Source organism: Pongo abelii, chromosome 12 (genome assembly GCF_028885655.2).
Source record: "Pongo abelii isolate AG06213 chromosome 12, NHGRI_mPonAbe1-v2.0_pri, whole genome shotgun sequence".
NCBI classification, from domain to species: domain Eukaryota; kingdom Metazoa; phylum Chordata; class Mammalia; order Primates; family Hominidae; genus Pongo; species Pongo abelii.
In genome coordinates this window covers 35,807,796-36,096,153 of record NC_071997.2, presented here as the reverse complement: position 1 = coordinate 36,096,153, position 288,358 = coordinate 35,807,796, and the positions used below count along the sequence as shown (strand labels likewise).

Here is a 288,358-nt window from a genome sequence, read left to right as displayed (position 1 = left end):
AAGCACAGAAGCAGAGAGTAGAAGGGTATTACCAGGAGCCAGGGGGTGAGGGGAAATGGGGAGATATTGGTCACAGGGTGCAAACTTGCAGTTACGAATGATTTTAGAGACCTAATGTACAGCATGGTAACCATAGTTAACAATCATATATTGAATACCAGAAATATGCTAAGAGAATAGATCTCAAGTATTCTTGTTGCCAGAAAGGGACCCACATCTAGACCCCAAGAGAGGGTTCTTGGGCCTCACACTTGAAAGAATTCAGGGTGAGTCCATAAAGTGACAGCAAGTTTATTAAGAAAGTAAAGGAATAAAAGAAAAGCTACTCTGGCCAGGCACAGTGGTCCATGCCCAGCACTTTGGAAGCCGGAGGTGAGTGGATCACATAAGGCCAGGAATTTGAGACCAGTCTGGCCAATATGGCAAAACTCTATCTCTACTAAAAATACAAAAATTAGTCAGGTGTGGTGCAGGTGCCTGTAATCCCAGCTACTCAGGAGGCTGAGGCAGGAGAATCACTTCAACCTCAGAGGCAGAGGCTGCAGTGAGCCGAGATCACACCACTGCACTCCAGCCTGGATGACAGACCAATGCTCTGTCTCAGAAAAAAAAAAAAAGAAGAGGAATGGATATTCCATAGGCAGAGCAGCAGCACGGGCTGCTCACCTGAGTATACTTATAGTTATTTCTTGATTACATACCAAACAGGGGGTGGATTATTCATGAGTTTTCTGGGAAAGAGGTGGGAAATTCCCAGAACTGAGAGTTCCTCCCCTTTTTAGACCATATAGGGTAATTTCTGGACATTGCCATGACATTTGTAAACTGTCATGGCACTGGTGGGAGTGTCTTTTAATATGCTAATAAATTATAATCAGAGTATAATGAGCAGTGAGGACAGCCAGAGGTCACTTTCATCACCATCTTGGTTTTGGTGGGTTTTGGCCAGCTTATTTACTGCTTGCTGTTCTATCAGCAAGGTCTTTGTGATCTGTATCTTGTGCCAACCTCCTGTCTCATCCTGTGACTAAGAACACCTATCCTCCTGGAAATGCAGCCCAGTAGGTCTCAGCCTTATTTTATCCAGCCCCTACTCAAGGTAGAGTTGCTCTAGTTCAAACGCCACTGACATTCTCACCACACACACAAAAGTAACTATGTGAGATTATGCACATTCATTGTGGTAATCATTTCACAATGTACACATACATCCATTTTTATGGAGATTATTGACAATTTTTATTTGTCAGTTACCTCCATAAAGCTGAAAAAAATAATAAAATAATAAATTTTTAAAAAAGAAAAAGAAATGGCCTGCTTAGAGAGCTTCTTATCCTAAGACTACCATTTTCCTTTATTTAAAACATAACAGTGTAATGCAAAGGTGTTCACAACAAATGGTCAAATGAAAAAGCAGATGACAAAACAGGGTACACTTTGGGATTTAATTATTATAAGACAAACCACACACATAGACACACACCCCAACACACTGAAGAAAGAAAAGACTGGAACTAAAATACTATGGTTTTCTCTGGGTGGTAGGATTATAAACAATTTTTAATTATTTCTTTTTATATACATTCCCCAATTTTTGTGCAATGAAATCTTTCTTCTCCTAATTAATGGTACCATTCCATGATATTATTTCAGTTAGATCAACTTTTGTTCATTTTGCTTTGAAAGAGGAAAAGCATTGAGGATGAACAGATGGGTCTCCATGGAAGCCAGTATGCCACACTTTGCAGGGGATGTTGGAGGAGGGAGAAGCCACCCCAGAAATGTTCAGTAAGGATTTGGGGAACATGTACAAATATTTGATTTAGGGTCTACAATGAACACTTCTACCATTGCCTTGTGGGTTCTTTAGCTAGGCTTATAGTCATTTTCTCATATGAAATCTTTTAAAAGAAAAATTACATTAAGATAATCGTAAAGATTTCAAGTCATCATCTGTGTGGGCTGTTTATTTTCTCATCTGAAGTGATAATTGCCTCTTTGTGACATCATAATTGCTTGCTGGAGAACTGATTATCATGTCACCAACAGAAGATTAAGCCTTCAGGTAAGGGGAAGTTGCAGGAGCAGATGAGCCCCCAGGAAACCAGGATTCAATTTTCATGCAAATGTAAAAATTAATAAAGGCAAAGGGAGGAAAGGTTGGCCATTTGACTTTCATAGCAAGTCTGTTACTCTCACCAAATGGGTTCACAGTATTTTCTATGAGCTGCAAGTGTGCCTTTAATTTTCTCCAACCTAACCCCTACATACTGTCTGCTGATTAATTCCACGATAGAACACACACACGTCACACTTCTTTCTTGCTGGGTGGGCCAAGGACAGACTGGTACTAGATGCGGGTGGGGGACGGGCAAGCAGTGTGAAACAAGCTTGAGGAAGTCATGAATCTTTGACTCACATTTACTGTTTAAACATAAAATACAGCCAGCTATATTTAATTAAACTGTTGCCTTTCCTAGACAGAAAGAGAGCTTAAAGTGTTTCCCTGCTGAAAGCAATTTTACTAATTTTATTTATTTATTTTTTTGTATTATGAAGTACACCACCTATTTTCTCCCTCCTTGGTGTTTATTTATTGATAAAATCATTGCATAGAAGGTAAAACCTCAAATAATGAAAGACCCAAGGGGTAGGCTATAGGTTATAATTAACAAAATATGCTGGTTAACAGAAGATTAAAATGGAAAGACTCTTGTTTTTATCTTCATCTTGAAAATAAAACCATTTACAAATGCAAGTTCTGGATAGATGGGCTGAGTTAATTGACATTTCTTTTTGCATCTGTCCTTTAGATTAGGCCTAAGGTATTGTTTTCCACTTAAAAGGTCAGACCTTAACAACTGCAGGAAAGGCCTGTGGATTGCGACTATTACCTCACCATGGAAGGAGCGGGATCAAATGACACTGGCGTATGCAAGCTTTCATTTTTGAGATCATAGGTTTCCTGTTAATCATATTTTCTTTCCTCAATCCTTTGAGCTGCTTCAGAAGGTAATTTCACTGTTGCCCTTTCTATAACCCCTAACTCAAAATAGGCTAGATTCATGATGTGGTAACACAAAACTCCAAATCTCAATGGCTTAGCACTAAAAGCTTATTTCTTGCTCCCTCAAAGCCCTTTATCCTCCACAGGCAGCTGTTGACTATGTGAGTCTTCGGGATCCAGACTTTTGTCAAAGCCATAGCTCTGCCATCTTTATATGATGAGGCCACCACCCTTCACACCAAACAGAAGGCAAGAGATTGAAGAACTGCACATGGGCTCCCCACTGCCATGGCTGGAAAGTGATCCACTTATTCCTCCTGCTCATGTTGTAGGACTTTTCCTTAGTTCAGCTAAAGATGGGGTCCTTGTTACATGACCATGAAAAATTAGGCTCATGGACAATTTGAAGCGTGAAAAAAATGGGATTTATTGGGCAAAAAGGGAAACAGGAACTCTCAGCTGAGTGAGAGTCCTGCTAGTACATGTTTCCTGCCTGGCAGATTGAATTCCAGATTCCACCCAGGAAGAGGAGGGGCCAGGCTCCTCCCCACTGCAAATGGCAGAACTTCTGTGGCTCCACCCCAGTGCACATTACCAGTGTGCAGGCTGGTTGGAGTTATTCCAGGAACTCCTTTACACTTGGCTGTCTCATTCACATATCTTTGGCCAGATGTAGTCATGTGGTCCCAGCCAGCTACAAAGGACTGGTAAGTGTAATTTTACATGTTCCCTTCAAGGAAGAATATAAAACAGACTTGGTGAACATATAGCATTGTCTCTTCTCTATCAGTCTTTTTAAACACTAAGTGAAAAGAAGTAAATGCCTTTTTATTGAGAGATGTGGGAGCTTATGAACGGATCACTCTATGGAACAAAGGGCAAGGTGTGGTCTTCAGACAACTGTCTAAAGTCATATGTATGCACCCCAGATCTATATAACCTGTACCTCTGGAGTGTGAGCCCAGGAATCTGCATCTTACTAACCTCTCCATGTAAGTCTTCTGCATTAAACTTTGAGAAATAAATCGGATGCTCCTGGAAAAAAAAAAAGTAGGGGCAGAGTTCCACTGCCACAGAGGTTGCAAAACACTGAATTCTGTGTTGCCCACTTGGTTATTCACAACATGCTTTGATATGTAAAAGACTCTGACCAAGAGCCTTTAGAGGGTCTTCCAATCATGGCAGCATGAAGAGGTCAGCAATCCTTGTCTGTAAGAATGCATATAATACTGCACAGGATTGTCTGAAATAACACCCTTAGGGTACTAAAAGTCAAACAAAGATGGACAACGAGTAAAGACTCATTCTTTTTTCTTTTTTTTTTTTTTTTTTGAGACAGAGTCTCACTCTGTCACCCAGGCTAGAGGGCAATGGCACAGCCTCGGCTCACTGCGACCTCTGCCTCCTGGGTTCAAGCAATTCTCCTGCCTCAGCCTCCTGAGTAGTTGGGATTACAGGCACATGCCCATGCCCAGCTAATTTTCTGTATTTTAATAGAAATGGGATTTCACTCATGCTGGCCAGGCTGGTCTCAAAATCCTGACCTCAGATGATCCACCCACCTTGCCCTCCCAAAGTGCTGGGATTACAGGGATGAGCCACCCCACCAGGCTTGAAGACACATTCTTAATAAAAGTGCTAGAGCTTGTGTAAGAGTCTGTGGCCTTGTTGCCTGGGGCTGCTTCCCTACCCCCTTGTCCATAGCTTTGTTAGCAAAAGTGGTAGTTTGACCATTGTTGTGATGGTTGCAAAAATCAGCAGCTTTATTGCCAGAATAAATATTCATTTTGGGGGCTGGAGTTGGGGTGAAAACTCCTTATGACTTTGTTGGCAAAGAGTGAAGAACTTGATTGAGAAAGAAGGTGACAAAGATTCTCTCCTTCACCAAACTTTAGTCAGCTCCTTTGTGCCTCATTTAACCCTCATTGTTGGGCCTTCGCTTCATGCCTACACAGCTCAATTTTAGTGAGAAGCCTACCAAGTTATTTAAGCAAGAATTCCCCACCTCAATATCTGATCACTGTCAATATCTGATCAAATTCCTCATCCTGAGGCAGGAGAATAGGTCTGGAGGCAAGGAACCTAAGGCTGTTTCATGCTAACTTCCTAGAACTAAATTGAAAGGAAAATCCCTAGCTTTCCAAATGAAGTAACAAAAGGACCAGAGGCTACTCCCTTTGACCTTTTCTGAGAGGCAGATGGGAAATTGACTGTCCGCCACAAATCAGACTGATTGTGGGTGGAGTTTTGGTTTGCAATTTTGTAACTTCACCCTAGCCTCTGATTGGTTGCTTTTTGCAACCAATCAGATGTTTGCAGAGGATTGTGACCTTTGTAACTTCACTTCAGCCTCTGGTTGGCTGCTTTCTGCAACTGGTCAGACTGATTGCAGGCCACCACTTCACTTACATGTGGTGAGCATGAAGTGGCCAATGGGAAACTTCTAGGGGGTGTTTGGACACAAGAAGATACTGTATGCAGGCCCTTGAACCACTGCTAGGGTCTGCTCCCACACTGTGGAGTGTACTTTCATTTTCAATAAATGCCTGCTTTTGTTCTTTTGTTGCTTCATTCTTTCTTTGTTTTGCTGGGAGTTTTGTCCAATTCTTTGTTAAAAATGCCAAGAACCTGGACAAGTTTCAGTCATGACCCTCTACCAGTGACAATCCCATGTCATCTCTTAAGTGATGCCTGATCCCTCTGGCCTGCTATATTAATCTGTTCTCACACTGCCAATAAAGACGTACCTAAAACTGGGTAATTTATAAAGGAAAGCAGTTTAATTGACTCACAGTGCCACATGGCTTGGGAGGTCTCACAATTATGGTGGAAGTGAAAGAGGAGCAAAGGCACATCTTTCATGGTGGTAGGCAAAAGAGCATGTGCAGGGGAACTCCCCTTTATAAAACCATCAGACCTTGTGAGACTTATTCACTATCATGAGAACAACATGGGAAAGACCTTCCCTCATGATTCAATTACTTCCCACTGGGTCCCTCTCACTACACATGGGAATTGTGAGAGCTACAATTCAAGATGAGATTTGGGTGGGGACACAGCCAAACTATATCATTCCACCCCTGCCCACTCCCAAATTTCATGTCCTCACATTTTAAAACCAATCATGCCTTCCCAACAGTCTCCCAAAGTCTTAACTCATTTCAGCATTAACTCAAAAGTCCACAATCCAAAGTATCATCCGAGACAAGGCTAGTCCATTCCACCTATGAGCCTGTAGAATCAAAAAACAAGTTAGTTACTTCCTAGATATAATGAGGGTAAATAGACCCATTCCAAATGGGAGAAAGTGGCCAAAATGAAGGGGCTTAAGGATCTATGCAAGTCTGAAATCCAGCAAGACAGCCAGATCTTAAAGCTCTGAAATGATCTCCTTTGACTTCATGTCTCACATCCCAGTCATGCTGATGTAAGAGGTGGGCTCCCTTGGCCTCAGGCAGCTCTGCCTCTGTAGCTTTGCATGGTATAGCCTCCTTCCAGGCTGCTTTCACTGGCTGGTGTTGACTGTCTGTGGCTTTTCTAGGTGCATGGTACAAGCTGTTGGTGAATCTACCATTCTGGGGTCTGGAGGATGGTGGCACTCTTCTCACAGCTCCACTAGTTAGTTCCCCAGTAGGGACTCTGTGTGGGGACTTCAACCCCACATTTCCCTTCTGCACTGCCCTAGCAGAGGTTCTCCATGAGGGCCCCGCCCCTGCAGCAAAATTCTGCCTGGACATCCAGGCATTTCCATACATCCTCTGAAATATAGGCAGAGGTTCCAAAACCTCAATTCTTGATTTCTGTGCACCCACAGGATTAATATATGTGTAAACTGCCAAGGCTTGGGGCTTGTACCCAATGAAGCCATGGCCTGAGCTGTACCTTGGTCCCTTATAGTCATGGCTAGAGCAGCTGAGACATAGAGAACCAAGTCCCTAGGTGGCACACAGCAGGGGGGCCTGGGCCTGGCCCATGAAACCATTTTTTCCCCCTAGTCCTATAGATCTGTGATGGGAGGGCTGCCACAAAGATATCTGACATTCCCTGGAGACATTTTCCCCATTGTCTTTTGATTAATATTTGTCTCTTTGCTACTTATGGAAACTTCTGTGGCAGGCTGGAATTTCTCCACAGAAAATAAGATTTTCTTTTCTATTGAATTGTCAGGCTGCAAATTTTCCAATTATGTTCTGCTTCCTCTTGAACACTTTGTTCCTTAGAATTTTTTTTCTGCAAGATACCCTAAATCATCTCTCTCAAGTTCAAAGTTCCACAAATCTATAGGGCAGGGGTAAAATACCTCCAGTCTCTTTGTTAAAGCACAGCAATATCACTACTAGCATTTTGGGAAAAACCATTCAACAAGTCTCTAGGAAGTTCCAAATTTTCCCACATATTCCTGTCTTCTTCTGAGTGCTCCAAACTGCTTCAAGCTCTGTCTGTTATCTGGTTCCAAAATCTCTTCCACATTTTTGGGTATCTTTACAGCAGCACCCCACTCTACCACTACCAACTTACTGTATTAATCTGTTCTCACACTGCTAATAAAGACATACCCAAGACTGAGTATTTTATGAAAAAAGGTTAATTGACTCACAGTTCCACATGGCTGGGAAGGTCACACAATCATGGTGGAAGTGAAGGAGGAGCAAAGGCACATCTTACTATGGCAACAGGCAAGAGAGTGTGTGCAGGGGAACATCCCTTTATAAAACCATCAGATCTTGTGAGACTTATTCAGCATTGTGAGAACAGCACAGGAAAAATCCACCCCCATGATTTAATTTCCTCCCACCCCATCCCTCCCACAACAGGTGGGAATTATGGGAGCAGCAAATCAAGATGAGATTTGGGTTGGGACACAGCCAAACCATATCACCTACCTTTAGCAAGAATACTTTTAGGTTAGTTTAGTAAGAATTTTCACTACCCTTGATGTCTCCTATTAGTAATTTTTTCACAAACCATATCCCTACAACCTCCTCCTTGGCTATAAATTCTCAATTGTCTTTGCTGTATTTGCAATTGAGCATACCATATACTGAGGCTTCTTTTCCCCTTTTGCAATAGTTCCTGAATAGAATCTGTTTTACTGCTTTGGTTAGTGTCCAGCTCTTGTTTCTTTTACAAAGGAAAGCCTGCAGTTTCACTAGCCTGAGACTGGGGACCTGATTAAAGCAAGCAATGAGACAACTAGCAATTTAACAAGAAAGTATTAGAAATAAGACAGCTACAGAAGAACTAAGATAAGCCTTTCACATGGTCCTGGGCAACTGGAAAACTATTCAGCATGGGGGAGAGACTCAAGAGACCTTGACAAAAAGTGAAAGCCTAGGGACACTTAAAACTATGAGGCATTCTTCGTCCTACACACAGATAAATCAGCAGAGGGTGTAAGCCTTACAGACTCGAAGTGTTTGAGCACCATCTAAAACACTGGCTGACTGTAGAGTTATGCAGATATGGGGCAGCCTTTAGGTAAGGCCAAAAATTATAAAGAAGCATAAAAACATTAGTAGATTCATATCTGGCACACCATAGGGGAGACAGACTTCAGAGTTTAAATCCAGGCAATGATGAACAACAACAACCTTAAGAAAAATAAAACAAAATCTACAGTTGCTACAATATATTATACAAAATGTCCAATTTTAGTTTAAAAATTACTAGACTGAAAAAAAAGCCCAAAAATGTGTGACTCATACTCAGGAAGAAAAAGTAGTCAAAATGCACTGAATCTGGATGAGCATAGAGTTTGGATATAATAGACAAAGGTTTCAAAATATCTGTTATAAATATGTTCAAAGAATTAAAGGAAAATATCACAATGACTCAATAAAGAATCTCAATAGTGAACTAGAAACTATAAACAAATTAAAAGCTAGTTTTAAAGTTGAAAACAATAATGAAAATGAAGAAAAAACACTTAGATGGACTCAACTGCAAATTGCAGATAACAGAATAATAAATAAATAAATTTAAAGATTGATCAATATTAACTACACAGTCTGAAGAACAGAGAGCAAAAACATTGAAGAAGAAGAAACACAGCCTTAGATATCTATAGGAAGACATCAAGTATACTAGGAGAAAAGAGAGAGGAAGCAGAAAAGTATTTGGAAAAATAATTACTAAAAACTTCACAATTTGACAATAAACATTATAGGTTCAAGATGCTCAACAATCCTTAGAAAAAACATAGATAGAGATCCCCAGCTAGACAGATAGTCATATAGTTGTAAGCAAAAGAAAATGAGAAATTGTTGAAAGCAGCAAAAGAAAAGGACTCCTCACATATAGTGGACCATTAATAAGATTAAAAATGGTTTTCTCATCAGAAACAATGAAGGCCAGAAGGCCACGAAATTGCATATCCAACATGCTAAAATTCAGCTGTCAACGAAGTATTCTACATCCAGTGTGATTCTTCTTCAAACATAAACGTGAAAGTGAGGTGTTCCCAGATGAACAAAAACTGAAATAACTCTTGCTGGTAGACCTGTTCTTTAAGAAATATGAGTGGAATTCTTCATAATAAAATAAATTAGATCCATAGGAATGCATGAAGAACACAAGAAATGGTAAATATACGGCCAAATATAAGACTTTATTTTTTGATTTCTTTGATAATTGTAAGATTATTTAAAGCAACAACTCTAACATTTTATTGCTGAGTTTACAACATACGTAAATCAATCTTTATGCTGATTACAGTACAAAAAATAAACAGAGAAAATTGAGTTACACTGGAGGAAAGTTGGTATATATTATTGAAATTAAATCAGTAGTAACCTGAAGAAGATTGTAATACATTGAAGATGCAGTTGTAATTCTAAGAACAATGACTGTAAAGAAATACAGAACCAAAAACATAGCTAAAAATAAAATAATTAAAATGGAACACCTACGAATATTTGTTTAACACAAAAGAAGACAATAGAAAGAAACAGATGCTCTGTACTACCTTTACAACTTTTCTGTAAATTTCAAACTATTCTAACACACACAAAAGTTTATTTTAAAAGAGGAGCAGAGAAACAAAACTGACATGAGATATATGGAGAGTAAAACAAAATAATAGGGGTAAATCCTATCTCATCATTAAAATATTTACTGCAAATAGACTAACCACTCTTATCAAAAGACAAAGATTGTCAGAATGAATAAACAATGAAGATCCAATGATATGCTGTATTCAAGAGGCACATTTTATATTTAAATACAGAATAGAAAAAGGTATACCATGGAAACAGTCATCATCAGAGAGCTGAAATGGCTATATTAATATCAGACAAAATTGAGTTCAAGAAAAGGCATATTTTAGAGGCAAAAAGGAACATTTCATAATCATAAAAGAGTCAAGGCATCAAGAAGAAATAACAATGACCAATGTGTATGCACTTGACAACAGAGTTCAAAATTATGTGAAACAAAATCTAAATAATTGAAAAAAGAATCAATTCAACAGTTACAGATGGAGATTTTAATACTCCTTTCTCAATAATTGATATAACAGTTAAACAGAGAAATAAGTAAGTAAATAACAACACTATAAACCAAATTGACCAACTGGCACATTATACTGCTCCACTGATCAGAAGAGTATACACATTCTTCTCAAATGCACATGGGATTAACGAGGAGTTGGCAGATTTTTTTAGTAAAGGGCCAGATAGTAAATATTACAGGCTCTGCAGGCCATGTATGGTCTCTATCACATATTCTTCTTTGTGTTTTTTGTTTGTTTGTTTTTTAACAACTCTTTAAAAATGTAAAAAAAAAAAAAACAAAAACCATTTTTAACTCCCAGCCTATACTAAAATAGACTGCAAGCCAGATTTGGCTCATGGATCATAGTTAGCTAACCCCTGAGCTAAACTGAACAAGAAAAGAAAGAAGACACAAATTGACCAAATCAAGAGTGATAGAGGAAACATCACTACAGACTCTATTGTAATTAAAAGGATTAGAAGAGGTTAGTATGAACAACTTGATGTTAACATATTAGACCATTTTTATGAAATAGAAAAAATTCCTAGAAAGACACAAATCTTACAAAATCTTTTTAAATTATTAGATTTCTTCTATGATTTGAATTAGAAATTTAAAATCTTCTGCAAAAAAAGCCCAGGTCCAGATGGCTTCACTAGTGAATTCTACTAAACTTTTAAGGAAGAAATAATACCAACCTTACATAAACTCTCTCAGAAAATAGAGAAGGAGGGAATGTTTCCTGGCACATTTTAAGATGCCTGTATTATCTCATACTAAAGCCAGACAAAGATATGACAAGAAAAGACAACTACATATTCAGTTCCTCATGAATATAGATGCAAAATTATTTTTAAAATTTAGTAAACTGAATCCAGCAGCATGTTAAAAAGATTATATACAGCTGTTAAGTGGATTTTATCCCAGAAATGCAAGATTGGTTTAACATTTGAAAATCACTTAATGTAATGCATCACATTAATTAAAAAAAAAGAAAAGAAAATGTGTGATCAAAATAGATGCAGAAAAATCCTCTAACAAAATTTAGCGCTCATTCATGATAAAAACTCCCACCAAACCAGCAGTAGAAGAGACTCTTTTTAACCTAATAAAGAACATCTTCAAAAGGCCACAACTAACAACAAACAATAGTGAAAGACAGACTTAATCTCTAAGTTGGGAAAAGGCAAGAATGTCCACCACTACTTCTATTGAACATTGTACTGAAAATTTAAGCCATGGCAATTAAGCAAGAAAAAGAAATAAAAGGTATCCAGATCAGAAAGGAAGAAGTGAAACTATCACTATTTTCAGATGACTTTATCTTGCATATAGACATTTTTAAGGAAATGACTAACAAATTATTAGAGCTAATAAGCAACTTCAGCAAGACTGCCAGATATAAGATCAATCTATAAAAATTAATTGTATTTGTATGCACTAGCAATTAACAATTTCAAAATAAAATTAAGAAAGCAATTTTATTTACAACAAAAAGAATAAAATACTTAAGAATAAATTTTAAAAAAAGGGTATTCATACACTGAAAACTATGAAACAGTGTTGAAAGAAATTAAAGAAGACCTAAATAAACAGGACACCACATGTTCATGGATTGGAAGATTTACTATTGTTGAGATGGCAATACTCCCCCAAATTTATCTACAGATTATATGCAATCTCTATCAAAATCTCAGTTGTCGGCGAGGTGCGGTGGTTCACTCCTGTTATCCCAGCACTTTAGGAGGCTGAGGTGGGTGGATCACCTGAGGTTAGGAGTTTGAGACCAGCCTGGCTAATATGGTGAAATCGTCTTTACTAAATATACAAAAAATTAGCCAGACGTGGTGGTGGGTGCCTGTAATCCCAGCTACTTGGAAGGCTGAGGCAGGAGAATCACTTGAATCTGGGAGGTGGAGGTTGCAGTGAGCCAAGATTGCACCATTGCACTCCAGCCTGGGCAATGAGAGCGAAACTCCATCTCAAAAAAAAAAAAAAAAAAATCTCAGTTGTTTTATTTGCAGAAATTGGTAAGCTGGTTCTAAAATTCATGTGGAAATTCAGGGACCCTGTATAACCAACAGAATTTTGAAAAAGAAGAAAAATGTTGGAAGACTCATGACAACTCTAAAACCTATCACAAAACTATCATAATCAATACTGTATAGGTACTAACAGAAACATAGATCAATGGAATAGAATGTGGAATCTGGAAATAAACCTGCACATTTATGGTTGATTGATTTTCAACATGTATGCTAAGACAATTCAATAAAGAAAGCATAATATTTTCAACAAATGGTAGAGGGACAACTGGATATCCACATACCAACAAATGAAGTTGGTCCCCTTCTTCACTTCATACACAAAAATAGACTCAAAATGAATTATAAATCTAAATGCAAAAGTTAAAACTACAAAACTCTTAGAAGAAAATATAAGAGCAAATCTTCATGACCTTGTGCTAGGCAAAGCCTTCTTAGATGTGATACCAAAAAGATGAGTGACAAAAGAAAAACTAGATAATATGGACTTTCCCAAAATTTAAAATTTTTGTGCTCCAATGAATACCATCAAGAAAGTGAAAGGACGATACACAGAATAGGAGAAAAAATAGATGTATAACAGAAAAAATAGATAAAAGAAAAATAACTAATTTTTTTAAAGGGCAAAGAATTTGAATAGACATTTCTCCAGAAAAGATACACAAATGGCTGATAAACACAAGAAAAGATGTTGAACATCATTAGCCATCACAGACCTACAAATCTAAATACATGTAAATACTACTTCATACCTGCTACAATGGCTATGGTCAAAAAGACAGATGTAACCAGTGTTGGCAAGGATGTGGAGAAATCGTAGCACTCATACACTGTTGATGGGAATATAAAATAGTACAACCACTCCAGAAAACAGCCTAGAAGTTAAACATAAAATCACCACATGACCCCCAGCAAGTCCACTATACAAATTGTTCCCATTCCCCAAATATACCCAAAAGAAATGAAAACATATGTCCTCACAGAAACTCATACATGAATATTTCTAGAAGCATTAAGCATAGCAAAGAGTGGAAACAACCCAAATGTTCATCAACTGATGAATGGTTAAGTAAAGTGAGACACCTCTACACAATGGAATATTATTCAGTAATAAAAAGAAGCATGTGATGACACATGCTACAACATGAGTGAAATTTAAAAACATCATGCTGAGTGAAAGAAACCAGTTACAAAACACCATATAGGGTATTGTTTCATTTATATTGAATTTCAGCATAGGCAAAATCATAGAGACAGAAAGCAGATTAGTGGTTGCCTAGGGCTGGGGAAAGAAGGGGTAGAGGGTGGGATCGGAGGGAGGTAGGGGCAACTGAGGTGAAATGGGAAGTGATTACTCAACATTTATTTATTTATTTGAGATGGGGTCTCACTCTTTCACCCAGGCTGGAGTTCAGTGGTGTGATCTTGGCTCACTGCAGCCTCTGCCTCCCAAGCTCAAGCGATCCTCCCACCTCAGCCTCCTCAGTAGCTGGGACTGGCCTTGGCCTCCCAAAGTTCTGGTATTACACCGTGCCTGGTGGGGATTGATTAATAATGGTGTGCAAATTCTTTGGGAGGTGATGAAAATATTTTAAAATTGTGATTATAGTTGCACAACTCTATACATATATTAAAATTCATTTGCCCGGGCACAGTAGCTTATGCCTATAATCCCAGCATTTTCAGAGGCCGAGGTGCACAGATCACCTGAGGTCAGGAGTTTGAGACCAGCCTGGTGAACATGGTGAAACCCTGTCTCTATTAAAAATATGAAAATTAGCTAGGTATGGTGGTTGGCACCTGTAATCCCAGCTACTTGGGAGGCTGAGGCAGGAGAATTGCTTGAGCCCAGGAGATGGGGATTTCAGTGAGCTGAGATCACACCACCGCACTCCAGCCTGGGTGACAGAATGAGACTCTGTCTCAAAATCAATCAATCAATCAATCAATCAATCAATCAATCAATATTCATTGAATTATTAAAAAGAAAAGCCAAAGTGAATATATAGGTATACTATGGATTTTATACTCTAATTGGTCTTAGAGGGTCTAAATACTGATCCTCTGGTGTGTCCATGCACTGCGCTAGGCAGTGGGAATATAAAAACAAGCTTATTGCTTACAGAGTGCAGAGCAGTACATGGTACATATCATGAACTCAACTGTTAGTACAACATTGACAAGTCTAAAAATAGAGAATCTTAAAAATAACACAGAACAAATTCCACATATTTTTTCTTGTGCTCTATTCTGCCTCTTTCTGTATACTGATTTTGAAGCCACTTCAGAATCCTTCAGGCTTCTGAGGGTATCTGTATGAACTGCTAGTTAACCAGTGTTTCTGGTACTAGGATGCCACATACCAGTGGTAACCTGTAATAAGCTAGATTTCTCTGACCAGGTGTCGAGGATTAGCTTTAAGCCCACAGGAAGTATTTTGGCTTCATGATGCTGGGTTGTTTTATGTATTTTCCAGATTGCATTGGCTATAAATTTCCATTAGTGCGTAGCAGGTTCCTATTCTTCTCTGCAAGCTGCTGATATATTGCTAAAGCTGGTGCCAGCCTGCTCTGCAACTCCCCAAGCCACATTGGAGGCACAGCTGCCCACAGACACAGCATAGCACCAAGTGCCCCAGCAGGCTGGTGGCCACAACTGGGTTCAAACCATTAGATTTGTCTCCACCAGCCACTCTTCCCATGTTAACCCCTAATAACTAGAAGATGATTCCTTCTGCTACCCTTCCCACCTTATCTCCAGGAGCCTGGGATAAGGCTTCAATAAAAACTCCTGCACATGTATCTCTCATAAGCTCCTTAGAGAAAGGTGTCTCTGTGCAGCCCAGGCACAGAACTGTCTGTAAGATGTGTAACTGCCAGTGTAATGTTTGGTACAGCTAACCACTCTTAGCCAGAGACTCACAAACTGGGACTTTCAAAAACAAAATAGTTTTTTTTTTCCTGCCATCTATAGAAGAAAGCAGACTATGATAACAAAAAAATTGTGCCAGGAATTTTTTTTAAAGATTTTGTAAAAAACTGTCCAGGATAGTTATAGGCAGAAGTGATATTTACATGCATGGCTTAATTTGTAGAGGAGTGGTCAGCTTGCCACACTCTTATGAAAGTTCACCTCTAGAGATTTATTTTTCAGCTCAACACTTTCCCAATGTGAAAATGTAAATACAATAAATTACATGGCGTTTACTACTGTTGAAGCGGTGTCATTTGTCTGGGGTAATATCTGAGGTTTGTTGTCTCACACCAAGGAAAACAAGGATGCTGACAAACGAGAAGTGAGGTTAAAAGCAAAGGTTTTAATAGTTGAAAGAAAGAGAAAAGATCTCTCTCCTGAAGAGAGAGAGGGGCTCCCGCGAGGGTCTCCCAGTACTGCGGTGAAATGCACGGGGTTTCACAGACAAGCTTCAGGAGGCGGTGTCTGATTTGCATAGGGCCCAAAAGATTGGTTGGACCAGGTGTTCTATTTATATAGCGTTCAAAGAAGCTGGCTGCCCTAACCTAATCTTTCATTATGCAGATAACTTCTTTACCTGGCCAGTGCCATGTTGCCTGCTTTTTTACTGTACACGTGGTGACAAAGAAAAGGGAAGATCGAGCCTCTATGTTGAACATACCTGGCTTCCAGGTAGCCTTTTCCTATTGGCACAGCTGCCGGCATTCACTGGTGCAAGCTTCCAGCTTGCTTATCTATGTCTGCAGCTCGATTTTACAGGCTGCCCTTTGTCAGAAAAGAAATTTTTGAGGACTGCTCTTTGTTAAAAGGGAAACCTTAGTGAGGACTCTCTTACCCTCACCAACTGCCTAAATAATTTCTTTTTAGCTGCTGTATCACTGTAATATGAAGGAGTTAACTGGTCTTCTCCTGTGACAGCTCATTACTTCTGAGAACTTGTTCTGAAAGAGGATACAAGGGCACCAGCCCACAAGTTTCTGATGAGGACACTAGTGGGTGGCACCCACTGCCTTGTGATGGTATTGGTGCAGAGTAGCTGGGGTGGGACCCAAGGGGTGGGTGGCCAGTATGAGGTCACAAGGTGCCTCTCAGGAGAGAGAGCAAACATGAGACAAAAACAAGAAAGAGAGTGCTGAAAGGAAGGAGGGGATACACCTACCTCCAAATATACCCAGAGATGCCCAGGGCCCCTGAAGCATGCCTTCTCCAACAGAAGGTGCCATTTCCAAGCTGTCTAGTATGGCAGCCAAGGCTATGGATGAGGGACCTAACCCTAGCTCACCACCATCCTTGTCACTCTGAGCCGTCACCTCTTGAAACTCCTAGAGGTTCCTTGAGCTCTGCCTGAAGCTCCCTCCATATTCCCAACCCTGTCTCCCAGCTTGTTCCTACTTCCATTTCAGAAATTCATCCCTGACTCCTCCCTCAGATTGTGACATGACTCCCATGTCCACAGCACTGGCTTCTCACTCAGGACCTCAGCCACCCTGCCTGCTGTGTGCTCCCCTAGTGACCCCTTTCTGGCAACATTAGACCCCGAGGGCCTGGTATTATTGTTATTCACCTTTCCCTTCCCAGTGCCTAGCATAGAAGAGACCCTAACAAGTAATAATGAGAAAAATGGTTTGCGAACAAAGGAGTTGAATATCTTACTGTATCATACCTACAAAAATATAGTGGCAAATCAGTCTTTATTGCTCTGAGTAAATACGCCACTAAATTTGGGAAAATATGTATTATTTTCCAAGGGCTTTGCCACAGATGCACTCCTTTGGTGTGAATAGCTAGGGTGTTGCACGCTGGGTGTAAGAAGCACACTAACCTCCATGATGCTTGATTGGCCCAAGAAGAAGTATAGACATGAGTTTCAGATTCAGTGGGAATTTATGGCTGGCCAAAATCTGGGGAACATGCAAGCAGTTGGTGGAAACAAAATGATGAAATGTATTTCACATTTGTGAACTGACAGGCTGGGAAAGGTGAAAGGAGATTGCCCTGAGGAGCGAGCCAGTATCTGGGACAGGATGCATGGGCATGCCTAAGTCCTGCCACAACCTCAGCATGGCTGGTAAACTCACCTCTTCCCTTGTAACTGTCATTCTCAGTGATGGGGAGATGGCAGGCGGGGTGCAGAGGGTAAGGTCAAAGACTGGGGAAGGCTGAGCCGTGAGCTGCAGGAAGGCAGGATTGAAAATCTCCTCACCTGACAGATGAAGGGCAAGGAGCAGGGTGATTGCACTTTCTGCTCCAAAGGACCTTGGAAATGAGACAGTCCTGCTCTCCCACCATCTCCTGGAGAGTTCAAAGCCTCCACACACACGAGTTCTCAATTCTCAAGGCACTCTAGCAAGGCAAAATATCTTTCCCACCTGTAGTTCCATTGACAAATTATTTACAAAGCTAAAAAGCCTTTTTTGCTGGTCCTTTGAAGATGTTCCTTTTGTTCCTTGCCATGTTACTAAAAAGCAAAAGCAAACTCAAATTGCAGAAATAACTCTACAGTGTACCATGTGGGTCAGATAATGTTTGTTAATTCAATCATCTGGACCCTTTCCGTGTAAAATTCTTCTTGGCTAACATGTATGGATGAATTATGGGGTTGAGATTTCACCTGGCAATGCCATAAATCACACAAAAAAACTGGAGACAGTGAGGCTGAATTTCTCCTATGTCTTTCCCGTGAGAGAGGGCAGGGGATCACTCAACTTGGAAGCATGTGACATCGAGAAGGCCAGGCCACTCCATTGCCTGGGCTCCCCTTGACTATAGGAGACATCCCTGGATTTTGGACCAGTCTTTTCCATAGAAGTCCCCCTGTCCAGTCAAGTCCAGGAAGATCAAACCAAATCCTGAAGACTAGGTCACTAATAGTAACGATGAAGACTTTCCAAATCTCCAAGGATAACAGACTATCAGAGATCATGACTAATTGACAATTTTATTTTTTTGAGATGGAGTCTCGCTTTGTTGCCCAGGTTGGAGTGCAGTGGCACAATCTCAGCTCACTGCAACCTCTGCTTCCCAGGTTGAAGTGATTTTCATACCCCAGCCTCCCAAGTATCAGGGATTATAAGCATGTGCCACCATGCCCAGCTTATTTTTGTATTTTTAGTAGAGATGGCATTTCACCACATTGGCCAGGCTAGTCTTGAACCCCTCAAGTGATCCCTGCCTACCTTGGCCTCCCAAAGTGCTGGGATTAAAGGCATAAGTCACCAGCACCCGGCTAATTGATGATTTTTTTTGTGATTTTTAAACTTTATTTAACTTGATAACCTCTCTCGAATTATTTAAAATTTAAATGGCTTACATAATAAGCAAATAAGTAAGCAGCAAATAAACTAGAAAAAAAATCATTTGGCTTAGGGATTCCAATACTATAAAATTTTAATTAAGCACAAATTAATTTACTGAAACTCCAAATTAGCTAGTATTTTCTATCCACCAGTATGCCTTTTATAATCACATGTTATTAATGTCAGCTTGTCCACATCCTTATTTACAATGCTACTCTGTCTGGATTTCTGTAGCCCTGCATTGGGATACCTTTGATTGACTGGTTAAATTCACTACTAGCATGTTGTTCTTTCAAACACTGCATTTGAAAAATAACATATACATGCACTGCCCCAAGAGAGGTACAATGGAGGCAGCTGAGTTTCGAAGATGTGCAATACTGTAATGCAATTCTGACACTGACCAACCGCAGCTAGAACACACTGCACAGGTCTAAGGAAACAGTCCCCAGAAAGACTCACCTCACTTTGGACACTAGCCACAAGTTCTATGGTTCCCATACTTCTGATCAACTGGCCACAACTCCAGGAAGTTCTCCTGACCCCCTCAAGTGTGATGATTCACTAGAAAAACTCACAGAACTCAGGAAAGCATGGTACTTAGGATCAATTATAGTTTATTATAAAGGACACAAATTAGGACCACCATAAGATGAGCTCTGAGAGGATCCCAAACGTGAAGCTTCCATGTCCTTCACCCATGAATTAAAGGTGCACTACCCTCCTGGCACATCAATGTGTTCAGGAAACTCTACAGGGCTTCAGTGTCCAGAGTTTTTACTGTGGTTTTATTAAGTAGACATGACTGACTGATGTTGGGGTGGCAAGACCCAACACCAGGCCATGGGGGCAATGAAGTCCAGCAGAGTCAAAGGAATGAGAACAGACAAGTTTAGAGTGCATAAAGTGGGACCAGGGGGCCAATGCTAGCATGGAGGCTGCGAAGGCCCTGAGCTGTGGGAGCCCACGCTATTTATTGGTGATCAAAGAAGCAAGTGGTGAGGATGTAGGGGCTGAAAGGAAGCGGTGCATCAAGCACATGAGCTATAGCTGTGACAGTTTAGCATTTCCTTTGAAGTATATGGAACATATTCTGCCACTTGAGATAATGGGGAACATGTTCTTCTAGTTTAAGATACAATCGTTTTATGAGCTTGGGAGTGCTAGAAGCAAGAAGCCAGCAAGTCTAGACACGTTCCAGAGGCCACGAGGGGTTTTATACCCTGAGCCCTGGATTCCATCCAAGCCACAAAGGGTTTTATGCCCTGGGCTTAGACTGTGGCATGGCAGGATAGACTACCACCCTTTAGCACAGAGCTTGGTGTTCCAAAGGCCATGAGGGGCTTTAGACCCTGGACTGCAGACATGTTCCAAGACTCTTTACATCATGTCAGACATGCAAGCCCTGCCTCAGCTTCTCCCAACATGCCCCACCTTTTTTTTTTCATAAAACCACCACAGCTATCATTGCTTGTTCTCAACAGCAGCTTTCTCTCCAGAGGCAGCTTCTGCATCTGCAGACTAAAAGGAGACAGCACAAGAACATAATTATTAGGATAGAATTTTCAAACATAGAGCTTCCAATTGCCTTAATCCATTTCATAGGATTGATTGCAGACAGTCCATCGGCTGCCTTGTTCAAGATGTCAGTTCCAGGGTGCAGGACTAAGTGAGACTGAGAAGCTTCAAAAACTTGCTCTTTTAGCTTCACAATATTGAGGGTGAGGTTTTTCATCTCTGCTCTCCAGATGGCATTTAATCTTTTCCCATCGGTGTTCTGTTTCATTATAACTATGGAGAGTAATACAAAAGTCAGATATATTCCAATCACATTGCATGTGGATTCTACTTTCTAAATTCATAATACAATCTCCCATCCAAATCACCGTCTGATGGAGATCATTAATTTGGCTAACTATTTTTGATCTATTTGAGTCTGAGAATTCCATAGTTTTGTGGAATTCTTTTGCCACTTATTGCCAAATTCAGCAGTTTGCACAGATGAGTGTAGAGCCACACCAGCTATTGCAGCAGTAGTAGTAACAGCAATGAGGCCAATTATAGCAAATATAAGAGCAACTATAAATCTTTCGGAATGGGATAAGAGTTTTTTAAGGATCTTAGTTACAATATGAATAGACGGTGATGCCTTCCATGGTCTATTTAGGGACACAGGGATCCAAACTCCTTCCCTGGCTCTAATTAATAAAATAGTTTGATTGTTATCAAAGGTTGAGTTAATGCAGGTAAACAAGTTGCATTTGGAGCATGTAATAAGGTGTGTATTTATATCAAGAGTAACATTTCCTATTGCTAGCATAAAAGGTGGCCGAACACAACTTTGAATCCAAAAGGTCCTGTTGGAAAGAAAAGAAAGAACATATTTACTTTTACCTCCCTCCCCACTAATTATATTTGCCCTCCCAAATTTTGATTGAACTTTGAGCTATAGTTAATTTCCATAATTCTGAATGTTCTTGTCCTATGGCAGGAGATAGCATTTTTGAACTAGGGGCGACAATGCCAGCAGGACTCCATATGATAGGGGAATCAACTTCTGTCCGAACATACTGTGTATGATTCCATTGCCAACGATTCCACTGGTTTATTACATTTGTTCAACAGAGGGCCTTCTGGTGCAATTTTCTTTAAAAATCCCCTTTGGGGACCAATCAATGATGATTCCATAGGAATTAATTTGTAGCACTTCAGCCTTACTTGCTATACAATCTTCCCAAGTTCAAGTGTCCACACCTTCAAACCAAACTGTTTTGCCCATATACAAGCTTATTCAGATGGAACTGCAGAATTTTAGGATTGGAATGATTATATTTTAAACTATGCCCTGAAATCATGTGCAGAATGGCCTGTGATTTATTTTTTCCAGGAACTATTGCCAACCAGGCTTGTGTGTTAATTTGTAAGCATCCAACAGCAGGTCCCAGGCACATTGGAGGATATTTACATCCTATGGATATATTCATTTTCATCCCTTCCTCATTAGGATGCATTGGCCCTCGGTTATCTATGGGCTCAGGCATCCAGGTTGATCCAACTGTTGTTGGTGTACACCTCGATAACAGGATCCATCCAACTCACAGACCTAATTAAAGGAGGAAATGGGACATATGCCCAGTAAGTGAAATCTGAGTTGCTCCTAAAGTAGGGAAGCTTACCACCATGGTGAGTACCACCAGCATGGCCACCATCCGGTTACTAGCTGTTTATGTTCTGTGCTTTCAAGTTGTCCTCAGCCATCTGCGCCAACTTCTTGATTTGTGCTCATGTTGGAGGATTTGCCTGATGAGTATTCTCAGTCTTCTCCTTCATCTCTGAGATGTTTATTCATGCCATCACTCGTATTGGGAGTTCTGGCTCTTCCCAGAGTCCTCTCTTCCTGCTGTGGCTCATGATAGATCTTCAGATGTTTGGTGGGCACTCCATTGTTGCAATAAATCTCTACCCCATAAATTGACAGGAATAGGTGTGATAATAGGTTGAATTGTCCCTTCCTGGCCGTCTGGCCCTTGACATGGTAAAATCAAGGAACTTTGGCAGTTCCCACACCAACAATACCCATGGAAGTCTTTTGTTTAGGCAAGTGTCAGGGCCATTGATTTAAAGCAATAATTGAGACATCAGCTCCAGTATCTACTAGTCCTTCAAAGTCCTTCCCCTGAATAGTTACTGTACAAATAGGTTTTTTGTCAGACACTTGATTAACCCAATATACAGCCTTTCCTGCTGGATAAGTACTACCAAAGCCTTCTGTTCTTTTCACTGTGCTGCTTCCTAGTTTTGTGTAAGGTAACAGCAACAACTGAGCAATTCTTTCTCCTGGGGAGGCACACCATAGAGTTGAGGAACTAATAACTATTTGAATGTCTCCAATATAATCAGAATCAATTATTCCTGTATGTACAGTGACACCTTTCAAATTTAGACTAGACCTCCCAAGTGATAGACCAACTGTTCTTGAGTGTAAGGGTCCCCTAACTCCTATAGAGACCTTTTTTGGTGGCTCTCCAGGAAGCAGGGAGATGGGAATTGTGCTGCAAAGGTCTATGGCAGCACTGCCTGCTGTGGCAGGGGACAATTGTATGTTTGTAAGGGCATTGGCTGTGCCAGATATGTCTCAGTTTGTTGAGGGGCCCGAGATGGGCCCCTTTTCCTGTTTCCAGAAAAAGGTTGTCCATCCCTGTAACATTTATCCTTTCCCATGACCGTAAGCACACAGAGCACAGCTGAACAATGGCAACATCCTCTATTACTGCTTGATTTTCTAATCTGCTCCAATTAGGGTCGACTCCCATTAACTGTTCAAAGGAAACAGGCACAGGTGGCTGCACTTGTGTGTTTTCCCTTGCCTGATTTTGAGCTTTGTCAGCCCACCAGGTTTTAAACTGTAAATACTGAGATGGAGTGAAAACAGATTTTGTTAAAGTATTCCAATCATATGGTATTAACCTATTATCAAGAGCCACATTTTTTAACAAAGTTTGCACAAAAGGAGAGTTTGGCCCATATTGACTAATGGCCTGCTTGAATTCCTTTAACAACTTAAGTGAAAAGGTGGCCCAATTAGCTATATTCTGTCCTCCTTGCTGGGTTATAGTAACTGGAAATTGCCATACTTCAAGGTCTCCATCGGCTCTAGCCTTTTGAATAGAGTTTTGTGTAGCACTGCCAATTGCTCCACGTTTCAATGTTGCAACTACAGGATCGGTAAGTTTTGCAGCTAATTCATCTTCTCACCCATTAAGGGGAGAGGGAGGAAGTGGTCATTCACTTATTTCAGCGGGTGGAGTAAAACATACTTTTTACTAGCAGGCTAGTAAAACATACTTTTTCCATTTCCCTTTCTTTTCTTTAATTTCCTCCAGTTTCTGTTCTTCACATTTAGAATCTGAAGTTAGTTTTTTACACTCATCCTCCCCTTCCTCATGTGAATCTGCCTCATCATCTGTTTCAAATGGCTCAAAAGCTGCCTTTATTAATGCCCACATTGACCACATGGAAACTGGAATTTTTGCCCCCTCTTTATATGCCTTTTAAAAATCTCTTCCAATTCTATCCCATTCATCCAACTCTATGGTCCCTTGTTCCAGGAACCATGCGCAAAACTGCTTTACTGTACTAAAAAGTGATAACAAACTCTGAGTACTAACTTTCACTCCCCCTCTTCATAATAAATGTCTTAAGAAATTCAAATAAACAGTAATATTTGCTTTCATTCAGTCCCATTGTTACCCTGGTTCTTCCGAGCGCTCAGCTTTCCTGCTGAGCTTCTTTCAGTTGTCCTCAGATGTCCTTTAATGATGTGTCCTCTGCTTTCACATGCTCTAGCATTCCTTCACTGGGGTCTTCATTGCCCCACATCGGGTGCCAGGAATGTTGGGGTGGCTGGATCCAACACCAGGCCATGGGGATGATGAAGTCCAGCGGACTCAAAGGAATGAGAAAAGACAAGTTTAGAGTGCATAAAGTGGTACCAGGGGGCCAACACTAGTATGGAGGCTGCGAAGGCTCCAAGCTCTGGGAGCCCACTATATTTATTAGTGATCAAAGAAGCAAGTGGTGAGGATGTGGGGGTTGAAAGTAAGCAGTGCATCAAGCACATGAGCTGTAGCTGTGATGATTTAGCATTTCCTTTGAAGCATATGGAACATGTTCTACCACTTGAGATAATGGGGAACATGTTCTAGTTTAAGATACCATCATTTTATGAGCCTGGGAGTGCTAGAAGCAAGAAGCTAGCAAGTCTAGACACATTTCAGAGGCCACGACAGGTTTTATACCCTGAGCCCTGGATTCCATCCAAGCCACAAAGGGTTTTATGCCCTGGGCTTAGGTTGTGGTGCAGCAGGACAGATTTCCACCCTTTAGCACAGAGCCTGGTGTTCCAAAAGCCACAAGGGGTTTTAGACCCTGGACCCCAGAGATGTTCCAAGACTCTTTTACATTATGTCAGACATGGAAGCCCTGCCTCAGCTTTTCTCCCAACAGACTGATTCACTGGTTGTGTGGATGAACTCCATATCCAGCCTCTGTCCCTTCCCTGCAGGTCATGTTTATATCACATGGTACAAAACCCAACCCTGTAATCACATGGTTGGTCTTCTAGCATGACCAGCACCTACCCTGGGTCATCTCATTAGCATAAACTTAGCAGTGGCCCCAGGGGCTTACCAGGAATGATAAAGACACACCTATTACCTGGGAAATTCTAAGGGTTTAGACACTCCCTCCCAGAAACCCAGGAAAAATATCAAATTATTTATTATACAAGAAAAAGAACTACCTTAGACAGCAAGACACCCAACTTTTAGGTCTTACTTCACTACTCACCAGTTCAGTAGTGAAACCTGAATAAATGCTGAAGTTGATCTGATAAGTGATTACTTCTAGATACGGGTTAGTAAGGAACCAGTCAAAACATCTGAAGCAAACTGAGTTATTTGTTTACCTGATCCATTTATTTATTCATCTACTCATTCAGCAGATACAAAAAAAGCTAGCAAGTGCTAGGCATAATTTACATTGCCACCAAGTGTGACCTGTAATTGAGTTCATAAGGCTAGTGGGTAGGTTTTCCCAGGAATGATACCTTTAAATCCAAAAAGAAAAAAAAATAAAAGAGATCCTCCTGAAACACTGGAAATTAGTTAAGGGCAAGGTGCAGAGCAGGGTGGAGAGGGGGCTAACATGATCAGATGCCCCCAGTTTGGGCATAGTCAGGAAAACAGTGAGTGCAGCTGGGTGCCTACCATCAAGCCATTCCTTGAATCCTCATATCAACCCACAGGCTTTGCATTCTCATTATGGACGAGGTAAGCAGGGAGGCAGAGCTGCCCTTGTGACTGTCAGTGTGGCCAAACCAACAAGTGAGGGACTGAGACTGAACCCAGGCTTCCTGACCCCAAGACCACCTCTCCTTCCATCACTTCATGCCTAACTTCACTCTCACTTAACATTGTTCCCCAGGTTGGCATCTCTTCTGAAGTTTGGTTTCAGAATGTTCAAGAGCTTTGAAGGGAAGTAATTTCTGTTGAAACTTGGATAGCAGTTGGGCCACATTCAAGGAAAAGTGACAACTGTATCCTTTCTCCGTCAGATCTGGGAATATATCTTTGCCTTTTTTCTTGTTTCCACTTGGAAAGAAGATCCAAGTGAGGACTAAGTTCTGATTTCTTCTATCTTGCCCAAATTCCTATCTAAGGGGTGTGGAGAGTCTTGCCATACAAACCATCAATTCTCATCAGATGGGTTTTATTTCAACCTGTATATTGTGACTTACTTTTTGATCTGACTCTGGTGTAACATTACATGACAAATAAGAAAATCAAAATGTTTTACCCTAAACCATGTTTCTTTGCCCTATTTTAAAATGGTCCTGCAAAGCTGTACTTTATGGGGGAAAATTTGCATCTGTAAAGAATATCTATTAATATAGCTAGATATTTTCCTTCCAGGCCTTGTCAATCCTGAAGAGATTAACTGAGAGTCTAGCACCTTTTCAGGGTCTGAATAGGAAACCTATGTCATCTATTGTCTCTAAGGCAGCCACTATGAGACTTCAAAAGAACTTTGGTCTCCACAACTTTTATCTTAACCTGAACATTTCCTTTCTATTGATTCCAAGTTTTTAGACAAACTCAACCAATTGTCAACCAGAAAATGTTTAAATGTACCTATAGTCTGGAAGCCCCTGCTTTGAATTGTCCCACATTTCTGGACCAAACTAATGTATTTCTCAAATGTATTTGATTGATGTCTCATGTCTCCCTAAAATGTATAAAACCAAGCTGCACCCCAACCACCTTGGGCACAAGTTCTCAGGACCTCCTTAGGGCTGTGTCATGGGCCACAGTCACTCATATTTGGCTCAGAATAAATCTCTTCGAATATTTTACAGAGTTTTACCGTTTTTTTTGACACAAGCATCTTTTCTATATGTGTCCACTCCTCCAGACAGGGGTTGTAATACCTAGTCCCCAGTATTTGTTACTATTACTGCATATCAGATTATCCCCAAAACCAGGCAGCTGGAGTGTCAATGAGTGTCAACGAGTGACAATGAAAAGAGTCAAACTCTATAAAATATTTGAAGAGATTTATTCTGAGCAAAATATGAGCGACCATGGCCCATGACACAGCCCTCAGGGGGTCCTAAGAACATGTGCCCAAGGTTGTTGGGGCACAGCTTGGTTTTATGTATTTTAGGGAGACATGAAACATCAATCAAATACATTTAAGAAATACATTGGTTTAGTTCAGAAAGGCGGGACAACTCAAGGAGGGGGCTTCCAGGCTATAGGTAAATTTAAACATTTTCTGGCTGAAAATTGATTGAGTTTATCTGAAGACCTGGGATCAATGGAAAGGAATGTTCAGGTTAAGATAAAGGATTGTGGAGACCAAGTTTTATTGTGCAGAGGAATCTCTCAGATAGCAGACTTCAGAGAGAGAGCAGGTTGTAAAATGTTTCTTATTGTACCTAAAAGGGTGCCTGGGTCTTAGTTGATTATCTCCTGGATCTGGAAAGAAAGGAAGGAAAACAAAGGGGAAAAGGGATTATCTATAGGATGTAAATTTTTCCCACAAGAGAGTTTGCAGGGCAATTTCAAAGTATGGCAAGGAAATATATTTTGGGGTTAAATATTTTTTTCCTTGTCTCATAATGTTATGCCAGAGTCAGATCAAAAAGTAAGTCACAATACATAGGTTCAAGTAAAACCCATCTGTTAAGAATTGATGGTTTGTAAGACATGACTCCCTAGACCCCTTAGGTAGGAATTTAGGCAAGATAAAAAAATCAGAGCTTCTTCGTCACAGGGAACATTTGTTATCGCACACAGCTTGAGAAGGTCACAGTCCAGCAGTCCCTTAACTGGGAAGTTCTGTTGTAGGACCTCTCATGAAGTTGCAGTAAAGGTATTGACGTGGGCTTCCATCATCTGAAGGCTTGACTAGGGTAAAAGTTCCCCGCTTCTTACCATGTGGACATCTCTGTATGACTGTCACAGCATGGCAGCTGGCTTCCCCAAGAATGAGTGACTGTGGGAGCTGGGGCTGGCTCAATCCAGTCAGAAGCCTCACTATCTTTACAACCTAGTCTCAGAAGTAACATACCATCCACTTTGGGAGGCCAAGGTGTGCAGATCACTTGAGGTCAGAAGTTTGAGACCAGCCTGGCCAGTATAGTGAAACCTCATCTCTATGAAAAATACAAAAATTAGCCAGGCATGGTGGTGCATGCCTGTAGTCCCAGCTACTTGGGAGGCTGAGGTAAGGGAGGAGACTACCCCTCATATTGTCTTATGTCTAATTTCTGCCTCCAAAGAAAGAAGAAGTAAAAACTAAAAGACAGAAATGAAATCCACAGGCAGACAGCCTGGCACCACTCTCTGGGCCTGGTAGTTAAAGACTGACCCCGACCTAACCAGTTATGTCATCTATAGATTCCAGACATTGTATGGAAAAGCATTGTGAAAATCCCTGTCCTGTTCTGCTCCATTCTGATTACCACTGCATGCAGCCCCCAATCACTTACCCCCTGCTTGCTCAATTGATCATGACCCTCTCATGCAGACCCCCTTAGAGTTGTAATCAGTTGTAATCTCTTAAAAGAAACAGGAACTGCTCACTCGGGGAGCTCGGTTTTTGAGACATGAGTCTTTCCGACCCTCCTGGCTAAACAAAGCCCTTCCTTCTTTAACTTGGTGTCTGAAGGGTTTTGTCTGTGGCTCATCCTGCTACATTTCTTGGTTCCCTGACTGAGAAGTGAGGTGATTAATGGATGGATGGTTGAGACAGCCCCTTAGGCAGCTTAGGCCTGCCCTGCGGAGCATCCCTGCAGGACACTCTGGCCAGCTTGGGCAATGTGGATCCTGAGAGTGCTCCCGGGTATGCATTTGCCCCAGTGGAATGCCTCACCAGAGCTGTGCACGGCAGGCCCCTGCAAAAGATCAATGCAGTGGCTGAACACCGGGAAGGAACTGGCATTTGGAGTCCAGACATCTGAAACTCAGTAAGACTGGTCTTTGGAATTTGCCCACTCCATTTGAGTGGAAGTGTGGCCTGATCACCCATGACATGCCTGTACTGGCACTTTGGTTTTTGGTTTTTGTTTTTGACTTGACTTGGATTGCTTGATACTTTGGTTTTGGTTTTGATCTGGCTAGAATTTCTTGATATTCTGACTTTGGTTTTGATTCTGGTTTGGTATAAACTGTAAAAGTGTGTGTGTGCCCTTTTTACCTGTTCTTTGTTTTGTGGTGTGTGTATGGTGTGAGTGTGGTGTTTTGTCTTGAGGAAGCATGGGTCAGGCATAAAGTAAGCCCACCCCACCAGGAACTATGTTGAAAAATTTCAGGAAAGGATTTAAGGGAGATTACGGTGTTACTATGACACCAGGAAAACTTAGAACTTTGTGTGAAATAGACTGGTCAGCATTAGAGGTGGGTTGGCCATCAGCAGGAAGCCTGGACAGGTCCCTTGTTTCAAAGGTATGGTACAATGTAACCTGTAAGCCAGGGCACCCAGACCAGTTCCTGTACATAGACACTTGGTTACAGCTGGTTTTAGATCCCCCCATCCCCGCCCCACGGTGGTTGAGAGAACAGCAGCATAAGTGGCTGGCAAAGGCAAGGAAAGACCAGCAGGGAGAGAGAGAGAAAAGAGACAGAGAGGAAAAGAGACAAAGAGAGAGAGGAAGAGACAGAGAGACAAAGAGGGAGTCAAGGAGAGAGAGAAAGAGAGAGATATACAAGTAGTTATGAAAAAAACAGTGTACCCTATTCATTTAAAAGCTAGGGTAAATTTAAAACCTATAATTGATAATTGAAGGTCTTCTCTGTGACCCTACAACACTCCAACACCACCTTGTTATAAGTGTAAACAATGACATAGCCCGAAAGCACTGAGGCCACTCACAACCTGTAGCCTTCCTATCAAAAATCCTTAACCCAGTAACCCACGGATAGCCCAAATGCATTCAGTCTGTAGTGGCAACTCCTTTGCCTACAGAAGAAAGTGGAAAAATAACTTTTAGAGGAAACTTCACTGTGAGTGCACCTCATCAGTTCAGAAGTATCCTAAGGAAAAAAAAAAAAAAAAAAAAAAAGGATGTTTGCAACAAGTCAGAAAGTTGAGGCATGTCAAAAAATTATCTGTGAAAGTTGTGGGAAAAAAAGATTATAAAGAGAATTTATGCAAGAAATGTTGTATAATTTAAAAGCAACGAGGCCTCCTGAATGTAAAACTATTGAAATAACAGTTTATGTGCAAGGTGTATAAGGAAAATAAAATATACCTTTGGCAAAGGGATTATAAGGAGGCATAAGAATGTAAATTTTTACCTACATTAAAAGGTTAAAAAGTTTTGTTTTAAAGGTTTAAAGGTTTAAGGTTTAAGCAAGTTTCAAAACCTTAATTGTAAAGAAAATTCTGTGTGTAAACATATTAGCTAAAGTTAAAGGGGCATCATCCTGTTTTTCTGTGAACTGAACATTACAGTAAAAACACAATGGGTTTTGCTTAAAGCACTAACCTGCTCTTTAACAAAGATTATAAAAGGTTAAAAAGAGTTTATAAAAATCTTACCTTATGGTCCAACATTAAAAATTGAATAAATATGTGTACAAGGTTTTATTAAAACTAAGTTTAACATTAATAACACACTAATATAAAGGTGAAATTCATTTTTTCTGGTATAAAAATCATACAGGAAGCATTGTCAAATATAAAATGGTGTTTGTCTTCTTTGGTCCAAAAACTAATAAAAATAGATGCTAAAGGAAATTTCTCAGTAGAAAGGCACCAAGGGCTGTAAAGTCCACTGCTGATGTCCCCACATTTAAAACAAAATGTTAAAAATTATATACTTGGTTTATCTTCCACTTTCCTTTCCCTCAAAACTAAAAGTCTTTTAGCACATGTACCACCCCTAGAATTTCTGGTAAACCAGCACCAGCCTGAAGATCACATTCTCATCAAAGGGTGAAAAGAAAGGAAACTGGAGCCAGCCTAGGAAGGACACTACCTTGTGCTGCTAACCACCGAGACTGCTGTTCATACAGCGAAAAAAGGATAGACTCATCACAACTGAGTCAAGAAAGCACCACCCCCTCCAGATTCGTGGGCCATAGTCCCAGGAGAAAACTCTACCAAACTAAAGCTAAAAAAATTTTAACTCTTTCATCTATTCTATTACTCTTCTTCTTTCCTCACTCTATTGCTGACCATCTAGTTATTAACATAACCAAGTCAATTTCACCTCAAACTATTGCATTTAATGCTTGCCTTGTTACACCGTGTGGGAACTTGCCAAGTCAAAGTCAGCTCTCTACTTCAGAAAAGTACCTCTGTCCCTCCTGACTCTCCTCAGACTGGGCATTAGTAAATTAGGACCATTTAATCTGGGGAAATTTTGATAAAGACTCCAGTGTCAACCAGGAGACTTGCCCCTCAATGTAGAGCTTTTATGCCATAGTTGGTCCAACATTCTGTGGACCACTAAAGAGCAAGGATGGATGGCCTCAAACAGTTTTTGTAATTTCCTAAATTCATGCATTCATTTTACTAGAGGATCATAAAAGTTAAAGACTTAAAACAAACTTTGGCAATTAAGACAGGATACCAAGATGCAAATGCCTGGTTGGAATGGATCAAATACTCCATCTACATGTTAAACAAAAGCAATTGTTATGCTTGTGCACATGGCAGGCCAGAGACCCAGATTATCTCCTTTCCACTAAGGTGGTCCTCCAGTCAACCAGGCATGGGCTGCATGGTAGCTCTTTTTCAGGATTCTATAGCCTGGAGTAATAAGTCATGCCAAGTTCTCCCTGCTATATCCCAAAGTCTGGCACCCTGCAGGTCAGCCCCCAAGGGCCATCCAGCCTCTCTCACCCAACACTAAGTTCACTTCGTGTCTCTCATGACAGGGAGGAAACTTAGCGTTCCTTGGAGACCTGAAGAGATGCAGTGAGCTTAAGCATTTTTAAAAGCTTATCAATCAGTCAGCCCTTGTTCATCCCCAAGCAGATGTGTGGTGGTACTATGGTGGACCTTTACTGGGCACTCTGCCGAATAACTAGAGTGGCACTTGTGCTTTAGTCCAATTGGCTATCCCTTTCACCCTGGCATTTCATCAACCAGAGGGAGGAAAAATAAGGCATCATAAAGTGAAAGAAGCCCCTTATGGGTCTTTCGACTCTCAAGTCTATTTAGACGCAACTGGAGTCCCACAGGGAATACCAGATCAATTTAAAACTTGAAATCAAATAGCTGCAGGATTTGAGTCAATATTTTGGTGGGTGACAGTTAATAAAAATGTAGATTAGATAAACTACATCTATTACAACCAACAGCAATGAGTTTTTCATGAGTTAAAAGAAAAACTCATGTCGGCCCCAGCCCTGGAGCTATCTGACCTGACAAAACCCTTTACAGTCTGTGTCAGAAAGAGAAGAAATGGCAGTTGGAGTTTTAACTCCAGACTGTGGGGCCCTGGCCAAGGCCAGTGGTCTATCTCTCAAAACAACTAGATGGAGTTTCCAGAGGCTGGCCCCTATGTCTAAGGGCCCCAGCAGCAATGGTCCTGTTAGCACAAGAAGCAGATAAACTAACCCTTGGGCAAAACATGAATATAAAGGCCCCCCATGCTGTGGTAACTTTGATGAATACCAAAGGACATCATTGGCTAACAAATTCTAGATTAACCAAGTACCAAAGCTTGCTATGTGAAAATCCCCACATAACCATTGAAGTTTGCAACATTCTAAACCCTGCCACCTTGCTCCCGGTATCAGAGAGCCCAGTTGAACATAACTGTGTAGAGGTATTGGACTCAGTTTATTCTAGTGGGCCCAACCTCTGAGACCATCCTTGAACATCAGCAGACTGGGAGCTGTACGTGGATGGGAGCAGTTTCTCCAACCCTTGCAAAGTGACTCTGAAGAAGACAACAAGCCCTGCTCCAGTCACGCCTGGAAGCTGACTGGTCCACGCATGGCCGAAGCATGAGGAAACTCATCGTGGGACTCATTTTCCTTAAAATTAGGGCTTGTACAGTAAGGACTTCAACCGACCTTCCTCAGACTGAGGACTGTTCCCAGTGTATACAGCAAGTCACTGAGGTAGGACAAAAAGTTGCTACGGTCCTATTATTTTATGAGTATTATAAGTGCACTGGGACTCTAAAAAGAACTTGTTTGTATAATGCTATTCTATACAAGATATGTAGCCCAGGAAATGACCAACCTGATGTGTGTTATGACCCATCTGAGCCTCCCATGACCACAGTTTTTAAAATAAAATTAAAGGCTGAGGACTGGTGCGGCCTCATAAATGATACGAGTAAAGTGTTAAAACAGAAGAAAAAGGGGTGCCCAAACAAGTCACCTTGAAATTTGATGCCTGTGCTGTCATTAATAGCAATAAGTTAGGAAGGGGATGTGACTCTTTTAACTAGGAAAAACACTACATGACCGAAAATAAGTACATTTGTCATGAGTTAGGACTGTGTAAAAATGAATGTGGATACACCTCTTGTGTCATTTGGGCCACTTGGATAAAAAATGAAAAGGATCCAGTCCACCTTCAGAAAGGAAAAAATGGCCCTTCCTCTACTAAACAAAAATGTAACCCCTTAGAGCTAGTAATAACCAATCCCCTTGATCCTCGCTGGAAAAAAGGGGAGTGTGTGACCTTAGGAATCAATGGAGCCAGACTGGATCCTCAAGTAAATATCTTGGTTTGAGGAGAAGTCTATAAATGCTCTCCTGAGCTAGTATTTCAAACCTTCTATGAGAACTGAATGTGCCAGTACCAGAAATTCCAGGAAAAACAAATTTGTTTTTGCAATTAGCCGAGCATGTAGCCCAATCTGTCAATGTCACTTCATGTTATGTATGTGCAGAAACTGTAATGGGAGATCAATGGCCATGGGAAGCCCGAGAATTAGTACCTACAGACCAAGTTCCTGATGAATTCCTGGCTCAAAAGAATCACCCTAATAACTTCTGGGTCCTAAAAGCCTCAATCATTAGACAATACTGTATAGCAAGAGTGGGGAAGGACTTCACCCTTCCTGTAGGAAGACTCAGCTGCCTTGGGCAAAAACTGTACAATAGTACTACAAAAACAGCCACCTAGTGGAGTTCCAACCACACTAAGAAAAATCTATTTAGTAAATTCCCAAAGTTGAAAACTGTGTGGACCCACCCAGAGTCCCACCAGGACTGGACAGCCCCCACTGGATTATACTGGATATGTGGGCATAGAGCTTACACCAAATTACCTGACCAGTGGGCCAATTGGCACCATTAAACCATCTTTCTTCCCACTGCCCATAAAGACAGGTGAACTCCTGAGCTTCCCTGTCTATGCTTCCCGTGAAAAGAGAAGCATAGCTATAGGAAATTGGGCAGATGATAAAAGGCCCCCTGAGAGAATCATACAATGTCATAGGCCTGCTACTTGGCCACAAGATGGCTTGTGGGGATACCGGACCCCCATTTACATGCTCAACCAAATCATATGGTTACAAGCTGTCTTAGAAATAATCACTAATAAGACCAGCAGAGCCTTGCGTATTCTGGCCCAGCAAGAAACTCAGATAAGAAATGCTATCTATCAAAATAGATTGGCTTTTGACTACTTGCTAGCAGCTAAAGGAGGGGTCTGTCAGAAATTTAACCTTACTAATTGCTGTCTACACATAGATAATCAAGGGCAAAGAGTTGAAGACATAGTTAGAGATATGACAAAATTGGCACATATGCGTGTGCAAGTGTGGCATGGATTTGACCCTGGGGCCACGTTTGGAAAATGGTTCCCAGGGCTAAGAAGATTTAAACCTCTTATAATAAGAGTTATAATAGTAATAGGAAACTGCTTACTGCTCCCTTGTTTGCTACCTGTACTTTTTCAAATGATAAAAAGTTTAATCACTACCTTAGTTCACCAAAATGCTTCAGCACAAGTGTACTATATGAATCACTATCGATCTGTATTGCAAGAAGACATGGGTATTGAAAATAAAAGTGAGAACTCCCACTAATGAGTGAGGTTCTCAAAGGAGGGGAATAAGAGCAGAGACCACCCCTCATATTGTCTTATGCCCAATTTCTGCCTCCAAAGAAAGAAGAAGTAAAAACTAAAAGGCAGAAATGGTATCCACAGGCAGACAGCCTGGTGCCACACCCTGGGCCTGGTTAAAGAGCAACCCCTGACCTAACTGGTTATGTTATCTATAGATTCCAGACATTGTATGGAAAATCATTGTGAAAATCCCTGTCCTGTTCTGTTCCATTCTGATTACCAGTGCATGCAGCCCCCAGTCACGTACCCCCTGCTTGCTCGATCGATCATGACCCTCTCACATGGACTCCCTTAGAGTAGTAAGCCCTTAAGAGGGATAGGAGTTGCTCACTCAGGGAGCTCAGTTTTTGAGATTTGAGTCTTGCCGACGCTCCTGACCAAATAAAGCCCTTCCTTCTTTAACTTGGTGTCTGAGGGGTTTTGTCTGTGGCTCATCCTGCTACAGAGGCAGGAGAATCACTTGAATCCAGGAGGTGGAAGTTGCAATGAGCCAAGATTGTGCCAGTGCACTCTGGCCTGGGCAACAGAGTGAGACTCAGTCTCAAAAAAAAAAAAAAGAAGTAACATACCATCATTTCTGTTGTCTTCTGGTCACACAGACTGACCCTGACACGTGGGAGGGGTCATCGTAGATACTGGCAACCACAGACCAGGCTTTGGCCACCAGTGATTCATGTTCCTCTGCATGATAGACACACCAGCCCTACCTAGATCTTCCCCCTTGCTCGCCCAGCAAAATCTTATCCCCATCACAGAATCAGCTCAAAGTCCAAAATCTCACTCTCAAAATCAGATCCAAGTGTTGAAGAAGTTCCTCAGGTGTAGTTCCTCAGACATAATTCTCAATCTGAAAACCTGTGACATAAGGAGACAAGATATCTGTCTGTCCTGCACACACCTGACATTGGTGTAACAGGCAGGGAATAACTGTATAAACATTCTTGTTTTGAAAGAGGGAAAATGGGAGCAAAAGGGAGTCATGGTCCATAACAGTCCCTCTGGGCAATGGTGGGAGTCCCTTGCCCAGGACTCAGTCCTACATGGCCCAGAAATAACTCCATAACTCTTAATTCCATTTTCTGGGCTCTTGGACCCACCTCTGAGTCATCTGCTTTTTCATGACAGGTACTATGTATGGTTTTTTCAGCTTCTTCTGCTTAAAGAAATTAGGGGTCCAAAGTTCTTTCTTCTTTGTGAACTGTCTGTGTCAGTCCAAGCTAGAGGTGTTTCTGGTGATGTAAGTCTCTTAAAAACATTGTGGGTCTCATGTGAATCTCACTGGGGTTTACTCCATTAGACAAAAGTGACACCCACAATCCTCTTCGATGTAAGTCCTTCTCCATTTTGGATTTCTGCTGAGGAACAGCTTCCTTAAGCATCGTAGAAGCTCTCTTGTGTAATGGAGAGGATCTGTGAAGCATACATTTAAAATTTTAGAGGGCCTTTTGTCTGGCTTAATGGTATTCAGAGGCACAATCTTTGATCATTCTGAGGTCTTAACAAAGGATTTTTCAGTCACACACTTGGCTTCATCTCTGAACTATGCTTTTCTGAGAGTTTCCTGTGTTTGATCTTTGCTCAGAAGCCATTTCTTAATTTTAGCATCAATTGACATCTGAAGAGGCTGGAAATCTTCAAAAACAGCAAATTTTGGCTCCTTTCTCTTCAATGTATCTCTCTTCTCTCATATTTTACCATAAGCAATAAGAAGACACCAGGCAATACCTTCAACTCTCTGCCTTGAACAACATCCTTAGCTAGATCCCCTAGTTTATTAAATCATCTCCTAACTCCTGAATTACTGCATGCAGTGGTGTTGCTCAGCTTTCTACCACCACATAACAAGGACCCCATTTTCTCTCACATCCAATCAAATTTTCCTCACTTTCCTTTATGCCTCTACCAGTCACCTCCTCAAATTCAAATGCTACTGACAGCCTGTCCCAAGCAATTTAGGCTTTCATGAATGCTTTCCGTAAGGCCTCCCAGCTACTGCCCACTGCCTGGTTCTAAAGACACTCATGTTTTAGGTATGTGTTGCAGCAGTGCTCTACTTCCACATACCAAAATTATTATTAGTTATCTCTTGCTGAGTAACCTCAACACAGAGTATCTAGAGATAACGACTATTTTTATTACAAAGTTTCTGAGTCAGGAATCTGGGAGTGGCTTTTGTGGGTGGTGCTGGCTCAGGGTCTCTGATAAGATTGCAATCAAGCTATACCTGGAGCTGTAGCATCTGAGTGCTTGACCGGGGCTGGGGATCATGTGCTTGCTGGTAGGAGGCTTCAGTTCCTTGCCACGCAGGCCTCTCTATAGGGCTGAACATGACATGGAGGCTGATGTCCTCCAGAGAGCGTATTCCAAGGGGCAGAGGAGAGTGAGGGCAAGACAGAAACTGAGTGTGTTCTGCAACCTAAACTCAGAAGTGACATGACTTGGTACAGCATGGGAGGTGACACACAAAGACACTATGGAAAGTGGAGATCCTTAGGGGCCAGGTGGCAATCATGCTAATTGCTGACACCTGCTTTACTGCCAACCCCCCATAGCAGGCCCCCAGCAGGTCCTTGAGTCTGCTCAGAGCTTGTCTCAGATAGACCCACTACTAATATCAAGGGGCTGGACTGCTTCCTTCTGTGAATGCTGTACACATAATTTTAATGTAACAATTCACCTTTTAAATATAGCCGTAAGCTATTTTCTCCACTTTACTGCCAGAAGGCAATGCTCTCTGAGGACTTCACATGGCAAGGAGGCCTAGATGGATACCTAATTTTCTCCCATAGCAGCAGCACACTCCCAACTCTGCAGTCTGACTTGTGTGTCTGAATTTAATATGGGATCAACTTATTGTTGGAGAGAGCCATCCTGATAGTGGCACAACTGTGCGCACTTTTTTTTTTTTTTGAGATGGAATCTCACTCTGTTGCCAGGCTGGAGCATAGTGGCACGATCTTGGCTCACTGCAATCTCCACCTCCTGGGTTCAAGTGATTCTTCCACCTCAGACTCCTGAATAGCTGGGACTACAGGTGAGCACCACCACGCCCAGCTAATTTTTGTATTTTTAGTAGAGATGGGGTTTCACTATGTTGGCCAGGATGGTTTCAATCTCTTGACCCCGTGATCCGCCTGCCTCGGCCTCCCAAAGTGCTGGGGGATTACAGGTGTGAGCCACCGTGCCCAGCCACTGTGTGCACCTTTTACTTTTGAGTACAAAAGTTCTGGCTAGTCCTGCTTCAAAGTGTTGCATCGGAACATGCAACATAAGTCTCCCTGGCTGGGCGTGGTGGTTCATGTCTGTAGTCCCAGCACTTTGGGAGGCCAAGGTGGGCAGATCACCTGAGGTCAGGAGTTTGAGACCAGCCTGGACAACATGGTGAAACCCGGTCTCTACTAAAAATACAAAAAATTAGCCGGGTGTGGTGGCGCGCAATGGTAGTCTCAGTAACTGGAATGGCTGAGACAGGAACATCACTTGAATTCGGGAGAAGGAAGTTGCAGTGAGCCCAGACTGCACCAGCCTGGGTGAAAGAGTGAGACTCCATCTAAAACAAAAACAAAAACAAAAACAAAAACAAAAAACCGTCTTCCCAAGGCACAGGTGCTGAAGAAGCTCTGTTCTTCATTCAGCTCTCCAGAGGGGAACACGAGGGTTCTTTCTGGGGCTTGCCCATGCAAGGAGACCCATCCTAGATTCAATTGCCCCCTCCCTCTGCAGGTCAAACCCTTCAGGCAAGGAGCCAGGGGCTTCTCTGTGGATCTGGGCAGGCCGGAGGTCCCAGGCCTGTATGGGGAGACAGGCCTCTGTTAAGGCAGCCTGTGGGAGTGCACATTCTTTGGGGAAGCCCCACATGAATTGCAGGGAACAAGGGAGCTGGTGCAGCCCATGAAAATATTTGTTTTTAATTTTCTTGATTTTTTAGACCATAGAAGTATTACATGTTTGTTAACATTTTAAGTATTACATATATAAAGCATAAATTCTTACACAAGAGTATAATATTCTAGCATTTTGTTCATGTGTGTATGCATATATATGTTTATATAATTTTGAAATATTCATTTGGCAGATATTTATGTGCACTGCACACTGGGGATATAATAACAAAACAATCAGACATTATAGAGCTTACATACTTATCTGGAGAGAAAAGCAATGAGCCTAATAAATGAAAAACTATGTAAGATATGAGAAGGAACTAAATGTTCTGGGGAAATTAAGCAGGGAGAAGGAGAAGGAAAGGCTGAGTGAGAGAGGATTAGTTTTGAATAGAATGATTATGAAAGGCAGCACTAAGAAGGTAACATTTGAGCAAAGACCTGAAGGAGCAAACCATGTGTATACCCAGGGCAAAAATCATTCCAGGCAGCAGGAACCACAGGTGCAAATGTCCCGGGGCAGAAACACATCTGGTGAGTTCAAGGACCAGTTACAAGGCTGGCATGCCTGGAGCAGAGAAGGCAGAGGGGAAGGAACAGGAAGAGAGAGGCAGAGAGTTGTTGGGTGGCAGGAAAGGGGAGGCATTTGAAGAGTCTTGTATTTTACTCTGAGAGAGATGAAGCACCATTGAGGAATACAGAACAGACAAACAACATGATCTGACTTCAGCTTTAAAAAGATCACTGTGCCTGCAGGTGACCACAGACTGTAGGAAGGCAAGGCAGAGACCAGTGAATTTAACCTTGTGGTCTCAGGTACAGAGGAGGTGGGAGGTCAGATTTAACCAGGGTTGGGATTTAGCTGAGTGAGACAAATTGAGAAAGAGACAAAGGGACTGAGGCTAACGCAAGAATGGGAAAATGATTGGCACTACGGCCCATCAGGGCTGGGGAAGAGGGAAGTGAGGCTGGGGAGAGGGAGAAAAGATGGTGGGACCATGGGTTAGAAGGGGTGTCTAAGTGGTAGAAGGTGTGTGTGTGTTGTAAGTTTGAAAGGGATTAAAAAGTTAATGGAATTGGAGAAAGAGAGGAGTGCGTGGGAAAGACAAGCTGGGGTTACTGGAGAATGGAATACCCCAGATCAAGATTCTAAATAGCATCGCAGTTTTTGGTAACGTCATCATCAAGGGTATGACCATGAGCTGAGGTGGGGAGGAGAACTTGATTACGGGAGGAAAGGAGGTCAAAAACTGAAAGGCCAGATTGTAGAAGGATTCCACGCATGGAGAGACTTGGCCAGGAGCTCAAATGCCCAGAAAAAGGGGGCTAATGACTTTAGGGTAGGAATTTGATGGCTGCAAAGAAAACTAATCATGAATTCTAGCTGTTCCAGCTTCAAAGACGGAGGATTTTAGGGAGCACTGAGGGAGAATGGTCTGCAAGTGGCGTTGAGGAGCCTGGAGGAACCCCGCCCACTTCCAGACCTGAGGACTCATTTGATAAATACTGTTCTACAAGCCATAGGCACAATTAATGCCACAGTTCATTTTTATAGCTGCTTCATTTCCCATTTCATAGGTGTCTCATGATGCATTTCACTGTCTCCTCTTGAAGGTCACTGAGGTTGTTTCAGATTTCCTCTTGTCATTACAAGCAATCCTGAAATTACCATCTTTGTTAATAATTACAGTGCCCATTAAGACCAGGCAAATGGGAAGCAGGAACCTGGGGCCTCCAAATTGCCCACTGCCCACCAACAACTGGGCCGAGAAGGTGCAGCCTGCTCGCAGCCCCGTGTCCTGATGGGGATGTCTTGCAATCCAGTTTAATTTCCCACATCCTCCTTTATCGGGGCTCACTTTCTTTAGAACCCTGCCCAGGGGTTTCTAGAGTGACTGCATGGGTTGTTCCTCTGTGGCATGATGATTTGTGCAGCATGAAGGCCGTCTGACAACCTAGGGAACTGAAAATATAGGACATCTGCCAACCTCCTGGTGGACACCTGAGAGGGAGTGGAGAGGACTGATTTCAGTCTCACAAGCACAGCATTTTATGAAGAGAAGGACAAATTCACATGTCAGCATCTTGAGAGAAAACCCCAGACATGGAAAGGAATCCATTTGAGTGGGAGGAGCCGTGGTTGCCAGCTAGGACCTGGGTTCTAGGGCTGCTTCTGCCACAATCTCTCCAGAGAACTTGGGCACACTCCCCACCCTTCTCAGAGCCCAGGTCCCCATTTCTAAGTTGGAAACTGGGATCCAGAGGACAGAGCACCATTGAGAGGGAGCCAGCCGGAGCTGGCTTTCTAGCCAGGTGCCCTGAGTTTCCTCAGTAGAGGGCCTACTGGAAGTTGATTCCTGGGGTGTGAAATGGGAACTTTAGGTACCTCTTTCCCACCCAGGTCCACAAGCCCTTACCCAAAGCCTTAAGCATTTTTGGAATCGAGAACACTGCAGCTCGGGAAGAGTAGCACGCTGCACGTGCAATTTTACATGACACCCTGGTGGAGGGGTGGCTGGGGCAGCACCCATCACCAAACTCATGAATATGCTTCAGGGAAATATCTGCATGTTCACTCCCAGTGGGATCAGTGAAAATGAGAAATAGCCTTATATCAGGTCAGCTCGGGTTTTGCTGTCCAACGAGCCATGGAAAGATTTCTCCTTTTAGGTCCAGTTCTTCCCTCTGGCATAGAAAAGGCAATGGCAGCAGACCTGGAGAGAAGGCATCTCATGTGGAGAGAAGGCATCCACAGAATGTGGGGGCCCTGGGCTCCTGCTCCTCTCAGAGCCAGGGCATGCCATGCCCTGAGCAAGAATGCGAATGTTGTGAAAATGTCACATCTAACACTTGTGCATGTTATCTTCCTCCTGAAGAAAGTACCTGTCCTCAGAATGAGCCCAGAACACCTCAGGGCACCCTGTTCCCCTGCCTGCCCATGGGCTCCCTCCTGGACTTCAGGAGGGGATAGGGTATCCATCTGTCTGTTGCCTCTACTCTGTTCCCATGCAGCAGCCTCCTGCATATCACAGTGACATGACCCTGCTCTCCTCTGAACCCAGGTGCAGCAAAGGGAGCCAGGAAGACCTTGATTCCTCACATGTCCCTTCTGCTCTTGGTCTGAGATGCACCCAGCAAGGCAGTCAGAACTCAGGCTTCGATAACACCTCCTGGCATTTTGCTGTGAAAGGGGCTGCAGCTGAATTGCTTCTTGGTAAACCACAGTGCCTGCCTTTGGATTCCAATACCGGCTCCACCACCTGCAAGGCAGCTTCGATTCCCCTGTCTGTAGCATGGGGGTGATAATAGCCAATACTCAGCATAGTTTCATCAGCTCATGTACACAAAATGAACAGCACAGATCTTGTCATGGTGGCCCCCCTACAAATCAGTGTTAGTTTTCTTTCCCCTTTAAGTCTGAGTCTAAACAAACAGGAACCACATTCAGTTAACACACTTTCACCATTTGTGTAGAAGTCATCTACTTCCTTTCATGCTATTTTTGAATGGTTTTAGAAAACTATAACCATTAGGGCAATGTAAACTTCTAAAGAGATACTTGGAAACTGTTTTGGAACTGATGTATCCCTCAGACACCTTAGTGAGGGAGACTTCCTCCTGGTAGCCTTTTGCATTTATCTTCTCAGCATTTGCCTTAGAAAGCTTTCAGAAGCAGGTGTTATCATTTTTGTACAGGACACTAGCAAGTGAAAAAGAAAACATGGGTACATTCGTTTCCTCTGCTGTCTGTGCACATTGAGTCACCAGCTGAAGGTGGAGGTAAAATGGGCTGCAGAGGGCCTACCTCGCTCTCCCGGGAAGCTCCTGTTGCTCCAGCTCGTTCAAGTCCCCAGCTCAATGGGCTTCTGCATGGTGGGGGCTCTGGCATCCTGACACTGAATGCCGAGCAGAGGTGGCCATCTCTCCAGAAACTTATGTAGAGAAAGGCTCTTGCTGGGGACAGAGGAGAAAAGGGGCGGTTTGGCCACGCAGGGCTCAGGGGTCAGAATGGGACTTCCAACTACATTCCCACCACCCTCATATCCCATCACCCTGGATATGAGTGAACCTCACCTTTTATGTCACTACTTGTTGTTTCTGAGTCTTGGTTTTCTCATCTATAAAATAAAGACAATACTATCTACCCCAGAGGGTTCTCGCAAGTTAGAGAGCATGCTCATGTAGTACCTGGCGTGTAACTGTGTCTGCTGTTATTATGGTGGGTGTTGCTTACAACTAGAAGAGGGGAACCTCCAATTCAGAAGTCCAGAATGTTTATTTGGTAGGATCGATCCAACATAACTGCAGAGGGATTTCCATGTGACTGATATTGAGGGTCACTTTCCAGCTTTCAGCATCAGCAAGATTTCAGGGGTTCCCAAAGTGGTCCTCATGAAGTGAGCTGGAGGCAGTGAAAGAGTAGAGTCACCAACATACTTGTCACAACCTTAATGAAGTCTTCATTAGAGGTGGCATACAATTTGTTCTCAAGTCTGCATGGATTTTTGCATGTGAATGAATATATATACTTGCTAGCCAAATGAAACAATAAACATGGAAATGCTTTGAACAGAACAACACCAGCACATTCATATTCAGGGAAGATATTGTTTTTATGTGCAGACACACCAACCTATGAATAATCAGACTGGTGGTGCACTGTACTAGCAGACAGTTTGTGTCTTCCTGATTCTTTCTAGTTAGGGACACTTCCTTAGTGTCCCTAGCATCCCTATGTGCTGCAAGTGGACATAACTGATCTTCCAAAGCTTGGCCTCCAGTTCTCATCAGCTAGACTTGCTGCATGTATTTGTCAGAATAGGTGTGATCCTGCTCCAATTATCAATTAATTCCCCGTGTCTCCGTGGGTTAGTACAACAAATGTTTATTTGTCATTCACATCCAGCCTAATGCAGGGCAGGGGCCCCTTCTGTGCACTCTGGGTCCTGAGGCTCCCTCGTGGTCACCAGTGCTTCCCCCGCCTTCCATGGGGGATGCAGCGATCTGGCCCAGCTGTACTAGGCTGGGAAATGGAGGGCTGGCATGGTATTTGGTGAGCCCCCGAATCTCAGAGACCTGGCACTGGCAAAACTAGAGTGTCCTGCCTTTCTTCCAGCAATATCTTCTTGCTAAATGTGCATCCATATGTCCTACATTTCTAGCGAAGATGCAAGAGGGCCTGCTACTCCATCCTCCATGGGCTGGCTGGACTCACGCGGTATTGCCCTGTGGTTCCCACGTGAAAGGCACACCCTGGGGGAGGTGCCAGACTCTCCTCTGGGGCGTGGTGGGAAAGAAGAATTGTATTTCTTTCTATCTCACATTCTCATTTCTGTTTTTGTAGGCTTTACAGTGTACACAAGACATGTGTGCCATAGTTCATTGATAAACTTTCTAAAGAAATATATAAATATAATAGAACTATAGCCTCAGAAATTTTTAATGATAAAAATTGTGTTCAGAATGAAATGGAGATGGCTATTTTAGAGATCAAGGAGGTAACTTCTTGACTGGCTGAAATACCATATTTAGTTCTTTACAATATTCTGTGATTATTCTCCTCTCATGAGAGAGGTTTACTCAAATGTATGTAGTTTTTGTTTTTTTTTCACGAGGCCCTCAGGTCTTTGGGAATGGCATCACACTTCACACTAATCTCTTAGTGTTATGCTCACCTTTAAATAAAAAAAAAAATGTTGAAGTATTTATTTTCTCTCCACTATGTTGTAAAATTTTCCACAATGGCAAATGCAAGCCATTTAGTCTTGCAGGGAAGGAGAAGCAAGACTAATGATCTCCACACTGGAGAACTGCCTGTCTTCCTTTTTCTTCTCTTTCTTTTTCATTTGTTGGGCAGTGGGTAGGGGCAGTGGAAGTGAGGAGACAGAGGGCAGTGTCTATACTCTCTGGGCCCCTAAGCAAATCCCATCGCTGTCCAAAAGATGGAGCTGTGGTCCTGTAGCCAGGGTGGAGCCCTGTGGACCCTGCCAGAGATCCTGTTCCTAAAGGGAAGGCCAAAAATCACTTGTTGATCATGCTCGGAGTCCATGTTTAAGGTGTATGATACCTTAAACAGAGAAAAACTATCCTTAAAGGTAGGAGGAAGCCAAAGATGGCAAGAGGACGAATGGCTTCGGCAGCGGACATTTGAATATTACAGTTCTGTCACTTGAGCAGAGGATGGTTCATGGGGTTATCACACTCCCATATTTATGCTAAATAGAATAATTAGACTAAAGATGGTTCTAGAGATAATCACTAACCAAATCACCTCAGCCCTGGAAATGCTCGTGCAACAACAAAACCAAATGCACCTGACAATTTATCAAAACAGACTAGCACTAGACTACTTATTAGCAGAAGAAGGTGGGGTCTGTGGTAAGTTTAATATCTCTAATTGCTGTTTTAACATAGACGATAACGGAAAAAGCAGTTCTAGAAATTACTTCAAACATCAGAAAAGTAGCCCAAGTACCAACCCAAACCTGGAAGGGATGGGACCTGGCAAACCTTCTGGGAGGGTGGTTCTTTAATTTAGGAGGATTTAAAACATGGGTAGGGACAGTAATCTTCATCATTGGGCTCCTCCTGTTTCTCCTATGTTATCCCATTGATAATAAAAGCCATTAAAACTCTTGTTGAAACTACAGTTAACCACCAGACAATCCTGATGATGCTCCTGCTACAATGACACAGTGGATACCAACCCGTTTCTCAAGAATACCCAAAAAATTAAGGTTTTCCTTTTCCAAGGTGCCCACGCCACCCTCTATGTCACATCTGCAGTAGTTATTGAGAAAGTTGCCCCTTTTCCCTTTTTTCTATAACCAAATAGACAGGAATGAAAGATTCTCTCTGGGGCCTGAAAGCTTGAAGGGATGAGTATCTCCTCCCTTCTCAGGCCCAGTCCAAAAGCACAAGTCCATGTGAGTCAGCAGCGTGTGTCAGCAAGATAGCAGAATCAGGAAGAGAGCCAGCTGGAAGACACCTACCCTGGCCGGAAGACACGTACTCCTGAAGATTGAGAAGGAGGCCATCCAGGTACTATGTAGCAATCACGTCAGACTGGGACACTTCCTGTTTACAGAGGACTATAAAACCCCTGTCCCGTCCTCCTTGGTGCTGATGTCATTTTAGGCCTCAGTCCACCTGCACCTAGGGGCTCATTAAACAGCTTGTTGCTACACACACACACACACACACACACACACACACACACAAAATCACTTGTTGCTTCTTCTACCTGAACATTTCAGACATGGCTGCCCTGGAGTCAGCCATGACAGGCTGAAATCATGGCAATTTTCAATGCTGGTCTTCAAAAGCTGGTGAAGAGTGAGAGAATGCTTTCATTTTCTCCCCGACCACAGTCTGACAGTATCTTCTGCTTTAACTGAAATACAGGGTCTGAACTTAGCAAAGTCACCCGTGCTGCAGGACACTGCCTGGCTGGTGGGCAGTCGGCCTGTTGTGATGTGTGGCCTGAACTTGACCTTGAAAGTGGGGTAATAATGATCAACCCATCACCCTGCTTGCCTTGAGGCTGCTTCAGATCTAACAAGGAAAGCTTTGGAAATCCGTGGAGCCCATGGACATAGGAGGGCCCACTGGCTGTCCAGGTGGCCACTTGGGTCTCTCTCCATCAGCAGCCCCCCTTCTTAGCCTGAGCAGACACCCCCAGCTGCCTGGGGATGCCAACTGCCTGTACTACCACCAGTAATCTCTCCTGCCTCTATTCACACATTAAATGCACTTTTTCAAAGCCTATTCAGTCTCTGGTAACTGCAACATTTGATAAGTATTTGAATGAGGACTTTAGAAACCAGGAAACCAGGTTCCAATTTAATTTAAAACTTTTTACTTTCAATTAATTATAATTTCTCTAAAATTGAAATTTCTAGCAAGACTCAGGGAGGCCAGGTAGACCTATTTAAGCATAGGAAGTCACTTGGACACCCTTAAAACCAGTGGTTTGCAACCTTAGCTACATATTAGAACAACCTGGGAAGCTTTCAAAACTCCTGATGCCACAGTGGGGCACCCCCGGCCAGGGCTACAGTATGAGTTTCCAGGGCTCCTTCATCTGTAAAAATATATTGAGACATTTTATGACTGCTTTGGTATAAAGACAAATATGTTAATTTTGCATATTAAAACCTCTTCTTTGACATAAAAGTCTGTTTTCTTCATTTGATTTCAAGTGAAATGTAAACCTTTTGTGTGTTCTAGGCACTGTGCCTAGTGGGTAAGTCAACCTAGCAGAGGAGTTTATGGGGTGAACCCAGCCTTCAGCATTTTCTTAAGCTCCCCCAGGCCATCCTATTGCAAAGTCAAAGTAGATAACCATTTTCAACCATCTAGGACAGAAGGCCTATTTGGCTGGACTGGTCCTGGTGATCCAAAATAGCCTGGAGAGTTCTGGTTCCTTTAGTTCTAATGGACCGTGTCCAGCCAAGGTTGGCCTGATCTTGGCCCTGCCTGCCCCAGGCCCTGAAATTCTGGTGAAATCAAACATCCTTGACTCCCACCTTTGGGATTCTGACCTGTACCTGCTGCCAATGAACCCTCCATCTCAGAGCTGGAAAAACAGAAGGACCTTGTAGACCTTGTAGAAATGTAATTTCTAGTTGCAGAAGCAGCCTTGTTACTGTAGCACCTGGTTCAAGGTCATGGAAATGGCCAAAGCTAGAACTGGGCCCAAGCCCTATCTCCACATCTCATGCTAAGCAATCCCTCAGGAATGAAACTCATCGCCCAAATGGGCAAAAGCAGTATGCTCTCTTGAGGGTGTAACTTGCTTGGGCCTTCTCTCTGTCCAAGAGCAGGCCCAGTGGTGAAACCACAAGGGGCCAGTTGCTCTCTGGTTGGCATTAGCTATAGCTTGTCTGAGAATAGGGTGAATAAGAACCAAAGTGGAAGCCTCCAAGGCAACACCAGAAGGCTGCTTATTACACCATGTTGATGCCAGGCTCAGTGGGAGGAGGAGATGAATGTTAGTGATGGCCACAAGAGAGCTGCAGATGTTCTGAAAGATGGGGCACAGCTGCTTTAACTGCCTTCACACCCATGGAATCCCTTCCCTCCTCTCCACTTTCCCTCTCTCCCTGCTTCCTTCTTTCCCTCCTTCTTTCCTTTCTTCCTTCTCTGCATCAACGAACACCTGTTGAGAACCTATTTCTAAATGTGTGAGAGACTGCAGGAGGTGTCTAACAAGGAAGAAACATGTCAAGCCTTCAGGGTCTATGGGGAGAAAGCCCAGCACGTAGGTAAATTACAGAACATCAGCAGCAGGTCAGATATATGGGAGCATAGGGCACGGGGCACAGGGCAGGGGGCATGTCATGGCCCTGTGGCTTGCTGAAGCCAGGGTCTCATAGGTAGTGCCATTTGAGCTGATTTTTGAAGAAGGCTCTTTGGTTGTCATGGAGATGAGGCTGGCAGGTGAGCATGCACAAGATGTGGAATTGAAAGGGAATTTGAGTGTTCTCCAGTGCTGTTAACTCAAGTGCTTCCCATTAGGAGTCGAGGCATTAATGAAATGCAACCACCTCAGTCATTTTCTTGGTATCCTTTCTGCAAATACAGCTAAGAGCTAGAGCTGGGCATCTAGCTAAAGGACCTTTTTTTTTTTTTTGGCTTCCGTGTATGCCCCCTGAAAGCAATTACACTGTTGTCAAAAAACCCTGCATTTTCACAGGTTCCTCAGAGCAATTCAGTGAAGAAACGGGACGGGGGCACAGAGCAAGTGAAGAAATGGCTTGCAGGGAGCAGAGCTGGAAAGTTGATGGGCGCTGCATGTTTTCCTTAGGGGTTCCTCAGCCACCTCAAGCCTGTCTGCATAGCAGCCACAGTCCTTTCAGAACTCATCACTGTCTTCTAGTTATTTTAGTATCTTCTCAAAGCTATGCCTAATGAAGTACAGCACAGATCAAGGGCCTTAAAATGGTTTTTATTTTGCATTACTGTTTTTTTGTTTTGTTTTTTGTTTGTTTGTTTGTTTTTTGAGATGGAGTCTAGCTCTGTTGCCCAGGCTGGAGTGCAGTGGCGCGATCTCGGCTCACTGCAAGCTCCACCTCCTGGGTTCACGCCATTCTCCTGCCTCAGCCTCCCAAGTAGCTGGGACTACAGGGGCCTGCCACCACGCCCAGCAAATTTTTTGTATTTTTAGTCGAAACAGGGTTTCACCGTGTTAGCCAGGATGGTCTCGATCTCCTGATCTCGTGATTCATCCACCTCAGCCTCCCAAAGTACTAGGATTACAGGCATGAGCCACCGTGCGTGGCCTGCATTACAATTTTTGACCATGCATAACAGGAGGTTGAAGAGAAATATATCAAAACTTTAACAGGGTTTGTGCTTGAGTGATGGGCTTTTTTTTCCTTCTCTCTCTCATATTTTTTAACCTTTTATTTTAAAATAATCACAGACTCACTGTAATTTGGAAAAATAATACAGAAAACCCCATGTACCCTTCTCCCAGATTCTTCCAATGGTTACATCTTTATGGTGTAGACACACAATGGAATAAGATAGTCTAATGAGAAAAAAGGTTCTGCAACTACTCACAACAGTATGAATGAATACATTCAGAAGCATAATATTGTACAGCATCAAACCCAGAAGGTTGACATCAGTGCAATGCTGTTAGCTTGACTATAGACCTTATTCAGATTTCATCAGTTTTTACACACACCTATTTGTGTGTAGGTTTATGCAAATTTATCACATTCAAAAATTCATGTTCTCAGATTTTAATAACTTTTTATAATAAGAATATACTTGTTTTATAATAAAGAAGAAGGCTTTACTTTTCAACTTTTTTTCTGGGAGTCTCTCCAAGAAAAAAGAAATCCTAAATATATAAATTCCTAGACACAAAGTTTTTTATTGCTAAGTTACTTACAATATAAAAAAATTAAATCACCCAAGCATCTCACTAGAAGAAATTAAATATAATTAACCAGAGAACTTCTGCTTAATGGACGATTGGGCAACTATTTGAAATGTTTATGAAAAACGATGTGATAACACAGAAAGATGCTTATGATGAGGTTAAGTGAAAACCAAGCTGCAAAACTGTACAGCAGTGTGACGATGACTATGTAAAAAGAAATCAATGCATGGAGGAAAAACAGGAGGCAAACACTGATATGGTTTGGATTTGTGCCCCCACTCAAATCTCATGTTGAACTGTAATCCCCACATATCAGGGGAGGGTCCTGGTGGGAGGTGATTGGATCATGGGCGCAGATTTCCCCCATGCTATTCTCGTGATAGTAAGTGAGTTCTTATGAGATCTGGATCTGATGGTGTAAAAGTGTGGCACTTCCGCCTTCACTCGCTCTCTCTCTCCTGCTTCGCCATGGTAAGACGTACTTGCTTGCCCTTTGCCTTTCGCCATGATTCTAAGTTTCCTGAGGCCTCCCCAGCCATGTGGAACTGTGAGTCAATTAAACCTCTTTTCTTTATAAATTACCCAGTCTCAGGTAGTTCTTTATAGCAGTGTGAGAATGAACTAATACATACACCAAAACTGTCCTTCTCTCTACCTTTCCTATATTTTCCTAAATTTTGTTATTGAGAAGGGATTTTCAAATTTTAACATTCATCCACTGGTGATCTTAAAAATACAGATTCTGATTCAGTAGGTTTGAGGTTTGAGGCAGGGTCTAAGATTCTGTGTTTCTGAGGAGCTCCCAGATGACATAGAGGCTGCCGTTACATAAGAGACACTACACTTAAACAATGATTATTTTGAAACTGGACCTTTGAGAATAATAATAAAGGGCTTCTTAGGTTGAAAAACCAGCCTCAAATGCCAAAGCATACTCCCCCCCCGCCCAAAAAAAAACACCAAGAAAATTCAATAATATCACCTCTTTTTACAGACTTCACTTGGATTTTCCAAGTAAAGGACAATGGAAACAGTTTGTCAAGCCCTAGAGAGTGAGATTATTCTTTTGTTCTGAATTATCTACTGAGATGGGAAGAGTTTTCCACCCATTGTTAGGTGTACTCGCCTTCAATTCAAGGCATGACTCTTGTCGACTCTGCTTTTCTTGGGAGACCTTATTTTGTTCCTGTATCATCATAATGCCTAAGAACAGGTATCTACTGAGAACAACCTAGAGGATGAAAAAGCACAGCCCACAGGCACTCCTCAGACAGGTAACCAACCCTCATGTTCAACAACCGCCTCCTTGTTAAGAAAGGTAATGTGAGGAATTGTAGACCCTGTTTATCTCTTGGCAGCCTGAACTGTGAAGCACTTTATTTTTCTTTTAATCTTTCAGCAGGAGCTATTTCTGTTCTGGCTTTGCCAAATAGATTACAAAAAAGTAAAGTTCTATTTTTAAAAAACCAGCCAGTCTCCCTTATGAGCCAATCAAGCAATATATAACGGCTTTCATTTATTTTGTAATTTATAGATCTCAGTGCTTTTCTAGAGATATTATTTGACTTTGATAGCATATTTCTTATTTTTAAAGTAAAACATTTTCCATGTTGAATATACGGATTTTTAAAAATGCAAAAATAAGAAAAATTCTTTTATAACATTACTACTCATAATGGTATACTATAGCCTTTTTTTCCCCAAATAGAATACATGTATGTCTCTTTTTTATGAAGCTGTATCATATTGTCTTGTATAATATCTGCTGTATCTCATTTGATCCTCAGAGTAGCCCTGGGAGGAGGCAGGGCAGGTATTACTAATTCCATGCCATTGGAAAGGATTCATCAATGATAACATTCAGTTGCAGAAACTCCTCTTTCTAAGGCTTGGTCCAGTACCTTTTCCAGAACCATGCACGGTGAAGGCTGATCACAGCCTAAATAGTTCTACAAATATATCTATATAAAAGAGAGTGATAAAGAAGGAGAAAGAATGTTTCCTAGATATTAGTTGCATGAAATGAAATTTATCGAGTGGCCCCATCTTTAAAGAGGTGGCTGCATTAAACCATATTTGGTTCCCATCCAGCCTAGAAAGTGACACTAATCAGAAGTATATTAAAACCAGACAGCTAACAGACAAACTGTGGTGTCTGCCCACAGTGAAATGCGATAGACAACTCGCAATATGAACAAATGCTTTCAGAAACATTACACTGGATGAAAGAAGCTTGGCACAAAAGGATACACACTACATGGCTGCATTTACATAAGAGCAGAAACAGGCAAACCGACTCTCTGGGGTCAGAGGTCAGGGGAGTGGTGAACATAACAGACCAGGGGTTGTGGTGACTGAAGGGCCCAGGCAGGACTCTGGAAGCACTGGTAACAGTTTGTCACTTGATCTGGATGAACACCAGTGTGTTCCGTTTTGGAAATCCTTTCAGCTATACTTATCCTAAGTTTTCAAAAGCCTCTTGGTTTCCAGTAGGTTGTACCTGCCTTTGCAGCTCTCACAGAATCCGCCCATTTGTTGTTTCTAGGATCAGGCATCACTTGCCTTCCATTTTTATTATTTCAGGCCTCACACATGCAAATCTAACTGGCCAGGACTGACCCAGAAGGAGGGAGAGCTCTGGTCCATGGGTCTCCCCTCCCCACCTGGCAGGCTTTGGTCAACAGCGCTCAGAATGAAAGGAAGGCGGTGGTGCTGGCTTTCAATTCTCCTCCAAATGCAATGGACCCGGGTCTGCCTATCCTCTATTAGCTTTTGCTCGTTGGAGAGGGATAACACATCGCTAAGAAAAAGACTTGTTCTGAGAGTGAGGACTGCCCCCGGATTTTGTAACCTGTTGCAACCACCTGAAAGCAGCTCTGGGGAAGAAGTCATTGAAGAGTCTCTCCAAGTGAGGGCTTTGTCTTAGATCACCTGCTGTTTTTCAACAATGAGGAAGACTAAAATAGTCCCAGCGTTTCTATTAAAATGCTCTGTTCTCACTGCTGACAGTAGGTGTAGCAGAACCAAACAAACCTGGGACTCAGTTCAGTTCTGCCCCGAAACCAGGTAGGTGAGCAGAGGCAAGTCAGTGACCTCCCAGCCTCAGTTTCCACAACTCTAGAATGGAGATAAGTAACCCTACTTTGGGTGACTCAAGGAGATAGTGTATATTGAAAGGGACTGGTATAAAGGTTGGCACATAGTGAGCTATTCATAAACTCCTCTCAGAAATAATATTCCAGCCGGGTGTGTTGGCTCACCCCTGTAATCCTAGCACTTTGGGAGGCCAAGGAAGAAGGTCGCTTGAGCTCAGGAATTCGAGACCAGCCTGGGCAACATAATGAGACCTTGTCTCTACAAATAATAATAATAATAATAATAATAATAATAATAATAATAATAATAATTAGCTTGGCATGGTGGCATGCACCTGTAGTCCCAGCTACTTCAGAGGCTGAGGTGGGAGGATTGTTCGAACCCAGCAGGTCGAGGCTGCAGTGAGCCATGATTGTGCCACTGCACTCCAGCCTGGGAGACAGAGTGAGATCCTATCCCAAAAAAAAAAAAAAAAAAAAAAAGTAATATTCCCCTGGTCTTTCATTCATTCGGCAAACACGGATGTGCACCCACTAGGCACTGGGGACGCAGGAGATGCACCAGGAGGAGGTACACGAGGCCCTGCCTCCTAGAGCTTACACGCTGCAGGGCGGAAGGCAGCAAATAGGGAGGCAGACACATGAACATACTATACTCGAATGCGACGAGTGGTTGTGAAGGAAATAAATAAGGTTGTAAGATGAAGAGAATGGTGGAGTTCCATCCACTTGACACAGTGGGTTGGGGAGGTGTCTCTGAGAAGTCAGGGTGATCTGAGGCCCTGGGATTAGGGACAAACTAATCCCATGAAGAATGGGGACTGGGGTGCAGAGGAAATGCAGGGGCAACCTCCGGGAATAGGAGAGGGCTTGGCACTGTGGGGTACAGCAAGGAGGTCAGTGTGGCTGGAGGGCGGTGGAGAGGATGGGAGATGGTGGGGCTAGAGGATCAGGCAGAATCCGCACCCTGGGGCAGGGCCTCTGGAGGCCATCGTGAGGAGTTTGGGAGTTTGGCGCTGAGCAGGAAGGAAGGCTATGCTGGCTCTCAGCCGGTGTGATGTAATACGACTGGCATTTCAGGCCCCTTGATTTGGATACTGTATGGAGAAGAGACAGCAGAAGAGCAAATGGAGGGGCATGAATGAGGTGGTTGCTATTATCCTGGGAGGAGAGGCGGTGACTTAGTCTAAGGAGGATGGAGGTCAAGGAGATGGAGGGACGTGGACAGACTGGAGAGAGGTTCTGAGGTAGGAGAGACAGGAGATGAGGAAAGGAGAAAGAAAAGAGGGCTCCCAGATCATGGAGGCACCCGGGAGGATGAGAGCTGCTGCCTCAAATGGAAAAGAGCAGCAGGTTTGGGTGGTGGCAGGGGACAAAGGTGGACTCAGGCAGGAGGTAGGAATTTGAGCTGGGATCTCAGTGGAGGGAGTGGAAACAGAAACTTGGGACTTCTCCACATAGACCCCTTTAAAGCCTAGGATATTGGGTGAGCTCCCTTAGAGGAACAAGGCCTGACTCCAGCCACGAGTGTCTCCAGCATTTAAAGCCATGCCAAGGAGAGGCCAGCACAGGAAACTAAGAAATAGCAACCAATGCAGGAGAAAGATGGGATGCGTGCTGTCTTAGGAGCCCAGGGGGAGGGCTTCCAAAAGAGCAAGGGGCGGGGGCCCTGCATGAAGCCAGGAGTCTGAGGAGAATGGAGCAATGTTCTCAAGTTATAGCGTGGGGTTGAAGGTGAACTTGACATGGGTTTCAGTGGATGGAGGGTGTGGAACCCCAACTGAGGCTGTGGAGGAATGAATTGGGTGAGGCAGGGTGTTAAAGGTGGCACTCCCCGTCTTGCCTGGGGATGTGTGTGGGGTTCCTAACCCCTCCAGGAGGCTGGCAGCTTTTGCTGCCAGTCCCCTATGTTCCCACCTGTAGTCAGAGGAGCAGCTCAAGGGCACAGGACATACCCTGGACCCTAGGGGGAGAAGCTCTGAGCTGCTGAGGCCGCACAGCCACCGTTCACATTCTGAACATGCCCTCTTGCTGGGAGTGGTGGTAGCAGGAACACTGATTCCCACAAAACTCTAAATAGCGGATGTGGGATGAGTACGGAATGCTAGCCTTTCTCTGTTTTATAACCAAAGGAAAATTTTCTGGAAGCCATAACCTCTTTGGGTGGATCTGAAAGGAGGGAGGATGTGGCTTAAGTTGTTTGGTGCAAAGTTTTCCAGGTGTTGTGAAAGACGTATTTATTGGGGCTGGGAGTGAAAACAAGGAAGAAAGGGTAGAGCTGTAGTGTGACGGGAAATATTTATAAATGGAGATTTTTTTTCTCTTATTAGGTGGAAAGTGAAGTAAATGAACTCTGGGGTGGTGTCTTCCAACTGTCACTTCCAACTCTCCTGTGTTTGTAGACTCTGTGTTCCTAAACAAGGGAAAATACAGCCACAACCTCCAACGGACAAGTGCTTATTCATTCCCTTAATTTATCTTTATTGAGGATGTTCAGTGTACAGTGTAGGAAAAATTGAATGTGAATAAAGGAAGCTGAAGATGTTTAAAGATATAGTTGAGAAACCTAAAGCCTAATGAATTGTTTTAGAAGAGGAATTTAAACAAAATAGGACTACTCAGGAGGCTGAGGCAGGAGGGTCACTTGAGCCCAAGAGTTCAAGGCTGCAGTGAGCTATGATTATGCTGCTGCCCTGGGCAATGGGGCAAGACCCTGTATCCAGAAGAAGAAGAAGGAGAAGGAGAAGGAATATAAATAGATAAAAGGCAGACAAGCTCTATTTATAGGATTCCATACATAATCAAGAACCCTGAGCAACTGTGGCCTCAGCACAATAGATATTGATTTCTCTTACACATAGAAGAAATCAAGCAGGGGATGAGGTAGCCAGCTGTGTTGGTGGCTCTATGAATTTGCCAGGGACCTGCCCTGTCACACTCAACCTAGACCCCATCCTCATGGTCCAGAACAGAGCTGGAGCTTGAGCTGCTTTGGCTGAGCTCTTCAGAGAGAATGGCATGAGGGCTTTACTGTAAGGGGATCACAGGCATTGCTCATGTGTCTTCTAAGCTAGAACATTCATCCACGGCCATGAGTAGCTGCAAGGAAGGCTGGGCATGTCTGTGGGTTGGGCAGCAATATGGGTGTTATTATTTTGAGAGAAGGGGAGAAAGTCTGGCACAGAGTCTGATCTACAAAAATCAGAATATGCAAAACAGATGTAAAATTGGTGATGATTTACTTCACAAGTGATGTCTTATCTTACCTCCATTAGCACAAGCCACAGTCCTTGACTCAGCATTTTAGCCCCTCTGTCTAAGTGCCTCAATCTGTCTCTCCAAACTTATCTCCCTGTTCACATCCCAAACAGCCCTGGACTTCTGCTAAGCTGGTGATCCCTTAGTTCTGGGTCTCTGCTTGCTTTGTACTGGCTTGAGTTTCAATTCATACACAAAGGACTGGATGAAACCACTGTGTGAATCTAAGTGGGCAAAAAAAGAGCAATCTTCAGGAGGGAAGCACATATGCACGCACATGTGCTGTAAGTGACTAGTGGAGTCCACTGCACACAAGATCAGAGATGGGTTGGAAAGCTGGTGGACAAGAAACACGGAAGTGGGGACCTGGCACATAGCTGTTGCAACACTCCAGTGGAAAGATAGGTTCTCAGGGGCTTGCCCCATCCTGGAGAAGAGGTGGCTCCCAGAGATAGCCTCACATGCCAGCAGGGTAACTGATCTTGTCATTACCCCCATTTCCAAGCTCACCTCCTTATGTTCAAAGAGAGATACATTTCTTTGACCAGGGAAGGCTTGTCTGTTTGCAAACACTTGAAAGGAACATCTGTCTCTCTTGTGGGGCTCTTACAGGTTCCAAATGTCCCTCATAGGGTTTCATTACCTCAACCCTCTAGATTATATTGAAAAGGGGAGGCATATACATGTGTGCTTGCAGTTGAAGGAAGGAACCCAGGCTTAACTTTCTACAGATTCTCAAAGATGTCTGTGCCCCGAAAGATTAAGAAGAAGGAATTAATTTGTGTTCCAGGGCTGGCTGAGCCTTGCAGCATGACAGTAATCCTGGGGAACTGAAGATCCACACCTTTGAAAAGAGAGCTAGAGAAAGAGACCCCATGGCCACAGGTCCCAGCAGGCTTGCTCAGTGACCCCACCACATGGAATGCCAGAGACCAGGCTAGATTCCAGATGTAGTGCAGGGCAGCCAGGCATGTAGCCGTGCCACCCTCACTGGCACACATTGTCAACCAGGAGGCAGATGCATAGGTCTCTGAATGGATGCGTGAGGGTGACTTTTGAACACTTTCATTCTGCACTTAGCTGAACTAAGCTCTGGGCTCTTAGCACTGAACTGGAGGTGGAGGAGTAAAACAAGGACTTAGCAAAATGTTTCTTAAATGGTCATTTAAAAACTCTCCTAACTTGTTGCCGTTAAATTGGACCTTACTATTTATGTGAGACCTGGATTTTAGTACTTTGCTTTTTGTAAGCCATTAACCATGTAAAATGATCCAGAGTCAATTTAGAGTTGAATAAGAGCTAATATTACAACCCCCATTTAATATTTTGGTTACACAGAAAGTTTTATTTTTAATAAAACAGGAGATGTAGTGGGAAGGAAAGCCAGGGGCCTGCATGCAATTACATTAAATACACTCTGACTTTTAATAACACCATATTCACATGACTTGGGCAACAGCATTGAATGCTGTATTTTCATGCCACACATGTAACCCAGGACTTTATTAAAATATGTCATGTCTAATCGTACAATATGAAAAGCCATTCTCATGTCAATGGACTTCCTTCAAATTTCCACAGTTCAATAAAGGGCCCAAGAGCTACACTGAACAAATCATGGGAATTAGAAATAGAAAAGATCTGTTTACCTATAGGACATGATTTTAGATTCCTGTCTTATTCACGCAGTCATTCACTAAACATTTATTGAACACTTATATTTAGAAACATCATCCCAAACTTGGAAATAAGAAGTAACTGACAGCATGTCCTTCCATTGTCGTGCCATGACCTGCCAGGATTTTCAAATCTCTGGGAGAACAAATCTGTGTTTGACATCGTTGCTTACTGGTTAGAGCCCAGTCTCTGTGATGTTACCCGTAGATTTCTGTCCATTAGAGAAGCTGTGGTTTCATTGCTCGGTAGAACATTAACCAATGTTCTGTATAACCTAGCAATCATATTCTAACACTCTGTTCCCAAAAACTTTCCAGAAATACCCAATTCTTAAAAATGCTTTCTGAACAGGCATTACTATTATATGTGTTCCCTTGTTCGTAATGAAATCTCTCTTTGACACATGTATTCTAGATTGGTGTTTTAGTCTACTTGTGCTGCTATAACAGAATACCACAGAAAGGTAGGTACTTTATAAAGAACAAAATTTTATTTCTACTCTTTCTGGGGTCTAGGAAGTCCAAGATTAAAGCATTGGCATCTGGTGTGGGCCTTCTTGCTCTGTTCTCACATGGCAGAAGTGGACGGGCAAGAGAGAACAAATGCCATGTGCTTATGTGGCAGAAGAGCAGAAGAGCAAGCCAGCCAAACACAGCTGGAGCCCCTTTTATAAGGGCCTTAATCCCACTTATGGGGAAAAAGCTGCCATGGTCTAATCATCTCTTAAAGACCTCACCTTTTAATACGATCACATTGGCAACACCTGGATTTTAGAGGGGACATTTAAACTGCAGCAATTGAGATGACATCACATTTTTGAGTTTTCGAAAGTTATACTCTGTGCTGTGAAAAGTTTACAGATATATAAATGACAACTCCCTGCCCTCAAAGTCTGTCCACAACAGCTGAATATTAGAAAGTGATCAGTGCCACAGGGAAGGATGGAGGAAGTAGGAAGCAGAACAGAAGCTTGACTGGCAGCTGGAAGCTTAGGGAAATCTTTATGAAAGAAAGGGAATGCTTTGGCCAGCCCAGGCAGTGAGGAGAGGCACTGGGCTATGACATCCCTGTCCTTTGGGGAAGTTTAATGTCATCCCTCTTCCTGTTATGTCTTCATCTTTCTTTTTCCTTTCTTTCAATCCCAGATCTTCCTTTTCCTTGCTCATCTTTGCCCTTCCTCAGCTGCTCCATTCCTCTTTCCTCCGGATCCCATCCTTCTTGCCACTTACTTCAGAAGATAAGTATTTGGAAGAATTAGGCTGGGACCTCTCTGCAGAGAGGGAGCTGAGCAGGGAGCCCATGTCATTCTCAGGGGCCTCCTGTGCTGTGGGTGGAAGGGAGCTTGTTTTAGAAGAAAAAGCTCCAGAGGATCAGAGGATGAAAAAAGAGCCAGGGAGTCAGGCAATCTACATTTATTTAAAATGGTTTCATGGAGTTGGTCATTCTCTTTAATAGGCAATTTAAAACAATATCAATATTTATGGGCATTTATGCAGCAGGTGCTGAGGCAGCCAGCACCTTCCCGAGGCAGCCAGGATTATAAAGACTGGTCTGATCCTTTGGATGAGGAGAGCACATTGCTCCCTGGAGCTGAAATCACTCTTCCAGGGCCCTGGGGGGCCATTTGGAGTTCAGGAAGTGGAGCAAAACTCAATGGTCCCTAAGAACCCTGCCAGGTTAGTGCAGCTCCCTGAAGCAAGCTGCTCCTTTTCATCCTTCCCATCTATTAAAGCTCATTCTCTCTGATTAAGCCGGGGGGCCTCAGCACAGCACAGGGACCGCAGATCATTCTCCTAAAGATGAGCAAATGGCTCCAGGATAGGACAGGGCAGAAACAAAGTCCCCACCTCCAAGTCTAAGCTGAACCTTAGCCTTGGAGTGCAATAAACACTCAACGACAGGGAGAAACAAACTCTAGGGTTGCCCTCCGGGTGACGCTTGGGCCAAGATCACTTAGGAAGCACCGTTTCATCCCCAGGCCTCATGGGTGTTTCAGAGACTGCTTTGCTTAGGCAGTTACAGGCTATCTGGCCAGTGGCCCCAAACAAATGTTCTGCGATTTGCATCTTTAGCAGTGGACAATAAGAGATTTATGATATTCAGCAGAAGAGTGATCATCCCCTATGCAAAGCTTCTCACAAGCGTGGTCTCTGAAAACCCCTTCCTTGATGAAAGGGATCTTTTTCAATGTTCTCCTCTTCTGTCTCCTCCTCTGGGCATGTAAATAAGACATCTCAGGCAGGATTCAGAAACACAAAAGCAATCACACAGCAACTCCATGCTTGAGGAGCTTGCTGTCCAGCTGTGGAACCAGGCTCAGGAGACGGCGGTGCTTAGCTGGGCAAAGGACATTGCAGCCTCCAGGTGGTGAGGATCTATGGCCCAGGCTTTGGGAGCAGCTCATTGAAAAGGGTAAACTGTGGCAATCAGGAAGCAACTTCCAAAGAACCGATGTTCCTTGCCTAAGTGTCTCACACGCCATGAGGAGGACTGAAGATCATAGCTTTCCTTTCTTAAAATCTGTAGCAGACAATGTTGCTTCCCTCCCCTCCCCATCCCTTACCACCTCAAAGCACCCCAAGGCAGCACCTGCATTCTTTTACCTGAGAAAGTGGGTTTCTCCTTGCAGCTTACACAGAGGCATGGAGTGGGACAGCCTCCAACCCATGCCGAATGGTGGAGTCGTATAGGAAATACCCCAGCATCCTCACCCCAGGGCAAGAGGACTTAGAGGTGTGTGTTCCACTCCAGCTTCCTGAGCTCCAAGAGGGACTAAGCTCCTAGTGTCCAGGGCAGTAACCGGCTTCACTTCCTTCCTGTCAGACTTCCCTCCTCTCTCTCCCATTCCCACCCCCATCAGGGTTTTCTCCACCTTCATAGTAAACTTGCACTCCCATTCTTGTATCTGGGTCTGCTTCTGGGGCAGCACAAAACGAAGACATCCCTACTTTTCCTTATTTTCCTTATTTCTCTCTTCTTCAGATTCGCATCCCTTACTCTAGAAAGTCTCTGAGGAAATCTTCTCCCCCGGCCCCAGGGAAAGTCATACTCCCCCCACACAGGCAGGCAAGAGCAAAAGAAGGCAGGGAATATTTACCTTTCCATTCCTTTGGTCTGCTCATTTAAAATATAGCGCTAACCAAAGTCTGGGATTATGTAAAGAAACCAACAAAGGGAGGTGAATTGTGAGTGGAGTTTTGACAAATAACAATAATAATAAATATCTAGTCAGGACCTATATCTTAGTCTGTTCAGGATGCCATAACTAAATACTATACATTGGGTGGCTTATCAACAAGAGGAATGGGATTGTGGAGGCTGGAAGTTCAAGATCAAGGTGCCAGCAGATGGGGTGTCTGCTGAGGGTGCTCTTCCTGGTTCATAGATGGCATCTCCTTTAGTCCTCACTGGTGGAAGGGAAGAACTCTGGTCACTTTGGCCTCTTATAAGAGCACTGACTGTACTCATGAGGGCCAACTTTCATGACCAAGTCCCCTTCCAAAAGCCCCACTCCCTGAAAACATCACCTTGTGGGTTAGGTTTCAGCGTATGGATTTAGGGAGACATAACATTCAGACCATAGTAACCTAGTAACCTGCCTGATCAGGCCTCCCCTGGTGGCAGCAGGAGACCCAGTGGTTGAATCTGGAGTTCTGCTCCCCTCACCCAACTCCCGCACTGCCTCCGTGGAAGGGAGAGAGGAGGAAAGGAGCTCTGGGCAGGAGAAGGGGTGAGAAAGGCAGGAGGAAGGGAGCCGGCCGTGAAGCTACCAGGGCTGGTAAAGGCACGACTGATGACTGTCATGCTTGGGAAAGAGGAGGGACCCATCTTAGGCTCAAGAAGGAAAGCCCTGGGGTCGTCTAGGCTCTGTCCCTTGGGGGAAGCAATGTCCATCATGCACTTGTGCAAAACACCAGCACCAGCACCAGGATGCTCCTCGTTGTCATCAGAAAATGAAGACAGAGTCTCAGCGTCCTGGCTGCCATTCTTAATCTGCAGCACCCCGCACTTATCCCAGCAGAGTGTCATTGTGGTGATGTTCAGACAAGGGAATTCTGCCCTGGTGCCTGGCGTCCAAGCTTCTTAGCTTCTTTGTCTATTGGTCAGATCAGTTTGTCACTCTTCCCCATACTCCCTGTTTCTTTCTCTTTTCCTTCCTCCCTTCCTTTTCCTTCCCTCTTTCTGGTGCTTTTTCTTCTCTTTTTCCATTTCTTTCTTTTCTTACTTTTTGTGAATATTTTCAGCTGCCTACTCTTAGCCAGGTACGGTGCCCAGACAACAGCACAGGGGCATCCAGCAGGCGTCTGCTGGGCAATTGGGGAGGAACTTGGTGATTTCCTGTGGCAAAGGCCAGTTCCTCAGCTGGTGGCACGCAGATCTCTCCCAGGGGAGGAGGCTGGGGAGCTGCTGGCCAAGGGTAGAAGCTTGCATGAGCCTGATTGGTTAATGAGAATTCCACTTCATTTGTTTCTGTGGGTGATGGACCGGTCAGGAGCAGTGGGACCCAGGGATCCTCCCTGTGGGAGGAGATCAAGTCAAAAGGCACCCAGTTAACCAGAGAAAAGGAATTTGGATATTCTTAGCATATTAGATATACAAAAGAATTTAGATATTCCTAAAGGGACATTTCCTTCCAACCAGGATATATATCATTTTAAGGCTCATCTAGTTTAGAAAACCAGAAACAAACATTAAGAAGTCTCCCTCTCCCTACTCATTAAATTTTGCTTCTCTTTCAAGGAGATTCCAGGCAGATCTATTGAGCTCCCTGGTCCTTCCCCACAGGGCTGGTGGATGCTAAGCGAGCCCATGGCAGTCTCCTGGTCCTTAACTCCCCTACCTCATTCCCACCTTGGTCTTATCACCCCATGTAGTCCATGCATGCTAAATGCTACAATATACAACCTCCCAGGTGCAGTGGCCTAATACAATCAAATGTTATTTCTCAGACCAGTGCAGGTTGGTGGCAATGGGAATGGAGACTTGGGGATACGTGGGCAGGGGGAGGGAACTGCTCCACGCAGTCTGCTACCATCTATGGCTTCCCCTCTTCTAGAGCAATGGAATCCTTCACTGGGTCTTACCTACGTATGTCTAGAAATTCTAGATAGCAATAAGAACCAGAATTCTAATCTCATTTCCTGGGGAAAGCTCACTGCACGACACACACGTGAACTCCTGGGATGATGCCTCCTTTATCACAACCAGTGATTTGTGACATGGACTGTCAGATTCTACTAGCGAATTCATATTTTTATCTGGTCAAAAAGCTTTTACTAAACAAACTCTACTTTCCCATGGAAAAAATGATTGTACTTTCTCTCTTGAAAACACATTTTGTTAAACTTCCTTTTTATAGAAAGACTAGAAGCTCTACTGTATCCAAAAATGGCTCAGCAGAGGGGGGTGAGATTCAAAGGATGTCTTGCTCTCAAATTGACAGAGGCTCATTACTCTCAATTGCTTCAAGCGCCACCAAGATTAGAATTCTTCAGCAGCCTGTGTTGATTCAGAAAGATGTCGCCTCTGAAGTTACAAGACACCCTGCTGCCTCTGAATCTGTAGGGTCCCTAGGAGCCTCTAATCAGCTGAACATCAGCTGCCTGACCTACTTGAAATTTGGACCAATGAAAATTGTGTATAGTCTCATAGAAATCGGCGTTGGATTATAGGATTAACAGGCGCTGCTGGGGGTGGGGCGGCCTTTTACTGTAGCTGACACAGGGCCAGTGACTCAGGCTTTTGTCTAAGAACAATGCTGCCAAGGCACCACAGGGTCTAAGAGGTGTTTTGATGCTTAAAGACCCAAATGAGGCTGGTTGCAGACAAAAAGCAAGGAAAAAAAAAGAGAGGGAAAGACCAGGAGAGGAGGTCACAGAGGAAGGTTGGGTTGAAAGCAAGATCAGAGATGAGAAGAGGGGTGGACAGAGGCAAAGGCTGCGTTTATCTGCAACATCGTTCTGTGGGCCTGGAAACAAATTGCTTATCTCGCCTGAGATAATTTCTTCGTTGGTAAGACTGAGAATATCGGAATGATCAGGATCACAATAGTATGGTTCAGCCCGATGGCTCTAAATTCTCCTTCAGCCCCAAATCATCCTGGCTTTCATCTCCCTCCTAAAACAATCCCTGTGGTTTCTAATGACAGGTGCTTACTGCTTTCTATACTTTTTTTTTTTTTTTTTTTTTTTTGAGACAGAGTTTCACTCCTGTTGGCCAGGCTGGAGTGCAGTGGCATGATCTTGGCTCACTGCAACATCTGCCTCCTGGGTTCAAGCTATTCTCCTGCCTCAGCCTCCCGACTAGCTGGGATTACAGGCATCCACCATGATGCCCGGCTAATTTTTTGTATTTTTAGTAAAGACGGGGTTTCACCATGTTGGCCAGGCTGGTCTCAAACTCCTGACCTCAGGTGATCCGCCGGCCTCAGCCTCCCAAAGTGCTGGGATTACAGGCGTGAGCCACCGCGCCTGGCCTGCTTTCTATACTTTCTAAAATGTAAGCAGCAGCTAATATATTTCCTTCCTTCCTTCCTTCCTTCCTTCCTTCCTCCCTCCCTCCCTTCCTCTCTCTCTTTCTTTTCTTTTCTCTTTCTTTCTTCTTTCTCTCCCTCTTTCTTTCTTTCTTTTCCTTCCTTCCTTCCTCTCTCTCTCTTTCTTTTCTTTTTTTTTTTGACAGGGTCTTGCTCTGTCACCCCAGGTAGAGTGAAGTGGCACTATCTAGCTCACTGCAGCCTCGGCTTCCCAGGCTCAGGTGATCCGGAGCCTCAGGCTCCCAAAGCGCTGGGATTACAGGCATGAGCCAACATGCTCGGCCAATAGCTAATATATTTCTGAAAGCTCTGTTTAGCCTGCCTTTTTGTTCAACTAGAGGGAATGACATATTTGGATGTGTGGTTGTGGTCAGGGGTCTCCAGAGAAACAGAACCAACAGGATGGAGATATATATACATATAAAAACATTTTATTATATATATTATATATGTTATATATAGCATTTTATATATATATTAAATGTTGGCATATATGACATATATAACTAATAAATATACAAATACTAATATGCTAATATATTACTGATACTACTATGTATACCAATATTTATAGTATACATACACTATACTGTTATATATATTTAATAGCATATGTACTAATATATAAATATATTAATACTAGTGTAAGTATGTTATACTAATATAAATATATATATACACACATATGTGTACTAATATTTTTGTGTATATATATGCATATATATAGAGAGAGAGAGCGGGGGAGAGAGAGGGAGATTATAAAGAATTGGCTCACAAGATTCTGGAGACTGAAAACTCCCCAAATCCACAATCCACACAATGAAGACCCAGGAGAGTCAATGATATAGTTACATTCCGGGTCCGAGTCCAAAGGCAGGAGAAGAACAATGTCCCATCTGGAAGACAGTCAGGCCAGAAAGTCTGAATCGTCCCTTGCTCAGCCTTTGTGTTCTAGTCAGTCCTCCAACAGACTGGGTGATGCCCACCCACCCCCACGGTGGAGGGCCATCTGCTTGATTCAGTCTACTGAATCAAACATTCATCTCATCCAGAACCCCCTCCTATGAACAACATCTAACCACACCCAGGCAATGGTTAACCAAGTATCTCGGCCCCCTGTGGCACAGTCAAGTGGATACTTAAGAATAACCATGACAGTAGTCATGAAAAACTGCGTGGTAGTGCTCAGGTAGCCTAGAGCAGTGCTTTGCAGAGTGTGTGGTTCAGGAACCAGCAGTGCCAGCATCACCTGGAACTTGTTAGAAATACAGATTCTCGGCCAGGCGCAGTAGCTCATACCTGTAATCCCAACACTTTAGGAGGCTGAGGTGGGTGGATCATGAGGTCAGGAGATCTAGACCATCTTGGCTAACATGGTGAAACCCTGTCTCCACTAAAAATACAAAAAATTAGCTGGGTGTGGTGGCATGCGTCTATAGTCCCAGCTACTTGGGAGGCTGAGGCTGGAGAATCACTTGAACCCAGGAGGTGGAGGTTGCAGTGAGCTGAGATCTCGCCACTGCACTCCAGCCTGGGCGACAGAGCAAGACTCCGTCTCAAAAAGAAAAAAAAGAAATACAGATTCTCAGACTCCAACCCAAATCCATTGCATCAGATCCTCTGGAGACAGCCCAGAAATCTGCATTTTAATCATTCCCCAGGTGACTGTGATGCTCATTTATGTTTGACAACCATTGGCCTAGAGACTACAAGTCTGCATTGTTTTTAGTGGGGCTCCTTGACTCTTGGAGCATAATGTAATAGTACAAGCTCATATTTGCATAGTTCTGTGCGATGCGTTACGGGCTTGCATAAATTTGATCCTCATAATGGCTTTGTAAAATAGGTAAGGATGATCTTATTTGCAAATTGAGAAGTTGAAACTCAGAAAGATTAAAATGACCTAGTGATCCCTCCCATTATAACACGTCACAGTACAGCCACCTCCTTTCCTCTTCCTCCCCTCCCTCCCTCCTTCCTTCCTTCCTTGCTTCCTTCCTTCCCTCCCTCCTCTTTCCTTCCTTCCTTTCTTCCTTCTTTCCTCCTTCCTCCCTCCCTACACTCCCCTGCCTCTCGGTCCCTTCTCTCTCACCTCTCTCTCTCCCTTCCTCTGTCCCTCCCTTCCTTCCTTCCAGTCATTCATTCCCTTGGTAGACATAGTGATGTGAAGCCCAAATTCCCATTCAGTAATTGAAGGTCTATTCTCACAGTGGCCGGAAGATCACCCTCAGCTATCAGCCCTCTTTGGGGGCTGCCTTGTCTGAAGACAGTCCCCTTGCCCAATGGCAGCCCCCTTGCAGGGAGTGATGGATGTGGGGGTGTAAGAGCCTGGCCAGCACCTCCTCCCCATACAGCACATGTCTGAAGGGCCATGCTGCTCAGAACTCCCTGTGACCAGCTGAAGCCTTGGCATGGCGGCCCACCTCCTCCCTCTTTGCAATTTGGCTTCCAGCCCCTCCAGAAGCTCCACTGGTGTCAATCCTATGCCCCTAACAAGCATCCTGCATGCTGACCACCACCCTCTCAGTGTCAGCCTCCCAGGGCCCCCAACTGTGGCAGGCACCAAACTGACACTGGTTGTTATTTGCAGTGAAAGAAACCTGTGCTGTTGCTGCCAACCTGCTTATATCTGACATGACAGTTGAGTAGCTTCACTTACACACACACAGACACACGCGCGTGTGTGCACACATGCACACACACACCAATTCTCTAGAAGTTTTGATGCTGCTTGGTAGATACCAAGGCAAGATAGACTGAGCAATGCCTCTGAAAACAAAAATCAATTATGTAAAGCCCCTCTTATGAGAGAAATGTTTTGTGTATACACATCTATACATACATAGATGTATATATGTATGTATATATTTTTAACCTGTTTTCAGGTTGCCGCTTGCAAATCTAGAACTCCTCTAGCCATCCAAGGCTTTGGTTTTTCCCTTGAAAAATCTTCCTTTGACCTTTGAAATGCTTGGTTTCTGCAGTGCCTTTTGAGAGCTTGCATCATCTCAGCATTTCTCACAAAAGACCTCAGATCTGACCCAGCGCACACCTTTCAAGTTACCTATCCTTCAGCTGTCCATATGGAAACTGAGGTGGTTCCTCCACTCCATCCTATTGGCTTTCTGCAGAGCATAGATCATCCTAATAGAGCTATACAGAGGCTGCTGCCTACGGCATAGGGAAACCAATTGTGTCTTCTTGTTCAATGACAAACATTCATATCTTTTTTTTTCTTGACAGGAAAGTATCTCCAGGCATGCTTTAAGGCATGACACCCTTGGCACCAAATCTAGCAGATACTTATTTTGCCTTTGTTTCAAGAAAGAGATTCTTCAATGAGCTATTGTCTCTGTGAAACAAGTACTAATTAGCATGGCTTTAGTGTGGAACTTCCTTTTCCAAAAAATCATATTTTCCTGATAGAGGAGCAGGCACTAGAGTCAAGGCAAAACAATCAACAGCAGGTTAATTGTGAAGCCCAAAGCTATGGGATCAGAGCAACAGGAAACAAGTCTTGCTGTCCTAAGTCTGCAAAGTGATTTCACACTGCAAGAAGGGAGACCTGTTTCCTGTGGCAGCCTGGACTGGCATTGACCTTGTACATGGGTCAGCCAAAGAAGGATGACATATAACCTAACTCATTCTGCCAGAGAGAAACAGAGGCTTTATCCTTGGGGCTGATCCCTTGAATTAAGATTATGTCACCCAGGATCACAGAGGCCAAGTGTGACACTCAAGGTCACACAGAGATTTTTGGCTTACAGTGTGGTGGATTAAATGTTTAAAATTCATATTTAAATTTTTTTAAATTGTGGTTAAATATACATAACTTAGACTATACCATCTTCACCATTTTAAATATATAGTTTAGTGGCATCAGGATCATTCACATTGTACAACCACGGCCACAATCCATCTCCAGAATTTTTAATCTTTCCAAACTGAAACTCAGTCTCCATTAACTCTGGCCCCATTATCCTTGGGGCCAATCCCTTAAATTAAGATTATTTCACCCAGGATCAGAGAGGCCAAGTGCCCCAGTCGACATCACACAGAGCTTTTGTACCCAGGCTTTCGTTTTCATTGTCCGCCACCCTCCTACACCAACACACACACAACTATTTTGAACCAATTAACTTCTTATTCTCCCCTTCCCTGCAGCCACTGGCAACCTCCATTCTACTTTCCATCTCTATGAATTTGACTACTTCTGGTACCTCATATAAGTGGAATAATACAGTATTTTCCTTTTTGTGAGTGTTTTTCTTCACTTAGTATAATGACCTCAGGCTCATCCATGCTGTATGTAGCATGCGCCAAAATGACCTTTATTTTTTATGGCTAAATAATATGTCTCACATATATATATATATATATATATATATATGCTATATGTATAATATATATATAATTATATGTATACATATAGATGAAGAAGTTCTGTTTATCCATATGAATGAATAAACAAAATATGGTGTGTATATATATACACATATACACATATATACACACATATGTGTATATATACACATATATGAGTATATATATATATACCACATTTTGTTTGTTTATCCATTCATTAATCAAGGTATTCTTGAGTTGCTTCTGCCTTTTGGCTATTGTGAATAATACTGCTATGGTAACTCAACTGGGACTATGGGCCAGCATGGGTGTACAAATATCTCTGTAAATTTAAAGATAATTTTTTTTTTTTGAGACAGAGTCTTGTTGTGTTGCCCAGGCTGGAGTGCAGTGGTGCAATCTCAGCTCACTGCAACCTCCAACTCCCAGATTCAAGCCATTCTCCTGCCTCAGCCTCCAGAGTAGCTGGGATTACAGGCGTGCGTCACCATGCCTGGCTAATATTTGTATTTTTAGTAGAGATGGGGTTTTACCGTGTTGGATAGGCTGGTCTCGAACTCTTGACCTCAAGTGATCCACCCACCTCAGCCTCTCAAAGTGCCTGGATTACAGGCACGAGCCACCACACTCTGCCTTAACGATAATTTCTAAGTTTAAATTGATTTTTAGAAAATATAAAATTGCATTTTCTGCTGGTGGAGCCTAATTGATATTTGAGCTAGGCTGTCACCATTTTATGGTCTGTTTCTATTCTATTTACCCTGCTTGGGTGACTTTACAAACACAGGCTGTGGCTCTTCCTTTAGTTTAACCAAAGACATAAAGACAAAGTGGGCACAATTGGCCGAAGAGTGGCTCAGCCCTTGCAGAATGTCCCTCCCGAGGACAGGGTGTGATTTGGTTCCCTGCTGTGCCAGTGCCTAAGATAGTCCCTGGCCAAGGAGACTCTCTGTACATTCTTTTTTTGGTGGATAAATGAAAAAAAAAAAAAAAAAGGGAACTTTTTAAAATCAATTGATTGTATTGATCTATTCATTTTTAAACAAATTTATCTTTAACCAAACTTTAATGTGTATCTAGCTGTAGAACATATTTTCTATAATAACCATCGCGGCATGGGAGCCGTGAGATTGTTAATAAATAGACAACAACACGCCTGGAAAACAGAGCAAAGTCTCCTTTGTGCCTTTAGCGCTATAAGGAACCTTAAAAAAAAATCTTTGATACCTTGCTTCAAAAAAAATTATAAACGCTCATCTCTTAACTGCAACTCAGGTTGACAACTCCCCAAAAAATTGTTAAAGAAGATGCCTGTGCATCAGGTGACTAGGGTCACGATTCTACTGTGTAACACGAAACCACGAATCGCGCAGCGCACAGGAGTGGGTGGTTTCTTAGCCAGGAGCCTCGGGGATGGACACGCAGCAGTCAGCGGTTCCTTAGCCCGGGAGCCTCCAGGTTGTCTGAGGCGTGGCTGATCTGGGCTGGGTTTGGCTGAGCCATCTGCTTCTGAGCATCAGCGGGGCGTGGCTTCTCTAGGGGGTCTGGACTCAGGGTTTCTCTGAGACCCCAGTAAAGGAGCCAGCGCTATCTGGGGGAAGCTCTCGGAGTGGCCAGGCACAGGCACATAGAGTGAGAGCGCGAGTGGAAGCAGCAAAGCCTGTAAAGGTGCGCCTTCGTTTCCGCTTCCATTTATTGGCCAACGCTAGTCCTATGGCCAAAGTTAAAGGAAGGGGAATAAGTGGGAAATATGTTCTACCTTTTGTGGGAAAAACTGTAAAGTCACGGAGAAACGCTATAATACAGAGAGGGCTGAAGAATTGGACCAATAATGGCACCTTCCACCTCCAGCTATTGAAAAATAGCAAAGGACAGCTGTCTCTCCAGAAGATACAGTGGCTTACTGATATTCACTCAGTTGAGCATCACCACCATGAAGCCCAGGGAAGACTCTGAGGGGATCCTTTGACAGAATCCGGTTGTCATGGACTGAATGTTTGTGTCCCCCCACAATTTCTATGTTGAAATCCTAAAACCCAACATGATGGTATGGAGCCGTGGGGATTTTGGAAGGTGGTTAGGTCAGGAGAGTGGGTCCCTCACGAATGGGATCCGTGCCCTCATAAGAAGAGAACAGAGAGTTCCCTCGCCCCTTCTGCCATGTGAGGACACAGCCTGGAGGCGCCATCTATGAAACAGGAAGCGAATTCTCACCAGACACTGAACCAGCCCGCATCTCCATCTTGGACTTCCTGCCTCCAGAACTGTGAGAATAAATGCTTGTTGTTTAAGCCACAAATATACCCAGCCTATGATATTTTTGTTATCATAGACTGAACTAAAACACTGGTAGTGAAATATAAAGGTAAGATTTACAGTAGTACTTACAGTGCTCCTTAAGAGTTTGCCTTTGCGTTATTGCCACGCCAGGCCTCACGCAGCAGCTGACAGGTTGGGGCTCCTAACGTCACCTACACAGGGAGCAACTGCCACCTTGCCTTAGCCTTGACATAGAATCCAATCCTTAGAACCTCATTAGGTAGCACAGATGGTTTTCTGACTATTAATGACAGTAAACCTTGCTCTTCCCTGTAAGAAAAAAGAATGTCTGCCTTCACCCTGAGCATGGGATCCCCCATGCAAGGATAATCACTGTCAGAAGCTATTTTGATTTCACTGCTCATCCAGCAGCTGGAAGTGAGCACATGTGATTAGCTCAAAAGCAAACAGCAAGACCTCTCCGGCTGCTGGCCCTGGAAACCAGGTACAGGGCCAGGTAATTACAGTAACATTCCTTTAAGCTCATGCAACTGTGGCAGGACAGGTTTCATCAAAAACGAACATGCTGGCACAGTCTCTAAGGCTGCTTTCTGGGCAGATGCTCTAAGTGGCCTATAGCAGGGGTCCTCAACCCCCAGGCCACGGACCGGCAGGGCACCTGAGCTCTGCCTCCTTTCAGCTCAGCAGTGACATTAGATTCTCATAGGAGCTCAAACCCTATTATGAACTGCACATGCACAGGATCTAGGTCGCACACTCCATCCCCCTCCCCCGTCTATGTAAAATTTGCCTTCCATGAAACTGGTCCTAGGTGCTAAAAAGGTTGGGGACTACTGGTTATATCAGGCGGGCCAGCAGTGGGCCCTGGGCGACCCAGGTCTACCCACTGTCCAGTTCCTGTAACAGCAGGAAGTGTTAGGGACAGCGGAGAGAGGGAAAGCAGGGAACCCCTAGCATCACTGGTCCATTTCTGAGTGACTCAGACTTGAGTACATTTCCCTGAAGGTCCTCCTTGGAGTTCGTCCTCCTCCATAAAGGTCTCAATGACTTCGATCAATCAGAAGGTGACTTGGGAAGCTGGGCCTGGAAAGCAGAGTTTATGTTAAAAAAAAAAAAAAAAAAAAAGTGATGGAGGTTGGTAGTGATATTGTGAAAACAGACAACAGAAATAAGAACAGAGACCCACTGGTCTAGAAATGGCTAGAAAGAAAAAATCTTATTAGTGTCAACTTTGCTGATCCACTCTGGTGGACTATAAACTTTTCCATTCCATGAAATGCATTGTTGAAGACTGGCAGACGTTGACTAATCTGTCGCAAGCAATCTTAAAATACAGAAATACAAGAATGTAGACTCAGCCTTTCTGTGTTTGTGCAGTCATGGGCCACATAACAACGCTTCAGTCAACAACAGACCCCATATGCAACAGTGGTCTCATAAGATTATAATGGAGCTGAAAAATTTCTATCACCTGGTGGTGTCTAGCTGCTGGAACATGGTAGCACAAGGCACTACTCATGTAATTGTGGTGATGATGGTGTAAACGCACCTACTGCCCTGCCAGTTGTATAAAAGTCTAACACATACAATTATGTATGGTACATAATACTTGATAATGATAATAAACAACTATGTTACTGGTTTACGTATTTACCGTACTATACTTTTCTCATTATTTGAGAGTGTACTCCTTCTACTTAATCCAAAACAAGTTACGCGTAAAACAGCCTCAGGCCGGTCCTTCAGGAGGATTCTAGAAGAAGGCATTGCTATCATAGGAGATGACAGCTCCATGCGTGTTATTGCCCCTCAAGACCTTCCAGTGGGACAAGATGTGGAGGTGGAAGACAGTGATATTGATGACCCTGACCCTGTGTAGGCCTAGGCTAATGTGTATGTTTGTGTCTTAGTTTTTGACAAAAAAGTTTAAAACATTAAAAAAATTAGAAATAGAAAAAAGCTGATAGACTAAGACATAAAGAATATATTTATATAGCTGTACAGTGTGTTTGTGTTTTAAGATAAGTGTTATTACAAAGGAGTCAAGATGTTAAATTAAAAAGTTTACAAAGTAAAAATTTACAGTAAGCTAAAGTTAATTCATTATCGAAGAAAAACGTATTTTAAAATAAATTTTTAATAATTTTTATAGGCCAAGTGGACAGTGTTTATAAAGTCTATAGTAGTCTCCAGTGATGTCCTAGGCCTTCACATGCACTCACTGACTCACCCAAAGCAACTTCCAGTCCTGCAAGCTCCATTCATGGTAAGTGCCCTATACAGGTGGCAGGAGGTTATACATCTGCCTTTGTGTGAGTGCACTGTATGATGTTTGCACAATGATGAAATCACTTAAGGACACATTTTTCAGAATGTATCCCTGTCACTAAGCAACACATGACTGTATTTAAATGTTCCTGAAGATACTGGTCCTCTTCTCTTTAATTGCAATTGTCTTCTTTCCTCTCAATCAACTCTAGGTTTTCTAACTTCCCTGACAAGCTAGACTGTAAGCTCCTTGAAGGCAGGTATCTTCTTTGCCACATCTTCTCACTGGGGCACCTCAGGCTCCTGATATGAGTCTGGCACAGAAGAAGGGTTCAGTCAACATCTTGAAATAAATGAGGTATAGGAATACGCCCAGGAGTCACCACCATTGGCCCCCACTGAGAGAGACTTAAACAGGGATTGGTCCCCACCGAGAAAGAGACTTAAACGTCCTGCCAGCATCTTTCAAGTTTAGGGTGGGAAGTGGCAGCAACGACAGGTCCCCTTGATGCAGGTGTTCTTCGTTTAGTGAGGAGGCACTTGCATGACTCATGCTATGTACTGAATTGAGTACCCCCTGCTCCCAAATCCATACATTGAAGCCCTAACCCCTAATGTGACTGTGTTTGCAATGGGACCTACAGGAGATAATTAAGGTTAAATAAACTCATAAGGATGGGGCTCTAATAAGACAGGATTTGTGTCACTTTAAGAGGGGACACCGGCTGGGCATGGTGGCTCACGCCTGTAATCCCAGCACTTTGAGAGGCTGAGGCGGGTGGATCACGAGGTCAGGAGATCGAGACCATCCTGGCTAACATGGTGAAACCCCGTCTCTACTAAAATTACAAAAAAAAATTAGCCGGGCATGGTGGTGGGCACCTTTAGTCCCAGCTACTCGGGAGGCTGAGGTGGGAGAATGGTGTGAACCCGGGAGGCGGAGCTTGCAATGAGTGGAGATTGCACCACTGCACTCCAGCCTGGGCAACAGAGCAAGACTCCATCTCAAAAAAAAAAAAAAAAAAAAAAAAGAGACACCAGGTGAGGAAAAGCAAGCAAAAAGGTGGCTGTCTGCAAGCTGGGAAGAAGGCCCTCATCAGAAACCAAATCAGTTGGCACCTTGATCTTGGACTTCCCAGCCTTCAGAACTATAAGAAAGTAAATTTCTGTTGTTTCAGCCACCCAGCCTATGGTATCTGATAGTTCAAACAGACTCATGCTCATCTTGGTTATTCACAATTTCCCATATTCAGGGTCCTGCTGATTGTATCCTCCTGGTGCCTTTTACTATGTTCCTCTTTCTCCTGTATTTCCAGGAACTTGGTAGTTAGAGCTCTAGGCTTGGTTAGATTCTGGCTGATTTCTTCTGGCAAGTATTCTCACAAGTGGTGCTGGGTATTTCATACTGCATCTCATAAAGAGATGCGTGATGTCTGGTTACCCCTTGCTTGGTGATGTTAGTGTGGCCCAGTGGGCTCAGATGCTGTCAGCCTGCTCCACCTAACAAGCTTCCCATTCATCCCTTGCCTAAGTATTCTAGCACCTGTTGTTGATTATTGTCTGGATCCATGATCTCATGAAGAATAATACCTTCTTCTAAACAGGCCTCATCCTGGGCCATGATCCCAAGTTTGTGGCCACCTGTGGGTGGGTTGGAGCGGCAGGCAGCTATAGGACAAAACAAGAGAGGAGAACTCAACAGCAGGGGCCTTCATAATTGACGCTATTCCTTTCTAATTGTCAGTCACCCTATATTGCATGGAGGACCTAGAGGCTGGTGACTTTTGTAGGCACTGCCATTGTCAATGCATGGGGATACCTCAGTGTCCCACTTAAGCTCATCTTCAGAGTAATTTTACCTGATGACCAACTCCCTGCTCCACACCCCCATGCAGGCATTCTCAGTAGAAAGGCAGTTCTGGATGCAGCATCTTGTCATAAAATCCAGATTTTATTGTTGTCTTTGCCATAGCAGGTGGCCCCAAATGAAAATTGTGAACTTATCTCTTATTGCTTTTCTCATCTGTCTTATTATGGAATGTGTGTTAGTTAGGTTGGATTAGATGATGTATTCGTCCATTTGCATTGCTAACAGGACACCTGAGGCTAGGTAATTTATAATGAAAAGAGGTTTAACTGGTTCACAGTTCTGCAGGCTGTACAAACATGGCACTGGCATCTGTTTCTGGTCAGGGCCTCAGGAAGTCTTCAATCATGGCAGAAGGCAAAGGGGGTGCCAGTGTGTCACAAGGCAAAAGCAGGAGCAAGAGAGAGAAGTGGAAATGCCACACACTTTTAAACAACCAGATCTCAAGTGGACTCATAGAGCAGGAACTCACTCATTACCTCAAGGATGACACCACACCATTCATGGGGGATCAGGCCCCATGACTCAAACACCTCCCAATAGGCCCTTCCTCCAACATTAGGGATCACATTTCAACATGAGATTTGGAGGGGACAGATATCCAAACCATATTAGGTGATCATCTATCTGGTAAAAATTAAGCCCCTAAATCCAAAAGGCTTAACACAACCTAAGTTTGCTTCTATACTTGCAGTACATCTGACATGGGTTGATGGGGAGCCTTGATCCATGCAGTCACTCAGGGACCCTGTCACATCTACCTTCAGGAAACTCTTCATGGAAGAGGGAGCCTGGATTTCCCTGAACTTACACAAACAGCTCACAGGACTCCTGTATTAGGTGGTTCTTGCACTGCTATAAGTCCCTGAGACCGGGTTGTTTATAAAGGAAAGAGGTTTAATTGGCTCATGGTTCTGCAGGCTGTACAGGAAGCATGATGCTAGCATCTCTGCTTCTGGAAAGGCCTCAGGAAACATACAGCCATGGTGGAAGGTAAAGAGGGTGCAGGTATGTCACATGATGAAAGCAGGAGCAAGAGAAAGAGAGTGTAGGGGAGGTGCCACACACTTTAAAATGAGCAGATATCATGAGAATTCACTGCAACTAAGACAGCACCAAGCCATGAGGGATCCACCCCCATGATCCAAATACCTCCCACCAGGCTCCCCCTCCAGCACTGGGGATTACAATTCAGTATGAGATTTGCACAGGGACAAATATCCAAACTATTTCAACTCCTTTGGGCCTGCTTACGAATGAAAACCATCTCTGAAGTCAGCCTGATAACTGCTGTTGCTGTAACCTTGGGATGACCTGTAAGCCCCCTGCCTGTGTCCATTGAAACAATGGCAAGCATTGAAACACACTCTGAATGGGCAACTCGGCTGGGTCAGGTCTTCACAGGGGCTTGGCCCAGTGTCTGGCAGACAGGAGACACTCAATAAATAGCAGTTGCTTTTATTTTATAAATGAGACACCTGAGGCTCAGAGGGTCAGGTAACTGACCTCAAGTTACCCATCAGTGAGTGGCAAAACTGGGAAAAACCCCAGCTCGGCTTGATCTGGAAAGCTTGGCCTCATTTCACCGGGCACAGTGCCTCTGCAGAGACAGAGGGCTCCTTTGTGGAGCCCTTGAGTGCTAGACGAACCCATAAAATTACTCATCAGCTGCAGGTAAGTGGGAGCCATCAATAGCTGGGTGAGGGGTAACAGAAAAAGTGATATCTTAAGAAACCCCATCTGGCAGCACAGCACAGGGTAGATTTCAGTGAACAGAAGCTAGAGGCTGGAAGACCCACTAAGATTCCATTTAAATAGGAAGCTGGACTCAGGTTGGGGTGTTAGCCAGGGAAATGCCAGATGACTTCTGAAGAGCTTGCAAAGGAAGCAGGAGCAGAATGTGGTGACTGGCCAGGGCATAAGGAAGAGACTTTAAGATGACATAGAGCTTCTGTGGGGTTACGGGAAGATCATCCCAATATTGGCGAAGGGCACACTTGCTCCTAGGGTCTGAGAATCAGGAAACCGGGGAGTGACTTCTCAGCTAAGCTACTAGTTAGTTGGGTCACCCGAACTTGAAGAAGTCTGGGCAGATCCGATTCATAAGTGTGACTCAACAAGAAAAATGCCTAGGTTAATGGGACAACAAGGCAGGGCTGTGAGCAGAAAGGTAGGTGTGTGTGTGAGTGTGTGTGTGTATGCGTGAGAAGGGCTATGTGAGTAGAGGTGTGTGTGTCTGTGTAAGTGTGTAAAAATGTATTTATGAGTCAGTGTGTATGTGTTGAGTAGAGGTGTGTGTATATATGTATGTATATTTGTGTGTTGGGTAGGGGTGTGAGTGTATGGGGGTGTGTGTGTGTTGGGTAGGGGTGTGTGCGGTAGGTGTCTGAATGTGTGGATGTGTGTGTGTTGAGTAGGGGTGTGCATGTATTTGTGTTGGGTAGTGGTGTGAGTGTGTGTGTTGGGTAGAGGTGTGTATATGAATGTATGTTTGTGTTGGGTAGGGGTGTGGGTGTGTGCGTGTGTGGGGTAGGAGTGTGTGTGTATGGATATGTGTGTGTGTTGGGTAGGGGCGTGTGTATGGATGTTTGTGTGTTGGGTAGGGCTGGGTTTATGTAGATATGTGTGTATGTTGGGTAGGTGTGTGATTGTATGAATGTGTGCATGCTGGGTAGGGGTGTGAGTGTATGGATGTGTGTGCGTTGAATAGGGCTCTGTGTAGATGTACATGTGTTGGGTAGGTGTATGTGTGAATGTGTGTGTGTTAGGGCTCTGTGTTGATGTGAGTGTGTGTTGGGTAGGTGTGTGAGTGTGTGGATGTTTGTGTGGTAGGTAGGGCTGTGCGTATGTGGATGAGTGTTGGGTGGAGTGTGTGTATGGATGTATGTGTGTTGGGTAGGGGTGTGTGTGTGGATGTTTGTGTGTTGGGTAGGGGTGTGAGTGTTTGGATGTTTGTATGATGGGTAGGGCTGTGTTTATGTGGCTGTGTGTTGGGTAGGAGTGTGTGTGTATGGATGTGTGTGTGGTGGATAGGGCTGTGTTTATGTGGGTGTGTGTTGGGTAGGGACCTGTGTGTATGGGTGTTTGTGTGTTGGGTAGGGTTGTATGTGTGTGGATGTTTGTGTGTTGGGTAGGGTTGTGCTTATGTGGATGTGTGTTGGGTAGGGCTGTATGTGTGTGGATGTTTGTGTGTTGGGTAGGACTGTGCTTCTGTGGATGTGTGTTCGGTAGGGGTGTGTGTATGGATGTATGTGTGTTGGGTAGGGGGGTGTGTGTGTGGATGTTTGTGTGTTGGGTAGGGGTGTGAGTGTGTGGATGTTTGTGTGTTGGGTAGGGGTGTGTGTGTGGATGTTTCTGTGTTGGGTAGGGGTGTGTGTTTACAGATGTTTGTGTGTTGGGTAGGGGTGTGAGTGTGTGGATGTTTGTGTATTGGGTAGGGCTGTGCTTATGTGGATGTCTGTTGGGTAGGGGTGTGTGTGTATGGATGTATGTGTGTTGGGTAGGGGTGTGTGTTTACGGATGTTTGTGTGTTGGGTAGGGGTGTGAGTGTGTGGATGTTTGTGTGTTGGATAGGGCTGTGTTTATGTGATGTGTGTTGGGTAGGGGTGTGTGTGTGTGGATATGTGTGTGTAGTGGGTAGGGGTTTGTGTGTGTATGTGTGGTGGGTAGGAGTGTGTGTTTGTGACATATGTGTGAGTGTGTGTGCTGAGTGGAACGTCTGAACAGAACACTTACAAGGAGCATGTGCATGATTACATCTGGAAGTGAATATTCAGAATGAAACCTCCCTTTCCATTTTTTGGTAGCTGAACTTCCCAAGAAAGGTATCCTGTAATTAAGCCCCTCAACTCTGAATATCCAGCTTTCTAATCAGCAAGAAAAATAAAATCCTGTCATCTGCCTGGGGTCATAGGGATTTACTTTGCAAGTAGGCACACACTCCTTTCCCCAGTCAACTAAAGATTTGAGGTGGCAAGGATAACAGGGTTGGGTTTCTCTACCTTGACTCTCTGGGATCCCATTGGGCATGTAGTGAGGTGGGAAAAGGTATGAAACCCACTTCAGGAGACCAGAAACTGGCAGTCACACTACAGATGGAGTCCTCAGGGCAGACAGGGAAAGCTTTAGAAGTTATTTTGACAGGCTTGACAAATGCAAATTATATTAAGAGCTTAGCTATATGACAGGTTGATCAGGGAGGGTGAATTTTTTGTTTTTTCAAGTACAAGGAACTCTAAGCTCAGAGGAACAGATGTGTAACTAAGAGTTACACTTAAGCCCATTTAGCAGTCATTTCCTGAGCACTTGTAAAGTGATTTGCTTTTAGGTTAGAAAGATGCTGTGTATTGATCTCAGGAAGAAAATCGGACTCAGGCTAGGTTCTAAGTTTATTCAGATAACTAAGAGATCCAGGGGCATTTTAAAACATCCTGGTTGGCATGCCAATTACTTAAACAACTTTCTAATTGTCCTATTGTTTTTGAGCAGCCTTTCTAGTTTTTAACATTTCTTATCCAGCTGTATTATATTTAAAATGTTTTAAAGGTATTCTGTCTTTTCTCATAGTCTTAAAAGACTTCTTTGTTATTTCAAATGGAGTTTGGCAGAATAGATTTGTTTCCCTCTAGGCTGATTTTATTTATCTAAAGTTGGCCGAGAAAATCCTCCCCTTGCTGAAAGCACGCCTTCAACGGGTTAACCCTGAGGTTGACTTTTCAGTCATAAGGTTGCAGATTCGCCTTTGATCTCACTGCAAGCAGCAATTTTACCCAGCTTGGCAAGTCACAGGCCTGGGCGTCAGGAGGGCCAGAGCTCAGCTGCAATATCTCTGCTAAGGATCCCTAACAGACATGCCCTTGGGAGCCTTTCCTTAGCGCCAATGTTTCCATGCTCTGTGTGGCAGGCAACGGGCAAGGCGACAGCCCCAGGTTCATTTAGTTCAGCTGTGAAACTTCTAGAGTGCCCAAGTGATATAAGAGTTAATAAGAAAGTACTGAAGCAGATAGTGAGGGTACAGAAGTACTCAGTAAGGTTTTCCTTTTAATGAAAAGCAGCCCCCAAATCATTTTATTTTCTGACAAATAGGCTGTAAAATCGAGCTGCAGACATAGACAAGCAAGCTAGAAGCTTGCATGGGTGAATGTTGGCAGTGGGGCCAATAGAAAAAGGCTACCTGTGCCTAGGCATGATCAAAATGGTGGCTCTACCTTCTCTTCTCTTTTCCAGCCATGTGTATAGTAAGGAGCAGACAAGATGGCACTGTCTAAGTCGCAATTCCACTTACATAATAAGATTAGGGTGGGGCAACCAGCCTTCCCTTCCCAGGTAAATGTCACACCTGGTCAAACCAATCTGGGGGCCTTATGTAAATCAGACACCACCTCCTCAAGCCTGCAGTCCACTGTGGGCTGGCTTTTCTCTTTCAGACACCTCTTTCTCACAAGAGAGAGCTGCCCTCTCTCTCCCCTTTCTTCTGCCTATTAAATGTTCTGCTCCTTAACCCACCCACATGTGTTCGTATCCTTAATCTTCTTGGCGTGAGACAACAAACCCCTAGTATTTACCCCAGACAATGATGCTGCTTCACAAACAGCACCTAGTGGAGTTCTTAGGTCTTGCAATACCACTTTCTGACCCTGACACCTTTGGTTTTCTTAATGGAAAAGATCAGCTCCAGAAGTGGGGTCCCCAGGAGGTGAGACCCAGTAGCCTGATGATGATTTCTGTGCAGGGACATTAATGACTTTGTTGGATGAGCTGAAAATTTCTGAAATTGATCCAGGGGTCCCTACTTTCCCCTTAACTCCTGATTATGGATCTATCATTCCTGAGTTCATCTAGAGTTGTAAAACTGAAAGGGATCTAGGAGCACATCCAACTGGTCATATCACTTATTGAAGACACAAAAGCTGTGGCCACCCAGAGGCAAAGACACTGCCCCTTTTCTCTTTTCTGGCCCCTTACTGGTCTCAGGGTCTGCACCCAAACCTGGAGTTACCAGCACCTTTCCACAACTTGAAACTGTCATCTCTTTGTGCTTCTGCCTCTTTGACCTGTTGGAATGAGAAAGCCTTGAGTTGTTCTACCAGCTTCTTAAGAGTGTTAACTGTCTTGTCCCAAAGCTGTGTTGCTGGAGGATCAAGAGCTGCTCCCTTTAGAATTCCCAGACTGGAGGGGCAGACATGATTGCTGGCCACCTCCATTGCAGACAGTAAGCTTTACAAGGGAGGGTCGGGGGTCTGGGTGCTCCAGCTATTGTATCCTGAGTACCAAGCACATCACTTGGCACAAGGTGGTCTTTCAATAAGTGCAGTCTTCTAGAATAATGAACAAATGAAATCCAATCACTCCCATTGGCATTCCTTCTCAGGAATATTTCCTAATCTTCTCAGAATGTCTCCAAGTCCAGGGAAGAAGAATGGTAGTTTTGTTGCCACCAAGTAAACCTGTCTGTCCTTTCTGCTCATTGTACTGACCTCTGTCTCCAAAGAGAGAATAGGGCACCATTGGAAGCACAGAATTCAGTGCATTGGATCCACTCACGCTGAGTCCTGCCAAGGCTAATGCCTCAAGTCTTCCTTATTTCCCTTTGAGCAGGTCATTGTGTGTGGCCAATCCTTCCTTGTTCTTCTGCAGCTTTTGCACCCACGTGACCCTGGCCCCAGTGAAATGGGTCTTCTGGAGTTGTCTTGTACTGACTGCCCTGTGTGTGAGCAGGATCAGGCCTCCAAAACACACAATCTTGTTCTTGCAGCTTTGTTATTTTTTTTAAGGGTTGGTGAACTTGGCTTTGCTTTTCAGTGTCATTCCCACGGAACTTCAGAGAACAGAAGCTTTTTAAAGCACACACTTCCTGGCCAGGCGTGGTGGCTCACGCCTCTAATCCCAGCACTTTGGGAGGCTGAGGCGGTCGGATCACAAGGTCAGGAGATTGAGACCATCCTGGCTAACACGGTGAAACCCTGTCTCTACTAAAAATAGAAAAAAATTAGCCGGGCGTGGTGGCGGGCGCCTGTAATCCCAACTACTCAGGAGGCTGAGGCGGGAGAATGGCGTGAACCTGGGAGGCAGAGCTTGCAGTGAGCTGAGATCGTACCACTGCACTCCAGCCTGGGCGACAGAGCAAGACTCCGGCTCAAAAGAAAAAAGCACATACTTCCTTTGGTGACATCAGCAGGTTGCCTAGGTCCATGAGGACAGCAGCCACCATTGGGGGGGACATCTGCCACCACCCGGAGCCCAACTCAAGCCCAATGGGCAATGGGAAGGAGGTGGGCAGAACCAGATGCTGGCCAGCTTGGCCATGTGACCTTTTCCTTTTTCCTCTTTCAGAAGGAGAAAAACCAATGTCCACTTTTTTTGCCACATACTCATGGGACAGAGGGGGTTTTCATTTGGGATGAAGTCTAAACAATGAAGGGGGGCGTGGGGCCAGCTTTATCACCTGAGGAAGTAACCAGGTTCTTTTTTCTCCCCTCCCTGCAATTTAGCAGATAGGTGGGTCTCTTGGCCTGTGGCTCCCTCTTTACCCAGCAAGTCTCCCTCCCCAGAGATGAGGATCCCTGTAATTACCTGAGGTGAGGTCCTAGCACGGGATCTTGGAAGCCTCCCTACACACCTACAGTTCTGTCTCGAGGTCACTTTGTGGATTCAGAGCCCTGAGATATATTCTGAGTATCAAATACATATAAAATTTCAAAGACTTACTAAAAAAAACCTCAATAATAATTTTTATATTGAATATATGTTGAAATAAAAATTTGTGGTGTATCAAATTAAATGAAATATATTATTAAATTAATTTCAAATATTTCTTTTTATTTTTTTTCCCCCCAAGACTGAGTCTTGCTCTGTCACCCAGGCTGGAGTGCAGTGGGCATTCTCAGCTCACTGCAATCTCCACCTCCCGGGTTCAAGTGATTCTCATGCTTCAGGCTCCTGAGTAGCTGGGACTACAGGTGCACGCCACCACACCTGGCTAATTTTTGTATTTTTAGTAGAGATGGGTTTTCACCATGTTTGCCAGGCTGGTCTTGAACTCCTGACCTCATGATCTGCCCACCTCGACCTCCCAAAGTGCTGGAATTACAGGCGTGAGCCACCGTGCCTGGCCTCTTTTTCCTTTTATTAGTAGGAAATTTAGAATTACATCTTGACTTGCATTATTTTCTATTGAATCAGCACTGCTCTGGAAAGAAACCTAAGATCCCCTTTCACAATTTTTCTTTTCTTTTTGTTTTTGAGACAGAGTTTCCTTCTGTTGCCCAGACTGGAGTGCAGTGGCGAAATCTTGGCTCACTGCAACCTCCACCTCCCAGGTTCAAGAGATTCTCATGCCTTAGCCTCCCAAGTAGCTGGGATTACAGGTGCATGCCACCACACCTGGCTGATTTTTGTATTTTTAGTAGAGACGGAGTTTCGCTATGTTGGCCAGGCTGGTCTCAAACTCCTGACCTCAAGTGAGCCACCCCCCTCAGCCTCTCAAAGTGCTGAGATTATAGGCATAAGCCACCACACCTGGCCCACACTTTTTCTTAATCCAATACTCTCGGGAGGACCCTAAGGAGAGTCCAGTATCTTCTTTTCCGGTCTCTCCACTCCCTACCCTCAGGCCCTCTTGGGTCTTCACAGTCAGAGACCACGCAACTACTGTAGTCAAAATATGCCTCCATAGTGGCCCTTCACAAACGGACTCCTGAAACGGCCTGGAGAGGTTCTGCATCAGGGACCCCCTCCTCCCCAGACAGAGGCCCCACAGCAAGTTTTGTTTTCCAGGAGGGCATTCCTCAGTGTACTCTATGGTGTAAACTGCAAAATGGTGTTGGCCAGCTTGTAACATGCTGGGCTGACCCAAGTCAGATTTCTTTGTTGCAGGAATGCTCAGAGCATGTGTATATTAATAAATATTGTGACTCCCTGAGAGCAAAACACTTTGTATGACTTCTAAAGTTGTTGAGGACAACCTCCTTCTGCCTTTTTTGAGCACCTGCAGTGAAGATACATTGAAAGGGACTCTATTATTTTTGCACTTCTACTAAATGTCCTCTCCCTCCTCTGCCCTGACCTTGTCCCTCAAGGTCCTCTCCCTCCCTTGTCCCCACACCACCTCCCAGGTCCTCTCCCTCTCTAGAAGAAACGGTCCAAGTTACAAGGCAGACACTACTGAAACTCCAGAGAAGACTCAGTAGCTTCTAGTTTCTGGCATTTTGGTCACTGGCATTTGGCAAAATGGCCCTTGATTTAACCACAAAAGAGGAATTTGCTGATACTCAACCAGGTGAGACTATTTTTCTCTGCCTAGTTTTGACATTTGGTCCTCCAGACTGCGGAAGAACTTAATTGCCCTCTGATTTATATGATCATAGAAGATCTCAAAATACACACACACACACACACACACACACATATATATAATGTATGTACTGAGAGTAAGAGAGAGCCTTATATCAATGCCTAATTCATTTAACTCTGGGGAACAAATATAATCAATTTCCAAAAGACAGCTCTAAGATTTGTGAAGTGTTGGATGAAGGACCTTACTCAATAATCATTTATATTATTTTATATCCAAGCTTCAAACCTCCAAGAAGGTGGGGGTTCTGGAAGAAAGGCTGCCTTTGGCCAGGCTGCAGGAAGCTGCCAGGAAGCTGGGGCCGAGGCATGGCTGGAAGAGGGCCAGGAGACTCATTTGCTCTGCTCCATCTTGCTAACATTGGCTGCTGTTATGTTTCATTATAGCCCCACATCCTGCTCATCTCTGCACCTTTGAGATGCCTCCCACATCCTCGATTCAGGTTACACTGAGGCTTACTGCTTCTGCAACCAGCTTCTATCACCAGCTTCCCACACCTGGCCCACCTTTTGAAAACAAAACAGGTTGGGAGCAGTGGCTCACACCAGTAACCCCAGCACTTTGGGAGGCTAAGGCAGGAGGATCGCTCGAGCCCAGGAGTTTGAGACCAGACTGGGCAATATAGCAAGACCCTCTTTCTACATAAAATTTTAAAAATTAGCTGGGCATGGTGACATGTGCCTGTAGTCCCAGCTACTTGGGAAGCCGAGGTAGGAAGATCATTTGAGTCCAGGAGATTGAGGCTGCAGTGAGCCATGATGGCACCACTGCACTCCAGCGTGGGCAACAGAGAGAGACCCTGTTTCAAAACAAAAACAAAAACACAAAGAGATTTCACCTACAGGAAGTAGGTCTTGACATCTCAGGCATCTTCTTCCTCTATGCTCAGCCTTTTTGTTCCATCCTCACTTAACCATCATTTATTACACAGAGCAGCCTCACTGTGTGGCAATGTCTGCTCCTACTGGGTCTGCACATGTAAAGGAAATCAGTGGGCTTGGAGTTTCAAAATAAAAAGCTCTGGCCTCATTTGGTTGAATTAATTATGCCTTTTCATTTGTTTGAATCTTCATGACAACTAAAGTCCGTCCCGACTAGTTGTGGATCATGTCTGCCAGCTGCCTACAGAATCCACCCCTTTCCTTTGGAATTCTCTCCGCCTCCTGATGCTGACAATGCCCTTGCCCTTCAGAGGACCTGCCTTCCCACTCTCCATTGGACACTGTGGAACTTCTTGGCGTCCAGTCCCAAGGGCACAGCCACCGCAGGACTTCACGTCTGCCTGCCTGAGCAGGGCTGGTGTCTTATGAATGGCAGCTGAGACCCAGTTTGGGCTCATGATCTCATATCACAAGTCAGAAAACAAAAGAGCAATTAAGTTCTTATGAAAACTTGCCAGATTTCCATACAACAGTTTCCTTCTTGAAATCCCTTTTTTTTTTACTTTTCATCATAGAAATGAACTCAAAGGAAAATGACTAATCACCGACCTACGCAGAATCATTGGTCTCTAGCAAGCAAGGGTGATCCTGCATCAATCTATTAATTTTCATTTCCAGGGTTCTCAGATGTAAAACAAATGTTTGATGTAATCTGCAACACTGCTCCGTTATAATTAAACAACCTCCTACTGCCTAAATTGGCAAAGCACTCCATCGATCAGTGATAAATGTGGTCCTTGGGAGACTGCTTTTATGTTTGTTTCACTCATGGGAAAATGGCCACAATCCTTTTGTAAGATTCCTCGGCTGCTGCTCTCCCCCAGGTTACAATCATAGTAACTGCTGCTTCTGGGATGCCTCGCTGTAATCGTCATGTTCAATGATGGCGCAATGGATATGTGCTTGAAGGAGAGTGAGTGATGGGGAGTCTACAATTATGAATAAAATATATTCAAGTCAATAAACCCTTCCTGGGTTCCTTTGCCTCACCATTTTATGCACAATTTATGAAGCACCCTATATGTACCAGGAGCTATTTGCAATGTTTAAGATGTGGGAGCCCCCATAATTCTAAATATGTCATGTATCATCTACTTTCCTCTTTGCAAAGTAGGGGGGTTGGATTCCTGCCAGCCCTGATAATATAGATCTGCTGTTCACACATAGCATATAGGAGGCCCTGATGACTTCCTACTCATCGCTTCCCCCATTGTCCAATTGTTGGGGCCATTGGGCTGCTATATTCAGGCCAGCCCTTGCACTAGATCCTAGGATCCAGCCAGACTTGAGGCAAGGAGGCGCATTGCTGTCAGTGTTCCATCACCCCTATGGTTAGGCCTCACTGGCTCTGCCACAGTTCAGACACCAAGGCTCCTGCCTTAGTTTTCTAAGAGATGTTCCCTACATTGCACCTGAATTCATCCAGTTCAGTTTCACAGAATATACTTGATCTAGTTTAAGCAGAAAGGGATGTATCACAGGCTACTAAACGGCTTATGAAATCCTTGGAAAAGCTGAATAAATAGACCTTAGGGGGAGCCCCTAGAGCTACTCTCAAAGCTATCTAGCAGAACCTGGCCACATTTCCAACCAGGAAGCTGCCTGCAGAATCAGCAAACAGCCCCCACACCCGCTGGCTTCAGAACCACCCACCTCTGCTCTCCCCACACAAGTGAGCAGACATCTCAGCCCTGCCTTTCTGGCCACCTGACTGCCTCCAAATTAAATCTCTCCCATTTGCACCAGGAAGAGGACCCTAGATGATGTCTAGAACTTTAGTTTCTGATGATTCTAAGGAATGAGATTTTTCACCTGCCCAGCCTCTGCAGTCTGGGAAAATCCAGAAGTGTGTTGGAAGTGACACTGAATGATCTGGCCCTCAGATTTGTCAGTTTCCCAAGCAGCAACTCGGCCCTTGCATATATTGATTTTTAAATTTCTGTAGTTTGCTCAATCCCCCAGGGCTCTGGGAGCCCATTACTATTGGCTGGAAACCCACTGGGAACCAGCTACCTGCTGACAAATTGCAATCCTATTACTATTTTGTATTGAATATTTACTCTGCACAGTTCCTAATTTTCTGCAAAATGCCTTTTCTCTTTACCACCCCTTGACACAGCTACTGCTCTATAAACTGAAACACCACTTCTTATGGCCACAGTTGTTTGTGCCACGAATAAGTAACTCCCTAAGCTCAGCCCATCAGATTTTCTCTCGAATCTGTGGGCTGGAAATCAAGATGGTTGAGAAGAACTCTTCTTCTAGTGGCTGAAGTGGTAAAAATAATCTCAGTGTGGGTGTGGTGGCTCACACCTGTAATCTCAGCACTTTGGGAGGCTGAGGTAGGGGGACCACTTTAGGCCAGGAGTTTGAGACCAGCCTGGGTAACACAGCAAGACCCCATCTCTACAAATAAAAAATTAGTTGGGCATGGTGGCATGTGCCTGTGGTCCCAGGTACTTGAGAGGATGAGGCAGGTGGATTGCTTGAATCCAGGAGTTCAAGGCTACATTGAGCTGTGATCATGCCACCACACTCCAGTCTGGGCAACAGAGTGAGACCCTGTTTCTAAAAAAAATAGAATAAAATATATACAATTTTTTAAAAAGAATCTCAGGAGCTCTCAGGCGTCCAGCTCTCAGAAAGCCTGGTCCTGTAAGGGCCTCCAAGAGTGGCTGGAGAGCAGGGTGTGATGCCTCTTGGGCCACCTTGCAAAGGGCTCACGAGTTCTGCCAATGAGGATAGAACCATCTATCATGAGAGTAAAGAATCAGTGGATGAGAAGATGGAAGCAAAGCCATGAATTGGAGAGGGTGTCCCAAGGCCATTTCCATCTCTGGTTTCAGCTTCTCCTGCATCCTTGCCACATTCTAGTTTCAGGGCTCCATGAGGTATCTCCATGTCCTTGTTATGTTCCCATTTCTCTTATTTTGCTTTAGTTTGAGTTGGCCTCCTCTCACACGAAACAGGGAGTCCACAATACCATTGACCCTTGAACTACACGAGTTTGAATTGCATGGGTCCACTTACACATGGATTTTCTTTTACCTCTGCCACCCCTGAGATAGCAAGACCTATCCCTCCTTCTTCTTTCCCTCAGTGTACTCAACATGAAGATGACGAGGATGAAGACCTTTGTGATGATCCACTTCTATTTAAGGAATAGTAACTATATTTTCACTTTCTTATAATTTTCTTAATAACATTTTCTATTCTCCAGCTTACTTTATTGTAAGAATATAGTACATAATACATATAACATACAAAATATGGGTAATGGACTGTTTATGTTATTGGTAAGGTGTACAGAGCACCCGTGACATAAGTAACTCCATCTTAGAAAAAGACTCCATCTTACATTTCAAAAGGCATCATGCCAACAGGACCAGATGTTCCCCTAATCAATAGAGACAGCACCTGACTGTCTCTGTGGCCAGAGCATAGCCAGACACACTCTTTATTATCAATCAGTCCTCGCCAGAGGACTCAAGGGTTACAAAAGAGCAGGAGTCCACCAGCTGGACACCGCTGTTTTATGAAATACCATCCTGCTATCACTCGTGATCAGCATCTGGCATCTGTCACTGAGGGCTCTGTCCAAATCGAGGGCTCTCCCTTACAAGACGCTGCTGTGCATCTAGATCTGCCCAGGACCCTCTCCTTGTCCATGTCACTGTCCTTGGACTGATTAATTAACCCCTTTCCTATCCCCTTTTCTCTTGATGTTAAATGTTTCTCTGTTTGATGTGGAATGTTTAATCTATAACATTTATATATTGATTAAGTATCCTACTAGGTATGGTTTGCAATATCAACGGACCTGTGGAGTAGCTTGAGCCTGTGAGCCTGTAGCCCTGACTCCTGAGGGAATGAAGTGGTAAGGAGAATTGCCTCCTTGGGAACTCCATGCAGCTTGTGGCTTTTAGGACTGAAATAGCATCAATAAAAGCCTGATCTTGGGGAAAGACACAAATGTGCATGGACCTGGTTATGTCTGACCTTGTGCCTCTCCCAACAGTAAGGCTTCCAGTAAACAGTAGGCTGTTAGTAGTTACGTTTTGGGGGAGTGAAAAGTTTTACTGGGATTTTCAACTATGCAAGAGATGAGTGCTCTTAACCTGCATGTTGTTTGAGGGTCAACCATAATGCATATGTATTGAGTGATTTGAGGAGGACTCTTGGACCATTCTCATTGGCCTCCACATGGATGATTTCTCCTAATTTAAACACAGGCAAACTTCTCCCAACCTTGCTGATTCTTACAGCTCTTGCACTTTGCGGCACAACCTCAGTAGAAGCTCCTGTACTTCTGGCTCCAGTTTCTCTCCTCCCACAGTCTCCTTAGCAGATTCCAATCAGGTTTCCCCTCTGCTCACCACCAGCGTCTGTGTTGCTGAATTCAGTGGTCACTGCTCGGCCTCACTGTGGCTCGCCCTGCATTCTTGAAACGTTTCCTTCATCTGCCTTCAGCTGGCCTCCCTTCCACTCCACCACTGGCCCTTCCCGGTCTTCGCAATTGCTCCCTCACACCCCTGATGTCTTAATATCCATGCTGGTTCTTGGCCTCTTTGCTTCCCTTCTCCGTTTTGCCCTTTGTGGGCTCCCGTCCTATGGCAGGCTCTGCAGGCTGTTTCCCATGGCCCAGGCAGCGGCTCCTGGCCACTGGGAGGGTCTAGTGGGAGGCTGAGGAGAGCCTCAGGTGGCATCTCCAGCATCAGCAGCAGCTGTTCCTTTTGTTTCCACCTCCTGGAGTCCGCATGGAGTTTAGTTTCTGCTGGGTGAACCCAACTCCCAGGTTCTGGTAGCACCATCTCCTCTTTATTCCCAGACCTCATGATTCTCTATGGAGAAAATCTGATGGAATCTGCAGAAAAGCTATTAGAATTAATGAGCTTAGTAAGGAGATTGCAAATACATCTTGCTAAAATCTCTCAAATCACATTTTAAAATAAGGATCCTCATTAATGACTTTTCCTATAATACACTGAGTTAGGGAAATAGCACTGAAATCTCAAGAGTGAATGAACGAATTTTTTATTACCATGTATTATTTTTTAAGACACTATGGTCATAGATTGAGACACTGAGTGCAATAGGCCATCTAGTTGCCTCAGTCAAATCTGATTTAGCTCTACTGAAAGTTCTTTTTTTATTTTATTTTATTTTAGATGGAGTTTCACTCAGGCTGGAGTGCAATGGCATGGTCTCAGCTCACTGCAACATCTGCCTCCTGGGTTCAAGCAATTCTCCTGCCTCAGCCTCCCGAGTAGCTAGGATTACAGGTCCCCGCCACCATTCCCAGCTAATTCTTGTGTTTTTAGTAGAGACAGGGTTTCACCATATTGGCCAGGCTGGTCTCGAACTTCTGACCTCAGGTGATCCACCTGCCTGGGCCTCCCAAAGTGCTGGGATTACAGGCGTGAGTCACCGCGCCCAGCCTGAAAGTTCATTTTCATACAGACAAGAAGAGCACTATTCTGATGCCAATGAGCTTTCAGGTTAGGAGTCTTTAAAATAATTTTCTGACACAAAAATGAACATGCTGTTGTTTCTTATTTGATGTTTCCTCTTTAGGATGCCTCTCAGTTTCTGCACAGGATTGTCTACAGCAGTAGTTCACAAAGTTTGATTTCTATTAGAAATGAAATTTTTAGGTCTCCATCCAGACCTCCTGAATCAGAAACTGTGGGGGTGGCCTCCAGCATTCTTTATTTAATACTCTTTTGAGGGGATTCTGATGCCTGCTAAGCCAGAACCACCAGTCTATACAAGCTTGGGGTATGGGAAACAAATTCACTTACGAGGTCACTTTTACTGTCTGAACTAAAGTGAATTCCCTGAAATAAAATTGGCAAAATGTTCCCTACTTTTCAACGTTTTGTTCTGCCTTTAATTTTCTTTTCTTTTTTTTCTTTTTTTTTGCCAGGCAACTTTTTGGGGAAGCACACTAAGCTTTAGATACACTATTCATTTCCAGTTATCAGGAAAGAGTCATCAAAACTAGAGGGAATAAATGTATTTTTATATGTTAACACAACAGGTTTACTATTCAGCTATAAAAATGATATAGACACACACACACAGATACACGCGCACACACACACACACACACACACACACACAGCCAGGCACAAACCCAGAGGGTTTTTATTAATAGAATGTGGAGGGAAAGAAACGTATGCAAAATAACACAGTATGGTTCCATTTATATATTATTTAAAAATAGACTCAACTGAACTGCATACACAGATGACAAATCTATTAAAGAGTCAAGAGCAGTATTTTATTTTATTTTTAAAAATAATTTCAACTTTTATTTTAGATTCAGGGAATATGTGTGCAGGTTTGTTACATGGGGTTATTGTGTGACACTGTGGTTTTGGGTACAAATGGTGCTGACACCCATGTAGTGAGCATGGTAACCCATTGGTAGTTTTTCAGCCTTGCCTCCTTTTTTCTCTCTTGCCTCTAGTAATTCTCAGTATCTATTGTTCCCATCTTTATGTCCATGTGTACCCAATGTTTAGCTCCCACTTTATAACTGAGAACATGCAGTATTTGGTTTGCTGTTCCTGAATTAATTTGCTTAGAATAATGACCTCTAGCTACATCTTTGTTGCTGCAAATGACATTATTTCATTCTTTTTTATGGTTGCATAGTATTCCATTGTATTAATCCATTCTCATGCTGCTATAAAGAACAGCCCAAGACTGGGTAATTTATAAAGGAAAGATGTTTAATTGACTCACTGTTCCACACAGCTGGGGAGGCCTCAGGAAACTTACAATCATGGCGGACAGGGAAGAAAACATGTCCTTCCTCACAGAGCGGCAGGAAGCGAAGTGCAGAGCAAGCAGGGAAAAGCCCCTTATAAAACCATCATATCTTGTGAGAACTCACTCACTATCATGAGAACAGCATGCAGGAACCCCCACCGCAAGTTCTAATCACCTCCCACGAGGTCCCTCCTTCAACACACAATCCAGATTACAATTCAAGATAAGATTTGGTTGGGGACACAGACCATATCATACATGATGTATATGTGACACATTTTCTTTATCCAATCCACCATTGATGGGCACCTAGACTGATTCCATGTCTTCGTTATTGTGAATGGTGCTGCAATGAACATACGCCTGTACATGTCTTTCTGGTAGAACAATTTGTTTTCCTTTGGGTAAATATACACCAGTAATGGTGGTTTTGATTTGCATTTCTCTGATGATTAGTGATGTTGAGCCTTTTTTCATGTTTGTTGGCTGCTTGTACGTTTTCTTTTGAGAAGTGTCTGTTCATGTCTGTTGCCCATTTTTTAATTTGTTTTTTGCTTGTCAAATTGTTTAAGTTCCTTATAGATTCTGGATATTAGACCTTTCTTGGATGCATAGTTTGTGAACATTTTCTCCCATTTTGTAGGTTGTCTGTTTAGAGTATGATTATTTTAAAGTCAGAATAGTGGTTACATCTGGAGGGAAGGATGGTTCTTGGGTGGGGAAGAAATTTATGGGCAAGGGGCCCTGGAAACTTAATAATGCTCTATTTGTTGACCTGGGTGGCCATTATGTGGGTGTTTGAGTTATAATATGTCAAACTGTGCATTTAATTTTTTACTACTTTGTAGGTACATTTCACAATTCAAAACTGTCTTTAAAAGAAAGAAAGCCAGATGCTGTGGCTCAGGCACATACCAGCACTTTGGGAGGCCAAAGCAGGTGGATTGCTTGCACCCAGGAGTTTGAGACCAGCCTGGGCAATAGAATGAGACCCTGTCTCTACAAAAACTACAAAAATTAGCCATGAGTGGTGGCAAACTGCCTGTAGTCCCAGCTACTTGGGAGGCTGAGGTGGGAGGATCACTTGAGTCCAGGAGGTCTAGGCTGCAGTGAGCCATGATCGCACCACTGCACTCCAGCTTGGGTGACAGAGCAAGACCCTGTCTGAAAAAACAAAACAAAACAAGAACCAAAAACAAAGAAAAAACAGGGTTAGGGATCCCCCACTGTAGGCTAAGGAGTCTGTCTCTTTCTCGCCAATTTGTAATGCCAACACATTCTCTTTCTTTAGAGACCACCACTTTCAGCACTTGTAGTCACTTCCAGACCAAATGCCCTAAGGATACAATTAGACTGACCTTTCTCAGGTTTTAATTGACTTTCCATGATAACAGACGAGGATTTCACTTTTGGCCCTTCCCTTGTGTGCCCTTCCTCTATCTCCCAGGACTTTTGATAATTTTCTTTCCACCATTTTCTTCCCTGTTTTGGGGGATGGGAATTCCTAATGGTTTGATTTTTAGTGCATCTCCTATCATTTTGTTATCTTTTCTCTCCATTATAGAAGATTACCTTAAAATTATGCCCAATTATTCTAATAAATCTATTAATAGACCCATCTTGTCTTTAATATCCAAGAGATCTTTTTTGTTCTCTAGCTGTTCTTGTCTAACAGCATCTAGTTCTTTTTGCAGATACACTATATTCTAAGAAGAGTATTGCAAAGCATTACAAAGATATGGAGGTACCCTGCCGGGGGAACCTGGGAATTCAGGCAAGTGAACAGCCCAGAGCAGCACTATCCCATAGAATTGTAATCTGACTCAATTATGTCACTCTAAATTTTCTGATAGACACACTGGAAAAAGTGAAATGGAAGAGGTTGAAATTAATTTTAATAAAAATTTTTAATCCAATATATCCAATATAATATCATTTCAACATGTAATCAATATAAAAACTTGTTAATGAGATATTTTACATTTTTAATTTTATTAACAATTTGGTATAGGTTTTACACTTAAGCATATCTTTATTCGAACATGTCACATTTCAAATGCTCAGTAGCCATGTGTGACTCATGTTGTATAGTTTGAGTCTGCAGCGAGCTGTACCAGCCATGCCTGCAAGCTAAGTTCAAATCTGCTCTGAGATCCCCAAGAATGTACTTTCTGGCCTGGTTCCCATGTTCTTGCAGGTTGCTTCTGGAACTTGCCCCCAAAAGCCTGCCTCCTGGTGGTAGGGCCTGGTGCCTTGCTCCATCTCAGGTCCCCAGCCAGCACCCATCCTCCTCTCTGCATAATTTCCCCTCTTGGACATCATCTATGTTATTGCATTTGCTCCTGGTCTCAACCCTTTCAAAGTTCTGGTTCCTCCAGGGATCACTTCAGGGGACCTAGTTCTGTGAGCAGCATTCTTGGGCTCCACTTAATACCCCCAGGCTGCTGCCCAGCTGCTCAGCCTCTTAATCTGGCTAGAAATGCTGCAGCTGAAGGTTTCATGAATGGCTGAAAGGAGCTCATCCCTGTTACACAGTGTCTGGCCAGCAGCCAGTTTATCCCCAACCTCAGACTCCAGGTAGGGCGTGGGCTCTTGCTCCACTCACAGCTGCTTAAGAACTGGTGTGGCTTGGGGCTGCTGTGTCTAGGGCCTGGCCTCTGGGCCTTTGCATAGGTAGAGAGAAGACAAGGCCAGGAGAAATGCAGCAGGGGACAGTAGGAGGAGGCAGAAGAGATGTCCCCAACCCCTTGGGGGTGGAAGGCCTGGAATGAGGAGGCCCAGTCTCTACCCGCTGGGATCCCTGAAGGCCAGGCCAGGCAGGTGTGCCTGGTGAGTCAGCCCTGGGCCCCTGCCATCCTCCCTCTACTTACAGCTCACACAATAGCTCAATTGTGTCATTGCACTTAGCTTTGGCTTGGGTTCCAACCCAAGGACGTAGCCCAGGGACCTCTAGGGACAGAGAGAAACAGCTATGAGAGAGGTCTTTGTGCAAATCTATTCTGCAGAAAGGAGTCCCAGGGTTATGGTCAGAGTGGCTGTGGCTGACAGCACAGCATAAGAAGAGCCGGTCTCAGCCACTGGCTTGCACTGATGGCCAGTGTGTGTCGGAAAGTGACAAGAGGAAGTTTATCAAATAGGTGCACAATTGCTGTGCATTTTAAGTGGAGGTTCACACAAAGGACTCTGAGAATCTGAACTCCAGAAGTTAGCAAAGTCTCAAGATATTGCAATAATATTTAACCAGATGAATAATTTCAATGTACTGTATTTATCTTTTTGTCTGTTGTCATCACATGTAGAAACCTATTTAAGACTGTTTGAAAATAAAAAAGAAGGGTTGTTTAGGTCAGCCAAGAGTCTTCTGGGGCCAACAGCCCAGCCTTCCCTGAAGAAAAGCTTAAACGCATTTTTGCAGGAGGTGAAATTACTGAACAGCTATGACTTATGTTAATCTACTACAGGTGTGCTATCGCTACAGCATGTTTTGGCACAGGCCATAGCGAGGCACTAATGCCCAGACAGAGATGAGGGTGCTAAGAATTGCACAGCCAACTCTTTTGTCCAAAGTGTCAAACATGGATGTTGCAAGGGGTGCTTTCCAGGTCTTAGCATCTTGTATTCTAAAGGAAACAGGTAGAAGAAGGGTTTTTTAACTGGACGTTGTATTAAGATCTTAAAAGTATAGCTTCCATGGTCCCAGGTTTGACCAGCCTGTGGCCTCCATGTTGTGACATTATCAAGGATAACTCTGGTTTTTCTAGCTTTATCCCATTCATTAATGCCAGGTCTCCAGCTCCACTCAAAGTCTTGCCCAGTCATTTCCAGAGACACTGGGTGCATCTGTGTGGATCCCTTGCATTCTTCCAGGGAGGCCTTTCTTGCCTGCGCCCACTACTCCGGCCCCGTTGCGTGTATAGGGATGCCATTTTCTTCAGCATGTGCATCCCCCAGTGAGCTCAGATGGGAACCCACGGTGTGAGGGTGGGGACCGTTCTCAGGCAGATATGATGCTCTCCTTTTCCTTTTCTCCTCCCCCACCCTCACTCCTTCCTTCTCGTTCTGTCAGGAGCCCTCATGCAAACCCATTTCTGCCTCACCTCCAATTACACTTTCACAGACAAGTCTGAACCTAAGTATCTTAAATAAGGAGGCTCCACTACTAGTGGATTTATTTGAGAACTAAACTCCAGGGGAAACTCTCAGGGTGTAACAGGATGTAAACTGGGACTCTGTATCTTTCGCTTTTGGCAGGAGCCCCCAGGGCTGAGGACAACATGGTGGGTTCATCTCTCAAGGCAGAACGATGGGTGCTGTGCCCTAAAGCAGAATGCATGGAGACTATGGAGCCAGTTCTGCCAGTGTCACCCAGGAAGGCTTCAGAGCAGGTTCTGGTGGAAGAGATTGGTGGTGGGGAATATGTGTGGGTTGCCCATACCCCACAGAGAGGAAGTACTTCCCCTTCCCTCAAGACAAGTGATTTGGACTTCATGAGAGCTGGATATCCTGTTGCCTAGAGTTTGGGACGAAGAGAAACTTTTGTTTCCCACCTACTAAGCCTAAGGACTAGAGCAGCTCTTCGGTGGGAGCAGAATGAAGAAAACAGGCTAGGTTGGAAATAGTGGGTTCCCAGCTGGGTTGAGAACAGTGCATGTGCACTTGCATGGAGGGTGACGCGTTCTGGAGAGCAGTCAGGGACCCTGCAGAGAAGACCTGGCCTGGGGTCATCGTAAGGTAGATCCCACCAAGGAGGACTGTCTGGGACAGAGGAAGCCTCCAGCAGAAGCTCACAGGCCATGGGAAGAGTCAGACAGAGCCAGCCAGAGGACAGACACGATCCACATGTCCCAGCAGGGGGATTCCAAGCATTGGCCAATGTGCTTTGTGGGAGGAAGAGCCAGCAATTGCACATCTATCCACATCCTGATTACAAAAGAACCAGTCAGGAAAGGCATTTCCTCCACACACTGTGCCTTTCTGCCCCTTTCCAGACCATTGCAGTGAGAGGGAGGTGGGGAGGCAGATGAGGAGCAGGGAAGGAGCTGCCACGCTGTCGCAGGTTTCCACCCAGCACAGGCCTAAGATGGGGTCACTTTCAGCTGGACAAAATTTTGGAATCCTGTTGTATGGGAATTTTCAATTATTGAAACAAGACTGGTTTTGTGCTTGAAGGGGCCAAAAACACTGGGAGACTTGCTCAAGATTTCATGCACAGGCAGGAAAGAACGAAAGAGTTTAAAGGAGCCGTGGGAGAATCAATCATTCTCTGCTTGCCCCTAATGAAGCCAGCTGCAGAGAGCACTGGTAAACACAGTCACTCACAGTTAATCTACGTAGAGGAATTTAAAATACTACCTAGGCACAAATCTAAAGTGCTTCTGCTGTGAGAAGCCGATGTCAGATCACTGAGGTCTCCACTCACTCAACATCTGGATATTGAGGACCATGAGTGCTATTAGTGCCCTAAAGGCTGTGTTTAGGACACCATGTTTTACTAAAACTCTTATCTCTAAGCATCAAGATTGTTGCGGGAAGTCAGGGACCCCAAACGGAGGAACTGGCTGAAGCCATGACAAAAGAACGTGGATTATGAAGATTTTATGGACATTTATTAGTTCCCCAAATTAATACTTTTGTAATTTCTTATGCCTTCTTTACTGCAATCTCTAAACATAAATTGTAAAGATTTCATGGACACTTATCACTTCCCCAATCAATACCCTTGTGATTTCCTATGCCTGTCTTTGCTTTAATCTCTTAATCCTGTCAGCCGAGAAGGATGTATATCGTCTCAGGACCCTGTAATAATTGCGTTAAGTACACAAATTGTACAGCATGTGTGTTTGAGCAATATGAAATGTGGGCACCCTGAAAAAAGAACAGGATAACAGCAATTGTTCAGGGAATAAGAGAGATAACCTTAAACTCTGACCGCTGGTGAGCCGGGCAGAACACAGCCATATTTCTCTTCTTTCAAAAGCAAATGGGAGAAATATTGCTGAATTCTTTTTCTCAGCATTGAACATCCCTGAGAAAGAGAATGCGCACCTAGGGGCAGGTCTCTGAACTGGCCCCCCTGGGGCGTACCTGTCTCTTATGGTCGAGATTGCAGAGGTGAAATAAACTCCAGTCTCCCATAGTGCTTGCAGGCTTATTAGGAAGAGGAAATTCCCACCTAATAAATTTTGGTCAGACTGGTTGATCTCAAAACCCTGTCTCCTGATAAGATGTTATCAATGACAATGGTGCCCGAAACTTCATTAGCAATTTTAATTTCACCTCGGTCCTGTGGTCCTGTGATCCTGTGATCCTGTGATCTCGCCCTGCCTCCACTTGCCTTGTGATATTCTGTTACCCTGTTAAGTACTTGATGTCTGTCACCCACACCTATTCGCACACTCCCCCTTTTGAAAATCCCTAATAAAACTTGCTGGTTTTTGTGGCTTGTGGGGCATCACGGATCCTACCAAAGTGTGATGTCTCCCCCAGACACCTAGCCTTAAAATTTCTCTCTTTTGTACTCTGTCCCTTTATTTCTCAAGCCAGACGACGCTTAGGAAAATAGAAAAAACCTACATGATTATCGGGGCAGGTCCCCCGATAAAGATCCCACCAGGTGTGGCAAATATCTGAGACCTAGTAAGAGAAGAGTGGGCTTCTATTTCCTCCCTCACACTCACCAGGAGGCAAATCCCATGCCCGCCGCAGAGGAGCAGTGGGGCCACCTCCACTACAGGATTTCAATGTCATTTCTCTCATTCTCCTTCCTTCCCCAGCTCTCTCTGCCTGCATACTTGAATTTATGTGGGCAGTGTTGAAGGAAAATAAAATCTTGGGATCCCAATTCACAATGCCAAAAGGAAAAAACTAAGCTGAAAGTGGAGTAATGCAAGACCTTTCCTTTTGTTCCTAAGCAGATGGCTACAGATAAAAAGTAGCTTCCCAGGTAGCTACTCTATGTTCATCTTATCCTTATGTAAAGTGCCAATTTATTGAGCATGAGGGGAATATCTAATTGACTATTACCCTACCTGCTCCTTTTCTCTTTTTTCCTTTTCTTTTTTTGAGACGGAGTCTCGCTCTGTCACTCAGGCTGGAGTACAATGGCACGATCTCAGCTCATTGCAACCTCCACCTCCCAGGGTCAAGTGATTCTCTTGCCTCAGCCTCCAGAGTAGCTGGGATAACAGGCGCCCACCACCATGCCTGGCTAATTTTTGTATTTTCAGTAGAGACAGAGTTTCACCATGTTGGCCAGGCTGGTCTTGAACTCCTGACCTCAAGCAATCCACCCACCTAGGCTTCCTAAAGTGCTGGGATTACAGGCATGAGCCACCTTACCCGGCCCCTTTTCTCTTGCAACATGTGGATTCAATAACTTGACCATACCCTCCCTCTCTCCCCTCCAGCCCACTTTCCCCCTTTAAATATTGAAGCCCCCAAAATCATCTTTGGAAAAAGACATGGACCACAGACTGTTCCTGTGGCTTTGTGTTCCTTTTTCCTGGGCATGTCCTTATCCTCGGCAAAATAAACTTTTAAATTGTTTGAGACCTGTCTCAGGTACCTTTTGGTTTATAGTAGCAACATGTATGCATAATGCAAATGTACTTGTATTTCATTATACCTTTATTTGTTCTTATTACACAGGTAAGCCATTTTTATTGTAAGAAGAATCAGAAGATTCAAATACATTTGAAGGGGGAAAATGCCCTCATCTTCCTTATCTCCCAAACTTAGTTTATAGGTGCTTCTATGTCTTTAATTAACTGGCCTATTGCTAGATCTATCTGTTTTGGACATGAGATTTCTGCTAAGATGGGTGAGGATTTCATTTATTTACACCACATTTCACCTCCCCTTTCCCATCCTTTCAGTTTCTCACATCACTCTTTTCTTTCTCTATAGGTTACGTTGCTAACTCTAGGCAACTTACTTAGACTTTTAGCCACGGTTTATCAACTACGGAAAGGCTCTCTTGGGCTTTTCTTCAGCAATCTTCCCCTTTTCACTGACTAACTTTTCATCTGTGGTTTCTCTTCTGCACTGTTAAGGTCAACAACATTTCCAGATGCCAGCAGCCACTCCATCTTCTATGCTTCTTCCATTTTGTGAATCAGCATTCTCTCAAATCTGAAAATACTAGTGCATTCATTTTCAAGTGAGTATTTCTTGAATTAGCTCTGTTTCCTCAGTTGTCAGTTCTTCTATTTTTAGACTGTTTTCTTTAGGTTTTGATAATCATTGGTTGTTTGGTCGCCTGCTTGTTGAATGCTAGTTTTGTTTACCACAGCCTACCTCAAGTGACAGAATCCAGGTAACTTGTCAGTCTGGAGTCAGAAGCACCCATAAGCCACCACCCTGTGTTCCACACACAGTGCCTTGGGCACCTGTGGATAAACTAGACCAAGTAGTAGACACTGCTGGGGCTGAGGTTCTAAAATCAAGACTGTGCTGACAATATGGCCTGGACTCATCTTGAATGCAGGAGCTAGAAAGCAAGAAATGTAGCTCTGGTGACAGGCAGGAAAGAACTTGACTGTGTAAAAGCAGATAGTGTAAAAGCAGATATAAACCACCAAAGAAGATGGGCCCCAGAAACCTGCTTGGGACCTATCTCAGGCAGACAGTATTACATCTTCTTCCAGCTACAGTAGGGCTTCATGGCATCAGACCCTATCTCTGGAAGTAGTTATTCATTAAATATTTACTGCCCATGTACATTATGACAGGTGCTGTGCTCCTCTCTGGGGTTACATACACAAATAGGACATGTCCTTCACACAAGAAGCTCATCATCTACAGGAGGAACACATACATTACAGCATGGTGTGGTAAGTGCTACAATGAAAATGTGCACAGATCCATGGGGGATCACATATGGGAGGAATATGCAGCTCAAAATGAGGAGTGGATCCAGTCTCTCAGGTGGGAGATTCCTGAACTGAGTCTTGAAGACAACTGGGAGTTAGATAGAAAAGAGTGGTAATTGGAGACAGAAAGACCAACTTTCCAGGCAGAAGGGAGAGTGTGGCAAGATCACGTGTCTGAATATAAAACCTTATGACTGGAGAGTTGGCGAGATAAGGCTGCTGAGGTGGACAGAGCTGGGTTACCTACCTCCATGAAGGTTCTTATAACCAGGGAAATGAGCAGGGAGGCGGTGTGTACCTGGTGCTCTGTTATCCACTGCTGCATAACAGACCATACAAAACAATGGCTGAAATTAATGGCAGTCATTTCTATTGCTCATGAATCTGCAGTTTGAGCAGAGCTCATCAGGAAATGCCTGTCCTTGCTCCACGTGGTATTGCTAGTTGGCTGGGCTGAGGGTGGGGGGATCTGCTTTCAAGGTCATGGTACTGGTGGTCATCTGTGGGTCCACCCAGTGCTGAAGGCCAGGAACTTTGCTCCTTTCCTCATTGGCCTCTCCCTGGGCCTGGCCTCCCTCACCAAACAGCAGCTGTGTTCCCAGGGTGCATGTCCCAAGACAGTTGGGCAGAAGCTGCATCATCTTTTTGACCTCACCTCCAAGGTCACATAGCATCACTTCTTCCTCACTGTATTAGTAAAGACAGTCTCAAAGACTGCCCAGTTTCAAGGACAGGGGATTGAGACTCCATCTCTTGGTGGTTGAATGGCAAGGTTTTGAAAGAGCCTGTGGGGATGAGCCATTTTTAGGAAATGTAACCCCCACTTCCACCCAAGGCAGCAACTCTGTGGAAGACAGAAAGGGGAGTTTGAGACAGAGGCAAGGGGACCCATTAGGAGACTTATTCCAGTGAGAAAATGACACAGTGGAGAGATGAAAATGTGTTCCACAGTCTCTTAGTCTCTGGGAGTTAGAAAAGGTGGTTCAGAAATCATAGAGCCGCAGTCGGCCATGATCTCACCCTCTGGAAACTCCAGCTGATGGTGTTAGTGCCGGGCTTCTGGTTTCAGGGCCAGACTGTGCTGTGGAGAGCTGGCTGGCCTTGGATCTGAAAGTTGCTTTCATGTGCTCCCTCCACATCAGTCAGGGCCATGGTTTCCTTGAAGAAGCCCAGAGTGCAACTCACAAGGTCCTACTGTTCTCATGATTGGCAGCGACACAAACTGATGGACCAGCTCTTCCCAGTGACTCCAGCACTGTTCTGTCCACAGAAACAAAGCCTCCCTAGAGACTACTGCAGAGGGTGAGCTATGGCCTGAGAGGATGAGTAGGTCTGACCCACTTTCAAAACACATGAATTCCTGATGGTGGCCTTCAGGGGAGATGGAGGACCCTCTCTCCAAATGCCTGGCTGTCTATTCAGGATAACATTCAAGAACGTTCAAGAACATTGGAGATGCTTCCTGAGAACGTGCTTTTTTTCAAGTCCACAGGCCTTCAAGGGTCAGAAACTGAGGGGTATAAAATAACAGTATTCAGATTGATGGTGAAAGATGAGAACACTTATTAGGAAGTTTCCCATCTATTCCTTCCCAGTCACGCTCATGGATGTCCCTTGCAATTCAAGCAGCATGCATCCGCCTCTCCATCGGCCTAGGATACACTTGTGTTCTCCCAACTGCAGGATGACCCCTTCACCTCTCACTCCCACCAGCAATGAGTGTGCATTTCAGGCTCAGACCTGTGGCCTAGGCTTTGATTCTGCTGTAACGGTGATGAAGCAAACAAGCTGGGCGGCCAGCAGAGTTCCACCATCTTGGAGACCTTTGGACATGCACAAGGACCACTGAGGCAGACCCACAGAAGGAAATTCAACCTGGAATCGGTACTGAGGTTAGCAGTCCAGTCTGCCACAGGCCTTTTCTGGTAGCCAGCAAGATCGAGTCTTCAAAAACTCAAGAGCCCCTTGCCATGGCACACTCCCTCTGAAAGACGTCCACCCCAGGGATCTGTCTGGAGAAGGCTATAGCTGTTCTTTATACTTCTCCCCATTTGAACGTTCTTCCTATGTTGCTCCTTCCCACCATCTCTCTATGCCTAGTTTTGTTGCTTATAAAATAAGAGTGTGGGTCCAAGCAATCTCTAAGGCACCTTCTAGCTCAGAACATTCCAGGAGTGTGTTTCCGCACTGTATCAGCCACAGTTCTCCAAAGAAATGGAAATGATAGTATATAGATAATTGACTCACATGATTATGGAGGCTAGGAATCCACACAATCTACCATCTGCATACTGGAGACCCGGGAAAGTTTGTGGTGTAATTCAGCCTGAGGCCAAAGGCCTGAGAACCTGGGGGTGCTGCTGGTGTACACCCTGGAACTAGAAGCCCTGAAAACCAGAAGCTCCAAGGCCTAAGGACAGGAAAAGACGGATGGCCCAGCTCAAGAAGGAGAGAGAATTCTCTCTTCCTCTGCCATTTTTGTTCTACTCATGTCCTCAGTGGATGGAATGGTGCCCATCCACATTGGTGACAGTGGACGTTCTTTACTCTATTCACTGAGTCAAATGCTAATCTCTTCCAGAAACACCCTCATAGCCACATCCAGAAATAATGTTTAATGAGATATCTGGCACTCCTTAGCCCAGTCTGGTTGACACATAAAATCAACCCATCACACACAACTTTCCCAGGCAAAAAAGCAGTGAGTCTTGATAATCTCATGAGTGCAAATCTTTGAGGTACATTTTTAAAGGGCAAGAATTGGCTCAAGGTCATCCTGATGAATCCAGTTTCTTGACTTTCTTCTCTCCAATGACTTTTTCCTTTCTTCCTTCTTGTTTACCAACTGCACCACCTCCAAATGTGCAATTCATACATCTTGTTTTCCAGCCACAATCAGTTGTCTTTCTGGTTCATTTACTTAATCTTTCAATATGACTAAGACCTCCCAATTCATTGATCCCTGGCATTTTCTCTTTTTTTTTTCATCAATTCTTCTTTACTTTCCACCATATGAAATTTATATCCCACAGTTTATCTTCATAACTATAGTAGAGTTTATTTTATCCAATGTGCTTTGGTCTGGCAATTGGTAACTTAAGTAGAAAAAGTTCAAAATGTAATAAAAGTAAGTTAAAGCTGGGAGTTCTTTGAACCATGATTTTAGCTAACAACATAGAAATGGGGATTAATTTGCCATTCTTTTGAGTTAGGCTCATGCCTTTCCTTTGAGAATGGGTCCGCTGATTAGAGTTCTGCATTCTTGTTTTATTTTGTTAAGTCACTATAAAGCCTCCTCTACAACTTCCAGTTTGGTTTTCTTTAAAATGGAGTGAGCGTGGAATGACATTTGGAAGCCATCTGAGTGCAGCTATGTTCTTACAGTAACATGTAAGCCTGAAATAACAGGTGTTGCAACACTTGTAAGCCCAGAACAAACAGAACTGAACAGTGGAGCGTGGGTGCTTGTGGAGCCATCTGGGCGCCCCAGTCCATAAGTTCAATAAAAACCTCGTGCTCCTGAAGGCTATTTTAGCCTTTTCGCCTCCACAAGCCCCTCCCCACTCAGCCTTCCCAGAACTTCCCTTTCGTCTGATGGCCCTGCCTCTATCATTAGACCCAAGGACCTTAGAGCCAAGCAACGCCATAAGAGAGTCAACTGGGTGCCTGATAATCTATTTAAGAATTATGGCCCTGGCAGGAGGACAAATATGAAAAGACTCCCCCATAGAATGGCCTAGAAAAGAGATGAGTTGCATCTAATAAAGTGCAGGTAATAGAAAACAGTCACGACTAAGGAAACAGCAACTGGGTCATCAGGATCCAGAGGGTGGCAGGGAGCACCTGCTGCGAGAGGACAGCCAAGCCTCGGAGGAGCTCACACTTAGCCTGCCAGGGGTTGTAGGCAAGACCCCAGCCAGTGTCTGGGTCGAGGACCTTTCTGATTTTTCTTTTTAATTGAAAAATCCCAGAAGCTGAGAAGGTAAACTCAGAAACCTCCTGGAAAAGTTATACCAACATTGTTGGGGATGACAATGATTTCTTTGTATGTAAACATTTCCTAATTCCAGGGAGATTTTGAGTTAAATGTAGAAATGTTTAAGAGAATCAAACTGATGGTATTAATATTTTTGAGATTAAAAATCTTGTGCATATTTGGTAGTTTATGAGCTTATAAAATTTAAGATAATTGGGCCTGTTAATTTAAAATGCATAATTGAACTTAGGCTTTTTATTCTAGGTTATAATCTTACTAAATATACAGCATTGGAGCATTTAAGAAAATTAAGACTCACTATATTTCTAAGTTTATTAGAATTCCAAGGGTTACTTAAGTACTTGGAAAGGTTTATTTGTTAATAAGGTAGCTTAAGTGCTTCAGAAAGGAAATGGAATGAATAGACACATAAATGTAGTTAAAATACTTAAAGGAGTTTATTTAATTCAATTTCAAAATGAAAGTAGACATTAATCCAAGTAATGAAAAGGACTTACTAAATGCTAGGTTTATAAATAGAGCAAAAAGATCTGCACGCCAAATTTAGAAACTTAAGGAAGAACCGGGGTTTGGTAATCGTATCTTTAGTTTTTAACTCAACTTTTTTTAGGGTAATCAAAACCCATTCAAAACCCATACTTGAGGACACAAAACTCTCCCACTGACAGGCTCAGACTTCCTGGGGGACCAGAGGCCATCAGACAGGCCCCCCGGCCTCCTCTGGTCATCGAATCCCCAGGCAGCTGCATCTCCCATTCCTTTATCTTCCAGGTAGCAGCAGTCGTGCTGTGCCACTGTCCAAGCCTCCTCTGATGCAGCTCTGACGCCCTCCCTCTTTAGACACCCCCCTTCCGTCTTCGCATCCCCGTCTCCAAGACTGTTTGCCCAAGCGAGTAAACAAGCTCTGGTGTCTCCATCTCAGGAAATGCCCCCCAAGCCCTCCAGCTATTTCTCTTTCTCAGTTCCAAACTTTTCTTCATCCTCCGGTCCCTCCTCGATCTTCTTCAATCTGTGTTTCCCCCTGCTCCACCCAAACTGCTCATGTCAAGGTCACTGGCTTTTCTGTTGCTGTCCCAGGGGGTTTTGTCTCTATCCTCATCTGACTTGACTTCCGTCTGGCCCTCCTCCCTCTCTCTCTCTCTCTTCCTGTCCCTCTAATCCTCTTCTTAGTCTCCAAGTCTAAGTGGACATTGCTTCTGAACCTCCCCTTCCTCTTTCTCTGTGTCCTCTACCTGGACAGCCCACTTACTTCACTGGCTTTAAATGCCATCTGTACCCTGAGAAGTCCCACATTTGGTACCAAGATTGGCACATGCAACTGTCTTTGACAACTCCCTTTCAGGGCTCACAGCATCTCGGATTTACCATGATTAAAACTTGGTAAAATGAACGTTTAAAACTGAACTCTTGATGCACATTTTTCTACTTCGAACTATTTCTGCCTCGGCCTTCTTCAAGCTGGCCAGCCCCCTTCCACACTACCTTCAAGCACTGCATGCTCCAAGTTTATCCCCATTTCCCTCAGGGCCCACACAGAGGCTGTCCTGCTTCGTGCTTTGTCTTTGGGAATAACTGGCTCCTTCGAAGTCTCTAAATGTTAAAGAGTTAAATTGTAACTCTTCAAAGAGGCTGTGTTAAAAATTCACTCCAGGGATAAGTATGGTGGCTCATGCCTACAGTCCCAGCACTTTGGGAGGCCAAGGCGGGTGGACCACTTGAGCCCAGGAGTTTAAGACCAGCCTGGGCAACACAGTGAGACCCCATCTGTACAGAAAATACAAAAATTAGCTGGGCATGGCGGTGTGCATCTTTGGTCCCAGCTACTTGCGGGGCTGAGGCAGGAGGATCACTTGAGCCCAGGAGGTTGAGGCTCACTGAACCGTGTTTGTGCCACTGTACTCCAGCCTGGGTGACAGCGTGAGACCCTGTCTAAAAAAGTAAAATTTCTATGTCTGTATCTTGACAACACACACAAAAATAAATGGATAAAATTTCTCTATTTTTGTTTTTAAATCATCCTGATTAAGTTAGGCAGCCACCTCATTTTTGCCTCCTAGTTCGAGCGATTCTCTTGCCTCAGCCCTGAGTAGCTGGGATTACAGGCGGGCACCACCACTCCTGGCTAATTTTTGTATTTTTAATAGAGATGGGATTTCACCATGTTGGTCTCGAACCAGGGCCAGGCTGGTCTCGAACTCCTGACCTCCAGTGATCCCCCTGCCTTGGCCTCCCAAAGTGCTGGGATTACAGGCGTGAGCCACCACACCCGGCCCTCTCATTTTCCATCACAACTTTGTTTCTCCATCAATCCATAACTTGCATGATTTGTTTTCTTACGTATGGATTCCCATAAAATGCAAGCTCCCTGAGGGCAGAGATCTGTGTATATTTTTTGCTACTGCAACCCATGGCCTAGCACAGGAACCAACATCTCAACAATGGTTGAATGAAGAGCTACAGATGTGCATGAAAGAGAAAGGGGGTCTAAAGTGTGCAGAGACAGATAAAACTTTCGAGTCCAACTGTCCCAGTGGGGCTGGGTTGCCTGCCCCTATCTGAGAGGATTAAATCCATTAAAGTTACAGGCAGAGGGGAAATGGTGATGGTTAAGACTACTTTTATTTTTCCTTTTATATTTTTATACTTAAAAATTTTTTAAATACTTCTATTTTTATTGCTCAACTTGGCCAATTGAAATGCTAATTATCTTCTAGCAACAACTTTTAGAACTAATCTCCAGTCTTGGGCTAATTTTCTTTCAGATTTCCACTTTTCCAAATTTGGGTAAACTGGACTCCATGCACATCACCTGTGGGTTAAGGTAGCTAAAAATTAATCTTTCAAGATGGTACTATATCATGTAAGTTGAATGTACTTTTTAATACCAAGATGTGTGTTGGTTTGAGGATATGCAGACCAAGTTCCCACATCCAGTTACAGACGTGAGATTAAGTACTAATGGAATGACACTTCCTCTGCATTTTATAAAAGTGTCACAATTGTGATACCCATTAGAATGGCTACCCTGAAAAAAAAAAAACAACAACCGAAATAAGTGTTGACAAGGATGTGGAGAAATTGGAACGCTTATCCACTGTTAGTAGGAAGTAAAATGGTACAGCTGCTATGGAAAACAGTTTGGCAGCTCCTTAAAAATTTAAAAATAACATTATCATATGATCCAGCAATTCCACTTATGGCTGCATACCTCAAAGAACTGAAAGCAGGAACTCAAACAGATATTTGCACACCCACGTTCACAGCAGCATTATTGGCAATAGCTGGAAAGGTGGAAGCCACACAAATGTCCATTGAAAGATGAATAAACAAAATGTGCTCTATCCATAGAATGGAATATTATTCAACCTGAAATAGGAAGGAAATTCTGACACATGCTACAACATGGATGACCTTTGAGAACATTATGCTAAGTGAAGTCAGCCTGTTGCAGAAAAGTTAAACACTGTATGATTCCACTTATATGAGGTACCTAGAATAGTCAAATTCATAGAAAAAGTAGAATGATGGTTGCCAGGGGCTGGGGGGCTGCAGGGCTGGGGATGAGTTGTTGTTGTTTAATGGGGACAGTTTCTGTTTGTGAAAATGAAGAAGTTCTGGAGATGGATGGTGATGATGGTTGTACAACAGTGTGGATGTATTTACCACCACTGAGCTGTGCACACTTAAAAGTAGTTATGATGGCAAACTTTATGGTATGCATATTTTCCTACAATTTTAAAAAGTATTACAGACCACATCTGGTACCCAACTTAAAGGATTTTTCAAAAGTTCTGTGGTAGATTTAGACAGATAAGAAATAACAGCTCTAGCCAATGACACCCTGGGCTTGAAGATCCAACTCAGTAGAGCTCATTCTCAGATGCCATATGGTCTTCAGCAATGACGGAGACACAGGAGCCCAGTGGTCTGTCCTCTCCAAGGCTCGCATGTGCAAACTCAAGGTAAATGAAAGCACCACTGAAACCTAGAATATACTTGTTAGCTAATGCTTAAGTTGTCTTCATTAAACATTGGCTTAATTAAGGGGTGGGTAAGACCTTTCTAGTGACTTAAAGTGGGTTTGGCTTACCTCCAATTAAGCTAGAGAGAAGCCTGCTACCTTATTTCATAGGTTCTCTTTTCCTGTTGTTCATCAGTCAACAAATGTCTGTTAAGCACCTACTATGTACGGAGAGCACATATTAATAACTTTGGGAAAAGTTTAAGTTTTTTGTGAACCAGGAAATTAAGAATATTCAATCATTTTGATTAAAAAATGGCAATATCATATCAAGTCGAATTGTTGATAGTCTGATGGAGGAGAAAAGACACAGAGAGATACAAGGAAAGCTGGCCAGCGACAATCAAGTGTAGCCCCGGTGCCACATAAATGCTGCTGGTCTCCCAGGAGAAGGAGCAGCATGAGAAAGGAGGAGCTGGGACATCAGGGCTTGAAGGTAGAGCAAGTCCCCCATATCACAAAAGTGCCTGGGGAAGAGCGTAAACCCGACGGGGAAAGGTGAATGCCTGTGCCAAGCCTCTTTGTGGAATTTTGAGAACACAGTTTCTAATAAGGAGACGTGAGAAACTGAAGTTGGAAGGGAAGCTGAAGCACATTAGCAGAGTCTGTGGCTTGGGTTGTCTGCTAGTTTGGATCTCATCCTCTATCCAAACTAGAGGATAGGAGGGAACCAGTGAGCCTTCCTTGAGGGCAGTGAAGTGATTAGAGTACAGCAGAGGTTCAGAAAGGAAAGACTGCAGAAGAAAGAAATTATAGGATGGCTGTGTCATTAAAAATGACTATTTAGTCTGGCAGAAAGCAGTAAGAAAACAGACCAATTGCCTGGAGGTTGAGAATAGGAAATTACGCACTGGGGACCAAGGGGGTGGGTAAGGACCTTATGAAGGAAAAAGGTGATGCTGGAGTTGGAGGCAGATGTGTGGGGCAGCCGCTAAATGAGAAAGGCAGGAATCAATGACACAAGTGAGCCTTTGACCCAAGTCACGAGGATAGTCATGGCATCTGACTTGGCTTGACTAAATCCCAAAAGATGATAGAACACTATGTAGAATTTTGCAAGAAAAGAATATGATGCATGAACCACGTCCAGCTAAGCAGGCATTTGTTTTCAAGGGCAATATAAAGGCATTTTCAGATATTTAAGGACTCAGAGTACACTGTTCTTTTTCTCAGGTTGATTCATTCAGTGCTTTTAAACTAATTTATTGAGCACCTACTAGATGCCAAGCACTGGTCTATTTAGGCTACATCAGTTAACAAAACAAATATTGCTGCCTGTATGGAACTTCATGCTAGCTGTGTGTGTGTTGACAGAGAGAATAATAACCCTAGTAAGTAAATTATTCATGTTAGAAGTTGGTAAGTACTACAGGGGAAAGATGAAAGAGAAGAGGGCAAGTTTCATTATTAATGGGATAGTCATGGTAGGCTTCACTAAGAAGGGAACCAAAACATTTTTTCTAGATTACCTAGATTAGGAATTCAGTATTTTGCAACACCAATCTGTTCATTGACTTCATTACATTCTGAAATTTGCAAATCATGTTAACAAGAACTTTTGGTGAAAATACTGACTAAAGAGAAAATTATTTTCTTTTTTTTTTGAGACGGAGTTTCTCTCTTGTTGCCCAGGCTGGAGTGCAATGGTGCGATCTGGGCTCACTGTGACCTCCACCTCCTGGGTTCAAGTGATTCTCCAAATTGCTGGGATTATAGGCGTAAGCCACTACACCCTGCCAGAAAATTATTTTCTAATACCACCGGGAAACCAAACAAATTCCAGAGCAGAAATCTTTCTCCTATTTTCCTACCACCAGTATAACCAATATGAATATCTACTTTTACTCAACTTACATTTGGTTTCCATGCAATTTAAAATATATTCAATCTTTTTCTCTATATTTTTCATCCAGATAATAAAAAAAGATGTATAAAAAATGTGAAGAAAATTAAAATTCCTCCAAATGATTTATTTCTAAATGGATTTGTAACCAGTATCACTTTCCCTACCTCAAAAAAGCACAACCTGAAAGATTTTCCACCACAGATAATCCAAGGCTACCCCACAGTATATGGGTGGGCAGTTCCCAAAGACAAATTCCAAATGCACCTTTTACAAAGACAGCACCTGTAATTCTCCAACACCTCAAGCCACCGTCATAGAACTAACGGGATATGCATGCTGTTTGGACGTCTGCAGTTTTTTTTTTTTTTTTTTTTGAGATGGAGTCTTGCTCTTTCGCCCAAGCTGGAGTGCAGTGATGTGATCTCAGCTCACTGCAACCTCCACCTCCCAGGTTCAAGCGATTCTCCAGCCTCAGCCTCCTGAGTAGCTGGGATTACAGGTGTGCACCACCACACCCCACTGATTTTTGTATTTTTAGTAGAGGTGGGGTTTTGCCATGTTGGCCAGGCTGGTCTCGAACTCCTGGCCTCAAGTGATCCACCTGCCTTGGCCTCCCAAAGTGCTGGGATTACAGGCGAGAGCCACCGTGCCTGGCCGGATGTTTGCGTTCTGATTGGGCAAGTATTTTAGTTTAATTACCTCAATGTCAAGCCTCCCTCATCGTATTATTCTCTGCTCTTCACTGCACTGGACAGGACCTCCCTGGCACTTGTGGAAATGAATATTACTGACATCCCATTCCCTGTGGGACTGGATGGAGTTCTAGGTTAAAATCATTTGAACACAGTGTCTCTATGGTACTACATGTAGATGTGGTCTGAAATCTTGTATCAGTCACTACGAGCTTCATTTAGATAATAATTTAGCACATTAACCTATTTTTTTCCTTTTCATTAAGCCCATTTAACCAGCTATACAAATGTGCTAAGTATTTCGCATTATGCAGTTTACATTGTCTAAATGTACAACAATGCCTAACAACTCTAATATCCCCCTCAAATGGCTGTATTAAAAAATGCAGCTCTGCACCAGTGTTTTGGAGGTACAGAGTTTTCAGCACTGGCTGGAGGTCAAGCCGCTGGTGAGGAGCACCCAGGCTCAGATGCAGGGTGTGCGCCGATGGAGGGGCACTCCACCACCACGAGCACAGGCCTTTGCTTTACACAAGTCCACTGATTTTCTGGACTAGGGGCTTCCTTGGGCCATGACCTAATCTTGGAAGGCCACATGCCCCCACCAACCAGCAGGAGCTTGAGGACAAGGCCCTGGTGCCCTGGTTCCTGACCAAATGCTGGCCACTGGAGAGGAGCTCCGGGATTTTTTGAAAGCTGTCAAAGGCGAGCTTTCATACCAGCTGTCAGGCTTGTCTATCTGCAATAGTCATTTAGTATCAGGTAGCAGGATCTGCCAAAGATAGAACAGCACAAGTCTTTCCAGTGAGTTTGTACGGCTAGTAGCTGTGCTGTGGGAAACCTGATGGAGGTTAAGGCAAGTAAGACAGTTAACAAAAGAGAAAAAAAATCACTCTGGGCCTTAAAGATCAGACATTTCTTTCTATATCAGTAGTCCCCAACCTGGATTGGCTTTGTGGAAGACAACTTTTCCACAAACCAGTGTGTGTGTGTGTGATGGTTTTGGGATGAAACTGTTCCACCTCAGATCATCAGGCATTAGTTATGTTCTCATAACGAGTGCACAACCTAAGTCCCTTGCATGCACAGTGCACAATAAGGTTTGCACTCCTATGAGAATCTAATGCTGCCACGGATCTGACAGAAGGTGGAGCTCAGGGAATAATAGCTCACTCGCTTGCCTGCTGCTCACTTCCTGATGTGAAGCCTGGTTCCTAACAGGCCATGGACCAGTAGTGGTCCATGGTCCAGGGGTTAGAGACCCCTATTCTATATGGCCCAAGGAGAAGGACATGCTGTAGATGGCATGCATTGAGAGCAAAGTGTTTCCCTAGAGGTTTCAAGTAGACTAGACTAGAACCCAAAGTGCAGGTCCAAACCACCTCATTGGAACCTTCCAGCCGCGTGTTAAAAATGCAGATAGAGATTTTTTGGGGCAAGAAGGCCAACTAGATGCAGCCAGGTGGAACAGCTGTCACTGAGGGACCAAGACCACTGGCACAGTCCTAACAGATCTTCAAAGGGAAGGTTCTGAGAGTACATGGAGGGAAGATACAGAAGCTGAGCTGAATGGGGAGGAAGTTGGGAACCCTGCATGGAAGGCCTACTGCACACCAGGACTCACTCCTGGCCTCCAGTGACTCTAGGGGAATGGGTGAACTGAACTGACAAGGAGCAACCTGCTCTCACCACAGGCCCCTGGAATCCTGGCAGGAGACCCTTCGATCACTGTGGACACTCGAGTTTGCAGGGAGAGCTGCTTAGAGAAGTAGTAGTGGGGCACGCCAGCTGATGCAGAGCCCAGAGGGTTTGGTGTGGGAGCATCTGCAGTGGAGCATGGCCAGGGATGCCCAGCCACCTAGGCTCGACTTGTTCTCATAGGAGACTTTAGCCCTCTGGGAACTGTCAGACCTGAACTCTGCAGAGCTGTCTTGCCCATCAGACAGGGCCAGTCTGGACCTGAGCACCCTTGGTCTGCTGGCCTCTCGTGAGGCCACAGCCTGGCTGAGACCACTTGCAGGAAAGCCTCAGCTACCTTGGGGGCCCACATCCTGCACTGGTGCACCGTGGCTGACTAATGGAGAATTCCAGTGAGGTGTCACTCATGGCCATGCAGCAACCTGCTTGCTTCCTCCCCCAACAGCAGCTTCCCCAAGGCCCATAGCCACCCCCAACATTGCTTTGCCAGAGTGTGTGCCAGCAGGTTTTGCCTTCCCTGCCCTGTCAGTGAGCATGTCTGCATGCATCCAACACTGCCACAGGAGTGAATCTTCTTCAACTAGCTAGAGAGGCCAACATTCAAATTCAGGAAATGCAGAGAACCCCAGTAAGATACTTCAAAAGAAGATCAATCCCACAACACATAATCATCAAATTTTCCAAGGTTGAAATGCAAGAAAGAATGCTAAAGTCAGCTAGAGGGAGAGGGCAAGTCACCTACAAAGGGAATCCCAGGCTAACAGCAGACCTCTCAGTAGAAACTCTACAAGCTAGAAGAGATTGGGGGCCTATATTCAACGTTCCTCAAGAAACATAATCTTCAACCAAGAATTTCACATCCAGCCAAATTAAGCTTCATAAGAGAAGGAAAAATAAGATCCTTTTCAGATAAGCAAATGCTGAGGGAGTTTACCACTGGGCCTGCCTTACAAGAGATCTTGAAAGGAGCACTAAATATGAAAAAGAAAGACTGTTACCAGCCAATACAAAAATACACTGAAGTACACAGAACAGTGACACTATAAAGCAACCACACAAACAAGTCTTAATAACCAGCTAACGTCATAATGGCAGGATCAAATCCACACATATCAATACCAACCTTGCATGTAAATGGGCTAAATTCCCCAAATAAAAGGCACAGAGTGGCAAGCTGGATTAAAAAAAAAACCAAAAACTGAAAACAAAACAAAACAAAACAAAAAAAATCCAAGACCCATTGGTATGCTGTCTTCAAGAGACCCATCTCACATGTAGTGACACCCATAGGCTTAAAATAAAGAGATGGAGAAAAATCTACCAAGCAAATGGAAAACAAAAGCAGGGGTTGCAATCCTAATTTCAGACAAAACAGACTTTAAACTAACAAAAATTTAAAAAAGACAAAGAAGGGCATTACATAGTTGTAAAGGGTTCAATTCAACAAGATGACGTAACTATCCTAAATATATATGCACCCAACACAGGACACCCAGATTCATAAAGCAAGTTCTTAGAGACCTTCAAAGAAACTTAGATTCCCATGCAATAGTGGGAGACTTTAACACCCTACTGATAGTATTAGGCAGATCAAGGAAGAAAACTAGCAATGATATTCAGGACCCAAACTCAACATTGGACCAAATGGACCAGATAGATATCTACAAAACTCTCTACCTCAAAACAACAGAATATACATTCTTATCTGCATGAGACATATTTTAAAATCAACCCCATAATTGGACACAAAACACTCCTCAGCAAATGCAAAAGAACTGAAATCAAAACAACCACTTTCTCAGACCACAGCACAATAATATTAGAGATCAAGACTAAGGAAATTGCTGAAAACCATATAATTACAAAGAAACTGAATAACCTGCTCCTGAATGAGTTTTGGGTAGATAATGAAATTAAGGCAGAAATCACAAAGTTCTCTGAAACTAATGAGAACAAAGATACAACATACCAGAATCTCTGGGACACAGCTAAGACAGTGTTATGAGGGAAATTTATAGCACTAAATGCCCACATCAAGTTAGAAAGATCTTAATTTAACAACCTAATATCACAACTAAAAGAACTAGAGAACCAAGAGCAAACCAACCCCAAAGCTAGCAGAAGACAAGAAATAACCAAGATCAGAGCTGAACTGAAGGAGATAAAGACACACACACAAAAAAAAAACATTCAAAAGATGAACAAATCCAGGAGTTGGTTTTCTGAAAAAAAAATTAATAAAGCAGATAGACTGCTAACTAGACTAATAAAGAAGAAAAGAGAGAAGATCCAAATAAACACAATTAGAAATGACAAAGGGGATATTACCACTGACCCTGCAGAAATACAAATAACCATCAGAGAATATTATTAATACCTCTATGCACCTAAACTAGAAAATCTGGAAGAAATGGAAAAATTCCTAGATGCATACACCCCCCAAAACTGAAACAGGAAGAAACTGGATCCCTGAACAGACCAATAATGAGCTCTGAAATTCAATCAGTAATAAATAGCCTACCTAACAAAAAAAGCCCAGGACCAGATGGATTCACACCTGAATTCTACCAGACATACACAGAAGAGCTGGTACCCATTCCTACTGAAACCATTCTAAAAAAATGGGTAGGAGGGACTCCTCCCTAACTCATTCAGCCAGCATCACCCTGATACCAAAACCTGGCAGAGACACAACAAAAAAAGCAAACTTTAGGCCAGTATCCTTGATAAATATTGACACAAAAATCCTCAACAAAATACAGGCAAACCAAATCCAACAGCACATCAAAAAACTTATCCACCATGATCAAGTATGCTTTATCCCTGGGATGCAAGGTTGGTTCAACATACACAAATCAATAAATGTGATTCATCACATAAACTGAACTAAAGACAAAACACAATTATCTCAATAGATGCAGAAAAAGCTTTCAATAAAATTTAACACAACTTCATGTTAAAAACTCTCAATAAATGAGGTATTGAGGGAACATACCTCAAAATAAGTGACCTATGACAAAGCGACAGCCAATATCATATTGAGTGGGCAAAAGCTGGAAGCATTGCCCTTGGAAACTAGCACAAGACAAGGATGCCCTCTCTCCTATTTAACATAGTATTGAAAATTCTGGCCAGAGCAGTCAGGCAAGAGAAAGAAACAAAGGGCATCCAAATAGGAAGAGAGAAGTCAAACTATCCCTGTTTGCAGATGACATGACCCCATATCTAGAAAAACCCATAGTCTCACCCCAAAAGCTCCTTCAGCTGATAAACAACTTCTGCAAAGATCCTTCGGCTTATAAACAACTTACAAAAATCACTAGCATTCTTACACACCAACAACAGTCAAGCCAAGAGCCAAGTCAGGAACAGAATCCCATTCACAATTGCCACAAAAAGAATAAAATACCTAGGAATACAGCTAACCAGGGAGGTGAAAGATCTCTACAAGAACTGCAAAACACTGCTCAAAGAAATGACACCAACAAACGGAAAAAAAATTCATGCTCCTGGATAGGAAGAATCAATATTGTTAAAATGGCCATACTGCCCAAAGCAATTTATAGATTCAATGTTATTCCTATTAAACTGCCATTGACATTCTTTACAGAACTAGAAAAAAAAATTTTAAAATTCATATGGAACCAAAAAAGAGCTGAAATAGCCAAGGCCAATCCTAAGCAAAAAGAAGAAAGCTGGAGGCATCATGCTACCTGACTTCGAACTATACTACAGGGCTACGGTAACCAAAACAGCATGGTACTGGTAAAAAAAAAAAAAAAAAAAAAAAAAACACAGACATATAGACCAATGGAGGAACAGAACAGAGAGCCCAGGAATAAGGCCACTACACATGCAACCATCTGATTTTTGACAAAGTTGACAAATGACAAGCAATGGGGAAAGGACTCCTTATTCAATAAATGCTGCTGGGATAACCAGCTGGCTGGTGAAGAAGATTGAAACTGGACACCTTCCTTACACCATATACAAAAATCAATTCAAGATGGATTAAAGACTTACATGTGAAACCCAAAATTATAAAAACTCTGGAAGACAACCTAGGCAATACCACTCTGGACATAGGAATGGGCAAGGATTTCATGACAAAGATACCAAAAGCAATTGCAACTAAAGCAAAAGTTGACAAATGAGATCTAAGTAAACTAAAGAGCTTCTGGACAGCAAAATAAACTATCCACAGAGTAAACAGACAACCTACAGAATGGGAGAACATTTTCGCAAATTCTGCATCTGACAAAGGTCTAATATTCAGTATCTATAAGGAACTTAAACAAATTTACAAGAAAAAAACCCACCTCATTAAAAAGTGGGCAAAAGACATGAACAGACACTTTTCAAAATAAGACATACATGTGGCCAAGAAACATGAAAAAAAGCTCAACATCACTGGTCATTAGAGAAATGCAAACCAAAACCACAATGAGATACCATCCCACACCAGTCAGAATGGCTACTATTAAAAAGTCAAAAAAGAACAGATGCTGGTGAGGTCACCGAGAAAAAGGAACACTTTTACACTGTTAGTGGGAATGTAAATTAGTTCAATCATTGCAAAAAGCAGTGTGGTGATTCCTCAAAGACCTAAAAACAGAACTACCATTTAACCCAGCAATCTTATTAGCAAGTAAATATCCAAAGGAATATAAATTGCTGTATCATAAAGATACATGCACACATATGTTCATTACAGCATTATTCACAATAGCAAAGACATGGTATCAACCTAAGTGCCCATCAATTGTAGACTGGAAAAAGAAAATGTGGTACATACACACCACGGAAAACTATACAGCCATAAGAAAGAACAAGATCATGTCCTTTGCAGGGACATGCATGGAGCTGGAGGCCATTATCCTTAGCAAACTAATGCAGGAACAGAAAACCATAGACAGCATGTTCTCACTTGTGAGTGAGAGCTAAATGATGAGAATGCATGGACACAGAGGGGAACCACACACACTGGGGCCTACTGGAAGGTGGAGGCTGGGAAGAGGAAGGGGATTAGAAAAAATAATTGGTAGTAGTCTTAGTACCTGGGTAACAAAATAGTCTGTACAACAAATCCCTATGACACAAGTTTACCTACCTAACAAACTTGCACATGTGCCCCTGAACTTTACAAGTTATTAAAAAACAAAACAAAACAAAACAAAACAAAAAAAAAACATAGATGACTGCCCTGTTGCCCTGCAAATCGGAGTCTGAGGAACAGCACAAGAAGGAGCACATTTCCTAATGGCTGGAGGTCCAAGTGGGCTGCACTCAGGAAGAGCCGGCTTCCTCAGCAGTGGGAATGCCATCTGCTGGGGGTAGGGGGGGACACAGGTTTTCTGGACACTGGTTGGCTTACTGAACTTTTGCCCAATGCTCAATAGCCACTGTGTCACTTGGGCTGAGAATGTTCCAGCGGGAGGTTCTGATGAGGGGGTTTAGACCTGACTTTGGGTTCTACCCTCATCTACTTGAAGCCTGCAGGGAATATCCCAACATTTGTGGAATACTGGTTGGTTTAATGGACTTCTTTTTCCTACCATCCCACCCTACTCCCAACCCCTAAGGAGAAAACAAAGATGCTTCCTACCCCAAAGAGGATCATTTTTAGGGATGTGAATTCACCAACCACTGCAGATAAGAAGGCCAGTGCTGAGTATGGCTGAGTGTGGCTTTTAGTTTGGGCTTCTAATGAAAGACAGCTCAACAGTTTGTTGAAGCAACCCCTCTTCAACACTCGAGGAGTCTAAGCTTTAAGAAGCAGGGGTGCACTGGCCCTAAGACTGCTAGGGAAGGATCACACTGAGGGTCTGAGGCAGTCGGCTCTTCAGGGGGGCCCTGAGGAAGCCCCTGGCTAACAGGGCACCAATGAGTTAGTTCCAAGTGAGAAAAATGTTGAGTAGATCCCTTTGACACACGCAGGCCACCCCCACAGGCATCCATCACTGTTAGGTAGCACTTGCACAAGCACCCTCACCAGGGCAGCCCCATTTGACTCGGGAGCAAACACATTCAGAGAAGCTGAGTAATTTGCTTGAAGTCCCAGGGCCGGTAAGGACAGCTGGGCACTGCCATCGTGCTTGGCTTAAACAGGTACCCAAAGCCTGCAATGCCGCTCCTCAGGAGAGCAGCCAGCATGTGGCAGAACATTAGAAACGAAATAACCACATCAATGACACAGATGCCAACAACGAACAGTACTGCATTCTAGTAAGAAAAGGCCAAAACCAGACTCATGTTTATGGAAATGTAAGATTTAAATAATACTTTCAAACTTTTCTATCCTTTCAGTTCTGAACTTTGGTCTTAAGAAATTACTTTGGTATTCTGGTGTTGAGCAGTAGGAATTGTAGAAAAGTAGATTGCAAACTGGTTAGCACATAGAAAGCAAGACACAGTTGAACTAGCACTGAAAATGATTTGGAAACATTGGTTTCAGCCATTATAAAGACTAGAAGATTTTAATTTGTGATGCAGTTTGGGAAAAAAGTTGGCCAGTTGTAGCTCACTAGAAACATCATTTAATAGCACTGGGCCATAAACCATACGTGACGGTCTTGGTGGTTATGTACTGTAATTCAGCAGGATGGCACGATGTTTACCTAAAAGGCATATTTAGATACAAACAAGTGAGCAAAGGTACCTGAGTACAGAATGACTAACCTTTATTGTCCCTTGCTGTCTGTGCAAACAGGCAACAGAACAGCCAAACAAGATCTGTCCAGGAAGGTTGATGGCATCGGCCCGCCTGGCCAGAGCATCAGTGGCCACATTCCAAGTGATGTGGGGACCCTGCCTGGACCTCCCACTCTGACTAGTGGCTCATCACGGGACTATCAATTCACCCTCCAGTGGTCCATCTGACATCCTGGGGTGCTGGTTCCTTAATATAAAAATACTAATCTTGACCTCCTGCAGGCAGAGGACGCCCACAAGCCAGCATGTGACAAGACTGAAAATAACTGTCACCTACAACTATGAGCCTTAAGTAAGTTCCTGAAGCCAAAATGTACATCTGTCTTTGGTCCTTTAATTGCTCGGCTATACCCGAATTGCTATGTGTACATCAAAGTCATTCAGCTGTCCAGGCGCTCAATATTTAGTGGGATTCCAGCATCAGGTCAAAATGTCATTCTCATTAGTGAGACCCGAGTCTGGAGGAACTGGTTTTTCCCTGGATGTATTCTGTCTCAGGTAATGATCTCCCTCACTCACCTGAATATCTATTCACAATGACTAGGTGCCACCAACCTCAGGTACAAGACACCAGAGTTCTAATTTATTATCATCTAAGGCAGCAGCAAAAAGATACAATTTCCTCACAGGGAACTCGCATGGCAGAGTAAGTGTGCAACACCTTGCTTCTCCCGAACGCCTTCCTACGCTGGGGTTGGAAGTGTCCAGCGCTACTGCAGATCCTTAGCTGTGCATCCTGGCTCCACCACGCAGCAGCCACGTGTTGGGTGCACTGCCTGTGGGCCTCACTTTCCCCATCTATAAAATGGGGATGATAGCAGGTTCCACCTCATGGGGCTGTGATGAGGAACAAATGGGGGCGCAGTGCATGGTACAGAGGGAGCGCCTGATACGTGATTGGCCTAGGAGGGCACAAATGCCAAGTCATGTGACTTTGCACCCCAGGGCCTGGCACATCAATATAAATGCTCCCGATCAAGAGGACAAATCAAGAGTCAGTTGTGGGGGACACACGGTGACAGCGCGCTGGCTGCCAAGAGTTCAGCAACATATTTCTAAACAAATACTTTCCAAAGAGCAAAGTTCAGACCAAGCTTGAGATTCTGGGTTCCCTTGGAGTTTCACTAATTAAAACTCATTATTTCAATATACAAAAATGTGGGGGTAGAAAATGAAAACACGCAAGTAATAAATGTTAAGCTCTTTTCTAAAAATGATTTCCACTCCGCAATGAGTGAATGCTTCAGTAATTACTCTCCCATGATTGAGTCTTGAGTTTTCCCAAAGATAAATACACACAGAGCCTTGTCATAATACTTTTTTTTATTACAATATCCAAAAAACTGGGTATGCAAGTTTAGGGGATCTCAAGACCCCTTCTTCAATCGTAGGAATGTGCCATCTCAAGACGGTATATTTAAACTATAAAGAAGTTCAAATGTAAAGGAAAAAGAAAATGCGATTTCTTCATAAACATTCTGTGTGTCTCTTACTACCAATCACATACTCTTTTGTAAACCCTGAAAAATTTCCCTGTAAATAATATATATATAGTGTGTGTGTGTGTGTGCACGTGTGTGTGTGTATAAAGTGTTGGTAGCTCCCTTCCCCAAAAATCAGCTGTTTTCCTTAATCATCTGCATTAGTGTCAACAAACGGCTACAGATACATATTTCTTTGAGAATTAAATACATAATTGTGAGATTCAAACAAGCCGAAGGGCAAGAGGAAAAAGCACTATGTGGATGGCACATTTGGGGTAAATTACCAAAACATCTGTCTTTCTGAGTCACCGGTTCCCTCTTTTGCAGACTGCCTTTCCAGGAAATTCTTTCTTTATTGCAAGCACAGCCCCAAAGGCACTGGGCAGTCTCCTCACTGCCATCGCACCCGGTGGTTCCAGTATTGCTATCAGCAAACGTGTCGGCTCCCTGCAGTCTGGGAGCCATGTAAGGGCACAGGACACGGGCGAGGGCTGCTAGGACTGGGGCCATCGCACCTGCTCTGCCCAGCACGCTGAGTGCCCAGGACACGGGCGCTGCCGCTGGGTGGCCTTAGGCTCGCTCCTGCGCTCACAGGTGCCCTGCGTCTTTTTAAAGAGGGGTTCCATGAGCGGGAACGAGTTGAATGCACGAGCGCCATTTCCGATGGAAAAGGAATAACGTGAACTCGCCCTGCTCCTCCCCTCCTCTAAAGCTGGCCGGCCGGGTGGGCTCGAGTGTGGGTGTGAGGCCTGGATGGCAAATGGGAGACAAACCGACCAAGCGACCTGAACATAAAGAGAGACTCGCAGAGAAGCCGTCGGGGCCGTCCCCGCGGGAGGAGCCTCTGCCACAAGGCCGGGCGGGGCAGCTCCACCGTGGGGCCCGAGAGGCGAGTGTGGGGCCGGGGCGCCGTCACTGCAGGGCCCTGACGAGGTAGAGCTTCTCCCCGTGCTCGCTGGTGAAGATGGGCGCCTTTTTGTAGTGTTCCACCAGCTCGTCCATGGTGTGGAAGCGCCGCTGCCCAATGCAGTAGACATTGTCCACGAGCTGCACCTTGAAGTGTTTGTTCTTCCCTGACGCTTTAAGGGACACGGAGAAGTCGCTGGGCTGGGGAGGAAACAGAACACAGTTACAGCCGGGCCACAGCGGGGAGCTGTGTCTAAATCCATCCACATCTCCTGTGTGTCTAAATCCAAACCACCCATTGCTCAAACACTGGGTCTCTGTTTTTTCTTTTTCTTTTTTTTTTTTTTTGAGATGGAGTTTCACTCTTTTGCCCAGGCTGTAGTGTGGTGGCCCAATCTCGGCTCACTGCAACCTCTGCCTCATGGGTTCAAGCAATTCTCCTGTCTCGGCCTCCTGAGTAGCTGGGATTACTGGAACCCGCCACCACACCCGGCTAATATTTGTATTTTTAGTAGAGACAGGGTTTCGCCATGTTGGCCAGGCTGGTCTTGAACTTCTGACCTCAGGTGATCCCCACCCCCTCCCAGCCTCAGCCTTCCAAATTGCTGGGATTACAGGCATGAGCCACCACGCCCAGCCGAGTCTCTGTTTTATATCTAGAACGGCATCTGATGTTCAGAAAGACCTGGAGGCAGTCCACGATTCTGAAATTCTGAACCAAAGAAAAAATAAATTCTGCTTAGCCCAGTTTCAGTGCTAAATGCGTTTTAGTTATTTGAAAAGTGCAAACTCATTACGGAATATACAGCATTTCACTATGGAATATACAGTGTTGCCCTGACTGCTCAAGAAATTTGCTGTTTTTCATTTCCCAAACTATTTTTTGATAAACTGGGAATTTATTAAGAGTGGTTTCTATGCAGGCAGTAGCTAGAAATTTTACTACTTCTGATGTCTAACACTATTAGAAATTAAGACGTCAAAATTTTTCTAATTCTTCTTTTTTTGAGATGCAGTTTTGCTTTTGTTGCCCAGGCTGGAGTGCAATGGTGCGATCTTGGCTCACTGCAACCTCTGCCTCCCAGGTTCAAGCAGATTCTCCTGCTTCAGCCTCCCGATGTGCCACCATGCCCGGCTAATTTTTCTAATTCTAAGCATTTAAATATATGAACAGCAGTGGAAAATTCCGGTCGCATTCTAAACATAGTTCACAATATCCCAGAGGACGCTGAATTATGGTTTGATTACAGATTTTATTGAAAAATATTTAAATTCTGTAATGTGCCTTATATTTCAGAATATTTTAGAAACATGTCATTATTTTAATTAAAATGTGTCTTTTATTGGCCAGGTGCGGTAGCTCACGCCTGTAATCTCAGCACTTTGGGAGGCCGAGGCAGGTGGATCACCTGTGGTCAGGACTTTGAGACCAGCCTGGCCAGCATGGTGAAACCTCATCTCTACTAAAAATACAAAATTAGCCAGGCATGGTGGTGGCGTGCCTGTAATCCCAGCTACTTGGGAGGCTGAGGCAGGAGAATCGCTTGAACCTGGGAGGTGGAAGTTGTAGTGAGCTGAGATCACGCCACTGCACTCTGGTCTGGGCAACAAGAGCAAAAACTCCATCTCAAAAAAAAAAAAAAAAAAAAAATTGGTCTTTTATCTCATTTGCTGAAAAACATGCAGGAAAGAAGATATTGAATGATAAATGTTCTTTGTACAAAAATATCAAGTTTTGATCAATTCATTAAATGAATAACAATTAGTTACCAACACATGCCAGGCAGGCGGTGCCCTGGATATGTGTGTGTGCATGCAGGACATATGCTCTGTGACAATCCGGTGTGGGGAGCAGATAAATAGAGGTGTACAGATGGCTGCACAGGGCAGTAAGTTCTATGAAAAAAAAAAACGAAAACAAACAAACAAAACAGAGTTGCATGAAAGAGGAGCATGAGATACCGCAGCGCTAAGTGTGTGAGCGTGCGCAGATGTGAGAGGGAGTATGTGAGTATTGAGAGTGTGTGAGAGTATGCGTAGCGTGTGAGTGCATCTGTGTGAATGTATAAATGCATGTGGGGCAGGAGAGCCCTCTGGACAATGTGGAGCTGAGCCTGTGCCCTCCGAGGCAGGGCTGGTACCTCGGACATGCCTGGCCAGTGGCAGGACCACAGCCTAACATCCGAAATTCTTCATGGAATTCCCAGACCAGTTTTCTGCTTTTCTCAAAGCCCAGAAACTTCCTGCTCTGAGGGTCCAGCAGCTTGGCCCTGCTCTGCGACCTCCCAAGCAGGACCTCCAGACAGTTAACAAAGGCCTAGGCCATTGTCTATTACAGAGTTCACAAAAGCCCAAATAAATGTTTGATAAGAAGTATGCAACCCTTGCAAAACAAGGAATCACTCCATTTATACCAATGACAACTCAGGGGAATGAGTGTCTGAGAAGACTCAAATTGTGCAAGGCAGCTGGGCTCACCCACCAGCCACAGCTGTTAACAGAAAAGAATGAAAGGAACAATTGTAAGTATAGTTTATATTTATGCATGCCTCTGTCTCATATAGACCAAATAAGAACAAGCCTTTGAGGGGAAAAGCCCCATCTATCTCATCCCCATGTGAGGCCCAGGGCATGCTCCTGGATGAAACTCCAGGAAGAAACCAGAAGGTTAATCTCAGATTAGGCCTCAGTCTACAGATGATTAATATTCTGTAAATATGTATATTCTGTACTAGAAGTTGCACCTTTAGGAAAAGATGAAGGGCAGTCTCACTTACAGAGTTTACTATAAGCCAGGCTCAACTTAGAGATAAAGTGGCATCATTTTTAGTGGAGGCAGTATGGGAGTGAATCATGGTAAATATAAGATACGCCCAATTTTAATTAAGCCAAATGATCAACAGATGACTTTCTACATAAGGGAAATGTGCTTTTAATTCAAGCTCCTTAATTTAACATCATGGTGTGTGTGTGCCTGTATGCATGCATGAGTTGCAGCAATAAAATTCTCGCAGCAGAAGAGGTAATTTTTAATTTCGTGGGCTCCTGAGCAGAAACCTTTAAAAGTTAAGGATGTAGAACCAATTTATGCCAAGCAGGAGTGCTGAAAGTTGGGGAGTGTTCTTTAATTTAAACTGAGTAGATTTTCTGTAGGAAATCTAAAAAAGAACAATCTGTATACTAACATACACCGTTACATGTGACCACTGAACACCTCTAAGTGAAGTGTGAAGATGAACTAGTTAAGATGTTCTCCAAGTGTGCTCTCAAGACCAGCAGCATCAGCATCCTCTGGGAACTGGTTAGGAAGCATATTCTCAAGGGCCAGGCATGGCAGCTCACACCTGTAATCCCTGCCCTTTGGGACACCATGGTGGCAGGATTACTTGAGGCCAGGACTTTGAGACCAGCCTGGGCAACATAGTGAGACCCTATCTCTACACAAAATTTAAAATAATTAGCCAGATGTGGTGATGCATACCTGTGGTCCCAGCTACTTGGGAGGCCAGGGTGGGAGGATCACTTGAGCCTGGAAGGTCAAGGCAACAGTGAGGTATGATAGGGCCACTGCACTCCAGCCTAGATGACAGAGTGAGACCCTATCTCAAAATAATTAAAAAAAAAAAAAAAAAAAAAGAAATGCAAATTCTCAGGCTCTGCCTCAACCCTGCTGCAGCAGAAATTCTGGGGTGGAGCCCAGCCATCTGTGTTTTAACCTCCAGCACCGTGTGTTTTAATAAGCCCTTCAGGGGACTCTGATGCAGTTTGAGAACTGGAAGAAAGAAAATCTGGAACAAACATCGGCAGTGTTGGAGCCACCAACAAATGTTTGGTCACCAGAAAAAGATGGGAATGCGATTTATGGGCAAAGCAGCCCATGATGGAGGGAGATCCAGTCTGTGGATACTTTTCCAATTCTGTCCTGAGGACTCTGGCTCTGCTCCAGACATCTCTCATAGGGAATTTCCCCTGAAGTGACAGCTGGGACACTGCTGTATGGTCTCTTCCTTTCAAAGTGAGCCACCAGTCCCTGCATCTGATGGAGATGGAGTTACTCCTGACCCAAAACAACTCTGCCTCCAGAGGGAGCCAGGGAATGATTCCCATGAAAGCAACTCCATCAGTCCTGTTCTCATCTGTTGTAGTCCTTCCACGGTTGGCTTTCTAGAACAGATTTCAAGAAATCAGATGAAAAAGGACCATGCCACACTTGCTCCTCAACAAGTACTAGAGTACTGATAGTATGGTAGAGTACTCTACATTTAAGCTTGTCAAAGAATCTTAACACATTTTTGAAACATGCAGTCAAGATGCTGGCTGAGGCTGCACTCATCTGAAGGCTCGACTGGGGATGCAGGCTCTACTTCCAAGGCATATGCTCACATGAATTCCTGGGGGGCTCTGTAGGGCTGCCTGAATGTACTCTCAACAGGACAGCTGGCTCACCCTAGATCAAGTGACCCAAGAGAGCAAAGAGGCAGCCACAATGCCCATCTCAGAAGCTGCCCTCCATTGCTTCTGCCACATCTTGGTCACTAGAAGTGAGTTGCTCAGTGCAGCCCATGCTCAAGGGAAGAGGGTCAGGCTCCACCTTCTGAAGCAAAGAGTACCAAAGAATTTATGGACATCTTTTTAAGCCATCATAGATGGACATGACACTCATTAAAATTTTCTGTGGTTGGACTAAAACCTAACTAGACTCAGTCCCCGGGTTTTGAAACATCTCCCCTTTGATTTCTCCTCTTTAATTGCCACCTTTGTGCTACCTCCCACTGTCCACATTTCCTACACTTTCCATCTCCAAACACCGCACTTACTTGGTATATAGCAATTTCTCTGTGCTGACTACTGGGCAAATTCTTCAAATTTTCAAACATCAGACCACTTCTTCCTGTTATGTCCTTCTATGAGTATTCCTTATAAGGAACGATTTTTCTATTCTCATAGTTTTTGAATCAATGGTTCTGGAGAATGAACAATTAGTACAACCCATTCATTTGACCCTTCTTTTCAGAAAGTCATTTTCCAAGTGGAATCTAAGGACAATTAATAGGTTGATGGAAAACCAACCTCTCTCGGGGCCTCTATCATCATTATTTTTGTTTAGGCTTTAGATTCTGTGTTTGAATACAACTAAGTGCAAGAACCCTATTTAACTCCACATCCCCACACTGGGCTCAGAGTATCTGGTGTTTAACAAACGTGCAGACTTAAAAATTTCTAATTTTGACTACCTCTTCCATTATTCATTCCTTTAGGTAATTCTTACACCTCATCCCTTTGCAATTTGTGCTCGCGATAAGTGGGTACTTTTAGAAAAGAACAATAGAGAGCACACTCTTTGATCCCATCTCTATGGCTTCGCCAGCTTGATCCATTGCCTCAAACACTTGCCGAAAAGCACCTTTTCAGTTTTATAAAACAGATGTCCTGATCAGATACGCCTCTCCCTCTCTCAAGATTTAATCAATGTTTTCTCATAGAAGAAAAAAAATGAATGCCGAGGACAGACTTTAATATCCTTTATTTCCTCCTCCATCCCTGAAAGCTTATGTATTAATGCGATTTTCTTCTAAGCACAATGGTCATGAGGAAACGGGAGGGAGGGGCCTTGCTCCAGGTACTTTTGGTTCTTTAAACCTTAAAACTTCTCCTTATCTTTCACTTTTGACTTTATGAAACGATGAGGGTAGAAATGCCGTTTGTGTGATTCACCAGGCCTCCCATATAGACCCTGGACTGATCTCCAGTCCCGCTGAAGTCTCCAAGCATCTGCACATCTCCTTCTACCCCCAGAGAGAGGTCACCCTGTTTGTTTCTTATCACAAGTTGTATCATTCTTTTCTTTTGGTAAAGACATGTTTTTCTCCTTTTACTTCTTTACAGAAGGCACTCTTCTGTCCACAGAAGTGGTTCATTTACCTCCCAAAAGTGAGAACAAATGGGTTAGAGGCAAATCGTGATCCAATGATTAATAGTTTCTCTGTTTTTATCTCAGAAAAACTGCCTTTCAGTTTCACCATTCTATTCGGTCACCTGCCCTAGTTGTCTAAGGTAGCCTTCTTTTAATAAAAATAACTCCTGCCTATACTTACGCTGCTAGCTGTCAGTTGACCCTACGCTCTTTGTTTTTACATCAGATTATCTCTTCCTTGCCCCAAGTGTGATAAGTCTCACCAGCATTTCCTATTCTCCTATCAATGTTCACTCTATAAAATATTTACTCCACAGGCCTGAAGCCAATCCACACTGACATGTTCAAATATTCATCTCATTAACTTTGGAAGTAATCTTATTTACATAAATGAAAAATCAATCATCAACTACAGAGCAGCCCTCCAAGTCTCATCTACCCAATCTAGGCAAACAGAGCATTCTCTGTCCACTTTCCAGTTAGTATGCATGTGTGTGTTTAGCCCTCCCTATCCCCAAATGTATTTCCTAAAGTCACATGTAATACCTCACCATATAGACCTGTAGAATATTGTCCTTGTTATTCTTTGTCTTTCCATAGTGTCATACCAGATGTGACTGAGTGATAATTTAAGTCAGAATTTTACCATATTACACAACAGTATGCAAAAGGGCTTGAATCAAGTGCATACTCCACAATGCAGTGGTTCTCAAACTGGAGCATCAGAATTATTCAGGGGTTCATAGGTTCTCAGGATTTGGAACAACAAAAGGACTCAGAGGGCTTCTTCAAACCAAGGTTGCAGAGCCCTACCCCAGAGATTCGAAGTCAGCAAGTTGGGGCAATATGCATTCTAGCAAGTTTGCTGGTGACGCTGGATGCTGCTGGCGTAGGAACCACACTTTGGAATTATTGCCACGGATGGTGGCTGAAGAAAATTATATGTGGGTATTCTCCTGTTCGCTTGTGGCAGCATCTATGCGTGACTCTGTTATACTTCCAGTGACTATACTGTAGATGGGATTTTTAAAATGCTAAAATGAAATGCAGTAAGGAAGATGGGTGAGCAGACCCAGTCTGCAAATGACTCCACCATCAGTTATTACACAATGAACTAATTTATAGTAAATTGCTTTCTGTGCTATAAACTCCACAGGGATCTGAAACTCTATTTTGTTACTCTATGCTGCTCTTGCCATGCTATAAAGGTCATGTTAAAGAAATGCTTAGTAATAGTGCCATGAGAAACATCCCCAGATAAATGAGAGACCCCACACAGAAATACAACTCAAAAGGGGAGACATATGCCCCCTGAGTGAAGACAAGCAAAACGTAAAGCTGAGATTAAAAGGCTATGTTGTGGTGATGCAAATCAAAACCACAACGAGCTACCACTTCACACCTACCAGAACCGCCATTTTACACACACACACACACACACACACACACACACACACACACAGCCATGTATGGCTTAATGACAGGATATGTCCTGAGAATACATCATCAGGCAATTTGGTCATTGTGCAAACATCAGGGTGAACTTACACAAACCTAGATGGTACAGCCTACTACACATCTACGCTATAAGGTATGGCCTGTTGCTCCTAGGCTACAAACCTGCACAGCATGTTACTGTACTCAACACTGTAGGACACTGTAACACAATAGTGTTCTGTAAACCAAAGAGACGTCTAAATCTATAAGACAATATAGTCACAGATTTTTTTTGCAGCCACAGCTGCAATTTTAACCCCAGTGTGTGATAACCGTGGAGTGCTCACAGAACGAGGCCAGCACATCTCCACCTTCTGGGAAAAACCAAGAGCCATGGTCCGGAAAGAAATTATGAACCCCTTACTGACCAGGTTTGCCACTGATTGTATTAAAAACACTAGCTTTTAATAAGACTCCTGTGTTCACAGATCCCAGTAAATGGTGCATTGCTTGTCTGTTTTAAAGGTCAGCGTTGAAGAACCAGCCAGAGTGAGAATGCAGAGTCTTTAAGGGCTCTGGCCCATTACAGAATCAGAATCAGGTGATGAGCACTAAACTTCTAGATAACAGCCTTTACTGCATGATCTTGCAGGCCTTTCCATCTTCAAGAGTTAAATATGCTTAAAATTAGAACTATTACAAAAATCCAGGCTTAAAACTTCCATTTGGTACTGGGCAAAAAGCCTGGCAATTAAAAATAACTTGTTATCTTTGAAACTGGAAAGACGCCTACAGGCACTGCTTACAGCAACCTAAGGTTAAATCATCTTAACATTAACTCATTTATGAAGAAACACCATGGATCACCGAGCCTAACCATGAAACCCTGGAAGCAGTTTTCACTTTGCTCTGACAATCTACCTCCTTCGAATTCATTAGCAGAAACACAGCAAATACAGTAAGTTTATTTTCAAACTCTAAAAAGTAAAAAACAAACAAAAAAACACAAAAAAACCCCCCAAAAAACTCAACAGAAATACACTTCAAGAGATAAATTCCACTCAACAAAAGCTACAGTTCTAAATGAAGTTCAGCTTTATGACAATATTTTTATATTCTTGGAAATGTAGTATTATGCAGAAATGGTTTTAATAACAGCTGCGAGAATGTATAAAACCACTAAGAATGCATCATAGGGATCAAGGGTCTTCAAAGTGTGGTCCCAAAAGCAGCAGCATCACCACCAAGAAACATGCTATTAATAGAAATGCAAATTCTTGGGCCCCAGACCTCCTGAATCAGTATCATTTCAGGTAGGACCCAGCAATTTCTGTTTTAACAAGCCTCAAGGTGATTCTGATACACACTACATTCAGTTAGATAATCATTATTTAGAGAAATGGAATGATGAAATTGCCTGAAAATAGAGTTTTGGGTAAAAGTTATAATTTCTATAAGAAATATTATAACTTTAAAAATACAGAAAGGAACTATTCTAACTATTTTATTTCCTAGCCAAATACTTTTCATATATTTCAAAAAAGAGAAATGAAACAAATATGTGCATTAAATTATCCTTAGCAAGACAGTTTTTCTCTATTGGAAAAAAAGTACTGTATGACAAAAAATATTAGTATCTAATACTATTGCAGGACATAATAAATACATGATATCTTCGGGATCTAAAATCTTACAGAGGAAAATGGCCTCCCAGACTTGTGGCTGATGCTGTCCAGCAAGTCACCCAGGCCAGCTCTGCACCTTTCCAACCATATCCTAGTTGTGATCTGTCACTTTCTGAACAACCTTTACAAGGATGGGAGATGCAGCAATTAAGAAAATAAAATACTGACAACTTGTACAGTTTACCAGAAACCCAGTAAAGGGTTACTGTTCATTTTAAGTACAGCTTTCTAGCCACATCCATAGAATCAATGTGGACAAAATGGAATATAAAAGGATTTATAATGGACACACACAGGGTGAGTAGGATTTCTTGAGTTTTCTGGATTTAAGCAGGTATGGCTCACAGGTGAAGGTATGATAACGAAATATGGAGAATAAGCAACAACAATGCATCACCTTTAGCTGCTAAGAACAAATGTCAATTGTAGATAAGAGAGGAGAGTGAGGGAGGAGGAAGACATGGAAGGACAAGCAGTAGGTACCGAAGTTCAGGACAGGCAAGAGGGTCCAAAAAGTTCATTCGTTTGTTGGTTCACTGATTCATCTAACATATCCAACAGATACTTCTGAAATACCCAGCACTTACTGATAGCGGATAGCGTAGGATGTGGCAATGTTTGTCTTCCCTGAAATATGCACCTCTCAATATCGTCAAGCAAGGGTCTAGCTCATTTACACTGCAATCACTCAGGATATTTTATTGAAGATTCATTCCAAAAAAAACAGCTGTGCTTATCCAGAAGCCAGGCCTCATGTGGTAACCTCAATTAAAGGCCCAGGCCCAAAGATTGCAAGAAAAAAAGGAAATTAAATGAAGATGCCTGACTCTGAGTCCTGCAGGGAGGCTGAACCCCTCAGAAACCTTTCCATCCTGGCATGCTGCAAAGGAATTACGTCAGATCATGAACCTAAGGGCTCTTGGTGGCCTGGTGGTGGCTGTGAAAGCCAGCTCTAACCTGAGAAATGCCAAAATAAGCAGGAAAACACATGGGGATGGGGGGAGGCAGTGGATGGTGGAAAAAAAAAAAAAAGCAAAGGACTTGCCCACTTGTCCACCAGGACAGGTCCCCGGTAGTCACAGATGACAGCTGAGAACGCCTTGGTTATGAACAAGAAATACAGCAAACCTGGCATGGTTCTGCTGTCAGGAGAAAAGAAGCCACACACACCTCAGGGCTCTTGCAGAATCCCCGTGGAACAAGGCATGCACACTAACAGCTGAAAATGGCCCGTGTCACAGCAAGATCCATCAGGACAAGCTGCCCTGCACAGCATCAGGTCACGTGGAGCCTCAGACCAAGACTGTGCTGCTATGTGTGCAGAGCCGATGCAAGTCCCAGTAAAGCTCTTTCCACCCTATATTCCTAGAATCATATATGTTGTTCCTTGACTTTCTAAGTTAGGAGAGAATGCAAAAAACCCTGAAAGGCCCCCATTAAAAAACTGTTAAAAGGAAATACAAACGATTAGTGCTTTAGTTCTTTAGAAAAAGTTAGCTCATTCTCTAACAATATAAGACAACTGAGACAGTGGGGTGCAGAGTTCTGAGATGAAACCCAGACAACGCATGCATCCCTCCTTATCCAAAGGGATCTGGTCCCTGAATTCAGACAGCAATGACCACCTGTGCATGTTCCACAGAAAAGCTATAGGTCCTCCCTAAGGCCAGCAACCCCAGAGAACACCTTTTTCATCTACCCTCTAAAATCTTTCCTCTTTCCCCCAAATCTTAGGCAGAAAGAATGACTGGGACCAATGTCTCCACACTGCAGGACTTCCTTCTGAGAAGTCTCCTCAAACTCAAAAAATTTTAAGCCAAGATCATATTTTGTGCATTATACTTAGCCCTTTAGGACTCTGGACCAAGCACTTAATATTGTAATTGGTTTTCCAGCGCTTTCTCTAAGTTTCTGCTCGATTGAGTTAAAAGCGCTGCTGTCCTTAATTTGCTTAAGGCTTCAAACACGATCTAAAGGGAAGTGGTGCACAGAGCTCTCATCATGTGAGAACAATTCAATGTGATGTCTTGCCAGGAATGATAAACTCTGGTGACTTCATAAGAAAATCTCAGAGTTCAGATTTCAGATGAAGTTAGCTTTCAGGCTGGCATTCCCGTCCAAGCACATCTAAGGCTCTGCAAAATTGATGACACCATAAAGGAGTCCAGTTTCCACCACCACGATGCTCCGTCCTCAAAGAGGAGCAGATCCCAGTTGCCTCTCTCTGGAGGGGCTTTGAATGCCTCTCTGATCAGTCAACAGGACCCTTGAATGAGCACTTATTCATTGTGCCAGTAATCTTTTCAGAGGACAGCAGTGGCAGCAGGTAGTACATACTTACTAGTCTTATAGCGTGCATTTAAAAATGAAATTGAAGCCTACTAGAACCAATACAATTCAAATACATGAAAACTCTTATCTCCTAAATGCTTGTTTTGGAAGTCTCTCAATTGTAGAAGGTGTATTCGGAAAGACGTTTGCAAAACTGGTCGAGTATTTCCTTCACACACGAAAAGCCTGCCTTCTGGGATGCAGGCTCGACCCCATGCCTGAAACTCACCGCCCCCAGCCTGCCCACCGCTGGAACTGGGTCTGCTGCCCCAGCCGAGTGGCCTCATATCTCCGACTCACTGCACACAAACAAAACTCATCTCTCCCAAGAACCCCTGTTTTCTTTTCAATTCATCTCGTAAGTGCTTTAAAAGCTTTTGAGAGATGAATTCAGTGGCGCTGCCTGCCGTGGCAATGACCTTGGGATTATATGGTTTACAAAGAGAAAGCAAGCAAACAACAAAAGGCGGTGTCAGAAACCAGCCATCAGTCTTGCAAAGAATGCTTTCTCTGGGACACAGACCGAGTAGAAACAAAGTAAATCACTCGGGCCTTCTACGTACACAGAATGGGCAACCAGGAGAGAAAATGATGTTTGAGCCTGTAAAATACAAGAAGGGGAATCTTGGGAGAGAAGCAGAACCACCTTTGTGAGCTAAAAACATTTTTTTAGTTAATCTCCCACCTCCAGAAATGGACACCCACTATCCCTAAAACAGATGCAAGGAAATCACGGAGTAGCAAACATTATACTAAATTGCATTCATCTGCGTCTCCCGCTCTTTCTAGTGTACTCACACAATGTGAAAAGGGCGTGGCACACAGACCCACTGCGCAAGGCACATTTACTGCCTGCAGCCGGAGCTGTGGGCGCAGCGCACTTACCGAGGACTCGCTGTCCCTAATGAGGAAGTCGCCCTCCACGCCCCGCTCGTTGAGGGCGCACTCGGCCTGGTGCCGCGTCACGTTCCCGTAGTACCACTCTCTGCCCGCGAAGCGCCCGCTGGACGAGGGCCCGGTGTAGCTTATCTGTGGGGCGTGCGCAGGGTGCAGGGCAGGCCCGTCACTGAGGACCACCACGTAGTTTTTGGGGACGAGGCCCACCTGGCCCCGGGCATTTTTGCATTTCCACCACTCGGGGTCGTTCTCGGGCTTCTCGATCACCTCCATGGTCTCCCCCTTCTCGAAGTTGAGCTCCTCCTCGGTGACTGAGCTGAAGGGGTACAGCGTCTGGACCACATGCAGCACGCGGGAGCCCTGGCCATTGCTCAGCGAGGCGCCCTTGCGCAGGCTCAGGAAGCTTGGGGACTCTGCAGCTGCCTCGTCCACCTCCTCCAAGACGTAGTTGGAGGGGAACCAGCCGATCTGCCCGTTGTAGCTGCCCCGCCACCAACCGTCGCTGCACTTCTCCATGACGGTGACGCGCGACCCCTTCACCAGGGACAACTCATCCTCCCGCTCGGCCACATAGGCGAACTTGACGAAGGCCGGGATGTTGAGGTCGTAGATGCGGTCGGCGCCGCTGCCATTGGCGGGGTACTCGGCGTCCGTGCTGGGCGTGGGGGACGCATCCCGCGCGCTGGTCTTCCTGCGCGTCTTGCCGAGGCCTGTGGAGACACAGCAAGGCTCAGTGGCGCGGGGCACTTGGGCACCACCCCACTCCCTAGCCTACCGGGATTTCCACGCAGTTTCTCTGGCGGTTAAATACAAGGGGACACATGGACAGTGCTTACAAACTGTAATTACCATGAGAAAAACAAGGTTGCTGGCAGCTGCCTCCTGTAGTTGCGAAGTTACTTAAAGTTGAGAATTAAATTGATCTATTTTATCCATAAAAACATGTCACAGGGCCAGCACAGTGGCTCACGCCTGGAATCCCAGGCTTTGAGAGGCCCAGGCGTGAGGATTGCTTGAGGCCAGGAGTCTGAGACCAGCCTAGGCAACATAGCAAGACCCTGTGTCTGAAAAAAATTGAAAAAAAAAAAAAATTAGCCACCTGTGGTGCACATCTGTGGCCCCAGCTACTGGAGAGGCTGAGGTGGGAGGATGGCTTGAGCCAGAGTTGAGACTGCAGTGAGCCATGATCGCTCCACTGCACTCCAGCCTGTGCAACAGAGGCCCTGTCTCTAAAACCAAAAAATGCGGGAGTACCAGTGACACAAAAGATAACGAGAAGAGTAGGTGGTTTCCTTCTGAAATAACCATTTTTAGAGCATCCCTGCGCCTCTCAGAAAAATAAAGTATAAATGCAGAGAAAATATCTTTTTCATTCCTAGAATGGGTGGGAAGTCAGACTAAATGAATTCAAAGACCCCATAGAACTCTAAGACCATCCAGTCTTAAGCAGCGCAGACTGTATAACCCGCCCTGCCCCCAGCTGCCTTGCCTCTGCCTCCTCCACTCCTGGGACACTCACTGCCCCCACCCTCACCCCTGGGCAGCATAACAGCCCTACTGGGCAAAACCCATCGTCTTCACCTTTCTTCTCTTCTTACAATCCTTCTCTTCTTTCAAAACAGCAGACTAATTTCCCACAACAGATTGTGATGAGTGCATTAGGAAAACTTAGCTGATACCTTCAATCGAAGGCAAAATTTTTCATACTGTGATTCAAAGCCCACTAGTGGATCATAAAAAATCACTTTAATGGGTTGTAACCAGCCTATAGGTATGTGTTGAATTTAAGGGAATAAAGTAGAAAATTTCAGTGCATCAAACACAATTACAGTAAGTATTGTTTCTTCAGTCACAGATGTGAGTATCGAATCAGATTGAGAAACATTTCTTCCTGTGCATGAGGAAAAATGCTAGAAAAGCCCTAAGGTAAAAATGTTTTAACTGTGTTAAAATGCACAGAATTCTGCAACATTCTAGGAGAGGAAAGCATGTCAGCCCCAGAGCTGGGGACACACCCCACACAAGCAGACTGGCCTTCCTCAGCTGTCCTGAGAGATGAGTGCTCCCACCACAGCTCTGCTTCAACCTCTACCTTAATCAGTGTGGAGGTTTAGTCATTTGTAGACTCCTCAAAATGACTTCCTCCAAGCACTTCCATGGGTAGCTTGTACCCCTTTCTCCTTTTCTTCCTTAAACTAGAGTAAAGGGCGATCAGTCCTAAGAATTACTTGTGCTTCTATGGCCTTGCTGAGTGGGCAGGAGGTCAAGAGGGTAAAAAGGCTGGTTGTCCTCAATGGTGGAGAGCTGGGCTGCTGCCCCCCTCCCACTGCCACTGCCCTGGGACATGCACCCACGCAGCGCCAGGAGGCGTGTGAGGCCACGTACGTTTCAGAGCAAATACACTGATTCATTTATGCTAATGGCCTCTGCCGTTTCTCTTTGTACCACATTTTATGCACGTGCTTGGGAAACACAAGAGTAAGCCAGAATATTAGAACAGGTGAAACGCTTAGATTTCTAGTTTGCGTTAACTTATATAAAAACACAAACCTCTAAATCTGAGAACTCATCCTTTCATAGGATTTCAAATGCAGGATGGTTCAACTACACAATGAGAGCACCATGATACCACCACAGCTCCACAATCCAGAAGGCAGGCCATCCATGAAAGCAAACTTTTTTGTCCAGAAGGCAGTGGCGTCCGAAGCTCAACCAGGAAGGCCTTACGGCCTTATCAAAACAGCTAGCAAGCCGGGGCGCCGGGACTACGCTGAGGCCAACTTTTATTGGCAACAACGATGTCAAGAAACAACATTGAACAATAAACTTTTAATAGACCTTTGCAAACATGTAAATTACAAAAGCTACTTGAGAAAAAACGCCTGTGGAAGAGCGGGTTTCGGAATATTCATCAGGCCATGAAGATAAAGGTGACAAGATCAGCAGAAAAGACATTAGATAGTGGCCATCACAATATGTTATAAAGACACTTTATAACTGATATATGAATATTCTACTTTAGTGACTTCTTTCAAAAACAAAATACAGTAATTTAATTAATACAGCCACTGAGTTCCTGAGACATACCAGGCAGCAACCTAGACTTTGGTGAGGGGTGAAATGAGCAGACAGGCATGCTTTCTGCCTGCACAGAGCTTATACTTCTCCATCGAGACTGGAACACTGTACATAGCAAGCATGCAGCAGAAATTTTACCTGTTTTGCTTGAATGTGATCTAAATAGTCTGTGGCGCAACTCAGAGGATCAGTGCAGACTGACAGAGAGCTGCATGCTCTTGGTCAAATTACTTAATGTCTCTCTGTGTACTGGTTTTCTTACCCCCCCCAAATGTGAACATATTAGTCTGCTCAGGCTACCATGATAAGTACCATAGACTGGGTGGCTTAAACAACAGACATTTATTTCCTCACAGTTCTGGAGGCTGGAAGTCCAAATCAAGGTGTGGGCAGGGTTGGTTCCTTGCAAGGCCTCTCTCCTGGACTTGCAGATGCTGTCTTCTTCCTGTGTGTCTTCACATGGTCTTCCCTCTGAGTGTGTCTGTGTTCCAATCTCCTTTTCTTATAAGAACACCAGTTAGATTGAATGAGGGCCCACCCCAGTGACTTTGTTTTAACTTAATCACCTCTGTAAAGGCTTTGTCTCCAAACACAGTCCCATTCTGAGGTCCTGGGGTTGGGACTTCGTATGAATTTCAGGAAGATGCAATCTGGCCCATGACAGGCACCAGTGTTCAGCTGATGCTATAAAGCACAGGAAGTGCTCTGTGGATAACAATAATTACTCTTATTAACTAAGCTGTGGCTTTCTTGTTGCTCTGAACGATACTTTACCAAAAGAGGGCCAAAGTCCTCTTTAAAAACACTTGGCCATGATCCTACCAGTGTCAGATGGCCACCAAAATAGAAAGCCTGCCTGCCAGACTTTGGCACCTGGGAAGCAAATGCTCTTCCATGGGAGCAATGTTGTATGTAGCTGCTGGTGCAGTGAAATTCAAGAGGCAGGTGTCTGGAGATGGAGAGGGACCTGACTTTACTGACACCTATGTTATCTAAACCCTCACAACAGTCCTGTGATAAAGTGGGCAACTTCTTAATTTGTGGAAATAAGGAAACTGAGGCTATAAGAGGTCAAGGAATTGGCCCAACATACCCGCCAGTGATGTGGCACAGACTGTACACCCAGTAAATCCCCATTCAATCCATAATAGTCAAGAAGCATAGTTCTGATAGCGGCTGGTGTCCAGCATGGTTTTTATGGAAAGCATTATCATCTGTAATATGATTTCTATAGGAAATGAAACTAGGACTCTGAAATGGGGTGCCAAGAATCTACTCCACTCCCTCCCTGCCCGCTTGCATGCCCAAGCAGAGAGAAACCTTTTCTCTTACTCTACAGAATGAAGAGGCCCCTGTGTCTCCAGATGGAAGAGGGGCTGAGGTTCAGATAATGAAGATTTTGGATAAGAAATGCAATACCAGTGACAGGCCAGGGCCCCAGAACAGCAGTTAATAGGTCTCAGCAGGCTGGAGGGGTACTGTGTGGGAAAGACGTCAATGGGACCAAGTTGCTGGGTTGCTGAGAAAGCAGGTCCCTTTTCTTCCCTGCACCCTGATCCTGCCCAATGGCCAGAGCCAGGGTCATCTAGAACAGAAGGGATGGGAGACCCTGAATGCTGGCATATGAAGATTTAATGTGCTCAGCCCTCCTGACTGCTAAGGATACCAGAGCAAGAAAGCTGTGGCCAGGGGGAGGGAGGGGAAAGAGTGCCTGGGCAAGGTGTCTCAGTGGTAGGAGGAGGAGTGGGAACAGAAAAATGCACCAAGAGTGCAGGTGGCCTTTCTGTGTGAGGATAATTAAGTAAACTGCAACCCTAGAGTCCGGAGAGCCTTTACATGGGGGCAGGCTTAGGGGACTCAGTGATCCCTCGTCCTTCTCCTCTTGCCTGGACTTCACCTGGAGCCGTGACCCAGCCAGGTGGCAGCCGGGACATCTCAAAGGGAAGGTTTCTGCTGCAGAACAAACAGGGATTCACGTGTGTCTGGGAGATGGGAGCGCTGCAGCTGTGCGTCCTGACCGAGGGCAAGTCCCTGAGCGGTCCGGGCTCTAAGCGACTGCCTCTCTCTCATTCGAAGGCAAACTCATTACCTTGTAGGTAAAGAGGCGGCACCCAGATCCCAGTTTCCTTTCATTCTCTGTGTGTAGTTTTTCTACACATCTCCGTTTCATCGCCTCATCTTTCATTAAAGTAAAACCACCTACTGCTTCCAGTTGTAACAGAAGCACAATTTGAACTCCAATGTGTATTTATTTTAACAGGGTTACATGATTCTTTTCTCATAGAATTTTACATATTTTCTCAACAAGACAGGCAAATCCTCAAACCCACTTCTCAGACTCGGGCTGTCTGTAGCTACCATAATGAAACCACAGCCAACCAAAACATGGCAGACTGGAAGCCCCCATCATCCAGGGCCCCTGCTCACCAGTCTTTCTATGTCACATTTTGGAAGAGCACATTCGCCAGCATGTCCCTGGAGCCTGCTCACCTTGGGGTCAACAGTGAACTCCCAAGCAGGTTGCAGGCCAGGTGGATCCTTCAGGGAGACATGAGGTAGGTTGGTCCTCACCCACGCAGAACCCCCAGACAGTTCCAATGCCTCCCATCCTGCCCTTACCGAGGCACGGTGTGCGGTCATGTGTTTTAGCAAGACTTGGGACAAGAGATGAAATGATGTGTTTTTCTTTCAATTCTCAAGTTAATTATAAAATCCTACTGCACAGAATTTACCTGGTTTTCAGCATTTTGGTTGGAGGTGTCACAGCAGCGTGCTTTAGATAAATCATATTGCGATGATCATATCTAGAATGTGACTATTACAAAACCCTTCCAATGGCTGGCATGCTGTGTATTAGATGAAGCAGCATTTTCTCGCAAAGTAATGACTTTATCTACAGCTTGTTCAATAATGTATAAACTGCTATATCTTTGCATGAAAAAGAATGAAAGAATGAAAGTAACTAAAAAAAAAAGCAAGATGCTGTTTCATGAGACATGCTCAGCAGTAAGCAGGATTTTAACTCTTACATTGAAGAGTAGTATCTCAAGCTCTTTAACTCTATCATCATAAAATTATGGCGTTTAAGTTCTAGAAGAAACCTTAGAGATCTGATGGTATCTTAATTGGTTCAGGCGCCTATAACAAAATACCGTAAACCAACTGACTTATAAAGTAAAATTACAGACATTTATTTCTCATCGTTCTGGAGGCTGGAAGCCCCATGTCAAGGCCCCAGGAGATTCGGTGTCTGTTGAGGACCCATATCCTAGTTCACAGATGGTGCCTCCTTGCTGTGTCCTCACATGGCAGAAGCAGCCAGGGTGCTCTCTGAGGTCTCTTTTATAAGGGCACGAATCCCATTCATGAGGGCATCACTCTCATGACATCATCACTTCCCAATACCATCACATTAAGGATTAGGATTTCAACATATGAATGGGGGGAACACTATCTGAGGCAACTTGGCCAGCTGCAGTTCAGTCTGCAGCAGCTTGGCCAGTTGTTCTCAGGCTGCTGTGTGGGAAATGAGTCTTGGGATTCCATGTGTGTGTGGCCCAGGGGACTGGGCGGGGCAGAAGACCCCGTACCTCCAGCAGCTGCAATGTTCTGTTTGTTCTACACAGGGGCCCTGGGCGCTTGACAATGTGCTCCACAGATGAGACAAGTGACAGAGGCTTGGAGAGGCTGAGCATTTGCCTGAGGTCTCCCAGGCCAGTCAGCAGCCAGGTTGGAGGGCAAGGACACAGAGCTCCTGAGCACAGAGCTGCCCAAGATGGACAGCAAGGAGTGTGAACAAGCTCCTTAACTAAGCCACTTCCACAGGTGCCACATTAAAGACCAGCCACCAACTGTGCCATGACTTTATCTGCATTTCATAATAATAAAATGGGTACTGTAGGTAATAATATTTGTTACTCAGTGAGCAGACAGATAGTATAATTTTAAGTGGCAAATAGCTGACTTGGATTTAAAGGTAAACTATAGTTTCTGCTTTGGTGGTGATTTTGCAGCATCAAGCTATTGGATCTCTGATCACAAGTTTTATTTTTATTGATAATAAGCACGTTTTAACTTTCCTGAATAAAATTACGGACATTAAAGATTGGGTTCTAATAAAAGCCTGAATATGTCATACATTATTAATGTCAGTAAATTTAAAGTCAAAATCTTTTATATCCCTTTTCAGATGAAGGGATGTTAAAACAGATGACTTTAAAACATGCTCTGGCTGTCATCTTCCAGCTGGAGTTCTGGAGATTTAAGATAAAGCGTCAAACAAACTTGGTACTTCAGAAACATATTCAAGCCAATTCGTTTAGACAGGGTGTGCTCAAGTTTTGGGATCTCTATGGCAAAATCATTTAATTTTCGCTACGGATCAGATGTGTAACATAAACCAAATTTAATCAGAAAACTTCCTTTTATTGAAAATGCTATTTTTACTAAGAATCGAGATTACTGATCTGTGGGGGTTTCCCCCACTAGAGTCAGAACCTATTATTAAAGTCAGCTAAATGTTACAACAAGCTTTTCTTAAATACTATGGAGATCTGATAAGATCTGATTATGGTATAAAGTGACCAAAGTACATTTCCATATAAGAGTTAGAATATAACTAATGTTCAGCTCAGCTGCTATGAGTTTTTGTGTTGCTGTATATTCATTTAGTTTGCATCTACTTTTTTAGTTATGCTGCTAAGATTAGCTTCCACTCCTCAGAGTATGAAGGGCACAAATTTATCATCATAATATTTCAACAGGTAAAGGGAAAAAACTCAAATTTACTCAACTTAAGGATTTTTTTGAAAGGGCGTGAGATTAATGTAGTAGTTCTGTTGTCTTAATCTGTTCAGAACCCTTTGTCCCTTCTCTTAGTCAAACAAAATTCCTCTCTGTGAAGGGCCCCATCTCACCCCGAGCCTTTCCCCGCCTTTGCTGGCCATGGGGGAAGGCCCATGACTCATATCTGTGTGGTCAGGGCACTCCCGGGACCCTTGCTACAGTCATGGGGGAAATACCGTCCCTAGGAGGACACGGCCAGGGCTGCAGCAGCATCTGCCCACGCTGCAGAGGTTCATGTAAGGAGTGAAGGGCAGAGGTGAGCAGGGAGAGGCTCAGAGAGACAAGCCCCATCCAAGAGTTGCACCCCTGGATCCAACCGTACTTCCCAATCATCTGAGCCAACTTTTCGTTTTCTTTTTTTCCCCCTTCAGTTACTTTTGAGTTGACTTTCAGTCTCTTCAATTAAGAGCCCTAAAAAAATAAAACCACCCTTCCCCCAGCCTCACTGTTCCTCTCCCAAACCATCCCCTTACACGAGCCAAACTGTTGATTCCCATCTGAAAATGTGGTATATATGGGTGAGCTGAAAAGAACACAGTGACCAAGGGTTTTGGGTGTGGGAGTGAGTGTGGTGGTGGCGGTGGATCAGCAGACATAATTCATAGCTGGGTGGCGTGCATGTTTCCTAAGCCTGGAGAATCTGGGCTTAAAATATTTACTGCAGGAGTAATAATGAGAAACCTGTGATGCTGGGAGGCCACATCCATCAGGCCTCACTGACCAACATGATATAACCTCGATTTTCTGGGGGCTCTCAGAGTTGACTTAGGGTGGGCCCACATGAATTCACTGGGGCCAGTATCTTAGGCACGGTGGTCAGAGAAAACCCTGAGAGTGGCTCACGAGAGTGGGACAGACTTTTGTGTACAAATCGATTTCAGACAAGGTCAAATTTAAGTCGGAAGAGACTCACGCACAAATGCCATCAGCTAGCTGCTTCAGCTGACACCCATTCCTTTTGTCATACGGAGGCTCAGACATGACACTGGCTGCTGGCCGAGGATCATGGAACTGGGGGTGTGGGATATGGAAGGACAGTGACCTTTCCTGGCAGCCGGGTGAGGGCACCAGATGCCGCTGGTCTGGCCCCACCCAGGGTCAAGGCACACCTGCCAAGACAGGCAGAGGACAGGCGCTGCTAATGTCCACTTCCGGGAAGGGTATCAGAATGTACTCACTGCTCAACAGAGGTGTACCCAGATGAAGGAGAAAGGGGACTCAGTTACTTTTTCAGAGATTTGTCCGAATCATTTCTGACTCCTCCCTAGCAACAAATGGCATTTAAGGTGCAAAAACTTTCAGTGAACTCTAACAGATCACGATGCTCTCCAATCCTTCCTGAAACGCTGTCCCTTGGCTCTGCCATGAATTTACACTAGAATACCTACAAATGCCACCTCTGGCTGTACCTCTTTCTTCATTTCTTCAGAGTTCTCAAGAAGGGTTCTTTGTTCATTTGTTGTTTAATGCTTAGCCTGAGGGAAAGTGTGAAGAACCTACCCAGCCTCCGAAACCTCACAGACCAGTGCAATAGAGAGTCACTTACACACACCCAAGTTGCAGATGACCAACGGTGACAATCACAATAAAGAGGAGGAGGTCAGGGAGGACCTCCCTGAGCATGTCTCTTCCGGTCCCGCAGGACACGGAGGCGCTCAGGTGAGGACAGGAAGTACACGTGGCAAGGAAGACAGGCTACACCACGGCTGTGAGCAGAAGGACTCAGAGCCATTCAGTGATGTGAAGGAGGTGTTAGGGCCACACTGTGAACAGCAAGGGGACAGGGCACAGGGCAGGCCTGGTGGTGGGAGGAGGGTAGCGGGGGACAGCGTGCAAGCAGCAGCAGGCACCTTCGGCTGATCCCGTAGCTGCAGAGAGGGATCTGGGCAGGGCAGGAGCATAGAGCTCTCCAGCTGAGGCTGGCAGAAACGTGTCAAGCAAAGCAAAAATAGTCGTCAACTGACCTTTCTCTTCCAAGTGTCCTGCTGGCAGAAAATAATCTCACCATTAAGAACTGTGTACTTTTAAGGAAGAAGAAATTCTAAATTCTTGACCACCATGGAGAAAAAGCAATAAATGTACTCTTGACAGCTTCCCCAGTCTTCCATGTCCCTTTTGGGCACCAACTTCCTTTGCACAAAATCTCAGCCCATCTCCAAAACTGTCCCTCCAGGTTCCTGTTGTTGTCAGGTGTCATGTAGTTTCCTCCCTGCTCTCTAAGGTCCTGACCCAGGAAACTTTTTACCTCTAGTAGTTTAGCTTTCGAAAACAAAAACCAGGCCGGGCACAGTGGCTGATGCCTGTAATCCCAGCATTTTGGGAGGCCAAGGCGGGCAGATCACTTGAGATCAGGAGTTCAAGACCAGCCTGGCCAAAACGGTGAAACCCCATCTCTACTAAAAATACAAAAAAATTAGCTGGGTGTGGTGGCACATGCCTATGATCCCAGCCACTGGGGAGGCTGAGGCAGCAGAATCGCTTGAACCTGGGAGTCGGAGGTTGCAGTGAGCCGAGATTGCGCCACTGCACTTCCAGCTTGGGCGACAGAGGGAGACTCTGTCTCAAAAAAAAAAAGAAAAAAAAAGAAAAATCATTATCTTTTTCAAAAGCTTAGCAAATCCCCATCTCCCTGAGCAGACTGCAGGCAACACGGCCCATGGGGAAACACCACTGGCCTTCCCTCCATAGTAAAATGAGGGTTGCTCCCAAAGCTTGCGGAGCGCCTTGATCAGTAACCAGCACTACAATAACATGGTGCAGCGCCTGACAGCACCTTGCCTGTCTAAAGGCCTGTCTCCCGCAGGCTGTGGGAGCGCTCACTGGTGCTCATCTCACCATCCTCCTCATCTCTCTGTATTTATCTCCCTGGGAAGGACAAACCATCATGACCTCAGATCCGGGCATGGAGCAGACATTCAATAAACATCTGCTAATTAATAAACCCCACTCGCTGTCTCATCACCTCGATTTCACATGCACTCATCAGCCCCTCCAGGCCTGTGTCTGCAGTGACAGGCACCTACAGTGCCAGGGGTGTGAGTGAAAGTAGGAGGCCAGGATCACGATGAGCAGACCTCCCAAGCACACACCACGCTGACCCTTCTCTGCAGCTATTTCTTCCTCCTTCCCTTCCACAAAGACCCTACTATGTGCTGGGCACTCACACACCCGTATGTCAGTGATGTCGCTCCTAGGGTGGAAAGCACCGCTGTCACTGGCTGTGTCTGGTGGCTCCGTGGTACATTATTTCCTGAACCACCCTGAATTTCCCCAGACTGGAATAACTCCAGGATATTTACCTTTATTATTTCTTTCTTTCTTTTTTGAGACAGGGTCTCACTGTGTCACCCAGGCTGGAGTGAGGTGGCGCGATCTTGGCTGCAACCTCCGCCTCCCGGGTTCAAGCGATTCTTGTGCCTCCGTCTCCCAAGTAGCTGAGATTACAGGTTATGTGCCACCACCCTGGCTAATTTTTATATTTTTAGTAGAGACGGGGTTTCACCATGTTAGCCAGACTGGTCTCGAGCTCTTGACCTCAAGTGATCTGCCCACCTCGGCCTCCCACAGTGCTGGGATTACAGGTGTGGGCCACTGTGCCTGGCCTGACTTTTCTTATTTCTAGGCATGCATACCCTATAGTGAAACATTCTACTGTGTGCCATTCAAAATCCCTAAGTTCAGGAAGGGACTGCCACAGGATGGCAGGGAGGAAGAAGCCTCATGCAACAGAAGGGAGTTGCCATCCCTGAGGGAAACCCCAAGCAGCCACCCTGCCTGGGTGGGGGGTTAGGGCTGCTGGCGCCCCCTGCCTCCTTAGCCTCCAGCCGGCTGCTCTCTGAAGGGGAGGGTAGGAGAAGCACCTGTAGGGCCCCTGCTTGGCCCCGTGGCACTGCATTCTCACTGATGGACTTCAGCCCGTACAGGTGGGGCCGAGTGTCTTCCACCGTCTCTATGCGCAGGTAGTCCCTTTGCCAGTGGGTGGGCACACCAGGAACCAGCTCTGAAAGGGAGGTGTTGGGGCAAAGGACCCACCCTCCCGACCACCACACGGGTCCTTGTGTCCAGGGCTCTGAACCTGACTTTCCACTCTAGTCATAAGAAAGCCCATTCCTTTGTGAGCAGGCAGGCAAACAAAATGATGGAATATTTAAACCTGAAAAAAAAATGGTCTAAAAGTATAGAATTTTCTCACAAATGTGAAAGTCAAATGGGAACACAGATGCCAATGAAGAGAATTAAAAATTTTTTTTCATTATAATTTTTAATTAAAAATACATATTTAGTACCTCTCAACACATATACCAGATCCATGAGCCCAAGCGTTTTTGAATATGCAAAAGAGTGTACAAGACGCGACAAGGATGAGACACGGCATTCTGGAGCACTGCTTAAAGTGTCAAACCACTGGCAAAAGTTCAGCACGCCTGCCGTTCTCCAGGACCACACCTGCTCAGGAAAATGAAATGTGACGAATACACAAAAAGAGACAGCACATTCACGGGGGAACACGCAGGTGGCACACGGTTGGCAAAGACATAGCTGAACCGTACTTGTGCCAGCTTCTCAGAACACTATGGAGCCCAGCCTCTCCGCCTCCTCATGCTTGGCTTTGGCACTTTCTGTAACATCTCTCTGCATCTACATGTCTTCATCTGTAACACAAGGAAACCCCTGGTACCCGTGGGGCTGTTATGAGGGCCCAGTAACTGAGGACAGCACTTAGTGGGGTGTCTGACATGCAGCAGGAGCCCAGGTGATGGCTGCCATTGTATTGTCATCCTCATACCAGTTTGCTGTTATGGCTGGGGACACAGGCAGGATCCGGTGTGGCACTTTCTCAACAAGGTATGCACGCACCTCTATCCTCCCTAAAAAGCTCCTGAGGGGTGAGTCTCAGCTCACTTTGGCTCTCAGGGTCAGGAGCAGCTCAGATGTGAGGGCATTTATAAACAGGCTAGGGGGAGCACTGTGGGTCTATGAGAGGAGCCCCGTTTCCCAGGTAAGGCTGGGCAGCGGGGTTGGATCGTATGCTGCTTTGGACGAACAAGGGTTACTGAGACATAAGTGCTCTGGAGTGCCTGGGTGCGGTCCACCTGTTCTGTGCTTTGGAGAAGGGCCTTGATGGAACTGGGTTCTAGCCTCCAAACCTGGGCTGCGAGGGGCCCACTCCTGGCCTTGCTGTGAGGCAGACCCATAGCCCTGGCCAAGTCGCTCGGCTGGCCTGGGCCTCAACTGCTTCATTTTCTTAGAAAAGTGCTGGGCCAGGCTATCGCCTTTCCAGAATTCTACAGATAGTGCAAACTATTGATTGACTTCACTTTTTAAACAGAACTGTGTATAGCAGGCTTTGAAGAAGAAAAAAGAAAACCCACAGTAGAACCACAAGGGGATCAAGTGGTCCTTTTGGACACCACACAGCCAACCTTTCTCACTGCTGAATGAAGTTTCTTAGCATACCCAGTTAAACATTACAGATTTAGTCAACTTCAATTAGCAGCATTAGAACAAACTGCATGTTTACCACTAATTCATCTCTACTTTACAAACACCCACTTGTAAATTTCACAAATCAGACAATCAACAACTATGTTCCTTAAAAAAACAAAAACACAAAACCAAGCAAGATTCCCCATAAACAGCTGCCTCGGCACGGCCTGCTTCCAGGAAGAAACATGGGCCACCCCAGCCTTTAACTTATGAACAGTTGCCCTCTGGGTGGCTCTCACAGCTGTGGGGGGTCACTGAGGACAACCTGAGTGCGCGCACAAAATCTGTGAATTCCCAAACGGAAGGGGAAGTTATAAAGAAAAACCCACATCAGCCTGGAGGAGCTGATCATAGGGACAGACTTCTGGGCAAAAACTGACATGAGTCAATGTAGGCTGATGTGCAGAAATACACCTAACTCCACCCATACTTGCCAAGGTCCATCGGTTACACCAAGGCAGCACGTGGGCCATGCAGGAGCCCTACAGATGCCCACCTGCTTGCAGGCAGGCAGCTTCACACATCAAGCCAGTAAACGAGCGCTCTCTCAGCCTCATACCTGCTTCCAGGAAACAGACACTAAAATGGAATAGAGCAAAGGAACATTTTGGACATATGGATAGCACCTAAAAAAGAGAGCACACCGTATGGGTAAATGCAGACAGAAACATGCTAGGAAGATTGTTCTCTAATTCCCTGGCATATTTGGTTCACGTTTCTTTATTCGTAAACTTAAGACTCCCGCTTGAGTAACTCAAGTAATTAGTTAGGAAGGGTGATCTTTAGGAAGCTGAAGCAGGGTGAGACCATCTTAGTAAGAAGCAACCAAGATGCCAGTTCCTGGGAAATGCTCTGCCTAATGTTTTGCCTTTCACCAGGACACGACCGGCTCTCACCCAGCCAAGTGCACACAGCAATGTGAATTCCACACACCCCACTGTGAACTCCACACCTGATTCTCCTCAGTATTCCAAGGGTACGGACCCCACCTTCACTTCCCAGGGTCTCTCCTGCCTTGTCCCCCATTAGAAATCTTTTTAGACAATCCGTGTCTATTTTCTCTCAAAGTATCTTCCCACTAATCTGTTGTGATTTGTTTTACATTTTTGGTTCTAAATACTTGGAAGCTAAAGATACACAAAAACAAACCCACATTTATTTTGGGGTGTCTGGCACCACAACTACTGCCGAAGATTCCATGTTATGTGGGCCCTTCCTATTATGAACAATCTTGCAAGGCAGAATTTTAATTCTAAATTCTGATACATTATATTTAATTCATGTTCATACAATGGTAAATTATACAACAGAGACATGAAAAGTAAACGTGAAGTGTTAAATGCATCTCTGAAAATCCACAGAGTCCCTGTCTTAGCGTGATAAAGAGACGATAAACAATTTGTTGGAGAAGCGGAACATTTAAAATAGAATTAAGATAGCTTAATTTTCTTCCCCTTATGTTACATACAAACATTTTAAGGGGAACAGTTTGGCTTTGTACTGATTTGAAAGGAAAAAGTGGTTCCTTGGAGAGCGGCTTAGTTTAGAAAGCATGTCTGAATGGTATATAGGATGATTAACAGGAATTTTCTCATTCCTGAAGAACATTCAACTCAGAAAAACAAACTACTTCTAAGACAAATGCACCATAAAGAATCAGCTTCTCCTTTTACGTGACTCACAGAATATATAAGCCACACCGAGCATCTCAACCACTCAACACCCAGGAAGCATATATACCAAAACTTACTGGGTACATCTCATTTCCAGCCTGTGTCAGGACCAAGTAGCCTGTGGGAAAAGCCTGATGTTCTCTAGACCAGGGGTTCCCAACCCCCCGGGGCCACAGACCAGTACCTCTGTGGCCTGTTAGGAGTGGGCTGCATGGCAGGAGGTGAGCAGTGGGCTGGCGAGCATTACCACCAGAGCTCTGCCTCCTGTCAGGAGGTGCAGCATTAGATTCTCACATGAGCGCAAACCCTATTGTGAACTACGCCTGTGAGGGATCTAGGTTGTGAGCTCCTTTTGAGCATCTGTCTAATGCTGATGATCTGAGGTGGAACAGTTTCATTCCGAAACCATCCCCCCCACCTCCTGCCACCATCCGTGGAAAAATTGTCTTCCACGAAACCAGTTCCTGGTGCCAAAAAGGTTGAGGACCGCTGTTACAGATGAACTGCACTGTAACAGCTAGTACTGACAACAGCAAGAAGTCATCTGTGTAACAGGATCTTGATTATATACTTATATTAACACTGGGAAAAGAGACACAATGTTAACTGTGATTACTTCTGAGTGATAAGATCACAGAGCATTTGCTTTTCTCTTTTATGCTTTTCTATAGTTTCCAATTTTTAAAATAATATCCCAGCTGGGCACGGTGGCTCACGCCTGTAATCCCAGCACTTTGGGAGGTGGGTGGATCACCTGAGGTCAGGAGTTCAACACCAGCCTGGCCAACATGGAGAAACCTTGTCTCTACTAAAAATACAAAATCAACCGGGTGTGGCAGCGCATGCCTGTAATCCCAGCTACTTGGGAAGCTGAGGCAGGAGAACTGCTTGAACCTGGTAGGCGGAGGTTGCGGTAAGCCGAGATATTGCCATTGCACTTCAGCCTGGGCAACAAGAATGAAACTCTGTCTCAAAAATTAATAATAATAATAATAATAATAATAATATCACTGTCTTTAAGAGTGAAGACAACTGATTAATAGTTTTATAAAACTCAGGCATTTCAGAGATTATGATTCTGAGGAATATCTGTTTGCAGAAAACTGTGCCATACAAAGAAACTGATGACAAAGAAGATGACTCATGTGGCAGTGGCACATGTGTACTGACAAAACTGCTCCCAGATTAAACTCAATTACGGAAAAGGAGTATACTCCTATGATACTCAGCTTCTCAGTTATTTTGATTAATGGCTCTTGCTCACCTCAACATTAAGGAACCAGGAAAAGTTACAAAGACGTGAATCCCCAGGGGCCAGGGAGAACTGGGGAGTTGTTCCCTTAGCATTTTGGGGGCTAGCGCAAGGGCAGCAAATAACCTCAACAGTTGTGTGGGTGGGAGTCGCCAGTATTGATGCCTAGCAGGAACTGCATCTCCCTCCCACACCAATCAGCACCCCCAATTCCTGAGACTGAACAGCAATCACAAGAGGCAGAGTCAGGCCACACTGGGCTCAAGTGTCAGTCCCAGCACGTACTGTGTGTTTTTGGGCACCTCACTTAACTTCTGAGTATCAGTTTTTTCACATGCAAAATGAGACTATTATGATTTCCCTAGTAGGCTTACTGTGAAGATGAAACAAAAACATATTTGGGCACCTAGCAGGTACCTAGCACACTTTAGGCACTTGAGGAGAAATAATTATCACGGCCCATTCGCTGGGGAAACGCATGTGAGATTAGTTTGGGGGACTTGGTTTAGGCTTTTCTGCTGCATGAGCTTTCTCTGTTTGGCTTCAGGGTGGGAGCCACATACTCCTCAGCAGGGAGGGCAGGGAGCACTGATGCTGGCTGGGGGAGCCTGCGGCCCTGACGCCAGCTACCATGAGGCCTCCTGCTGGGGAGGGCTCTGGTGACCGCTTTTCAGTGTGAAGGTACTCGTGTTATTTGGACGGTGTTATTCCAGTGTTATTCTTTCTAGTATTATTTGGATGGTGTTAACTGCATCTAAAGTCATCCATTTGCAGGGAACCGTGTGTATGTGTGTGGGTGTGTGGGTGTGTGGGTGTGTGTGTGTGTGTGCGTGTGTGGGTGTGACATGCACATGCGAGCTAGAGGTTACAGATCTTTCCCATGGGTTCGGAGGGCCAAACTCATGTGCGAAAGGGACAAAGAAGAATCCAAAAGAGAGAAGGCCAGGTCCAGTCCTTAACATGAAAGAGATTGAATGCCTGGCTGAAGTACCTAATCAGCTGCCTCAGAAGTGCCAGCTCTCCGAGGTAGGCCCTGGATTACATTATCTTTACACATCTGAAAATGAAAATTCACTGACATAAAGAAGTATGTCATAAGGATAACTGTGTATCTCCCAAGCCTGAGATTCACACCTGCAGCCTTCTCTGCATCCTACTGACGTCCCACCCTAACCTTAGACTCCACTAGGCACTGTGGCTCAGTCTTTCTTCCCCACTCTCTGGGTCACTCTGTTGGTCCTTCAGGCTGGAAACTCTTGAGTCATTCTAACACTTCTCCGAGGTGTTCCCAATCCAGTCAACAGAATCCTAGGGGTTTTCCTTCAAAATCTTCCTCTTCTCTTTTGTCCTCCATCCCCACAGCTGAGCTCAGGGCTTGGGATGTCACCCTGGGTCACTCTCAGGCCTCGTCCCCCACCTCCCACTGCCAGGCTCAGGCCCTTCCAGTTGTGTCCCGAAGACAAGGATCAGGACCCCTGCCGGACACCCCAGCACTCATCTCCCCCTTAAGCCCTGTGGAAACCTCTGAGGGTTCTTTTTTCACACTCAGGTCATTTACAGTGTGGCATGCCGCACCCCAGAGGCTGCCCCAACCCTCTTGCTCACCCCAGTCTGGTTGGCTCGCCGACGGCCTTCCCACACCTATGAGTTTCCGTCTATACATCCTGACTTGCACTCTCCATCCCTCAAGTGAGACCCCACCTCCCCTCGCCAAGTCTCAGCCCAGCTCAGAGTATTCTTCACATGAATGACTTCTTTCAGTTCTCAAAAACTTTATGAGACAAGCAGTCACGTATCCTGTCATACAGATGACGCAACTGAGGCTCAGAAGCTTCAACGGCTTGTTCAAAGTCACTCAATGATTAACAGCAGTAGGTGGCAAAGCCTGGATTTGAACGCAGGTGATCGACGACTCCAGAGTCCTCCCTCCTGCCCACAATGCTACATGCTCTCTGAAAGCACAGGTGCCCGAGCTGCATAACTCAGCCCTAGTTTCCCATGGGACAGGAAGGGACAGTGCTATTGTTTGAATGAGGACTGTCCATCTTGTGCCAGTATTATTTTTCCAATTATATTACAAATACAAGCTTCAGAAAGTGAGGGACTAAGCCTTATCCTTCCTTCACATCCCGACCAGATGAAACAACATCTGACCAGGCTCCCCCTTCTGATCGGAACACACCCTATTACACTGTGGTGGTGGTTGCTGCATCATGTCTGCATCCCTATTTCAAAGCCTTTGGTTACTGTTCTCAAAGGTCACTCACAGCAGAGAATGCAGTGGCTCAGACGGGATTTCCAAGGGATAGAGAAAGGGACAACTGAAGCTTAGACTCGGCTTCCACGAGAACCAGGCTGCTGCATTTGTTACCCACATTTCATTTCAGAGATGAACAGCTCTGCCCTTGTTGAGACCTGTGAGAATATTTATAATCATGATGACAGACCCACAATCCTATAATGCCGAAATGAGAATTTCCAATTTCCCAGCATCACAGAGGCTGTGAGCCTAGGAGCTCAGAACAGCCTGGGGTGACCCAGCAAGAAGCAGAGATGGTTTTCACTTGCATGCTGGGGATATGGAGAGAAACTTGATGAATAATTAGAGAAAGTTCTGAATCATGTACTGTTAGAACCATTCTGTGAAGCATCAGCTGGGCACGTTGACATCTCGTATTATTCTCATCTTCTAAGTCCAACTGCAGCAGATACTTGATGATTCTTTCTGGCCTCTTAAAGTCTTATGCCAAACTTAGGGCACTGCCCAGGCACAGCAGGGGAGCCCAAGTCTCCAGACTACCAGCTACCTTTACGGCCTAGGGTAGTCTCTAAACCACTGCTAATATGTCTACTTGTTTCAGTGCACGGGAAAATTACAAAAGCGGCGCAAAAAACATTATTTTCCCCAAGCCATTTGAGACTAAGCTGCCAAGACGATGTTCCATTACCCGAATACTTTATGTGTATTTCCACAAATAAGGGCATTCATCAAAACCTGTTAATTTATATCAATACATGATTATCATCTAACCCTTGAACCCCTTCAAGGCTTGATAGTTAGTCCCGAGGTTTCTCATTTCTATAACAAAGACCTTGGTATAATTCTGACTCTGGGACAGAGTTCCCCCAAATGTACAAAGCGGCCTACCACTAAATCCAGATAGTCAATTTGGTATAGGAAAAATATTCAGATTAGATCTGAAGTCCCCTAGTCCCTTCTGGGTCTCGTACCTGTGACTGCTGTGTTCTCAGGCTTAATTTTTTCATCTGTGATTAGTAACACTACTGAGGCTGGCCTGGGGTGCTATTATATATTATATATTTTCACATGAACTGGACATTTTTCATAAATTTATGTACCATGTAACTAAAAGTATCTTGCTTGACTACTCTGCTAACCTGGGTCTTTCGATCTAAGTAAAATCAGCATGCTTAGCATGAAGCACAGGCTCAAGACCGACCTCCTTCCCACTAGTCTGAAGCCCTCTAATTCTTCCTAGACATAATTCTAGAGTCCTTACTACTGATGTAAAAAAATGCCTGTAAGTGTAAGCCGCCTGGTAAATTGCAAAGTGCTGTATAAATTGCAAGCTGTTGCTGCTCTCATTACATGTATTTATGCAGGCTAACCCTAACTAAAGGGCCTTTAGTTACCCGGGGCAGAGCTACCTTCTCTGATTCCAGTTTATAGCCCGATACCCTCATCCCTGACTGCTACTTCTTGTAGCCATTATGCAGGTGGAAGAAAGGGAAGCGGGGAGCGGGTAGGAGGGAGGGGGGAGGGAGGAAAGAATTCCAGGCCAGTCTGATCTTAAGATAAATTGCTGAGCATGATTCTTGTGGTTAAGACTTGGTGTGCTTTAAAATGAGAGAAACTGGACGGGTGCGGTGGCTCATGCCTATAATCCCAGGACTTTGGGAGGCTGAGGGAGGTGGATTATTTGAGGTCAGGAGTTCGAGACCAGCCTGGCCAACGTGGTAAAACCCCATCTGTACTAAAAATACAAAAATTAGCCGGGTGTGGTGATACACACCTGTAGTCCCAGCTACTAGGGAGGCTGAAGCAGGAGAATCGCTTGAACCTGGGAGGTGGAGGTTGCAGTGAGCCAAGATTGTGCCACTGCACTCCAGCCTAGGTGACAGAGTAAGACTCCATCTCAAAAAAAAAAAAAAAAAAAAAAAAAGAGAGAGAAAAACCTCAATGGCACCAACAGCCACTATCACTTTCAGCAGGTAGCTATACCAGAAGGAAAGCAACTTGGCTCCTGGATCCAGCACACAGCACCTAATGTGGGCTTCCTTCCCCATAGAGAGGTGGTCAGAACCTGGTGCACGAGCCAGACTTCCTTTCACAAGACATGTGACGTCTGTATACACTGTCTTTAAAGATCGTGCATGATCTTAATGCTTTAAAAATGTTGTAAGGGCATCTACTGTTAAAACCAGGCAGATATTTATTTTTTACATAATGAGGAATTTGTTAGTCCACTTAAAATCTAAAATCAGACTCCATAAAGGTGTAAAAAGTAACTGAAGAATGTAATTCAAATTGCTCTCTTCTCCCTAGCAAAGGCATATCTATACTTTACTTTCACAAGAACTCAATTTAGAAAATGGTTGATAGTTTTCCGTAAACATTGTTACCTTCACGGCTGCCTGGAGGGTTTCCACACCAGGTGTGACTCTCCTAAGCCACCTGCCCCAAGTCCCTTCTTTCGGGATCCACAACCCTTGAGTTCCTCCAGTGTAGCAATAGTGCCCTTGGGGCTCCATCCACGGCTTCACTGAGTGGAAACTTGGCAGAAGTAGAGAGAAAATTCCCCATCTGGTATACCCCACAAGTTGCAGTCACAAGGAATGGTTAATCCAGGCATGAGAGGCAATCCTGGTAAATGCACAGGCCAGCGGGGCATGGATCTACACTCCTCCCTCTCCATTACAGCGCCACAGGCATCCACGGCTCTCTATGGACCAGCGTGTTCTCCTCTCTGAGCTTTCCACGTTTCTTTATCCCCAATTCCTCCCCAGCTCTGCAGAGGAACATGGGATGCCCCTGCTCAAATCTTCAACTGTTTGTGATCACCCAGTGGAGATGCTGGAGTCCTGTGCACAGCCCAGGAAGGCCTCCCCATGAGGTTCTGACTACATGCTCGCTCATCTTCCATGCCCCGCTGTGAACACTCCTGCAATGCGACACCCCTCCTCATTCTGAGACGCCTACGGCTTAGCAGGTCCCTGAGCCTGTGTGGAACATACACACTCCACCAGAGCAGGCGCTCTGTCCATCCTGACCTCTGGGACGGAGGCTGACACTTGGTGGGTAGGGTCCCCTTGTGGATGCAGGAACTCTAAAAGTTCTGACTTTTTGTTCTGATGGTGTTTTTGGTTTTTTATGGTTCATTTTTTGAGACAGGGTCTCACTCTGTGGCCCAGGCTGGAGTGCAGTGTTGCAATCACTGCTCACTGCAGCCTCCAAATTCTGGACTCAAGCAGTCCTCCCAGCTGAGCCTCTTGAGTAGCTGGGACCACAGGCACATGACACCATGCTCTATTTTTTAAAAAAATTTTTTGTAGGGATGAAGTCTTGCTATGTTCCCCAGGCTGGTCTCGAATTCGTGGCCTCAACTGAGCCTTCTACCTCAGCCTCCCAAAGCACTGGGATTACAGGCATAAACCATCGTGCCCGGCCCTGATCGTTGTTTTGAACTGACATTTTTCTAAAACAAATTTCTTAAAAATGAAAGTATAATACCAACATAAATAAGCAGTCAGCTTTGCAAACTCCTACAAGGCAGGTGTGCCCATAAGCCTGCCCCACAGACCCCAGGGCAGATCACCAAGACAGAAGCCCCTGTACCTTCACTGAGGCTCTGCCTTCCTCCCTCCAGAGTACTGTAATCTTAATTCTAATACCAAGTGTTGCTTTTCACTGCTTTTGGATCTTACGTAACAATCCTACAGCTGTACTCCTTGTGACTTTGATCGGTTCAATTCCAAAGTTGATCCTAGCATGGATATGCCTCTCAGAACCCTGTCAATTTCACCCGCCGGTGCCAGCCACCCTGTACCCATCCAAAAGCATCAGCTCAAACCAGTGCAAAGGCTATTTCACAGTTAGCATTAGGGAGCCCTCTCAGTAGCCTCTGTGCTCCCAGGTCTGGGTTGGATCACAGAGGTAGGAGTTCTGGGCTGATCATGCAAGTTTCTAACTGCCCTAGGCCTAGGTGTGGTCCTGTTGGGAGGAATACTGAGGAGTGAGCCCTGGGGCAGGTGACGCTGGATGCAAAAGTCCCAGGTAGGTAGGGTGGCAGGGTGAGCCACGGGCAGGTGGGCTTGTGAACATACCCTCCTGAGGATAGGATCAGGTTGTAAATGGAACCGTAACTTTTTGGGTAATGTGAGTTAGCCCTTAAGCCTATGTTAACCATGGAAAAGAGAATTAACCTTTGGGGCTTTGCAAGGCTCCAGCTGGTGTCATAAAGCAGTAACAAAAAACTGCTCTTCAGTAGCTTGAGGGAAAATCTTTGAAAAATACCTCCCTGGGAGCAGCTTCCCCATCTCAAAAGATGTAGCATAGTGCCTTTACAACACCTCGCCTGCACAATTTTCTAAGTGGAGTTGCAGTATTAAGGCCAGACCTCAGCCCAGGACCGCTCTCCGCTGAGCTCAGAGCTGTGTAGTCTGAGCCCTTCAAAAACATCAACTGGATTCTGCCAGCAGAAACAGTTCTTGATCATCATTCCCTGTTATCTGTGGCAAAGTTCTGACTATTCATGATCATAAGCTGAATATGAGAAGAGATCCAGTATGCAAATGTTTTGCCCATGTGAAAATAAGAGCTCAGGTTGCTTTATTCAATTTTAAATTATTGCAGAGAAAGAAAGAAGGTAAATACTTTCATGAGAGAGCTTTTTGTCAAAGGTTCTCACGTCTTTCCTCAAGCTACTCTTAACAAAGTACTGTATGTGACAAAATTAAGTTTATTAACAACTTCAGGACAGCAAATGAGTACAAGAAAGCAGGAGAGAACTACACAGAGTTAGGGTAATCTACAGTTGGAGATGCAACACACAACACTGTGGTTTTGCTGGGGAGGCCAGTACCATTTTATTCCAAAGCAGGGAGGAATCTTACCATGGATTTATGAATTAGGTGGACTCCCAAAGCAGGAAAAATGGCAAATGTGGGTGGTGCCATGAGTAGTTACTAGATTAATCCCAGGAGTTAAAGATCAGCCTGGGCAACACGGCAAAATCCTGTCTCTATAAAAAATACAAAATAGCTGGGTGTGGTGGTACATGCCTGTAGTCCCAGATACTCGGAAGGCTAAGGTGGGAGGATCACCTGAGGTCAATACTACAGTAAGCAGTGATTGTGCACTCCAGCCTAGGCAACAGAGTGAGGCCCTGTCTCAAAAAACAGAAACAAAAAAAAACCGTGGTCAGTATACATGTGGTGTACTTTTGATGCTGTTTCCACGCCTAATACATAGCAGGGATAATTTCTGCGGGCCGCACAATTGGCCTAAAGTCATACTGTCATTCTGATGGTATACCTATTTAATTATCATCACCAACAATAATAGGAAGCCGTGAACACTTTGGTTCCTATCTTTTTAGCAAAAACCAAAAACCAAAAAACAAAAAAAAAACCAAAAAACAAAGAACAAAAAACAAAACACATACAAACAAAAATGCAACTAATGAGAGGCAGGACGGGCTATGGAAAGCATTCTCACTTTCCTTCTTGGCAACGCCACATCTATAAGCTTTGCACAGAAGTGCACAGAAGTTACTGCATGATGGTGAGACCTCACCAGGGGGTGCCTCCTCTTCTACTGGATGCAGCTCAATAGGGCAAAGGAAAACTCATGCTGAGATAACAAGATCCCTTTGTCCAACAAAAACCTCCAGGTGAGCATGATAAAGAGATCAAAACAAAAAATATATACTAACCATGGGGATATTTCTCCCTCATGACGGGGATACTGATCCCCAAGGACCTTTTGGCTACAAAGATCAACTGCTATACTCAATACAGGGGTTCAGAACATCATTTTATCTGTATTTTTACAATACCTAATGCTTCACAGGAATGTTTCCCAAGAACTGCTTGCCTGAACTGAGACCAAGCCTATGGGAGAGCTGACACTCTACAGAAGAGGATCCGACCTACTCAGCACAGGCCTAGAGGGCAGAATAAGAGCCAAAGGAAGGAAGGAAGTTAAAGAAATGTAAAAATCTGATTCTATTTAAGGAGGAGCTTTCTAACAATCTGTTTTCTCCAAAAATGGGATTGGCCTACTCGAGCTGACGCTGCGCTCCAGCAGGGCTGGATGGCCATCTGCTGGGGACGGGCGCGGGCCCAGTGCCGGCTCCAGGATGGGCGGCTGGCTCAGTCTGAGAGCCTGGGAGTACACGCATTGGCTGAACCGATCACAGCTCACGAAAAAACTAAGCACGCTGGGGGGAAGATGTGGTTCATAGTTTTAATTTGTGGCTTTGTCTTTTCTCCTTCTAGAAAACTGAGGAAGAAAACTGACAGGGTTTTCAAGGGAATTTCCAGGTCACCCAGAGAACTCGCCTGGCCTTGTTCTACTTCCTACAAGTCTCTGAGCACTTCATGCTTTACTAGAATCTTGTAAATACAAAAAAAAAAAAAAAAAAAAAAGAAAAAGACACAACAAGTCAACAATGTTTAGCATCACTAAAAAGAAGGTACTTTGGTGAAAGGTAGAAATTGGAAAAATAAAGCTCAGGACAACCTTAAAGTTTTTCTCTATTCATGCTACCCTCTTTTTTTTGGTAACCACAGTTAATTAAGAGTTATAAGCATAAAACAGTGTTTCTTTCAAGTGGCATGCTTATGTGGGGGAAGAAAAAATGAAAGGGAGGCAGCTCAGTGAAGGAGCATATTGCTAATCAAAAATGAAATTTCTCCATCAGGCTGAGAATCTATGATGGCCGGTGAGCTGGTATGATTCATACAAAGTTCTATGTCTCACTAGTCTCTCTAAATCATGGTAAGAACCTAATCCATACACAAAAATACTATTTAATACATGAAGGCTTTCAATGATTTTGCAGAGGGAGTTTAGACTTTTCAAGATGACAGAAAAGAAAAGATGAACATTTTGCAACACCCACCACATTTGGTGTATAATTTTACTTTCAGTTTTCCTATGTATTCCTCATTCTCCATTCCCCAAAAGAAAACAAATCCTCTTGTTAGAAATTTTTTTAAAACCCCAAGTAAATGTGACACAGGTGATAATATTAACTCATTTCACTAGCAAACCCTTAAGTGATAACCTGCAGTCTTGGATACAGACAACATTATACTCATAAGAAGGTAACAACAATGTTTTAAATGTCAGCTAAGATGAGTCATTCTTCAAAAAAGTCCTCCCAATTATTTTCTCAGGTAATCTGAGGCAGTAAATACTGTAAGTCAGTCCTGTGTGCATGTAAAGGCAAGACTGGATACTGTTAACTTTGTGTAACTCCAGGAAGGCACTGCCCATATCCTGACAACACCTGGGAAAACAAGAGGCACATGGGGAGCCGGGCACGGTGGCTCATGCCTGTAATCCCAGCACTTTGGGAGGCCGAGGCAGGCGGATCACAAGGTCAGGAGATGGAGACCATCCTGGCTAACACGGTGAAACCCCATCTCGGCTAAAAATACAAAAAATCAGACGGACGTGGTGGCGGCTGCCTGTAATCCCAGCTACTCGGGAGGCTGAGGCAGGAGGATGGTGTGAACCCGGGAGGTGGAGCTTGCAGTGAGGTGAGATTGTGCCACTGCACTCCAGCCTGGGCGAGAGTGCGAGACTCCGTCTCAAAAAAAAAAAAAAAAAAAAAAAAAAAAAGAGGCACATGGGGACAACAGTATGGCTGAACTAGGCCCCCACCCTGGAGCAGCCTCTGATGTCACAGAACTGCCCTCTTAGCTAACAGCACCCAGGACTGTGGTGTGATGTAGCATCCATTTCAGAGAGGGAAAAAGTGCTTTGGCTGTCCCCTGCTCTAGGCATGTAGGCCAAATGGACAGGACTTTATAAGAGAGAAAGAACTTCATGTCACGACACTGGCAGAGCTGGGTAGACTTAGAGGTGAGAATTCCAAGTCAGGCTCCTCTAACGTTTTGATACAAGGAGATACCTGTGCAGGGGTCCCAAGCACACAGAAGTGTCTCCACACACAGGACTCCAAACTCCAGAATCTCCAGGAAATGAAAAATATCCTCTTTCTCCATCTTCATCTCTTAATTCTTAGATTTTTAAAAAAGACAACTAGGAAGATGTTAACATTTAAAACAGACTTTTTTTTTTTTTTTTTTTTTTTTTTGAAAAAGCAAACTAACTAGAAAGATGAACAGTGTCCCTTGAAATGCACAAGGCTTCCTCTCTCCAGAGGGTAAAACACTCACCTAGTGTGTCCTTCAGGTTCTTCACGAGGGAGCCCTTCTTCAGGCTGTTCTTCCGCTCCACGTAGTTGGACGGCACATAGCCCGTCCTGTTGGCCGCGTTCCTCACCCGCCACCACGTCTTGGAGTCATCCAGCAACCACAGCCGCTCGTTCTTCTTGATGTCCAGCTCCTGGTCCTGCTGGGCAGTGTAGTCCCACTTGGCTATCACAATAACTTCTTCTGTCATCTTTCATGGAGTCCTTCTGCCAGCAAAACATTTGGAGATGCTCATTAGAGAACTACCCGGACACTTCATCCTTTGCACCAACTTGAAAAATTAGGCACTGACAGCTTTTATTACAACTCTGCAACCGGTTTTCTCCTGGGTCTTGAAATGCTCAACTTTAAAATGACCTTCTTTCAACAAGCTTTAGTATTTAGTTTAGAAACAGCAACATTATAAAACAAATTCTAAGTTACTGTTTGCTGTACATGGGGAAATCTGACCCTCTAACAAAAACAAACTTGAAAAAAATTCTAAATAACATTATAATTAAATGAGTCCATTTAATTAAGTAACACTGCCTCCTGATAACTGTTAGGTTTACACTCATTTTCTCAGGATATGCTGTGTCTTATAAACATATTTAATAAATCAATATAACCAAACTACTCCTATAAATTAAAATTAACATTGTACTAATGCAAGGTGGTATCCTGGATTGGATCATGAAACAGAAACTTAGTGGAAATACGGGTGAAATAAAAATAAAGTCTAATAATAACAATAAATAATTGTCAATCTCTTAGTTTGGATAACACACCAGTAAGATGTTACTGCATTCACATAAGACATTAACACAACGAGAAACCAGGTAAAGGGTATACGAGAATGTTCTGTACCATATTGGAAATTTTATAAATATAAAATTATTCCCCAAAACTTTCATTCACACAAAAACCTGTGCAGGGACATCTGTAGCAGCTTTATTCATAATTGCTCAAATTTGGAAGCAAGCAAAATGTCCTTTGTAGGTGAATGGAAACATAACTGTGGTATATCCAGACAATGAAATATTATTCAGTACCAAAAAGAAATGAGCTATCAAGCCATGAAAAGACACAGAGGAACCTTAAATGCATATTGCTAGGTGAAAGAAGCCAATCTGAAAAGGCTACACACTGTGTGATTCTGACAGTTTATCCTTAACCAAACTTCAGCCAAATTCCTTTGAATCTTCTTCCCATTAAGGCCTCAACTTTTGCACTTCCATGTCCATCTTTGCATTGCCCAATTTTTGCAAGACTCTCCTGCTAAGGTGCTCTAGCTGGAATTCTCCACCCTCAACATTTGATCAGGTTCCTCATCCTCTACCATCCCCCAGGTGACAGCTGATCACCCCGTCCTGCCTTCAGAAGAATCCTGTTCGGTCAGTTTAGCCAGAATCCCCACTCTCCACCCCTGATGTTTCCTCTTAGTAATTTTCCATCCACCAACTCCCTTATTTTGCTCCTCGCCTATAAATGCCCACTCTTCCTTGTTGTCTTACTATTAGGAGTCAAACCCAATCTCTTTCTTGACTGCAAAACCCTACTGTAGTAGTCCCTCTGAATAAAGTCTGCCTTACTGTTTTTCAACAAATGTCATGAATAACTTTTTTCTTTAAAACGGTATGACATTCTGGAAAAGACAAATCTATGGAGACAGTAAGAAAATGAGTGCTTGCCTGGGGCAAGAGGGAAGGGAGGGATGCAAGGGTGAAGCACAGGATTTTTAAGGCTGTGAAACTACTCTGTTCAATACCATAACGGTGGACACCTGTCATTATACATTTGTTAAAATCTATAAAATGCGCAACATCAAAAGTGAACATAACATTTTTCCAAAATGAAAAGTTTATCAAAACAACAATAAATAGATGTGTGTATTATATATCCAGTAAAGTCAATTTTGGAAGTAATAAATAGCAAAAGTGTGGCTGAATAAACAAAATGATCAACTATTTCAGCAACTCTGTACTTCTTAGGTAGAAGATGAACCAATATTCTTTAAGCAGAAAAATTCAATATTCAGTCCTTAAACTAACTAGACATTTCTCCAAACTAGGGAGAAATGAATGATGAAAAGACTCAGGACTAAAATCCCCTTCCTCCCTGACAGAGAGAAGTTCTCATTATTGTATAGGGATGACTTTAGGATTACAGGGGACCTATGCACATTGACTCCATGAAAGCATAAATACCATTTTTAAATAACATATTTTCTACTAGATGCTAAAAAAATTTTTTTATAAATAATGCATGTTTCTTTCATGAATTAACTTCCAAATTTAAAGATAACAAACCTTTTGGGAAGGAGGAAAGCCTCTGCATAATATATACAATATTCAAGAGGATAAAGTTTACATAAAGCTCCTATCAGAACTGGAGACAATTTTGTTATCCACTTTCAGAAAATCTCAAGTGCATACCATGTAGAACTCACTAACCTGAGCTTTATGTCAGATTAGACTTTTGAAAGTCATAAAGGCAGATTTTCTTTTTTTAAGTAACAAGAAGAAGAGCAACAGCAGTAACAGGAATGCAATATTCAGAGAATATTCCATCTGAATATCACATTTCTTTCTTAATTACACAATTTCCACAAGGTTTTAACAAGAGCAGCCCATCGCTTAAGACCAGTCAAGATCTCGCCAATCAAAGCTGTTTATTAATATTTCCTACTGCATGAAGGGCAGTTAAGTAACGAGCCGGCTGGGCAAGATCTATCTTCATGCACGCCGAACATCATACAGAAGCTTTAAAAATTCCACTGCCTGAGCCCTACTGCAAGCCAATTATATATCAGTATCTTTATGAAAGAGGCCTGAGCATCCAAGGAGTTTTACATCTTGCCATATAATTCTTCCGAGCCTTAGATGGGAAAGGCCAAGTGAGAGAACCGAGCCACAAAACAACACCCCACAGAACTTCCCCTGGGCCACAACCCTGAGCTCTGCGAAATGCAGTGGGAAATAAATGTTAAGCAGTGATGCGCACCTGCCACATGCCAAGGCGTTTCATCTTGGGAAAACACCCACCTTTCAGGGAGGTGTCATCCTTTAGGAGACTGTGTCACAGAGATTGAGTGCCTTGTTTAATGACAGTCAGGATTTGAGCCCAGGCCTGTGGACCGCCCCCTCCCCGATCCGCCCAACCGTCCGACGCGTGGTCTGCATTTTGATAGGCTTATTCCAACTCAGAATTCTAAGATTCTAGCACACTTGAAAATTAAAAGTTCCCATACAACTAGGAAATGACTGCCTATTGGTTAGCCATAGCAATGGGTTTAACCCTATTTTAATGGCTCAATGACAGCCCCCATCAATTTAAACCAAACCAAACGAAACCAAACCAAACCAAAACAAAACCGAACCTGCTTCTGAAGACCACTCAATCGACGTCCGGCTCACTTACTGTACTGACGCCCACCAATTAACAACCACCTCATATCAGAGGGCCAGCCAATTAACAACCACCTCATATCAGAGGACCAGCCAATAAACGACCACTTCACTCTAGTGAAATCCACCAATCAACAACTAAGTCACACCAGACGGCCAGCCAATCAACAACTGCCTCACTGCAGTGAGACTGCTTCAGAGGGACGGCCAATCAATGACAGCTCCATTGGAGTAATCACGCCTCAGTAGCTAAAGGTTAACCAACCCCTGAACACTTCCGCTTCTGAAACTGCTGGAGCACTGGAAGCCACACTTCCCAAGACCCTTAGAAAGCTCAGCTCTGGCCGGGTGCGGTGGCTCACGCCTGTAATCCCAGCACTTTGGGAGCCTCAGGCAGGCGCTTCACGAGGTCAGGAGATGGAAACCATCCTGGCTAACACGGTGAAACCTGTCTCTAATACAAAAAAAGTAGCCGGGGGTGGTGGTGGTGGCACGCTCCTGTAGTCCCAGCTACTCCGGAGGCTGAGGCAGGAGAATCGCTTGAACCTGGGAGGCGGAGGTTGCAGTGAGCCGAGATGGCGCCACTGCACTCCAGCCTAGGCGACAGAGCGAGATTCCGTCTCAAAAAAAAAAAAAAAAAAAAGGAAAGCTCAGCTCTGTGCCGGACACCGACTTAGCAGCCCGGTCTCCTCAATTAAGGAGGCACCCCTACAGTTTCTTGTTCTGAAGCTGAGTTATGGCCATGCACTGATACAACAATGGCTCTCTCATTTACAGAGCCGGGCTGGGCTGCTGCCCTCAGAGACCCCAAAACAAGTGGGAAGAAAGAGTGCCCCATCACCATGTATCCTCACAGGCTTCGGTCTTTTCTCTCTTTGCCAACACAGGTTGGAAAGGCTGGCTGGAAGCCCATCTGGAGGGTCTTGTTGGCCGAGAGTTGAGGTTGCATCCCTTGGACGCTGTTTCTTAAAACCCAACAGGACCATGTGGTATTTTCAGTTAAGAGTAATTTGCTATGGTGCAGGATGGATTCGAACAGAAAGAGACTGCAGATGAACCATTATTCTACAATAAAATTAGACATACAAACTGACAAATTTCCAACATGTAAAAGCCTCAACAGAAGAAAGTCTGAAAAAAAATGCATTCCAGCTAATTGACTACTGAAATTTTAAGTCAGAGATGGTACTCTGATTTAGTCTAGGCAAGACCATCATAGAAGTCTGATCCAAAGAACAATGCATGTTTTTCTCTCTAGCTTAGCAGTTCAAGGAAACCTAATTTTTGGCTTCATTACTACAGCTAGTTAAGTTTATTACTCAGGTCTAGCCCAAAGAGAGAAGGGCTACAAATTTGATATCATATAGCCAGATTACATCTTGTATGTCATGTGACCACTCTAAAACACAGCTTAGCAAGACCCCCAAGTTATGCTGGAAAAACAGCTCTCAGAACCTCATGAGCTAAGCTGCTTTTTCAAGTCTTGGATGGGAATGGGTTTAAAAACAAATAGGATAGGTATAAAAACTTTCTCGGCTCAACAGTTTTCACTAACCCCTAAAATACGAGCAATCCTACTCTAAGACCCTATTTTCTTTCTAAAGACAATCCTATTAACCGTATCTTGCTGGGTTACACACTCCTGATAGTAGCCAGTGTCCCTACAACATTAAAAAATGGTCATAGATATTTCCAAAGAGGTCACGGGGATCAAGGTGAACCAAATATTACAGAAGAAAGGAGTTAAGGGTCTGAGATTCAAGCTTAGCTGAACCATTTGTATGTTCCCCTTGGATTTCAGTTTCTTCTGTAAAATGGGACACCACCAGTTGCCTCAGAAGATATTTCTGATGATCAGGAGAAACATGAATACAAAGTGCTTTAGAGGGCAAGGTTTAGCATTATATAGATGTGGGCCTTACTACCACCTTAGCCCAGCTGCCTCTTCAATAGCCCAGGATAATAAATACTTCATTGAGGAGCTTGTAAACAAAGTCCTGAGGCTGGATGTGCCAGCATTAAGAGAGACTTAAGAATGGCAACTACAGTCATAATGAATACCCTCTGAATATTTATGTCATACATGTCAGGTGGGGCCGTGTTCTACCCATCTCTGCTTCATTTAACTAGGATTTACTAAGTTTTCTAGGCACCAGGTTCCTTGCAGAGCAAGACAGGCCCAGTGTCTGCTCTCCTGTGATTCAAGCCAGTGAACAAGCAGTACTGCTTCAGAGATACCCATCAAAGTGTCACTCTCCTAGCCCTCTTGTCTGACTTCCTGAAGAGGATTAGAGCATTTAGCACCAGAGACGACCTGGTCACTTACTTATTGTCTAGGAGGCCCCACTGTGTGTTGACAATGGCTGTTTAGGCTTCAGCCACCTGGTTTAATGGGAAGCTGAAGGAGAAGGCAGACTGATGACTCCAGGTTAATATCCACCTGCCTCATTCACCTTTCCACTGACTAACCAATTTATCCCGCTACAGAGAAGACCAGAGTCTTCCCTCCCTCCTTCTTTCCTTCTTTCTGATGGCATCTCGCTGTGTCACCCAGGCTGGAGTGCAGTGGCGCAATCACAGCTCACTGTAGCCTTCAACCCCTGGGCTCAAGCAATCCATCTGCCTCAGCCTCCTGAGTAGCTGGGACTACAGGTGTGCACCACCGCACCCTGGTAGTTTTTTACTTTTTGTAGATATGGGGTTATCTACAAAAAATATCTATGTTGCCTAGGCTGGTCTCAAGCTTCTGGCCTCAAGGGATCCTCCTGTCTTGGCCTCCCAAAGCGCTGGATTACAGGTGTGAGCCACTACACCTGGTCTTGATTTCTTAAACTTAATTCAAAATATATGCCCAGAGAGACAAAAACAAGTCTAACATGTTACTTCCAGGATATTAACTTGAAATTTCAAAAATACATATGTGCACATGTGTACATACCAAAATATATTTGTCTATGTGCAAATAATTGGTTTAGAGTTCAGTTAGTAGAAAAAAAATGAGTCTATATGAAAAATACTGTCATCCCTACCTTGATTTTCAGCATGCAGTCTGAATTATTCAAATAACACAATCTACTTCACTGTGGCTCCTTAAGACTTTTTTCTTTGTAATATCTCATGCCTTAAAATGCAACTGATCAATTTATGGAAACTCATTCAAATATAGGCTTTTAGTAGATATCATTTGGGAAGGGGCTTGTTTCAATATTTTACTGAAGAGGGGTAGAGGAAGGCAGGCCTAGTTGAAAGAAGTTTACTGAATCTAAAGCACACGTCCACGAACTCAGTTCCTCTCACCCCCTCTCTCCTGCAGTGTGTTGGAAGCAGGCCGTGTGCACTGCTATTCTCGGGAGCAAAGAAGCATCTTCTCTGTGGCTGCTCCCACTGAGCATGGCTGACTCTTACAAGGCAGCAGCTTCTGGTCAGTAAGACCTTTGCTCAGTATGTTATTTTGGAGAGAGTCCTTTCATGATTTGTCTTCTGTTTTTATTGGGTAATGGTCAAAATCTGCTGCCTGTAAACTCTCTTCCGACCGTTGAAATTACAGAGGTTTCCTCTGTGGACACTGATAGGACCACTTCTGTGAAAGATCCTCTTCAGCTGCAGAAAGCCAGGGTTTGAAAAGCCAGCTTCATATCAACCATCTGGGTGACTTTGGGGGAAGGTGCTTGACCACTCTGCCCCCCATTTCTGTGTTTGCAGATGGGTCAGAGCTTCGGTGAGGATTAAATGAGCCAGTCTATAGGAAATACCTAACACTCAGTCTGTGCTGGACAAGTGTTAGCCATTATTGCTCTGCTAATGTCCATGTAATGCCCAGTCATCACTAGGCTCAATGGCTTGAACGTAAGGTTCACGGGGACTCAAAAACGTAAGTGCAACAGATTATGTCATTGAAAAAGAGAAAACTTAAACAGAAAGATGTACCAACACTCAAAGGTAGTAAAATTGGGATGACATAGTTCTGTGAGGTTTTACGAAGAGACCCCAATAAGTCTTGGGTCCCAGCTCCCAGTGTGGCTAATGCTAATGCTATCAGCTTGTATCTAGCTAGCCTAGAAAAGCTTTGATGCATCCACAGCATCTAACACAATACATTTTACAAACAAAGAGGTGTAGTCAAGCTATTATAAAATGTAAATTTAAACTATTTGTTGTTCATTTTAGAGAACCAGTCAATGAAAAAAATATGCTTAAGTACTTGGGATGGGTGATTATCCAGTGAATTCTCCTCCCTCTTTGCCACCTGTTCCTTCCCTGATGTACCCTACGTGTCCCACCAGGCCCCTCTCCCACCCTGGGAGCCCCCTGTAAGCTCATCCACTTCCCATTGGCAGGCTGGCTCTTGTTCCAGGTCTTTACTTCTAGGGAGGCCAGTTCCACTGCACACCTGCATTTCCACCTGCCTGCCGGGACACAGGCCAGGACCCAGGCCAGGACCCTACAGCGGCATTCACCACTGCTTAAACAGTAATTATAGTATGTATTATTCAGCAAAAGTTCAAGCACACAATATCCCACATCATTTCGTTTCTACAAAGTTGTGATAAAATACATTTAACAAAGTTTAACATTTTAACCATATTTTTTAATTTTTTTCACCCAACCCCTGCAGATTAACCATTTTTAAGTGTACAGTTCAGTGGCCTTAAGTACATTCACCCTGTTGTGCAAACATCAACATCATCTATCTGCAGAACTATTTTCATCTTGAAAAACTGGAATAGGTACCCACTGAAAACTAACTCTCAATTTCTCCTTTCCCCCAGTCCCTGGCAACCACTATTTTACTTTCTGTCCCTGCGAATTTGACAACTCCAGGTACCTCATTTAAGTGGAATCACTTGTCCGTCTCTTTGTGACTGACTAATTACACTTAGCATGATGCCTTCCAGGTTCATCATTTGGTAGCATGTGTCAGAATTCCCTTAAGGCTGAATAACATTCCAATGTCTGCATATACACCACATTTTGTTGGTCCATTCATCCATCAATGGACATTTGTGTTGCTTCCACCTTTGGGCTGTTGTGAATAATGCTATGAACGAGTGTGCAAATATCTCTTCAGGTCCCTGCTTTCCAGTCCATTGGGTATATACCTAGAAGTGAAATTGCTGGGTCATATGGTAATTCTAGTTTTAATTTTTTGAGGGATTGCCCTAATGTCTTCCACGGAGCTGCATCTACAATGCCACCAACAGTACACAAGGGTGCCAAGTTCTCTACATCCTTGTCAACGCCTGTTATTGTCTGCTTTTTGACAGCAGTCATCCTATTGGGTGTAACATATACATCAATTTCTTAACTGAACAGTATTTGTACTGCATCCTCAATAGAATTTATTAGCACATAGCAATTCTCAATAAAAAGAAAAATTTTATACTGATCATAATGATCATCTACAGTTTTCTGCTACACCCTCCTATTTTTTTTTTTTTCAGTGAGTATCTACCATTAATTTATCTTTACTGCCAGGATCAGGTTACCCCTCAAAATTATAGAAGAAAAACTCCTTAAAATGTGAGTTTATCATCCAGTTTTCAGGAGTTCATCACTGAGCAACTCATTTACTCTCTGAAATGCCAAGACACACTAGCGTTCTGCAGACTAGACTGTAAGTCAACATAGCTCATTAGTGTCTGGGAAATTTTACAGGAAAAAAAAAAGAATTGGTGGCACTGTCGCTTCAACTAGAATCTGGGAAATGCTATTTTACATATAATTCACCACTCCAGCTACAAAAGTACACAATTTTGTAACCTTCCTTGGCTTTCTCATTGGTGTCTTAGACACTAATCACACTGGGAGGAAGGCTGTGACTGTCAAGTGATTCCCTGGTGCCAGCATTTTGGAAAATCAACATAAATTTAATAAGCCAATTTTCTTACATGATGTTAACTGTAAACAAATGAAATTCCATATAACTGCACTGGAATCAACACTGCCTTCTGCCAAGCCAGAAGACAGCATGGTGAAGGGGTGAAGAGGAAATATCAGCAATGGGAAAATACCCACGTATGAAAATGGACATGGATGTCTTTGGTGAAAATTGGCTTCTTACAAAACACAAGTGAGGTCTTTTCAGGTAATGCATACTCCCTGCTCCCAAAGTAGACAGATAACAGTCACATTTTTAGCGGTTTATTAGGTCTTCCTACTTTTTTTTCACAGCTATAAAGGTACTTGTAATTTTTGTAACTTAAACATCTACTTCGAAAAAACCTCGGCTGGGCGTGGTGGCTCACACCTGTAATCCTGGCACTTTGGGAGGCCAAGGTGGGTGGATCACCTGAGGTAAGGAGTTAGAGACCAGCCTGGCCAACATTTGAAACCTCATCTCTGATAAAAATACAAAAAATTAGCCGGGCATGCTGGTACGTGCCTGTAATTTCAGCTACTCAGGAGGCTGAGGCAGGAGAATCACTTGAGCTCAAGAGGCGGAGGTTGCAGTGAGCAAAGATCATGCCACTGCACTCCAACCTGGGTGACAGAGTAAGACTCATCTCAAAAAAAAAAAAAAATCAAAATATAAATGTCATGAGTTTCCTCAGTTCTTACAAATGAATTCAGCTACATTAATCAATACCTGACCTTTTTCCTTGCCACCTTATTACTCAGGATTCCCTGCCTGATTTTGAAACATGCAAGGTTGAAACAAGAAGCACAGTGATTTTTAAAAACAGATTCCACACTATCCAGGTCTCATGTTAAAATATGATTAGGCTACTAAAATCATTTTAGTTCTGCAGATTTATATGGTTTATGCCCACATTCCTAAGCATGATATCTATGCTTTAGATTTTCCTATTGAAGTGGGAGAGCAGATTATAGAAAGCCCCTCTACACCCTGCTCTAGGAACAAGAACCTGTACCTACCTGCCAGCAGGGACCCTGTGTAGGAGAGGGGACATGGGTTACTTTGGGTTTAATTACTATAGACACCTCTACAAATGAGTTTGGAACAACAAATGCTAATATTTATTCCAAATGTATAATTCTGTTAAAGAAACCATCCCTATCATTTAAGAAAACAGAATGAGGAAATAAAGGTTTCTAGCATCTGTGCTTGATATTTCAAAAAATATATTTTATATGTATATATATTTATATATTCTTTTATATGCATGCATATATATATATTTCCCCCTCCCCCAAGACAGAGTCTTGCTCTGTCGCTCAGGCTGAAGTGCAGTGGCACAATCTCAGCTCACTGCAACTTCCGCCTCCTGGGTTCAAGCAATTCTGCCTCAGCCTCCCGAGTAGCTACAATTACAGGTGAGAGCCTCCATGCCCAGCTATTTTTTTTTCTATTTTTAGCAGAGATGGGGGTTTCACCATGTTGGCCAGGCTGGTCTCCAACTCCTGACTTCATAATCCACCCGCCTCAGCCTCCCAAAGTGCTGGGATTACAGGTGTGAGCCACCATGCCTGGCACAAAAATATTTTTTAGACTAAAATAGGTTCCTTTATTATTAACATATCACATTAGTATGATAAACATGTTACAATTAATGAACCACTACCCATACATTAACTAAAGTTCATGGTTTATTCAGATGTCCTTAGTTTTCCCTTAATGTCCTTTTCTTGTCCCAAGATCCCACCCAGGATCCCACACTATATTTCGCTGTCACGTCTGCTTAGGCGCCTCTTGACTGTGGCAGTTCTCAGACTTCCCTTTTTTTGAAGAGCATTGGTCAGGTATTTAAAGAATATCCCCCCACCCATTAGGATTTGTCTGATGTCACGAGAAAAACATCAGACAAATCCTAAGTGGGGGACATTCTGCAAAATATCTGATCAGTGCTCTGTTATTAGCTTTTGGGAGGAAGAACACAGAAGCAACATACTATTCTCATCTTACCATATCAAAGGTCAACATGGCTTAGGACTGCAGACTGCTGATGTTGACCTTGATCACCTGGCTGAGGCGGTATTTGTCAGGATTCTCCACTGAAGTTATACTTGCCCCCTTCCATGCTGTGCTCTTTGGAAGGAAGTCTCCAGGAACAGCCCACGCTTAAGGGTGGGGAGTTAACTCTTCCATCTCCTTGAGGGCAAAGCATCTACATGAATTATCTGGAAACCTTTTGCACAGGAGATTTCTCTTCCCCTACTAATTATCGTATTCCATCATTTATATCACTGTGATCTTACGGCTATTTTACACTCTGGGCTACAATCCAATATTGCTTTTTCTTAAACTGTTCCAGCTTTGGGTATGGGAGCATTTTCAGCTGGCTACTGTGTCCCTGTGACATATCACCATCATTGCGAGTCTGTGTGTTTGTTTGTTTCTTTGAGCACATCTTTACTTTCTGGCACCACAAGATGCTCTGGGCTTTTCCTGCATATTTTCTACCCCAGTCCCAGAATCAGTACATCTGCCTTGATTGTAACCAGCAGTACCTGTAGTCCACTTTTTACACATGAATCCTTCACAAAATAAAGAGGGGAGAGCTAGGTTTTTTTTTTTTTTCTTATGGGACCATAGTACAGAAATACAGGCTAAGAATCCCTAATTCAAAACTCCAAAATCCAAAATGCTCCAAATCCAAAACTTGAGCACTACAAGTGAAAAATTCCACATCCAACCTCATGTGATGGGTCACACATATTATTAAAAATATTATATGAAATTACCTTTGGGCTATGTATATATGAAACATAAATAAATAAGGTGTATATGAAACATAAATTTAGCATTTAGACTTGAGTCCCATTCCCAAGATATGTCATTTATGTATATGTAGATATTCCAAAACCTCAAAAAATTCTGAATGCCCAAACACTCTGACCCCAAGCATTTAGGATAAGGTATACTTAACCAGAACTTAAGATTTCTCCCATGCAGACTCTAGCCCACTCCTGGGCCACATGCTGTTGAAGAAAATAATAAAACCGTGCTGTGAAGCCTGATGGTATTTGATCTCCACTAGACTGTCCTTCCTGCTAAGCAATGGCAAGCAGTAAGACCTCCCCCGCCCCAGCCACCCACTGGTTGCCTATCATATTTCTCACAGTGTCCACCCCCCTGAAAACTCAAACCTCCAAAACCACAGCCGCCCTCTCCTGCCACAGGCTCGGTCCCGTCCCCACCTCTGCACTCACTGTCCCCAACCCAGCCAGGCCTCCCAGAGCCCACCTGCAGTCTTTGCTGTGAGTACTTCACACCACTCCATGTATAATTACTTGTACCCTTGATTTAGGGGCAACAAAACATAATGACACAAGTCAAGAGTCAAGAGCACTTAGAGAGATCTCAGTGGCTATAACTCAAGAGTCAGATGTCGCTGCCAAAAGGACCAAGGGGAAATTTAAACAACTCTGATAGCAGGGCAGACAACACAGTCATAAAGCACATGTATAACATGATTCAGATTTTTATTTTTTTAATGTATATATTTTCATTAAGTATTGGTGTGTACAGGAAAAAAATGTTTAGAACTTTCCTCAGTGTTTAGGATTTCTACTCTTTTTATGAGAAAAAAACAAGCTGGGTGCAGTGGCTTATGCCTGTAATCCCAACACTTTGAGAGGCTGAGGCAGGTGGATCACCTGAGGTCAGGAGTTCCAGACTAGCCTGACCAACATGGCGAAACCCCGTCTCTACTAAAAATACAAAAAAGTTAGCTGGGCATGGTGGTGCATCCTGTAATCCTAGCTACTTGGGAGGCTGAGGCAGGAGAATCACTTGAAACCGGGAGGCGGAGGTTGCAGGGAGCCGAGGTCGCGCCACTGCACTCCAGCCTGGGAAACGAGCGCAACTCCAGCTCAAAAACAACAACAACAACAACAACAACAACAACAAAACCCACAAATACTATTACTACCTTCCCTTCACCACATCTCAGATCTGCTTACATCTAACTCTCACCTACTTCACACGTGCCCCAGGGCAGCTGGTGCCATTTTACATTTCTGATCTCTGGCCTCAAATGGACTCTTGGTGCCTCCCGGCAACTTACTCCATTTTCTAAGCGAGCTCCCCTCCCCCCTCCGAAGGGTCTATTAATATCTTTCTTCTCCATCCTCTAATATCTCCTCCCCTTTCTGTAGCCTCAGTTGATAAATGACCTTCTATGATACTGTATAAAATACATTTGGTCATCTTCCCATTTCCTTGCATAGCCTCAAATGTGTCTTTTTGTATGCAAATGAGGTGACTGGTGGCTGGCAGCCCCTAGGCAGCTTCAGGATGGGGTTGGTCACCAGAAAGACCGAGGCAGGGTTACAGGGTTGGGACTTTCAGCCCCACCCTCCACCCTCCAAGAAGGGGAGAGGGGCTGAGGTCAAATTGATCATCCATGGCCAAGGGTTTAACCAGTCATGCCTATGCAGTGAAGCTTCCATAAAAACCCTAAAAGACAGGGTTCAGATGGGCTTCCAGATATCTGAACATGGGGAGGTTCCTGGAGAAGGCATGGAAGCTCTGTGCCCCTTCCCCTGTACCTCACCCTACCCACACCTCTACATCTGTATCCTTAAAAATATCCTTTATAGTGACATCCAAAATGACTGACTGAGGTAGACATTCAATCACAGAAGTTTATTAAGCCAACTTTAGGGCTTTTCCAGGGAAAAAACATAAGCCACAGAGCCATCTGTTATTCCAAAGAGGTTTTCAGGTTTAGTATTTAGACATTTCCTTAAAGTAGGGGAAGGTAGGTTGGCGGTTAAGGCGAAAAGGTTACATGCCTGTGAGACTTTGGTTAGTGCCCAGTAAATCTACATTTTACATCAGATAACGTGAATGTCTGAAGAGAAAAAAGGAAGACACAATTACGCAGTCATCTCTGGGTAGGTGGAGGAAATGAGTCTGGACTTGTTCTGCACCTGAGAAGATAAGCTTGTAATCCACATTATCAGTGTGGAGAATTAGAAGGTAGACCTCCATTACTGACCTAAAGTTACAACTGGTCTGTCCTTGTTTCTGGGAAGCCAGGAAAGGATTTACTTAAGAATGATCTGTGGGGGCAGCCTTTCAGACGCCCGCGGCCTTTTACCTTTCTGTGGGGACCTGGCTGATGCATAATGCTGGTAACAGCTGTTCATTAGGAAAAGGGGGATGCAAGACTCAGCCTCTGGACCTAAGCCACCCTTTCGCATAAGTAGTTTAGCAGGAGATCCTGAGATTTTTTATTTTCCCTTACAAAAGACAGTAAATGTGTTTCCCTGAGTTCTGTGTGCTGCTCTAGCAAATTAATTGAACCTGAGGAGGGCAACATGGGAAGCCCAGTTTATAGCCAGAAGCACAGGTAAAAACAACCTGGGGCGTGCAACTGGCATCTGAAATGGGGGTGGAGGGGCAGTCTTGAGGACTGAGTCCTCAAACTATGGGACTGATGCTATCTCCAGGTAAACAGTGTCAGAACTGAATTAAATTACCAGACCCTCAGTGGTATCTGCTGCAGAAGCAACTGCTTACTTGCTGCTGGGGAGAGATACCCAGACATTTGCTGACAGAAGTGTGTTGTGAGAGTAGAGTAGAGTAGAGTAGGAGAAACTGCATTTTTTTCCACTTGCCCTCCTTATTTCATTAACAGAAATTCAGGCAATCAGAAGAAAACATCTCCATGTGTCCCACGTGTTACAGGGGTGAGCTGTCTGGGTGCCTCTCGGAGGCCTGTCCTCTTCTGTGGACTGAATCCCACCTCTGGAAGGAATCTGCTCCTGTAATTATTCCCCGGAGCTACTGTGTCTTTCTGGATCATCTCATTTAGCATAAGACATGCTAAGTTCTCCTCCATATTGTGATTACATTCCCTTGCCCCTACCCCACGAACTCTCCTTTATAGAGGGGATACTCTACCAGAAGCTGTCTCCTCTTGCCATCTCCACTTCCTCCCCGACCTGATCTTTGAGCCTCCACTAATTGGCTTTTGTCCCTACCATATTGCCAGATCCAAAGGTCCTCTTGTTACCTGCATGTCCACTACAGTAGACACTGCTGACCAGCCCTTCTGTGAGACACACCATCCACCAGCTGCCCGGAGATCACACAGCCCTGCTGCCTGTCCCTTGCTGACCCTTCCTTCTTAGTTTTCTGGCTCACTCTACTTGTGCTTCTGAACTAAAGATGGAGGGGTAGCCAGGCTGTCTGTGAGCCTCCCCTCCACCCGCCCTCTTGGCTTTGAGTGTCATCCATCTGTTGCTGCCAAATGTTGGTCTCCACCCTGCTCTATCCCCAAATGCCACACTTCTGCACCCAGCTACCTGCTGAACATCTGCATCTGGATGTCTAACGTGCACTTCAAATCTCACGTCTAAAACTAAGCTCTTCATTCTCCCCACGAAAAACAAAAGGAAACCAATCAAATAAACAAACCACCTCCTGTGCCTCCCGCAGTCTGCCCTTCTGAGTAAGTGGGTATTAGACAACCATTAAGTGGGCTGACCCAGCCCCCAATCTGAGACTCATCCCTCAGGCTCTTGTCTCTCACTCCCCATTCTTTCCAGCAGCAAACCCCACAGACTTGCCTTCAAAATATGCCTCGGATCCACCCCTTCTCTCCCATGCTCTTCACTCCAGACCAACAGCACCTCTCCAGTCTACCAGTCTCTCTGTTCTACCCTCCTGGCACTCCAGGCCAGCTCCCTAACAGCAGCTTTGGGGAACTTTAAAAACTAAAAGTATTTGTGTCAGTCCTCTCTTCAAACCCCAGTGCAGCTTCCCACCCAAACAGAACCAAATCCAAAGCTGTACCAAAGCCTAAAAGACCTTGACCCTGGGCAGTTTTTCCAAACTCTGATTCTCACCTTGGGGTCTTCGCATTGGAATGCTCTTTCCCAGCTCTCTGCAGGACTCTTTGTTCCGTTACTTTGTTCAAGCCGCTGTTCAAATGTCCCCTCCCTTGCTCTCCCTCCCTCTCTCATAGTCCTTCTCTGATTCCATCCAATTCTCTGCCAAGCCAAACCTGCCCCACCTCATATAAAATAGCTGCTGCACCACTCTCCATTCCTTTCTTCTGTTTTCTCTTTTTCCATGGCCCTTACCAGTACTTCACACACATTTTAATTTATCGTTTATTTTCTCTGACTGCACTTAACTCCTTGAAGACAAGGACTTTGTCCCTTTGTAAGCCAAAACTTAGAAGAGTGCCTAGCATGCATATATACTCAGCAAACATCTGAAAGAGAGAGTGGATGAAAGGCCTACGGTCGGCCTCCATCAGTAGGTGTTGATGGTCTCCGTCACCACAGTAGACACGCAGATACAAGATGCCTACAAACTACTCCATCCTACACTAAGGCCCTACCTTGCATGTGGATTCAAATTTAAGGTGCTTCATTTAAAACAATCCCACCTCTTGATATATTCATTGTTATTCTACATAATAAGGGGTCTTTTATTCATATGGGAGCCATAAAATAATTCCATTAAAAAATTTAAATTTTATATTATTCAGCTACTTTGGTAAAAGGGTGAAAGTACAGGGAGTATACATAAATATTCATGAAATACAGATCAATAATAAAGAGTGAATCTTCCAATTCTTTTTAGCAAATTATAGTGCAGCCACAGATAATGAAAGATAAAGTTTAGGAAAGCTCATTAAATGACTGAGAAGGCAATTGTCTAAGACTAGTTACCTGGCCAAAAAAAAATATATATTTTAATAAAATTCCAGCATGTAAAAATTTGCATTTATCTTTATCAACTCCAAAATTTAATTTTAAAATATGCTGCTGAACATTGAAACAACACAAAATGCATATAGCCCTTTCGGCACAGCTGTGAGAACACAAGATTCCCTTGTTACATGAAAATGCTAAAGTTTATAAATAGTGGTATCTATTGCTGGTACAAAAAAAAAAAAAAGACTGTTCTAGTTAAACAGAAAGTCTGGCTTAACAGTGAATTCTCATGTAGGAATTATTGATTTTCATAGATCAAAATAGGATTAAATATACTTGTAAAGAAACTGTTGCAAACAGCACATATAATCGTACAGGGCTGGTGCTGAATATATAAGAACTCCTACAATTCAACAACAAAAAGACCAATAACTCAATTAGGCAGCAGGCAAAGTACACAGTCATTGCAAGGACAGGCAGCACAAATGGTGAATAAACATAAAAATAACTCAAGTTCATTCATAATCTGAGACCACAATACGATCCCATTTTATAGCAGATGGGTAAAAATGAAAAAGGTTGATAACGTGTTAGGAAGGTTGAAAATCAATTAGAATACCCATAATCTGCTGGAGAAAGTAAAACAGAATCACTACTTTGGAACCAATGTGGGCTTATCTTGTAATGCAGAATACTGACATACGTACAAGGCAGCAACTCCACTTCTATTGACATGCAGTACAGAAACTCTTGCACTGTGCCTCAGGGACATGCACAATGCTCAGGGCAGTACAGCTTATGACAGTTAAAGAAGAGAAAATAACTCTGATGGAGGGAAGATAAATAGGTGGTATAGTCACATGATTCACTATCCTACCAAGAAAGTGAAAACCAAGAAATCACCGCTCCCCACAATCACACAGATGACTTGGAGAAACAATATGCAATTGGGGAGGGGTTGGGGAAGTCAAAGGACTGCATACTACATAGATCCATTTTCATAAAGCCCTAAAACAAGCAAAATTAAACAATGTAGTTTAGGCTTACATATGTATGTGGTAAAACTAATGTTAAAAATCAAGGAGCTTGATGTCATTAAGATGGCCTACTAGAGACACACCCAGCAATCGCCTCCTCCACAAAGAACTAAAACAATAGATAACCACACAGCAAGTAAAATGTCCAAGGGAGAACACTGGAATTCAGCAAAGAAGTAACAAGACCCTCTGAGGGACAGAAGCTCAGGATGGCAGCACAGAGGAAAGAAAAGCAGCCAGCCAGGACTGACTCAGAGCCAAAGGGGACTCCCTGTTACAGGAAAAAGTAAGCTAAAGGTCCACAGCAGTCCACATTCACACCACAGATGCCTACAATCTTAGCCGGAGCCGTCATAGGCCTTGAGCCCCGTAGAGGTAGGTGCCTGGCATTCACGCAGTTGTTTTACTCTAGGAAGACAATTAATGCTGGGTAGCCCCAACTCCCTGAGTCCCAGGCTGCTGCAGCAAGGCACCATTTCGAGACTAGATTCACACTAGAGTGCATCCTCCTAGGGGCCCCAGCATCTCCACATCCCTGGGGTCCTGTCAACATCTCACCATATCCACCCAAAGAGCTGCAGTGTTTTGATACCAGCTGGACCCAGCAGTGCAGCTCTAATCCCAACACCTGAACCCAAGCAGCATCCTACACCCTGTGGAACAGGTGGTCCAGCACAGGAGGAAGGCTTCCCCTAGAACAAAGGGAGCCAATGCGCAGTCTCCCCAGAGCCTGAAAGCTGACTGCATGGGGCCTGCTACTGCCTCCACCAACAACCTTGCTCACTCCAGCAGTAAGCTGCCACATACGCAGCCTAGAGGCCTGAAAACCAGCCCACCCACTGTCCTTGTTTTCAGCAAAGCCATCACACCTCCAAAACCAGCTGCAGCTTAAGCCACTGAGGCACTTGCAGACACCACTGACAGTGATTACAGTCCAAGAAATGATATGAAGACTACACTTTTATGCTCACCCAGAATCAAACCCAAAGCATCCTACCCAAATGATACTATAGCATACATCTACAAAAAACTCTATTCCCTATGAAAGATACTCCATGAAACTGAAAAAAAGAAACTATTTCACTAACAGTGCAGATATCAACGTACAGATACAAGAAACAGGAAAATCCAAGGAGACAATAAAACCTCCAAAGAAACACAGTAATTCTCTAATAACAGAACAAAGAAAAGGAAATCTACAAAATGCCTAAAAAAGAATCTAAAATAATGACCTTAAGGAAACTCCATGAGATACATGGGAACATGGAAAACTCAATGAAATCAGAAAAACAATTCATGAGAATTCATGGAGAAATTCAACAGAGATATTTATCACAAAAAGTCTTGGAACTGAAGAATTAAATGAATTAAATAAAAAAACTGAGAGCCTCAAAACGAGACTAGATCAAGCAGAAGAAAGAATTTCTGAACATAGAGATAGGTCTTTTGAAATATCCTAGTCAAACCAGAATTCAGAAAAAAAGAATAAAAAAGAATGAAGAAAGCCTACCTGACATATGGGATTCTATTAAGCAAACATATATTCATATTTTGGGATTTCTAAATGGAGGAGAGATGGAGAAAAGCATAGAAACCCTCTTTAATAAAGTAATAGCAGGAAACTTCCCTTCTTGGGAGAAAGAATCCAGATCCAGGAAACTCTAAGATCCTTAAATATATTCAACCTAAGAAAGTCCTCTCCAAGGCACATTGCAGTTCAACTGTCAAAAGTAAGACAAAGTGAGAAGTCTGAAAACAGCAAGAGAAAAACATCAAGTAAAATAAAACAGAATCCTCATCAAAATAACAGCAGATTTCTCAGCAGAAACCTTACAGGCCAAGAGAGTTCACTATGATATATTCAAAATGCTGACAAAAAAAAATATATATATATATAGCCAGACAAGAATACTATACCCAGCAAAGCTATCCTTCAAAAATTAAGAAGAAATAAAAGTCTTTCCCAGACAAGCAAAAATTGAAGGAATTCATCACCAGTAGACTGGCCCTACAAGGAATGCTTAAAGAAACCCTACATTTGGAAGCAAAAGAATGATATCTGCCATCATGGAAACACACAAAAGTATAAAACTCACTGGTAGTGCAAAAACATAAGTAAGAAAGTGAAAGGAATCAAATATTACCACTGAAGAAAACCAGCAAACCACAAAGAAAAACAACGAGAGGAAGAAAGAAACAAAGGATATACAAAGCAACCAGAAAACAGTTAACATAGTTACAAGAGTTTGCCTTAATCTCTCAATAACAACCTTGAATGTAGGGGCTAGGCATAGTGGATCATGCTTGTAATCCCAGTACTTTTGGAGACTGGGGTTGGAGGATTGCTTGAGGCCAGGAGTTCAAGACCAGCCCCGGCAATATAATGAGAGCCCATCTCTACAAAAATAAAAATAAAATTTAGCCAGACATGGTAGCACACACCTGTAGGCCCAGCTACCCGGGAGGCTGAAGCAGGGGAGGGGGGTCACTTGAACCCAAGAGTTCAAGGCTGCAGGGAGCTATGATCATGCCACTGCACTCTAGCTTCAGTAAGAAAGCGAGACCCTGTCTCTAAAAAAATAATAAAAATTAAAATTAAAAAAAACCCTTGAATGTAAATGAATTAAATTTCCCAATTAAAAGATACAGACTTTACAGATGGATTAAAAAACACCACCCAACTATATGCTGCTTACAAAAAACATTACCTATAAAGACACACAGAGACTGAAAGGGAAAGAATGAAAAAAAAAATCTTCCACAGAAATGAAAACCAAAAGTAAGCAAGAGTAGCTATACTTATACCAGACAAAATATAATTTAGATAAAATAGATTTTAAGTCAAAAAACATAAAGCGGCAAAGAAAGTCATTAAGTAATGATAAAGGATTGAATTCAAAAAGACATAACAATTGTAAATATATATGTACCCAACAACAAGGCACCCACATATATAAGCAAATATTATTAGAGCTAAAGAGAGAGACCCCAATACAACAACAGTTGGGGGCCTCAACACCCCACTACTAACACTGGACAGATCTTCCAGGCAGAAAATCAACAAAGAAGCATCAGACTTAAACTGCACTATGTATCAAACTCACCTAACAGACATTTACAGAAAATTTCATCTAACAGCTACAGAATATACACCCTTTCATCAGCACATGGGGCCTTCTCCAGGATTTACAGTATCTTTGGTCATAAACCAAGTCATAAGAAATTTTTATAAATCAAAGCCAGGTATTATCTCAGAACACAATAGAATAAAACTAAAAATCAATAACAACTTTGGAAATTGTATAAATATATGCAAATTAAACAACTTGCTCTTGAATGAACAATAAGTCAATGAAGAAATTAAGAAGCAAATAAAAAATCTTGAAACAACATAAAAACAGAAACACAGTATACCAAAAACTATGGGATACATCAAAAGCAGTGCTACGAGGGATGTTTATAGCAATAAATGCCCACATCAAAAAAGTAGAAAGATCAAGATGCTAGAAAAGTGAGAACAAACCAAACCCAAAATTAGTAGAAAGAAATAATAAAGACCAGAGAACTGAACAAAAGAGGCCAAAAAAATGCAAAAGATTAAATAAAAAGTTGTTTATTTAAAAATATGAAAATTGACAATTATCTAGACTATGAAAAACAGAAAAGCCAAATAAATAATATCAGAATATCAAATAAATAATACCAGAAGACATTTTACAAGTTACCACAGAAATATGAAAGATCATTAGAGACTAATATGAACAATGATACACCAATAACTTAGAAAACCCAAGGAAAACGAGTAAATTCCTAGACACACATAACTTGCTGACAATGAAGCAGAAAGTAGAAAACCTGGCTGGGTGCAGTGGCTCACGCCTGTAATCCCAGCACTTTGGGAGGCCAAGGTGGGTGGATCACCTGAGGCCAGGAGTTCGAGATCAGCCTGGCCAACAAGGCGAAAGTTCATCTCTAGTAAAAGTACAAAAGAATTAGCCAGGCATGGTGCTACATGCCTGGAATCCCAGCTACTCAGGAGATTGAGGCAGGAGAATCGCTTGAACCTGGGAGGTAGAAGTTGCAGTGGGCAGAGATCACGCCACTACACTCCAGCCTGGGCAACAAAAGTGAGACTTTGTCTCAAAAAAAAAAGAAAAGAAAAAGAAAAAGGAGGGGAGGGGAGGGGAGACCTGAACAAACTAATAATGAGCAACAAGACTGAATTCATTTAAAAAAAAAAAAAAAAAAAAGTCTCACAACAAAGAAAAGACCAGGACTGGATGGCCTTAGTCCTGAATTTTTCCAAACTTATAAAGACAAACTAACACCAATTCTTTTCAAACTGTTCCAGAACAAAAAAAACAAAAACAAGAACAAAACAAAAAAACAAAGAGAAGAGAATTCTTCCTAACTCACTCTAAGAGGCCAGTATTATCCTGACATCTGAAATAGACAAGGACACAACAACAACAACAAAAACTACAGGCCAATGTGCCTGAAGAACATAGATGCAAAAATCCTCAAAAAAATACTGGCAAACTAAATCCAACAGCATATCAAAAAGATAATACACCATGATCAAGTGGGAAACATTCCAGAAATGCAAGGATGTGTTCAACAAATGCAAATCAATAAATGTGATACATCACATCAATGAAATGAAGAACAAAAACCATATAATCATCTCGATAAACGCAGAAAACCATTTTGATAAAATTCAATATTCCTTCATAACAACTCTGAACAAATTAGGTAATACAAGCCATAAACGACAAACGCACAGCTAACATCATACTGAATGGGCAAAAGCTGAAAACTTTTCCTCTAAGAACTGGAAAAATAGAAGAATGCCTATTCTTTCACGACTCTTATTCAATATATTGTTTACAGTCCTAGCCAAAGCAATTATGCAAGAGAAAGAAAGGGCATCCATACTGGAAAAGAAACCTAAAAATTCCAGGAAAATACATAGAATTGGTAAACAGATCCGATGAAGTTGCAAGATACTAAAATCAACATACAAAAATCAGTAGTGTTTCTATATACCAATAACAAACTAGCTGAAAATGAAATAAAGAAACCAATCTCATTTATAATAGCTAAAAATAAAAGAAAAAAGTCAAATACCTAAGAACAAATTTAACCAAGAACGTGAAAGATGTCTACATTAAAAACTACAAAATACTGATAAAAGAAATTGAAGAGGACATAAACAAATGAAAAGATATCCCATGTTAATGAAATGGAATATTGTTAAAATGACCATTACATCCAAAGCAATCTACATTTTCAATGCGATCCCTATGAAAATATCAGTGACTTTTTCACAGAAATAGAAAAAGAAATTCTAAAATTTGTATGCAACCACCAAAGACCTCAAATAGCCAAAGAAATACTGAGCAAAAAGAACATAGTTTGAGGTATCACACCACATGACTTCAAAATATTCTACAAGCTATAGTAATCAAAACAGCATGGTACTGGCATAAAAACAGACACACAGACCAAGGGAACAGAATAGAGAACCCAGAAATAAATCCATGTATTTACAGCCAAATAATTTTCAACAAAGGTGTCAAGAACACAGATTAGGGAAAAGGAGAGCCTCTTCAATAAATGGTGGTAGGAAAACTGGATATCCATGTGCAGAAGAATAAAACTAAGTCCCTATCTTTCACTATATACAAAAATCTACTCAAAATTGATTAAAGACTTAAACGTAAGCTCCCAAACTATAAACCTACTAGAAGAAAACATAGGGGAAATACATTAGGACATTGGTCTGAGCAAAGATTTTACAGGATAGAATGATATTATCAAAAAGACAAAAAAAAAAAGATATGCTTATTTGGTAGCTTTTTACGTGTTTTCCAGTCAAGTACCATGTGCCTCCAGCTTTGTTCTTTTTGCTCAATACTGCTTTGGCTATTCAGGGTTCTTTTGTGGTTTCCTACAAATCTTAGGACTGTCTTTTCCATTTCTATGAAAAATGTCATTGCATTTTGATAGGGATTGCACTGAATGTATAGATCACTTTAGGTAGTATAGTAATTTTAACAATATTATAATTCTTCTAATCCATGAATATAGGATATCTTTTCATTTTATAGTTCAAGAGCAGAGGCAACAAAAGCAAACAGACAAATGGGACTATATCAAACTAAAAAGCTTTTGCACAGCAAAGGAAATAATCAAAATATTCAAGGAATTCAAAAACTCAACAGCAAAACAAAAAGAAAAACCAAAATAATCTGGTTTTAAAAATGATCAAAGGATCTGAATAAACATTTCTCAAAAGAAGATATACAAATGGCCAATAAGTATAGCAAAAAAAAATGCTCAATATCACTAATCATCAGAGAAATGCAAATCAAAGCCACAGTAAGGTATCATCTCAGCCCAATCAGAATGGTATTATCAGACCAAAAAAAAAAAAAAAAAAACCAAATTCCTGGCAAGGATGCAAAGAAAGAGGAACACTAATTTACCATTGGTGCAAATGATCTAGCAATCCCACTGCTGGGTATTTACCCACAGAAAAGGAAATCAGTATATGGATGTGATAGCTGCACTCCCATGTTAACTGCAGCACTATTCACAATAGCCAAGATATGTAATCAACCTAAGTGTCCATTAACAGATTAATGGATAAAGAAAATGTGGTACATATACACAGTGGAATACTATTCAGCCAGAAAAAAAATAAAATTCTGTCACTCATGGCAATATGGATAAGCCTGGATAATGTTATTATATTAAGTGAAATAAGTCAGGCAAAGAAAGATAAATACCAGAGTCCTCACTCATGTGGGAGCTAAAAAAGCTGATGCATAAAAGTAGAGAGTAGAATAGTGGTTACTAGAGGTGGGGAAGGGTGGGGAGAGGGAGGAATAGGAAAAGGTTGGTTAACTAGATTCAAAATTACAGCTAGATAGGAGGAATAAGTTCTAGTGTTTGATAGCACTGTAGGGTGACTTTAAAATAACTAGAAGAGAGGATTTTGAATGTTCCCAACACAGAAAATAAATGTTTGAGGTAATGAATATGCTAATTACCCTGATTTGATCATTACATATTATATACAGGTATCAGAATACCACTTTTTACCTATTAATAAGTACAATTAAAATGAATTAGTAAACAGATACAGTGAAGAAAACAAAATGTATCAACTCAAAAGAAAAGAACAAAAAGAGAATGAATGACTAGCAAATAAGTGAAAAAGAGACAAATCTTGTTGGAAGAATAACTCTAAATAACTTATGTAGACACTCCGTCTTCAAAGAGATGAAGCAGTGAACTCCCCTAACTATGGGGTGCACCCAGACACTTCCTTCCAAAGAGTACACAGAGAAAGGGGGAGAGGGAGTCAGTATGGAGTAAAGAATTCTGACAGAATGGACTCTTGATGTGATGAGTAGGACATGTTGCCTCTGTGGTCTTCCTCCCAAAACCCTCATGAGAAAATCATCAGACAACTCTCAGTTGGTGGACTTTGTAAAAAATACCCGACTCCTCAAAACTGTCAAGGTCAACAAAACAAGGAAAGTCTGAGAAACTGTCACAGCCAAGAAGAGCTCAAAGAGACATGACAACTAACTAGTGTGGCATCTTGAATGGGATCCTGGGACACAAAATGAACACTAGGTTAAAAAAGTTTTAAATCCAAATGAAGTATGGACCTTACTTAATAATGGACCAATTTTAGTTCATCATAAGGGTAACTAGATGCTAAATATATGAGAACTCTTTAGGCTATCTTCATAAGCCTTCTGTAAATCTAAAAGTGTTCTAAAATAACCTCTGGGGGAAAAGGCAATGGGAAAAGCGGAGGTAGAGAACACTATCGTTTTCACAGTATTGAGAATATTCTAGTTTTTAAGTTGGGAGGTAGGTTCATGGGCATTTGTTTTATTATTATGCCCCATAAGTACATAAATGACACCTACGTATTTTGTACCTATCAAATATCACAAATGGAAATTTTAAAAAGAAAGCATACAGGCCAAGCAGAAAGGGACAGTAAGAGTATTTCACTAGCTAGCACTTGCTAAACCTCCCCAAAATGCCAGTCAGCATGGCTATTGCCCCTAGGCCTGGCACTCTACTCCATCCAACTATATCACTCAGGGCTGGGAGTCTGAAATAAAGAATCAGCTCATTTGGGCTCTAATAAAAATAATGCCTATTTTGGGAAAGGTAGAAGCCTCAGAGAGATGGAGTGTGTGAACTCATACTAAGAGCTATGGTTTCTATTAAAAGATGACATTTCAGACAGTGGCCACTGGGTACAGCTAAAAAGATGAGTGAGTGACGGCCCTTCCCTGTAGAGAGCACGCCTAACTTACTAAGAGGTCAACACAGCAGCATCCTATTTCGCTCCTACACCAGCCCCAAGGGGGAAGTGGTGACCTGCTCAAGATGTCATAGGTGATCAAAGACAAGCTGAAACCTCTTCCTGGGTCTCTTGACCCCAGGGTTAGTGCTTGTGTGTCTAGATTCATGAAAATAGGTATTTAATTTGCAGTAGCTGCCATGATTTGCAGAGCCTTCTACTGTTTTCAGCCTTGTTTCTTAGACTTCAGAGTCGAGACAAAGTCATTACCTAACACATGCTTAAATTCTGCACTCCACACTGATCTGCGGTGGGTGAGTGTGCTGTCATGGGGCTTTAATTGTAGTATTCTTGTGGTCAGTGCCATTTTTTAAATTTGATCAACATTAATTACAGGTAAATTATTGTGAATTATAATTGTATATCAAAACAACAACAACAAAAATATGGTTAGGCCATATTGTTCCAAAGTAGGGAACAGGGAAATTTGTTGATAAGAAAAACATTTTCAGCAATCTTGAATGGTGCCCAATTCTCCCTGGCCCCTTTCCTATTTCCATCTTCCTTTTATGACTTATTCATCTACTGCTATGTAAGCTTGCACACTTCTTAGATCCTAAACTACAAACTACTATAAAAAGAGGAAATGAGTTGATCTTTCAACATTTTTTTCTTTTCAAAAAATTTAAACTTTTAATTTTGAGATAAGTATAGGTTCACAGGAAATTCCAAAGAGAGTGGAGAGTGGTCCCTTGTGTTCTTCACCTTGTTCCTCCTAATGGTTACATTCTACATAACTACAGTAAAATATCGAAACCAGGAAACTGACATTAGTATAATGAGTATATATGGTTCTGTCATTTCATCATATGTGTAAACTCTTATAACCACCACACCAATCAAGACTATTTCATCATCACAGAAATCTCTCTGACATTATCCCTTGTAGTCACACCCACCTCCCTTTCCGACAACTATCACCAACCCCTTGTAAACACTAATCTGCTATCTCTGTAATTTTGTCATTTTGAGAATGTTATATAAATGGAATCATACAATATGTGTGACCATTTGAGACTCTCATTTTAAAGCAAAAAGAAGACATTCTATTAAAAGATAGAAGACACTCTGTATGATTTCAATGCTTTGAAATTTGTTACTGTTTGTTTTTTGGCCCAGGACATGCCCTAACATGGCAAATGCTCTGTGGGTGCCTAAAAAGAATGTGTATTCTGCTACTGTTGGATGGAGTGTTATAAATGTCAATTAGATAATATCAATTGATGGTGGTGAGTGTTCCTATAGCCTTGCTGACTTTCTGTGTACTTTCTGTGTGGTTGTTCTATCAACTGTTGAGAAGGGTATGGAGATCTTCAAGTATAATCACGGGTATGTCTGTTTCTCCTTGTAGTTCTAGCAGTTTTTATTTCTTATTTCACAGCTCTGTTGTTTGGTGCATGCATATGTAAGAATGCTATGTCAGCCGGACGCGGTGGCTCACGCCTGTAAATCCAGCACTTTGGGAGGCCAAGGTGGGTGGATCATGAGGTCAGGAGATCGAGACCATCCTGGCTAACATGGTGAAACCCCGTCTCTACTAAAAATACAAAAAATTAGCCGGGCGTGGTGGTGGGCACCTGTAGTCCCAGCTACTCAGGAGGCTGAGGCAGGAGAATGGCGTGAACCCGGGAGGCAGAGCTTGCAATGAGCCGAGGTCGTGCCACTGCACTCCAGCCTGGGCGACAGAGTGAGACTGTCTCAAAAAATAAAAAATAAAAAATAAAAAATAAAAAAGAATGCTATGTCTTCTTGATGAACACTCTTTTATGTCCCTGGTAACTCTCTACTTTTAAAAGTTCTTTATCTGATATTAATATAACAATTTCTGCTTTCTTTTGATTAGTATTTGCATGGTATATCTTTTTCCATCCTTTTATTTTCAACATATATATACACACACATACATATATATATACATACATAAAACGTCTCTAAAATGTGCCAGGATAAGGCAGGGGAGCTAGGGAAGCTCCTCAGAGGAAAGGATATTTACTTGGCCAGAACTTGGAATTGAGAGAGAAGGATACTGTGAGGATATCTCAGTAATGGCCCAAATCCAGGGGGCCTACAACCCAAATCCAGAGCCCTATACCATGCAATCCATTTGGAATTTGGCTCTAACTTGGGAATAAGAAATTCCTGCTTTATTAGTTACATTTTTGCATAAAAAACATAACCAATCAGGTATTCTATATATAAGACTCTAAGTTTTCCATTCCTGAGATAGTCAAAATCACAGGCCTCCCAACTAACATATCATCCACACTACAAGCAAACTACCTGAGCAGAGAGAATTGGTCTTCACAGGGTAGTAGGGTTAGGCTTTGTGTCCTCACCCAAATCTTATCTTGAATTGAATTGTAATCCCTATAATCCCCATGTGTTAACGGAGAGACCAGTGGAGGTAATTGAGTCATGGGGGCGGTTTCCCCCATGCTGTCTTCGTGATACTGAGTTCTCACCAGATCTGATGGTTTTAGAAGCAGCTCTTCTCCCTTTGCTCAGCACTTCTTCTTGCCACCCTGTGAAGAAGGTGCCTTGCTTCCCCTTCACCTTCTGCCATGATTAAGTTTCCTGAGGCCTCCCAGTTATGCTAAACTGTGAGTAAATTAAATCTCTTTCCTGTATAAATTACCCAGTCTCGGGTAGTTCTTTATTGCAGTAGGAAAACAGACTAATACACAGTATCAGCCTTCTAAGGGATGTGGACCATCCTAGCAATCTGCTCTAGAGTTATAAAGGACGTAATGCAATCACTTTGGTTAATCAGAATCTCCGTCAAGATCTAATGGAGCCAGGAACTCCAAACCTGACCGATCACCAGGACACTATGACCGCATAAGGAACTCCAGTCCTGAGGACTAGAGGGTCTGGTTATGTAACAAAACTCATTACAAAGGTTTTTGGGTTATACTGTAACTGACAGAGCAGAGTGTATATTTACTGCCTTCTGTAAAGTTACAAACATTTCCCATCCCTCTGTGCCTTGCTGGTGACCCAGATAATAGCCCTGCTGGGCAAAAATAAGGGCTCCATAAAAAATCTCTAATAAAACAAGAGAAATTCTCTGCTATGTGATAACATGGACACTGCTATGTGATTTCTCTGCTGACCCTTTTTCAGGAACCCACCATCCCCCAAGCCAGAATCTCCAAAGTGGAAAACACAAGGTGTGGGAAGAAATTATTAGAGTTCCCGTATCTGCTATGTTCTAAAGCACTGCAGTGCCCAGTGCTGCTTCCTACTTCTCCATTATATTTTGTTAAATTTCTGTGCATAAGACAAGTCTCCACTGAGGGTCAGCTCGCTGTAAGGATCAAAGATCAGAACTAAACACTAGTAATGGAATGGAATTTTTAAAATTACGATGAATTATCTCAGGTGTGAATACATGAAAACTCGCAAATGAAAGCCCTTAGAGTACAAAGCCCCTTTAGGGAAGATCAGCGTAACAGCACAGATACCCAGGTCCTGTCCGCCCACTCCAGATTAGTGGGGAGTGGACCCTGAGAATCCTAGGTCACCCCCAAGCATCCCAGGTGACCCCCATTACATTACAGCTGGTAGGCATGGACTCACAGAGCTCCAAAGCCTGGAGGGAGAGGAGGAGGCAGGAGCCATGCCATGTCTATCTCCACTCCGTCCCCAAGCACCTTGAGTGCCCACTCATCTCCCTCCATACCTGGCCCCACTCAGCCAGCAAATATGGGCAGCATCACTTGCCTGCAGCTTGGGGGAATCCCTGCTGCTCTTTCCTGGAATTGAGACTCAGGTGGGAGATGGGCTCCTGATCTTACTGCAGTGGAGAGGGCGACACTGGCGTCCCACAAATGCTGAGCATGTTTTCCCACTGAATTCTGTGGGGCATGGCAACCAGGTCTGTGTTACTGTCCTGCCTGTGCAGGACTGTCCTTAGAATTCCAAGTTCATGCACCCAACTTCATCTACCCTCTCCCTCCATGTCACTGCCAAAGGAACCAAGGCCGGAAGTTAAAACCCAGCCATGAAAGCACAACACCCACACATGAGCACACCCCAACGATTCCTCCAGAGACCTCTGTTCCAAGCACACGCCGCCGAGACGTGGTACTTAACCACTGGGAAAATGACTAATATATTACAAAAACGTTACTAAATGAGCTCTCAGGTTGGAAGATACGGTTACATTTAGCTTCTCCCACAAGAGAGGCCTGCACCAGACCCAGGCTCCAGGCAGGGAAGACGGTCCTGTCTCTGGCTCCTGGAATCCCTGTCTTTCCCAAGTACTTCTGACCTTGGTCTTTGTGAACACAACAAAACCTTCAACATAACCTCTGGGTAAGATCATAAGTGGTATATTGTGGAAGGCACTAAATAAAACAAGTCTGACTGAGGAGTGACTGGGCTCTCACTGTCAGATCTGCTGCATTTCCCGCTCATTCCCTGTGAGCACCGTCAGGGGCCCAAGTGGAAAGCGTATTCTATGGAAACGTGACATTTACGGACTGGGCATTCTGCTATGTGGTCAACAAAGGGAAGGGGCACTCACACATATGAAATAAGATAACAATCACAAGCAAAACCCAAAATGGAATGTTGGCAAAAAAGACAAGCAACTTAGAAAAACTACTAAAAACGTCAACTCTAGAGCCTCTCCCTGTCCCTGGCCACATCCCTGTAAGGGAGAGACTACCTGAGGACAATCAAGAGGGACATCACCACTGCAGACTCCTGACTTGGAGTTCAAGCCGGCCAGGGACTGCTCGAGACCACGGCTTGTTCAAACTGTGACCTGGGTAGACCTTCACACAGGAAGGTCACGGAACAAGGCGTTTGATCAAGAAACAGCCAGAGCAGATTCATACTTAGGATCATCCTTACTTCTTGCAGGCAGCAATCAAGCTCAAATCTCACCAATTAACTTGTCAGTGTGACTGTTGGTCAGGTGTGACTCTGAAAAGCTGAGAAGGCATATTGTACTTTCCAGGGAGATACAAGGTCTGCCTCCATGGCCACGGACCTGACAGGAAGGCCTGGGTACCTTCTGCCGCAACAAGCACTGAGGGTTATTCATTTCCATCCAAAACTGGCATCTTGTTAATATACTGCTTGTTAACATGGTCCCAGAATTCATTCCCCCTAAACTGTGACCTCTTCTGATCTGATTTATTCATGTTTTATAACCATTTTGACATCCTGGAGCCAGGACCATTTCTAAAGAAACCATTTCAACGTTAGTTATAATAAAAGTCAATGGGAAAATTGATTCTGATAGGCAGAAATCTCAAACTCAAAATGCTTTTGGTGTGTCCGGTGAGGCACCCGCAGCACGGGAATGGGGAGCACAAGGGCACTGGGACACACTGCCCTCCCACACCCTAAACGAGACACGCCCAACTTGAATGACACTTCTGCAGTTCTACGTGTTCCCTTCAGTTCTGTACATCCCAGTGGTAATCCCAGAAAGTATTCTCCTACTGGAGCTTGTTTGTAATTACCTGTTCAAGGTCCAGTTTACTAAAAGCCCTACAACACTCCCTCCATTGTGACACACACACACACACACACAGAGCATGAGAGGACTTTTTGTTTTTCTGGAGGAAGTCAAGAAAAATTTCTCTCTGCTTTTCCTAGTTTGAGAACCTCAACTGCAGCAATGCGCTCATTTCAAGCTCTGTGTGGCCTGTTTATTTAACGCTGTTCTCTTACATCCACCACACGGCTGGCCCAGGGCCTCTTAAGGACAAGGACAGAGTATCTGGAATCCAACATTCAGGTGTGAGACACAGGTCACCATCCAACGCTGGGCCGTACTAGGCAAGGAAAGTAACCTCTCTGGGCTCATTTTCTTCTATACAATTCAGGGGAGGAATATCTATATCACCTGGCATTAAAGAGAATTCATGAAAATCCCTTTGTAAATTCTAAGGTACAATTCAGAGAATCATTGAGAAATGACTAGAATGTTATGTGTTCAGTTTCTACCTAAAGAAAAGAAGGTCAAGGGGTACAGAATTGGCTTTTTTGTTTTTGTTTCTTCAGCTTTCTAGGAAGCCACGCTGCTAGGGTGTATCAGCTATGACAGAAAAGAAAAAATGCTTGGCATAACGTTAATCACCACCACAACTAAGAGAAAATAATTATGTTATTGACTATGCAAGAACGTTAAATCACAATTTTATGATGTTTCGCCCTGAACGGGGTGCTGTGGGAAGCATCAGGGACCACAGAGATGGCCTCAGCACACAGGAAGTGGCTGTTAAATACAAAGTCCCCTGGCCTGTACAGAGAACTTCTCTTTTGGCAGGTCTGATGTTAAGCTGGGGATCCCCAATACAAGGTGACTCTGAGCACCATCCTGGGCCTCCATGGGCAGAGCTGGAAGCCACAGGAGCTGCTAAGCTGATCCTGGTGCTTCAGGAGCAGCAGAAGCCCTCGGGGGATTCAGGTTCCCAGCTCGTGCCCTCTTCTCAAACCTCCCAAAGTCTTCCTTCACACACCCTTACGTTTCCAAAGAGACTCTCCAAACTGTACTTAGTTGCAGGAGATTTTTCTAGGGGAGAAAAAAATAAATCTCATGAAATTCCTGGTACAGTAAGAAAGAAAGGCTTTTTTGGGTCAGGAAGTGGGAGCTCCCAGCCTGCTCTGCCACCTAGGAGCCCCGGCCAAGTCATTTAATCTCCCAGAGCCTCACATCTCAGTTTAAGGTAAGCCCTTGGAGAATGGGTCGTCACTATGTCACCACCATCATGTGTCAGAGACAGCAGCCCGGGAAGCAGAAGGAACATGGGATGGTAAGCAACAGACCTTCTGCTTCCCGGGCTGCTGTTAATAGATGGGGACACAAAGCCACAGGACAGGTTAAGGGGACTCTCCAGAGTCACAGAGTTGAGCATGCACAGCTGTGGACAGTCTCCTTAACCTCTCCTGAGGCTTCGTGTCCCCATCTATTAAATGGGGGCAATAACATCTGCATTTGTGACTAGAGATAATATACAAGCAGTGACAAGCCCTATGCCGGGCACCTGCCAACGATGACCCCATAGATTACAGCTGCTTCCACTGACTGCACCGCCAGGGGCACTGTGGAATCAGTGTGGCAATATTTTTTTCCTAGCAGCTGTCAATACTTACTAGGCAATTATTTAACCAATTACCACAGATTTATCCACAGCATTAAAGGCTGTGGCCATCTCTATATTCGGTACACTGTACAGAAGAAACAATCAGTCCAAACTGCACAGACTGTTCCCCCAGATCACCCAGGGGTCCAGTGTGCGGCAGAAGGAGGCTGAGATGGGCTCATCTATTTGGGCAGAAACTCCACAAGTTACTTCCAGGTATCAAGAGACCTCCAAAGCTACACCCTCAACAGAAGCTTTAGCCCTAAAAACTTAATAACTGAGCACTGGGCTTTGCGTGTAAAAAATCTTTCTAAATAACCTGTTGGGGGCAAAGTCAGCTACCAACACTCTCCAAAATACCAAACAACCAGGATATGATAAAAGTGAGTAGTAAATTCTAGATGACTTTTCCAAGTGTACACACCCTAGGAAAAATTGTTCTGAAATAAATTGAGGATAATATGAAGTAGTAAACTTTAGTAGTTAAATAAATATTACTGGATAGCGTTTTTATGGATGTAAGAGTGACAGGCTCAACGTTTCATCTTCTCGTGCTCACTGCTCAGTTAAACACAGCTGCTGCTGCTTCTGTCATAGAATGGAAAAGATGTGTGTAGGCTCACTGCTGACATTTACATGCTGGACATGCACATCACCAACTGACTCGGTTTGTGAAATTCCGTCCTGTTTACTTTACACAGACTTGAGTTGTGTGATCTAAGCCACTGTCCTTCCTACCCCACTACACCATCCTTCTGTCCATTAGGACATGTCTGTCATGAAAAAGCCTCCAAAAGCTTTTCAAAAGTCAAACGAATCTGCAGCATAGCAGACAAGGCCCTTTGCATCCTCCATCCCTAGTGATGGCCAGCCTCCAACAATCAATTACAGTCACTTTTCAAGTACACATGGGAAGAATTAAGTGCAGATTATGCATTTGCCAAAATGACAACTCTGGTGGCCTTCTGGCTCTTCCTATGGTCTCTGCTCCCCCAAAGAAGGCAGGGTCAGAGCCGCAGGGTCCCAAGACTTTGTTTCTTAACTTCAATGGGGAGACCAGAAAACGGGGTAGGGAAATGCACCACGTGGAAATGGGCTGAGAGTTACTCAGGCCCTCAGACACTGACATCCTCCTCAAGCTGCTCTCAGCCCAGCCCCAGACATGCAAACCTTGAGTGCCCAATAACTGGGAAATGCATCCAAGGCTGACATTCCACTTACTGTTCTACCAGGCCAACATTTGATTTCTTTCTGACATGCCGAAGTGTATGGCTGACCGAGCTGTTGCTTTCCCTGTTGGCACTTCAAGGACCACCAACCAAATGGCAAATGCCTGGTCCCCAACCCAGTATTGTCTGAATGACCTGCAGTCTCCAGGAACCACGGTCCAGCTGGTCCAATCAGCCTACCCTGTTCCAGGGAAACACATTATACCTCTGTACACGTCTCCTCATTCTTTAAAACTTGTTCCCAACGTAACATCTCCTGGCTTTTCCATACTGTCCCCTAAAGGGTCAGTTGGCCCCTGCCTCAGGTATTAGGGACTGGCTGTAAGAACCTCCACTACAGCAGTTAGCACAGTCCCAAACTGTCAGGGTCCCATCCCAAAAGGGCATGGGAAAAGGTGGCTGAGACTGTATTTTATCTATTTTTTTTTTAACTGCTAAAGCAGTCACTGAAAGAAAAATAGCCCAGAATACAGGTGAGGTGTTCACAATAGATGTTTATTATATGAATGGCTACATCTCATGATTTTCCAAATGAACATTTTCCTAAACCACAAAAGTAAATTTTAATAGGTGAATTAAGGTTTTGTGTGGAACTTATAAACTTATGAAATAAAAGTAATCCTTTAAAATTACATGGGTAGATATTTTTGCAAGCCAGCCAGCTCTCACGGTCTCCATGTACCGTCTTGTCTACGTGGCACCCGTGCGTTGGGAGCTCCTGCAGACCGAGCTGCTGGGTGAGCATGCCACACTTCCCTGCCTCACCACCTTCTCAACCAGCACCAACAACAGCTTCAGGTCTGCTAATGTCACCGACGATCAAGACCTTTCTAAAGAAGTAGTGTCAGATTCTGATGCAAATAAATTATTAATGAGTTCTGATGATCCAATCAGAAGATCTGTCATTTCTAGCTTATACTCTATTCCCTTGAAATCTGACAAGTGGATTGATACGTGACTGCATTTGCAAATGACTGTTTTAAAAGTTCTACTTCAATGACTTTTTTTTTTTTTTTTTTTTTTAAAGAAAGCGGAGTTACCATGGGTTTGAGTTTTCTTATGTAAGATAAACCTCCTAGGTTTGGAACGGGGACACCCCGATGGTGTCTGTCTTGCACAAGGTCTGGAAGAGAGACCTGGGAATGCCCCATGAATGCATGAGGGGACCCAAAGCTAGAAGAACCAACAATGGCTGGGGTGAAGTCAGGTATGCAGTGTGAGTGCCAACTCCCAACTGACGACCAGGAGCTAGCTCTGGAAATCACAACACACAACACCCTAAATCAACGGGACAATGTGGCATTTTCTCCAAAAGATAACATAAAGCATAACAAGACAAGAACACTAAGACACTTAATCCTATCCTTATTGCATATTAATCTTATGCTGTTCTAAATACCATACATCAAAGGGGCATAACTGAAATTGAAAAGTTTCCAAGAGATTTTTCTTTTAAGGTGGTCGAAGAGAAAGAACATATTCACAAGATGTGTTTGTAGTAGTAGCAGACCAAGTAACAGGAAATTCTAACTTTTAATATTAAAGGAGAAAATTTCCAGAAACCACCACACCAAGAGATTCCATAGTCCAACATGATAGTTTCAAGATCACTTTAAAACAATCTGCAAATAATGGAAGCAAATTAAAGTTTTTTTTATACAAATGTCCACTTTAATATTCTCATTTGCTCTTCATACAACCAGGAGACATATCATATCATCTAAAAGTTGGACACCAAAACTAATTTAGGTTATGCTTTGATTAAAATTTGGTTTGTTTTCATACTTGATTTAACAATCTTTTCTATTTTGTTCTGTTAAATATACCATGTTGGAAATATATATTTCTTATAAGCTCATAGTAAGATGTACAGGAAAAATCTTACAGTATAAGGAATAAAAACTTTCTTTTATATATGTATTTTTTATTATACTTTTAAGTTCTAGGGTACATGTGCACAATGTGCAGGTTTGTTACATATGTATACATGTGCAATGTTGGTGTGCTGCACCAATTAACTCGTCATTTACATTAGGTATATCTCCTAATGCTATCCCTCCCCCCTCCCCCTACCCCACAACAGGCCCCGGTGTGTGATGTTCCCCTTCCTGTGTCCAAGTGTTCTCATTGTTCAATTCCCACCTATGAGTGAGAACATGCTGTGTTTGGTTCTCTGTCCTTGTGATAGTTTGCTGAGAATGATGGTTCCCAGCTTCATCCATGTCCCTACAAAGGACATGAACTCATCACTTTTTATGGCTGCATAGTATTCCATGGCATATATGTGCCACATTTTCTTAATCTAGTCTATCGTTGTTGGACATTTGGGTTGGTTCCAAGTCTTTGCTATTGTGAATAGTGCCACAATAAACATATGTGTGCATGTGTCTTTATAGCAGCATGATTTATATTCCTTTGGGTATATACCCAGTAATGGGATTGCTGGGTCAAATGGTATTTCTAGTTCTAGATCCCTCAGGAATCACCACACTGGCTTCCACAATGGTTGAACTAGTTTACAGTCTCATCAACAGTGTAAAAGTGTTCCTATTTCTCCACATCCTCTCCAGCACCTGTTGTTTCCTGACTTTTTAATGATCGCCATTCTAACTGGTGTGAGATGGTATCTCATTGTGGTTTTGATTTGCATTTCTCTGATGGCCAGTGATGATGAGCATTTTTTCACGTGACTGTTGGCTGCATAAATGTCTTCTTTTGAGAAGTGTCTGTTCATATCCTTCACCCACTTTTTGATGGGGTTGTTTTTTTTCTTGTAAATTTGTTTGAGCAAATTAAAGTTTCTAAGGAAAGCTAGTGTTATTCTTGCAGTTCATTCGGAGACAAAGCTCTGGAGGTGAAAATGTATCTTCTCATAAAGCACTTCTTACTGCCCAGCCAGAAACAGAACACCAGATTAACTGGACCACAAACAGCAATTCATATTTTAAGTTAAATGTCTCAAGCTGTTAGGGCTAAGAAATATTTTTGTTACACAGTGACATGTTTTTGTCTAGTGCCTGTGGTGATAGCACCACTGGGTCCCAGAATCCACAGGTTGCATCACAGTTATGATTTTATTGTAACATACACAAGTAGGTTTTTCATATGAACAGGTAAAACCTTCCTGAGACTCCTTCATCTGTCTGCATCTCATTTGATGTAGGTGTTTTTTTTTTTTTTTTTTTTTTTTTGAGACCAAGTCTTGCCGTGTCGCCCAGGCTGGAGTGCAGTGGTGTGATCTTGGCTCACTGCAACCTCCACCTCCCAGGTTCAAGTAATTCTCCTGCCTCAGCCTCCCGAATAGCTGAGACTACATATGCACACCACCATGCCCAGCTATCCTTTGATGTAGATTTATCTTCTCAGCATCAAAGCTGGAATCCAACTTTTCCTAGACTGAAAGCACCAGAAAAGTGGTTATTTATCCTTATACTCCCTGACAGAATACAGGGGACCAGGATTCGTTATGGATTCAAGAGTCAGTAATATCTGAGTGTGGAGGTACCTGTACCATCTTACAGGTTGTAGGTGTCTACCATCCTGCTTCCTGGCTACATACTCAGAACCATCACACACTAAAGCAGGAACAGAGATAATCTAATTTTTTCCTTCACTGAAAGCTTAAATTTAATATGATTCAACAAATCAAGGCTACACTGACTGATATTTTACTAAACTTACTGTCCAAATTAAGCATTTGAGGCAAAAAGCTGCAACTTCTGTTTTAAGCAGAAAACTGCAGACTTACCTTTGGCACACAGTTGACAGGTGACTGGCAAAACGCAGAACTCTTCAAAACGATGACGTTTTCAGCTAATTACACCTCTGAAGTTACAAAGTTGCAGGGATTCTCCAAATTCTCAAATCCAACTCAAATCTCAGCAGAGAATTATAATCTGGGACGTCGCTTGTATACAAGGAACACATGAAATCTAAAAAGAAAGAAGCATATATTAGGTCTGCTTGCTTCTTTGATTTTAAGTAACAACTTTTAAAAATAACTGGTTATTTATTTGCCTAAAACCAATGGTTTTTTTTGTTTTTTGTTTATTTTTTTGAGACAGGGTCTCCTCTGTCACCCAGGCTGGAGTGTGGTTGTACGATCTTACCTCACTGCAACTTGCACCTCCTGAGCTCAAGTGATCCTCCTGCCTAAGCCTCCCCATTAGCTGGGACCACAGGCATGTGCCACCACCCCTAGCTAATTTTATATATTTTGAAACCAATGTTTTAAATATATCCCAGAATAAAGCTGCTCTGTGCCTAAAGACCTCCATCAACACACATGTCCTGCCTCTTCCCACCTTTCATTCCCTGGGCAAGCTCCGACACTCGGGTGGGGGGGCCAACCACATACCCGGTGAACAGCAGGTGGAAGGAGGTGATGGGGTGTGGGGGGACAGCCAGCCCATAATCAAGGGACCTGAGCTCCCAGTCCCTTCCAGACTTCCTCCTCCCAATGACCCCAACCTTTAAAAGCCTCCCAGAAATAAAAGGGAGTCTGCCAATTGGAAAGGTGGCCAGTCTGGGAGTCTAATGAGGGAGAAGGGTTACAAAGGGCACGGATATTGTTTAGAGACTCGTTCCTCTCTTGGAGGTGTGTTGCACCAGCCATCTATTAAGAAGCCACCAACCGGACCCATAGCCTTGGGCTAAAAAGCACCCCTGCTTTCAAGACTTCTGAAACGAACACTCCAAAACTAGAAGGAAGTTAGATGAGAGGCGCCTGACAAAGGTGACCAGCGCCCTCCTGGTTGTGGAGAGCTAGCAGCTGCATTATGTTCACTGCACTTGGTAAATATTTTTAGTCCTTGACTAACGTTTTCGAGGGGACCCTGGAGCACTCTGTGGACTTCAAGTGAGTTCACTGACATTTTTAATTACATTTCAAACCCAATGGGGATCTGTCTTGACAGTTCACTCAGAGAAGATCTATTAATTCATCCCTAGCATGATTATGATCCAAAATGTTAAATACCCCATAGAAAAATCAAATTCTATTTTAGTCAAAGAGAAGAAGATAATTCAAATAGGGCTATCATAAAAATGTTATAAGGCATGTTCATAAATTTTGATTTAAAAATTAATTCCTTTTTATGTATTCTCTAGCATTATTTTAAAGGCCGCATCATTTTAATATAGATATAATTTAAGGCAAGGAAAAGGTGATGGCCAAACACAATGGGAATACATCTTTGGGCAAGATGTTCAAACGTATACTAGGCAGATTGCCCTTCTCTCTCTTAAGTGTTTATAATAAAATGACAGGTCCTCTCGAAATGGAAGTACTGGAATTTGAACTCAGTTCTTGACCAAGAGTTCTTGTTTCTCATGCTGACACCACTGAAGAAAGCCATCAGCACAGGGCAATGTGCTGGGCTCCATGCCCCAAACACCACCTCTGTATGTGTCATTTTCAGGGGCTATTATAAACGTAAGTCGCACTGTTAAGATTTTAATTGGGAAGTGAATTTGCCCAGAGTCCGCCTTCCAAAGGCAAATGCAAGGAATTGTTTATGCGGTTGTTTGGGCTGTCCAAATACAGGCCTCCCCCTGTGTGCCCTGTGTCTCGTGAGTAATATGATTTAATCCTTCTAATACACTGCCAGCATGGATTCTAATGCCCAAATTTAAAGAGGAGTTTACTTTCTCAGGGACACTAAAGGTTTTTCCCAACTGACTGGAGAGTGAGGAATCACTCAGGCCTTGGACTCCGCATGAGTGGGCTTTGCACATCTCTCATCTCTTCTGCACGCAAACAGAGGAGAGGCTCCTTACGCCAACAGCAAACCAAAAGCCTGAGCAGCTTCTCTACCAGACCCCGCAGAAGAACAATGAGCTGGATTTAGAACTTGAGTCCTTTGATACTAGGCACAGTGGGCAAGTCAGAACACGGCCTCTCCAAGCACAATCAGTAAAGGAAAAGCCAGACAGAATGGAGCAGGACTTGAACTAATGCAGCAGCTCCAACAAAAGTGACGCTACTGAAAATCTACTGAAAGGTGCCAGTGGCCATCTGGGATTCAACTGTAAAACGTGAAGGTTGCATGTGATGTTTTCCTTGAGAAAAGCATTCCACTGACAAACTGTCAATGTGTTAAGTGTACACCCTAAGTAGACTAAAACATGGTGATCAACATCTCTCTCTCTGGGTTTAAATGAAGACTGTCCAAGTTTAACACAGGGCTTTTAGCTTATTCAAAACCTGTGTTAAGGAAGAGCATTTCAAAGCAGGTCTTAATTATAATCAGTGATGGAAATCCATCAGGAAAGTATACACTTTTGTGCAAAAAAACAGTAACAGCCTGAAAGATAAACACCTGTACGGTCACTTGGACTGTAGAAGGCCCTCACCGAAGGATTCAAGGATTTTCTACAGCCAGCTTCAAGAAGACAGGAATATATAGAAGGGGTGTGTGCCTTTCTCTAAAAGTACTTCGCTAGCACTATGTGCATCTCCCTTTAGAAATAAAAAAGAGGGAGGGCTGGAAGGCAATTAACACTGACACCGTACGTATCTCTTCATTTTAATTTGGATCCTTAATACTACAAAATTTTACCATTGCAAAATCCAAGGGATTATCTGAATTCTCTGTAACCTTAAAATTTGCTTTTTTTCCACTAAAGCCACAACCCAGGGTTTTCCAGTGTTTTCAGCAGCACTTAGCTGCAGTGTTGGTGGGCGAGTGTGCTGAGCACTGCCAGGCCACACTACTTGTCCCAGGCACAGGGCCAGGCAGTGAGATGCCCCCCTGCAAGCAGTCGTGGCCGATTCTGCATCCCCAACGCCTGCGTGGTGCCGGCGCAGTGTCTTCTGCTGCACCTGGGCTGGTTTCCTCCAGCTATCAGCATCTGAGAGGGAAGTCCAGTGATGAGGTCCCTGACTAAGGCAACTTCAGAGGAGCAGTTCAGGGTTAAGAAGAGAGTTATGAGCCTTGTTCTGATGACAGCCCAAGGCTGTGAGCTTTGTGGGCATAATGCTGCTGGGTGCTGTCACTCCACCTGTTTTTGAGGTGGCCTATTTGTCCAGAAAACTGAAGTCACCAAGAGGCTAAAGTCAGCCTTCAGGAGGCTCAGGGAATCCCTCCTCTCCCACTCTCCAACTGATAGAAACAGTGACAGGCTGGGAGAAGAACATGCTCTGATCCCAGTGAGACACTCGCTGTGGCTTCACCTTAGCATCAGCTGCAAGACTCGTCACAGCAACCCTGGGAGATACATCTTATCATTCAGCCCAGGAACCAAATGACCAGATGTCCCACAACCAGAATTTGAATGCACACTTGTCTGATTTTAAAGCCAGAGTGCTCTTTCTCCTGACAAAGATCACCACGAAAGGGCTAGAACCTTGACAGTCGCATTTTGCAAATCGCATCTGCTGCTGCCATCTGTCTGGGATATCTGCCACCCTAGGTGGCCGGCTCCAACCTCTCAAATCAGCTAGGAATCATGTCAGACTACGTCAAGAAGCAAGCCCATGAATGTACACACACCAAGTTTGTTTTCAACGGTACTGCTTCTCTTAGATGTTAGCACGGGGGGGGGGGGGGGGGGGGGGGGGAAGCCTTGTTGAATAGTGTCACCTGGCTGGGTCAGTAATGAGCAGATGTTGGACTCGGGTGTGTATCATAACCAAATCTAGTGTTACACATGGAGACAACCACTCCAGATCTCTAGTCTGTAGCCAGAGCTAAGGCAATTGTCCTTTTCCTTTTATTTAAAAAGAAAAACAAAAAAGCATAGGATTAGCATAGGCCTCGGAGCTCTCAAATGCCTTGTCTTGTCCTTCCTCCTCCCTCCCTGAGCAGGGAGGCCGAGCAGAGGCCTGCAAGCGGATCTCCAGTTCAGAGTACGGAGGCGGCAGTGCCAGCCCAACACAGCACGGGGTCAGCGCTGTCTGGGGGAATTCTGGCAGAGCTAGCTGTATTTCATTCCTAGTGAACCACTTGGAAGAGAACCTTATTCAAGTGGGAAAAGGCTGGTTTCAGATACTGAACAAAGCTACACAAGTTTCCTTGAGTGGTTTGGCCAAAGTTCAACCCATGTGGACTGATACTGAGCAGCTTAGATGTGTTTATCAATCCGAAACTCAAAGGCGTCCAAGGAGATGACCTCAGCTGTCTCTTAATCATCCAGTGCACAGTGGTTCCCAGGCATGGTTTAGAAACAGCTGAAGCAGCTTCAAAAAGCCTCACTGCAATTAGATTTTTTACTCAAGATAAAGCTGTCCTGAAAAGTAAAAATATCAAGTTTTTCTGCACTGGGCTGAAATTATATCAATTCCATATATTAATGCTGGTTAGTAGGTTAATTAGAAGCTGGTTAATGAAAACACGAGGGAAAAACAACAGAACTAATTTCTAATTCTCTAGAAAGCCAAAGAGTGGCCAAGGCAGGTTTTTGCCGGAGAAAGGTGACTGATCAGAGTTTAAGGTCTGTCAGTTCTAGGTTCTGGAATAATGATTTCTGCCTTCAAATACTCCAGAACTGAGAAAAGAAGGAAACAGCAAGCAGTAGGTCAAATGATGGGCCAAACCCCTATTAACCTTACTAGGGGAGGCACCAGGTTCAAGAGGCTGAAGAGACCCAGAGCCAGCCAGGGTTTTATTAGGGGCTTACAGAGAAGGGAGAGAGTCCAGTGGCAGCGGGCTGGACAGGAGACCCACACCCGCCTGCAAGCATCATGCAATTCACGTAGCATTTTCACTTAACACACTCCCTGACAAAGGACCTCCACCTGGCATCCTTCATGCAACCCAAAACTCAGGGCCTCAATCACACCTGTTCCATGAGACAAGCTGCAGGGACTCAGATGCTCCTTAAAGACAAGGACTGAATCTCCAGGCTGGCAACTTCTGGATTCCCTAGCTGGGAACGCACATTCAGGTGCGTCTGCCACACAAGGTCATTCTAAGGGTCTGCTTAAGTTATTGCTGTCAGGTGCGTTTACCCTATATCATCCATATATAATGAGAAGCAAAATACAAGCCAGAAAAGGAAGCAACAAGGCCATGGGTCAGGATGACAGGGCTGTAGGCCTGACTTGGCCACCAAATGCCTCTCTGTTCCCTCATCCACCACCCCAGACACTCAACTCCAATCCTATATCTTTGGGACATATGGGAATGGACATTATCAAAAATTGATGATGTGGTGCCAAAAAATGTATCAAAGCTTACTAAAATAATAGAAGAAAGCCATAATGCAATTTTTTTTTTTTTTTTTTTGCACTCTGTCACCAGGCTGGAGTGCAGTGGTGCAATCTCGGCTCACTGCAACCTCTGCCTCCTAGGTTCAAGTGATTCTCTTACCTCAGCCTCCCGAGTAGCTGGGACTACAGGCACACCCCACCATGCCCAGCTAATTTTTTGTATTTTTAGTAGAGATGGGGTTTCACCATGTTGGCCAGGATGGTCTCGATCTCTTGACCTCATCATCTGCCCACCTCGGCCTCCCAAAGTGCTGAGATTACAGGCGTGAGCCACCGTGCCTGGCCCATAGCCGGGCAAATCTTAATATAAATTTAAGTTTTACGGTCTGGTGCCTAAAAATTCTAACATACAGGAATTTGATTAGTGACAAATTTTGTAAATTTGTGACAAGGTTTGTAAAGGGTTTTCTTGATTTATTTAATGCTAGCCTCTTAAATCCAGCAGTACTCCATTCTCTAAAAGGTCTGCCCAGGTGTTTCTCTAAGGTTTTTCCTCTAGTCCAAACTGCTAGTTGTCTTTGTAATCAACATAAAAACCTTGCTATACATCTCAGTGCCATAACTAGACAATTTAATTACATATTGCCTTTTTAACAGGTTCATCAGCATTTTATTAAGCATGCACAGGATTCAGCCATTGTCTAGGCAGTGACAACACCAGTAAAAAGCATGCTGACAAAAATAAACTGCAAACACTAAAATGCACTACTAAATAAAAACTGTGCAAACCCCCCTTTTTCTGAAGGAAGGAAAGAGGGAGAGAGGAGTGAGGAGTCAGGGAAGCAAATCCTGTTTTTCTCCCTCTCCCTCCCCCTACTGCCAGCTTGATTGTGTGCTTGCTCGCTCGCTCGCTCTCTCACACACTTTTGTTTTTTTTAAGTAGCATCTTAAGCGGGCCAGAAGGTGAGACACAACTATTGTTAACACTTTTAGGGAGTAGAATCGGGGGTGAGAAGGGTTAATTTCTATAACATCTGAACTTTTATAACATGTTTTACTTTAGTAATTAAGCACAGCTTTAGATAAAATTCCACACTCCGTTCCCTGTTTCTATCATTGCATCCTCTGCTAAGCTGAGGCCCAGGAATGAAGAGTGGGGATGTGTGTGCTCTTTCTCCCTCCCTCTCAGCCCTGGCCCTGTCACTGAGCAAGACCTCAGCAACCACTCTCCTTTCAGGCCCATTCTGTCATCACAGCCCTCCACTACTAACAGAGTCCGCTCGCTCCCTTCCCTGCCTGCCCTCTCCCCCTCAGTTTTGGGAACTGCCTTCCACCACTCCCTCTTCTTCTAGCAGTGCTCAGTGGGTGAGGTAAGATCTCTCACATTCAAGAAGCTCTTCAAAAGCCCCTCCTCCAGGAAGACCTCCTGGATGGCTCCATGGACAGTTAAACGCTCTTCCCTCCAGGTTCCATTAGCATCTTATACAGTATTCATTATTCTGTGAATAAGTCATAAGTGTTTATATAGTACTGATTACACCATGAAGTGCATCCCATCTGCTATGGGCTAAATTGTGTCCTTGCCCTGCCTCCAAAAAAATTCGTATGTTGAAGTCTCAACCCCCAGTACTTCAGAATGTGACAGTGAAAAGGTCTTTAAAGAGGTGGTTAAAATGAATCAGGGACCCTAATCCAATAGGACTGCTGGCCTTTTAAGAGAGGAAGAGATACCAGGAGGGTGTGCACGTTGAAAAGACCTTATGAAAACACAGCCAGAAGGCATCTGTCTGCAAGCTCCGGAGAGAGGCCCCAGAAGAAACCAACCCTGCTGAGCCCTTGATCTTGGACTTCCAGCCTTCAGAACTGTGAGAGCATAAATTGCTGTGTAAGCCCCTCAGTTTGTGGTACTTTCCCATGGCAGCCTGGGACTTTTGTGAGACTCAACCATACATATGTGTCACGACATATGACACACACAACAGGAACTTGAAAAACCTTGTGTGAGCAAATGCAAGCATGAGTGAATTGAAAGAACTCGAGGTCAAAACCACCAGGTGACCCACACTTTACCTACCAGGTATCTCCTCTTGCACACCAGAAAGAACTGATTCTCCCATTTTCAACACCTATTCATTCTTCAAAACCCAGTTTAAGCACTACAGCTGGCTTCCTGGGCCAAGCTCCTGCATCACATTGTAACATAGCCAAGCCATTTTGCATGTGAATTGTGATGTTTCACTACATGTGAAAATACTTTCTCATCCAATCTCAACAATTATACATGCAGTCACACCCCAGCCCTCACAAGATGGCTAAAGCAAATCACAAGCAAAAATTAGTTTGCCCATAAACACTTCAGTGCTTATCACCAAAAGATCAGCACAACTTCAGTATCACACCCCACACATCATTACCAATTCCTTAATATAAAGCTAATATCTCATTAGTGTCCTGATTTTCCTGTCTCATAAGTGACTTTCTATAGCTGATTTACTTGAATCAGGATCCAAGTCATGTCCACAAATTACAATTTTTCTCTTAGGCCACTTTAAGTCGATTTTATTTTAATGACAACGCATTGAAGACGCTGGGTGATCCGCCCTGCAGTCACGTGGCACTCCATCCCTCTGGTGTTTTTCATGTGCTCCCCAGCCCTGGCATTTGTAGTAAACTGGCGGTTACTTCTGGGGGCTCCTTCGATGAAAGATCCTTTCTCAAAAGCAGGGATCCAGCACTGACTATGTGCTTGGCACTGAGAACCACCCGATTAATCCGTGATTTAGTAAATGAAACAAGTTAGAGGTGCTAATGTATCAGGGAGTCCAGCCCTTGTCCTTAGCTTTTTCCAGGCTCTCATTTTCAAATGGGATTTTCTACAGGGTCCATGGCCCTTTTGAAGCCTTTCCAGAAGAAAGGAAAAGCCTCATTCTACTTTTCCAACTGGGATAAGGCTGAAAGTTACAAAATCATCTTAAGCATTGAATGTCATGTTCTTTTCTTAAGAAACAAAGAAAGAGGCCAGGCACAGTCGCTCACGCCTGTAATCCCAGCACTTTGGGAGGCCGAGGTGGGTGGATCATGAAGTCAGATCAAGACTATCCTGGCCAACATGGTGAAACCCTGTCTCTACTAAAAATCAAAAATTAGCTGGGCATAGCAGCACACACCTGTAGTCCCGGCTACTCAAGAGGCTAAGGCAGGAGAATGGCTTGAACCCAGGAGGCAGAGGTTAAAGTGAGCTGAGATCGCACCACTACACTCCAGCCTGGCAACAGAGGGAGACTTCATCAGAGACAGAAAGAGAGATAGAGAGAACGGAGGGAAGGAAGGAAGGAAGGAAAAAAAAGAAAAGAGAAAAGGAGAGAGGTTGGAAAAAACAACTACCTTGTGGGTCAGATCAGCCTCCGCAGGGTCTCAAGGGCTGCCCGGCGTGACTCCAACTCCAGGAGGCTGGTGTCACTGATGGTCACAATCACACCACCCTAGGAAGGAGGCATTTTATGTCCCCAAGTGACCCTACTGAGAAACATAACGCCATTTTACACTTCTCAAATTACATAGATATTAGCTGTATGCTACTAAATAATTTTTTCCCTAGGAAGGAAAATTTGCACTTTTTATTTCTACAAAGAACAACTTGTATTGTCTGATGTAAACTGGAGGGCTTTCCCATAGCCCAGAATTAATCAAATCAGAAACCTCAAAACCTGTATTTCCCCTGCCCTTCAAGGAGAGCACCTGGGTGTGATTTTAGAACCACCTATTAATCTTAGAGAGAACATGACGTCTGCGAGGGCGGCCCTTCACACGCATGTACGTCACAGGACAGAAACACCCAGAGTGAGCTGTTCCGGTCAGGGTCCAGGTTCTAATCAACCCAGGATTAGGCAACTGGGTCCTCCAGGGAGCAGGCTACAAGGGCTGATGCAAATTTTAGTACTCCAGGGATTCCAAGTGTTACTCAGACTCTACCTTTATTCCAGATTACATCATGGGTCATTTGAAAAGTCACAATAGGACTCTTCAGCATGAAGGTGTGGGATAGGATGTTTTACAGCAATTAGACAAAGGGATGGGCTAAGAAAGACTAAGATCACCCCATGACCATGGGCATCTGAGAAGTCCCTGCAAGTGTAGAGAACAATGAAACTCTGGAGAAAAAGGTTCAGAAAGATTCCGTGGGACAGTTGGTTGGTTTTTTTTTTTAATTTTGTAAATTACTGGTAACTGCGAAGCCCCCAATGGAATGGGATTTGCTTCTAAGAAACTGAAAATACCTCACTGCATGTTATCCTCTTCCTCTGATAAGCACTGAATCAACGTGATTTTTTCCCTCATTAAGTAGCAGAGATATTCACGTAGATATTACAGTGTCCCATAAATGAATTCCATAAAATTCCATCAAATGTGGAATAAAAAGGAAATTTAAAATTTCCCATTTAAAAGCGGCTAATAAAGATATGGAAACAATCCAAGTGTCCACTGATGAATGAAGAGAATATGATATGTGGCTGGGTGTGGTGGCTCACGCCTGTAATCCCAGCACTTTGGGAGGCCGAGGCGGGTGGATCACGAGGTCAGGAGATCAAGACCATCCTGGCTAACACGGTGAAACCCCGTCTCTACTAAAAATACAAAAAATTAGCCAGGCGTGGTGGTGGGTGCCTGTAGTCCCAGCTACTCGGGAGGCTGAGGCAGGAGAATGGCGTGAACCCAGGAGGCGGAGCTTGCAGTGAGCCGAGATCACGCCACTGCACTGCAGACTGGGTGACAGAGTGAGACTCCGTCTCAAAAAAAAAAAAAAAGAAAGAAAATGTGATATGTGTGATATGTACACACACACAAGCACACACACACACATACATATACAAGGCTGAGCATCCCTAATCTAAAAATACAAAATACAAATTGCTCCAAAATCTGATAATTTTTGAGCACTAACATGATGCTGCAAGTAAAAAATTCCACACCTAACTTCATGGGAAGGGCCACAGTCAAAACGCAGGCACACAACACAGTTTACCCAGCACCCCCAAGAAAAAAAAAAAAATTACCTGCAGGTTATGTATATAAGGTGTACATGAAACATAAATGAATTACGTGTTTGGACTCGGCTCCATCCCCAAAACCTCTCATTATGTTTATGCAAATATTCCAAAATCTGGAAAAATCCAAAACCTGAAGCATTTCTGGTTCCAGGTATTTGGGTTAAGGAATTCTTACCCTATATATACACACACACAAGAATATTATTCAGTCCTAAAAAGGGAAATCCTGCCATTTGCAATAACGCAGATGAACTGGGAGGACATATGCTAACTGAAGTAAGCCAGGCACAGAAAGACATATACTGAATGATCTCATTTATATGTGGAATCTAAAGAAGTCAAATTCATGGAAACAGAGAGTAGAACGGTAGTTAACGGGGGCTGGAAGGTAGGGAAAATGGGGGGATTTTGGTGGATGGGTACAAAATTTTGGTTATAAAATGAGTAAGTTCGGGAAATTTAATTTAAAATGTTTAATTTTAAAAATAAATGAAATTTTAAAAGGCTAATAGTTATAAAAATTTAACTTATAGAAAACAAATTTATTATTATTCCAATTAAATAGAAATTTTACTATCACTGTGTTTTTAAAGTATGTTTAGCTTTAAGTATACTTAGTTCTTAAACTACAATTAGTTTTTAAATATTCCTAAAATGGTCAAGGTATGTTCATCCACATTCTCCTCAAATGCTGGACCCTTTCATAACTCTTTGTCCTCGTGTCTGCTATTTCCTCCCCATACTGGGAACATCTTTACACCTCAGCTTCCCAATGCCATCATGAAATCAAACCCAACTCACCATTCAGGAAGGAACTCAAACATGCTCTCTCCTAGGAGACTGGCCTCCGTGCCCATAAAAAGCACTATTTTATAATATCAACTGTCATTTCCATAACTGTCCAGAGAGGAAGAGCCTCTGGGAAGGGACCACAACTTTTTCATGTCCTGATACCCATATGGGGAGGCCCATGGCAGGCTCTGGATAAAATGACTCTTCTCCCCCATTTATGGTTCAATAAACTTCCACTTCCTTAGTTCCATCTATAAGATCAGCTGTGACTATCCAGTACCCTGCAGCAGTTAGTGCCATGTTAGGCCCAGAATCCTTGTCCCCCAGTTTGCAATCTAAGACACACTGAACCCCTTACACCACTGTGCCTCGAGGCCAGGCCATGAATATCAACGTGGAGCCTTAAATATAGATAATAACATACCTATGCCAAAACCAAACAATGGTTCTGCTTACATATTTCTTAATTTCAAGGCTGTAAGTTTAGTTTTCTTAAGTATTTCATTCAATAAATAAATTTGCAGCAGTCAATGAAGAGGGACAGAATCAAAGAGTAATTTCAAATTCTAAAGCTCAAAAGCATATATATGACTTCCTATGGCAGCTGCCCAATTAATGCCATCCCTAAAGCCATTCAAATACTGTGTCTGGGCTGAAATCCAATTAAGCCATTTCTGTCTGAATATCCCCAAAGAGCCTCCTGCTGAGCTCAAAGTGGAAATCATCATAAATGCCAGATTAGCTGTGTAAGCACTTCCAAAGCCAAAACCAGACAAGAGCATGAAAACCTACATGCCTAGCCTTTTAACTGGGCACAAAGACAGAAAAGACATTCAGTGACCATCTGGCAAAAAGTCAAACCCATTTTCTTCCCCACCAGGTCTTCTGAGATGATCCTCATCCAGTGCAAACATCAAAGAAAAGCGCTGGTCCATTCATTTACACACATTTTGAAATGATCAACTTCAGCTTCACAATGAAATTTTGTGCAGTGAGGAAACAGGGCCAGAAAACATCTCAAGCTTTCTCTAGACTCAAAATTTTACTCAACCAACCCCTTACAGAGTACACCCTTGAAATTAGTAAATCCTGAGAGTCACCACTGCCTCTATGCATATAATTTGCCCCGTAAAAAATGGGCAAGCAAAGCCAAAACCTAACTGAGAGGGAGAGGGATGGCAGAGATGCACCTAATGTGTTAATTTACTCCTCTGTCTTGCAATCCATGACTCAGATTCACAACTCACAAGGCACAGAGTATCCTCAGCTCACACGCAACAGCCAGAACCAGGAGTGTTCTAACCACATATTCCAGAAACAGAAAGGCTCTGGCCTGACTATTCATTCCAAACAGAGCCTACCTGAGACCTACTTAATTAGAACATCTGCAGTTTATAAAAGCTTCTAGGTGGTTATGAGGCCCAGCCCCATTCAGAACCACTACTCTAGAGAAAATAAGAGAAATTGAAGAAGAGCCAATTCAAGAAAGCCTTATTCTCTAAACCCTCATAACTGGACCACAAGTGTGAAAGACGACTAACCTGGGTGTGAAGCTGGCAATGTCTCTGCCCATGATGCAGGGGCATGAGGACTTGCTTTGAAACTGGATGCTAATGCCAGTTCCGCACTTTCCTAGCTATAGAAATTGAAGGCTGCTAATTAACCTCAGAAACTAGGTTTCCTTGGAGACAATAGCAGTCGTCTTGTTGGTAGAATGAAATCAGTCACACATATTCAATGAAAATGTACTGCACAACTGCTGTGCGCAAATGCTGTACATACATAAGGCACAGCACAGAAGCAGCCCTTCTTAAGGAGCTCAGCCTAGTTAGAAGTCAAAGTCAAATAGGAGACTACATAGCAGTGCCTATTTATGATATCTGCTGCAAGAAAACGTGCCTATAAAAAACAGCAGCTAAACTTTTCTAGGTAACTTCTAAAACCCATGTGTGCTATCTAAAATATCTGCCTTAGAATTTAAAAACTTGATGAAGACAAGCAAAATAAATGTTTATATTAACAACCATCTTAGATAAAAACTAATTTGTGATACAGTAGAAAATAAGCCTAACCTTGCTTTCCCAAGACTGACCTTCAAAGCTAGGGGAACTATAATCTCTTCTCTAAGGAAAACCATCAATTTGAAAAATGACAACAAGGTTTCCTAAACCTCACCACCCCAATATTGCTCTCTTCTAGAAAGACTTCAAGTTAATTCATCCAACAAGTATTTACTGAACCCCTGCTAGCACTGTGCTTGGTGCTATACACACAACAGACATCACTGACACCACCTCACCCCCGAGAAAGAAACAGATGAAACAGACAACTGGGTGGCAAGCGACAAAAAAGGGGAATTCCAGATGATCAGTCATCATCCATGGCCCATGTATGTGACACATGGGGGCAAACAAGGATGTTGTTACGGTTTGAATATCTGACTCCTTCTCATGTTGAAATCTGATCCCCAGTGTTGGAGGTGGGGCCTTAAGGGAGATGTCTGCATTGCGGGGGCGGATCCCTCATGCATGGTGCCTTCCTCGTGGTGATGAGTGGGTTCTCACTCTATTTAGTTCCTGTAAGAAGTGATGGTTAAAAAGAGCCTGGCACATCCCTCCTCTCTCTCTTGCTTCCGTGTTCTCACCACGGGATCTTTACCCATCGGCCCCCTTCACCTTCTGCCATGAGTGGAAAGCAGCTTGAGGCCCTCACCAGAAGTAGATGCTGGCACCATGCTTCCTGTACCTCCTGCAGAACCGTGAACCAAATAAACCCTTTTCTTTATAAATGACCCAGCCTCAAGTATTCCTTTACAGTAATCCAAACAGACTAAGACAGATGTCCATGGAAAATGGAAATGCAAATGCTAAAGGCATGTTAAGGATGCCTCTGCAGGCAGCACCGTCCCTGCACAGTGGGCCCAGCCTCCCACACCACATTTGGGCAAGTGATTTCTGAGTACAGGTAGAGGGTGCGTGCACATCTTCCCGTTCCACTTCATCACATCAGTTTCCGTCCATCGTTCAGCTTCTCAAGAGTCCTAAATCCTGGCTCACTCCCAGATGATCCCCATTGCTCTAACCATGCATCGCCTGCAAATCTGATAAGCAGGTTTCCAGCTCTTCATCCAAGCTGCTGTACAAATCATGGTCAAAGGCAGTAGGCATTTGAGGCCTTCCTGGAGGAGCACTGAACCAGCAGGTGACAAGGCATGGCTGTCCAATTGCTACCAATCTACAAAACAGTTCTCCATGCAGGGAGATGGGCCTGCAGCCTGAGCTGGTGAATGCACACTGGCTTTGGAATGCAATGCCAGCTCCATCACTTTCTCTCAGCAAGATGACTAACTCTAGAGCTGGATACTCTAAAAAGCACCCTGTAAAGTCCCATGTGCTTTTGGTGCACACTCACAGAAAATGTCACTTTGTTCCCCCGAGTGGACAAGAAAATGACTCTCATTATAAAAGGGACTGAGCCAAGGGCCACTCTGCCCCCAAACACCCAGCCCTTGAGATGAGCCTGCCAAAGAACAATCCCGAGGCTGCTCTCACAGGGTAGATAAGAAGCCAAGCTGGAGGCAGCAAGACAATGAGGATGCAGGTCAGACCATCCCTCCCCCTAACTCCAGCTTTCCTTGTGCCATGGGCCCCTCTCCTCACTCGACTGCTACAGCCAGCACGTGACAAAGGTCTCTGTCATGCTTTGTCCCTCAGTCTTTCTTCTTTTCTGTTAATGTTGTGCACTTGGTTTTGTGTAAATAGACTGTGAGAAGAAAAAAAAAGAAAAAAGCACATCCCTCAACCACGTGCTGGTGCACACGATGACATGGGGGAGCGGGGAGGCCAGCCGAGTGAGCTGGTCAACAGACGTAAGGGCTGGGGCTGGGGGATCCCCACAGTGACGTCCAACAAGGGGGCAAATGATCACAGTCCTGTCCCCAAGGAGACAACAGCCTGGCAGGCCTCTAGCCAGTGACCAGGGTTGGAGGGGAGGTCCCAGGGTAAGGAGGCACATTAACACCACAGATTTATGGGACACTCACCTAAGAGGGTCCAACCTCACCAGACACCCTGCAGACATCAAGCCACACTGCATCAAAGAGAACAAATGCTGACGGGCTCAGCACGCCCAGCTTTCATCTCCATTCAGTAATCTGTTTAAGTATCTCTTCCCTGCTTCTGCTTTTTGCTACGTTTAGAAAATTAGAACATTTGCCTGTCTCCAATCTTCTGACACTTCTCCTCTCCTTCAAGGCCCCTCAAAGAATACTAACGGGGCTTCTGTCAACCACCTGAACAGGCATGTAATCCCGTGGAATCTCGAGCTTGGATTGAAAAGCAGCAAGGTGCTCTCCCACTCACTTTTTTCCATGTTGAGCTTCAATTCCTTCTTCATGACATTTGTTCTGAAGGCTCTACTTTCAAGATTCTTCTTTTTGACAAACAAAACAAAACACAGATGTTCATGAAAGTTGATCAGCTGTGCTCCTGCAACTGGTCCCATCAGAAACCAAGCACCAAACCCACTCTCTCGGTCCATTTATCTCAAACAGACCAAAAACAGGATGAACATTTCTTGTTCTTAGGCCTTAGCAGAACTTTGAGACTAACCCCATCTCTGCTGGGTTTCCGCCTTCTATGGGCTAATCACACACACATATGCCACTCTCACATGATCCTGAATTGTATTCTATTTTCCTTGGCCTTCAGCACTCAAGTTTAAAGCTCAGGAACTGCACACCTCAGAATTTCATGCTCTAAAGAGGAAAGGAAACAGACAAATGCTAATGGCAATCATTTACCAACCCTATCCTGGGTACCACAGACCAGACTAGGCCCTCTTCATGTGGTTTCAATCAATCCTTACAACAAGACGACACCTCATTACTGCGTTCACAGCAGAGAATTAGGTGGCATGCACAGGGAGGACAGAGAACAAGGTGTGCAGTTGGAACCAGAGCCTGGTGACTCAGGAGCCCTTCCTTGGTGTTCACCCTGGGCTTGTGGCCCCCGTGTCGGAGACCAGGGAGAGCCAGACTATACGGTGCAGCCAGGCTACATGGCTGCACCGACTCTCTCTTCTCACAAAGCAAGGGCTCAGGAGGAAAACTGTCATGGTCTCTGTCAAATGTTGGTGCAAAGACACATCTAATGATACCACGTGAACAAAGACAGTGTTTCCAAATGACAGATTTCCTTATTACCAGAAGCTACGCTGACCAAAGGAAACTCTTGGGAGGGATTCTTACAAACTTTGCAAAATGTAGTGTTTGAGTGTTTCTCTCACTGTTAAAAAAAAAAAAAAGTCATGTCATTAATGATTTTCAATCAAATTCCCTGATCCTATCTCCATAGCCAAGAACATAGTGGCAAGATGGCAGAGGGGAAGGCCAGGTAAGGACCAATGGCTTCTTGAAATGGATCTATCTTAACCACTTTTAGGCTTGAGGCAGAGGGAAGCATCCCTCCATGCCAAAACAACCCAGTGACCTTTGGGCTGCTATTGTACCATTTATGTAAACATGGTAATTAGCTTTTTATAGGCTTTCATATAGTGGTATTCCGTTTTGTTTTTCTGCTTTAAAATAGGAAGTTTTCAAATAACTCACCAGCTCCTGTTTGGTGTGGCAGATAAAGAGACAGACTAACGAAACACTAGGAAGCAGGAACATGGGGAACAGACCCAGAGGCCTCTGGGAATTCAGTGTATGATAAAGGCACTATCTCAAGTCCCCAGGGAAGAGACAGCCTTCTCAATAAATGGCCATGGGGTACTCTGGTGGCCATCTGAAAGAAAGCTGGAGCCACATCTCACACCCACAACAGGATAAATTCCAAAGGCAACCAAGATTTACAATGAAAAAGTAAAAGTATAGAAGGACGTATGGAAAACACCCTTTATAACCCTGAAGGAAGAACTTTTTTTTTTAAACCTAGGACTCAAATTCCAGAAACCATAAAAGAGGGATGAATTCAACTACATAAATATAAAAAATTTTCTTACATGATAAAATATACCACAGATAGATTCCAAAGACAAATAAAAAGCTAGGAGAAAACATTTGCAACGTAGGACACGAAGGACAGACAGGACACAGTGAGAGCTCCTTAAACTTGACACAAGAATAGACCAGCACATCAAGAAAACCGTGGGCCATGGAAAACTAGGTAAGAAAATATAAGGCCTTCGAACTGATGAAAAGCACATCCGAACTTCACTAAAATGACACTAAGATATCACCTCTCACCTTTCAGACCACTGGAGATCAGAAAGTATGATGACAACAACCTGGTATAACTTCCTGATTTTCAAAACTGTACTGCGGTTAAGATGTTAACATCTGAGAAAGCTCGGCAAACAACTCAGAAAAATAAGGTAAGAACACTTTGTATTAATTTCCCTAAATGTATTTATCTATGAAGAACCATAGCTACTGCTTTGCTGCCTGGTTCATCTGCTTCAAAATAGACACCCGCAGTTTATTTTCATTCTGTTGAGATTCGCCATCCACATAAACTTACTCACCAGCAACCTCAGTGGGTTCACCACAGGCTTCCCCCATCGAAGTAATCCATACATTTTTTCTTTAATCCAAGCTTATACGTATCTTTGGGGAACTTCACTATTCATATCTGATTATATGAATCAGATATGGAAGATGAAAACAATATTAATCCTTATTTCTTCTCTCTAAACCAGACCCCAAACTGGTTCACTGTTTAAAGTGTACAATTCAGGGTTTTTTCTCATTGTTAAAAGCTAGACTTGGGTGGACAGATCTCTTCATTTTATAAAAAGAAAAAAGGAGAACACTGAAAGAAGAAAAAAAAAGACTTAGGTAACCCAGTTTCAAGAATATTCTGGATGTACAAACAAGAGGCCACGGTGAGGCTATCTGGGCTCCTAGGATAGGAGGGAGGCTTCCCTTGAAGTATGATTTTGGCTAACTTATTTCTTACCTACATGTTACTCTTTCAAATACATTTTTTCAACAAAATCATCATATCAGAAGAAAACAAACATTACAACAAGCGAACATTAGCTTCTACTCCTTTCATAGAATATTAAATCCTAAAGATACTTATGTTCAAAAACCCATCTTCTGGAAGTAGGGGATGATTTAATATTGAGCCTAAAATAGATGGATCAAAACCACAAATTAATAAAAATGTGGTTATAATTTTGTTCTCCTAGGAAATGAGCCAAATCAGATCACTATAGCTAGTCAGCCCACAGTCAAACCTGACTTGGGAAGATTAAACACTTAAAGATCTGCTGTTAGTGCCAGTAGCTTAAAAAAGTTGCGAAGCCATAAATTAACAAGCAGAGTCCACACCAAATTGCTGAAAGGGTTTTTTTTCCATGCCAAATTTACAAACTGGTTTTCTAGAAGCATCTTGTTTCTATAGGAGGGCAAAAGCTGACAGGGGCCACAACATCAGGCGTTTTATTTTAACTGATCATGATGATTACCAAAGACTTTGCATCAGCTCACTAAGCCTAAACAGGGAGGCTCCACACAGTCGCTGCAAATCCAGCCACTTCCTGCCTCACTGTTACTATACTCATCTCCAACAGGCCACACGGGACTCCAACCAGACCAGGCTCCACGCTCCACTCCAGTCATCCTGATCCTAAGACGCTGTCAAGAGAGCAGCCTCCCTCACATGGGTGCAGAGAATTTAAGAACCTCCCTTCTGCTAGTCCGCACAGCCTGGCAGCCTGTTGCTTGGGCATATCGATTTTTTCCCCCTTAGAAAGACCTGGAAACCATTTCTGCTCTTGCATTGCACAATATGGAACCGCATGGCTGGCAGTCTCTTCCGGTCCTAGAACTGTGAGTTCAACACACACCACCCAGAAATAGCACAAATTGGTTTTTATTTCCTGTGCAGAAAATAAAAATCAGCCAAGGCTTCAGAATCCCATTTTAAAGGTTCCCCTTAAAACACTAGTATAGGAGCTGAAATAGGGGTGTCCTTTCTAAGATCCTGAATTTGGCCAGACAGAAAGGATTAGAAATCAATGTCAACTTTTTTCTTGTGGGTGGGGGAGTTGCTGAAAGAAAAGATAGTGGTACAAACTGAGTCAAAGGCCTAAAAAGGATAATAAATTTTTATGTCTTAGAGACATAAAGTTAAAAAAAAAAGGGATTGTGATGACTAAATCCATTTCTGCAAGACTATGCTTGTAACTATCATCATAGCAAACACTCACCCCAGCTAGGGGTACTGAACCAACCACAGATAAGTGCTGACACAAGTAACATGCTTAATAAAATTTATTTTATCAAGCCAACTCCTGAGAGGGCAGACTAACCTGTGAACTGTCACCACTAATGTCTATAAGTGTTCTAATTATATATATTTCCTTTCCATGGAATCAAATGTATACTGCATTTACCTGCATCAAAGAGAAATGCTGATTAGTTATTTTTCCAATTCATTTAATTCATCTGATAGAGGGATGAGAAAGTACAAGGGAAAAAAAAGAAAGGGAATAAACATGATGCCGAGAACTTCTGGAATAATACTAAACTATGGGATACTCTTCCTTGCCAAATGCAAAAGGAAAAAAAGCACCATCTCCAGCCTTCCAGCTCCCAGGCTCAGTCCAGATGCTGCCCATCTGAACGCCTGTGTTCTGTGCCACACACTCATGTCCCCAGGCCCTCTCTGCAACCAGTGCCAATAATACCCCATGTGCTCCCTGCTCCAATGCCCCCGTTCATCCATATTTACATACATGACCCTTAAAACAGCAAAACATTGAATTGTTCACTCCTCTTTTTAGTGGAAATTGAATATTTCTTAAGATCCTAAAGTGAGGCAACAGGAAGTACAGAGATAAGATAAACTGACACTAACCTCCAGCACTCTCCTGTGTGCCATCAATGACAAAACAGCCTTGCAAGAGCAGCAAAGCCACCATTCTGCCCACCAGCCACATGTACTTACACACACCTGCAAATGATTGTCTTTCAACCCTGAAGCCACAGTGCCCAGAGGGCGGCCAATACACAGACTATCAACCTCAGTCACTTTCAACCCTGAAGTTGGTATTCCATGTGCACGCACCTAATAAAATTCTGTCTTCTTGAGATCTGTATCATAAAACAGAATTAGCTTTCCAAAAAAAGTTTGATTGCACATATGATTTATACCAGAGCAAACTACAATAGAGCTTTCAAATGCTAAACTGTTTTGCTCTTTTTACAAGACTGGTAATAAAGAATATATCATTGATGTTTTTCATTTTAAATGATTCATGTTTTCCTAAAGTGCTAGATGTAAATACCTAGTTTTACTGAAAAAGACTGGGGGGAGGGTGCGTGGAAGATGAGAGGAAGCGGTGAAGGAAGGAAGTTAGGGAGGAGGGAGAGGTCTAGAGGGAGGAATAATAACTCAAATACCTGGTTGAACATGAGCAGCGTTTCTCACCAGGGGCATACTGACATTTAGGTAATTCTTTGTTGTGGAGCTGTCCCCTGCGTTGTAGGATGTTTAACAGCAATCCACACTCTGCCTAAATTGGTGACAATCAACAATGCCTGCAGACACTGCCTGCTGAATATCCCTTGGGGAATGAAATCACCCTGGCTGAGAACCACTGACGAAGCATACATGTAAACTAAATAGACCAAGTTTGTTAAAGCAAAAATAAGACAGGAATATCCATGTATTTTCTAACTCTTTTGGAATATGACTCAAATATTTATGCAGCAGTTGTTATAATTACCTGTTCCAAAATAACTAAATAAACAGGCCCATTCCGTTTAACTCAATATCATGATTAAGTTACAATATACCATATAATTAGAAAACCACCTTTGACCTCTTGCTTGGGAAAAGTGTATAGAGTATGCTATTGCTTATTTGAGGAAAAAAATATTAAAAATATATCACTGTATACACATATGTGTTTGCTCACATTAAAAAGCAATAAATATTATTACACATTTGTCCAAACCCATGGAATGCACAACGCAAAGAGTGAATCCAAATATAAACCCTGGACTTTGGGTGATTGGTTTTTGTCAACGCAGGTTCACCCATAGAAACAAATGCAGCACCCTGTTGGGGATGTTGCTAGTTCATGTGGGGGAACTGGATATATGAGAAAACTCTGTACCCTTCTGCTCAGTTTTGCTGTGAAACTAAAACTGCTCTAAAAAATAAAACTTTTTTTAAAAAGCAAGAAATAAAAAGGGGAAAGAAAAAACATCTTTTAAAAATGGTGATGGAAAAGAGTAGGGAAAAAAGAGGATAGAGAGAGTAGTCATACAAAATAATCATTCTCTGGACATAACCATCTTTGGATGCGGAACCATGTGAACAGTTTAGATAATAAACTATTCGGAAGGCTGAGGCAGGAGAATCGCTTGAACCCAGGAGGTAGAGGTTGCAGTGAGCCGAGATTGTACCACTGCACTCCAGCCTGGGTGACAGAGCAAGACTCCATCTCAAAAATAAATAAATAAATAATAAACTATTAACTTTTTTAAAGTCCAAAAATTAAAAGCAGAATGAAACAAACTAAACTATAAATTGAGTTGGTGGCTTACGTACAGAGAGGAATTATCCTTAAAGACTTTGAAATACAATAATTTGACTGTATTTCCCCTGTGAGATAAACCCTAAGGACAAAAACATTTTCCGTTGTTTTCAGTACTTACATGGTTGGCAATTATATTGGTGGGGTTATTTTAAACATTTATATATATTGTATATAAATAAAATACACAAGCAAGCAAATAAGTCATTACGTAAACGATCCTAGGGACAAAGATTTTCAGCATAAAGGAAATATAAAATCAAAGGATTCAGCCAGGCACGGTGGCTCATGCCTGTAATCCTAGCACTTTGGGAGGCTGAGGCGGGCGGATCACTTGCAGTCAGGAGTTTGAGACCAGTCTGGCCAACATGGTGAAATTTCAGAAAATTCTACTAAAAACACAAAAATTAGCCAGCATGGTGGCAGGCGCCTGTAATCCCAGCTACTTGGGAGGCTGAAGCAGTAGAATCACTAAAATCTGGGAGGTGGAGGTTGCAGTGAGCCGAAATGGCGCCACTGCACTCCAGCCTGGGGACAGAGCGAGATTCCGTCTCAAAAAAAAAAAAAAAAACGAAAGATACAATATTTTAGAATCCTAATTTTGAGTTAGAAGTATCAATGTGAATTTATAATAGATTATGTTTAAAAACAAACCAAACCAAACCAAACAAAAAAAGCTTTTATCCACTGAAAAGGCTCAGACACAATGACCAAGCCAGAAGTAACCCACAAACAGTAGTGGTCCCCACAGTTCTTTGAAGGCGCACACACCCCAGCTGGGGTAGGCACTGTCTGAAGGAGCCTGGAACCCCCACAGCTCCCTGCTTTCCAATGTAATTATTAAGGACTACAGGCACGTGGCAGAGAACACGAAGGCCACCTAAGGCAGCTTTCACCGGCCAAGGCTGGGGCAACCTGAGCAGCAATGAGGGTGTCAACTGCAGTGGATAAAAATACATCTAAAATATCTTAAATCATAGTTCCACAATTGCTACTAAAAACAAAGAAATAAACAAATTCATTGCTCACTTTGGTGGATACTGGGGAACCAGAACTATTTACTCTGAAAACTGCCAAATAAATTTGTTAGCCAGTGCAATGCCTACATGACCTAGGTGAATTTCTACCCTGTCTTAACTCTACTTGTCTCAGAAACAGGATGCCCGAGGTCAGAAGTTCCCTGCCTGACCAGACCAGCTGAAACCAGTGGGATCCAAGATGGCAGCTCACCTGACCTCTGAAGAGCCTTTAACTTCATTATCATCTCATTTCCATGCTAAATGACACTCCCACTAGGACCATGACAGTTGACAATCACCATGACAATGACAAGAAACCATAAGGGGACAAAAAAGCAGGCAGCACTCTGGTTTCCAGACGTTCTCCACCCATTCCCAGAAAATACATGAATATTCCTCTCCTGGCTTTTAATGCTCAACCCCTTCATTAAAGATGTCCTACATCTGTGGCTTCCCACCTCTCATGGACTGAGAAGCCAATTTGTGAGCCACACTGCCACTTCTCAATTCCACGGCCATCATATAAAGCCTGCACTACTTGATGCTCACCTTCAGTTTCGTGGGTTGGCTTCATGACACAGCACAGCAAAGAATCCCACCATTAGGGAAAAGCTGACTCAGTTGGTAAGAAAGGGAAAGACTCCCATCTAAATTGCACATCGGGGTAATAGCTGACAAGTACTCTCCTCACCTGGCTAGCAAGTGCAGAAGGAGTGACAGAATCAGAAAATCATCACTTTGCAACCCCTGTGTATTACAGGTGGAGGCCATGGCCATCCAGGTTGCTCACATGGGCCTCGGCCTGATAGATGTACGCACACCACCTAAAGTGCAGCCTTGCCAGAAAATCGCACCAGACTGGCTCTGGATCTGACGTGCAGTTTCTAGGAAGTTCAGGGTCCTAGTCAGCACATTGCAGACTGTGGGAAGCCCAAATGACAAAAGACCAGGTTTTGCCAACAAATCAACTGGCATGGGGAAGGGGGAAAAAAAAAAAGAGTTTGGACAAATCAATAGATCATCCAGCTGCATGTGTGGACCTTACGTGGATTCTGACTTTAACAACCAGTTGTAAATAACATTTTGAGACAGGTGGGAAAATTTGAACACTGACTGCATACTTGTTAATATTAAGTAGTTATTGTTATTGAAATTCCATAATACTTACAGAGGACAGGCATTGATGTCTGGAATTCACTTCAGAAATAATCTGTTAGAGTCTATAGGGGCTTAGATAAAGGATTGGCCATTAATTGATAACTGCTGAAGCTGGGCAATTTATTCTGATTCTACCTTAGGACTACACTGAATATGATGCTCTTGATAACTAAGAAATCACATCTTACAAAGAATGTCAAGATCATCATAAAATGTGATAGTTGAAAGGGCCATCAGAAACCACCAAGCAGCAAACCATCTTCTACATATGAAGGCGAGCAAAGCACCTCCCTACCTAGGGCATGGAGCGGGTCAGCGGTGAGGCTGAGCATGAGGGGTCTCCAAAATCTCATCCATCTCTCCGGTCACCCAGGCAGGACTGGGGAAGCGTTCCCACGGCTCTGTGCAGAGCCCACAATACAATCAACAGCTTGCTTTTCAGAATCAACTGCTAACCCATTAAGGCTCTTCCTTTTGTTTCTGATTATGCTTTAAAAACACACACAAAAAAAATCAAAAAAACATTTTTGGTAGCTTGACCTCTGCTCCTCCCAAAAAGAAAAATCAGTTCACTCGATAAAATCTTGATAATTTATTCAGGTGTTAAATATACAACAGATATGAAAATATTGAGTGGCCTATCAAAACACAACCACCACCAGCAGCTGCGTCATTTTTACATGGGTCAAATTATAGACAAAACTTACAAGCTCTACGAAGAATGTATACCACTAATTTGCCTGAATTGTCAAGTAGAAAAACGAAACCCTGTATCAAGCACTTCAAGAGGTCACTACGATCAGATCTATTACGGAGTCAGTTCGAAATGCTCCTTGCTCTAGAGAAGTTTAAATTAACACAAGAGTGCTCTAAAAACATACAATAACCTACACTGTAATACACGGAACAAATAAGGACATCCCAAAGACAGTGAGTGAAGAGAAATCTGCAGCAGCACTCTGGCCGGTAAGCACGGCGACGGGGCGAGGGTGCGCTCCCTACATTGTTGTTAAGCACTTTACACCGTATATCCTCCCATCGTGAAAGCCACCGAGCCTTCCGCCACACCTGGTCACTCTTCTTCTGGAGTGAAGAGAAAAACATGAAGGCACAGAGGTTACATGGGAGAGGTAAAAAATGACCAGTTTCTTATCAGTGTGGCTGTAATTTACATCACTACCTCAGGTTTCTCTAGATGAATCAACATTCTCTTACGAATTACTAGAATTTAAATCCTGGAAGGATTAGAGATCTTCCGCTGTCACCTCTTCATTTAACAAATGAGAAAATGAGGGTGCAGAGTGGCTGAGCCCAGGGCCGCAGGGGCTTCCAAGTGGCTCCCACATACAGTACCCACCCTCTCAGCTGTGTTGCTCATGGGCATTTCCAGAGCCCCAAAGTTTCCTGAGTGGGAGCGGACAACCTCTAAGCAGTGCCTTCCAACTCTTGCAGGTTCTAACATGAGAAGCACTCCCCTAGCAGTGTGCATCTGTGTGTGATATAAAGGGGAGGGGCTGGGCTCTGGCTGGCTCCTCGCCAAGCCCTGCAGATGAGGACTCTCCTCCCTTGCCTCAGGCTGACCTGCCACACCCTTCCTTCTTCAGGCACAGCTCAGAGTCCGATCCCTCCACCCAAGTCTTGCCTATGTGCATCAGCTGGTGGCGAAAGACCCACCTGGACAGCAGCCTTAAAGAAAGAGGTACAGTCTCCTGAAGACAAGCTCCACCCATGTACACTTCTCCCCTAGGGGTGCCCAGAACAGAGACAGGAGGCACTAAGGGCCTGGCCTGATGCCTTCACCTAAGATAAGGACAAGTGCGGGGGATGCAATAAGATGTCACATCAAGTGATGACACTCCAGGCAGCAACACCTGGCACACTTCTCAAAGGGCCCAGGAAACGAGGGCTCCAGAGGTGGCTCCTCTCAGTGGGTGAAGTAACAAGAAATGGGGCAGGCGGGGGTGGCCGGGCTACCAGGCTGCCTGCAGAGGGGTCTCCTCACAGGCACAGCCTCTCCTGGTGCCCAGGCATAGAGTGCTACCCATCCTAAGAGTCAGGCTACTTGCCAGCCTATGGCACTGAGAAGCCCAGGGCTCAGCAACTGTTCCCACTCTGAGTCAGCAGGGCAAGATCTGCTAAAAATAGGTGGTGGGCAATGACGAGAGCTGCAGGAAGCCAAGAAACGAGTCTGTCATTTTAATCCAATCAACAGATCCTAATGACATGCACACTATTTCTAACGGTTTACTTTTATGTCTAAATGTTCAGGTCTATTTGTGGGCTTTGATGAAGAAACGGCTGCCCGTATTTTTAGCTCACAAATCAACTTTTAATTCTTCTCGTTCTACAAATAGGAAGTAACATTCCACAAAGTAGAAGCAATAAAAATTAAGATGTTTTGAAGACAAGCCAATTCTGCTCCTTTGCACTCAATACATGAACACGCTAGTGTTGGACTCTGTTTCCCCGTCCCCCTCCAGGCAGCGATGGCAAAACATCATTCGTGAACATTTAGTTGGCGACCACTCATATCCAACCTGTTCGTTATCTGATGGTGAGGTGTGCCCTGGCCAGCACCAGCATCACCTGGGGACTTTTTAGAAATTCTAATTACTGGGGCCCACCCCAGACCACTGAGGCAGAAACTGGAGGTGTGTGGGCAGCAGTCTGTGTCAGAAAAAGCCCTCCCGTTAACCGGGAGCAAGCCTAAGTTGGGGGTTTGAGAACCACAAGCCGGGGAGCAAGGTCCTCACCAGCAGATGATGATGGACAATAAGTGCTTTACAGCTGGTTCCGAAGGCAGGTTTTATCGCTCCTATAAGGATTTTATGTAGCAAGAGGATCATTTTCATCAGAAAGACTCAGGGAAACATCTCTTCAACTAGAAAGAACTCTCTTACGTGTAATAAAAGGAGGCTAATGTTTTTCTCATTGAAAAAAGTTTGTGAGGCCAGGCAAGGTGGCTCACGCCTGTAAGCCCAGCACTTTGGGAGGCCGAGGCGGGTGGATCACTTGAGGCCAGGAGTTGGGAGACCAAGCCTGGCCAACATGGCAAAACCCCATCTCTACTAAAATTACAAAAATTAGCTGAGCATGGTGGTGCACACTTGTAATCCCAGATACTCAGGAGGCTGAGGCAGGAGAATCGCTTGAACCTGGGAGGCAGAGTTTGCAGTGAGCCAAGATCGCGCCACTGTACTCCAGCCTGGGCAATAGGGTGAGACTCTGTGTCCAAAAAAAGAAAAAGAAAAAAATGATGTGAAGTGCCACATCTAACTGCAAACCTGGCCTCTCACACCCGCTATGGGAGCTGAGGGTCCCAGGTCCTCAGCAGAGGAAGGTGGGTGGGGCTCGCTTGGGCGCTGGAACCCTCTGAGCACAAGTGAGGCTGCAGGCATCGGGGGAGGGGGAGATTGGCAGAGAAGCGTGCATTAAATCGTTCACAGTCATACCATGTTGTAAATAACAATGTGTCTATATCAGTTTAGAATTCTAAAAAGTTAAATGCAACCAGAATACATTTTTAGAAACCCAAACCAGCAGATAAGAGATCCGCTGCCCTGACTAGTCACCCTCTGTCAAAACACAACAGAATTAACACAGATAGCTTTTGTTTAAAGTACAGAGTATTGGATTACAGTGGCTTGTTTGTAACTGATTTAAGCTATATAAGAATGAAGAAAACAAATGAAGGAAAACAAAAAAAAATTATGCTTCCTATGGATAAAGCATATTGAAAGAAAACAAAAAAACAGAAAACTCTAGGAGAAGGCATTAGAGGTTAGGAAGTTCTGCACTGGCCAACAGAAGTGTCTTATTTAACCTATACATAAGTAATATACAGTATAATAATTGTATTAATAATATAGTACAACTATAGATATATTAAATATAAAAATATATATTGCAAAAGACAGCACTAGTACCTAGGTTTTCTAACTTTTATCTCCAATTCACATAACTGATGAAAAAACGTATCTAGAATTGGCCTCCTTCCTCCCCAACTCTCACTTCTAATCCCCTACACTTAACGGAAGTGAAAAGAAAGTCAAATTGAGAAGCTTTTTCAAAGCTAGCACCCTCATTTTTGCATCCAAAATGGATCCAAGCAGATCCAACCTTGGAAGGAGACACATCCCAACTCTGATATGTCCTTGGCTGATGGCACGTGGAGCCCAGGAGGGCAGGAAGCCCAGGTCTACTCAGTTCTGCCAATGGGCCAGGGATCTACAAGTCGGGGGTGGGGGGAGGGGTTGGTATACACACGTGTTTCTAACAGAATGAGATCATCTTATAACATGGATGTAGCCCAAAATTAAAGCAAAACAAGTTATGGCCGTAATCTTCCCATCCACCCACTCCCTCACTGTCACCAAGAAAAGATGCGCCTTGTTTCCAGCAAGAAGGAACCTGGCTAGTGGAGATGCTCCTATGGGGAAGGTGCAGTGGTCACAAGTGCACCCCAACACCCCATGAGGTGGAGTCTCCATCGCAGGGGGGGACTGAGGTAGTTTCACTGCCTGAGTCAGCTCAGGCAGCCCTAACAAAAGACCACAGGCTGGGGGCTTCAACAGCAGCCATTCATTTCCCACAGCTCTGGAGGCTGCAAGTCCAGGATCCAAGTGCCAGCAGAGTCTGATGGGGGCCACTTTCTGGCTTGCCGACGGCTGCCTTCTCGCTATGTCCTCAGGTGGCAGAGAGAGCTCTCTGTTGTCTCTTTTCAGAAGGGCAAGAATCCCATTATGGGGGCCCTACCCTCAACCCTATTTCCTCAGAGGACTCATCTCCAAATACAGTCACACTGGGGGTTAGAGCTTCACCATGTGAATTTCTGGGGGACACAAAAGTTCGGTCCATTGCACTTGCAGGTGTAAGACTCAGCCCGAGCCTACAGATATGACCATGTCAGAGCTGAGACTGGGTCCTGCCCCTTCCATGGCGCTGAGCTGAGCTTCCTTCAGTGTGAGGACAACCAACCCAGAAAAGAGAAATCCAGCTGAGTGCTCAGGGCTGAGGGTCAAAGGTGAGGACAGTGAGAGTAACAGCAGCTGCCCAGTGCCACCACGCCTGCAGCGGGCAGAGCAAGACAGCAGAGGAGTCGCAGCAAAGGGCAGAAGAAAGGAAAGCAGGGCACATGCTCACCCCCATCGAGAGCTACCAAGGCCAGGGAGCACCTGGAGGGCACCACGCCAGCTGAAGTTTCGCAGGTCCCCTCCTTCGAGTCTGGACAGTGCTGTTATCACCATGCTTTAGAAAGGAGGGTGCTTGAGCAGCAGAGGTAAGGGAGTCAGCCTAAGGCCTAAGGCTAGGGTGGGAGCAGGGCTGACAGAAGGCAATGGCCCAAGAGAGGCAGAGGGGAACAAACCCAGGAGGAAGCAATGCGTGGGGGAGGTAGAAAGGAGAAGAGAGTAGAAGCTGGGCCTGGAGGAGGCAGAGAAATAAGAGGCAGCGATAGAGACAGGGAGCCCTGCCCTGGGACCCAGGAGAGTCAGGCCAGGCCACAGCCACCACAGGGACACAGTGCTTATCAGGCCTCACCCTGAGCCAGCTATATGGAGTTTAATTTCACTCTCATAACCGTGCGAGGCTGGCATTACCTCCTTTTCCTGAAGGTGTGGATGAGTCTGAGCTAAAGTAAGCGACTCAGCATCTCATGCCTAGAGAGGAGCAGACACAAGACCCCAGCAGCGGCCAGAGCCACCTCCAAGGCTGGCAGCCAAGTCTCCAAAGGCAGAGACCTTTCCAGACAGGCCCAAGACAACACTCCCAGCCTTCCCGAACTCCCATTCTGTCCCCAGCCTGCCCACTGGCAGTTCCCAGGGCTGATGGAACGAGTCCATGCTCAGAGCCAGGCCTGGCACATAGCACACGCTCAGTTAATGATCACTACTGTTATTACATAGATTCAAAATAAGCACCATTTGTTATCAGAGTCATTTGTACACATATTTTTTCATCCCTGGTGCTGGGATTTTTTGTAATTTATCTTTCAGTCCACAACACTAATCACACTGCCCTAGACACAACAGATGATCAATAAAAGGCTGGCTGGATGAATGGATTAATTAACTGATAGAAGTGCAGTGGAAGGGACGTGAGCAAAAGGCAAATAAGGCAGAAGGTAAATGAGAAAATCGACAGATGGGCAAAGAGTGGACACACACGCGTTTACGAAAACACAAAAAACAGGCAAAAAGTATTAAGTCCAGGGAACCAGTCGCCCAAGTTAAATAATCTGGGTCTCCCTGGAGCATCATCTAGACCAAAAGTATTGCACTGCTACCAGATACCATATTTATTTTCTTCAGCACATCAAATGAGAACAGCTAAATAAATAGACTCAGCACTTACTAGGAGTCCTGCACCCAACCTCCTGCTGACCCTCAGAATGACATCTTGGGTGTGATTGGGTTCTCCCAAGCTTCGGCTTATAAAGCACAAAGGCAAACTCAACCTCAGCAGGGCTGCCCCAGACTCCCTGGCTGGGCATACCTGCAAACACCTGAGCGGATGTTGGGGCGGCTCAGAGCCAATCCTGTGGCTTCCACTCTATTGGTGCTATTGGAGATTGGGCCTTTCCCTTTACTGTTCACAGCGGGAAACCTGTCAGTGGGACCACTCAGGTTACAAGGAGAACTGGGCAGGCGGCATTAGATTTTGTATTGGCAGTCTTTTGGTCATGTCACTTTGGACTCTAACTTTATCTTTCTGAATAGCAGGAATTACACTCACATGTCTCCCTGTAGGACAACACAATGACAATTTTTTCCTGTGTCCACAGACATCTCAGGAAGCTTCCCACTAGCCTCCTTGACCAGGAAGGGGGAACCGTCCTCTGGTTCTTTTTGTGCTTGGACACACACAGCACGGCCACCTTGGCTCCCAGTGACACCGTAAAGAACCAACTGCCGCTCACGCCTGTAATCCTAACACTTTGGGAGGCCGAGGCGGGCGGATCATGAGGTCAGGAGATGCAGACCATCCTGGCTAACACAGTGAAACCCCGTCTCTACTGAAAATACAAAAAATTAGCCAGGCGTGGTGGCGGGTGCCTGTAGTCCCGGTTGCTCAGGAGGCTGAGGCAGGAGAATGGCGTGAACCCAGGAGGTGGAGCTTGCAGTGAGCTGAGATCGTGCCACTGCACTCCAGCCTGGGCGACAGAGCGAGACTCCGTCTCAACAAAAACAAAAACAAAACGAAAACAAAAAAACAAACAAAAAAAACCCAAAAAACCACATAAAAAACAACTACCTGCTTCAGAAAGCATTTCGAATTGGGAAGCTGCCTAAGTGCATGCGCGTGTTCCTAACTTTACTCGTGTATCCTATTCTGTCATATCTGAGGACATACTCTTTGTGCATATTCTAAGAATGTTGAAATGGGAAGTGTGGGGGAAACAGGCCTGGAACAGTGGCTGCTGAGGAAGGGATGGATCTCAACAGACACACTGCTCCTCCAGGGGCAATTTTGATGGTGTTATAGTTTCTGCTAGACTAAATGAGAATCTTTTATGGCAAGCATTTGTAACTGCCTGCCTAACCACAGACATGCTCAATTTAAATGTGATTATTATAGAAATGATAAAAATGCATTTATGCTCACCTACATTGTAAAGACCTGAATACCTCTCTACATTGTACTCTCCACAAGGATGACTTGTCATTCCTTTGTGGACTCTAGCACAGTTTCTGGCACATAGTGGAAACACAAATATAACTTGAATTTAACATGCCCCTTCACCTCAGTATAACCAGCATCAATACTTACTAGCCTGAAAGGCTGTCTTAAACAGCTTGACATGTAAGCAAATTAAACTCTCCCCTCCCAATTCACCCCAAGCCCATATGACCACCACAAGGAGTCCGATCAGCAGGTGGGAAAACTGCTCCCCAGAAATGCCACTGGGGTGAGAAAAGGGATGGCAACTTCCTATTAGAAATAACAGCCAGGCGTGGTATCTCATGCCTGTAGTCCCCGCATTTTGGGAGGCTGAGGCGGGAGGATTACTTGAGCCCAAGAGGTAGAGGCTGCAGTGAGCAGAGATGACGCCAACTGCACTCCAGCCTGGGTGACAGAGGGAGAGCCTCTCTCAAAAAAGAAAAGCTCCCAGTGACGCTTTCCTGAATGAAAATGAATTTCATCACTGCCAATGCCATGCATGGCATTGAGGCCAGCCAGGTGCCACAGAAGGGACCTGCCGTCCAGCTGAGGCAGGTCCTGCTGCTTACTCAGTGACCTGCAAAGGCAATGGCACTATGTCTTCTGCAGAGAAAGGGTGTTTCATTTTCTCCTGCAAATTCCGAATATATCCACATTTCTGATTGCTACAAGGCAGTACTATAAAGGGAGAAGTGAAACAACTCCCACTTGCTGGGAAGAAATGCCCTTGTTTCCAGCTGCAAAACCCTCTCTGTGGGGAAGCACACTGAAGTCGCTAAGGAACAGGCCACCCCTCTTGGAAAGAGTGGAGGTCATCATTTTTCACCTATTAGAGAAAAAAACATAATCTGAATACATTTATGTAGGGCTATTACCCAGAATATTTACAGGGTTTCTTCGTGCTAAGGTATTTTATGATGCTCAGAGGAACAAGATGGAAAAAAACACACCATTATTCTCCACGAACGGCTGCCTTCCTAGTAACTGCACCCACGGTGGCAAATACTGCAAATTAACCCGTGCCTCGGTGGTGTACGAAGCTTCCCACAAGCAGGTGAAGATGAAGTGCTAAGGGTGGCTCAGACAGGCAACGCTGCATCGAGCTGTTTTTACTCTAAATAAAAACCATGTTCCACGGGGCCTTCACGGTGCTACCCCAGAACACAGGCACAATTTAATGCCTCACTCTGAGGAAGGAAGAGCAGGGAAGTCTCCTCTAGTGACTCTTAGATTAGAGGCTCCCCAAATGAGGAGGGGGATGGGGGCCCACCCAAGCTCTAGCGAGGCTACAAACAGCACGCAGAACATTCCACTGCCATTACTTTCCATCTTCAAAAGATTATATATCATCTTAAAGAAAATTCAAAGTTAAGTTGGCTTCCTCAGCTGCTGCGGCAGAAAGCAAAACAGTGCTGCAGACAAAGTTAAACCACCTCCCAGGGCTCTGGCCTCCTGCAACTCTTATTCTAAGGCAGCTTCCCCATCTATCTTGTTCCACGGTTATATCCCAGGTACCCAAAAAGGCTCTGGCCTTAAGGCTTACCTGTTGCAAATGATAGTTGACCAACTCGGCTGCAAATGGGGCTTGTTATGATGCCGGAAATAAAGGTGAGGCTGCCACCCTCTTCGCCAAGCCAGTGAGCACAAGTGTCTGGAGTAACTGCCCCCTACGCCTCTCCAGTTGGGAGCATTGGGGACAGTAAGTGAGTACTAGTCACTGGAAGCCAGCTCTGAGAGGCAGGTGCTGTGGCTGCCAGAGCTGAGCACAAGCCTAACAGCCTTTGCAACCTCCTCTTCTCCCCGACATCCACTTCGCCTCTACAGGCAGCTGCAGCCCATTTTGCCAGATGCTTTCAACGGGCCGGATCCTCCCACTCTCAGAAATGATCAGGTTCTATCATTTGACATTGCATGAGGAGAGCTAAATTAGCCATGAAAACAAAACTGCTCTAACAAAATAAAAAGTACTAAAACCAGATACTACCTATGCATGGAGTTCAAGAGTGAAAGGATGAAAACATAAGACACTTCACACAGCCAGCATTCCTCAAGTGAGATTTTGTGTAGAATTTAAAGTAACTTTAATACTTAAGAAAAGAGTGTTCATTATATAGACTGTTTCTTCTCAAGTCCTCAAATGGCCATCAACCCAACTCTGACACCTGCTGTGGAGAGAGTGGAACTAGTTTTAGGGAGATTTTTGGTGGCAGAGACAGAAGGCAGATCACTAATCCCCATGGGCTGGTGGAAGCCATCAGCAGGATGTGCCTGATAATCCATCCATCTACACCAGAAGGAAGGGCCACCCTGAGTCCCTGGGCCTGGCCACCCCACCTGCCTACAGCCAGACCAGGAGGGTTGTCCTCTTACTCCTACAAAGAGAGGGGAAAGAGATGATCGGTGATAGGCTCCCACTCTCGCAGAAGCCCAAAAGCAACTTCCCACAGTCACAGCAAGAATAGAGTAAGGAAGGAATGGACCTCAAACCTGGGAAACCAGGTCTTTGTCTTGGAGCTCCTCCCTCAGCTTGAGGGACCTGATGGGCCTCAGGTTTTCAGGTAATTTGGACATTCTCAACTTCATAGTCAAGAAACTGACAGCTGTATGTACCTATTTCAGTTAAAAGCATTTACGGCAAGAAATAAAGAGGGAAGAATACATATGCACATATACCAGTTCATTCAGCAAATGCCTAATGAGCCCCACTACGTGGCCAGAGTCCTTATCACAAACTCATTCCAACTGGAGAAACAGACATGTCTACAAATTATCGCACTGCAGAGAGGTGACAGCTCTGTCACAAACAACATAAACTGCAGGATTATCACTTGCCAAGCCACGGGCTCTGTACTTTTCATGCACTGCTCTTTATTATAAACCTAACAACTATCTTACAAGACTGCTATTGTCCCCATTTTTCAGATAATAAAACTGACGCACAAAGACCTTTGCCAGCCCAAAGTCACACTATGGCAATGGCAGGTCATGATTCATGCCAGCAAACCAGATCTTAACTGCTAGGCTGTACTGCCTTCCAGGAATGAGTGCAGAAATATTAAGAAACAGACGTACATGGACTAGAAGGCCAAGGAGGGTCACTAGTTCTGGCTGAAGGCTTCAAAAGGGAGACTGCATTTAGTCAAGTCTTGCAGTGTGGGAAGGGATGAGTGGTGGAGGTGGAGGCAGAGATGGGAGAAGGCTGCCCCTGTGTCAGCAACAGGATCTGCAAAGGCACAGAGGTGTAAAAGTGCACGGCTCCCTTGGGAATACCTAGGGTAATCATGTTCATAAAATTCACAAGGGCTGAATGGTAGAAGGTGGAGCAAAGATCAGATTTTAAAGGTGCTTTGACAACACGAAGGCACCTCCAGGAAATAGGAAGCTAATGGTTTATAAGAAGAGAAGTAAAACAATTAGATCTGTATCTCTGAAAGCCAACCCCACTAGCAATGGAATAGGTGGGTGGGAGGGAGAAAAATCTGGAAGCAAGAAGACACGAAGACCATGACCAGGTGAGAGACAAAATCTAGATTTGGGCAATGAGAAAAAGAGAGGGTCAGTTACTCAAGGCTGGTTGACTGTGGTAGTCCATTTGGCTGGCTGTAGCAAAATACCACAGAATGGTGGCTTATAAACAAAGGAGGTTATTTCCCACAGTTCTGGAAGCCAGAAGTCCAAGATCAAGATACCAGGAAATTCAGTGTCTGGTAAGGGCCTCCTTCCTGGTTCCTACACGGCAGCTTCTTGCTGTGTCCTCACATGCTGAAGGGGTGAGGGGGCCCTCTGGGGTGTCTTCCATAAGGAAATTAATCCCATTTGCAAGCGCTCCCCTCTTACGACCTAATCACCTCCCAAAGGCTCCCCTCTTACGATCTAATCACCTCCCAAGGGCCCCACCTCCAAATACCATCACCTTGGGGGGTAGGATCTCAACATATGAGGGACACATTCAGACCACATCGGTGACCAGAGGCTCTGATTGGTGACTGATGTTTCAGCATAATTACAGACAGCACCCCTCCCACTCTCAATAGTGCCCAGGTATAAATGACAAAAACGTGGTTATCACTTTATTCAACATCTATATGGATGTGACACAGGACATGAGCGAGAAGCAGGATCTGAGGATGAACATTAGAATTTTAACCCAGATACCAAATGAAAATGAGAGAGCCAGAAAGAGAGAGAGTATGTGTGTGTGTGTCCTTTAGATGAATGTGTGTGTGTGTGTGTGTGTGTGTGTGTGTATATATATATATATATATATATATCTCCCATATTATGGAAATAAATGTGACAGACATCTAAATATTTATGACTATCAGGTCCCAACTTAATCTAGATGCTGAGAAGCAATGGTTTTATTAATAGAAATTTCACTTTAAAAACCTTCCAAATATTCTACAATAAATATTTATTATTCTTGATTAATCTTGCAACCGGAAATTTTAAAACAAAGGAAATATGCTTCATTTCTAGTGCATCCAAAATATGCTCAGTTAAAATAATGCCATTGAATAAGGTAAAGGCAAAACTGGAAAAACGGAAATTAGAGTAGTTTATGAAAAGAGTAGAATTGAATTAAATAATCCAAGAAAGCACAAACAGGAGGTCTTGAGAATTCACTGCGCTGTGAAGTATGTGGATATGTACACGCTACCCCGACGGAGAGGGTGAAGGGGGTCTCGCAGGCTATGGCATTCAGGCTGTTTTCCCCATATCAGTTCCTCCTTCCTATAACTAAGGGAATTAATCCATCATGAACATGAGGACTCTACAAAGCTACATTTCTGCTAGGGAATTACTATGTATATGTATGTGAGTGTGCGTTTTAAATCATGGTCTGACCAAGAGGCTCAATTCAAAAGCTGATTAGTGGGGAAAAAAAAAATCAAAGCTCTTTCCTCCTCTCTGCCACCTGCATACATCCCATGGGCGGAGAACAAGCTCTCTTTTCCATCTGCCCACAAGGCCAAGTGTAAAGCACAAAGAATGGGCAGTCCTTTTCAGGTCTCCAGCCAGGAGGCTGCACCCAGCTCCAGGAAGCCAAGTTCAGCTGGACGCAGCCACCCACCACTTGGTAGGTGGCAGAGATGCAGCTATATTCAGACAGATCGAAGGTCTATATATAACAGTCACATGGCAATCAACTTAAAGTATCCCCTTTAGTTAATTAAAAAAGAATTAAAAAAGATTAAAAGCCTTGAGTCTAGGTGTTTTCTGTTGTCTTCAAGAGTGATTCTTTTTTTTTTTTTTTTTTTTTTTTTTTTTTTAAGACAGAGTCTTGCCCTGTTGCCCAGGCTGGAGTGCAGTGGCACAATCTCGGCTCACTGCAACCTCTGTCTCCCAGGTTCAAGTGATTCTCATGCCTCAGCCTCCAGAGTAGCTAGGACTACAGGCATGTGCCACCATGCCCAGTTAATTTTTGTATTTTTAGTAGAGACAGGGTTTCACCATGTTGGCCAGGCTGGCCAAAAACTCATGACCTCAAGTGATCCACCTGCCTCAGCCTCTCAAAGTGCTGGGACTACAGGTGTGAGCCACTGTGCCCAGCCTTATGATGGATTATTAATGAAAATTATTCTCAATTATTTCCCTTTTAATATTTAAATATTGAATTTCCAAGTTTAAAAAAGATATTCTTAAAGCATATTCTTAAAGCTCTTGAAAAGAAAAAATAACCATTATCTCAATTAGCCTGGTATAGTGGTGTGTGCCTATAGTCCTAGCTACTTGGGAAGCTGAGGCAGGAGGATCACTGGAACCCAGAAGTTTGAGGCTGCAGCGAGCTATGATCACACCACCGCACTCCAGCCTGGGCAAGAGAGTGAGATCCTATCTCTACAAAAATAATAAGAAATGAAAGAAGATAAAAATAACCATTATCTCAATTGATACACATAACCAGTGCAGTAACAAGGGCTTGATTTCCCAGCCTAAGGAGAAACGTGCAGAAACTCCAGCTAATAGGGGCACCTTTGGTTCACGCAGCCACCAGCATCCTGCATTACTCTGAGAGAGTTCACTCTGCAGGCAAATCCCCATGGAGACGCTGCCCAGAACCAAGTGCTTCTTCCCTCTGCCATCACCGCCCTTCCCTGGTCCCCGTGCACACGGTCTTAAGGGCAGGTGTGTTCTTACACACCACCACTTCCCACGCCACAGAGGATGGTCAGCAGATGTGGTCAGAGTGGGCAGCTGACCAAACTGGGCCAAAGCAGCTCTTTCCTGAAGGCTAGAACACAGAACAGATCCTGAAGCTCCAGCCTCTGCTGGAGACACATGCCTCCAGGATGTTGGCAAAGGTCACCACACATGTGCTGGGATAGGGACGGCCAGTCTGTAATGTGCAGAGGGATAGAGCTGAGAGGCAGGGGGCTTTCTAGGTCCCCAATCCCCTTCTAAGCCCGGGACCCAGTCCCAGAGGCCTGCCAACATCTCCTTCACAAGACATCTTGTCCTTAGGACAAATTTCTCTCACTTCACAGAGCTCAATGGGGTTTCTTTTACTGCCACTTTGGCAGCTCCTCCAAGCACAGCTGAAGAAGGTGAGGAGAAAAGGCAGGTGCAAATAAGGGAGCTAGGAGAGACTCACAAAGTCCAGGTCTCAAACAAAAGAACTTTCCACAAGAAGAAGACAGGCAAAGGCTGAACAGCTAGGCGAAACCAAGGTGCTGCTGCTGGAATCCTGTGAGCCGTCACCCCAGTACCAGTCCTCTCTTCAATACGAGCACAGAACTGCAAAGGGAGCTCTGCATTTTCAAGATGCACATGTTTGTTTCCTGCTTGACAGGAGCAAACAGTTCCTACCAGGGCTTCAAGTGGTCTGCCCTTCCACCCACAACATAGGCACCAGAGAACCAGTGTCCACAGTGGCCCTAAACACAGGACCTTGATAGGAATTGTGCACATTGGTGTCCACAGACTACTACCCGGAGAACAGCTGCAACTGAGTCATTTATAGTCATTTCCACTGGCCAAAGCAGGTCATGTTAATTTTTTTCATTTGTTTTGTTTTTCCATTTTGGTGTGTGGGTATGATCTGCATGATTATCAATACCCCATTTCCATTGATCCATACAGAAAAAGCACAGCACCTACCACTCTCCACCCACGCCGTGCCAGGTGGTGAGCACTGGGTCATTTCATTCCACCCACACTCTCAGGAGTCTGTGTGCAAGATGTGGCCTCCTGGTGTGAGGACTGCCCCAGCCCTCCTCTGTACCTGAAAGCTACACTTGCCAGCTGGATTCTGGTTAAGTTCTGTCAAAGACACAACCAGATGCAACATTAAAAGGCAGGAGGAAGGGCAAAGCGTTGCCCCCCGCAACACCCCTGCTCGTGGCTATGGGGACAGCAGGTTCCTAAAGCAGCAGCGACAAGAGTAGAAGGTTCCAGCTGCATCGGTGGAGTGCCCAGTGACAGCCGCAGGGCCGTGGGCTCAGAATTCCTGCTCGGCGGCAGCAGCAGTGAGGAGAGCACCTGCTCTCAGGCTCTGGGAACTCTCAAGGCCTCATTTTGCCCTTCAGACCTAGGGACGGCAGCAGCTTTCTTAGTCTCTGATCTCTGGGGAAGACGCCTTTGGCTGTCCAGCCCTTCACACTCTTGTGAAGCCACTCCCCATACTAGATTCTGCCTATATGAAACCCCTAGGAGGTTTCCATTTACTGACAGAGGCTCCAAGGGGACAGGAAGAATCCCAAGGCCAGAGTAGAGCAGAGATTATCTGAAAAGTGAGGTCAGCAGTAGTGACTACCAGAAAGAAACCAGAGGGCTATGGTACCCTCAAATAGTCACGTGTGGTCCGACTGCTAAAGATCCCTGCAGCCAGGAGCCGGGAGCCCAGAGCCCGGAGCCTGGACTGAGTCCAGCCCTGCTAGGATGGCTGAGCTAAAACCAGAGAGGCCGGCTGGAGGAGGAAGGTGGCTTGCTAGCTGGCATCATCTGCTCACCAGCTAACCCTAAAAGAAAATCCACAAGTTCATTTTTCTGATCATGCTCAAAATGTCATAGAGGTCCCCTGCCAGGCCAGGGGACAACCCAAGGCCGTCAGCATGCAGGAGCCCTCCACGGGTGGGTAGGCCAGCAGATGGCATGGCACAGGAAGCAGCCCCCAACCACAGCTGGGTGACTGTACACCCTGGAGGGCGGCCACCCTGTCCCAGTCAAATGGGCCCACCTGGTATATGCACAGTGACAGAGGTTCTGAACTCCCTCCCCCAAACCTGCTTTGGCTGCTTCCAGAAGATGTTGAAATGTTAAGATATTTGCAGGACTTATAGAAATAAAGGGCAAAAGTTAACAAACTGAGTGTTACAGAAAATCCAGGAAGTACGGTTTCTGTCGCTGGGACGGAAGTTGGGGTGTCCCCACCCAGGACACTGTAGCAATGTACAGGAAATGGGAGTGAATGGCAGGGCAGAGCACTGAGATTCCTAGGGGAGGTCCCCAGCCAGGCATGGCCTGCTCCGCACCCACACCCCCAGAGGTGGCCTGCAGTAAGGGACATGCTCCAGGCCACACCAAATTGGGCCAAACCAAAATACAAGGGGGACATTTTTTCAAATTATTTCCCAGGTGGAAGTCATTAACTCCCTAAGCAACTGACGGTCAACAATTATCCCTCGCACTGTTTTTTTGTTGGTGGTGGTGCTTTGTTTTGGTTTTGGTAACCACAAAATCAAAAAGGAACTTTTTGATGACCAGCTATTCCAAGTTTCTCATTTACAGATGAGAAAATAATGAGCCTGATTAGTGCACAAAAACACAAATACACATTAAAAGAATCCAAGTGAATCAAGGTAGCTCCCAAGCTCACCACACCAGGAGGTGTGGTGCTCCCAGTGATGCCAGCCAGGCTCCCAGGGCAGGAAGGAAAAACAAACAAACAAAAAGGAAGCTAATTTTCAAACAGTTGTAATTAGCTGATTATTCTTCACTTGAAAGGCTGCATGAAACAAACAGCTCCTTTGTCTACAGCAGAAGCTGTAGACAATTTAAGTTACGGCATAAATTCATAAATAATGTTTAAAACCCAAAAGGAGATAAGAAAGAACACATCAAGGTGCTACAATGACAACTGAAAAAATAAGCAAGTCAGAGGAAAAATAATTAAGTTCAAACAAAATCAATATGAAGTTAAATTCTAAAAACTAAATTTTGGTTAAAAATAATTATCTATCTACCTGGAATCTGAATAATCTAATAGGGAGCCCAGAGATCAGGGAAGGGAATGAGGTGAGTCAACTACTGATGTCCAGTGACAGGCACATCAGGATTCAGGATTCCTACATTTTGAAATTTTTCATCATGAAAAATTAAAAATCCACAAAGAAACAGGCAAATTCTCATTGATTAGGCACCCACATGCCACACACAGTGCAAATTACTTACAACATGACTAACACGTAAAAACCACCCCTCAACAAATATCACTTATTACTATTTTTTAAAAACTAAAGTTAAGCTAACATCAGATGACAAGGTATTCAGACACCATGGTGTGACTCAATTTCTACATGAATCCATCTGGTAATTATTATTATTATTATATTATTATTATCATTGTAGAGACAGGGCCTTGCTATATAGCCCAGGCTGGCCTCAGGCTCCTGGCCTCAAATGATCCTCCTGCACTGGGATTACAGGCATAAGCCACCGGTGCCTGGACTGGTAATGATTTTAGAAAGCATTTTTTCAGTTGTACATCTATACAGCTCATAAAGCCACATTTCTTTAAACATATAACTCAAAAAGAAAAGTGGCTTTATAGATGATACCCAGTACTCAGTGTCCAATGAATGCTTCACAAAAGTTACAAAATAAACGTGAGTTAAAAATTGAGTGTACTTGTGGAACACAGATTTCGTCATCCAGGCCCCAGACAACTTGACACCTCCTCTCCCTACCGCACCACAGAGTGGACAGGCCCCGATAGCCAGGTCTAGAGTTCATTGCGTGTGTGCCTTCCCCGGCCACATGACCAGACCTGCAGTGGACACCTGCCCAAATTGAGACGATCAAATCTGGCTCTGGGACCCAAATACATTGTTCCAGGGGTTCAGCACACCAGGGCCCAAGGGGTCCATTCACAGGGAGGGCCACCAGATTCTGACCAATACATCAATTTTATTTTTGCCAACACAGAAAATACTGAGCATCTGTCAGACCAGTCAAACCATCATCACACAGCCAAGTTAAGGCTTGCTGTAAGGGCTCAGCTACTGTGAGGAGGACTCAGGTACCTAAAACATCTGTTACTAAGATAGCTGGAGGCTGGGCACGCAAGGTGGCTTACACCTGTAATCCCAGCACTTTAGAAGACTGAGGCAGGCGGATAACTTGAGATCAGGAGTTCGAGACCAGCCTGGTCAACATGGTGAAAACCTGTCTCTACTAAAAATACAAAAATTAGCTGGGTGTGGTGGCACGTGCCTGTAGTCCCAGCTACTCTGGAGGCTGAGGCATGAGAATTGCTTGAACCTGGGAGACAGAGGTTGCAGTGAGCCAAGAGCCAAGATTGTGCCACTGCACTCCAGCCTGGGCAACAGGGCGAGACTCCATCTCAAAAAAAAAAGATAGCTGGAAAAATCCACATCTTCCACATGAGGACTTCTAGATGCACACTTCATTTTGGTACCTCTGACATCTTTCTTATAAATGGAGGCTTTTGTCTTGTTTAAGGCAAATAAAAACAGTTAAAGAAAAGACTGCTGGACTACCCAAAAGACTGCATAAGAGCAAAAGACAACAGTCCACACCACTACTGATTCTCCAGGCAGCCTGCCAGACACGAGCTCAGGGGAGCAGGCACTCGGGTGCTCCTTTTCCACCGCAGGATCGCCAGGGCCTGAAATAGCACCTGGCTCAGAGTAGGCGCTCAAATAGTTGTTGAGTGGGTGACTGCTGCTTCAAGTCTTCCAAAGAAAAAATATCCATACACCAGGATGCTCTAGCATTTAAGTAATGAACCATAGTGTCAAAGGGATACTATGGTATTGGGTGCTGACAGAGAACTGGGGAAGGGGGAGGAAAGACATTAAGTATGAAGCACAGATGCCAGACACCATGGGGTCTTTCTACTGACACTGAAGTTACCTGCCCAGCAGGTTCCAGGTGCAGTGGCGATGGCCCTGAGCTGAGCATGTGGGAAAGAAGGAGGCATTCCAGGGATGAAAAACCAGCATAAGCAAAGGTGCATGGACTGATGGAGACCAGCACATGTACCAGACGGCAAGAAGACAGGTCTGCCTCAAGCAGGTGGCTGGAAAGGAGAGAGACAAGGGGCACTAAGCCAGTGTTAGAGGATTTGAGAAACAACTGCAATTGCTGATGTTGGTTTGTTAAAGAAAAATGTCCTTGGCACTCACTGGCAAAAAGGTGAGTGATGGCCAGATGGCGGGTGGCTCATGCCTGTAATTCCAACACTTTGGGAGGCTGAGACAGGTGGATGGCTTGAGGCCAGGAGTTTCAGACCAGCCTGGATAACACAGTGAGGGCCTGTCTCTACAGAAAAATTAAAAAAAAAAAAAAATTAGCTGAGTGGGGTGGCACACACCTGTAGTCCCAGCTACTAAGGAGGCAGAGGCAGGAGGATGGCTTGAATCCAGGAGTTCAAGGCATCAGTGAGCCATGATCACACCACTGCACTCCAGCCTGGGCAACAAAGCAAGACCATCTCAAAAAAAAAAAAAAATGTGGACACGTGGGATGATGTGGGAGATGGCCAGGAACACACTGTGAAGGAAGGACCAGGAGACCTAGATGCAGGGCGAGGACAGGGAGGACTCTGGCTCCCAGATGAAAGGAAGCTGCACTCACTGTGAAAATGGGAGGGGAGAAGAAGTCAATTCCAGAAAGAAGAGTTTCGGGAAAAAACTCTAGTAGGAGGTCACTAATGCCTCTGAGCTTCCTTGAAGTCAGAAGCACAGTGTTTTTGTCATTGACTTCTTCCCATGTCCTCTGCAATAATGACTGCATGCTGAGCCAACAGTGACAGGCAAGTACTGGCTCAATGTTTAACCCAGCATCAGTAACATGCGGCTGACCCCAGTGCTGCAGAGGGAGGAGGACCAGAGATCCGGCCACTTCTGGAGAAGCGCATCTGTGAGGCTAGATCAGCTATCTAAAAGGCAGGACATCAGGTGGGCTAAAGTGAAACCCAGGGCTATGCCCACATTCCCTGGGAACAAAGAAAGGAACATTTTCCTTCTTCTAGGTTCTTATCCTGACCAAACACAGGCAAATAAATGGGAAGGATGCTTAGTGCTGTTTATTCCATGGGGCAGAAGGTTCTCCTTTGGGAATAAATAAATAATGAGCTGAGCCTTGAGAAAGTTAAAAATCAACAGTCTAAATAAATCCGTGGTTCTCAAACTCAGGGCCAAAGAGATCAAGAGTTCCCAGGAGGCTCCGAGAGGCTGTTGGGAAGACACCCGTGGAAACTGCTAACACAGCATTCTCAGCCTCTGCAAACGCTACCCCCTCCACCATCCTTCAGACACTGCCCTCGGCTGAGCCAGGATCGGCAGTTCTACAGGCAGGGTGCAGCTTACAAGCTGAGTTCTCAAAGACTCAGAGCTGAAGAGTTCCTGGACACTTTGACGACAATATCCAATTTTGAAGGGTGTCTGGGGGGGAGTGGAAAATGAGGCCCTGGAACAGCCCTGGGAGGGAGGAAGTCAGTCTGAGGAAGCTTCTGGGAACAGGTGCGGAGAAAAATATAGATCTGAGTGATGGGCAGGCCTCACAAAGGAATGGCAGCTTTCACACCAGAGGGTTTTTACTTCAGACAGAAGAAAACAATGGTTAGAAAAAGCTGCCAGTAGCGGTCAACCCAGGTACGTGCTTTTTCTAGAAAGTTTTATGAACTCAAAGCAAATCTCAATAGCCTCTATTTGAGAAACATCAGCTTTAAAAAAGCTGCCTTCTATTGATAAGAAAAGAACATTACTTTCTACCTAAGTGACATGATTAGAAACAATGGGAAACTTCTTGAAATATTTGTCTAAATTAGGTCTTTTTTTTGAGAGGGAGTTTCACTCTTGTCGCCCAGGCTGGAGTGCAATGGCCCAATCTCAGCTTACTGCAACCTCCACCTCTCGGATTCAAGTGATTCTCCTGACTCAGCCTCCCAGGTAGCTGGGATTACAGGCGACCCCACCATGCCCAGCTAATTTTTGTATTTTTAATAGAAACGGGGATTCACCATGTTGGTCAGGCTGCTCTCGAACTCCTGACCTCAGGTGATCCACCTGCCTCGGCCTCCCAAAGTGCTGGGATTACACGCATGAGCCACCCCGCCCAGCCCTCATGTTTTTTTACTAGAAAGTCAGAATGAAAAATGTAAAAGGGGATAGAAATAGTGATATTGGGCTGGGCGCAGTGGCTCATGCCTGTAATCCCAGCATTTTGGGAGGCCGAGGTGGGCGGATCACGAGGTCAGGAGATCAAGACCATCCTGGCTAACACGGTGAAACCCTGTCTCTACTAAAAATACAAAAAATTAGCCGGGCGCCTGTAGTCCCAGCTACTCGGGAGGCTGAGGCAGGAGAATGACGTGAACCCGGGAGGCGGAGCTTGCAGTGAGCTGAGATCGCACCACTGTACTCCAGCCTGGGCGACAGAGCGAGACTCTGTCTCAAAAAAAAAAAAAAAACACACAAACAAACAAACAAACAAAAAGAAATAGTGATATTAACATCAGAATTGCCAAACACTGAAGATTGAAATGATAAGCAAACTGAAAGGCCAAACTGTTTAATCTAACCCAAAATGACTTCCTGGATCTGAAATACTTTAAAAGGCTAGAAATACATTTTCAGAAGTATTATTTTTCTTGACCTGTTAAAGATCTTTAAGTTTAAAATAATGAAAAATAATTCAGATTACTAAATAGCAATATCCATATCCTAGGCAATATGGCACTCTGTGATTCACACAAGAATCAATCGAATCACCGACCTGATCATTTTACAGATCAGTGGTCTGTTTCTAGGGCATACCTACACACTCTAAAAATGACAGATATTCTATAGCCTTCTACTTCTAAGAAAATGATTTTAAATATGATCAGTTATGTAAACACACATTCACCTACACACAACCTTACAGTAAGTTTCAGGCCTTCTTAGTTGTAAGAAAAGCACTGTACTTTTTAATCAGGACACATAAATCTACCTCTCAGAAAGATCAAAGCCAGAGGCAAACATCATCCTTTAAAAAGATCTCAGCATTAGATAGAGCCACTAAGTTTACCTCTAACTGGAGTCACACTGTAACAGAAATTTCAATCGTGCTCTTAAAGTTCAAAGAATTCTGTAGAAAAGAATTCTGTCCAGAATATTAAAATTTTTTTTGAAGTCTGATTCTTAGAAATTCCTTTAGCAACCACACCCCATTTCCACAGCACCATTCTTTTTATTGTTGCAATATATCATTTTTTTTTACTTATTAGTGCTTTATGTTACATGAAATTAAGTGCAAAAATACTTAAATAATGCTGTGTGCCAGGCACCACTCTCAATGGTTTGACTCACTTTAATCTGCACAATCACCCATTTTCCAGTGAAGGAAATGCAGGCACCAAGGGTAAAGTAGCCAGAGCAAGTCAGACCTCATGGCGGGGCCAAGGCATTCTGGCTCCAAAATCCTGAATCAAAAAGCAGAAGGTCAAAAAATTAAAAACAAAGACACATCACACATGGAAGGAGGAGAGGCCAAAGACTACTCCAAGGGATTAAAATCTGAGTTTTTCTCTGGTTTACCTTCTACACTCATTTTACTGACCACGCCTGACATACTGACACATGCACTCCCTGCCACAGTGGCTCCTGTGGCCGCCTGGCTGTGATGGACAGCGCAACTCCTCAGGGCGGGAGCTGCGTGGACCCCTGGCCCTTCTTGGCCAATCACTCTAATTACCCCCACGGTTTCCTCCAGAGGGCAGTGGGCAGTGCAGTGGGTCACCCACACGTCCCATTTCTTAGAAAACCTGCAGCCATGGATGCCTAACTTCTACTGTGGACTTATTCTTCTGTATGTTATTATAAGTAGAGTCACAATTTTTGTGCTACATTTAAACATTTTGGATCTCTAAGCTTCCTTAGAAATGTTACTATATTTTTCCTACATTTGCTTCCTGAGAAGCAAGAACGGGGGAGCTACCAGCACAGTGAGAGTCATGATTAGTCAGACCCAGGGTAGAAAAGAATGTAAAATAGGCACGCATCAGCTGTTTTACTGAGAGGAGGGCTTTAAATAGGGCGCAGCCAGCTGGGGATGGGGAGGGGAGGGGTGGGGCGGGGCAGCAGGCTGACAGGGCTGCCCTGGTGGATAATAAAAAAGATCTCTGGTCTTGGTCCCTGGTTTCTGGCATGGAGCTCCTAAAGCCTTTGGAATTTACTGAGGAACAAGAGTGCCCTTAGTGATTCATAGAGAGCCCCAGTGCACCACACCTGAGCTTATGCTAATGAGGTGACCAGTGGGGTGGGGGGTTGCCCCTAGATAGCCTGGATGGGAGCTGGTCATTGCCAGAAAGACAAAACGTGTGATTAAAGGGTGGGAACTTTCTGCACCCCCTACACCCCAACCTCTGGGAGGGGTGGGGGCCGGGAGACTGGGCTGCAAAAACTCTTGAAAAATGGGATGTGGGGAGCCTCCACGTGATGAACTCATTGGGATGGTGCGCTAGGAGGTGTCTCCCCCAGGGGGCATGGGGACTCCCACCCCTTGTCCCGTGTGTCGCTTCCTTTGGGCTGTTCCTGAGTTGCATCCTTTAAAACAGGAGTGTCCAATCTTTTGGCTTCCCTGGGCCACACACTGTAAGAATCATCTTGGGCCATACATAAAATACACTAACATTAACTGCAGCTGATGAGAAAAAGAAAATTTCAAAAAAAATCTCATCATGTTTTAAGAAAGTTTAAGTATTTGTGTTGGGCCGTATTCAAAGCCATCCTGGACCGCGGGTTGGACAATCTTGCTTTACAGGAACCACTAACAATAAGCGAAGTGCCTTTCTGAGTTCTGTGAGCTGTCCTGGCAAATTATGGAACCCAAAGTGAGGTCATGGGAACCCCAATTTACAGCCAGTTGACCAGAAGTACAGGTGGCTTAGGACGTGCAACTGGTGTCGGAAATGGGGACGGTCTTGTGGGACTTAGCCCTCAAAACTTGTGAGGCCGGCACGAACCCTGAGAAGCTAGTGTCAGAACTGAACCAAATGAGGGGACACCTAGGTGGTGTCAGAGAATCAGAGACCTGTTTTATAACACAGCCACCGGCCACACATGGCCACTGAGCACTCAAGGGGTGGCGAGTCCAGCTATGTCTTGCTGTGAGGGCAAACACACACTGGACTCTACAGACAGGCAAAGAAAGCAAATGAATGGCATTAGTACTTATTTGAGTATATGTTGAAATATTTTGGTTATGTTGGGCTAAAGAAGACTTAAAATTTGTAAGCTTTTTCATGTGGTTACTGGGAGAGGTGAAGTTACACATCTAGTGCACACTGGCAGCTTATGTTCTATTTCTGCTGGACAGTGCTGCTTGAGATGTCTTCATTTCTGAAAACACATGTACTGATGTCCATTTTTTTGTCTCAAATTTTTCACATGTAGAAAGACAGCAACTACTTAAGGATGAGAGCCGGGGATGTGAGTAATACAGAGGGAAGGAATTAGTATTTATTAAGTGCATATTAAGTGCTGGGAACCACCCAGTATGTCGCACAATTTCATGCTAGCAATCCCCTGAGACAATGGGTATCCTCCTCCTCCTTTCCCAGGTGAGGGCACGGAGACCTCGCGCCAATAAAGGGACAAAGCAGGGACTCCAATGCAGCTCTCCTGATTTCTGTTCCTTGCTGCACACTAGGGGCTACGGTTCTTCTTCTGGAAAAGGCCTGATATTTCAGGCTTTGTGGGCCACATGGTCACAATTCCTCAATTCTGCTGTTGCAACATGGGGCAGCCACAGATGCTGCAGAAATGAATGAGCCCAGCTGGGTTCTAATAAAACTGTATTCACACCCAAACAGGTGAACTGGATTTGACCCATGGGCCACTTCGACAACCTCTACTGTAACCACAAAGAGTAACAGATATTTCTAAATAAATTACTGTATCATCAGTGCACCAGAATGTAACACTTATAAAGAACACCTTTCACAAAATACTAACTAGGTTATTGTGGAAACAAGGGAATAGGGAGGGTCCAATTTTGCAGGTGAACTTCCTGTTAGGCTTCTAAGCTCATATCAGACATCCAAGTAGGCTGTGCAGGCTTCTAAGCTCATATCAGACATCCAAGTAGGCCATGTCACGAGCAGTATTACATTAACAGCAAATTGCATTTGGTTCAATGACATGACATGTATGTGTGACATGAATAACATCACAAGCATATACCTGGGAATATGGAATGGTATCTATGAGATAAACACAGATGGGGGTCCAGGATTCCAGGTCAGAGCCTCCCTGGCTCCAGAGAGATAAGCAGGCACCAGGAATCCGGCACTGGTGTGTGTGGGCCCAACCTGGCTGACCATATGAGTAGGTGTGACACAACTGGGCAGGTGTCCTCAGGTGAGAAGAGTTCCTCCCAAGCGTGTCTCTTCACATCTTCTCTCCACTCCTGAGTTTCACCAACACTGCATAGGCAGCAGGAAGATGGAGCCAGAAGCCTCCAGCCAGTTACTAAACTAATTTGATGGCTTAAACATTAATTCGTAAGTCAAACTAACACTACTCACTACAGATGGAAATAGTTTGGAGGGAACGAAAATCCTGCATGCCCACAAGATGGAGGGATAGCCGAGTAAAGGAAAGGTCTGGGGACAGAGCCAGGGCTGGTTCGATGTTCACCTGCAGACCCCGCCCCCGCCAGGATTCCCCCTCACACACCACCCTGAATGGTGACAAGTCAACAAATACAAAGCAGTGGAGAAAAAGAAAACCTAGGCCAGGCACAGTGGCTCAAGTCTGTAATCCCTATATTTTGGGAGGCTGAGGTGGGAGGATCCCTTAAGGCCAAGGGGTCTGAGACCAGCCTAGGCAACACAGTGAGACTCCATCTCTACAACAAAAAATAAAAACTTTACTGGGGGTGGTGTGTGCCTGTAGTCTCAGCTACTCGGGTGACTGAGGTGGGAGGACTGCTTGAGCTCAGGAGGTCGAGGCCACAGTGAGCCATGATGGCGGCACTGCACTTCAGCCTGGGCAACAGAGCAAGACCCATTCCTAAATAAAAGAAGAAAAAGAAAACCTAAAAGAGGTGAGAGAAGGAGAAAGAAATACATCAGGTTCTCCCCACCTTCCAGGCCCTCCCAGAGCCATGCAGAACACAGACTTACCCAGGTGGGGAGGCCCCACATTCCCGGGCTCTCCTGCTACCAGAATGTGCTTCTCAGGCCCCACTTCCCCACTCAGCCTCACCTGCGCCTCCCCTCATTCTTTGTCTCCTTTAACACTCTTGAAGGGAAGAGTATAAAGTGATTTCTACTATCCAGGGTAGCAATTTCAGGGAGTCCTGTTTGGCAGGAAGCAAAGTCTGGACAAGAGTACCAGGAACTGGTCACACCTGTGCAGTGTAAGTGTCACCTGCTGCCATGTAACAAGTCACTGCAAATTCAGCAGCTTACACCCACATATTTATTGTCTCTGTGGGTCTGGAGTTTGGGTGTGGCTTACCTAGACTCTTAATTTTTTATATAATGAAAGACAGCTAATACACATACCTCCACAGACTTACACACACACACACACACACACACACACACACACACCCTATTCTAAGCAGTATCTGTGGGAGGCTATCTGCCTGTTACGGGTGTGAAAATCTAAAATATTTGCAACTGTTTCTGAAAATGTCTTTAAGGAACATATTAGTAATTAAAAAAAAAAAAAACCATTTCCTCTGTCTCATTTAGCCAGTGACCAAAAATACGATAATCCAGCCCTGTCACTGACATCATGCCCCAAACAAGTCCCCACAGAACAGTCTAACAAAAACTAAACTCACCCTGAAAGGGAAAAGTCATACCATGGCTGAGAATGTTCCATCTGCTGTCAGGGAGTCCCTTCAAAGAACGGACCGCCAGCTCGAAAGGAAAAGCCAAGAACTGGCCGTGGGGTTGGCCTCGGGATGACCATGATGGAGTGCTAAATCCGTGAGGACTACTGGCAGAGTCCCTGAAATTCAAGGGCCGTTTTAGAGTCAGCCTGTTTTAAAGGACACAGTCGTCACAGTATGTACAAATCCTCATCAATTTGTTTTCAAAACAGCAGTGACGCTGTTTTATCATCACTCTGAGACACGGTCCTCTAGAACAGATCAATCCAAAACGCCTTTATGGAGGGACCATTTACACTGACTTGCAAAAGCAGCATTGTTTGGGTGAAATTGATACTTCCACACTACTGAAAACTGGCGTAACCCTTTGGAAGGGCGTTATGGCAAGATGCATCAAGAGCCATAAAGACGTCTATACCATGTAACTCTGCGATCCCTCTCCAAGGAATTTACGCTAAATAAAAATGGTTCCACTGAAGAAGAGAAATATACCCAGAGACATACACAGGCACCTTGTCTACAGCAGCAAAAATTTAGATGTCCAAATCAGCACACTGCTTATGCAAGTGTGGCGCTTTCAACTCCATGGGATATCACACAACATGAAAAAAAGGATTTGAAAAACTAGTAAAGTGGAAAAAATATTCAGAGTGAGAAGAATAGAAAATTATACAAAAGTTATAAATACTTACAAGGATGAGCTGCAAATATGAAAAGTTTCTCTTTCAGGATGGTGAGATTACAGGAAGCATCTCACTTTTCAAAAACTAGGCTTAAGAGTCAGTATATTATCTCTATCTTTAAAAGGAAATTCACACCAAGAAAAAGCAATGCCAGAAAAATACATCTCAGGAATCTAGGTCTCCATAAAGTAGCTGTGTGTTCAGTTGGCACTTTGAGATCTTTTTACCTGGTACTGCTGAAACCCCACCTGGGAAGACCAGAGCCAAGTGACCAGTATCATTCTGCCTCCTGCTCACCTGTCTCAGTCAGATGAGGCAGGCCATTGGGTTTTGAGGCAGCTTTGTGGCTGAGCCTTGAAGCACAGCAGGCTGCAGGCTCCTGCAGGGATGCAGTCCTAGGAGGGTGGCCGGCAATAAACACGTGGAGCTCAGACAGCCCTGCAGAAGGAAGCATTTCCACTCGAGCTGTGGGGCTAAAATAATAAGAATGTGGGATGTCTGCCCACAGGCTCTCCTTAACCCGCAGGGTGCAGATGCAAAAGGAGCTGAAGGGTCAAGGCTGTGGCCCACATTGAGGATCACTGCACAGGCGTGCAAACAGAATGCACCCACGTGAGAGCTCTGCAAAGTGAAGCTGCCAGGACTAGCGCTCGGATAAATTGCTTAGCTTCTCCAACTCAGCTACCTCATCTGTTAAACGGGGCTGAGGGCAACCTCGTGGAGTTGTAGAGAGGACTAAATTAGGCATCACATATGAAATGCTCAGCCATGTTAAGTGCTCAATAAATATCAGCTATTATTATTGCCACATGAATACTTTAAGAATGTACCTTCACGCAGTCCATCATTGTAAGGGAACTTCTAGCAGCTGGTATTTACAGTTCCACATGCAAGAAGGCACAACGAAAGTAACGTCTGAGCCAATTCTTCTTCCAAATTATTTTTTATTTTATAGCGTATTTCTTTAAACACAGAGTCAAAAACTCCAGGGACCATTTTGCCACAACACGCCTGAGAATCAGAAAGTCAAACTTTTTCACACAAGAGATTTAAGTCATTTACACTGTCCTGATACTGGAAGTTATTATAAACCCCTAGGTTCCCAATGCACAACCCAACCCCAACCCCACTGCTATAATAGTAAATAATCACAGATCCCAGAACACAATTTTACTTTTTTTTCAACTAATAAATTGAATATTTCCCACTGTGACAACTTAATTAAATAAAATTTATAAAAACAACAACTAGGCTTTTATCCAATTTAAATAAAATTCTTTCTATATTCTCTTTTCAGAACAGGTTTTTATTTTACCCACTTGGGGCGTGTTTTGTCATTACTGCATGACTAGAAAGAGTTCTGTTAGGCAGCAAAATTGAGCTACTTTTCTGCAATGCCTGTGTAGACTGTCTCTGGCCAGCAGCCTCGGTCCCAGCAGCTCGGTCATCAGAGGACACAGTGACACCTGGTTCCTGGCGAGGTCCCGCTCTCCCCTTGGCAGAATGGTGAGGGCTAGGGACTCCTCCTCAGGGTGCTTTTTTTTTTTTTTTTTGGAGACAGAGTCTTGCTCTGTCGCCCAGGCTGGAGTGTGGTGGCACGTGATCTCGGCTCTCTGCAACCTCTGCCTCCTGGGTTCAAGCAATTCTCCTGACTCAGCCTCCTGAGTAGCTGGGACTACAGGCACGCACCACCACGCCTGGCTAATTCTTTTGTATTCTTTAGTAGAGACGGGGTTTCACTGTGTTGCCCAGGCTGGTTTCGAACTCCTGAGCTCAAGCAATCCGCCCACCTCGGCCTCCCAAAGTGCTAGGATTACAGGCGTGAGCCACTGAGCCTGGCCTCAGGTTGCTTTTAAGTGATTTTCATTTTATGCAACTATATGGAACACAGTTATTAATATATTACTTAAAAACGAACTTGAGACATAGTAATCTACGTATTTCCTTATTAACACGCCAAACGAGAGGGTAGCAGCTGTGCTAATAACAACCATAATTTGAGAGCAATGATAAAAGCAGTCACTCTTTCAACACACCTGCATCACTATTATGTAACAGGAAAATAGTGACCATTTCTCTGACGACTGTAAATGCTATGGGCTGTGCTACCTACATTCACGCAGGAAGGAAATACTGAATTTCAGTGAAAAGCTGATGGAAATAAGGACGTTTTTTCCCACCCCAAAGTTCACAGATATCCTCCACGCACTCACCACCACAGGCCCACGGTTCAGGACACCGTCTTTAGGAAATCACTCAGAACTTCACACTACATCAAGACCCTGGGACATGAGCTTCAGCGAATCTCTAGATTCCAGAGTCCAGACTACAGAAGAGACAGACTGAACCCCTTTCAAAGCAGAGGGCTCTTTTGTTGCTGTGAATCCCAGGAATGCCTGCTGATGTGAGGAGGCAGTCTGACAGCAGGAAGCGCCCGGGCCTGGACCTAGACCCCCCTGGTTTGACGCTCTGCCCATTAGCTGCCTGTTTCCTCGGCAAGCCCTCTTTCAACTTGAGAGCTGATGGAAATCTTTGGGGATCACCTGGTTTAAGCCCACTCTTACGCACAGAAACTGTGCTTCTCACAAGCTTCTTCTAAGGAAAACCCAAGAGCAGTCCATTCCACAAACTCTGTCCTTAATTTTCTAGCAAAGCGAAAGTCCTTGTTTTCAGGTAAAGTGATTCATCTACACAAAGCCACCAAAACCCACACTTGCAACTTTAAATTAGTCAAAGCAAAAACTTAGAAAAATGACAAGATATTTTTAAAATGTATCAAAAATCCGCAGGACAAAAGAGAAAACATAAACTGTAACTCAGAGGCAGAGACTGAAAAGAAAATAATGTTCAAAAGGGTCAGTGCACATGTCTGTATTCAGTCTTTTTTGGTCTCACTCTGTCATACAGGCTGGAGTACAGTGGCCTGATCACGGCTCACCGCAGCCTGGACCTTCCAGGCTCAAGTGATCCTCCTGCCTCAGTCTCCTAAGTAGCTGGGACTACAGGCACCAGCCACCATGCCCAGCTCATTTTTTTGTATTTCTTGTAGAGACAGCGTTTCGCCGTGTTGCCCAGGCTGGTCTTGAACTCCCGGGCTCAAACAGTCCTCCCACCTGAGCCTCCCAAAGTGCTGGGATTACAGGCATGGCCACTCTGCCTGGCCCAGTCATTTTTTAATAAACAAAATACATTATTATAAATTACATCCATGTGAATGAATGCAACAGAGTCTCTCTCATCTGTGTATAATGGTTTGGGAAGGGTGGAGCAGGAAGTAGTGTCCCCCCACCTGGCCTTCCACCCAACCCTGGAATCGTCCCATCACTAGGAGGGAGAAGGCAGTGACCAGAAAGAGAAATAGGCAAATGGCCTTAACTCTGACTTTTTCTGTACCCGAGAGAAAGGTGAGCCACTCTTCTCCCTCCCAAAAAAATTCTCTGGAAGTCAGTCAGCCAGGAGTTAAAAGGACCACTTCAAGACCCTCCCCACGCCAGCTTCTGAGCCAACGTCTGCCCCATCCATACCTCCGCTCCCATACACACCTGAACCTCCCAGCACCTGGGTAGGGCACAACCCTGCTGCCCAGCAGAGGCCCAGCAAGGTGGGTGGGCAGGATCACCAGCATGGCCTCATGGCAGACTCTGGCCCCCATCTACGAAAGGAGAATGCCTTCCTCAGACACTGGGTCGGGACCACTTCATGAGCCCAGTCACAGCCCAGGACTTCCTCAGGTGGCACCAGGATGAGGGCCACCCAGATCCCAATCCCAGAGAAACTTCGTCAGGCCACTGCTCTCCCACTTCAACCAGGGAATGTGCCCAAGAGCTAGGGGTGTCCCAAAGCGCAAGGCATGACACATGTAGAAACTATGAAGATTTTTTACTGATTTTTTATTTGCTCAAATCTGAACACAGTCCACGTGGGGTCTCGGTGTCTCTGCCTCTCTCACTCTCACATGTAACAAAACCATTTTCAGAGAAGCCTGGCATCTAGGCACCTCCCTACTCTGGCCCTGACTGGCCTTTCCACAATAGGGTTCTCAGCTGTAACTGGTTTCTCCCTTCACTGGAACTCTGGGCCCACCAAACTAAGGATGAAGTTATCCAGAAAGCAGAGACCCTTGGTTGATACAAAGGGAGCCTCAGATGGAGAGATCCAAGAGGTGGTCAAAACTGTGGGAGCAGTGGTTACACGGGGAGCCTTAGAGCTAGGTGCCACCAGCAGGGAAGAGGTGTGAACGGCAAGGATGGAGGTGAGGGCCTGACTCCTGGCCGGCACACCTGGGGTTCAAGTGCTAATCCACAGCAGAGGTTCTCAACTTTGAATATGCATCAGAATCACCTGGGGAACTCATGCAACAGAAAGAATTCCAGACCAAACTATCCCATGAGGGAAGCCAGGCAGGTCCCTGGAATTTGCATTTCTCCACAGCCCAGGACCACATTCTGGAAACCCCGTGCTGGGGCACCATCCTATCCTATCACCTCCTCCGCAACAGTGCCAAGGGGCTGTCTGTGCCACAGTGCCTTCTATCCCCATTGAAAATCTTGGTCCCTTTTGGGGAATAGATAAATCTCTCAGATAGAATTCTAAATAACTAATGTAAATACAACCCCCACAGGAGGTACAGCTGAACTCCCTCTTCCTTAAATGACTTCCTTCCAAAGACGCAGTATGGAAAGAAGGGAAAAGAGTCACTTGACAGTGGAGTCCCCTGACAAACACTACCTGGGCCAGGTGATCAAGGTCAACATCAAACATCATAAGCCACGCTGATCGCATGGACCCTTGATACAAAATGGCACATTACCTCGGTGGCCTTCCTCCCCAAACCGGTAACTCCACACTAATCATGAAAAAACATCTGACAACTCTCAACTGAGGGACAGTCTACAAAACACCTGAAAAGCAGTTTTGCTCCTCAAAGCTGTCAAGTCATTAAAAACAAGGCGAGTCTAAGAAACTGTCCCAGATCAGAGGCGCTACGGAGACTAAAGGAAACGTGCCCTGGATGGGATCCTGGGACAGAAAAAGGATGTCAGGGCAAATAAACTATGGACTTAACAATAATGTACCAATACTGGTTCATTAGATGTAACCAATGTACTATAGTAACATAAGATGCGAATCACAGGGGAAAGTAGACACAGTTTATATCAGAATTCTCTGTATTATCTTTGAAACTTTTTCTGTAAATTTAAAATCTATTCTAAAATTAAGCGCTTACTTAAAAAATATATACCATATGTTTTTATGTGTAATATTATATAAAAGCCTGTATGCATAGGGTAACATGGTTGACTTTCAACAATAACAAATTACACTTTGGAAAAGTTAAAACACTGTGCTCAACAAAAGGAGATAAATACCCCTACTGATCAGCTTAATACATGAACTTGAGGGTATTACATGGTTGAAATGCAATACAATTTTCTGCTTTCTCCAGAGAACATACTATGTGTACTTGAATATGTAAAATGATATACTGCATGTGTTTATAAACAAACAATCTTGCTCCTTTGAATGAGACCAAATAAGGACTTAACACGTGATTCTCTCCTTCTGAAGGCCCAAGAACCAGGAATCTAGGTATTCGATCAACCTTTAAAATTGTATCAAACTCAGATCTTAAATTATCATTATTTGCAAATTAAGTTCATTCAAAACACTAAGCATTAATTATAGTCTATCACTAATTAACTATAGTAAATCACCAAAACCATTTTACTTTAATCCATGTCACCAAAAGCTAAGAGAAATGTCTGCTGGTTCAGTGTCAAATAGAGGACGAATCACTAATTATGATTTTACTAGTTTTGAATGCTAGCATTAATTTAGTTTCACATGTTAAACAGAGCTTAAATGTAAATCCTGAAATCAGTTCCAACCTTTGGAAAATAGTTTTGTAACAACTTACTGTCAGAGCAGTACAGTAATCTGGGTACTGGGCAGAAGTACCAGTCTTGACTACTGTGTAGAAGTCAAGAATTTGAAACACTGCATTTAAAAAATACAAAAACGGGACGGGCTCAGTGGCTCACACCTGTAATCCCAGCACTTTGGGAGGCTGAGGTGGGCGGATCACAGGGTCAGGAGTTCAAGACCAGCCTGGCCAATATGGTGAAACCCCGTCTCTACTAAAAATACAAAAATCAGCCAGGCATGGTGGTGTGCACCTGTAGTCCCAGCTACTCGAGAGGCTGAGGCAGAAGAACTGCTTGAACCCAGGAGGCAGAGGTTGCAGTGAGCCGAGATCATGCCACTGCACTCCAGCGTGGGTGACAGAGCAAGACTCTGTCTCAAAAAAAAATAAAAAAAAAAAATACAAAATACAATACAAAAAAAAAAAAATACAAAAACAAACATCTACAATGAAGTAAGAAATAAACTACATTTCCAAACACAGTTCAAATGAAACCATCACTAGGATAAAAAAACAAACCTGTAAAATGTGTGCACAGGATTGATTTGTAATATTCATTACTAATCCAAGAGAAGTAATGTGATTAAATTACTTACATCTCTATATTAAATGTGATGGCATAATGCCTTTATGCCATTATCAATTTTAAACAAAATAAGGAAGTATTAGTGTGCTACCTGACACCTGCATTCCACTCAAAGCGCCAAGTAGTTTAACTCATTTTTAAGAGATAAAGCTCTCAAGCAATAAACATGTAAGTAGAGTTCACATTATCTGAAAATTGACCCACAAATCATGTGTTCATCCTAAGCAAACTAACTAAGCTTCATCCAGGCCCTGGAATAATAACACCCATCCTGGCATGAGAGAATAGATGTGCTTCACCCCAGCTGTGGTGGAGACCGGGCTTACAACTGGCATGTGGAATGTCTCAGCTCAGGTGACCATTCCAGTACCTGGGAGTTGCCTGCGCAGTGCAGAGCTTCTGAGGATCTTGAAGAAAATATTATCCTCCGGAATGCTTCAAATGAATTCTGCCTGGCCTTGGGGGCTGGGTTAGAGGTTAGAGGGGGACTTCCCATATGTGCTTCCCCCACCTAGAGATGGCAAAAGTTATTTTCCATACTTGTTAATTAAGATTACAGTGGATTGTGAGCTTGTAAGATCTCCACACTGGTTTACAGGCTCCCCAAGGGCCGGTGTTTGTCTGGTTTGCTGTGGTTTTCTCACGGCACCCAGCACAGTGCCTGGCCCATGGCTGGTCCTATGTAGGTATGAACTGCGGGTACACAACTGAGTGAAAACACAACCAGGAGAACAGTCTGACCTGTCGGTGGCAGGATCAACAATGCAGCCTTTCTACATCTCTGCACCCATATACTTCCAGCCCTCCTAACCAGACTCAGAGAAAAGCAACAGCAACATCAATTTACACATAGATCAGTTCATCCCATGCCACTTTGAAGAAAAAAAATTCCCTAATAATCAAGGACCTGTCCCATCTCAATTTTAACACGGGGAAAGTTAGGGCTATAAAAGGTTGTGAAAGTACATTACAGGCAACCCCTAGTTTCACAGAAGACAAAACAGAGGTCAGGAGAGTTTAAAACTTTGCTATGCAATTTTAGCCAAATTAGTAGCAAAGGAAAAGGAGACTCTTCATCTCTATTCCTCATATGAATCAAGATTGTTGAAGTTCAGATTTACGTGAGCCATTAATAAAGTTCAGAGTGGGGCCGGGCGCAGTGGCTCACGCTTGTAATCCCAGCACTTCGGGAGGCCGAGGCAGGCAGATCACCTGAGGTCAGGAATTCAACACCAGCCTGACCAACATGAAGAAACCCCATCTCTACTAAAAATACAAAATTCGCCAGGCATGGTGGTGTACGCCTGTAATCCCAGCTATTTGGGAGGCTGAGGCAGAAGAATCACTTGAACCTGGGAGGTGGAGGTTGCGATGAGCTGAGGTCGTGCCATTGCACTCCAGCCTGGGTGACAAGAGCGAAACTCCATCTCAAAAAATAAAAAGTAAAGTTTAGAACGATACTGTTTGAATCCAGCTCCCATTGTAATGGAAAGCCAAGCAGTCACTGCATGAAGGCAAATGTTTTGAGGGAGGAGGGGACTTCAATAACATCAATACAAAGCTGGAATGAAGTCCAGGGCCTGCTGCTCTGGAGCTGGGCCATCCCACATGCCACACTGCTTGGGCCTGACGTTTCCCCATGGCCACTCACCACAGGACCCCAGTGGGCCAGTCACTGTGCCCTGGTGAGGGACCCACACTTTCCTCATCTAAAAAAGGGATAATTAACAACACTGGCCTCCCTCTACCTGACAAAGTTAGAATCAAATGATATAAAGTGTGCCAAGTAATAAAGAGAAACACACATACAAAGTGTGCAAGTAATAAAGAGAAACACACATTGTTCCAAAGTTGCAACTTCAGAACTTTCCAGCCTGTCCAAAGAATTACTATTAATTTCTCACAGGTCTTTCTCAGTCCACATGAGATGGGATGAATGAAGAAAGGAAAAGATTGATTGTACTTTTAACTATCTCCACCAAGGAAAGCAAAATTTTGCAAAGTGATGATTTCGTGTTTATCCTAGAAACAGCACAGGAAGAGAGGGGTAAGAAACAACAAAGTCAAAAGGAAGAACAATGGAACAGGAAATAATTTATACAAAGCAGACAGTGAGAAGGCCAAGGGAACTTCTCACTGACAGCTCTCTTCATCTCTAGGCTGATCCTACTTGATCAAGTAAGGGCCTATTTTAAAGAAAAGAAGTACCTTCAGACAGCAACATCACATGCTAGGCCAGGTAACAGGCAGCTCTGTAGACACTGGGAGTCAGCGACAACAGCCAGATTAGAATTTCCCCTTTCCTTTTCCCTTCGTAAGGTCTAATTTGTGATATTTTTATTCTCTCTCCCCTGAGGAGTTTATTTTAGAACTATACAAAGAAGGAAATTAAACATTCAGAAGCTAACATATGTGACGAGCTCAAAAATTATCAGGCTGAACCTAGAATCCTATGAACCTTAGTAACAACAAAGACAAATTTTCTTCTGTAGACAATCACCAACGTAAGGCTTCTGAGCTAAGAAAACAGATGTCTTTGATTAGGCCAAACTCTGAAAAGCAATTACTTATTAAAAGTAATTGATAAAAGCTCCCTCATTACTTCCACATCAGTGGGCATTCTGAGGGGAACGTACTCTTATCACATCCCAGCCGGATATCAAAATATTTCCCGCAAAATCAGCATTTTGCACGTTTATGGTCCAAATATGTTGAATGAGAAAATAAAAAAGTAACGTATGCCATTACTTTAACACTAATATTATTACAGATAAACAAAAACCATGGCTAAGTCAGTTAACAGTTTTTCCTTTACCTATTTAACTGCATACATGTGTAAATTGTGTTTAGATCTCTACACATGTATTTTTTCACTATGTTTATTAAAATGGAAGAAAAGAAATTGATCTCCAAAGGCAACTGTGTGAAGGAATGCATGTGCCCCTGACTTAAACATTTAAAAAAAGCAGAGCAGCATTCACTTATATCAAGGTTGCTTAAATACTGACATTTTAAGCTAGTTAATTCTTTGTTGTGGAGGCTGTCCTATATACATTGCAGGATATTTAGTAGCATCCCTGGTCTAGCATCCCACTAAATGCCAGTAGCACCCCATAGGCATGACAATTAAAAATATCTCCAGACATTGCCAAATGTCCACATGGGCAAAACTGCCCCAGCTGAGAACCACGAATTTATAGACATGGGTTCGGGTCTCAGTTAAGTCTCTCAAAATACTACCATTTAAAAAGGTATTTGTGTACCCGCACAAGTAAATTGTTTCTACTTCCCAATCTAGGTCTAATAACTAATAAGATCTAAAATGAATGAGAAGCCACAGGTATGAATGTGCAGTGTGTTGAAAACATATTTTCTTCCTTACACATGGAACCCTCACCAACCGCAGGCATTCATGAAAGGAGAACCTACTTCTTATGGAAGACAGAATCGGCTGCACCCACTCGGATGGCTGAGCGATGAGGTGCTGGGCACAATCAAGTTAAGAAGCAACAAATTCAACACTAGACACCTAATCTACAGGTAATCAATCAACTGAACTTTAGTTCTACCCAGCAAAGCTTCAAAATGAAAATCACGACAGCACGGTGTCTGACACCCTCCTCCTTTTTTTAAAAAGATGATAATGCCACCGTTTCTTCATAGTTACCACCGGGTCTTGTCTACTGAACATGTAAAATAGACCTAGTAAGGAAACTACAAAAAGGGAACTGAAGCAAGACAGATGGCTTAATTTAAGGGAAGAGAACCTTCTAAATCCAAGCTAGGAAGCTCCTAAGAAGACAATAACAGAAGCACATAAAAGAAAAGTCATATGAGTGCAGTAACAAAGACAGATGGGAAACACACACACTATTAAGATAAATGGTGTTCAGGGCCGGAGAGACGGGGTGAAGGGAGTCACACACAAAAAAGTGAGGGGAGAACCAGAAGAATGGAAAGAAAGAATGGAAATGGCTGGAAAGAAAAAAACCTGTTTCTATAACCATCTTGCTAGATTCTGCTACCAAAGTTGTTTCACTTTTTTAAAATCATTTGATGAAAATTCACTCTTCACCTATATTAAATTTCCCAAAAACTGTCTCAAAATAACTCCCCGAATCCCCTGTTGTTTCTTGGTCTCTTAAAAATACTCAAGCAGCTTGTGGTTTTTATGTCAATGTCTCCAAGCTGGCTTCCATCATGCAGAGCAGTAAAAAAAAAAGTTGTTGGGGGGGCTGTTTTCTTACCAATGCAGCCCCCCGCAACCTCCCACAGACACACACAAACAGGAATACAAGCTTTTAAAGTGATTGTCCTTAAAATGAAGACAGCTGATGAGAGGGAAAGCATGAAAGAGACAGCAACTGCTCTTCTCTCCTGTAGCCAGGCTCATAAGTGACATAATTAAAATATTTGTTGACTTGCAGACATCCTTAAATACTCAACCAAAATTCTTAAGATATTAAATGGAGACACAACCGTTAAGGAAAATCGAAGGAGACATTGATGGACTTTGTCCTCTAAGATGGGCATGGGCATCTTTGTAGGCATCTCCTTGTGATCTCATCACCTTCTAACTTACTTTTCACTTCCTGGCTGCCCCCACCACTGCTGGGAAATTAAGCATGTTGAAGTAAACAAATCTTTGCCACCACACATCCTGGAACCTACGTATAGAAGTGGCCACGTGAGAGGTAGTGTGACTGCAAATCTAAATCTGTGAGTTGAAAGAAACTGCCCAAATTGCAGCCCCTCCGAAACTTGGAACATGCAAGAGCTTCTCCCAACAGAGACGCCAGACTCACCGTCCTATCTCAGTCCCATCTGCTCCAGGGAGGGCTGCTCAACCCTCTGATGGCCCCAGTGGCCCTCCCAACACAAAAGGGTAGGTTCGAGAAGCTGGCATAGACAACTCACTTGGAAGAGCAGCCAGTGTCAGTTCCCATCAGGACCTGTAGCAGCAGTCTCCCAAGAATCTACATTTGGACTTGACCTGGCCTCTCTCACAACCTCAGAAGCAGATTTCAAAGCCACCTTGGAACTCTTCAAGACTTTCCCAGATGTCATAAAAGCACAAAGGAAAAGGATTTGGTATGTCCTGCTACAAGGTTTTCAGCAAGAACCTACCTGCCTACCTTCACTTCAACAACAGCAACTCATTAAGGAAAAACAGAAGCAGCAAAAATGGCCTTGTGCAAGCTATTCCAACAGCACAGAGGTCCGGGGGCCACTTGGAAGAGTGAGAAGACACACACTCCTGTTTTCTCAGCCCCCAGTGCGGAGGAGACAAGGGTGGGGACCCACCACACACCTACTGATGAAGAGGCACATCACACAGGCATTTACAATGGCACCTGCATGGCCACTTGAGCTAATACACTGTGACTACAACAGAAAATACACCCCCTCATCCAGTGCCACTGCAGTTCCCTCCAGCAGCAGTTCTCCCCAGGGAATGCTGGTGCTTCCTGCAGAATTGGAGACTTGGGCAGGTGGAAGACCACCAGCTTACGGAACATAGCAAGGGGGCTGGGGGAGAGGAGCAGCCAGGCCAATGGTCCTCAGTGATGACCGTCCAAGGCTTCTCCTCCTCCAAGGTACCAGTTATTCGTTATGCCCTTCCAAAGTCCAGGGCCTTCCCCAACCACTTGGCTGATAAGGGGTTCCCAGAATGAACCTGTATGCAAGCTACACTCCCTATCAATGATTTTCCATTAATGTTTCTCAAATCTTACACCATAATAAAAGTTTACAGTTCTGTTTTATGTATTTTCAGATACATCTTAATGCAGGGATGGCGGCTAGCTTGGTCAGAGTCTAGCTGTGGAACCTAAGACATGGCAGCCTCAGTGCCTCCCTTTCCTTAGCCATGAAGATACAAACAGCAAGTACCACACGTTCTGTTGGTGGGGACTCAATGAGTTATTACATGGAAAGTGCTTAGAACAGTGATTACAATGTGTGTGTGTGTGTCTGTGTCCGTGTGGGAGAGAAGTTGATGTTCACTTTAAAAATATATGATTTTAGCTTGTACTTGATATGTATCAGAAATATGAATACTACAGATGACTGGATAAAGAAAATAGACTACTATTCAGCCATAAAAAAAACAATGAAATCGTATCTTTTGCAGCAACACAGATGAAACTGGAGACCATTATCCAGATGGAATCAGAGACTTGAAGGGTGATGGGGTGGGAAGGGGTGGATGATGAGAGATTACTCAATGGGTACAATGTGTGTTATTTGAGTGATGGATACAATAAAGGCCCTGACTTCACCCTTAGGCAATTTATGTAACGAAATGACACCTGTACCCCATCACTGTATACAATGTTGTTTTTTTACCTTTCCTATGGTGCTAAACACATTCTTTAAAAAGAAATGTGTTGAATACTGATATACAAAAATGTTATTTTACACTGGTAACTTCTAGAACTCAAAGCACATTTTAAAATATTTGTAAAATGAACAAGGTATTTTGATGATAGATATTCAGTTTTAACTGAATCTGATTTTAGTGCTCTAAAACATCACGCACTGAGTGCCTGAAGGATGACATTACTCCTCTTATTTAAAAAGGTTACACCTTTCCCAGTAAAGCATAATAATAATTACCATTATAATTATTCTACATTGTTTCCACTTTGTCTCTTTAGCTATCTCAACCTTGGAAAACAGACAGCAAATCATGAAAAGTATATAGACCCACACTCTGCAACAAGGCTGCCTCTAGTCGCGTGTGGCCAAGGCCAGTCGAAACACAGCGAGAGGGAGCCAAGAGATGCAGTAAATGTATATACTATATGCTCAATTTCAAAGCCCTCCTGCAAATAAAAGAATATGAATTATCTTATTAATTACATTTTATATTGATTACATGTAGAGTTTATATATATTGGGCAAAATAAAATATAGGATAAAAATTAATAACACTTGTTTGGTTTTGCATTTTTAATGTGGCTACCAGAACATTATGATTACATCTGGGGCTTGCATTTGTGGTTCACATTGTATTTCAAGGGGTCAGCACTGCTCCTGACAATCCATCAGTTCAAATGGCATCTGCAGGGAGACAGTCCACATTAAAACACAAATACGCACCATTTTCTGCACTTAGTCTCTCCTCCTCCCATAACAGAGAGCTGGTCCCATGCTCAGTTCCATGCAAAGCTGTAGTGGGGTAGCCCTGCCATTACTGCACAGGAGATCCCTGAACCAGTCCCAATGGAGAGAGTCTTTAAAAACAAACTGATTATAAACTTAGTTTTGTTATCACAATCAGCAAACCATCAGTGGGTGGCCACAGATGACTTGTAGCTCAGCATGTGTGTATATGGGGAAGGGGATATTTAGATGCTGGGAGAAACAGAGAGGCAGCCCAGTCATGCAAGCCCATGACTGCCATGCTGGGGACTTGAGTCACTGGCCCAAGTACGATGGAGAACCACTGTGTGCAGGTCATGGCCAGACCTGACTGTCAGGGTGCAGTCACCCTGGGGTGGATTGGCAGGAATGGTTAAAAACTGGTTTTGATGTCCAGGGGGAAGAGAAAAAGGACAGCAGGGCTGAGATGTTAGATCTTTTGGAGGTACAATCAATAGGGGTTGATAACTAGTTGGGAGCTGAGGGAGAAATCAAGGATAACCGAGTGAGTCGGTGATGGGGAATATAACTGAGAAGGCAGGCAGGTTGCAGGAGATGCTGCAAATGGTTTGGGATGATGGAAATGACCACTAAGAACTTGGATAATTCATATGAATGAACGAATGTGAATGAATGAGCAAACAAAGCATGAATGAACATACAGATCTGGAGCTAGAGGGAGGTCAGTCATGCAGGCATTGCCCCCCGCCTTATGTCTGAACAAGGCAAAATGGCCTAGGTCAGAAACATTCCAGCCACGCTCGGGGTGCACCTCACCACCGTCATGCACATTCTGCTAAGGGATGTTTGCTCATGTGGCAAAGACTGCATGATCACAGAGATGGCAGGCTCAGAGGAGACGGCCTCTCCACCCCGGCTGCCATTGGCCCCACCTCTTGCTTTGCTTTCTTCATCCAGGGTTCAGAAAAGACTTTCCTTTGCATATCACTGATATTTTATCATGGTCTCGATCAAAGACAAACCAACCCCCAAATAAGTGTCTACCTACCTAAGTTGAAGAGAAGTTTCCATAAATGAAATCAAGTCAAGATTTTTCTCTCTCTTCAATCACTCTACTTAAAACCTTTCCAGCCTTTGGAAGGCCAGCACCAAGGCTTGTTCCCTGTTATGGGGTGCTACAACCAATATATAAAGAGCTGACGCTCCCCCCTTACTTGTGATTACTCTAACCATCCCTGGTAGGTGTCCCCAAATAAACACAGATCCCAGATCTGGATGATGGGAGCACCAGGTCTTCCTAAAAGCATCAGCCCTGTTGTGGAACCTAGACAGACACACTGGGAGTGGCTGAATTGTCCCCCCTAAATTCATATGGTAAAGCCCTAACCCCTAAGTGACTATATTTGGAGACAGGACACTTCAGGAGGCAATTAAGGTTAAAAAAGGTCATAAGGGTGGGGCCCTAATCCAACAGGACAGATGTCCTTATAAGAGGAAGAAACACCAGACCTCTCGCTCAGTGCATTCACAGAAGGAAGGCTACGTGAGTGAGGACACAAGAAGACAAGCCAGGAAGAGACCCTCACCAGAAACCAGCCCTGCTGGCCCCGGGGTCATGGACTTCCAGCCTCTAGAACTGTGAGAAAATAAACGTCTGCAGCTTCAGCCACCCATTCTGTTGTTGTTGTTGTGTTTGTGTGTGTGTGTGTGTTTGCCTTTGAGACAGGGTCTCACGCTGTCACCCAGGCTGGAGTGCAGTGGTGCGATCTCGGCTCACTGCAACCTCCACCTCCTGGGTTCAAGCAATTCGCATGACTCAGCCTCCCAAGTAGCTGGGATTACAGCCGTGAGCCACTGCGCTGGCCTCTGTGTTTTATTCTCTTAAGGCAGCTGGAGCTGACTAATACACGCACTAAACAGGAATAAGCTCTCTCAACTTGAGGAGGCTTTCCAGGGTAACCCTGGCCCATAACCAGGATGTGGGGACAAGAGAGACTGACATTGCTCCTGCCGGTCTCCCCTCACACCGCTCAACCTCAGTCAACTCCCACCCAGAATCCGCACCACCAATATCTACACACAGCTGCGACACGGCAAAGGCAGACACCCAAGGACACTATTCCGCAAACTGCCTCACAAAAAAACAACTCTACCCAGCAACACATTGGTGTTCCTCATGTACGGCCTGTGGAAGGACTTAACCCTAAATTCAAGCTCTGTCATCCCCAGTCTCCTACCTAGAAATGAGGGCCAGAACCAAGTGTGCCATGTTATTCTGACTATTAAATATGATGGTGTATGTGAAGAGGACTTTGCAAACAATGAATGAGCGTGCATGCATTAGTACATGTCATTCTCTCATCACGGCATTTTAGGTCTTCACTAACAATCGGGCAACATAAGCACCCCAGCTTCCAAAACTGTCTCAAAAGAAGCAACTGCAATACTTAAAATTCTGAGTGCACTTGAAGCTGCTTCTCTTAAAAACATTACAAATACAACAGTAGAAAGAAGGGGTGACACAAATAACTAACTTACCAGGCCAGGATCACAAACGCTCTGCCCAGCGTTTTGAATTCGGGTTGATATGAACAGACTAACCTACAAAAGTAAACCATTCAGCCAGCCCACCAGGTAATGAAGTTGAGTATGGGTTTGGCTTTGTTTGTTGTTGTTTTTAAATGTAGCTTCAGGACTACAAATGACTTACGTGACAGAAAATTTGCCAAATAGAGAGGCCAACAGACCAAATTCTCCCATTGTCTGGACATCCTGAGGTCAAAGCCTTCCACAGTGGACAGAAGTTCTGAGATTTACAAGAATGCTGGAGGTCTCTTACCACTTGAATCTCAGTGGGAGGCTAGAGCCCCAATATTAACAGGCTGGGCACTCATTATTCGCATATTCAATAAGTATTTGTTGCACACCCATTGTGTATAAGTGGCAAGACTAGTCTGCCCTCAAGGGGTTCAGAATCTATTAAAGAAAAGATGAAGGCAAAAAAACCACAGGACAGGGTATGGTGGCTCAATATTCACATATTCAATAAGTATTTGTTGCACACCCATTGTGTATAAGTGGCAAGACCAGTCTGCCCCCAAGGGGTTCAGAATCTAGTAAAAAAAAAGATGAAGGCAAAAAAACCATAGGGCAGGGTATGGTGGCTCAGGCCTGTAATCCCAGTACTTTTGGAGGTCAAGGCAGGAGGCTCACTTGAGCCCAGGAGTTTGAGACCAGCCTTGGCAAAGCAGCAAGACCCTGTCTCTACAAAAAAATAAAATAAAATAAAAAAATTCACTGGGCATGGTGGTGCACACCCGTAGTCCCAGCTACTCGGAGGCTGAGGTGGGAAGATTGCCTGAACCCAGAAGCTCAAGGATGCAGTGAGCTGTGATCATGCTACTGCACTTCCAGCCTGGGTGACAGGGTGAGACCCTGCCTTAAGAAAAAAAAAAAAAAAAAAACTGTAGGAAAGAATGTCACAGATGACAAATCAGGGACACAAAGAATGTGCTGTGGAGGTTTAAAGATGATGCCATACCCTCTAGTTTGGAGTTGATAAGATGCGGGGAAGAAAAGAAATAAGAGATGACCCTTGGGATGAGTAAGAACTCAGGACACGGAGGGGACTGAGCCAAGGAGCTTAGAGGGAACACAGAGGCTGGTCAGGGACAGTGACACCGTGTGACATCACCATGACACTGCTACCTCAATCAAAATAACTTTCATTTCCACAGTTTCAAGGACTAAGATTCTTGAGGTAGGAATGTATGTGCCAGTGCACGTGTGTGTGGATGTGTGTCACTGGGCAGAGGTAATACTTGCTAATGTTCATTTATCTTTAGAAATAAACATACTTTGGGAAATGTTCAAAGGAAAATGCAGAAAAAGAAAAGTCTAATTTTTTAATTGTGCTACTAAATGGCCTAAAGAAATGCAAAACTATTTTTGCTTTAGCTGCATACTTTTGATAGCCCATTAAAAGGCTGTCATGACCTTCTTCTGAGTTGCCTTAACTCAGGCATGGAACAAGACATATGAAATCACATTTTAGCTTAGGCCTTTTGAAAACGTGCCGTGAAGTAGTTCCGTCACTCGTTTTAGGAAAGAGAAACCATTTGGAAGCGCCACTCGCAATCCCTCTGGATGGGAAAACTAATTTCCTAAGCCTCTGAAGTGAGTTGTGGGGAGTTTCCAGTTTATTTGTGAAAAAAGTTAGCTTACTTGTTTTCCCAAACATCACTCATCATCCTCCCCTGTAGTTCCAGCAAGCAGTTCTGAGCTCTTCAGTCATTAAGCCTCATTTTTAATGTCAGAGAATGATTTCCGCAAGCCCTGTCTCCCCCAGTGCACACGGCAAGCCAGTCTAAGCAGTCAGAAAAATGGGTGTCCCATAGAGCCACGCAGCCTGGTCTATCCAGGGCAAATTAAGCTAGTGCAACGGATCAAGTAAAGGACTCCAGTGCATTCTGCGCCATTCAGGGAGTCTTAGGGTATTTTAAAAGGTTATCCAGTCTGTGCACATGCAAGGAAGATTTCCGGTGTATTTAACATGGATGATAGTGCATTTCTCAAATATAGTACTGTGTACATAAGATCTGCTGTTTGTTGGAAAAGCTAAATAACCCAAAATGTAAATGACAGAGCCTGGGAATATGGCAGGGTCAAACAGAGCAGGGATGAAGAAGATTTAAGTATGCAGCGTGTCCTAAGCAAAACACAAAGCATGAAAACTGAGCACAGCCACCTGCAAGGCACCTTCAGCAAGCCCCACAGTTAACAGGGTCAGTTTCTCCACAAGTGGACAGAGGGGGTTATGCAGCAGCCAACTCTTCCTGATGGCAATTTGTGACCCAATTTCATCCAGTGTTTCATGATCAATCCCCCTGAATGTTTATGAAGCAGGAAAGAAGCTCAGAATCCAGGCGAGGCCGCCGGGACAGGAAGTGGGCCAGGCACCTCCACAGCTTTCTATGCCTAAAGTTCTCCATTTCAGCCTCAAGTAGCCGCCAGAAGACCACTAAGATTCCGCCACCTTCTCCAATCAAAACTACATCTAACCAACCTCCAGGGCAGAATATACTGAGGTAGGATTTTCCCTTGTGTTCACTTCTTCACAAGCAGGGTTAACACTTGCTTCTCAGGAAACCCCTGTTCCAAACATCAAAAAACCTCCATGTCTAGCCCAATCTCCAGGTGAAGTCAATTTCTTCTCCACGTGTCCGATGACTGCCATTCTCTTTACATAAAACTCGCATAGGCTTGAATCCTGTTACTAATTCACCTGCTTATCTATGAAGCTTGGAAAGTGAATTGAGGGAGTGTTCACAAGCACAGTTCCGTTTTGGTAAGTTAAAGCAGCCCAGGTTAATTTCATTTTCAGTCACTTTTGAGACTTGATAACTACATCTAAAACAGAGGCATGAAAAACACCCTGAATCACTTTCATTCCTACACAAAATCCCTTCCGAGAAGCGGGGACTGCGCCTGGGCCAGGAAAGGACTCCCCTACCTGTAGGTCCCAGCAAGCCACGCCCACCGACCTCTCAGGGTTGTTTCTTTCTAGGTCGAGGGATGGAGCTGGCCCGTGCGATATTTTAGGCCCCCTCCTGCCCACACTGGGGCCTGCTCATCCCATTATGCAGATGCAAACTTGGCACAAGCAGCCTTAAACCTGTTGGCAAAATAAACAAAGCCAAATAAAGAGGAATCTGCCAACCTGAATTGTGTGAAGTAGCCAAGGCCGACCCCACGCACGCTCGGCTTTGTCCCTGAAGCTGTTCCAATACTAGTTTAAGTCAGGCGCCTGGGGTCCACCAGCCAATGACCCCTAGCATCCAGCACAGACCTTCACAGAGATCCTTATTGTCTACAAATTAAAGCGTTTTGCAAATTAAACCCCTCCACACAATGCCAAGCTAACTGTGCTCATAAGGCAGTTACCGTCCATGCCTTAAAACTCACACATCAAATTTTTCCAAAAGCACTCGGTGATTAAATCGCCCTGAAAAAAACCAAGAGGGCCGAGCGATTGTGAGAAACTTTGGTTCAGGTGGCTGTTAGAGTCCTGTAAATCTGGGGCAGGGCGCAGAGCCTGAAGCCGGGCACAAAAGCTTCCTTCGCCGAAGCGAGGACCTCCTTTATGCAATGTGACAGCAGCTTTGTGCGCGAACATAAATAGTTGTAATAAACACAGTTAAGTTCTCCCGGCCGATCGCGGCCTCCCCCGTCCCTGCGCCGGGGCCCTGAGATCCGCGGCTATTCTTCCCCGGCACACGCGCCCTGGCGACCCTGGCCACCGCACGGTCCCACGCTAGCCCCGAGCTCCGTGCCGGCCTCCCGCCCGCAGGCCAGGCGCAGCCTGCGCACCCGGGGGTCTCCAGTCCCCGGGCCCCGCAGCCGGGCCCCCTGCCCTGATCCTAGCCCGCGCCCTTGGCTGGTGTCCCCGCCCCTGCGCCGGCCCCCGAAGGTGGGGGTTGGGGATGGGAAGGCGGGCAGGAAGGTGCAGAGCCGGGAGGTGCCCAGCAGTCCGCGGTCGGGGTCGCCCAGGCCGCGGCGGGGCCGAGAGTACCGGTGGGGCGCGAAGGGGACCCGCTCTCCTGGCCCCTTCCTGGGCGCACCCCGGGCCGCGAGCCCCGCCGCGCTCCCAACTCCGCCCAACGGCCCCAAGTTTGTGGCCCCCGCCCCGCGCCTGCCTGGCCGCGCTTACCTCGCAGTGGGCCGCCCGCGGAGCCGGAGGGCAGCGGCGCGGGTCCCGGGGCGGCGGCCGCGCTGCGCCCGCCCAGGCGCCGCTCTTTGTCTGCGCCGCTCCCTCCTCCCGCCGCCGGGCGGACGCTGCCGGCCCGGGCGGACCCTGCCGGCCCCGGCGCCGCGAGCCTCCCCGCCGCCAAGCCCTCCCCTCCGCCCGCCGCCCGCTCGGCCGCGCGGCTCCGGCCTGACGATCCCCGCGGCGGCGGCGGCGGCGGCGGCGGCGACCCTCCCCCGGCGCGCAGCGCCCGCCTCCTCCGCGCTCTTCCTTCTCCTCCCGCGCTCCTCCCCGGCCGCGCCGTGACGCCGCCCAGGGGCCGGCCCAGGCCCGGGCGCGCGGGGCGGGGCGGCGGCCCGAGACCCACCTGGGGCGCCCCCCGTCGTCGCCAGGCTCCACGCCCGGGTGCCGGTAAGGGCGCCGGGATAGCGCGGGGCTGCGGGACGCTCCGCTCTGGAGGCGCAGCACGGGCCGGGCGCCGGGGGCAGGAAAGGGTCCCCACGCCCGAAATTGCGCGCGGGCGGTGGGGGGCAGGGTGGGTGGGTGGGGAGGAGAGTGAAAACACAGACGGCAACTTCCAGCCTGGGATGACTGCCGGGTGGGCTTTGCGTCCTCTTTTTTGTTTGTTCGATGTTCTTATCACGAAGCTCTAGTTGCTGGGCAGCCGCCCCCCTCCCGGAAGCATTCCCACGGCACTCAGCTAAGCAGGCCTGTTGTCCATCAGAAAAGTGACTTAAATAAAAATGTCACTTCCTCCCTGTAATTGCTTGTGGGCATTTTTATTTATTTGCCTTGCATCTATTTACTTTCCCAACCAGACACGTTTTTAGTCCATCATCCCTGTCCAAGGCACTTCCTAAAAGAAGAAACTCGACCTCTGTTGCCTCCCAGGCATCCAGGCCAGCCCCAGCCAGTGGAATCCTGGTTGCACACCCCGTGAGGGCAGAACCCGGAGAAGTGCTGCCCGAATGTGCCCCTAGAAGGAGTGTCGCTAATGATGGGACCGTTCAGCTCACCCAGCCTCGAGTTGTGGCTAGCCTATAAACAAACTTGGAAGATTAAAACCCAAGAGCAAGGGGAAAGACACAAGTTTCCCTTTCACAGACACATGCATCCGGATGTCTTTTCTCTTCCCCATATGGTTTCCCAAAGGAAATCCTAATATTCAAATGATTCTGATTTCCTGGCAGGATAGCCTGCATCCATGTTAATGAGATTCTTTCTTAGGCTCCTGGTCTCTGCTTACTATTAAGGCAGTAACAATTTACCCAAGGTTACAAGGCTGTATTATTTGATTCACTCATCTCCTGCTTCCTTCCAGAAGGGAAGTACCCAAGGATAGCTAACTAGAGTCAGCGTAGCTTTGAAGTCAGACAAGTGAGTGTTTGACTGTTGACTTCCTGAACTGTGTAACCTTGCACAGGTGGTCCTCAGCCTTTCTAAAATCTGTCAAATGGGGAGATAATATTTACCTACCTCCTATGTGAAGTACCCTGGCAGTAGGTAGCTCTCAATAGCTCAGTAAGTGGAAGGAGGCACAGTACACTGAGCAGGGATCAGGTACAAGCTCAGGGAATCAGAACAGCCTCATTTTTCCTTGTTTTGACCTTGTGAAAGAAGCTACTTCAGTTCATCCTTTTGTGCAAGCCTTGTGTTACTAATATCTAGCTTTACAATAAGGAAAGAAGAATTCTAGTCATCAGTCTGCCCAATTTTAGATTAATTTACTCAAAATAAGTATAGCAATATTGACCCAGTTTGTAGCTTGTTTGCTTTGTAAACTTTCACTGAATCACGGTTCTTGCATGCCTCTTCCTTCTCTGATTCTTTAGAAGTCACCGATGTCATTCTCTATCTAAATCCAGTGGCCCTTTATCAATCTTTATCCTGTGGAGTTTTCTGAAATATGTGGCATTTCTGCTATTTCCTGAAACACCATCATCTTTTCATTCATCAAACACAGCCAGTTCTGATTCTCTTACCTTTCTGACCTGCCCATCTGCCTCCTCTAGAGAGTTTGTTGTCTTCCCACCCTGTAAAAGTGATATCCCCAAGGCAGATGGTGGCCCTTTGTTTTTATTCTGATATGCACCTTTTTTTTAAGAGAGAGTTGATTGTTTTTTGTACACTCCCTGTCTAAACCTTCATTGATTAACCCCCAGACCTGTAGCCTTAGAGAGCTCCCCCGCTAATCTGCAGAGCTCCCCAGCTAATCTGCACCCCTTAAACATGGCGCAGCATCTCTTCTAGGTCACCATGTTCAAAGTGAAACTCATCTGCTCCCCAGGCCAGCTCCTCCTCCCATGGTTTCAGGCCTGGCCAAGAGTCTACCAGGCACCTCAGCTCCTGGGAGAAACCCATTGTCATCTTGGCTTTTCCTTCCCTCTCTCCAAGTTCTCCCCAAGAAAAGCCAGGAGAGCGCTAAATGACACCAAGACCCCTTGCAGTCTACCCCCATGGTTCTGAGTCCTGGTGATTCTTAAACATCTTTTCCACTGCACCTTTCTTTCCATTTCCATCACTGGCATCCTAACTTATACATCATTCCTAGCAATAGTTATAATGTACCTTGATTGAATTCTTGATATATATCATCTCTAATCCACACATAATAGTATTATCCCCATTTTACAGATGAAATCACTTGAACGGTGGATCAAAGAACTAGAGTCAGAACTGCATGTACCTGACTCCAAAACTCTTGTTCAATTCCCCACAACTACTGCCTTCCAACTGGTCTCCCATTACTTACTTCTTAAATCCCTCAGATTCACACTGGACATCAATGCCATCCTAACCTTCCTATAAATTGCTTCCATTTGTCCCTGCTTGTGCTCCAGAACTTCTCATGGCTCCCCATTGCCCACCACAGTCTCCTCAAAAGTTATCTGATGACTGAAGACTGAGCATTTTCCCCCAGAGAGGCTGGGGTATTTAGCCCTAAGAGGCCTGTGTTCGTTTCCTGGGGCTGCCTTAACAAATGACCGCAAACTAGGTGACAAAACAGAGGTTATTTTCTCAAAGTTCTGGAGGTCAGAAGTCTGATATCAAGACACCAGCCTCTCTCCAAAGGCTATAGAGGACAATCCTTCCCTGCCTCTTCCAGCTTCTGCTGGCTACAGGCATTCCTTGGCTTGTGGCAGCGTCACTCCCACCTCTGCCTCTCTGTCTTCACACAACCTGGTTCCCTGTGTCCTTTCCCTTCTCTCTTTTTGTAAAGACAAGTATCATTGAATTTAGGGCTCACTCTAATCCAGCATGATGTCATCTCGACATCCTCATCTTACAACATCTGCAAAGACCTTTTTTCCAAATAAGGTCACATTCTCAGCTTCCAGGTGAACATATTTTTTGGGGCCAACATCCAACCCACTGCAAGGCTTAACGCGGGGGAGACATTTCTTTGAAGCTTATGTTTTATCTAAAAATATATAGGTTTTTCTGCATTCTACTCCACTAATGTGTCCACATCTGTTTTACTGTCTTCAATCACAAAGTATTGAAAGCATAAAAAACATGGAGTGGAAGGAAGTGCAGTAAACTTTTGCCTAAAATCACATCAGCATTACACCTTATAATCTCTCTTCCAAAGACCTCTCAAACTTAGCCCTGCCATACAATCTCCTTTTTACCTCTGTCCAGTATAAGCTGTTTGCTTCAGTCACTCAGCTCTGCCCACAGTGCCACATTGAGTCACACTAGTTTCAGCCTTCTGTGGTGTGAAGGCGGCTAGGAATTCCCTGTCTCCGTCCTTCTCTTTCAGAGCTTCATTGAAGGCCTTCTCTAACCCCTCCTTAGACTCATGGAAAACACAAAGCAAGGTTGAGGGTGCTGTCCAAGTCATACATCAGAGGCTCAAAGCCTACCTTCGAGCCTGTGCCTTGGGGTCATTTGACCTCTCTGAGCCTCAGATATTAATAGTGCTCTTGCAAAGCATTGTGAGAATTAAAGGAGATAATATAAACGTGTCTCAACTGTGTGTTCAGCACATGGTAAACACTCATGTCTCCTTTCTCATGACCTTCTCTTTTAACCCTCAATTCAATTAAGCATATCTGGTGTAGTTCTATTTGTAAGGCATTATAAGATCCACTTCAGGATTCATTCATTTGGTGCAGACACCAAAGAACACCTGGATATGCAAAGAGCAGATATAAGATTGCATTATTCAGAGAGGTTGTAACGCAAACTGGAGTGGAGTGAACGGATGAGAAAATAATTTAGGAGAAATGGAGAGGAAAATCCAAAAGGAAGGATGGAACCAGCATACAAATAACTATAATATAAAACTAAATATGAACAGTACCAAAGAAAATATGTCTAGAGAATCAGGAGAAGCTTTAGGCTTTGTGAAAGGTGGTGGCATTGGCAATGACCTTGAGAGATGACGTGGTGGGAAGCTGCCTTTAATTGGGCTGCCCCCTCTCTAGCCCCTTCCTGGTTTTAGAGAGGCCTATCTGAACCCTGGAGGGAAGCAGAGTGGGCACCTTGGTCCCTCCATTCCCAGAAGCCCTGTGAGAGTGAACAGCCTGGGATTGGCCACTGGAACCCTCCCACTCAAGACTGTGAAACTGGAGAGGGAGACAAGGACAAGAGAGGGTGAGATTCAATTTGCCATGGCTGAAATAGTCCCAGCACATCCCTCCCACAGGAATTAGCCAGCTCCATTCTCACCCCTTCTGCTCTCCAGTTCCCCTGTGAGCTACTTGATATTCTTCTAGTAAATTCTCCTGTTCTGCTTAAGGTACCCAGAGGCACTTTCTCTTTTTGCAACCCAAACCCCTGAATAATGCAAATGGTAGGATTTTGAAAGGTGGAGATAGACAGGGAGAAAATTCCCAGTGGCAGGAGCTCAGAACCCTGAGGCAGACAGGGGGACGTGGGAGGACCCTGTAGGGACAGAGAATGGCTCACTTGCCTAAATGGAGCAGAGGCTGCACAGAGCGGATCTTGAGGCCAAGAAGGAAAGCAGTTAAGTGTAGACATCATCTGGGCTCAGCCCAGGAAGACTCATTTGGTGCATGCACGGAAGGACAGCTGGAGACAGGAAGAGCAGACAAAAGTTCGCATTTCCAAGAGAGTTCATAACCCCGACTGGGGTGGAATGAGTGCATGGGAAAGTGTTTTAGGAGAAATGGAAGGGGAGGCTCAAAATGGATTGGCAGCTGCTTGGATGTGGGGGACCAAAGAGAAAGAGAATGGGACACAAATATAACCTGAGGCTTTGGATGTGGGAAACTGCAAAGATAACGGTGCCGAGATCAGAAATAGAAAAGTGGGGAGGACTGGCTTGTGAGGGATGAACAGTTTTGCTTTTGTACATTTGTTAAATGTAATGAATAGTTATTGCCAACTTACTACATGGAGAGGGCACTGCAGGAGGTACACAAATGAGCAAGCCACAGTTCCTGCCCTCAAGTGCCTCTGTGCTAGAAAAGTTGCTATTACTGCTATAAATACCCTGCTGGAGTAATGAGCCTATTGCTCTTTAATTGTGTCATTCATCTCAGCGTTGATATGAACGCCCTGAGGGCAGGAGCCAAGCCTGGTTTTCCTGTACAGCCCCAACCCTTCTCTGGCCTACCCAGTACAGAACAGACACTTTGCAAATCTTTCATGATGGATGGAAATTCCACACTTATAAGTGTGTCAAAGAGGACAGCGAGCATTAGTGAAGAGACTTAAAAAAAGGCCATTAGGAACTCACTATGAGAATCTCAAAACAGATACTGGTGGACATATAGATTTTTGCATTTCGTTTCACCTACATGAACACCTGGGGAAGAGACAAGTCTTAAGACGGCACGGTGATTTCATACCCGAACTGCAGAGTACCTTTTCACTACCTCTTCAGACCCAAGAAGGGGCAGCTTAGAAACACATGAAACCCATCTCTCAGTGACTGGCCGGATTAACTTTTTACAAACCACTACTACAAAGAGTTAAAGTTCATACACACCCCCCAAAAAAGTGGGCTGTCCTCTATGGATGATCAATACGATTCTCCTGCCTCTATCTAAGAATTGTGATCTGGACTTCAGGAAGTAACTATGCTCTATTGAATTGTTTCTAAGGAAAAACAGATGAAGTAACACTATAAAGTTGAATGTAAGTTAGGGTATCAAAAAAAAAAAAGGAACAGAACGGAAGTGCACTTAAACACTGACCTGTTTTTCAGTATGTGTTTTGTGAAACACTTCCTGTGGTGATCAACGTTACACATCACAACTTTAAAATTTAACAGGTGCTTGAGCCAAAAAATAAAAATGATCACAACTTTACATTGTTTTTGATTGTTAGCAGCAGGGCAGAGTTAGTTTCAGATAGGAAGAATTTTAAGAGAGCTCTGTACCTTTAGAAAAGCTAAAATTTTACGCAAATTGCCATTTTGAAATCCGCCTTAGGTGAACATCATGGATGAGACATTAATGTTAGCTACAATAACCCTCAATTAATCACAATGCCTCAGGAAGGAGTTGTTTTGCTAAATTAAATTTTCATGTTGGTTAAAGATCAACCAGAAATTCCCTTCAGCTGGAACATAAGTTGAAATTAAAAATATATGTACGTATATTGTAGGCAAATATCTCACCTTGGAAAGCACAGTACAGTAAATGAAATGAGTCCCTTTTTGATGTGGGGTGCATCATAATGTCTCCAAGTCATCATTCTGAACATGCATCCTCATTTTATAGTGTTAAGTGTGTAGAAGATTGAGTGGAAGCATCTGTACTAAGTCAGAGCCATGTGCTCAAATTACTTTTTAAAAAGTTAATAAAATTTTGCTTGTTTTCCTGCATTTGCTACCTTTTGCTGAAAGTAAAGTGCCGAGTAGGAGATTGCCATTGAGTGAGGGCTCCAGTTACTTACAGCCTAGTCATTCAGTGCTTACATGCATGTTTTAAAAGGGAAGACTTCTAGCAGGAACGGTGGCTCACGCCTGTAATCTCAACACTTTGGGAGGCCGAGGTGGGTGGATCACTTGAGGTCAGGGGTTCGAGACCAGCCTGGCCAACATGGAGAAACCCCATCTTTACTAAAAATACAAAAATTAGCCGGGCATGGTGGCACGTGCCTGTCATTCCAGCCACTCGGGAGGCTGAGGCAGGAGAATCGCTTGAATCCAGGAGGTGGCGGAGGTTGCAGTGAACCGAGGTCCTGCCACTGCATTCCATCCTGGGCGACAAAGTGAGACTTCATCTCAAAAATAAAATTAAAAAAATAATAAAAGGGAAGACTTCTAAAATATAAAGCAATTCTCAACTAGAGTACTGGTAAGTGGGATGTTGCTTTTTTTAAAATCACAGTCTTCACTGAAGAACAAATAAGTTAATAGGAAGGTATGTTTTAGAGACACTGTAATGTAATCTCTTTTTCACTCTGCAGTGCACTGGACAGCTTTCTTCTGTGAATTCGATGCAAATCCAGTGGAGAGTAGGCTACATTGAGGAATAATCCTGTGTAGCTTCCTGTCTGTGGTCTGCGTTGCCTTCCCTTCCATCCATGATGCCATAAGCTCTCTTTCCTTGGAGTTCCTCTCATTCTCCGAAACTCTGCCAGGGCGTATAGCCAAAAATGCCTTGTTTTCTAGTAATTTATGTCTATATGATATTTTAAGATCATAAACTGATTCAGGACAAAATTATTATTATTTTTTTTTTCTTGGAGATGGAGTTTCACTCTGTTGCCCAGGCTGGAGTGCAATGGCATGATCTCGGCTCACTGCAACCTCCACCTCCTGGGTTCAAGTGATTCTCCTGCCTCAGCCTCCTGAGTAGCTGGGACTACAGGCACATGCCACCACACCCGGCTAATTTTTGTATTTTTGGTAGAGATGGGGTTTCACCATGTTGGCCAGGGTGGTCTCGAACTCCTGACCTAAAGTGATCTGCCCGCCTCGGCCTCCCAAAGTGCTAGGATTATAGGCATGAACCATCAAAATTATTTCTTTGACTTCCCCAGAGTATCTCACTGACACCTCATACAAAGTTGGAAGTTAATGATATTTTTTGAAGGAAAGGCATGGGATAAAAATATACTATTTAGAAATAACATTTTTTAAATGCAAATGGGTTTAGCTACATATCATTGTAAGTTTTTATTATTAACACAATAGTTGTTAATAGCTATCATTTGTTGCATTCTTACCACTGGCCAAGCATACTATCTAATCCTGACAACCCCAGTGAGGGAGGCATGAAGGTCCCCATTTTATAGATAAGGAAACTGAGGTTGAAAAGCTTTAAAAAACCTAAGGTCACAAAGCAAACAAATGGTTGTGATTTCTTTCTCATGATGTCTCCTACAAATATCTAATATTGATTTACAAAGTATCTGAGAAGTGCAACCATGATCAATAAATTGCAGTTATTTTAATATCCTATTAAATCACTTTCATGTTGAGAATTCTTAACAGTTACTGATTTCACCCATTTTACTCTAATTTTATCAGACACTACCCATGTCTGCACTGGGCCAGGGGCCTCACGGTGTAGGGAGGTGTTAGAGAGGACTGACACCTTTACCTGCAGGGACTCTGGAGAAGTGACCCCTCCTGAAGGCCAGCACTCAGAGCCACACTGGATGGGGTGTTGTTTCCTATGACTGCCGTAGCAAGCCACCACAAAGTCGGGCCTTAAACATCACAGTTATGATCCTTCAGTTCTGTGAGTCAGAAATTCAACCCAGGTCTCTCTGGGCTAAAATCAAGGTGGCAGTGGGGCTGTGTTACCTTTGGGAGGCTCTAGGGTACCATTCATTTCTTTGCCTTTTCCAGCCTGTGGAGGTCACACACACTCCTGCGATGGCCTTTTCCTCCACCTTCACAGCTAGCAGCGATGCGTCTTTTCTGATCCTGCTTCCATTTCTGAGTCTCTCTCACTGCAGCCCGGAAAGGTCACCCTCCCTTTAGGACTTGTGATTGCACCTGGATAATCCAGGGCTGTCTCTCCATCTCAAAATTTGTAGCCTTACTCACTTCTGCAAAGTCCCATTGCCATGGAAGGGAACATTCACAGGCTCCGGGGTTGTGGGCAGGGGCATCTTTGAGGGGTCATGATTCTGGAGCATTATTCATGAACAGACTTTAAATCCTGTATGGAGGGCATGGGCAGAACCAGGATGCCACTGAGAAAATGAGAAGGAAGGGGAGATATTCTGGTTTCTGGAACCACTGGAAGAGAGAATTTGAGGAGGAAATAAGCCTGCTGTATACAAGAGAATGAGGACACGTCAATCCTCCTGTGAGTGCTTTCTGGAGGCCCTGGCCCAGATGACCATTGTGGGTTAGAGGAAGTGGGGCATTTATTTTGCCCACCTCCATTTATGAGTCACACACTCCAGCTGATATGGTTTGGTTCTGTGTCCCCACCCAAATCTCATCTCTAATTGTAATCCCCGTGTGTTGGGAGAGGGACCTGGTGGGAGGTGATTGAATCATAGGGGTGGTTCTCCCCGTGCTGTTCTCATGATAGTGAGTTCTCATGAGATCTGATGGCTTAAAAGTGTGTGGCAGTTTCCCTCTCTCTCCTGCTGCCATGCAAGATGTGCCTTGCTTCCGCTTTGCTTTCTGCCATGATTGTAAGTTTCCTGAGGCCTCTCCAGCCATGTGGAACTGTAAGTCAATTAAACCTCTTTTCTTTATAAATTACCCAGTCTCAGGTAGTCCTTTATAGCAGTGTGAAAACAAACTAATACACCACCTAAGAGGCAAGAGGAGAAGTTTAGGGAGGCTGATGGTTTCTTGAACAAGGAAGTGAGGCATTAAGAAGATATTTTGGATCCAACCACAAAATTACAGGAAACACAGGGGACAGAGAACACGTCCAACTATACTGGAAATGCAATCAGCAAAATCCAGACTGTGGTATTCTGAAGGACAAAAGATCTGGCTTCTTCCACCAATGTTGCTAAGAAAACTAAACAAAGGTGGACATTGAACCTGTAGGTTAAGAGACCTAAAATTTAATAACCAAAAGAAAATGAGCCACAGTGATTAAGGATGCATGCAAAACAGAAAGGAAAGAGAGAACTCTTGATGGGGAAGAGATGGAGATTTGGAGGGCGGTGTGGTTATAAGAGTGTTTGCTTTAAAATGGTTCATTTGGTCATATATTTGCTTCCTGTGGTTTTCTGTAGGTGTATCACATTTATCAATAAAAACATGAAATGTTGATGACGTATTTGCGAAGATTGTCAGGTGGGAGTATGCAAGAAATGTGGAGACAGACAGAAGCTATGAAGGTCACAGCGTTGGGCTGGATGGGATTGAGGAACCCTGCCCATGGCGGTCACACTAGAAACGAACAGAAAGAGAGGGATGTGTGTGGTCCAGATGAGGTAACACTGGACAGGACGAAGTCGCTGGCTACATATTGGGGTCAAAAGAGAGGAATGTGTATTCTATAGTTCTACTTAATCCAGAAGATGCATCAGAAGAAACAGAGCCTGCTCTAAGCTCATGAGGGACCTGGCACCCTTGCTTTGCTTTGAGTCCCAATCAGTCTCCTTAGGGGACCATCAGCAGCTTCCTCAGATGTCCTGATTTCTGGGTATTAAAACCCAAGACAAAGGCTTGTATGTGAGTAGTTCATTTGGGGAGTGATGCCAAGAGAGGAACGGGAGAGCCTGGGAAGGGTGAAACATGCAAGGATAAAAAGCTAGAATTATAAGGATATTCCCTCCCAGACACTGTCCCCAAAATGTCCTCACTGACTCCATAGCCATGTCTTCAGGCAAAAGTTTTCCTACTTTTTCCTGTTTTTTGGTTTTTTTTCCCCCCTAGTTGTTCTCACTGGGGGATTGGTCCAGAAACAATTTGGGCATCCATTTGGATGTTAAGAGAAATTACATCTTTCTCAACCAAGGAAAACAGTCCCTGTGGCTATCAAGTTTGCAGGCTAACCTTCTGAAACTGCTCTGAATTACTGAAGAAAGTACTGAATGGGTGCAAGGTAGGGGGCGGTTTCTCTAACTTTTGTGGGATGCTGCCTTGGGGTTGATTGAGATATTCATACCATGTCTGAGGGTCCCATGCTGCTGATGCTAACAGTGAGTCATTCTGGAAGTCAGCAGCCTGTTGGAGCCCCCATGTCTGCAGCCCCATGATACTGCCCAGACCCTCAACCCCACCAGGCCCTCAGACCCCACCTCAATCCCGTCTTAATCTATCAGGTCTCATCTATAGCTGAGCCCACCTTTTGTAACTTCTCTTCCAAGCTAATCTTGAATATCATTTAACCCATTTATGCCTGAGGTTGCAATTTTTTTGTGCGAAAAATCAGACTTTGGCAATGACCTTGAACAACAGGATATAAATAACTCCCACAAGCTTAGCTTTCTAATAATGAAGCACTAGGCATAGTTGGGTTAAGCCTGATTTCGATAATATACACACATTCCTAGTGTGGTTTGCCTTAGACCTCAAAACCTCTAGATTTCTATGTTATTCAAAGATTGGTTCCAGGGTAAAGTGAAAACAAGCAGGTCTCGCTTCAATAAATTATTTCTCCTATCCAGTCAGTATAAGCAGGGAGGGGGGAAATGTGTTGCTGTTGAAGAAATTAGTCTAAAACCTGTACTAATGTGATAAACACCAACATAATTTAAAAGTAGATATGATTGTTTAATGCAGATTATTGTAGCAGATGCTATCAGTACCTGCCTGACATCCTCCCTAGGGGTCACCAGCAGCTTTGTTGGACAGGGCTCCCACTTCCTTATACACCGATGCCTTCCTCTCTCAAGCCCTGGGTTGCTCTCACTGGGGGCTTTCTCTGGCTGTAGGCATGTGCATGCCCCTTAGGTAGGGGCAGGGCAGCAGTGCCAGGGAGCAACCCTTCCTGAACACCCCAATGTGCATCTGTTCATAAGTGCCCAGCTTTCTCTCCTCTTGGTGGGACAATGCTGTGGTGTGTTCTATACGGTCTCCCGGAAACTCCCCAGTGAGACTGCCTCAGCTGTCCAAAGCTGGGACCCGCTGGTGACCTTCCTTCCTTCCCCATCTCACATTTCAGGCACTCCCTGTGCCTCTTGGGACACCTACTGTATTAGCCTGCTTAGGCTGCCAGAAAAAAAGACCTACAGACCAAGGGGTTAAATGACAGACATTTATTCTCTCACAGTTCTGAAGGCTGGAAGTCTAAGATCAAGGTGCCCATAGGTCTGGTTTCGACAGACCTCTATCCTTGGCTTACAGATGGTCAACTTCTTGCCATGTCTTCAAATAGCCTTTCTTCTGTGCAGGCACATCCCTGGTGTCTTCCTCTTGTAATGACATCAGTCCTATTATATTAGGGGCCCTCACCTTTACGATTTCATGTAATTTTGTTTACCTATTTAAAGGCTCTATCTCCAAATACATTCACATTGAGGGTCAGGGCTCCAACATCTGAATGGGAAAGGAGGCACAATTTGGTCCATAACACCAGCCAAATGAATTACTTATACCCAAATCCTTATTTCAGGGTTGGAACCCAAATTAAGACAGCATATGTCTAAAGTTGTTATAAAGAATACACACACACATGCACACACACACACACACACACACACACACACCTGGTTTGACAAAGCAGAGGTTCTTCACAGCAGAAAATGCCACCAAGCATCCCAAGGCAGATAACCCACAGCCTTGCATTACACCGCCCCAGAGTAAAGTTGGGAGGTGGAAGGGCAGCATTTTTTCTTAAAAGAATGCACATAGGGACTCAAGAGTTTTGGTTTCTCTGTACCCAGTTTTTTTCTGCTCCCCCATTATCATTGTTCTACACAAAGACATGTGGGTGCACGACTAATCTTGACTGATGGAAGGAAATTCAGGAGACAGATTACTCAGGGGAGTTTGTCTCCGGGCCTTGTGTAATGTGTTTTCTTGGCACATCTCTAAAGCAGTTTGGGGGAAAATTTTTCAGGCTCCTCCCTCATGACTTCAGATCGTCGCCCATCCTCACAGGAGGGTCACTTGGTGGGTCCCAGAACCAGTGCACTCTCCAAGCCTGGGGTCTGCACAAAGCTCACATTTTGCACATGCATACACTACTGTTTTTCAAATATAGGCAATGCTGTGGTGATGAATAAAACACAAACTCATTTTGCGGTGTTACTGAATTCATTGTAGCTTTTATCCATATGCTTTTTAATCAAAGGAGATTTCAACTACATATAATCACAAACACATGAAGATCTTCAAAAAATATGTTTCTGTAAAAGGCATCCTCCTCCTGAAAATGTTGGAGTCATTGTTCTAATCGGTAACAAAGAGACATTTCTCACTCAGCAGAGTCTCCTCGGACAGGACCTAAGAACAGAATCTGTAATCTGCTTCCTGTCCACAGCCCCCTCAACCCTAGAATAGTTTCCTTAACTGGAATTGACCATGCCATCAATTCTTTTGTTCTGGCTATTCTTGTCCCGTACTTCCTCTTTTCTATCTTACTCTCTTCTCCTGCCTGTATGCCTCATTCCAATCAGGTAGGTTTTCCTTCCTCACCTTGATCAACACTTTCTGTATTCTTTGCCTGCTTCTTGTAATCCGTTTCATTAAAAAGCCGTCGTGACTCCATCCACATGTGTCATTATCAGGTGTGAAGACCTTCACCTGAATGCAGAGATGAAGAATTAGACTAAGGAAGATTCATTCAAATGTTTTTTAAGTCTTAAGTGGGGGTCCCTGTTTAGTGGAGCAGGTGTAGCTGGTGCCCGGCCATATCCCCTTGGAATGTACCATTCCCTGCACACAGACCTAACTTCCAACTGCCCCCACCTGCAACACGTCACCTTCAGGCCCTCTCTGCCCAACACAGCCTGTTCTACCCAAAGGCAGGGCAAGGCAGGAGCGCTAGGACATTTATACCTTCTAGAGTTGCCTCAACCAATGACTGATGGGAACTAGCTGATAAATAACCTGGCTCCTCCCTCTCTTATAACTCTGGGATGCCTACACTATAGTAGGTCCCAGAGCTCTCCGGTGAGGTTAAGCCCCAGGTATCCACAGTAATTTCCTTCATAACAAACCTTATATTGTCTTCCTTTCTGAATGATATTCTTGTACTCCAATCCTTGACTCAAAGATTGTGTATAAAGGAATCCATATTAAGGTGCCCTGGAAAGTCATTTACCCTTGCACATTTTAAATAGCTTATTTCTAGCTAAAAGAAGAGGACATTTTGGCTGTTATCTTCTTACTTCTTAGAGTTATAATTTCATTACCTGGAGTTGACTCTTAAATACCTGTAACCTGGACAAGGCACTTAACTTCTTTGTACCTCTGTTTCCTTATTGTAAAATAAGGGCTTGTACTAAAACAGTGATTTTCAAAATGTGGGATTCCCATGAAGTACTTGAAGGATTCTCCAGAGAAGAGTGAAATCTGAAAATGAAAAGGCACTTATGGAATCATACAAATTAAGTTGTGAAATTGCAGGTGAAGGGGAGAAATCCGATGGGTATTGAGGAACAGTTCTCCATGGGTGTCTCACATTTCTGCACATCTTGGTCTCTATACGGGCAACCTTGATCTCAGACTGTCTTTTCAAAGATGTTGTATAGCAAAGAGCCTTGGAGAATAGAGATCGTGTCTCCCAACATAGCAATAAGTTTGTTTGCTTTTCAGTGTAATAAAGATAATTTTTCTGTCCAGTGCAATGGTAAGCAAGTTTGTTTGCCTATAGCTGATTATAAGATATTGAAGTTCCCTGAGCTCTGGGTCCCTCAGCAGTGATATAAACACACTGTGTGCCCAGTATCTCTCTGGGTGTCTGCATGTTATTCCCATGGGACTTAGGAGGTAGAGGAAACCACGGTGGACATGAAGCTCGTGCTACTTGCTGTGCTGTGAGTACTAAAGCTCTTTGTCTCTGACCCAGGAATCTCGTGTCTTCTGTGCAGCATTCACAAAACTATGGCAAGCTAAATGTTTAGCTTACAAGTTGGGTAAAATCTCAGACCCTTTACACTACTTAATGTTCAGACAATATCCCTGAATCCTGTGTCACTGGAGTCACCTATAAAATGTGGACTGAGAGGAGGTTTACACAACACAGTAATCACCATTGTCCACCAACATAGTCTAAAATAGAATCTGAGAGTGAAGATCCAAGGTTCTTAAATAATTTGCTGAAAGACTGAGATTAGTAAAATCTTTAAATTTCAAATAGATGAGTGTGCGGATGTTGGTAATTTCCCCATTCTGATTGTATTTGTATATATTCTTGCAGGCAAGAAAGGGATATTTATCACTTTATAAAACACTCACCACAGACCTATTAAGAGAACATTTTAACTGGTTAGAACTCCAATAACACCAGAAACAACTTTATAAAAATGTAGCAGTGTCTCTATAATGGGTGACAGCAGTGATAGAAAAACAATTCACATAAAAAGTATTGCCAGTATGTGTGCAGGCAGTGTATTTGCATAATAAGCACTGCCTGTTACAAAGAAGGCAACTTTGTGTTTTAAGTGTTTGATAATGTCATACAAATTGACAACTCTATTAAAGGATTGTCTTCACATTGGAAACTTTTCAGTTATTTACAGTGATAAATGGGGTGAATTCCAGCATTTACTTTTCATATTGAAGTTCACTGGTTATACAGCAGCAAGGCATCAGTGTGACTACTTCAAATGAGATAGAAAATTACTATTGTGTTGTAGAAGCGTCTTTAGCTAAAACTCTCAAATATAGCATGATTGCATTCCTTTGCATATCTTGGTGATATTTTTAAAGAACTAAATTTGGCAATGTAAGGCCCCTATGTCACCAGGTCTAAAATTACAGCTAAAGTGTCAGCAGTGAATATGAAAGCTGAAGTTGGGACGCAACATGCAATACAAAGCAAATTAGACTATTCAGATTATTATCTGACAACTGTATATAACTCTATCTGATTTTTGAAAAATTAATGTTTTAAAAATATTTTTTGTCAAAAAGTATATTTGAAAATTATCTTTTGCCCAGCAATTATTAAAACAAGTATTTTATTTCAGATTTAACAAGTATTAAGAAATAATGATGTTTATTTGATATTGTTAGATACAATTTGCCTATTTCTGTATCAAGTTTCTGAATTTGTTTAATTGACAGATATCCTAGATTGCAAGATATGCTATTTTTAAAACTTTTACTATTTGGAACTACTTGTCTTGATGAATCACAACCATTTCTATACTGTACAACCACACTGAAGGGGCCATAAGACTGTATCTGACGTCTGTTAAGTCCCGATCTCTAAATGATGTATTCATATTACTGTTCTCAATTAATTGCTTTATGAGTAAATGTTATGAATTTGAAGGTATAAAATACATTTATGCTAATAAAATACAAGATTTTATGTTTTGCTTATTGGAATTCTACTTACAGTTTTGTTTCTGTAAAAAGCTTCTGTGGGTAAAATATATTTTGAAAATCCCTGGACCAATTGATTTTTAAGGTTCTTTCATTTTTTGAACACTTGACTCCTCTAATTTGAACTTGAAACAAATTTCTACATTTTCCGAAAGACTGAAATATTACCTAAATTAGACATATATCCTGAAAATGCACGCGTGCACGCACACACACACAAACACACCTGTTCCTGTCTTGTAGTTCAGCTTTACCTTCTCTGATGCCATCCGGGTGCCATCCATCATCACTGAATCAGATGTACCAGCTTCTTGGATGGCCCAGTTTGTGATTCCTCACTTCCCTTCCCTCAAGCTAGTTGCTGTGGGTCTAGTTCACTGCTC

General features: G+C 44.0%; 1 protein-coding gene and 1 long non-coding RNA gene across 5 annotated transcripts; one reads left to right on the top strand and one right to left on the bottom strand.

Annotated features, from left to right (window-relative positions):
• Positions 1–121,249: 121,249 nt before the first annotated feature.
• Positions 121,250–271,819, bottom strand: NCK2 (NCK adaptor protein 2). Of its 4 annotated transcripts, XM_063713534.1 has the most exons (6): positions 271,592–271,813; positions 208,664–208,761; positions 199,877–200,060; positions 161,365–161,606; positions 134,587–135,308; positions 121,250–122,535 (listed from the first exon to the last, which is right to left on the bottom strand). In XM_063713534.1, exons 4-6 carry the CDS (start codon positions 161,588–161,590, stop codon positions 122,341–122,343), a joined length of 1,143 nt encoding a protein of 380 aa, XP_063569604.1. In that variant the 5' UTR covers positions 161,591–161,606; positions 199,877–200,060; positions 208,664–208,761; positions 271,592–271,813; the 3' UTR covers positions 121,250–122,340. The 4 variants fall into 4 exon arrangements, with proteins under 4 accessions (XP_063569604.1, XP_024098374.1, XP_054403818.1 ...); XM_024242606.3 differs by lacking the exon at positions 208,664–208,761 and having other exon boundaries at positions 271,592–271,819; XM_054547843.2 differs by lacking the exon at positions 208,664–208,761 and having other exon boundaries at positions 161,365–161,603; positions 271,592–271,807.
• Positions 216,580–219,003, top strand: LOC129057636 (uncharacterized). Its single transcript, XR_008522265.2, has 3 exons — positions 216,580–217,286; positions 217,374–217,494; positions 218,698–219,003. It is a non-coding gene; the product is annotated as an uncharacterized LOC129057636 (long non-coding RNA).
• Positions 271,820–288,358: the final 16,539 nt, after the last annotated feature.

Excerpts from the sequence above, each read along its gene's own strand:
- NCK2 (XM_024242606.3), bottom strand. The coding sequence starts at position 161,590 with ATGACAGAAGAAGTTATTGTGATAGCCAAGTGGGACTACACTGCCCAG. Across the intron at positions 135,309-161,364 it reads GAACCTGAAGGACACACTAG|GCCTCGGCAAGACGCGCAGG; the intron begins GTGAGTGTTTTA and ends GTGTCTCCACAG. Across the intron at positions 122,536-134,586 it reads TTAGGGACAGCGAGTCCTCG|CCCAGCGACTTCTCCGTGTC; the intron begins GTAAGTGCGCTG and ends TTTCCTCCCCAG.